At 41.5% G+C, this 288,358-nt stretch overlaps 3 protein-coding genes across 10 annotated transcripts; 1 reads left to right on the top strand and 2 right to left on the bottom strand.

Moving 5' to 3' along the window:
- Positions 1-70,117: 70,117 nt before the first annotated feature.
- Positions 70,118-93,487, bottom strand: QRSL1 (glutaminyl-tRNA amidotransferase subunit QRSL1). 3 transcript variants are annotated; one of them, XM_043510752.1, is made up of 12 exons: positions 92,733-93,013; positions 92,548-92,594; positions 91,781-91,940; positions 90,862-90,960; positions 89,220-89,316; positions 88,148-88,324; positions 85,174-85,349; positions 84,951-85,063; positions 82,577-82,769; positions 80,772-80,889; positions 72,945-73,150; positions 70,118-71,618 (listed from the first exon to the last, which is right to left on the bottom strand). In XM_043510752.1, the coding sequence occupies exons 1-12, from the start codon at positions 92,758-92,760 to the stop codon at positions 71,407-71,409; spliced, it is 1,626 nt and encodes a 541-aa protein (XP_043366687.1). In that variant the 5' UTR covers positions 92,761-93,013; the 3' UTR covers positions 70,118-71,406. The 3 variants fall into 3 exon arrangements, with proteins under 3 accessions (XP_043366687.1, XP_043366685.1, XP_038250049.1); XM_043510750.1 differs by having other exon boundaries at positions 92,548-92,597; positions 92,736-93,013; XM_038394121.2 differs by lacking the exons at positions 92,548-92,594; positions 92,733-93,013 and adding an exon at positions 93,311-93,487.
- A 69-nt stretch (positions 93,488-93,556) lies between these two features.
- Positions 93,557-135,888, top strand: RTN4IP1 (reticulon 4 interacting protein 1). 6 transcript variants are annotated; one of them, XM_043510753.1, is made up of 10 exons: positions 93,557-94,434; positions 96,592-96,743; positions 100,832-100,900; positions 103,839-103,963; positions 106,964-107,012; positions 109,228-109,364; positions 110,601-110,784; positions 113,238-113,330; positions 127,410-127,508; positions 135,676-135,888. In XM_043510753.1, the coding sequence occupies exons 1-10, from the start codon at positions 94,122-94,124 to the stop codon at positions 135,871-135,873; spliced, it is 1,419 nt and encodes a 472-aa protein (XP_043366688.1). In that variant the 5' UTR covers positions 93,557-94,121; the 3' UTR covers positions 135,874-135,888. The 6 variants fall into 6 exon arrangements, with proteins under 6 accessions (XP_043366688.1, XP_038250053.1, XP_043366690.1 ...); XM_038394125.2 differs by lacking the exon at positions 135,676-135,888 and adding an exon at positions 132,591-132,656; XM_043510755.1 differs by lacking the exon at positions 135,676-135,888 and adding an exon at positions 132,038-132,073.
- CRYBG1 (crystallin beta-gamma domain containing 1) lies at positions 135,030-201,679 on the bottom strand. Its single transcript, XM_038394118.2, has 22 exons — positions 201,478-201,679; positions 197,955-199,471; positions 187,481-188,861; positions 187,189-187,365; positions 184,563-184,610; positions 184,336-184,454; positions 180,758-180,917; positions 178,914-179,053; positions 174,897-175,023; positions 174,564-174,599; positions 173,998-174,155; positions 173,137-173,263; positions 172,903-173,048; positions 160,577-160,703; positions 160,362-160,394; positions 159,227-159,339; positions 158,754-158,883; positions 153,716-153,855; positions 143,612-143,735; positions 142,321-142,479; positions 139,658-139,820; positions 135,030-135,131 (listed from the first exon to the last, which is right to left on the bottom strand). Exons 2-22 carry the CDS (start codon positions 198,716-198,718, stop codon positions 135,043-135,045), a joined length of 4,461 nt encoding a protein of 1,486 aa, XP_038250046.1. The 5' UTR covers positions 198,719-199,471; positions 201,478-201,679; the 3' UTR covers positions 135,030-135,042.
- Positions 201,680-288,358: the final 86,679 nt, after the last annotated feature.

Raw genomic sequence — 288,358 nt, 5'->3', positions numbered from 1 at the left:
GGTTTTGACTGTGTTTACAGGGACACAGGGTGTGGCGTGGAGCTGCCCCCGATCCATCTGTGTGTCCCCCCCCCCCCAACCCCCACCACTATTACCACCATCGCTGCCCCCTTCACCACCCCCACTGGCTGTATACCATCTGCCTCAGCTCCTGCCTCTGGACTCAGCTGCTTGCTTGGCTTGCCACGCCCTATTTCCACCCTTTGGGCCAGAAGCAGCAGCAAGCTAAAAAAAGACTTGTGCAAGTGCACATGGGCACATGTGCCCCCCCCGGACTGCCTACCCCCCAGCTTTGCCCTTTACTACCTGCCCCATTTGCCACTTGCTTTGCCTCCTCTTTTGCTCCAGCCCCCCTTACTAGCTTCAGTTTGTTTGCCTGCCCCGCCCATTTCCTTCTGCAGCCTTTGTTTGTTTGCCCCGCCCCAGCCTCTGAAGCTAGCCCCTTGGTTTCCCTGTTCTACCCCCAGACCGCTTAGCCCCTCGCTCCATGTGCCCATGCCCCCTCCCATGCGCTTGTGCAACTCCCCATTTCAGTTGCAACCCTCTTCACTGCACCTTCAATGTTGTTGAATCCCGCCCCCCATAGTGCACCAAGAGGAGCCGGAATTTCCACCTTGTGTCGGTGACTGACCCCTAACCCCTGATTGCCCCTCGTCCAGCCCACCCCTTTTGGCACCCTCCTCCCCTGCCTGCAGCCTAGCGGGGAGGAGTGGTCGACCTGCTTCCCCTCTCCCCTCCTCCTTTTGATGTCCTCCCTTTCCTCCTTGCTCATGATGGCGGGGGATGAGACGGGTGAGACCCCTCCAGCAGCCCGAGCTCTCCCTCCCCCGCCTGCCCTTCTGTCACCCCCCCAAGCTTCTACGTCCACTGCCAAACCATCTGCCATCGCCCCCGCTGGGGCACCAGCAGCGACGGGCACTGGGGTGACCTCCACTGCTACCACATCTCCCCCCCCCTCAGATTTGGGGGGAGTCCCCCCAGCCGGCGGGAAGGGCCAGGGGAAGAAGAAGGGGAAGGGCCCCGCTAAAAAGACCAGGCCCTCCATGGCAGGGGCTGTCCCCGATACCCGGGCCCCATCTCCAGCTGGGGCGCCCCTCCCCGCTGTTCCCTCCACCAGCTCTGCAGGTGTCCCTCCCCCGGCCCCCAGAGCATACGCCCAGGTGGCGGCAGCCCCCCCGCCTGCCGCTACATCATTTCTCCAGCCTACCGCCTCCGCTACCATCTATAGCGGCCGGGGCCCCTTTCCCACCATGACCAGGAAGCACGGCGTCCGTTGCCTCCTGATGCCCGCCTCACCCCACGTGGAGACCTATGTGCGGGCATTGGCGAGGGTGGTGGGGCCCACGGCCATTGTGGCGGCCTCCAAAATGTATGGCAAGGTCGTCTTCTTCTTAGCATCGGAGGCCGCCGCCCAGGAGGCGGTGGAGAAGGGCCTGGCGGTGGGGGGCGTGTTCGTCCCCTTAGAGCCGCTAGAGGACCTGGGCGTCCGCCTGGTCCTGACCTCCGTCCCTCCCTTTCTCCCCAATGCCGCCCTGTTACCCGCCCTTTCTACCTTGGGAAAGCCCATCTCTGTCATCAGCCCTCTCCCGTTGGGCTGCAAAGACCCCGCCCTCCGTCACGTCCTCTCCTTCCGCCGGCAAGTGCAGCTTCAACTGCTGCCGGCGGCGCGCGACGGAGAGGCACTGGAGGGGTCCTTCCTAGTCCCCTACCAGGGGGCCCGTTACAGGGTGCATTATTCCACCGGGGAGGCCCGGTGCTACCTCTGCCGGGCGATGGGGCACGTCCGGAGGGACTGCCCCCTGGCCCGGGAAGAAGGGCCATCCAGGACCCCCGAGCCCCGGCAGGGCACCGGCCCCGTCATCGCCGACGCCCCTGGCTGCCCGGCACCTGAAACCGCCCCTCCTCCTTCCCAGTCCACCATTGCTCCCGCTCAGGCCCAAGGGGCACCCCCCGCACTATGCCGAGCCGAGCGGGAGAACCCCGCCACCGCTGCTTGCAATCTGGCGGGGCCTGTGGAGGAGGGTGCAGCAGGGACACCGCCAAGTATGGGAGAGGGCCCGCCCCAAGGGGAATCTTCCCTCCCTTGTGCTGCCCCACCATTACCCCCTCGAGTCCCTGAGCCATCGCCTCTGCCCCCTGACACAACCCCTGCTAGCCAGCCCCCGGATGATGTCATGGAGGGCTGGGCCTTAGTCAAGGGGAAGCGGGGCAAGCGGAAGGCTCGAGCTCCGCTCCTCCCATGTGACGCGGAGGCCCCCCGGAAGACCAGAAAGGGGGGCACCGATGCCGAGCCTTCCGCTCTACCCACGGGTGTGTTCCACCCACCAGAGCCGGCTGGGGAAGACGTGGCAGCACTGGAAGACGGTATCTCCCCTCCACGGGAGTCCCTCCCCTCCAAGACCCCCGAGGCACCATTTGAAACCCCAGTGTGCCCCGAAGTAACCATCGCGTCAGGTGCCGGCGGGGAGAATCCCGGGGTAGCGGAAAACAATTTCCCCTCTATATATGAGGAGATCGAGGCCCTGGGTCTGACCCCGGTCACCCAAGGGGAGGATGATCCTATGCCAGCGGGCCTCGATCTGGGCGACTTCTTTCCGGCCCCCCTTTTCCCCATACTCCCTCCCCGTAACAGTTGCTTCTGCTCCCACCTCCGAGGAGCCCCTGGACTCCTCCATCAACCCGGCTGCAGAAGGCACCCTGCTGAGAGCCACCGAGCCAGTTGAGGCGACGGCCAGTGCCACGCGGCTGGAACCTGAGCCACCAGGGGCATCCCTCGCTGGTGAGGAGCATTCGACCTCCTTTCCGGGAGAGGACCCTACAGAAGAAAGTCCACCTCCTGATGCCGTGGCTGCCAAATCCACCAGAGAGCTTGCGCCCGGCATCAGTGAGAGCCCTCTCCCGACCCAGACTCTCACCTCTACCCCTGCCCCTGCCCTTCTCCCACCCACCTCCCGAGATATTATTGCCACCCCTGGGACTGTCTCCTTCCCCTTTCCAACAGATGACTCCCAGGGAATGGCCTTTGTGTTTGCCCGTCCCGACCCACCAGGGGCTGCTATCCTCCCTCCGCCGCCCCCTATCGCCCCAGCATTCAGGTCAACCCATCAAGAGCCCCGTCGGGGGTCCGCACCCTGTCTGCCCGTCCCGCTGGGCCAGGGGGCTGTACCAAGGGCCCCATCGGGAAGCAACCAGACCATAACCCCAGCCCCCCATGCGCTGCGAGAGGAGTTGCGGGAGTTCCTAGAAGACGTCCGTGGCTCCCGCAACAAAGTCCAGCTTGCCCTCCAGCGATGGGGGGACTTTAATCAAATCCTCCGGGCCGCAAGGGCCCTCATGGGGGAGGGGAAAAGGACCGGGAGACAGGGCGCCGCGGCCTACCAGCGGGTCCGCCACTTCCGTGACTCCTTACTCACCTACGGGGTGGGTCACGGACTGCTACGCGGCCCGCCGGGAGCCACGAGCATCCCTGCCGGCGAGGATCCCCCCCAGCCCTCCTCATGGCACCCTTTACCATCGCAACATTGAACACCCGTGGCTGTAAGATGGGTCTCCGCAGGTCCCAGGTGCTCTCCTTCCTTCGAGAGGGGAGGTACTCTGTGGTTTTCCTGCAGGAGACCCATACGGATCCGACCGCCGAAGACAGCTGGCGGCTGGATTGGGGGGACAGGGTCTACTTTAGCCACCTCACAGTTCATACGGGTGGAGTGGCGACCCTGTTCTCCCCCGACCTACGGCCCGAGGTGCTGGGGGTCGCCGAGGCTGTGCCGGGTCGCCTGCTGCACCTCCGGGTCCAAATGGAGGGGCTCGTAGTCAACCTCGTCAACATCTATGCCCCAGCAGCGAGCCCGGAGCGGCTGCAATTCTATCAGCAGGCATCCACCTTCCTCGGCACCTTGGATCCTCAGGAGTGCCTGGTCCTGGGAGGGGACTTTAACATCACCCTTGAGGAACGGGACCGCTCGGGGACCGAGAAGAGCCCGGCCGCCGTCGCCGTCCTCCAGGAGATAGTCGAACACCACTCCCTGGTGGACGTCTGGCGCGACCACCACCCGGATGACACTTCCACGTTCACCTTTGTCCGGGTGGAGGCCCATCGGTCGCGCCACTCCCGGTTGGACCGCATTTATTTATCACGCTTTCATCTTACACGAGCCCACTCCTCCAGCATCCGGCCGGCCCCATTTTCTGACCATCACATAGCCACCGTGACAGCCTCCCTCTGCGCGGAGAGGCCGGGGCCGGCCTATTGGCATTTTAACAACAGCTTGCTGGAGGATGCGGGCTTCGTGGCGTCCTTCCGGGAGTTCTGGCTGGCCTGGCGAGGGCAGCGGCGTGCCTTTCCCTCGGCACGGCGGTGGTGGGACGTAGGGAAGGTGCGCGCTCGGCTCTTCTGCCGTGACTACACCCGGGGCACCAGCCGACGGAGGGATGCAGCGATAGAGCAGTTGGAACGGGAGGTCTTAGAGCTGGAGAGGCGTCTGGCCGCCAGCCCCGAGGATCCACCCCTCTGCGGAGCGTGCCGGGAGAAGCGGGAGGAGCTCCGGAGCCTCGAGGACCATCGGGCCCGGGGTGCCTTTGTTCGATCCCGCATCCGTCTCCTTCGGGAGATGGATTGCGGCTCCCGCTTCTTCTACGCCCTGGAAAAAAAGAGGGGGGCTAAGAAACATATCATCTGCCTACTGACAGAAGATGGCACCCCCCTCACGGATCCGGTGGAGATGTGCGAGAGGGCGAGAGCCTTCTACGCAAGCCTTTTCTCCCCGGAGCCGACCGATCCTAACGCTTGCAGAGTGCTGTGGGAGGAGCTCCCGACGGTCAGCGTGGGCGACCGAGACCGGCTAGAGCTGCCTCTCACTCTGGCCGAATTCTCGGAAGCCCTCCGTCGCATGCCCACCAATAAATCTCCGGGCATGGACGGGCTGACCGTGGAGTTCTACCGCGTGTTCTGGGACGTCCTGGGCCCAGACCTAGTCACCGTCTGGGCCGAGTCTTTGCAGAGCGGGGTCCTCCCTCTTTCGTGCAGGCGAGCCGTGCTCGCCTTATTGCCGAAGAAGGGGGACCTCCGCGATTTACGAAATTGGCGTCCCGTCTCGCTCCTCAGCACGGACTACAAAATCGTGGCAAAAGCCACCTCCCTGAGGCTAGGGTCCGTGCTGGCGGACGTGGTCCACCCAGACCAGACCTACACCGTCCCGGGCCGCAGCATCTTCGACAACCTCTATCTGGTCCGGGACCTATTGGAACTTGGGTGTAGGGATGGTCTGTCGTTCGCCCTCCTGTCCTTAGATCAGGAGAAGGCGTTCGACAGGATGGATCACGGGTATCTAATGAGCACTCTGCAGGCGTTTGGCTTCGGACCCAGGTTTGTGAACTTTCTCCGGGTGCTGTACGCTTCCGCAGAGTGTCTGGTAAGGCTCAACTGGACCCTGACCGAACCGGTCAATTTCGGGCGAGGAGTACGGCAGGGGTGCCCCCTCTCAGGCCAGCTGTACGCTCTGGCGATCGAGCCCTTCCTCTGTCTCCTCCGAAGGAGGTTGACAGGGTTGGTGCTGAGGGAGCCGGAGCTGAGGCTGGTCCTGTCGGCGTACGCTGATGACGTGCTCCTCATGGTCCAGGACCCGGGCGACTTGGTGCGAGTGGAGGCTTGCCAGGCCATCTATTCAGCAGCCTCCTCTGCGCGGGTCAACTGGGTCAAGAGCTCTGGCTTGGTGGTAGGGGACTGGCGGCAGGCGAGCCCCCGCCCACCCGCGCTTCAAGCCATCCGGTGGAGCACGGGTCCGCTGCTCTATCTGGGCGTTTACCTTTCTGCCACGCATCCCTCTCCGCCGGAGAACTGGCAGAATTTAGAGGGCGGGGTGATAGAGCGGCTCCGGAAATGGACAGGACTGCTCCGGTGCCTCTCCCTTCGAGGGAGAGCGTTAGTGCTTAATCAACTAGTCCTGTCCATGCTTTGGTACCGGCTCAACACCCTGGTCCCCGCCCCGGCTTTCCTGACCAACCTGCGGACATCGATTCTGGAGTTCTTTTGGTCAGGACTGCACTGGGTCCCTGCAGGGGTTCTCCATCTACCTGTGGAGGAGGGAGGGCAGGGCCTCAAATGTCTGCTTACTCAGGTCCATGTCTTCCGCCTCCAGACCCTGCAGAGGCTCCTTTATGGTGCAGGTAGTCCGGCGTGGAGCATACTGGCGCACGCCTTCCTGCGCCGCTTCCGAGGGCTCCGATACGACCGGCAGCTCCTTTATCTCCATCCGAGAGGTCTTCCGCGAGACCTCTCCGGGCTGCCGGTCTTCTACCAGGACCTCCTCCGGACCTGGAAACTCTTTACAACGAGCAGGTCCGTGGCGGCCACCGAGGGGGCAGATCTCCTCGCGGAGCCCCTGCTACACAACCCCCAGCTCCGTTTGCAGGTGGCGGAGTCCCGCTCGGTGCGCCAGAGGTTGGTCCTGGCAGAGGTCACAAGAGTCGGAGACCTCCTGGACTATGACCGGGGAGACTGGCTGGATCCCCTAACCTTCGCTCAGCGCATGGGGCTTTCCAGACTTTGTACTCCCCGACGCATACTTCAGGAGGTGAAGGCCGCTTTGCCGCCCGCTGCTCGGGTTTATCTCGACCGGGTCCTGCACGAGGGCACGCCCCGCCCACCCACTACCCCAGGCCCGCCGGACCTTTTAATTGGACCCCTGCCCCGTGGACCCAACCGATCCCTTTACCCCTTCACTAGAAGCCGGCTGCACGAGATGCAGCCGGTCTGTTTTCAAACCACGCCAAGAAAACATCTTTACACGCTCGTGCTCCACACCCTTCACGCCCGCACCCTCGTGTCCCGCCCCGATACAAAATGGCGGGACCTCCTGCCACCTTTGGAGGGTGAGGAGCCCCGGTGGGCCAGCCTATATTCCATCTTAGTCCCAAAGCCCACCGGGGATGTCAGTTGGCGGCTCCTTCACAGAGCCGTGAGCACGGGCGTGTACTTGGCGCGGTTCACCACAATCCCAGACACCTGCCCCTTTTGCGGCGTGAGGGATACCCTAGCACATGTCTACCTGGAGTGTGCCAGGCTGCAGCCCCTATTCCGGCTCCTCACCAATATCTTATTACGTTTTTGGTTGCACTTCTCCCCTCACCTTCTCATTTATGCACTCCCTATCCGTGGCCCCACAAAGTCACGGGATGTCCTGGTCAACCTCCTCCTGGCCCTAGCTAAAATGGCCATCTACAAAACCAGAGTGAGGAGGTTGGCCGATGGAGTCTCCTGTGACTGTAGGGCCTATTTCCGATCCTCGGTCCGTTCACGTATCCGGGCAGAGTTCCTCTGGGCGGCGTCCTCTGACTCCCTTGACGCCTTTGAGGAGCAGTGGGCGCTGTCCGGGGTTCTCTGCTCGGTGTCCCCGTCCGGTTCCCTTCTTTTGACCCTTTGACCGCACTCCTGTCCCTGTTATTTTATTAGTTGCCCCCCGGAATTTTTTGGGCATCTAGGTCCTGTGGATCCCCCTTTTAGGCTGGGGGGGATCCTTTAGCAGTGGACGGGCCTCGCCCGCCCACTTCCCAGATCCCAGTAAGACTACTCTTCCATAGCCATCTGGCCTTGCCCCGTCACACCCTCTAATATTTACCGTATTTGTTTAATTTCGATTCCTAAAGTTAGGAGTGAGAATGACAGAACCAATTTAAAGTCTGAGAACACTTGGGATGCTGTTTTTAATGAAGTGTGATGATATATTTTAAGTTAAGACCACATAAGAATTTATGCTGAAATCAGTGGAACAAATTGAAACTGAGGTGAAGAGCACAGCAGAGAGGCCATCTTGGTAAAATATTACAGGTTAAAATTAATGATGGAAAACAGTTCCCCTTAATTCACTTATGGTCATCAGAAGTCCTGGTGCAAGTTACTTTGGCTGTAAATCTTTTGCAAAAATAATTAGTGGCTCTTTCAGATGGGAGCAGCAAGTGTATAACAGATTCTGTATTGCAGGATCATTACACTATATTTTAGATTCTTCACATATTAAAATGAGTCAGAACTCAGAAGTGTTCTCTTTTCTGACAAAAATGAATTTCTCCAGCGTAGTCCAATAAATGCTATACTGTTATCAAATATATTGTATCCTGTAGCATACGCTATTCTGGCTTTCTAACAGTTAGGAAAGAACTGACTATGTAGACCCCTCATTCTTTCTTCCCTGCCCCGTCCCCCAAATTGTCCTCCTTCCCAAGTGCATCTGAGTCTGTGCAGTAATCTTTTGCTCAATGTTTGGCCCATTACATTATTCAGCATTATTACTTAAATACTCAATGCGGACTGGGGATCTGATTCTGCCCCCATTTACACCTAATGATGACAATGTAATTGAACTAGTGTAACTGAGGGCAGAATCCAACTTGTGTAAGTATACACAATGTAAGTCACCATAGCTCCATAACTTTAAAAATGAAACAATGCCCCTCCAGCGAGGGTCTGGTCCATAAGAAGACATGTTGATTAGAGTTTACAGTTAATTAAACAAAAAAAACCCCACCACACAAGTCAGTTGTATTTGCTCTGGGCTTACCTTATCTCTAGAGCCTCCTCAGTTCACAGCTAGCAACAGCAGCAATGAGGGATTCTTTTTTCTTTGGAGGAGGAGGGGAGAACATTCAAGTATCTCTCTCATCTTTGTTCAGACAGTCTTCCATCCTGTAAAATGGTGAAACCAGATCTTCTTTGCTACCAACACCCCAGCAGATGTATATCACCTTTGAAGCAGTGATTCGTTACTTGTGTCTAAGGGTATGTCTACACTACAAAATTAGGTCGAATTTATAGAAGTCGATTTTTTAGAAAGTGATTTTATACAGTCGATTGTGTGTGTCCCCACAAAGCACATTAAGTCGGCGGAGTGCATCCACAATACCGAGGCTAGTGTCGGCTTTCAGAGCGTTGCACTGTGGGTAGCTATCCCACAGTTTCCACCGCCCATTGGAATTCTGGGTTGAGCTCCCAATAGCCTGATGGGGAAAAAACCCATTGTTGCGGGTGGTTTTGGGTACATGTCATCAGTCACCCCTCCCTCCGTGAAAGCAACAGCAGAATCATTTTACTCCTTTTTTTCCGTGCGGGCACCATCTGCTGCCATACTGGGTAATCACCTTATAGGAGCTATGCTCCATTCCACTCCATCCCAAATAGGACAGTATCTTAACTGGTTAAACTAGTCAACTGATGAAGGAAATAGATTTGGAAATCCATACTGAAACTCTCTTAATGAAGCTCTAGGCTTGTATGAAGCCTAATATTTACCATATTTCTCTAAAAGGTCAAATAGGCAAGTATTTTTTTGATGTACATTTAATCATTCTATAGTCAACTTTTCCAGTATTTTTCTTATCACAGCACACATTCTGCACTATACTTCTAATTTTTATACCAACTCTCTTCACAGTCCTCAGTCCTCTAGCCTCAGAAATAGCATTTATGGGCTCCTTTGTCATAAGAATGATGGTCATGACACACCATCTCAAAGGCAAAGGTATGAAGTATGGAAGGAGAGGGGAATGGGAGGAAATCTTCAGGACTCTTACAGGGAGATACTGGAACCCCAGGGCCCTCAGTCTTAAAAACGGGATCTACCACTTGGATATATAACGAGAATCTTCATTATTTTTCTGTATTAATCTTATCTGAGATGTAAACCTTTGTGTAATGTTAATGCCTAACTTAATTTTAAAGGGAGGAAGCAAAAGGAATAGAGAGCTAGACTGAGTCCTGAACAGAAGCCTGACTGACCAGTAAAATAAACAAAAGTGATCAGATCAGGAGATACAATGGAAGGCCAGCCATGTAATGTCATTTAGGAATAATCCAGCCATAAAAGCTCTACAGTACCAGAAGTCATTTGGGTGGAAATGTAGCCAAATATTCAGTGAAGTTCTCAAAACTTCATAACTCTAGGCCTCATAGTTCCAATCTCCTCACTGGCTTCCACTTCTTGGATTTATGAAATGGTCAGCTTGCTTCGTGCCAGAAGAAACTTGATGTGATAGATTTGAAACTGTTTGCACTGGAGCCACTGAATTGGCAGCCAGAAAAAGGTTGGATGGAGGATGTGCAGGAGTGAAGGACCATACACCTGAGAAGGAATAGCAGTTGAGGTATACTGCTTAAAAGGGGTGTGTGTATGTGGCATAGATGCGTACCTGCCAGAGTATTGGAAGTGCTCTTGTACTCACCTATCCTCACAACTCCCCAGAGGAGTCGCTGACACCAATTCCTAAGAAGTCTAGAAAAAGTGTGGCTTATCGGCTTTCAGGGATGCTTCCTATCACCATTGGGTGGTAGGACATCTAATCTTTTATCAGAAGAATAGCATTTTGAACTGTGTAGTGGCTCCCTAGTGTTGAAGTGTTAATATTTCACAAGAGGCTATATCTTAAGGTTGGACTTGAACCCATGGCATTCTGGACTAGCCCTGTGAGAGCTACTGATATAACCACAGTAATCCCTGCAGTAACAAATTTAGAAAGGAGTAGCTTCTCATATAGGGAACTTAACCAGTATAGATACTTTATATTGGAATTATTATTCTATTGTGACTTTATTCAGGAATAGTCGCATTTTCTACATTGACATAAAGCTTATGCTCTAATAAATTTGTTAGTCTCTAAGGTGCCACAAGTACTGCTTTCATAAAGCAGAATATCATTCTGAAATAATTACCATCTTTCTCCCAGTAGTGGCACTTTTCCTCTATTGTGAACAAAACAGCTGTATTGATACTAAAGTATATGAAATGGCTGGTGAAAAGGCTGCAAATGTTACAGCTGTGTCCTCTGTAGCCAGGTTTCACATTAGCAAAGAGCCCAGCGCTAACAAGCCAGCCCAAATGGGGCAATGAGCATTTGGGCTGACTTATTCTCCTCTTGTGTGGAAATCACACAGGAAGAAGGGTACAGTAAACAAACAAATACTAATGCCCACAGCTCTATAAGGACAGCAGGTGTGTGGAGGCAGTGGGCTCAGAATATCTGAATCCTACAAATGTCCAGTCTATAATGGGGAAGCACTTTCCATCCACACATCCCACAGCAGCCCAGGCACCATGCTAGACTACAGCAGTGTGATCATTCTGAAGGGGTGTGTCAGGGCAGGGCACACTGGGGAGCTCCTGCCCTTTTACACAGGGGTACGGGGAATGTAGCACATAGAGCATCTCCTCACCAAGCCCTCAAATTTACCCTTTTTCACATGCCCTGTGGGTCACATCATATATTTTTAGAGGGGGCAGAGAGATGGCACATCCTATGTAACTGCCTTTCCTCTGCATCTGGTCTCACTGCAGCTTCCCCACCCAGTTCTTCCCTTCCTATTGGGGAAGATGATAAAAGGCATTGTTTTCCATAGCCCTATTGCAAGTGAAAAATGTTGATTTTTTTAAAATCTGGCAACCGTACAGTAATTAAATAAAATGTTCTGCTACATGAGGTAAGTGTCTTCTGTCTTCCCACAACGCTTGACCCTTAATCAAAAGCATATGTAGCTTTCTTGTGCTTGCTAATTCTTATTCTTCAGTATGTTACAGTTGGGTGTTGGATTGTTTGGGCCAAATCTTGATCACCTGTACCCTTTGGCTTCTGGTCAGTTGAGATTGGATTTTTTCTTTTTAAAGATGCAAGAAGAAATATTCTGACAGCCCAAGAGGATGGAGCTGTGGTACCCCAAATCTATTTTATTGAGATCAGGACATGTGGAGTAATTCTACAGGCCATCCTCTGATACACAGTAGAACTATGGACTAAAAACTCTACCATATTCAGGTAGAAATGTTAGTTTTGCAAACAAAGAGTGGGCAGATCAGCTGTAATCCAGTTCTCACCTTCCACATCAAGACGTGCTGACCCAGATTTTTCCAACCTGAAGGGACGGGAAAGGGGAAGAACTGGTTCTGTGTATGACTTGGTTTGCCACCTATTAATTTTTTTAAAATAGTTTTGCTACTAACCTGTACAACATCCTAAGGTAATGATTGCAAAAGTAGCATAAGCCAATACAAATCATCCTTTGTAGTTTGACACGTTTGCTGTCTGGGGACATTGTTAAAAATCAGTATAATCCAAGCTCTCAAGTACGTGTACACCCTTTTAAAGTAGAATTGCTGTGAATTATAAGTACTGCTTTACAACCTTACATTTCAAGGTGCTTAGTTCAGTGGATTTGGGCTGGGGGAGGGAGAGGGTCTCCCGAGGCAAACTATCCCTTTCAGGATTGAGCAACTAACTTTTTTATGACAGGTTTCAGAGTAGCAGCCGTGTTAGTCTGTATTCGCAAAAAGAAAAGGAGTACTTGTGGCACCTTAGAGACTAACAAATTTATTAGAGCATAAGCTTTCGTGAGTGAGCTCTAGCTCACGAAAGCTTATGCTCTAATAAATTTGTTAGTCTCTAAGGTGCCACAAGTACTCCTTAACTTTTTTATGCAAGGTAACATTGTTTACATAGCCAGGGTATGATAGGATCAGTCATACAAACTAAACTGAAATGAACAGGAACATAAATGTGCTGAAGTGCACCATTACTTATTTTCCTGTTCTTTGTCACTCATTTAAATGAAGCTTTTTTTTTTAATTTTGATTGTAGCAGATTGACTTAAATTGGAGGTACAATGCTGCCAGTTTACTAATCTCTGCTTATTCCCAATGTATTCCACTGATAACTTTATTGAAGTGTAGAAGCCTGTTTAGTAACCCTCAATACATAAAACTCCTGCATTTCAATTGTCTTGTTTTAGGTTTTCTTAAGCATGTAATTGTGCCAGCACCAGCAGGATATCCTAAAGAACAAAGGCAGCTGTTTTGTAACATACTCATTCCAGGACACTTTAATTATTGACCGAATGTGTAAATAATTGATGGCTCACAAAGGCATCAGTGAAAGAGCACTGGAAAGTGTTACACTACTTGGTTTGGAATGTGGTGGGGTCAAGGCTCTGTAAAGAATAATACCTCATTCTTTCCTTCCTGATTTGAATGTTGCTATGTTTTTTGAACTGCAAAAACAATACACTAAAAACAGCCAGTAGAATAAATCCTTGCTGCCCCTCACAAATACCAAGTGAAGTATGAGCATCATTAGATAAAGGTGTGTGTGTGTGATAACAAATGTGAATTCCATTTTGTCTACATGTGCAACAACTGAGAAATAAGGATAATCTACTTGTGTTTTTGGCTGCAGATTTGGCGATGCCACCACCCATACTAACTCCTCAAGAGAGAAGAAGAAATGTGCTAGCTCTCACATTGCAAAGCCAAGTTTCATATAAATGAAAACCCAACTGATAACTGACTTGAGCCTAACAGCACTGCTTGAATAATAAAGACAAATAGTGTGAATTTCACTCCAACCATAAAATAACTTTGGAAAACACACTGCATTTAGAGGTCTGTATTTATGTAGCTCTGATTCTGCTTCCTGTGTATTTACTTACTTCATGGAGCCTTCCCATATTACTGAAGGCCTGACAATGCAGCAATGGGTGGTACTGAACTTCTGATTGAGAAAGGGAGTCTGTGGTATCCAGGGCAGACCACAAGATGTAGGGAGAGAAATGGAAAAACTGGATTAACTGGTAAGAGATCGAGTAGTGAAGGATACATGAGCTTAAAAGGTATGATGAGGGCATTCCTCTGTCTAAAACAGGAAAGAGGAACTACTCCTAGAATACATACTGTGGGTTTTAGTCCATAAATTTTATGGTCTGACCCACATTATAGTGCTAAACTGTTTTAGGAATGTTTGGAAGTAATGTATAGAACACTTATTAATAAACAGAGGATTAAAGCAGTGGGACTGGTATCTACAATTTCCCTGTCACCACAGCATGGAAGGAAAATTATTTTGTATCAGAACTTTGCCAAACTGTCTTGGGCCTGGGCACTGATCTCAAGGGCTTGGGGTTAGTACCAACATTTTTGGATTGTTAATCAAAGGTTTTTACCTTGTATTTAGCTGTGACACTGAGTCCTTTCCCCAGAACTGAAGAGCTCTGTGTAGCTCAAAAGCTTGCCTTGCACCAACAGAAGTTGATTCAATTAAAGATACCACCATATCATACACCTTGTCTCTACTATCTTTGGACCCACAAAGCTACAACACTGCAAACAAAGATTTTTTTTTTTCTCCAGGCCTATTGGGCTGGGAAGAATGTAGCATGGTTCCCCTCCCCCTACCACACCTATCAATAAAAAATGAGCAGTAGGGGGTTTAGTAAGTTAAACAAAAAATCATTATTCAAATCATGTTGGTGGGTGTCACAATTCACTAAAGTTAATAGAAAATCCTTATTCTTACTGCTTAGAACAAAAACTTGATTCTAATATGTCACAGAGTGGCAGGTGTCCCCTTTAAGAGAAGTGGGGTCCAGCTCCCAAAGGGCTGCTAGGCGACGGAAGGGGAATTGTGACTTAGTCCAACGTAAGTCAAGTTAAATATTCATTTGTTCTAACTAGTAGACTGTTATGTAGTATCTCTTTAAATAGTCTGGGAGACATTTATCAGTTTGGTTTCTCCACATTTTTTAATCTTACGTAGAGAATGGACACAACAGGTTTGTTTTTTTGTTTTTGTTTTTTTTACACCTCTGCTGCTTTGCATTTAGCATCATGCCTTTGTGTGATATTGATCAACAAGGTGGACAGAGCGCGCTCTCTCTCTCTCTCTCTTTTTTTTAAACTGGACAAGGAAATTACCTGGAATGTAAAAACTGATCTGCAATTTATGTGAACTGTTACAACTCTGGAAGGTGGTGTCACAGGCACTGGCTTTCTTCTTGCTTCGGGAGTGCTCAACCTTCACTGTGGTCCAGGCCCTGCCCCCACCCCACTCCTTCCCACACCCCCATCCCACCTCTTCCCACCCAATTCTGCCCTCCCCCCAGTGCCTCCTGCACACAGCAGAACAGCTGAGCCTGGTGGGTGGGAGGGTGTGGGAGAGGTTGATCAGCAGGGGATGAGGAGGGGGAGGAGCTGGCTGCCAGTGGGTGCTAAGCATCCACTAATTTTTTTCCATGGGTGCGCCTGCCTTGGAGCACGGAGTCAGTGCCTATGGGTGGTGTGCGAACTTGTAGGGAGCTGATCGAGATGTGGGTATCAAAGGAGAATTGCAGTTGCCATTCAGGATCAGGCCAGTGGTCTATCTAGTCTAACATTCTGTCTTTGATAACAGCCAGTAACAGATGTTTCAAGCAACCTCATTAATGACTTTTAGAAGAAGCAAGCTGAAGGAGAAGCTTCTTTCTCACCTCTGTCAATTACAAGTTGGCTTATGCCATGGACTTGAAGACTTAGCTCCCATATTATTTTTTAAAATCCTTTCTAAAATAACAAATGTTCTTGTCTGTGTTCATATCTAATTTTAATCTTGCTAAGGTCTTGGTGCAAATTCAACAGGTTAATTATGCACTTAAAAAAAAAGTAAAGTACTTCCTCTTATCAGTTCTAAATAGTCTGTCTTTCAGAATCATTAAATGTCCCCTTGCTCTTTGTACTATGATGGAAAGTAAGTAGGAGATCTAACTTAATTTCCCTCCTCTATATCATTTTGGTTATTATACATGCAACTGTCAGGTCTCTTACTTGCCTCTTACTCCTCTCTAAGGTTAAGCTCTCTAAGCTTAAGCAGCAGAGAACTTTTGTGAACAAAACATTCTTGTGTTTCTCAAAGTAATTAAAAATCACTCTTTTCAAATGGAAAAATTTTGATAACATTTTCAATTTTCTTAAACCATGAAAATTTTTAAAAGGGTGAAAAATTTCAAGTCCTTTACAACCATTGGAAAATAGAAACAACTTGAATGTCAGTTTCTCAATTTCTTATTTTTCAACCAGCTCAACTGTAAACTGAACAGATTAGAATCATTTAGTTTCTTTTCATATGAAACTCATGAAAGTCTTTCATAACTTCCATTATTCATCTTTGGATCCCTTCCATTTTTGCTACCTCTTTTGATAAGGGGTACCTTGAACCAAAACACAATATGCCAGGTTACAGTATATCTCTGATTTCCCCATAAAGGCATTATATTTTCAGTTGTAATTTTGTATCCTATTCTCTGTACAGTTTAGCATGTTAATTTGTTTGACCACAGAGTACTGAACAGATATTTTCATTGAGCTGCCTACAATATTCCCCATATCCCCCAACTCCTTCCCCAAGTTAGTTAACTCAGAGTTCAGCAATATGTGTTCATATTGTTCCTTCCAGAGTCCTTGCACTTGTCAACATTATATTTTGTCATTCAGTGTGATGCTTAATTGCTTTGTTGGGGCCTTCTGGAGTTAATCAGTTGCCTAGCTTAGCCTAACCTGAATAACTTTATCCTCTGCAGATCTTGCTACCTCACTGTTGGCTCCCTCATCCAGCTCATGAATACATTAAACAACACAGGTCCTAGTCCTGTAACCTGTGGGGTGTCCCATGGTTCACTTTCCTATGTTAACATGCTCCTCTTCTTTTTTGTCTTAGCCAGTGTCCAGTCTGTCAGAGCTCTCCTGCCCACCCACACCTATGTAGCTTCCTTAACTACTACTTCTGAAAGATTTCTGTCAGCAGCTTTAACAATTCATGAGGTTATTGGAAGCCTGAGCCAGCAAGGGAGGTTTTCAGGGGAGGGGAAAGAGAAGGGAAGCCTATGTGCTGATATACCAGCACTTTAAGGGCTCTCCCAGCACTACTGCCTCAACTGCCCTGCTGTTCTGAGGGAGCAGCACCCCTGATGCTTTGGTGCAGGGATATGTGGCTCCCCTAGCCCTATTGGTTCCTTGTGCAACAGAGTTAAAGTGGCAATGGCAGTGGCATCACTCTCAGCCAGAAGAGCTACTTGGCTGCCTCCCCTACTCCACAGGTGTCCTGCTCAACCAGGGCCGGATTTAGGGGCAGGCAATCTAGGTGACCACTTGAGGTGTCGGGCTTCGGTGGTGCCAGGCTCAGGGTGCTATTTTTGTTGTCACCAAGAGGAAATGTTTACTTTGTTCTATTTTCCAGGTATTTCATGTGTGGATTCATTTTTCACTAACCTCCTAGAATGTTCTGGACCTTTGTAGAATCTCATGGAACCATCCAGACTTTCTGAAAACTACATTTCCCTTGAGTCGCCTAGAACGTTGTCAGCCATGCCCTCGCAGGTATATAAGGGGCAGTGTGGTGCAGGGCCGTGCCAGTCAGTGAGATGGTGGGGGAGGCCAGGGGCCCATGGGCCCTACCTACGGTTGCCAACTTTCTACTCACACAAAACCAAGCACACATGCCCCTCCCCTTCTCTGAGGCCCTGTGTCTGCTCACTCCATACCCCCCACACTGTCACTTGCTCTCCCCACCCTCACTCATTTTCACCACCTGGCTTGGGGGCTGGGGTGTGGGAGGAGATGAGGGCTCCAGGGTGGGGCCAGAAATGAGGCATTCAGAATGTGGGAGGGGGCTCCAGGCTGAGGCAGTGGGTTGCCATGTGAGAGGGGGTGAGGGCTCTGGGGTGGAGGAGGGGGCTTTGGCCTGGGGGATGGAGCCAAGGGGTTCAGAGTATAGGAGGGGGCTCCGGGCTGAGGCATGGGTGTGGGAGGAGGTACGGGCTCTGGGGTGAGGCCAGAAATGAGGGGGAAGGGCAGTATGGGGGCCATAGGGCCATGGTTTGGGTGCCGGTGGCCTCCCTCCCCCACTGTTAGGAAACTTCCACTGCCCTGAGTGAGATATAAGAACAAAGTGAAAGCCCAGCTGCAATATTGTGAACCTTGTTTTATTGTGTAATTGTGAAAATGTACTTTGCGTTTTAAGACTTGAAGAGTGTAAATAGCGACTAATAAAGGATATTTAATGAGACACCAGAGATATCTATAGAACCCCTATCTATGCAATAATATAAAAGTACTGTTTCTTCTTTTGATATGCTTAACACATAATGTTTGATGACTTGATGTTACTACATTTCAGTTATTCCTAAAATTTAAAGAATAACGGAAATTGAACTCTCTTATACCACACTCACTTCCCCCACCCAGGAAAACACACAACTGCGAACTGTTTCAGCCCATATGCCCCTAGAAAGCAAGCTACTTGAGGTCTTACATCTAGACAAACACCTAGTCCCTCAAGATAGGAGCTGAGATTGCCTATTTCCTGGTGAGTGTGACAGAGTTTGTCGGAATTAAGTGTCTTTGAAATGAATGCAAAGAGATGATGGCAGCGTGGGGATTTCCTACACTTCTAATGTTGATGGCTGACACGGGAAGGAACAATGCTTGCACAATATGGCTTATGTGGGATTTACAATATTGGTTTGAAATTATAAAGAAAAGCTCAGAGGACAAGTCATGGCTTCAATAAAGATCAACAGGCAAGGGTTAAAAAAAATCATTTTTTTCCCATTCATACACCTGCTTGGCTTCTGTTTGGAGTGTAAGCACCTTGACTCGGGGCCTGGTCTCACTTTGTCTCTTGTCCCAGGGTCACCTAAACCTTTAAGGGGGTTGGAGAGCATCCTCATCTATGTGAAGTTTAGCCCAGCTCCCCAGATGGAGGGAATGAGTACAAGAGTCATGTGATGGGGAGCATGTCCTCAGAGCCAGGCCTGCTAAGGGAGACATAAGGACAGCCTGGGGTCAGGGAGGAGTGAGCTTTCTGTTAGAGTGGGAGAACAGCCAGAGCAGGGCCACTGGGGAGACCTAGTCTCACATAAAAGAAGACAGGGCAGATTGGGTATGGGGACCTGTAGCAAAAGGCAGATGTGGGTTTCCCCTATGCTGCAACCTTGGGAGCAACTACCCCGTCACCATAGGGAAGAAGGGACTGATTGGAGCCTAGGACAAGGGCTAAAGACCCTCATGGAAGAGGAGAGATGACTGAGAGGAAGGTTTGGACCTGACAAGAATCTGGGGTGAGAAACAAGTTTTGGATTTTGATTAACTCCAGAAGGAGTTTTCTGACTGAGCTGGAGGACTAAGTCATCTTAGGAGCCCAATAATTCTGAGAGCTGGGGGGAAGACAGCAAGTTGACCAGAGTGGGGAAATTATGGCACCAGATTGAAGGAAACTGAGGTAGAGGACATGTCTGAAACAACACTGCTTTAGGCCCTAGTACAATCTCTGAAGCACTTAACACACTGAGGTGCTATATTAAAAACTATTGTTCCATTTTACCAAGCCCCATGTCTCTTAGATAGAAAATGTTAATACATCTACACTGTAGGGAACTTTTAAAAATCACTTCAATTTCTTGGGCCATTCACATGCTGTGAAACACTGTACAAGCATCAATAGAAGAATCTTAAGACCACATTAATGTGCCCTAGCCAGAAGTTGCTAACCCCAGAAGGATTCAGGAATACTCCCATGTCTTTCATATGAAAGACTAATTACCCTTGTCAAATTTAATGCTGCAAGGCTTCAAGCCAATACAAAAGCATTCAAAGCTCATCCATTTGTGCTTTGCAGTCAGTACAGAAGTAGCTGAACATTTGTTTTCCTGCTCCTTTATGCCTACTTTATTGTGTGACATTCAGGAAATAACACACTATTATAATCAACAGCTCAGAATTACATTAAAACTTGATGGCCCATTGCTTAATGGCAAAAATAAGTAATTAGAGCTGCAGCGTAAGCAGCAATCAGAAGCAAACTCTGGGGGGATCTCTTCTGTAAACACAGGAACTGCCAATGCTTGTCAGTATGATTGTTGTGCCGGGAAGGAGGAGGTACTGGCTAAACTACTTTGACTTGATCTGTGCAGTAGAACCACCAGTAATTGGACCTCCATACTCTCATGAATCATGTAGCAGGGTCTGCTTTCATAACTATAGCTCACTGTGAAAGCAGGGAGGCTGCTACCTAGCAAACATTAGACAGCACCTGCCTGTTAGTATTACCGATGTAACAAACAAAGCTGAAAATGAGATCACTGCCAGGCATCTTTAGTTTGTTCAGCTGAAAGTGGAGGAGATGTTGATAGAGTAAACCTTAGACTGAACATTTCTGCTACAGATTGCTAGGTATTGTGTCTCAGATTAGTTGATGAGAAGAGTAGATTTTTAGAGCTTGCATCTGGGAAGAAAATCCTTATTGAAAGGGCCTAGAATAAACTGGGTATCTTAAAGGAGAGCGAGGAAGAAAGTTCTAGGAAACAAGAAGTAACATAACCCAGCCAGCATAAATGATTCCATAATCTTTAGCTTCCTTCCACTGTCCTCCATGAAGCACACCTTAGTGTTTACAATACCTTTTTTTAGATATTCTTTATTACTGCAAGCATTAGGAATGAGGTGAAAACAATTCTTGTGCTTCTAAGGGGCATATTTGCCCCACAGAAAGGGCTGTAATTTGCATCTCATTTCTACTGTAACTCCCATATGGCACAGTTCTTTGTGGTTTGAGTGTAGAGATGCAGTGCTTAGAAAAGAGATCATGTCACTGGCCACTTCTCTCCCAGCCTTTCTTCTGCTTCTTCATTTCCATGCTCTGCAAGCATGCAAAACGAAGCACTGAAAGAAAAAGTGGCAAAATCTTCGGAAGAAATGGAGCATGGATCTGAGATGGCAGCTGGTGCCTCTAACCCCTCTGACAGTGTGGTAAAGCCATGACATTTCGCAAGAACTCTGAAACTGGGAGGAGAGGAGTGTAGAGGAGGAAGGTTGTTCGGTTAGATCATTAATGTGATAGTGTTTTTCAGCAGGGTGCCTGAAGCCTTGGTTAAAATTCTGCCAAATTGAAAAGAAGGCAAAGAGTTACTTACTTCCTGGAGCTTTCTCATATTACTTAATAGAAAAGCTTTCTATATTTAACACTTCCATAGACTACAATATAAAATTATATCCTTGCTGTAGGATGGTTTAAAGCTATAATGGATAATGTTAAAATCTATAGCTTTTTCTGCATAATAACTATCTAATTCTAATGGTTTCATCCCATAAGACACTTCCATAAGGGCTGCCTCTGGAGATTACTGCAAAAGCAGAGGCTGCTAGAGGATAACTATCCCCAGGACAATCAATATTTCTAAAGAGCAATATTTTTGACAATGGAATGGACCAAATTATCACAAAATTCAAGTTCCTGAACAAGGAACCCCTCAGATTGCTCTACCAAGTACTCATCCCTACAGACTCCTCTTTGAATAATACATACTGAACACTGCTGTGGGTAACTTCAGTACAGCTTCATGGAATAAAATGTACCTACTTCAGTAGAGAGAGGCAAAAAAGCAAACCTGAAATCCATGCCTGATTGATTTATTTCAGAGGATAGGGTGATGAGTACTACTTGTGGGACACAGAGTTTTAGAAAAAAGAAAAGGAGTACTTGTGGCACCTTAGAGACTAACAAAGTTATTTGAGCATAAGCTTTCGTGAGCTACAGCTCACTTCATCGGATGCATTCAGTGGAGTTTTAGAGAAATTCCATAGATTTTCAGTTCAGCCACTTTGTAGCAGCACAAAATTAGAGATGAGTGAATGCCACAGCAAAACTTTCACTGATGTTTGCTTGAATAAAAAATTGCTTGGCTTCACTTGTGTTTGCCCTCCATTTTGTATTTTTTTAATAGAAAGCTAACCCAGGTATGTCATAGAGATCCCCTTGGGACTGTCACCTGATGTGCTGGAATTACCTCTGAGCCCTTCTTCCACTGCCAGCTTGGGACTCCAGAACCCTGCCTTGTTGAGCCAGACATGCTAGTCTGCTGCAACACAGACCCAGGTCTGGTCCATGTCCCCAAACCTGCAGACTTTAACCAAAAACTGCTCAGCAAGTCACCTATCTCCAGCATCCAGATACCTAGCTCTCAGTGGGATCCAAACCCCAAATAAATTCATTTTACTCTGTATAAAGCTTATACAGGAAAAACTCATAAATTGTCCGCCCTCTATAATACTGATAGAGAGATATGCACAGCTGTTTGCTCCCCCAGGTATTAATCACTTACAATGGGTTAATTAATAAACAAAAGTGATTTTAAGTATAAAAAGTAGGATTTAAGTAGTTCCAAGTAATAACAGACATAAAGTGTTACCAAGCAAAATAAAATAAAACATGCAAATCTAAGCCTAATACATTTAAGAAACTGAATACCCATAAATCTCACCCTCAGAGACATTCCAATAAGCTTCTTTCACAGACTAGACTCCTTCTTAGTCTGGGCCTAATCCTTTCCCCTGGTACACTTCTTGTTAGTTCCAATTCAGGTGTTAACTAGGGTTTTTCTCATGATTGAAGCCTCTTCGTTCTGTTCCACCCCGTTTTATAGCTTTGGCACAAGGCAGGAATCCTTTGTCTCTCTCTGGGTTCCCACCGCTCCTTTTAAATGGAAAAGCACCAGATTTAAGATGAAGTCCAGTATCAGGTGACAGGATCACATATCACTGTAAGACCTTATTCTTCATTACCCACAGGCTGGCCCACACATCCACAAGAAGGCTTGCATGTAAATAAACCATCTACAACCAGTTGTCCTAGTCGATGGGAGTCAATGGGAGCCATAAAGATTCTAAACCCCCATTAATGGCCCACACTTTGCATAGTTACAATAGGATTTCAGAATAATACTTCATATTTCTAGCTTCAGATACAAGAAAGATACATTCATACAAATAGGATGAACACATTCAGTAGATTATAAGCTTTGTAATGATACCTTACAAGAGACCTTTTGCATAAAGCGTATTCTAGTTACATTTTATTTATGTGCGTAAGCATATTTCCATAAACATATGGAGTGCAACGTCACACCAGGAAAGGAATGATACCCTAGATCAAAAGACAAAAATGAGTATATTTACATAAAGTCTGACTGGTAATGTTCCAATGCTCTCTGAATCCAGCTGATTGTTAATTATAGTGGAATCTGACTTAAAACAGTCCTCTACTGTAGATACAACATGTGACTTATTGTTCCTGAAAGCCTTTTTGCTTTGTGATCAAAAGAAAATTTGGTGCGCTATATTCTTTTCCTCTCCTCTGCATATGCTGAAATAACTGGAAGACAAATATTTCTCAGCTCCAATCATTTATGTGCTTCTCATCTGTGGTTGGCAGAACCCCCAGAGCTGAAATAAATTGTTTACCTGTGTGTGCAGGATATCTACCAAGCAAGATTCCATCAAATCACTCCGCGAGTTATGATTTAAGATAAGGTCTGTATAATCTAGTTTTAAGTTAATCAGTAAACTGTGTTTTACGGTGTTGACTTTTATCTCGTACAATATTTTAGAATAAATTGAAGCAAAATAGAAAACATTTTAGTAATCTTGGACTGAATGTTATCATTTTGAATGGCAAATGGTGAGATCCTTGTTGTGCTTATGATGACTGGACTGATGACCATTTCCATGAATGCAGAATGGTTGTATACCTTTGTCTAATATCAGCAGGCTGATGGGTAGTGGTCTGATAGCATCAATTTTTCTTTTGAAATCATTTAGAGATCCAAAGATAAGTTGATTCCAGTAAAAATAATAAAATAAAATTAAAATAGTTTAGGAGTTAGCAAGCCATAAATGGGAAAAAACACAGTGATGCTGGAAAAGTATTGAATGAACTAATCTAGAGAGATGAGGGTGATATAATAAAAATGACAGGAATAGATATGGCTGGATATACCTGAATTTATGATGTTCCCACATGAGTGGGGTTTTTTTGTTTTTTGTTTTTATTCTACAGCATCATGTTCAAAACAGTCTGGTGGGTTTATTTTTGAAAAGAAGCTAGCTTCAAATTATGAAACAGTCCATTAAATGTTGCCTTAATAGCATCTCACTACTGTGAGTGCAAAACAACTCTTATAATTGTGTAGGGAGTGTGGGGGCAAGAGAGAGAGAGACCTCAACTATTTGTATTTGAATAATTGGTGGATAACTTTGTAATTTTTTTTTTAATTTTCCGGGGGAAGTGAAAGACCTCTAGTTCTTGCTGTTATCAAGTTTTTTTTTTCCAGTGGGACTGGCAGAACCTAGCCCCATGGATCATGAATATTGTTCATCAGGTGCAGAAGTACTTGACCAGTCTGAACGCTGCAGGAGGCAGTCCATGGAAATGCTTGAGGTGGTAAGAATGCAGCTAACTTGTGTGAATGAGCTCCCTATCCCCTTGTGCTGCTCTCTCCCAGTCCCACTTCTCTTTCTAGTGTAGCAGGACCTACGGCACCCCTGAGGTTGCAGTAACCCAGATGCTACACCAGCTCTTATGCAGGGGAAGGGAGGGGGTGAAAAATAAGGCAAGGACAAGGCCCCTATAATTTGCTCATTAGAGTTCATCGAAATAGGCGAAAAGGGGAGCTGTCTAGAAGAAAAGAATAAGTACTATAGGCATTTCTATTCAGGGACAGAGTTCTTTTGGCATTGGTGATTACTGAAAGGCTTCACCATCAAACCTGAATGGGGTCTGCCTAGGGCTCTGAATTGCCTTAATCCCGCAATTCTGAAAGGAAATGAGGGGTTTCCATTGAATGTAGCAATTAATCATTTATGTGCTTAGCATTGTAGTTCAGCTAGTGTGTGGCTAAGTCTTTTCTAATGGGTAATTTAGTATTCTCCTTTTACTTTGTTTCAACTCTGTGTTCCTATTGGCTGAGTGTGATTTGGGGCAGGTTGTGTTCTTTTCTCACTAGCCCTAGACCCTGAATGCATACAATAACTATGCACTGCACATGTGACTAGTCAGTCAAGTGCTGGTTTGAGCTGGACTTTTTTATACTTCAGTCTTCATGAACTTTTTTCTTTTTAAATAGACATTGAGCACTGAAATTCAGAAGATGGCTTAGATGGCACACACTTCAAAAACTTACAATATTCATGACTAGATAGAGCATGAACTCCATTTTCAGATGGCCTATTTACATACATTGTTAACTTTCCATACTGCAAACTGATCACTGGCATCAGAAGAACCAACTGTTCTGAAGGCTGCTTATTTAAATTTAAAAATGGTGGCTCTGCTGATGACAATTTACTGTAGCAGTGCTACTGTAAAATTCCAAGTACCTGATCCCAAGGATGGGGACTCAGCAGGAGAGCCAGGTGGCTGGAGGAATGTGTTGAAAGTTTGAGACTCTAATGAGAAGACAAAGATTAGGCTGCCCTGGCTGATGGCTGGCCAGTGGCTTATGTAAATATATTATCCATTTAGCTTCTAATGGAAAGGTTTCTGTGTCATAAAAATCATCATACCTATTGGCAATGAGTGCACAAGTCAAGGACTGAATGGAGTGGTGCCGGAATTTGCTGAGGACATTATTCGAACTCTGTTATGCAGGAGGTCTAACTAGATAATCACAATGGTCCCTGCTGGCCTTAAAATCTATTTATGAACTTCTCTCTGCAGGCAGGTCCCTTCAGGCCAAGGTTGATGTTCCACTGCTGAGTCCATGTTCTACTTTGTTTGTGGATAAATATTGTGAGTGTTCTTAATTTGGCAGTTTTAGCCAGCACTAAATGTCCTTAATGTTCTTTTAATTGGCTTTGTCAAGAAATTACAAAAGCAGAAAAGCTATAAACGTAAGACAGAAGTAAGTAGCAATGCCCAAGCCACTCATAGAGGATGGAAGTTTCAGATACTGCTCTGTTACTGTTAGGAAATTGCAATAATAATTTAAAATAAATTCACCCTTGGCACTCAATATTAAAGTAGCAAAGGCGAAGAGCTCCCTAATGAAATGTCTCTTAACTGATGGAAACTCAATTAAATAAAATTGACTCTTCTTTATAAAAGGTATAGAGAGATCATTTCAAATTCTTCTGAAACTTATAATCGCCAGAATGGCATCAGGGATTTGGTGGCTCCATAGAGGACACCTTGTTGGACTCTTGAATATTTCATTGGGTTTCTTTGGGGGGGGAGTTATCTCAGACTTGGTTGAGGGAAGGGTCCCTATATTGCATGGATAAATAAACTTCAGTCACAAATTGATGATCCTCAGGGTAGAATCTTATAATGTTAATGTTGAGAATTTTTACAGTCCGCTGTGGACTTCTAGATTAACTGACTTTTAGGTTGCATTATTGAAAAGGAAACATAGAAAATGAGTTTCGGTTAATCTCTTATTTGACCTATAGCCTCGAATGATGTACAGTATCTGTTGGAAAGATAATTTCCCCTAGACTTGCAATGAGACTCTATGATAGGTCTTAGTGTCATGATAGCTTGGGTACTACAGTCCCCTTGGACTGAAACTTCCACCAGCTTTGTAATGCTGAGCCAAAAAATGGCTCGCTTACTGAAGCACAGATGATGCTATTAAATAGTTTCTGGAGGAACCACTGTGAAAGGTAGAAAAGGCAAATTTAGATGTGAAACAGACTGAGGAAACTCAGCATTGGCTTTTGTTTTGCCTTTTGTAAATCAGTGGTTAGTCTGCATTTCTTTCTGGTGAGGAGAGAACAAAGGAGACAGTATTGCTACATCAAGATAATCTGGGACATCTATTTTTACCTTAGAAAAATCATTTTGAGTTACAACAGTAAGTGTTTGCTCTACAGCCTTTGGGTTTAACTGTTGCCGTCAGGTATCTGAGAATGTCACGTGGAGCAGCCTGCTGTGACTGTGATAACACTTTTTTGTAGTTTTTCAGTATTAAGTGGCATATCTCCATTAAATAAGGTACTAGTGGAAATATTTCTTATTCCCTAATAATATACTGTTTGGATAGCAAATAGAAGACTGTCTATAGGAAGACTTTCTCTTCTGTTTTCCTTCCATTCTATTTTCAGTGTTCTATTTTTGACTTGATCTATCATTTACTTGATACAATTATGAAACATATGAATACTTTAAAAGACAACAGCATGGTTCAGTTGTGAGAGCCATAGACAAGAAGTCAGTGAATCAACAGTAGATCTGGGAATGAAAGCTATGACTCTGGAAAAATTGGAGCCTCTCTGCCTCAGTGTCCCCATCTGTAATCAAGCTTACCCACTTTTGTAAAGCATTTTGGCTGAAACACTGCATCTGTTTGTTTCAATGGCAACGCTCTCATTGACTTCATGGGGCCAGGCCTTCATCCTTTGTGATGTACAGATGAAATACATTACCTAAACTATTGCTCTTGATTGATAGTAGAGAGCATCCTGCTAGCAAAGCATATAAACACTCACAGCTTGATATTCAGGGGACCTCCTCCCATTATCAGAGTTGCAAAGCTAAATAGTGCTGGCCTGACTTTTGGTATATTAATCGTAATATAAACAAAAGCACTTGCATCATGTACTTTGTATAACTTCAAATTCTATATTCTCTAAGTTTACTGAAACTCATTGTGACATTGCACCCCATATTCTTCACAGTGATATTATTATGATACAATTATGACATAATCATGATGTATGTTATGCAAGATAAGTCATGTGAGGTGTTATTGGAAAAGTTATGATTGGCTGAATATGATTATCCTATTTATATGCATGTATCATTTTTGTATCTGAAGTTATGAATATTGATTATGTATCTGCATTTCAAATGTAGTTACACCTGGCTAACGCCCACTAGACAAGACGATTTCAGTCTAGATAGTCGGTGGGGAAGGGCCTATTCAGGGCAATAGCCATTAGGAAAAAACAACAGGGCTTAGGAGAAGCTTATCTCCCACCTGGGAAGCCTTCCTGAGAATGCTACAGACAGCCTCCAAGTAATGGCTGCTATGACTCTACAAGGACATGTGATCAGACCATTTGTCTCTAGACTCCACCTTGGGATGTCAGTATTTTTCCACAGACTGGTCTGGGAACCAAGCTTTGAAACAAAGGGTTGCCACCATATTCAAAAGCTATATAAGGCAGGGAGTGACATCATCTGGTGTTCTTCCTTTCCCAAACCAGAAGACTCCTGGAAACACCTGAGGAACAAAGACTGAACTGGGGGAAGTGTGGACCCAGGCTAAAGGGATTTTTAGCCTTTGAATGAAACATCTGGGATTCCACCCAAGCTGTAAAGCAAGTGCAGCTTGCCCCTTAAGAATCTGCAGCTTGCTTGTATCATTTTGTAGGGTGAGAATCTGCTATTCATATCCAATCTATTTAGTATATTAAGTTTAGTTTGCATTTTTTGTTTGTTCTCTAGGTAATCTGCTTTGATTTGTTTGCTATCACTTATAATCACTTAAAATCTTTCTTTTGTAGTTAATAAACTTATTTTTGCTTAATCTAAACAAAAGAGTTGGAGTGAAGTGCGTGGGAATCATAGCTCAGGGGCAAAAGCTGTTGCATATTCCTCTCCACATTGAGGGAGGGGGAGAATTTTATGAGCTTATGCTGTATAGTTCCCTGTGCAGTGCAAGACAGTATAACTTTGGGTTTATACTTCAGAGTGGGTGTGTGCCTGAGGATCTGGGAGTTGCTTTAACTGTAGTCTTCCTATGCTGGGGCTGATCAGAGAGCCTGCATATAATACAGCTGGGTATGGTCCTACCTGTATGAAGGCTGGTGAAAGTGCAGGCTGGAGGGCTTTCCAGCTTGTCACAGCAATATAGTGTGAGAGGGAGCCCAGGATGCTGGGTCAGGGGACTCAATGGTGCCCCAGATCCAAGTGGCACCCCGCCACACTCATCTAAAATTAAAGAACATGGGTTTTTAGTCCTTAAGAGGAGCTGTGAACTAGAGCCAATAGTCACAAATACCAGGAACAGCAGGTCATGTCACCGATAACATTTTGTGATACATGACTGACTTTTCTGCACTTCTCCAGTTTTGCATGCAAGAATAATGCCTGAAGTCACACAGCTTTCTCCTGAGAAGCCTGGTGATAACCCTCTTCATTCACAGATCTATCACTTTGCAAAGGAGGGTAAGCATTTATTTTTCCCATTTTAAGATGGAAAATCTGAGGCAAAGAGACTGAATGACTTGCCCACAAGGAGAACTGGGAATAGAACCTAGGTCTTCTGACTCTTAGTCTCATGCCCTATCTACTGAATCTTACTGCCTCCCATATTAATACACCACTTCTAATGCCCAAATTAGCACTGTTTGTAGATATACCAAGTATTTTATAAGTCCCTGACAAAGTGCTATATACGTAAAGTACTCTTTTTGTGTCAGCTAGTCAGCTCAATGTGACCTTTCTTACCAAGCTGTGACTTGTCTCAGCCAGTTAGACCCTGAGTGGTAGGCTTATGAATAAGAATTTTCTGATGTCTTTTTTCTGTGCTAGCAATCAATAAGGGTCACAAATTGGGCGAAGTAATACCAACTTGTTATTCAGCCCTTCCCTGTTCATTAAAAATGCTATTATACATATCTCAATCTTGACTCTCCTAGGATAATAAAAGGCATTGCTCTGTAAAATATAAGCAATAAAGAAATCCCAAACTCTTTAAAAATCAGTATATTCACACTAACCATCTGTACATCACAGGACCTAAAAGATCTTTGGCAGCAGCATCTCAACTTGCTCTTCCATCCCTTTCTGCATTCTACGTGGAATCTTGGAAATATGCCATGAGTGGCACTGTGGGTCCATCCAGTGCAAACAGAGGTCACTGGAAAAATTAGTAACAAAGAACTGCTGGTCTGTTATTGTAATCTTTCTTCTTACAGCACCTGAGTAAAGAAATGTGACTTTTTTGTCATGCTTTGAGTGTTGAATGGCACTGATATACTTGGTACAACCTGGCTGGCCACCTCTCTGATAACTACTTCACATGCCAAACATAGGCCTAATACTTTCTTTCGATATCTGGAGAGTCAGTTTCCTCTTTCAATAACCTTTAATTCTGGTCTGCTGTATGGATTTCAAGGGTGGGTAACTATGGATATTTTATTTCCAGTGTTTTTCACTTACATGTAAAAATAATAGTGTATGCAGAAGTATAAGGAAACTTATTTCCTCGATGGTGTCAAAATTTCCTCCATAAAGTTGAGTGACTTCACATTGTTCCTATACAGCTCAAGCAAAATGTTATAATATGGAGCTAATTAAAAGAGAGAGGTCTGTATCAGAATGAATTTCATTTATTAAATGATGGCAAAGTGAAATCTAAAGTTTTAAAATGTCAAGATTCTTTTGAAAGTGAACATGTCTTCTGGCTTTTATTGGCATTTTGCCATTTCTCCTTTGAGTAAAACAATTAGTCTACTAACACGTTGAAAATCTTTTATGAGAACAGAGCAATGGAGCAAAATGCTTCTGCAACCAGATCTCTGCTTTCTAATCATAAATTGCTCCTGGCTCCATGCACTGAGTTCACAAAGTTGATAGCACTTTTTTTTAAAACTGGTACTATTTGGAAAATGACTCCTTTTTATAAAGATATTTTAGCAAATAGAGATTGGTAAGAGAGCCCTGACTGCATTACAATAAGAATGTAAGAAAGTTGGAGAAACTGGAAAAGGAAGCTTGCTATAACCTGGTCATCTATATTACAGCAAAGTATAACTTGGAGACTGAGCCTGCAAATGTATACTACATGGTGTAGTGCTCAGTAATGAGTAGTCTGACAGTGTTCTCATCCAAACTTCGGTGAATATACACATTTATCGTATACTTGGCTATAAAGCTTGTTGATGGTGGATAGGGGCCTAGTCCTGCACTGATTACCAGATAAAAAGGCTCTCAACAGGCTGTAAAAACAATAGCGTGATTCTTATGCAATTATATGCCACAGCTAGAGTAGGGCAGAGTAGAAAGTAGTTGCCCATGACAGATGGAACAAGTGTTTCACTCGTGTGCTTTGTCTGAAGCCCAAGCACCACTGCTCAGGGCTGACACATATAACTTAACTTAGCTTTGCAGGGCTTCTTGTGCTGTGGGACCCCAGGCAGGTGCCCTGTTTCCCACCTCCTAACTCTGGCCCTGCACTTGCAACACCCCTAAAACCATCCTGCAACCCCCATGGGAATTGCAACCACCAGGTTGAGAAATGATCTAGATGAGTTGAGTACTCCCTGGAAGTCCTCTGCGTACCCCAGGGGTAAGTGTACCCCAGGTTGAGAAACACCAGGTTAGAGCAAAAGTCATAAGCAGTATGTGAAGGCAGTTAAGTTATTAGTAACTTCAAGCATTTGGGAGTTTAGCTTCTACTACTATAAAAATCTGGTTTTACAAAGTGAAAACACTTTCAATTACAATTTGTCAGTTTCTTAGGGCAACAATACTCTTGCCTTCTCAAGTGGGTTCCCTACTGTCAACCAAAGAAGATCCATATATAGAAGTGGACGAGGAAAGTTGGCAAGGAAAGTTTAGTCAATTATTCTAATCATTTGGTTGTACAAAATAGAGAATCAGACTCACACTTTGGCTACAGCTGTTTGTGATCCAGAGATGGAAGCTTCATCCAGAGATGAAGAGGTTTGCTTAATGCTTTCAAGGAAGAGCTGCTTCTTTCCTTTGCCTTATCTGTAGATTATAAATCTCAGACAAACATCAATGTGTAAAGCAGTTTCCCCCCACAAAAGAAGCTATCCTTTGTTGGTTGTGGCAAGGACTTAAAATCTCTCTGTAGAAGAAAGTAGCGTTGGCTAACTTGTTGTTCCCAAATAATATGTTGTGTATGTTCAGTATTTTGTTGGCATTTTTTCCACTTAGTTGCACTGGAGGGTCCAAACTATCCCAAAATGGTAGTCCTAAAGCTTTTGTCATCTCTTGATCTGGTTTGACACTATTTTTGGTATTAGTCATCCACTGGTTGCATTTGTAAACCAGCTGGTGAAAATGTCTGCACTTTCCTGAACTCTATAGATGGCATCTAAATCTGACAGATGCTTAGTCTTTAAAAGAAAAGGAGTACTTGTGGCACCTTAGAGACTAACAAATTTATAAGAGCATAAGCTTTCGTGAGCTACAGCTCACTTCATCGGATGCATTTGGTGGAAAAAACAGAGGGGAGATTGATATACACACACAGAGAACATGAAACAATGGGTTTATCATACACACTGTAAGGAGAGTGATCACTTAAGATAAGCCATCACCAGCAGCAGGGAGGGGAAAAGGAGGAAAACCTTTCATGGTGACAAGCAAGGTAGGCTATTTCCAGCTGTTAACAAGAATATCTGAGGAACAGTGGGGGGTGGGGTGGGGTGGAGAAATAACATGGGGAAATAGTTTTACTTTGTGTAATGACTCATCCATTCCCAGTCTCTATTCAAGCCTAAATTAATTGTATCCAGTTTGCAAATTAATTCCAATTCAGCAGTCTCTCATTGGAGTCTGTTTCTGAAGCTTTTTTGTTGAAGGATAGCCACTCTTAGGTCTGTAATCGATTGGTTTTTTCCACCAAATGCATCCGATGAAGTGAGCTGTAGCTCACGAAAGCTTATGCTCTCCTTTTCTTTTAAAGACTAAGCATCTGTCAGATTTAGATGCCACCTATAGAGTTCAGGAAAGTGCAGACATTTTCACCAGCTGGTTTACAAATGCAACCTGAGGGGCTCACCACACCCAGTACACCCTTTTCAGTTTTAGTTTACCCCACTATCATCAAAAAACAAAAATCTCTACAAACTGTCTTGCATTTGGAGTGAAAAGGTAATTAACTTATAAGGAAGAAACTGGTTCTTTGTCTTTTTAAGTTTAGCCTAATGTCACCTTTTTCTTCCCAGAGAAGCCAAATTTTTTTAATGCTATATCTCGTTAAGTCAGCAATTAATGGGAATTATCACAGGGCACCTACTGTACACCATTATATCAATGCTAAAGATTGCCTAGCTTATATCTAGAAAGCATTCTCTTTAACATAATGGCATAGTCGTTAATCAGACTTTTGGCCTTTTACCTCACAGTACCCTGAAGAATTTAACTATTTGAGCCTGGGAAAAGATGAACCCTCATTTTAGAATCTTTCTTTTTAAGCAGCTAAAGATGAGACCAAACCACAAGATTTTAGACATCTAACTGAAATGTTCAACATGAATTTCATTTTAAAGTATGCCTGACTTACAGCAGCTGATATGCCCTGAGGAGTAATTTTTCACACTTCCAGAAAGCCTGACTGTCTATTCTGTAAAACCTCAGAAAACTGATTTATGAAGTGCAGCCATCCTGGCAGTAAGTGTAGCTTGAGTCTTTGTGAACCCAGGTTGAATTCAAACCGATGGTCTAAAATTGAAATCCTCATATACCCCCTCCCCCGAGTACAGTTTTGATTTTGACTTATGCTGAGACAGTACTTAAAAGCAACTTCTACTTGACACTTTACAGAGGAATGTAAAACAATGTTTGTTGGGTGATGAAGGACAGGAGGTAAAGCATGTGCTTCGGGAGCAGATGTACAAAGAACCGAATACTGCAAATAAACCTTTATTCACATGAGTAGTACCACTGGCTTCCTCTATGGCTTAGGCCCACTTGTGTGAATAACTATTTGGAGGACTGAGTCCGCTGACTTCAGCCCATAACAAATGTTTTTTAGCTGTTTATATAAAATACCTGAAAATCAGGCTTTAATTGAATTCCCAGAAGATTAGGCATTGTGGTGTGAAATTTAACACTGCGAATACAGCTGCCTGCTATGAAAGCTGAAAATGACTAGCTGATTAAGAACCTAATTGAGAACCAGTTCCCATTGAAGCTGATGGGAGTTTTGCTACTGGTTGCAGTAGGAGCAGAAGCAGGTCCTAAATACTGAGAAGTCTGAGATCTAGAGCTGTAAATAGAAGATATGTTCTATCCTTAGGCATACAGAAGCTGGTCTTATAGGCTGTTTTATGCAAGAGTGGGGAAGACTGTAGTTAATAAGGTTGCCTGTTAATGATGTGAGTCATTCTTCCAGTGCCTGAAAAGAAGTGCTTAATTTATTTGTCAAGAATAAACTAATGTTGCTGTGTCTGCTTTGCTAATCTAATTACCGCTCATGCTGACAGGAAAACAAAGCTGGTTGTTTCCCTATACCTCATTCCTTGTATCAGAACCATTTCAACTGTTTGAATTCAAACAAGGTAGAGGAGGTAATATCTTTTATTGGACCAACTTCTGTTGGTGCAAGAGACAAGAAATTGGTCCAATAAAAGACATTACCTATCCCACCTTGTCTCTCTAGTATCCTCTGGGATCAACGTGGCTACAACACTGCAAATAAAAATAATAGAGGCAGATGTGGAGAAACTAGATCCATGTTTTGCTGTAAACAGAGGTTTGATCATAATTATGAAAACTGGAAAAGGAAAAATGGAGAGAAGACAGCTTTGTTTAAAACAAGTTAAGCAGATTCAAAGGAGTCATCAGATGTCTGTGATAGAGACCACCTTTCTCAGCTAAGATATTGAAAGTACAGTTTTTTCCTTTCTCTGTTATAAAGGCTACCCAATGTCATACAGGGCAGACTAACTACTAATGTGAACATATTTTAAATGAATATGAAATATTCATCATCTATGCCCAGGGATGCTCCTTCTTCACCATGTCAATATGCTTTTTTTTTTTTTTTGATACAAGATGCAAATAAACAATTGTTTAGCTCAAGGTAGTCATTTGGACTCATGCTGAAAAATGTCAACTTTTTTTTGTCATTTAAATAATTGCTCAATTCTTGGTTGGAATAGAGATAAGAGAGAACATGAATTTTTAGTACCAGTTGCCCTGGGCTTCCTATTCCATATGCTCTCTTTCTCAACGGAGGAAACAATTCAGAAGATGATGGGAAAGTGGTAGTGGTCATTGGCACAGGGATATGCTACTTGATTTGAAGTCGGATGAATAGTAATTGAATGCAAGGTAACAATTAGCTAGCAGAGACCTTTGTGGACAGAGTCAAACTCCTCTAGTACAATTATCAGAGGCTCGTATGCAAACACTGCAGGCAGATTCTGAGTTTTTGCATGATTTATTTGGAAAACAAACGTTATCCAGTATTAAATCATGTGAAACTCCACATAAAGGTAAGATTGGCTTATTTAGCTGCCATAATAAAACAGAGAAGTGGAAAGAAATGAACAAAGGCTACCAAAGCTGGTGCATTTATACCTGCAAATGTCAGTTCAACCTATGAATTGCTGTGACGAGGCTTACAGAGGTCTGTGGTGCCACTTAGATTGTTGTTCATTTCTTAGTCACTCCAATGTCTAACAGTGAATCAATTTCTTGGCAACTGTCACAATTAACATTTATGATTTTAAATTAACTTGATGAAAAGATGGGGTTCAGAAATATTAAAGAAGAGGTGGCATATAAAAAAGGCAACTGTAATAATTGACTTAGGGCTCTATGAATATGAAATGTTCAATTAGTCATTAGATAGTGATAGATCTAGATGGATAGAGACAAATCTGGGAAAGCTGTCCTTTGAGAAATAATTTTAGCAGGCTTTTCAAAGTCCCTTCAAGTTTTTAACGTGGCGTCTGTCGCCTCTTTCCTTTTCCCCCATGTTATGTCTTTCAAGCAGAGGCAACAGGGTAAAGAGACAAGCTCAGTATGTCACAGCTTGCATGGAACTTGGAGGGAGGAACAGAGACTGCCAGAGGGAAACATTTGGAGGGGACAGGGAAGTCTGTCTGTCTGGCACATGGCTTGAATACCAGTTGCAGAATCTCTGTAAATAGTTCTCTTTAATAAAGAGCCAATTTAGTTTTAGAAGCATGGAGTCCAAGAAACACAGTAAAAAAGTTTCTATAGAAAGGTAGTGAGAACTCTCAGGGCATCTCTATGCTGCAATTAAACACCTGTGACTGTCCTCGGTCAGATGATTTAGGCTCCAGCTGCAGGGCTGTAAAATTGTGGTGTAGATATTTGGGATCGGGCAGGAGCTTGAGCTCTGGGACCCTGTCGGGGGGAGGGTCTCGCCTCACAGCCCTGGTTGTATACACCTTTACCTATTGTTAGCAGAAAGGGAGTTTTGTTTCAAAATCCATTATTGATCACATAGCTTCAAAAAGAAAAGGAGTACTTGTGGCACCTTAGAGACTAACAAATTTATTAGAGCATAAGCTTTCGTGAGCTACAGCTCACTTCATCGGATGCATTTGGTGGAAAATACAGAGCGGAGATTGATATACACACACAGAGAACATGAAACAATGGGTTTATCATACACACTGTGAGGAGAATGATCACTTAAGATAAGCCATCACCAGCAGCAGGGGGGGAAAGGAGGAAAACCTTTCATGGTGACAAGCAAGGTAGGAAATAGCCTACCTTGCTTGTCACCATGAAAGGTTTTCCTCCTTCCCTCCCCCCCGCCCCCACTGCTGGTGTTGGCTTATCTTAAGTGATCACTCTCCTTACAGTGTGTATGATAAACCCATTGTTTCATGTTCTCTGTGTGTGTATATCAATCTCCCCTCTGTATTTTCCACCAAATGCATCCGATGAAGTGAGCTGTAGCTCACGAAAGCTTATGCTCTAATAAATTTGTTAGTCTCTAAGGTGCCACAAGTACTCCTTTTCTTTTTGCGAATACAGACTAACATGGCTGCTACTCTGAAACCTGTCATAGCTTCAAAGCATTCCTGAGAGAACAGTCAGACTTTCTAACCAGATGGTGCTGATTAGCAACTAAGCTATACTCATGCTCAATATCATCCTGGTGGGTGCATGCATAACCTATTAGGCTGGAATGAGTTGAATCTCTTAAATATTCAGAATGATTGTAATGAGATATTGAATCACAAGCAAAGGCTGAAAGTATAAAATCTTTAATAAAACAAATCACATTAAATCCTGATGTCTTGGGGAAAATATTGCAAAGTCAAGTAATATTTGTCTGCATATTGTTTTGATAAAATTAATGGATCTTATTGAATAAGCTTTAATTTTAATTGAGTTCCCTTGCCATATCTTGATTTGTTATGTTTCTATTAAATATTCAAAGTGCTTTTTTTTTTTATGGTTCTATGCTCTTACTAGAACAATTACTGTTACTTTGGGATTGACTACTGACCATGACAGAATAATGAACCAAATAGGGAAATCCAAGAGATACTTCTTAAATACAAGAAGGCTTATGTATTTCCTAAAATGAGTAGAATTCCCCAATCAAGGAGGGAGGAAAAAAACCCTTTCTTTATGGTCCATTTCAGTGGCAACATTTCTATGCATCTATCTGGTTTCCTGTCAAAGCTTACATTTGTCAAAAATGACCCAAAATTTCCCCTTTGATTTTGATCACGCTAGAGAATTTTATTAAACACAACTATTGTGAGTGGGCAGAAAAGAACAAGTGCTAGAGAATTTTACTGTGGTTGGGTATGGTTGATTGTATCTTTATTTTTATCTTTGTTTATGATAATCTATCCTAAAAATAGAAGACATTTTGTAAGCCAAATGTCAGGATGATGATTTTCTGGTAGTTATCAACTTCATTGTAAGCCTGCAGAAAGATAGATCTGGTATTACTTATTCATCTCCCCCCAGTAATTGGAGGACTCCTATATAAGGTTATACTTTTTCTCTATTTTGAAGATATATTAGTACACTGTAACTTTAACCTTATCTGCTTTTCCTAAAGGAGTAGGTATGCTGTAGTTTCCACTATAAATAAAAAACAAAAAGGTCACTGTTTAAGAATGGGACCTTCTCACTCAGGTGATCTTGTGCATATGCAGGGCCTGATTTTTCTGAAAATTGCAGCCACCCAAATTCGGTTAAACTCAAGGAAGAGGAGGCTGCACTACATTCTGGAAATCCAGGCTCTCAAATATTTTTATTTTTTTAATTGATTAAAAATAAGTCTTAATTGCTTCTCACCCTGTAGAGCAGCAGAGCTGTGGGAGAATAAGCTGGGTTCAATTATGCACGAGCTAGAATAAATTGAACTGTTAACCAAGTTTCACCTTCTGAGCTGAGCCAAATTCTTCCCTCAGCTATACCTGTGCAACTCCATGTAAAATCATGTGTGGGTGCATCGACATAACTGAGGGCAAAACCTGATCTGCAGACTTATTCCTCATGATGCTGAAGAGGAGCCCAGAGTGAATCTGCAGGGTTGACTGCAATGTTTCCCCTAAGCTGCATGTGCAGAGCCATGCTCTTTGCTTGAGGTAGGAGAAAAGAGCTTTGGGGCTCCACTTCCTAGCTAGGTGTTGAGAGATCTCTGGCTCTATTTCTCTGCCCACTGTTCCTCACAGCCATTGGAAAGAGAGGAGCCCCCCACTCCTGGCCATGAACAGGAGAATGGGAAGCCACGGAGTCCCCTCCCCCAGCCAGATTGTGAAGAAATTTTCTAGAGGAGTAACCTGGGCTAACAGAGGAACAAAACTATGATTAATTTGCGCTCTAAGCAAACACTATCCTTAACCATATACGCAGAAGAATATTGATTAGAAGGAGGGAGATATTGTTACCAAGGCATCAGTGAGACCATTATTGGAATATTGTGGGGTCCACAATTATGGGGTCCACACTTTAAAAAAGGAGGTTGACAGATTGGAAAGGGTTCAGACAAGAGCTACAAGAACAGCTCATTATAGGACAACTTGCATTACAATGTGGCTAAAGAGGTTCAGTCTATTTAGTTTATCCAAGAGAAGGTTACGTGATTTGATCTGTCTCACAAATGCCTAAGTGGGGAGAAGAGTTCGGATAATAGGTGGCTCTTTAATCTAGCAGACAGAGGCATAATAAGAGCCAATGGTTGGAAACTGAAGCTAGACAAATTCAGACTAGAAATAAGCTAATTTTTAACAATGAGGTAATCAACCACTGGACCAATTTACCTAAGAATGTGGTGGCTTCTCTCACTGGATATCTTTATATAAAGAGATGTTCTAGAAGTAATGGGTTTGATGCCAGGATCACTGTGTGAAATTCTATGGCCTGTGTTATGGAGGAGGTCAGACTAAATGATCATAATGGTCCCTCTAGCCTTAAAACCTGTGAAAAAGCCTGGTGGATGGTTACTTGCAGTAAATAAATAATCTGACCTACAACTGTCAAGCCTGAAATGTGGTAATGTAGGTTCCTCCTAAGCATGTTGGTGGCTCTACAGATTTGAGCGTTGGGAACAGTCATTTGGACATAGAGGCCTCTCCACAGATCACAAAACTTCTATCTAGCTAGGTTATACCTGTTCCTCACCATACCGCTAACACAAAGTGCTCAGTGCCAAGTCTCTCTCTGCAAAGAAGACTTTCAAGGAGAAGGAAGGCAATGGCTTGCTAATGGACTAATTTTGTTTTCTTTCTATACGTAAGCTGTATTGGGAAGATACTAGAATGCTGTGACTACATATCTTCTCCTCCTTAAAAACAGTTGGTGTCCAAACCATTTTCATATAAAATGTTCTTTTTTTCCTAATATGCTGTGGGATTGTGAGCCCTGTATTCAAAAATTTTTTGTTTTCCTATTGTGTGAATACAGGTGGGGAGAAAATAATAAAGGGTGGTAATGCAAGCTTTGCTTGCTATTATGGCTACAGATCACAGCTGCTTGTCACACAAATTCATACACAGCATTATTGACATAATGCAGCCCTTTCATTAGAACTGTTATGTTTTCAAAGGAAACCAAAACACTGAGCTCACTGCTATTAGAGATGACATCAACTGCTCTTTTCTTTGCTAGTTTTTCTTAAATTCTTGTTCTCATTTACTATTAATAACTTCTAGCAGTGCCTAGAGCCCTCAGCCCCATTGCGCTATAAATAGAGCAAAAATGGTCCCTATTGTGTTGCTTAGATACCCTCTTAAAATAAAATTATAGATCTTACCTGACTTGTTTGTTATCTAACAATCATTTGAAGATTCAGTTTTAGCTGGTTCCTTACGGAGTACAAGCCAGACAGGTTTTTGTTTGGTTTACACTGATCCAATTTATTATGTTGGAACACGGTATAAACCTACTTAAGTTCAACTCCTTACTCTGGTAGGTGTGGCTTCATAACATCATCCTGGTTCTGAGGGATGTGGGAGTAGTTCTCTGGAGGAAAGGAACTAGGGAGCTAACACTGGTGTTCCTGGAGGGAAATGCTAGGGGTTGCCAACTTCAGGGACGAAGCTTAGGCTGAAGCTTGTGATAGTGGTTTTGATACCAATAATGACAGCTAAGGAAGGAGATCAATTTGGATACTCCTTGGTAACTCAAGTCTCAATATTCTGTTGAGGATGGAATAGGGACTAAGTCTGTTTAAAGGCCATATTTTGGCTTTAGATACACATGCATCATCCTTAATTGCTTTCAATGGAAGTTGAATGTATAGCTCTGAAGTCAGAATAGGGCCCTGAATTAGTCAGTACCCCATTGAGTGTGATCCTGAACTACATATCAGAATCTGGAAGTATAGTTTAATGTACTTGCCTGGTCTCTGGTCACTTTCTATACCTGCAGTAGCGGATCAGAAATATTATAGAATCATAAGCTTATTATAAATATAATTTAAATTAGCTTCTATACCAAATGGTGTGCCTAGCCTCTGTTTATCAGAGAGTGGAGATGGATGGCAGGAGAGAGATCACTTGATAATTACCTGTTACGTTCACTCCCTCTGGGGCACCTGACATTGGCCACTGTCGGTAGACAGGATATTGGGCTAGATGGACCTTTGGTCTGACCCAGTATGGCCATTCTTATGTTCTTATTATAGAAACACTTCACCTTGAAGTCCTTTGAAATGTGTTAATGTACATACTTACGCTAAACAATCTGTTCGACCTTGTATTTAGCTGTGACAAGCTGAGTAAGTTTCCCAGACCTGAAGAAGAGCTCCGTGTAAGCTTGAAAGCCTGTTTCTCTCACCAACAGAAGTTGGTCCAGTAAAAGAGATTACCTCACTCACCTTGTCTCTCTCTAGTAGTCTGGGAATGACTATTAGAGCTACAACAACACGGCATATATATAATAAAATAACCACATCTTATTTGTTTAAAAAAAAATTGTCTGACTTTCAGTGCCTCTAAAGATTTCTCAGTAACAAAGTGCTGGATTACAAAAAAAAACAAATAAAAAATAAAAAAAATAGTGTCCTATACATATTTTAGAATCTAGATGTATTCCCACCCAAAAACTATGTTCTGTTATGCCTTCACTATTTGACAATCTCTTTAAAAGGGCACTATAGAGAAGTCATAAACTAAAGAAAATCCCTTATCTGCATTATATACTAACATCTGATTATGATGACTGAAAGAATTCTAAGTCTCATTTTCTTTTCATTATCTGTCCTGAAAAATTAATAGTTTTCCTTTTCTGTGTGTAGCATCATTCTGTTCTGGGTCACCAAGCTATAATTCAACAATGTTGTGCTAAACTTTCAGATGCTGCAGAGGGAATGAACAGAACAGGGCCATTATTGGTCCATAACTGGTCCATCCCCTGTCATCCAGACCAGCTTCTGGCAGTTAGAGGTTTAGGGACACCCAGAGCATGGGGTTGCATCCTTGGGCATCTTGGCTAATAGCCACTGACGGACCTATCCTCCATGAATTTATCTAGTTCTTTTTTGAACCCTGTTATACTTCTGGCCTTCACAACATCCCCTGGCAACCAGTTCCATGGGCTGACTGTGTGTTGTGTGAAGAAGTACTTCTTTATGTTTTGTTTTAAACCTGCAGCCTATTAATTTCATTGAGTGACCCCTGTAAGGGCACTGGAACCGGTGGGGGCGGGGGGTGGCAGGAGGCCATGGCTCTCCCACTTTTTGAAAGTGGACAGGCCTGGCCTATCCACTTTTCGCCATGGGCCTCCGCGCGCCTTACCCCCAACCAACCTGGTAGGTGGAGCCTGATTGGGGAGCCCGGGCAGCGTGGGGTGCCTTGCCACAGACCCTCCACCTTCCCTGAGCGGTGGCTTGCAGGGCGGAGACACAGGCTGGGGACTGCTCTCGGCCTCCTAGTCCCGGGCAGGTGGAGGGTCCACAGCTCCCAGCCGCTATGGCTTCCAGCTTTGCCAGGGGCAAAGCAATGGGCAGAAGGGGGCGGGGCCTTAGGCAGAAGGGGTGGGGTGGGGCCACGGAGGGGGAGGGGGGCCTGGCTCCCCCTTTTTTGGGAAGCTTCTGCCACCGGTGCCCCTAGTTCTTGTGTTATGTGATGGAGTAAATAACACTCACTTATTCTTGAAAAAAGAAAAAGGAGTACTTGTGGCACCTTAGAGACTAACAAATTTATTTGAGCATAAGCTTTCGTGAGCTACAGCTCACTTCATCGGATGCATTAGTGAGCTGTAGCTCACGAAAGCTTATGCTCAAATAAATTTGTTAGTCTCTAAGGTGCCACAAGTACTCCTTTTTCTTTTTGCGAATACAGACTAATATGGCTGCTACTCTGAAACCTGTCACTTATTCTTGTTCTTCACAGCATTCATGATTTTATAGAACTCAGTCATATCAACCCAAGGGGTCTCTTTTTCAGGCTGAAAAGTTCCAGTCTTTTTAATCTCACTTCATATGGAAACTATTCCATACCTTTAATCATTTTTATTGACCACCTCTACCTTTTCCATTTCTAATATACCTTTAAGATGGAGTGACCAGAACTGGATTTAGTATTCCAGGTTTGGGAATCCCATGGATTTATAAAGTGGCATTATATTTTCTGTTTTATGATCTATCCCTTTCCTAAGGTTTCCTGACATTCAGCTAGCTTTTTTTTTTTTGACTGCCACTGAATATTGAGCAGATCTTTGCAGAGAACTATTCATGATGACTCTGAGATATGTCTTGAGTGGTAACAGTTAATTTAGACCCATCATTTTGCATCTTTGGTTGGGATTATGTTTTCCATTGTGCCTTACTTTGCATTTATCAAATTGAATTTCAACTGCTATTTTCTTGCCCAGTCACCCCAATGTTGTGAGATCTCTTTGTAATACTTTGCAGTCAGCTTTGGACTTAAGTATCTTGAGTAATTTTGTATCATCTGTAAATTTTACTACTTCACTTTTTTACCCCCTTTTCCAGATCACTTATGAATATGTTCACAGCACTGGTCCCAGTACAGATTCTTGCGGGACTTGCTACTTACCTCTCTCCATTTTGAAAACAAGCCATTTATTCCTACCCTTTGTTTCCTACCTTTTAGCCAGTTACTGAGCCATGAGAGGACCTTCCCTCTTATCCCATGACTGCTTACTTTTCTTAAGGTGAGGGACCTTGTCAAAGGCTTTCTGAAAGTCCAAGTATACTATATCCACTGGATCATCCTTGTCCATGTGCTTGTTGATGCCCTCAAATAATTCTAATAGATTGGTGAGACACGATTTTCCTTTACAACAGCAGTGTTAACTCTTTCCCAACATATCGGATTCATCTGTGGCTCTGATAGTTCTATTCTTTACTATAGTTTCAGTTAATTTGCCTGGTGCTGAAATTAGGTTTACTGGCCTGTAATTTCCAGGATCACCTCTGGAGGCTTTTTAAAAAATGAGTGTTACATTAGCTATCCTCCAGTTCCCTGGTACAGAGGCTGATTTGAATGATAGGTTACACACTACAGTTAGTAGTTCTGCAATTTCATATGTGAGTTTCTTCAGAATTCTTGGAAAATATCTTCTGGTCATGGTGACTTATTATAGTTTAATTTATCAATTTGTTCCAAAACCTCCTCTATTGGTGCCTCAATCTGAGACTGTTCCTCAGGTTTGTCACCTACAGAATGGCTCAAGTGTCAGAATCGCCTCCCTCACAATTCTGTAAATTCTGCAATTGGTAAAGGCCAGTGCAAAGAGTTCATTTAGCTTCTCCACAACAGCCTTTTCTTTGAGTGCTCCTTTAGCATTTCAATTATCTAGTGGTCCCACTGACTGTTTGGCAGGATTTTTGCTGTGAGTTTGTGTCTTTTGCAGTTGTTCTTCAAATTCTTTTTTAGCCTGCCTAATTATATTTTTACACTTGACAGAGCTTGTGCTTCTTTCTATTTTCCTCCTTTCTATTTTCCTCACTAGGATTTTACTTCCAATTTTTAAAGGATGCCGTTTAGCCTTTAACTGCCCCTTTGATAATGTTTGGCATTTTTGGTGGTCTTACTGTTTTGTTTTGTATTTTATTATTTGGAGTATATATCTAGTTTGAGTCTCTATTATGGTGTTTTTAAATAGTTTCTATGCAGATTGCAGGCATTTCACTCATGTGATTGTTCCTTTTTGATTTCCATTAACTAGCTTCCTCATTTTTGTATAGCTCCCTTTTTGAAGTTAAATGTTAATAAGGTGGGTTCCTTTGATATTCCCCCCCACCCCAGGATGCTATATTTAATTAAAAGCAGCCCAATGAATCATGTGCTTCCAGTCTAATTACTTCTGAAGATTGTCAATAAATAGCACCCAGACTCATTGAAAGGTTTTTAAGAAGCAGGAAAGAGTAGTGTTGCATTTCTTACTGAGTTATAGTTTTTTTTAAAAGATCCAGGATTGTAGCCTGAACCCAATAACAGATTCTGTTAGACATTATTTTTACTCTCTGGTGTAGCAAATTTCAGAAAATGCAGCACCTAGTGAAGCCAATGCCAAAAGACATTGATGGCCATAGTGTTCCTGAACTTCTTCTCAAATGTAAGACTTCCAACAATAGAGAAGAGATTCCAAGTAACTGATTGACAGCACTCCAAACAAACCAATCAAGTACTGTAATGCTTTCCGTGAGTGCTATTTTCTGAAGGGGAAGACAAACATACACAGGGCAATATACTGGCAAAAAATGAAGGGTATTTGCCAGCTGTGGAAAAAATGGTGCAAACCATATAATAAACATTTCCTGAACATGAAAAGAGCATAGAACATAAAACCAGCTACTGCCAATGGAAGGAATTAGAGCGATCACAGTCAGGTGGATGGGGAACAGACAATGAGGTTCAAAACAAATATTAATAAAAGCTGCAAGATGGAGAGCAATAGTGGAACCAATGTTGGATGTTACCTTACATCTTGCTTCAAGATGCTTAACATTCCAAGGAGCAGATGACCTGATTGGTGATCCACTCAGTGGCCACTTTCTTGTAATCTTGAGTTACTTACAAGTTACTCTGTTGTAATTAATGACTAATTGGCTAAAGTCAAACAGAAGCAGATGGAGGGTAGAACAATGCAAGGAGTCAGAATGAATGAATTACATGGGGAAAAGCACGCAAGCTGTCATTCTTGTAAAGAGAAAAAACTATCTGTTCTATCATGTGATGGTATTCCTGATGCCTCTCACCATGAAAAAAATGAGTTCACCTTTAGGTTTGCAGTTCAGAACCAAAATAGTGGTGCATTTGACATTCAAGAAGTATTTGAATTCATCAACTTCAGGGAACAGATAGCTAAAATGCTAATTGCCAGCGTGAAGGGCCATACGTTCCACTTGACCGTCAAGGTCAAGGTAAGGATTTGATAATGGATCTAATAAGTCATGAAAATTAAAAAGCATTCAGGCCTGCATTATGTCCAAAAATAAACTTGATGAGTATTCACCTTGCACTTCCCATTCACTTAATCTCATAGGAGTTAATACTGCAGCTGCATGTAGTGAAACAGTAACACTTTTTTTTCGATTGTGTACAGAAATTTGTCGTGTTTTACTGCCAGTCTTGTGAGGTGGAAGATTTTAACAAATAAGATTCATTCCAGCATGTGTCCAGCTAAGAATGGAGTAAACAGTGTGTGTGCTAATGCTTTCTGTCCAGTGATGAAGCATGTCCCAGGAATTCTGGAGGCATTGGAATGTGCTGTCAAGGTTCCCTCCCCACTCTGAACTCTAGGGTACAGATGTGGGGACCAGCATGAAAGACCCCCTAAGTTTATTTCTACCAGCTTAGGTTAAAAACTTCCCCAAGGCACAAATCCTTTGTCCTTGGACAGTACGCTGCCACCACCAAGTGATTTAGACAAGAATCAGGGAAAGGACCACTTGAAATTCCTATTCCCCCAAAATATCCCCCCAAGCCCTACACCCCCTTCCTGGGAAGGCTTGAGAATAACATACCAACCAAATAGGTAAACCAGATTCTTAAAAAACAGAAATTTATTATAAAGAAAAAAAAGTAAAAGAAGCACCTCTGTAAAATCAGGATGGAAGGTAACTTTACAGGGTAATCAGATTCAAAACAGAGGATTCTGCTCTAGGCAAAACTTTAAAGTTACAAAAACCAGGGATAAACCTCCCTCTTAACACAGGGAAAATTCACTAGCTAAAAGCAAAAGATTATCTAACACGACTTGCCGTATTTACTTACTCTTTTGGGAATATTGAGACTCATTTTAGGATGATTTTAGTAGAAGGAGTTTTCTGACCTGGTGCTTCTCTGAACACACCAACACAGAGCACAAACAAAGCCTACCTCGCCCCCTCAGATTTGAAAGTATCTTCTTTCCCCATTGGTCCTTTTGGTCAGGTGCCAATCAGGTTATTTGAGCTTCTTAACCCCTTACAGGTAAGGAGGAATTCTAGGCTACCCTTAGCTGTATGGTTATGACATGTGCTCTTGAATTAAATTAGACATATGCAGCTCAATCAGAAGTGGAAGCACTGAAACAGCACTTCTGCTCATTTTCATGCCTTTTGTTGGCTAGCTTTAAAGTTCTTTAAAGTATTGATGAAAGAAAACAAGATTTTACAAGCCTGCGGGATCTCCTTTTGCTGATGTTATTGAAGAATTAAAGCAACTTTGAGATTAGTGACCCAAAATTCTATTGGGAGCACGCCTTGTTGTAGAAGGTATGGAAATTTTGCCACAGTTACTATAGAAGAAGTAAGAAATGGAAAAGATTTCATGAGACCCCTGAGGAATCATGTTCTATGACCTCTGAAGATGAGACAGTCTTCATTCAGAATGAATGTGAGCTGTGCAACATGGGGGGGAGGCAGGCTAGCTCAGTGGTGTGAGCGTTGGCCTGCTAAACCCAGGGTTGTGAGTTCAATCCTTGAGGGGGCATTTAGAGATCTGGGGCAAAAATTGGGGATTCATCCTGCTTTGAGCAGGGGGTTGGACTAGATAAAGGGACTCCTGAGGTCCCTTCCAACCCTGATATTCTATGATTCAATCTGTGAATTGGAGCACCAATTTAAAGCAACAAATGACATTTGTTTTATGTTTTGTTCAGTCCTAAAATGTCATTCTGGTGTCTGTGGAACTGGGAGAAGCAACCAAATGATGAATTCTCAAGTGTCTTATGGGTCTTTTGGAGAACTTTCCAAGTGAAAAGTTACACCTGAAAAAAATCTTCATCTGCTTTTGGAAAAGAACATGAACTGCCACCATTTATCTATCTTAATGAGATTTAAAACAAAAAAACTTTCTCTGGCAAGTCACCGTAGTTACAAAAATAAAATAAAAAAATCTGAGGCTGCTCAGGAATTTAGAATATGATCAATATAGCAGGGCACATGGATTAGTGGACAGACTACCACCAACTTTTCCTCCTGTCCTGGCTAAAAATACTATGTGAACAATCAATCACCATCATGATGTCTTGGTTCTTCTGGTTTCCAGCTGGAAACAAAACCAGAAGTGGAGGGAAAACATATCTGAACACTTTAGAGCAGTGGTTCCCAAACTTGTTCTGTCACTTGTGCAGGAAAAGCCCCTGGTGGGCCAGGCCTGTTTGTTTACCGGCCGCATCCGCAGGTTCAGCCAATTGTGGTTCCCAGTGGCCGCGGTTTGCTGCTCCAGGCCAATGGGAGCTGCTGGAAGCAGTGGCCAGTACGTCCCTCAGCCCGCGCCACTTCCAGCAGCTCCCATTAGCCTGGACCAGCGAATCGCGGCCACTGGGAGCCGCGATAGGCCGAACCTGCGGATGCGGCAAGTAACCAAACTGGCCCGGCCCACCAGGGGTTTTCCCTGCACAAGCGGCGGAACAAGTTTGGGAAACACTGCTTTAGAATCTCAAAAATAGTCTTGTTTGATTTCAGTTCCAAATTGGGCAAAGATTCCAGGGGACCAAGAAGTTTTTTTATTTATCCTTAATGAGTATTTTGAGGTGGGGTGATTATTTTGGTATGAGAGACAGTCAAGTATTGATTAAAATTTTTAAAAATTTTAATCCACTTACTGATTGTCACTTTCAGTTATTCAGAGCGTGTTCTTTAAAGAAAGAGAACTTCATTGTTTTATGTTATACTCCAGCAAAGAGCATTCTTCCTCCACTATTACTTGATGCTCTAGTGAAAGATAGGATAATTGCATCACACCTAGTGTATGTTAGCAAAGTCAGCAACTAACTTTTTCTTAGTTTGCGGTATGCCATGGGTGTTCATGGATGCTTTTCTCTTCAGCAACTGGATGTGATATTTTGCAATGCACTGTGGTTTTGGAACTTTAATCTAAAGGTAACTGGAAGATATTTACACTGTATTTTCAATTAGTGTCTCCCTTTGTTTCCTCAGTCAGGTCACACAAGTACTTTTTATATTTTAAAACTTTGATAGTAAATAGACTAGTTACCCACTTTTCTCCTTTCAAAGTGCATTTATATAATAGCGAGCTCCAGTGTATTGTTCAATTACAATGGGCTCACCTAAGTATTGGTCTCTTGGTTTCAGAGAAGTGAAAATGTAGATGCCTGAGGTGAATGCTTGTGAACTTTGCTTATTTACTATGTTACAAATGTCACTAAAAAGTAAACCACAGAAATTTTGCTAAAGCCTAGACAATAAGATTCCAAAAGAGGAAATAGTAAATGACTATCTTAGCACTGTAGTTTCAGCAAACTAGTGAGAACAGTTTGTTAGAAATCTGAGCCAGAGGCTGTCTGCTCACAAAGCTACTTTTATTCTGGATTGGAGGTACCCACATGGAGAGCTATTCTGAAAGAGTTCTCAGTAGTTATTTCACAGTAGCTATGCTGGTCAGTTTCCCCACATAGACAAGGCCTAAGTGGCATCACAGTACCATCAACAAAGAGATTGATGAAAGCAGTTCTGAATAGAACAGTTCTTTAAAACTTATATTAGTGGTATTTATGTTAATCATGCTGGCAAAAAAAAAAAAAGAAAAGAAAAAAGAAAAAAAAGCCAGTGTTTCCTAAGATGTTAGGGAAGGAATTTTTGTTAAAATGCAGCACTGAGTTTCTAAAAAATCTGCTATAATTTCTTCCCATTCTCCCCCTGTCCTTCCTTCAGGACTCCTCTATGCACCCAAGCTGTACTGCTTTAACCTGCCGATATAGTTGAAGTGGTACAAGCTCCCTAGTGTGGACACAGTTATACAGGTATAAAGGTGCTTTATACCACTATAGCTATTTCCATATGGGAAGGGGAATAACTGACCTAGCATAAGGCACCTTTATACTGGTATAATTGTATCCACACTAGTGGTTGTACTGGTATAAGAAATTTGTTAACCAAAATAGTTGTACTGGCACAAAACCTCTGTGTAGACAAGGCCTGAGAATCTCTTGCAGTTTTCCCACCCCCATACTATGTATACAAACTGCCATTATCATTTAAAGAGAGTTAACTGCACATATGAAGAGATACAAACATTCAATTTTCTCAATTCCTGCACAACACTCTAAAGCCAAAACTTTTCTGTTTAAATGGAACACCAGCTATTTATTTTGTTGACAAGTCAGTTGAATGTTTAAATAATAAACAAATACACCCAGGCACTCTGAGCTGAATCTGAAATCTAATGCAAGATTCCTGGGTTCTGTGGTGCTCTGTCATGGCAGACTTGAAATTCTGGGGCAGCTTCACCATATAAACAAGAACAATACATTAAATACAGTTGCTCTTTTGGTGTTTATCTTATATATTCCATTTTCTATGCTGCCCCACACATTGAGATGTGTGGGATATGTCACTATTTCCAGCACTATTGATTTATGCTGGCTACAGATTGAGAAGAAAACTGCATCACTTTGCACTTGGTTTATATTTATATTTTCAAGATGGCTTTCATAGCCATAAAGTCTAAGGATAAGTTTCTTTGATTTAAGAATGATACCTTAAACACTGGAACAGAATTCTGCAGTGAGAGGTGGATGCCATGAAAAACTCCATAGAATCATTGGATACATGAGGTATTGATCACAGAGCACAAAATAATAAATATAAGGAGGACATACGTGCCATTTATTTAGCATACCTGTGCCTTTCTTCTAAAATTTCTTCATCAGCATTTTCAAAGCAAACACTTCAGAGAATCATACTAGAAACCGACCTGTGTTGTTGACCTTAAATTCAATCTAGAGCAGGGGTAGGCAACCTATGGCATGCATGCCAAAGGCAGCACGCGAGCTGATTTTCAGTGGCACTCACACTGCTCGGGTCCTGGCCACTAGTCGGCGGGGGGGCTCTACTTTTTAATTTGATTTTAAAGAAAGCTTCTGAAACATTTTAAAAACCTTATTTACTTTTCATACAGCAATAGTTTAGTTATATATTAAAGCCCTATAGAAAGAGACCTTCTAAAAATGTTAAAGTGTATTACTGGCACATAAAATATTAAATTAGTGTGAATAAATGAAGACTGGGCACACCACTTCTGAAAGGTTGCTGACCCCTGATCTAGAGTCTCTGGGCCTTATTTTCATTTACATTAAGGCCTGTTTACATCACGCTGGCTTTGTAAATGGACTTTACAATGAGTTCAAACTACATGCTGGTCTGAATAAAGTTAAGTGGCTATAGAGAATGCAATAAACATCTTCAGCACCAAAGCTACTATTTTTAGCAGTAAATTGTTCTGTATGGAACAATTCCATACTTGCTAATGGCGGTATAGATATCTATCCATTATGTCTGTGTGGTTAAAAAGATGATTATCTGATTCTAGTGGGACAATGTAAGATCTCTCAAAACAAAAGGCCTAGCCATTAAAAGATCGAGGTTAGAAGGGAATAATTCCTCTTCTGAGAGTAGGGGAATACACAGTTGAGATCTGTATGCTAAAAAGGGCTATAGTAATTTGAGTATTCCCATAAAATTTGAGGTAGGCAACTTTAGCTTTGCACCTAGTGTATTGGCAAGAAAATAAGCTTTAAAAGAGACAGACACTTATATCAAGTAAATATCTGGAGTCACAATTACTTCCAATAAATTGCATTTTTTTCACCTATTCAGTAGCTGCAAAAGTATTTGACAATACAATCTGTATTACAGTCAAGTGGTCCCCCTTGATTTAAAACGTATCCTTTATTAAGAGCATAGTTTTTGCAAAATGTTGACAACAGATTGCAGAGAGGATTTTGGTTCAATGTTTAATGTATTCCAATGATGGTAACAATTTTATTTATTTATTTATTTATTTCATTTATATTAGGAGATATGTGTAATGATGGGTTGAAGTAGGTGTAAGTGATGTATAGACCTTATAGTGGTCTGTTTCAGCCACAGGCAATTGTGTATTACCAGGGAAAATCTAAAAGATAACATTTGAGACAGTTTTTAACACATGGAATATACACTATTAAATATCCATATTTGACATTAATTGGCTTGTTCTGGCTTTTGTTGCTAGAGATTTTCCATCAAGCTACAAAAATAATAGCAAGGGAAAAAAAAAAGACTATTTCAGCTTCAAAGGTCATAGAATCATAGAATCATAGAATATCAGGGTTGGAAGGGACCCCAGAAGGTCATCTAGTCCAACCCCCTGCTCAAAGCAGGACCAAGTCCCAGTTAAATCATCCTAGCCAGGGCTTTGTCAAGCCTGACCTTAAAAACCTCTAAGGAAGGAGATTCTACCACCTCCCTAGGTAACGCATTCCAGTGTTTCACCACCCTCTTAGTGAAAAAGTTTTTCCTAATATCCAATCTAAACCTCCCCCATTGCAACTTGAGACCATTACTCCTCGTTCTGTCATCTGCTACCATTGAGAACAGTCTAGAGCCATCCTCTTTGAAACCCCCTTTCAGGTAGTTGAAAGCAGCTATCAAATCCCCCCTCATTCTTCTCTTCTGCAGACTAAACAATCCCAGCTCCCTCAGCCTCTCCTCGTAAGTCATGTGCTCTAGACCCCTAATCATTTTTGTTGCCCTTCGCTGTACTCTTTCCAATTTATCCACATCCTTCTTGTAGTGTGGGGCCCAAAACTGGACACAGTACTCCAGATGAGGCCTCACCAGTGTCGAATAGAGGGGAACGATCACGTCCCTCGATCTGCTCACTATGCCCCTACTTATACATCCCAAAATGCCATTGGCCTTCTTGGCAACAAGGGCACACTGCTGACTCATATCCAGCTTCTCGTCAACTGTCACCCCTAGGTCCTTTTCCGCAGAACTGCTGCCGAGCCATTCGGTCCCTAGTCTGTAGCGGTGCATTGGATTCTTCCATCCTAAGTGCAGGACCCTGCACTTATCCTTATTGAACCTCATTAGATTTCTTTTGGCCCAATCTTCCAATTTGTCTAGGTCCTTCTGTATCCTATCCCTCCCCTCCAGCGTATCTACCACTCCTCCCAGTTTAGTATCATCCGCAAATTTGCTGAGAGTGCAATCCACACCATCCTCCAGATCATTTATGAAGATATTGAACAAAACGGGCCCCAAGACCGACCCCTGGGGCACTCCACTTGACACCGGCTGCCAACTAGACATGGAGCCATTGATCACTACCCGTTGAGCCCGACAATCTAGCCAGCTTTCTACCCACCTTATAGTGCATTCATCCAGCCCATACTTCCTTAACTTGCTGACAAGAATGCTGTGGGAGACCGTGTCAAAAGCTTTGCTAAAGTCAAGAAACAGTACATCCACTGCTTTCCCTTCATCCACAGAACCAGTAATCTCATCATAAAAGGCGATTAGATTAGTCAGGCATGACCTTCCCTTGGTGAATCCATGCTGACTGTTCCTGATCACTTTCCTCTCCTCTAAGTGCTTCAGGATTGATTCTTTGAGGACCTGCTCCATGATTTTTCCAGGGACTGAGGTGAGGCTGACCGGCCTGTAGTTCCCAGGATCCTCCTTCTTCCCTTTTTTAAAGATGGGCACTACATTAGCCTTTTTCCAGTCATCCGGGACTTCCCCCGTTCGCCACGAGTTTTCAAAGATAATGGCCAAGGGCTCTGCAATCACAGCCGCCAATTCCCTCAGCACTCTCGGATGCAATTCGTCCGGCCCCATGGACTTGTGCACGTCCAGCTTTTCTAAATAGTCCCTAACCACCTCTATCTCTACAGAGGGCTGGCCATCTCTTCCCCATTTTGTGATGCCCAGCACAGCAGTCTGGGAGCTGACCTTGTTAGTGAAAACAGAGGCAAAAAAAGCATTGAGTACATTAGCTTTTTCCACATCCTCTGTCACTAGCTTGCCTCCCTCATTCAGTAAGGGGCCCACACTTTCCTTGGCTTTCTTCTTGTTGCCAACATACCTGAAGAAACCCTTCTTGTTACTCTTGACATCTCTTGCTAGCTGCAGCTCCAGGTGCGATTTGGCCCTCCTGATATCTTTCCTACATGCCCGAGCAATATTTTTATACTCTTCCCTGGTCATATGTCCAACCTTCCACTTCTTGTAAGCTTCTTTTTTATGTTTAAGATCCGCTAGGATTTCACCATTAAGCCAAGCTGGTCGCCTGCCATATTTACTATTCTTTCGACTCATCGGGATGGTTTGTCCCTGTAACCTCAACAGGGATTCCTTGAAATACAGCCAGCTCTCCTGGACTCCCTTCCCTTTCATGTTAGTCCCCCAGGGGATCCTGGCCATCTGTTCCCTGAGGGAGTCAAAGTCTGCTTTCCCGAAGTCCAGGGTCCGTATCCTGCTGCTTACCTTTCTTCCCTGCGTCAGGATCCTGAACTCAACCAACTCATGGTCACTGCCTCCCAGATTCCCATCCACTTTTGCTTCCCCCACTAATTCTACCACTATTGGTCCAAGGTACCTCAATAGCTAAGATACTATTTGGTTAATTTTCATGATATTTAAAATATATGCTGTTTAAAATGTTTTACTATGTTGTCAAATATAAACTAAACTGCTTGCAGAAGCCACTCAAACAAGCAGAGAAGTAATAAAGAAGGGATCTAAAATATAATCAATTCGGGAAGCAGAGGGAACACCCATCAAAAGTCTTCAAAAACCAAAAATGAGCCAAATGGATTTGTGACAAAGGGATGTATCCAGTAGCCACAATTAAATATTACTTTATTTCAAATTCTATGCATACATTATAAATGTACAAAAAGACAGTCTTCCCCAATACCAGGATAGAAGGTCATCAGGTACTCCTGTGATTTCCACTTTTTCTTCTCTGGTCCAATGGTTATAGTACTAGCCTGGGACTCAAGAGACCAGGTTCAATTCCCCGCTCTGTTACAGCATTCCTGTGTGGACTTGGGCAAGTCACTCAGGCATTTTTAGAATTACCCTAAGTGCGTACCTAAGTGTTATCTGAAAATAGGATTGAGGTGCTTTTGAATATTTTACCATTCATCTCTCTGCCTCAGTTCCCCATGGCACCCAGCCAGCAGCCGAGCAAGCACATGCAGAACCCAAAAGCAAAAGGAAAAAATGAGCCGCAAGCAGCAGTTTTAAAGCTTTTTTTTTTAGCAGATTGCACAACCGGTGGCCAATCATGCTGTCTGCCGGGAAATTAAAAAACAAACAAAACAAAAAACAAAAAAAGGAGAAGCCAGACACCCATGAAAAGCCTCAAAACAAGCAACACACTACTTAAGAAATGAATAGGCAATTACATACACAAAGAAGTCAATATAGACTTGCTGGGAGCAGCTTTGGCAGCCAACAGTGATAATAGTGCTTCGCTGCCTCACAGGTGTGTTGAGAGGATATTTAAAGATTGTTAGGTGGTCAGATCCTACAATGATTGGGACCATATAAATACCCAACATAGTGATAAACACTGTATTTATAATCTTCATAAAATATTCAGGAATAATTTAATTTGTTAAAATTTCATCCACGTATCTTGACAGTTCAAAATTGCACAAATATCATTCTGTATTGTAAAAAAAAAAAATCAGCAAAGACCTGAAGAAGTTAGTGTTAGTGTTAAAAGCTGGTGCTAGAAAAGCACTTAGCAGAGACAAGCTAGATGATACAATTAACTTTGATTTTTTTTAAAAAAAAAACTATGCTAACTCACTTTGATTTCTTCTAAAAAAGCAATACTGACAGTACCTCTGAGGCTGAGCTTGACTAAGTTTTCATCTCTTAAATAAGATTAAAATATATCCTGAAATAGCTCCAGCAGGAAATTATTTCATCAGCATACATACTCTACTAGCACTGGACAGCATGGAAATGTGACATTTGTTTTAATGAGTTTGCTCATGAAACCCACAGGTGATGGCTTAAGGAGCTGTCTGTGTTTTCAGTGAGAGTGGCAGGAGAAGGAGAATTTTGCACACTTCGGTGAGATAATCATGTAGATTTCCATGGTTACTGACTTTGAAACTTCCAGGCTCTGACAACAGCACATCCGTGTACAGCAGTTAGAGCTATTTTTCTTTCTGCTTTGGCTGCCAATGAAGTCTACATTTTGAAATCACATTTGCTTAATTAAGGCAAGAAAATTTATTTTTAAAATAAAGTGAATTTAGTGCCAGCGAAAGGTGGTGGGTTGGCAGCATTAGAGATTGAAGTCCTGTATTTACAAAGAACAGGAAGTGCACAGCCTACAGCAGCCTTCCCCATGATGCCCCCATATATGATAGCTTTTTTGAGGTATCACCTTCACAGGGGACCAAAGATCACTTGATTGCCATGTATTTTTTTATACAGGCTCTGATTCAGTGCCTGCTGAACTCAACAGGAGTCTTTCCAGTGACTTCAAGTCTTTCACCCCTCCGCTGAACAAATTTGATCTGGATTACTGAGACACAATAAAATTTGAACACCATGATATCCTTTTAATAGTCTGTTTGGAAAGTATGATAGCATTTGAAGAGTAAATTCCCTAAATGTGTTGCTGGTTAATTTTTCGATTGATAACTGTTATTCCACTTCAGTCTCCCATTTAGTCAGCCATAAATGTTTATCATGTTCTTTGCTGCTGGGATTTGTTCTGTGATACATATTTGAAATATGGATTCAGATTTTTGAGGACTTTTAGACAATATGCTGGGGCAGAAGAACACAAAAAGATGGTGGGTTTGTGATAGAAATATGCCAGGTGTCAGAGATTTCAGCTCCCCTACCTTGGCTCAGTACCATCGTGGTACTTTATGTCAGGGAATACACTGTTTTGCCATAACATCTATGTGCGAATCTGCTGCCAGCACTCTACAGGGAAGTACTGTTGTGTACAAGTACATGGCACAAATGGCTACAACAGGACGTCACTGTTTCTTAGATTTCAGAGTAGCAGCCGTGTTAGTCTGTATTCGCAAAAAGAAAAGGAGTACTTGTGGCACCTTAGAGACTAACATATTTATTTGAGCATAAGCTTTTGTGAGTTCACTTCATCAGATGCATTCGGTGGAAATTGTTTCTTAGCTCTTTCCTGGAAGGAGAAATGGCAAATGACACATGTTTGAGGGGCAAGTTAATGTCTGTAGAGCTCTTTCTCCCTGCCTCATCTACCAATGGTTCCATGTTAATCTTAAATTACAGAATTCCACAACCCCAATTTTGGACTATTTCTCTTGTCACAACCTGACCTAGTCTCTCTAGACAGACACCAGTGTGTGAGTGGATCCACTCACTGCAAAGTGTAGACCTCACATCTGCATCCCTTCCTTGGGATGTGGAGCTCCACAGCCTGGTTGCCTTGACCACAGAGCCGGCGGCTTATAGAAGCACTCTCAGAATTCTATCTGGTTATGGGCATTCTGAGATTCTTATTAACCCCTTCAAGGATAATATGGCTGGCAAGTAAGGAATATAGACTTACCAAAGGAACTGCTTAATCACAGCCACTATTACTCTTGAAAGCACTAGAGTTACAGATTTTGAAAACCAAACTGTCCTCAGCTCTTCCCTCCCATGGTTTTGTGGTCAGGTCACTGTTTCAGGCAAGACAGACCCTCCTCCCTCATGCTGTCTCTGACCAGCCTGGGCTTCTGGCATGTGGCAGTGGACACCCGCCCCTTGCAGCGCACAATCATCTTTTAATATAATTTGACCATGTGCCCAAGAACTCCAGCCTCTTTCCCTCCCAGGGAAGCTTCTGTGTAGAGAGAAAAGGAGTACTTGTGGCACCTTAGAGACTAACAAATTTATTAAGCAGCATTGCTTGCCCCATAACCTCAGCCATGCAGAACACAATGCCATCCACAGCCTCAGAAACAACTCTGACATCATAATCAAAAAGACTTACAAAGGAGGTGCTGTCGTCATCATGAATAGGTCGGAGTATGAACAAGAGGCTACTAGGCAGCTCTCCAACACCACTTTCTACAAGCCATTACCCTCTGATCCCACTGAGAGTTACCAAAAGAAACTACAGCATTTGTTCAAGAAACTCCCTGAAAAAGCACAAGAACAAATCCGCACAGACACACCCCTAGAACCCCAACCTGGGGTATTCTATCTGCTACCAAAGATCCATAAACCTGGAAATCCTGGATGCCCCATCATCTCAGGCATTGGCACCCTGACAGCAGGATTGTCTGGCTATGTAGACTCCCTCCTCAGGCCCTACGTTACCAGCACTCCCAGCTATCTTCGAGACACCACTGACTTCCTGAGGAAATTACAGTCCATTGGTGATCTTCCTAAAAACACCATCCTAGCCACTATGGATGTAGAAGCCCTCTACACCAATATTCCACACAAAGATGGACTACAAGCCGTCAGGAACAGTATCCCCGATACTGTCATGGCTAACCTGGTGGCTGAACTTTGTGACTTTGTCCTCACCCATAACTATTTCACATTTGGGGACAATGTATACCTTCAAGTCAGCGGCACTGCGATGGGTACCCGCATGGCCCCACAGTATGCCAACATTTTTATGGCTGACTTAGAACAACGCTTCCTCAGTTCTCGTCTCCTAATGCCCCTACTCTACTTGCGCTACATTGATGACATCTTCATCATCTGGACCCATGGAAAAGAAGCCCTTGAGGAATTCCACCATGATTTCAACAATTTCCATCCCACCATCAACCTCAGCCTGGACCAGTCCACACAAGAGATCCACTTCCTGGACACTACGGTGCTAATAAGCGATGGTCACATAAACACCACCCTATATCGGAAACCTACTGACCGCTATTCGTACCTACATGCTTCTAGCTTTCATCCAGATCATACCACACGATCCATTGTCTACAGCCAAGCTCTACGATATAACCGCATTTGCTCCAACCCCTCAGACAGAGACAAACACCTACAAGATCTCTATCATGCATTCCTACAACTACAATACCCACCTGCTGAAGTGAAGAAACAGATTGACAGAGCCAGAAGAGTACCCAGAAGTCACCTACTACAGGACAGGCCCAAGAAAGAAAATAACAGAATGCCACTAGTCATCACCTTCAGCCCCCAACTAAAACCTCTCCAACGCATCATCAAGGATCTACAACCTATCCTGAAGGACGACCCATCACTCTCACAGATCTTGGGAGACAGGCCAGTCCTTGCTTACAGACAGCCCCCCAATCTGAAGCAAATACTCACTAGCAACCCCACACCACACAACAGAACCACCAACCCAGGAACCTATCCTTGCAACAAAGCCCATTGCCAACTGTGTCCACATATCTATTCAGGGGACACCATCATAGGGCCTAATCATATCAGCCACACTATCAGAGGCTCGTTCACCTGCGCATCTACCAATGTGATATATGCCATCATGTGCCAGCAATGCCCCTCTGCCATGTACATTGGTCAAACTGGACAGTCTCTACGTAAAAGAATGAATGGACACAAATCAGACGTCAAGAATTATAACATTCAAAAACCAGTTGGAGAACACTTCAATCTCTCTGGTCACTCGATTACAGACCTAAGAGTGGCTATCCTTCAACAAAAAGTCTTCAAAAACAGACTCAAACGAGAGACTGCTGAATTGGAATTAATTTGCAAACTGGATACAATTAATTTAGGCTTGAATAGAGACTGGGAATGGATGGGAATAGAGACTGGGAATTACACAAAGTAAAACTATTTCCCCATGTTATTTCCCCCCCCCCACCCCCCCACCCCCCACTGTTCCTCAGATATTCTTGTTAACTGCTGGAAATAGCCTACCTTGCTTGTCACCATGAAAGGTTTTCCTCCTTTCCCCCCCTGCTGCTGGTGATGGCTTATCTTAAGTGATCATTCTCCTTACAGTAAAAAGAAAAGGAGTACTTTTTGCGAATACAGACTAACACGGCTGCTACTCTGAAACCTCTCCTTACAGTGTGTATGATAAACCCATTGTTTCATGTTCTCTGTGTGTGTATAACAATCTCCCCTCTGTTTTTTCCACCAAATGCATCCGATGAAGTGAGCTGTAGCTCACGAAAGCTTATGCTCTAATAAATTTGTTAGTCTCTAAGGTGCCACAAGTACTCCTTTTCTTTCTTCTTTTCTTACAGACTAACACGGCTGCTACTCTGAAATCTGCGTAGAGAGTTCATTGTTCTTGTAGCTGGGTCAGTAGCTGAGGGACAATCAGAGTTGATGGCCTTTAATGACTCACATTGAAAGATTTCTCCAGGGTGTCCAGCACCCCTTCTGAGCAGGGCCATCTCTGCAATAGACTGACCACAACACAAACAGGCAGTTGGCACACAAACACGGAGTTCACAAAACAAAATGGAGTTCACAACTTGATACAGACATATTCCCCTATGTCACACCTCTGATAGATGTTTTATTAAAACCATTTATTTACATATTTAATTTATTTGTTAGTAAACTAAACATTTACTTCTGTAAAAGGAGGAGGAGCATAGTTTCACATTCAAAAATAGGACATGGAAAATAGACCTCAGACTTTTGGGGAAATGTGGTTTTACTTTTTTTATTAAATAAACGATAATTGGTCTTAATTTTTTTAAAATGGAATAACTATGTCAAAAGTTAAATGTCACTGTGACACTGCACCCCATATTCTTTGCAGTGATATTATTATGTTATGATTATGACATAATTATAATGTATTTTATGCAAGATAAGTCATGTGAGGTGTCATTGGAAAAGTTATGATTTGCTGAATATGATTATCCTTTTTGTATGAATATATCATTTTTGTAACTGAAGTTATGAATATTGACTATGTATCTGTATTTCAAATATAGTTGCACCTGGGTAATGCCCACTAGACAAGATGCTTTCAGGCTACACAGTGGGTGGGAAAGGGCCTATTCAGGGCAATGGGCCATTAGGAAAAACAATAGACCTTAGGAGAAGTTTATCTCCGACCTGGGGAGCCTTCCTGAGAACGCTACAGACAGCCTCCACATAATGGCTGCTATGACTCTACAAAGACATGTGATCAGACCACATGATACTGGACACCATTTTGGGATGTCAGTATTTTTCCACAGACTGGTCTGGGAACCAAGCTTTGAAACAAAGGGTTGCCACCATATTCAAAAGCTATATAAGGCAGGGAGTAACATCATCTGGTGTTCTTCACTCCCCACACAAGGAGACTTCTGAAAACATCTGAGGAACAAAGACTGAACTGGGGGAAAGTGCTGGACCCAGGCAAAGGGGGTTTCTAGCCTATGAATGAAAGACCTGATGATTCCAAACTGTAAAGCAAGTGCAGCTTGCCCCTTAAGAATCTGCAGCCTGCTTGTATAATTTCATAGGGTGAAAATCTGCTATTCATATCCAATCTATTTAGTATATTAAGCTTCGTTTATGTTTTTTGTTTATTTGCTATGTAATCTGCTTTGATCTGTTTGCTATCCCTTATAATCACATAAAATCATCTTCTGTAGTTAATAAACTTGTTTTTGGAGTTGGAGTGAAGCGTGTAGGAATCAAAACCCAGGGGCAAAGGCTGTTGCATATGCCTCTCCACATTGAGGGAGGAGGTGAATTTTACGAGCTTATGCTGTACAGTTCCCTGTGCAGCGTAAAATGGTATAATTTTGGGTTTATACTCCAGTGGGGGTGTGAGTCTGGAAATTGGCTGCTGTCTGCTGCATGCTTTTGAGTGGCTTGGGTGAATCTGTTCTCTCAGGTAGCTCAGTTTGGGTGTGTGGCGCCACCTGCTGTCATGTTGGGTGATAACAGGACCTGGATACCCCAAGCAGTGTGAGCAGGGTCAACCCAACTGAGTGGTTAGAGGAGCCCAGCAGATCCCACAGCTCCCAGACTGTTCCCCAGGGGTAACAACCCATCACAGTCACCTCTTTTCTTACAGACTGACATCCACTTTCATTTGGATAAGTTCCAGGGCTGTAGAACTGCCAGAGTGCTCCAGAGCTTCGTGCCCCCCCAGCACCTGAAATCCAGGCTGGAGCTTTGCTCAGGCACTTCAGAAAGTGTCTCCTCTCTTCAACACTCCCCCACATGCATGCACATGGACACAGAGCACAGAGACACTTTGCCTTGCCCTTCACATGAAATTGCAGGCAGGATAAATGCTGAGGCTAGAGGACCAACTTGAAAGGCTGAATATCACTCTTTCTTCCCCTGCATGTGATGCTGGAGAGCCTCAGAGGGGACAATGGGAGCACGCTTAGCTCTCAGGCAGGTCAGTCAATGTTTGTCCCTAATGTGGTTTAGCAGCCCTCTTCCTCCTGACAGCTCCATGGGCAGTGTGGAATAGGACTCCCTTTCCTGACAGCTGCATGGGGGAATTCTCTTCTCTATGGGAAGGGGGAATGTTCCTGTTCTTGACTGCTCCATAGGGGATGAGGGAGCTCCCCTTGAGAAGAAATGGCATGTTCATGTATGCTCTAACAATGGTGCTCCACTATCCGCTCCACTCCCCTTGCCCCATCAGTCCCACTCCGGTACAATCACCCTCCCGCAATCCATCAGCTGCTGCTTCTCCTATTGATTCTCTGCTCTCCAGGGTAGCTCTGACCCCTGTTGGGGAGCTTGCTGAAGCACCAGACCAGCAGTGGCATAGAGTCAGGGTTAGGTGAGGAGATGGGACTTGCCAGGCTCTAGGACACCAAGGTGACAGGAAAGCCAGGCCACTTCTTCAGTTCAAGGAGGAATTTGTAAGAGGCATTTCCAGTAACAACAGCTGGTTGGCCTCATCCCACCCTCCTGCCCTGGACTGGTGCTTCCAATTGGAAGGATGGCACATTGTGACTCGTCACACTGCAATTGGATAGAGTGAATGAACAGCCTCAGCTCTGCCCTACAGGATGGAAGGACACGTGTGGTAGATATGGGTGAAGAGAATGGAGAGGGAGAAAGAGTAAGTGCATTTCTGTGGGGATCCGGCACTATAACATTTAGCAGTGCATCACTGGTAAACTCTCAATTTTATTATTCAGCTAAAAGCTTGTTTTCTGTTTGAAGAGAGAAAACTACACTAAAGGCCCCATTTCCAGCAGTGAACCCCATCTAGAGTAACCCCCTCAAGATTTTCCTGTCCAACTTTGGATGAACTTTTGTTGAGACCAGACTAAAGCCTTGGCATAAACTGGTTCAACTCCCAGTATCCATTGGGAGTTGGATTAATTTTCAGCAGGGCTGAATCTGGCCCATTATAACCAATGGTTTGGTTTTTATGTTTGATTAAGGCAGACTTCAGTGTGTTTCTATTAACAGTTCACTCTTCGTATTGCAGTAGCTCATAGAGAGGTCCTGACCAGGGCCATTGTATGCTAAGTGCTGCACAAAGTAAAAAAGACAGTCCCTTCCCCAAAACTGTGTTTGACAAGACGCAACAAATTGTAAACTCTTGGGGGTAGGGACTGTCATTTATTATATTTTTGTACTGGTCTTACCACAGTGGGGCCCTTGTTCTCATGGCCTTTACGTGCTCTCACAATATAAGTTTAAAAAAAATCAACAGACCACCAAGGGAGTGGGGACAAAGTAAGAGATGAGCAAGTGTTGTAAACAATAGTCACAGCTGACCCCTACTTAGTTGTTAGCAAGCAGTGTTTGGTATGCATGTGTCAAGGTCAAGGCAAATCTTAAAGGAGGGTTAAGGAGGCAGATAAGACAGTGTGGCTTAATGGACTCTTTCAAGAAGCTTTTCCTGTTCACAAGAGATAAGTAAGAGAAAACAGTTAAGGGAAAAGTTGACTGGACCTCAAAAGCGTGAATGTTGGTGTGACCATGACAAATGTTAACTCTGTACAGTGCTTTGAGAATGTGTGCTGTGAGTGCTAAGTAACAGGTGTTTTGAAGTACAAATTCTTTGTTTTGAAGGCTTTCCATGTACCATTTTAACTATTATTTGACCACTTGATTTCATTCCCATTTTTGTCAAGCAGTTGTTAGGAATGTAGGGCTGGAAGGGACCGCAAAAGCTCATCTAGTCTGGCTGCTTGCACTGAGGCAAGACCAAGTATACCTAGACCATCTCTGAAAAAAAATTGTCTTAACTTCCAAAGATGGCTATTCCACAACCTCCGTTGGTAACCTAGTCCAGTAGTTAACTAGCCTTACTGTTAGTTTTTCCTATAGCCGATCTAAATGTCCCTTGCTGTAGATTAAGCCCATTATTTCTTGTCCTATCTTCAGAGGACATGGAGAACAATTGAGCACAGTCCTCTTTGTAACAGTCTTTAACATATTTGAAGACTACCAGGTTCCCCCTCACGCTTCTTTCCTCATAGGTTACATTTTCTAAATCTTTCATCCTATTTGTTGAACTCCTTCCAATTTGGCCACATCTATCCTAAAGTGTGCTGCGCAGAACTGGACACAGTACTCTAGCTGAGGCCACACCAGTACTGTGTACAGTAGAACAATTACCTTCCATGTCTTGCATGTGACACTCCTGTTAATACACCCCAGAATGATAGTAGCCTTTTTAGCAACTGCATCACATTGACTGGTATTCAGTTTGTGATCTACTATAACTAAGGCTACATTTTAGTAAAGGGTATTTTTAGTAAAAATCATGGACAGGTCACGGGCAGTAAACATAAATTCACGGCCAAAAACTATACCTCTGACTAAATCTTGTGGGGAGAGCGGGGGATGGCCAGCTCGGGGATGTGATGGGTGCTCAGGCTGGGGGGGGTGGCCCTAGAGCACTGCAGGTGCTGGGGGAGCATGGGCAGCAGCATGTGGCCTAGGACCCCGCTAGTGCTGGTGGAGGAGCGGGTTGGCAGGGTCACCAGGCTCCCTACCTGGCTCTGCTCCTCCCCAGAAGTGGCACCATGCCCCTCGCTCAGCTCCTAGACGGAGGCGTGGGCAGGCAGCTCTGTGCGCTGCCTCTGCACAGAAAGCTGGCTTTGCAGCTCCCATTGGCTGGGAACTGGGCCAATGGGAGCTGCACGGCGGTGCCTACAGGCAGAAGCAGTGTGCAGAGTTGCCTGGCCAGGAAGTTTCCTCTGCCTAGGAACTGAATGAGGTGGATGCTGCTGCTTCCAGGGAGCCCCCTAGGTGAGCGCTGCCCAGAGCCCACCTCACCCCGTCCCATGCCCCTGTCCCCTCCCATGCCCAAACTCTGCTGTTGCTGGCAGAAGGGGGTGTGGTGGCCCAAGACTGCCACAATAGTGGCTGGTGTGACTGGCGCAGGAGCTGCCTGAGCTGCTCCTGGGCCAGGCACACCAGCCACTGCAGAAGTCATGGAATCTGTGACGTCCATGACAAACTCGCTGCCTTAACTATAATCCCCAAATATTTTTCAACAGTACTACTGCCTAGCCAATTATCCCCCATTTTGTAGCTGTCCTTTTAATTTTTCTTTCCTAAGTGCAGTAATTCGTATTTGTCATTACTCTGAATTTCATCTGGATGATTTCAGACCAATTCTCCAATTTATCGAGGTTATTTTAATTCTAATCCTGTCCTATCCTCTAAAGTGCTACAACCCCAGCTTGATGTCGTCTGCATGTTTTATAAACATCTCTTCCACTCCATTACCCAAGGCATTAATGAAAATAGTGAATAGTATCAGGCCCAGGACAGAGCCCTGTGGGACCCCACTAGGTTTGTCCTCCTATTGTTAACTACTCCCTTGAGTACAGCTTTCAACCACTTGTACATGTACTTTCGAGTAGTCACATCTAGATCACATTTCCCTAATTTGTATATGAGACTGTCAGGTGGGACTATCAAAAGCCTTACTAATATCAAGACTAGCACTTCTGTAGCACCCCACTATCCCCTATGTTGCCCTGTTAAAGAAGGAAACTAGGTGAGTTTGGCATGATTTGTTCTTGACAAATCCATCTTGGCTATTACTTATCACCCTACTATCATTTAGACCATTGTTCCTCAATTGTCAGCACATGAGTTAGCTCTGGCCCAGAAAAGCATTCCCATTTGGCCCTCTGCCAGGCACCAGCTGTTCCTTCCTGCCTCCTGGGAAGCAGCAGCCACTCAGCGCTGCGCAGGAAGTAGCAGAGCTCTCCCCCTTCCTTCTGGAGCCTACCCTGCTCTCACAGGGAGGGAGGATGGAGAAGCCATCCCTGATCGGAGGAGGGATCAGAAAGATCCCTGCAGCTCAGAGTGGTCCCTCTTACCCCTCACCTCCTGTAAGCATGGCTGGCTCCTCTGCTTCTCCTCCTCCCTCCTTGTAATACCTGGACTGGGAAGAGGGAGTGGGGTGAAGAACCACTGGAGCTGTCTCCACCCCAACCTGAAAGAGAGAGGGGGAACCACACTGCAGCCTCTCCTGGCCTAGGAGAGGTTGGTGAAGAATCCAGGGGCCCCTGGACGATCGAGATACAAAAGGAACACTTAAAGACGGTAAAGTCATCGTGGAGAAACTAAATGAATTCTTTGCTTCAGTCTTCATGGCTGAGGATGTTAGTGAGATTCCCAAACCTGAGCCGTCTTTTGTAGGTGACAAATCTGAGGATTTGTCACAGATTGAAGTGTCACTAGAGGAGGTTTTAGAATTAATTGATAAACTAAACGGTAACAAGTCACCAGGACCAGTTGGCATTCACCCAAGAGTTCTGAAAGAACTCAAATGTGAAATTGCGGAACTATTAACTATGGTTTGTAACCTGTCCTTTAAATCAGGTTCTGTACCCAATGACTGGAAGATAGCTAATGTAACGCCAATATTTAAAAAGGGCTCTAGAGGTGATCCCGGCAATTACAGATCGGTAAGTCTAACGTCAGTACCGGGCAAATTAGTTGAACAATAGTAAAGAATAAAATTGTCAGACACATAGAAGAACATAAATTGTTGGGCAAAAGTCAACATGGTTTCTGTAAAGGGAAATCATGTCTTACTAATCTATTAGAGTTCTTTGAAGGGGTCAACAAACATGTGGACAAGGGGGATCCAATGAACATAGTGTACTTAGATTTCCGGAAAGCCTTTGACAAGGTCCCTCAACAAAGGCTCTTACATACATTAAGTTGTCATGGGATAAGAGGGAAGATCCTTTCATGGATTGAGAACTGGTTAAAAGACAGGGAGCAAAGGGTAGTAATAAATGGTACATTTTCAGAATGGCAAGGGGTACTAGTGGTTTTCCCCAAGGTCAGTCCTAGGACCAATCCTATTCAACTTATTCATAAAAGACCTGGAGAAAGGGGTAAACCGTGAGGTGGCAAAGTTTGTAGATGATACTAACCTGCTTAAGATAGTGAAGACCAAAGCAGACTGCGAAGAACTTCAAAAAGATCTTACAAAACTAAGTGCTTGGGCAACAAAATGGCAAATGAAATTTAATGTGGATAAACATAAAATAATGCACATTGGAAAAAATAACGCCAATTAAACATACAATATGATGGGGGCTATTTAGCTACAACTAATCAGGAAAGAGATCTTGGAATCATCGTGGATAGTTCTCTGAAGACGTCCAAGCAGTGTGCAGTGGCAGTCAAAAAAGCAAACAGGATGTTAGGAATCATTAAAAAAGGGATAGAGAATAAGACGGAGAATATCTTATTGCCCTTACATAAATTCATGGTACGCCCACATCTTGAATACTGCATACAGATGTGTTCTCCTCATCTCAAAAAAGATACACTGGCATTAGAAAAGGTTCAGAGAAGGGCAACTAAAATGATTAGGGGGTTGGAACGGGTCCCATATGAGGAGAGATTAAAGAGGCTAGAACTTTTCAGTTTGGAAAAGAGGAGACTAAGGGGGGATATGGTAGAGGTTTATAAAATCATGAGTGGTGTGGAGAAGGTGAATAAGGAAAAGTTATTTACTTGTTCCCACAATATAAGAACTAGAGGCCACCAAATGAAATTAATGGGCAGCAGGTTTAAAACAAATAAAAGGAAGTTCTTCTTCACACAGCGCACAATCAATCTGTGGAACTCCTTGCCTGAGGAGGTTGTGAAGGCTAGGACTATTAACAAGGTTTAAAAGTGAATTGAATATATTCATGGAGGTTAAGTCCATTAATGGCTATTAGCCAGGATGGGTAAGGAATGGTGTCGCTAGCCTGTTTGTCAGAGGGTGGAGATGGATGGCAGGAAAGAGATCACTTGATAATTACCTATTAGGTTCACTCCCTCTGGGGCACCTGGCATTGGCCACTGTCAGTAGACAGGATACTGGGCTGGATGGACCTTTGGTCTGACTCAGTATGGCCGTTCTTATGTTCAATAGGAGCAGAGATGAGGCTGAGGGGTGGGGAACACAGCTGATGAGTGGGTTGGGCAGATGGGGGGACTAGAGGGCAGAACAGTTGGGGGAGGTCAGATGTGGGGGCATAGGCATAGTTTGGCTTCTATATTTGAGGAGGCAGCTCCAGTCAGGCCAACGGGACTGCGTGTGGGGTGGGGGTAAATTTTGCACCTGCCCAAGGCTTTCAGTTAGTGGAGCAATGCTCCCACAACCCTCCAAACTACACCTATAGAGCTAGGTATGCGCAAATCACTTTCCCTTCTCGTTATCATCATGCTATGTATTTAATGTAAAATTGTTTCATTTACACATATTGGTGCTAGACTATGTTGATAACACTTCGACTTACAGCGGTACTCCTTTTTAATCAGGCACTTAATCAGATACTTTTGCAAAGATTGGTAATTCAAGTGCTTTCATGAGTTAACTTGATTGCATGCTGTGTAGACCTTTTGGGGGGGCAGGAAATTGCAAGCATTAAAATTTCAGGCAATAAAAAAGGGGAATTATATTTCTTGTGAGTTTATCTTCTCATTTTAATTTCAGGGGGGACTCTGTGTGTGTGTGAGAGAGAGACTGGGTGTGTGTTGAAGGGAGTGTGTGTGTGCTTGAGAGTGAGTGCTTTCATAAAGAGACAGTGCGCTCGCGCTCACACTCAGGAGCCTGCAGGTATGTTCAGACACAAGCAGTTGCTGGCAGCTCCAGGACTCAGAGAAGGAGCAGCACAGACAGATTCCCCCATCCCATCAGTGGGGGCTCAGTGGAGACCAGGTACATGGGCAGGGGGAAGGGGACATCCCATCAGCCTCCCTCAACCTCCCTGCACAACAGACAGGTGGACGCTCCCAGTCTGGAGCAGCATGGCCAGGGTGACTCCAGGGAGGATTGGAGGGGAGTGAAACAGGAGTAGCAGCAGTCGCACAGGATAGTGGTCCAGTGGGCGGGCGGGAGCACCCCTGCTCTGGAGGAGCAACCTTGCTGGTCATTCAACAACTACCCTTCTGCAACTTGGGTCCCTCCACCCTCTCCAGACGCTGCTGCTCGCCTGCCTGCTGCCTCCCCCAGCCCAGCTGGCTCTTGGCACACCAAGTGGGAATCAGGCAAACCCTGCACATGGTACCCTCTTTGGCAGGCTGCCCTGGGCTCCCACCTGGACCGCCCACCCCAAAGGCTGGCCCTGGTACCTATAGAAGAGAGGCCAGGAGCTAGCGTCAATGTATCTCTTATTTTGACAAAAAATTAAGTGCTTTTATCCATTATATAATGGGTTTCCTCGTTGTCCTTGGAAATATTCCACTTCTGACCTTACCAGAGAAAGCAAGTCCTGTATTTAAAGGCTCTATTCCCCTCCTTCCCAGATCACTCTGGGCTAGCTGAGGAACACTGGCTCCTCCGCTTTTGCATATGTTTAAGGGAACAATATGGATGTGATGTTGCATGCTACATGATTTTATGAAAATATGCTGAGGAGTGTGAATATAATGCAACTAAAAGATGCTTCATGCAAAAGGTCTCTTGTAAGGTATGACTGCAAAGCTTATAATCCACTGAGTGTGGTCATCCTATTTGTATGAATGTAGCACTCTTGTATCTGAAACTAGAAATATGAAATAGAACTCTGAGGGCCTATTGTAATTATGCAAAGTGTGGGCTATTAATGGTGGTTTGGAATCTTGATGGCTCCCATCAGCCAGGACAATTGACTGTGGATGGCTCTGTTTGCAGGCAGGCCTTCCTGTAAGTCAGGCTGGGAAGAATGAAGGCTTGGTCTCACAGGAAATGTGACCACGTCACCTGGTACTGAAATCCATCTTAAAATTGGTGCTTTTCCATTGGGGGAGTGGGGGGAGAATCCAGAGAGACAAAAGATTCCCACCTTGTGCCAAAGCCATATAAGGGGGTGGAACAGAACAAAGGGAGCTGCAATCATGAGAAATCCCCTAGCTACCACCTAAGCTAGAACAAGGGCTGTACCAGGGGAAAGGATTGTGCCCAGACTAGGAAGGAGTCCAGTCTGTGAAAGAAACTTATTGAAACATCTCTGACAGTGAGATTTTATCTGTATTCAGTTTTATTATTGTATTAGGCTTAGAATTGTGTATTTAATTTTATTTTACTTGGTAATTCACTTTGTTCTGTCTGTTACCACTTGGAACCACTTAAATTGTACTTTCTGTATTTAATAAAATCACTTTTTACTTATTATTTAACCCAGAGTATGTATTAATACTGGGCGGGGGGGGGGGGCGCAAATAGCTGTGCATACCTCTCTATCAGTGTTATAGAGGGTAAACAATTTATGATTGATTTATCAGTAAAACTGATTTATTTGGGATTTGGACCCTATTGGGAGTTGGGCATCTGAGTGTTAAAGACAGGAACACTTCTTAAGCTGCTTTCAGTTTAAGCCTACAGCTGTTAGGGGACATGGTTCAGACCTGGGGCTGGGTTTACAGCAGGCTAGCAGGTCTGGCTCAAACCAGCCAGAACACTGAAGTCCCAAGCTGCCAGGGGAAGAAAGCAGGGGCAGAAGTAGTTTTGGCACATCAGTTGGCAGCCCCCAGGAGGTTTCTGTGATCCAACCCTTCACAGTGGGATTCTAGGGATGTAATCTACACACCACCTTGCAGGGCCCAGGATGATGGAATAGCATCTATGGGCCCTCAGACATACAGCGAGTCCCAGGTATAGACTGACAGATAAATGATAAATGCGTAGGACCAGTAGCTGTTTCCTAATAGCTGCCGTGTAAGAGACATACAACTAGTAATCAGGGAGATGAAAAGCAAGAATTTAAATAGAACGTATATAATAAAATGTAGCTGAAAGGTGAAATACTTCTAATGTAGGTGTCCATATCAATCAACACTTGGTCTAAACTTACAAACTGGATCCTAAACAAGAGAGGTCTCATACAATCAGAAATGTAGGGCTCGAAGGGACCTTGAAGTCATCCAGTCCAGCCCCCCAACTCCTGAGGCAGAACCAAGTAACTCTAAACCATCCTTGACAGGTGTTTGTCAAACCTGTTCTTAAAAAAACTCCAATCCTCTAGTCCCTCACCATAATTATCTCATTTCTTTTCACCATCTTCGCTTGTGAGAAGAAAAATGGAGCATCTAAAAATGAGCAACAGTTACAAAGAAATAAGCACTCATGGTGGTAAAGTGGAAAACAATATTCCTGAGGGTAAATTTTGCAGATGTTAGTGACTGTTTGTTAAATCTTCCATTCTAACATCTGGGTTGGAAATGTTCAATAGTCAGATGATACATTTCCTCATTGTAGGCACTGGAGAAAAGAATGTACTAATTTATGAAACTGCCTCTGATTTTGGTTCCTGAGCTGTGATTATAGCAAAATAGAGGGGGCAGCAGGAAGAGCAATTTCTGAAAATTAGAGGGTTGTTTCTCAAAGGAAACATCTGCAAATAGCCCTTATTGTGAAAAGGCTTTCTAAGTACCACAGCAGCCTCCAGGATCCATACAAAGATGGCTCTTCTGCACTGTACATGGTTTAGCTACCTTACTGCTCTTGAATAGGTTGCTCTTGTGCATTTCCATTCACACATTCCTACACTCTCATCTTTCCCTCTCTTTCCCCTCTAGTTGAGTGCAGAGCTTCACTAAGGCCTCCTGTGGTTGACGACTCCTTCATGGCTTGATTTCATTGGAGCCATGTAACCTGGGAGGCAGCAGGAGACCAGAGCTCCTGGAAACTGTACATGCTTAAGGAAGAAGCCCATGTTTGTTCCACCAGGGAATGAATTCCCACAGGTTTCTTTGTATGAAGGGTGGGGAAAGCAGCTCTATAATTACAAGACATACACTTTATACCTAACATGAAAAAAAAATTCAAACATACCATAGGCTCACTTCAGTTTAATTACACACAGTAACAAAGCTTCCCTGCTTTGCTCTTGCATTCTCCTTTAATACAGATGTTTTTAGACTCTACAGCCTGTCATTTGTACAAATAAGTGGAAGAATTACATTTCTTTTCAATTTGAAACAGTACAAAGTGATTGAGAAATATTCTAAAATCCTCCTTACTTCTGCTACTAAAACCACCAAGTCCTCCGTTATGAAAAAAAGGCTGATATCTGATGGTGACAGACAGTGTGACCATGATCCATCATTCCCTGTAATTGTATCAAGGGGAATTTTACTTGTTTTTCAAACCATTTGGCTACAGTAAGAAGCTGCTGCTCCTGGAATGCACGTCCAATAAACTGAAGCCCAATTGGCAAACCTCTCTCTGAAAGTGCTGTAGGAACAGTTATGGCTGGCAGCCCTGGGAGGAAAAAAAGCAAAATTATTAAAACATCACATGTGTAGGATTTGCTATTACACATATTGCTAGAATTATTACAAACGAGACTCTTAGGAAAAATAACCAAAACAAATGCATGTAAGGTTTTAAGGCTTGTCTCTTTGCATTTTAGCAGTACTACCAAGATTATATTACTCCTGGAGGAATTCTGCACCATTGTACATATGCAAAATTCATGTTCCCCACAGATTCTCCACCCTCAAAGAAAATACATTCTGTCAGAGAGGCACTGCAGTTGCACCTTTCACCCACCAGGTGCTTGTGGTGCCAGAGAGTGGGCAGCTGGCTCACTGGCTGAAGCAGCCAGTCAGACAGGAACGGGGCGGAGGTTGCGTTCCTCACAACATGCCTGTGGGGCCCAGGTGAGGAGGCATGGGATATGGGGAGAGGGGTGGACAGAGCGGGGTTGCTGGGGGATCACAGACTGGGATGGGGGCACAGGAACTACTGGGGTGACAGCATTGCACCGGGGTTGAATGGGAGGGGGTTGCAGGGCCACATGGGGACAGGGGCAAATGTGTTGGACTGAAGAGAGGTGGGGGGGGGGTCAGCCAGGTTCCCTGTAGGGGGAGGCTCCTCAATTCCAAAAGAACTCCTCTCCTCCCCTCCCTCCCCTGAAATACCACCTGTTCCATACTTCTCTCACCCACACTCAGCAACCCTCTAGGTTCACTCCCAGGCTCCTTTCCAGAAATTACTTCCCTCTCCTTGGCTCCTCTATCACCTCCGATTCCCCCAAACCTTTGCACTGCTTCTGAGCTGTGTGGGAAATAGGTTTCTGTACTGTAGTTTAAATGAATTACTACTCAAAGTTCTGCATTAATATGCCTAGTAAGGAATCTATTTATAAAAAAGTTTCCTGAATCTTTGTCTGTGTTGTTACAGATATACTTGCCAACAGGTATTTTGAAATAAATTACCAAAATAATTGAAACTTGGGCATGATTATATTGTGTTATTTTAACAAATAAAATATGCAGAATTTAAAAATTGTGCCAAATTTTTAATTTTTTGGTGCAAAATTTTTGTTGTTTAGGGGCAGAATCCTCCAGAAGTAATTATATACTTAAATTCTTGCACATTTAATGAATGAACTCTCTTCACAGTACCACCATCTGATGGTCAATATAAACTTTGCTACTTGGAGAAAAGCTGACAACTTGGTTCAGACAGTTGCTTTCTATACAGAGGTCCTATAGAAAGAGGGCAGCTGGCTGGAGAGAATGGATACTAAATAGAAGACTAGTCGGAAATATGCTAAGGAGATGCACTTCTTTCTCTATTTACCTGCCATGTTTGCGGCCTGTGTAAAAATATCATCCTGTGCACTCCGGGTTCTGTTGTCTTCTTTGATAAACTCCACGTATGGTATTGTATCACTTAGAGTGGTGGGAGTGAGCAAAACATCAATACCACTATGGAAAACATTCGCAAAGTCTTTGGCAATGAGTCGTCGCACTTTTTGGGCCTTGATAAAATAATTCTCATAATTCCTAGGAACAAATAGTCACTGGTGTTAGAAGTTAAGTTTAATACCATCAATAATTTAAATTGCTAAGTGGCTATGGGGGGGGGGGGAAACAAGCCCAGTGTTCCCTTTGGGTTGAAGGGCTGCACAACAAGTACTCAGGGTTTCAACAGAGAACAAGATCAGTCATCAAAGCAGCATGGCTGCAGATGAACTAATAGCATTAAAGCATATTCTTAAAGATGAGCCATGAAACAGATCTAGGGAGATCTGGGGCAAACACCACTGAAGAGAGTGGAGAGGGAATACAAATGAAGGAAAACACAAGCCAAGTGGAGGGTAGGCTCAAATCAAGATAGTATTTTATGACCCAGTCTTTTTCTGCAACTTTATTGTTTACTTATCTACTGAATTTCATTGCATGATGGAAGTGATGTCTGGAAAAAAAATGACTTGTCTTATAGTTGTGATTTATCAATCATTTAAAGAAAAGGAGTACTTGTGGCACCTTAGAGACTAAAATTTATTTGAGCATAAGCTTTTGTGAGCTACAGCTCACTTCATCAGATGCATTCGATGAAGTGAGCTGCAGCTCACGAAAGCTTATGCTCAAATAAATTTGTTAGTCTGTAAGGTGCCACAAGTTCTCCTTTTTGTTTTGCGAATACAGACTAACATGGCTACTACTCTGAAACATATCAATCATTTAGGGACTCTATCTAGCAAGGCACTTAAGCACATGAACACTGACTTCAGAGGGACTACCTATATGCTTAAAGTTGTATCTTTCAGGAGTGCACTTTGCAACTGGTCCTTCTTATTGATATTCTACAGAAGCGCACCAGGTCTTTGTCCAAAATTCCCACAGTCATTTATTTTATGTAAGCAGCAGTTTAGACTAAAGGAGCTATGAATTAATCTGTTTTTCTGCACATCTGAGGCAGAAAAACTGACAATTTTATATCACATGCAGCATTCCCCTGAGTTTAAGGATTTAATGTCAAGTTTAGAGGTTCAGTTTCAAAAGAATTTATTAGTCAAAAATAACTGGTTATGTAAACATTTTATGGGTAATTAGCAAATGTATTGTAAGTCAAGGGTAAATAACTAAATGCCAGTGTCTGCTGATAAAACAATCCAAATTATCCAGTATATAACTGTCAGCTCATCACTCTGAAGATTTGATTTTCTGAAGAATTGTACTAAAAACAAAGCTGAATGTGTCTTAACTTTTCAAGACTTTAAAAAAAAAATTTCAAGAGAACATGGTACTTATTCTTCCAAAGTGATTGTAAAGATCAAGATATCACTGATCTTAGACAGCAAATCCATTGTATTATGGAAAATGGCTCTTTCTGGGGTTATTTATGAAACCCCACCTACCAGACTAAGGAAAAGGTTAATTGCAGAACTAATAAAAATGTTCAAGACTCATGTAAGACTAAAGAGTCTTTAACCAGTTTTCCTGGCTAATATTTTTTTTTTACCTTAACTACTTTTAAAGAATTTATAGGAGAAGAGACCGAATAGATACATTTTAGACTTCATTGATTAGATTGATGCTTGAAGTTATGCATGCATGCCTGCATATATAGTTATTTTATGGATTTTACATCTCAAAGAAAATATTTTGTAATTTGAATATAGCAGAGAACAAAACATGGCTCTCCTGCAATCTATTATGATAATGTTATTTTAACCCTAAATTCTGTTCTTGATGATTCATTTACTGTGGATTGTAACAAAGTGCTGAGACTCCCTGCCGCTTAGCTCTTGTAGAAATCACTCATTTTCCTTCACCAAAACTGACCAACACAGGTTGTCAAGCATTCACCCTACGTTTATGATAGATGGCCTAGGCAGATGTCATCAGAAAACACTAAACTGAGGATGCTTAGTAATAATATTGACAGTTCAGAGGGGCTGGCTGCTCATATGCTGACATCCAGTCTTGAAGACACACAGCTTTTATTAGCTCTAAGAACTTAAAGTAGCAGAATATTCTTGTGTGTGCTCAGCGTCACAGTTTAGGGCAATTGCACCTGCATCTCCCCTCAGTGGTTCAGCAAAGGTATCCATTCTCAGATTCCAGCTCCCCAATGGTCGCCTTTCTGGGTGGAGACCCAAGTTTTTCTCCCCATTTCCAGGCTGCACAGTTCCCTGCCTTCACTGTATATTTCCCAGCAAAGACAATCTGCCTAAACAGACTTGCTTGCTTTCTCTTCAGAGACTGATAACAGAGGGATTGCTACAGATATAAGGTACCACACAGTTCTTTCTGTGCAAGCCTATTGTATTCTTAAGGTAAAAAGCACCACAGAGAAAACAATACAAAACATACACTCTTGTTAATAACCTTACCAGGAACCCCCACCCTAACATGGATTATGACACAGTAAGTCCTTCAGAGGACCCTAGGAGAGTCCTTATTATTCCCAGTTCATGACAGCTTTGAGGATTCCCAGTTCATGACTTCTTCAGCTCAGAACAAACATACTTATAACAGGTTCAGTTCACGGGTCTTTGATTTGAAGTTTCCAGATGCAGGTAATTAGCATACGAGTCCCATTCCTGGGGGCTACCTTCAAAAAGCTCAGAGGGGAGAATCTTAATTCCCCTGGCCCCCAAGGTATTTCCTTGAAAATCCACTTCAAGTCTTTTTGGAACAAGATATGTGAAGTTACTAATACCTTCCAAAAAGAAAAGGAGTACTTGTGGCACCTTAGAGACTAACAAATTTATTTGAGCATAAGCTTTCGTGAGCTACAGCTCACTTCATCGGATGCATTCACTTATTAGCACTGTAGCGTCCATAAACACCCCCCTACACCGGAAACCTAATGACCGCTATTCCTACCTACATGCCTCCAGCTTTCATCCAGACCACACCATATGATCCATTGTCTACAGCCAAGCTCAATGATACAACCGCATTTGCTCCAACCCCTCAGACAGAGACAAACATCTACAAGGTCTCTATCAAGGATTCTTACAACTATAATACCCACCTACTGAAGTGAAGAAACAGACTGACAGAGCCAGAAGAGTACCCAGAAGTCACCTACTACAAGACAGGCCCAAGAAAGAAAATAACAGAATGCCACTAGTCATCACCTTCAGCCCCCAACTAAAACCTCTCCAATGCATCATCAAGGATCTACAACCTATCCTGAAGGACGACCCATCACTCTCACAGATCTTGGGAGACAGGCCAGTCCTTGCTTACAGACAGCCCCTCAATCTGAAGCAAATACTCACCAGCAACCCCACACCACACAACAGAACCACTAACCCAAGAACCTATCCTTGCAACAAAGCCCATTGCCAACTGTGTCCACATATCTATTCAGGGGACACCATCATAGGGCCTAATAACATCAGCCACACTATCAGAAACTCGTTCACCTGCGCATCTACCAATGTGATATATGCCATCATGTGCCAGCAATGCCCCTCTGCCATGTACATTGGTCAAACTGGACAGTCTCTATGTAAAAGAATGAATGGACACAAATCAGATGTCAAGAATTATAACATTCAAAAACCAGTTGGAGAACACTTCAATCTCTCTGGTCACTCGATTACAGTCCTGAGAGTGGCTATCCTGCAACAAAAAAGCTTCAAAAACAGACTCCAACGAGAGACTGCTGAATTGGAATTAATTTGCCAACTGGATACAATTAACTTAGGCTTGAATAGAGACTGGGAGTGGATGGGTCATTACACAAAGTAAAGCTATTTCCCCATGTTTATTCCCCCCCCGCACTGTTCCTCAGACATTCTTGTCAACTGCTGGAAATGGCCCACCTTGATTATCACTACAAAAGGTTCCCCGCACCCCGCTCTCCTGCTGGTAATAGCTCACCTTAAGTGATCACTTGGGTTACAGTGAGTATGGTAACACCCATTGTTTCATGTTCTCTGTGTATATAAATCTCCCCACTGTATTTTCCACTGAATGCATCCGAGGAAGTGAGCTGTAGCTCACGAAAGCTTATGCTCAAATAAATTTGTTAGTCTCTAGTTTGCTAGTCTGCCACCAGTACCCCTTTTCTTTTTGTGAATACAGACTAACACGGCTGCTACTCTAAAACCTTCCAGAGATTGTATTAATCTTGTCTTCCTGCTTAAGCAGTTCCACACAATTTCACAACAGTACATAAATACTTCTAATATAATGAACTCCAAAAGATGTTAAATTTAATTCAACTAAGTTTATTTTAAATTGATACGGTTCAGGCAGGATATGGCACGAGATTGTTAGTCTGTCACACTCAGTTTTCTTAAAATAACTATGACACCCTGTGTCAGTTTTGTGGCAATCCTCACTGTTTGGAATGTTAACAGGGTGGAGGCAGAGAAAGTGGCAATCTTACCAATTTAGCAAAAAGAAAAGGAGTACTTGTGGCACCTTAGAGACTAACAAATTTATTAGAGCATAAGCTTTCGTGAGCTACAGCTCACTTCATCGGATGCATTTGGTGGAAAAAACAGAGGAGAGAGAGGTGCATTTTCCGCCAAATGCATCCGATGAAGTGAGCTGTAGCTCACGAAAGCTTATGCTCTAATAAATTTGTTAGTCTCTAAGGTGCCACAAGTACTCCTTTTCTTTTTGCGAATACAGACTAACACGGCTGCTACTCTGTTACCAATTTAGATGGGCAATAAATTCTCCAATTATAGTCATAAATGAAGACAGTTTGAGATTGAGAGGAATTAAAAGTATGTTCATTCTGGAGTTCACATACCAGTTCATCCAGCTGAAATCGGATAAACACAAGGTTCCTCACAAAAATAAATGAGTTTACTTGATCACACTAGTACAATTTTATTTTCTCTGTAGACTCAAGCAAAGAAGTGGGGAAGGTGAGAGAGATATTTAAACTAAGTGCCACATCATCTGGCTTTCCATGAGAGGCATCAGTAGAACATAACAAATGTTTCTATTCCTGGAGAACTTTAGCAAGATTAAATTGACTTGATGCTGATGGCCACAGAACATTTAATAATAGAATAGTTAGGGCTCTATTCTGAGCCCTATATCTGCTGCTCACAAACCGGGAAGAATTAGTAGGGGAAGCAAAAGTGGATGGGAACCTTGGAGGCAGTGACAATGAGATGGTCGAGTTCAGGAACCTGACACGGGGAAGAAAGGAGAGCAGCAAAATACAGACCCTGGACTTCAGAAAAGCAGACTCTGATTCCCTCAGGGAACTGATGGGCAGGATCCCCTGGCAGAATAAATTGAGGGGGAAAGGAATCCAGGAGAGCTGGCTGTATTTTAAAGAATCCTTATTGAGGTTACAGGGACAAACCATCCCGACGTGTAGAAAGAATAGTAAATATGACAGGCGACCAGTTTCGCTTAACAGTGAAATCCTTGCTGATCTTAAAACACAAAAAAGAAGCTTATAAGAAGTGGAAGATTGGACAAATGACCAGGGAAGAGTATAAAAATATTGCTCGGGCATGGAGGAGTGAAATCAGGAAGACCAAATCACAACTGGAGTTGCAGGTAGCAAGAGATGTTAAGAGTAACAAGAAGGGTTTCTTCAGGTACGTTAGCAACAAGAAGAAAAAGTCAAGGAAAGTGTGGGCCCCTTACTGAATGAGGGAGGCAACCTAATGACAGAGGATGTGGAAAAAGCTAATGTACTAAATGCTTTTTTTTGCCTCTGTCTTCTCGAACAAGATCAGCTCTCAGACTGCTGCACTGAACAGAACAGCATGGGGAGGAGGTGACCAGCCCTCTGTGGAGAAAGAAGTGGTTCGGGATATTTAGAAAAGCTGGACGAGCACAAGTCCATGGGGCTGGATGCGCTGCATCCGAGAGTGCTAAAGGAGTTGGTGGATGTGATTGCAGAGCCATTGGCCATTATCTTTGAAAACTCATGGAGATCGAGGGAGGTCCCGGACGACTGAAAAAAGGCTAATGTAGTGCCCATCTTTAAAAAAAGGGAAGGAGGAGGATTCTGGGAACTACAGGCCAGTCAGCCTCACCACAGTCCCTGGAAAAAATCATGGAGCAGGTCCTCACGGAATCAATTCTGAAGCACTTCGAGGAGAGGAAAGTGATCAGGACCAGTCAGCATGGATTCACCAAGGGCAAGTCATGCCTGACTAATCTAATTGCCTTCTATGATGAGATAACTGGCTCTGTGGATGAGGGGAAAGCAGTGGACGTGTTGTTCCTTGACTTTAGCAAAGCTTTTGACACGGTCTCCCACAGCATTCTTGCCAGCAAGTTAAAGAAATATGGGCTGGATGAATGGACGATAAGGTGGACAGAAAGCTAGCTAGATTGTCGGGCTCAACGGGTAGTGATCAATGGCTCCATGTCTAGTTGGCAGACAGTATCAAGTGGAGTGCCCCAAGGGTCGGTTCTCAGGCTGGTTTTGTTCAATATCTTCATAAATGATCTGGAGGATGGTGTGGCTTGCACCCTCAGCAAGTTTGCAGAGGACACTAAACTGGGAGGAGAGGTAGATATGCTGGAGGGTAGGGATAGGATTCAGAGGGACCTAGACAAATTAGATGATTGGGTCAAAAGAAAACTGATGAGGTTCAACAAGGACAAGTGCAGAGTCCTGCACTTAGGACGGAAGAATCCCATGCACCGCTACAGACTAGGGACCGAATGGCTTGGCAGCAGTTCTGCAGAAAAGGACCTAGGGGGATACAGTGAACGAGAAGCTGGATATGAGTCAACAGTGTGCCCTTGTTGCCAAGAAGGCCAATGGCATTTTGGGATGTATAAGTAGGAGCACTGCCAGCAGATTGAGAGATGTGATCATTCCCCTCTATTTGACATTGGTGAGGCCTCATCTGGAGTACTGTGTCCAGTTTTGGGCCCCACACTACAAGAAGGATGTGGAAAAATTGGAAAGAGTCCAGCGGAGGGCAACAAAAATGATTAGGGGACTGGAACACACGACTTATGAGGAGAGGCTGAGGGAACTGGGATTGTTTAGTCTGCGGAAGAGAAGAATGAGGGGGGATTTGATAGCTGCTTTCAACTACCTGAAAGGGGGTTCCAGACTGTTCTCAGTGGTAGCAGATGACAGAGCAAGAACAAGGAGTAATGGTCTCAAGTTGCAGTGGGGGAGGTTTAGGTTGGATATTAGGAAAAAACTTTTTCACTAGGAGGGTGGTGAAACACTGGAATGCATTACCTAGGGAGGTGGTGGAATCTCCTTCCTTAGAAGTTTTTAAGGTCAGGCTTGACAAAGCCCTGACTGGTATGATTTAGTTGGGGATTGGTCCTGCTTTGAGCAGGAGTTTGGACTAGATGACCTCCTGAGGTACCTTCCAACCCTGATATTCTATTATTCTATTTCACTGACAAACATCACAGACTACATTTTTGCATAGCTTAATCGAAGTGTGCCAATAGGCCACTCAAGATGTAAATCACACAAAGTGCTGTTCTATCTTCCTAAATTCAAAGGCTTCCAGTTAAGAGTAAAGGAAAGCATTATTTTTAGCCATTAATAACGGTTTGCTACATATTATACACTTAAATCAATATAAATAGATATTGCCTTAGCAACAAAGAATTTGTTGAACATAAGTAATTTCATCATCAGCTGCTTAACAAATAAGTCATTAATATTGTACATTTGAGCTTTAAAATATGATGAACTTACTGTTTTAACAAAAAGTAGTTTCCAGACAGAATTCTTCCTCTTACAACTTCATTAAACCCTTCCCGTCGAGTTGCAGCGTACATGACTTCTGTGGACTTGTCCATACTGGAACGGTGTCCTAAAAATAAACCACCAGTGATCTGGAAACAAAGCCTGAAGACCCATGAAAACTATTAAACAATATAAATTATTGACCTTCACAATGACATACTGTGTCAAGTGCAGCAGACGTTAACATGCTATTTTTGTACACAAAAACTAAAAACTTATGCTAAATATTAAATGAATTCTGGAATCATACTGCAACTATTCATTTGGGGTCTCTAGAAGTGAAATATTTCTATTTATTTGTACTGAGAAGTACAATGGAGTGTGCTACAAAATGAACAATCCTGCCTCTGATTTTCAGTCTGACATGGAAGGTAGAGAGAACTCTTACCCTTCACGACATGAATGTGCAGAAGTATTTCAGTAACACCGATAGCTCACCTTTCAGTTTATTTTGAGTAGAGACTAAAAACTGATCTGAACAATGCATACATACTTTGTGCTGCACAGTACACTCCTCAAAAAACCACAGCTGAGAACATTTTTCTTAGACTAAAAACTTGCTTGCAGAATGAAAAGCAATAACTTATTTACAAGGGGTCAGATCCTAAGCCCACTGTATTCAATGAGATTCAGTGGAATGCATTCCATAAACTTTGGATCAGGCCCTAATCTTCCCATAACTTAAAAAACACTCAAACCTCAGAAAATCTGCACTGGCATAAGCAGTGAAATTCCACTGATTTTAATTAAGCTGTACCTGCCTAAGAGTTTGGCCAATCACTTAATTCTGTGAGGCAGGGACAGGTACACAGAGAGGACTGAGTCTATTTCAAATATCTCAAAACCCCAGAATGTGAGCATTAGTTGCATAGAAAACAGAATCCAAAAAGGTCACATGCTATAAAGAACATTGTAATGGTGGGTTTGTGTCTAAAAGAAAGGGGGGGGGAATCACAGGAAAAGCATAGTTAAAAGGGGGAGAAAAGCACCATGTGTCCTTCAATAGCCAGGTGCAATGGGAATGTTTAAGAAAGTTATTACACCTAATTCAAATTACTATCTGGTAAAAACTTAGATACAATATTAAATCTTTTGATAGTCCTGGCTTATTTTAATGCATTGAGAGTGACTGACTTCAGAAATAGGCTGCATTTTTATTTTTTACTCACCAGCACCACACATACCATAATCAAGTGATAGACTCATTAGACAAACTAAAATAGCAAACCATTAAGACAACAACCCATCTTGGTCAAGTCACAAAATACAATCATGAAAAAGATTTTTTAAGTCTATCTGGTTCATTTCCCAGATAATTCAGGACTATTCCCTTGTTTACATTAATTAGGCTGTCTTTTTTTTTTTTTTTGGCCAGGCCTGTCTTTGGATGTCTCCAGTGATGGGGCATTTTTTACTCAACTGCTTCTAAATATTTTAATGCACAGAATCTCACTCAATAAGATGGCAAAACATTCATGAATATATTGAGTACTTTATGCTTTTAAAAATTCACAGTTTCTGAAAACAAATTATTTTAATCTTTTCGCCACAAGCAGAAAGCCAGTGCAAGTTTCATGATCACTTGGGATATCTCCTAACATTCAACCATGAAATGCAGGTAACCATATATGTTAAATCACCACAGTGCACACACCTATGACAGGCATTTTTATGCCACTTAATGATCAACAAAGCGAATGTTACTTTATATTATATGTAATATAGCCCTTTTTCCTTTGAAAACGTAAACTTACCATATTCTAGTCCATCAAACCTGGCCATATTTGATGCTACTTCTGCTGTGCACAGCACATGATAGCATACAATTGAATAACGTGTGTGGGGTAGACTCACTTCAATCACCTTGGCACCTGCATTCTCAAAGAGGTCAGCAGCTTTAGACCAAAGTGCCAGAGTTTCACTAGATAATCCTGGTGCATGATATTCCTTAGTGGAGAACAAAAGTTAGGAAATGAATTCTATGCCTAAGCATCTTCACGAATAATTTTACGTGAGTTTACTTTCAATGGTTCTTAATTATCGGTTAACAGTAAGCAAGCCAAAATATATAATATACTATTAGATGCAAATACTGTTTAAAAAAAACTGTAGAGATGAGGACTAGTTTAAGTATTTATTAAAAACTTATGTTTTTGCTGACTGTTAAGATATTAAATCATGTTAAGTTCATAAGTTTCATAGATTATTAATGCCAGAAGGGACCATCACAATTATCTAGTCTGAACACCTGCATAATGCAGGTCATAACATTTCACTATGCACTTCTTGCTTCAATTCTATAATTTCTGGATAGGAAGCTGCTCACTTGTCAGTCTATTAACTGGGATTGTGCAGTTCACAGACAGCACATCTTAAATTTTAAGCCACGATACCAGGCCCATTATGAATGTTAAATGAGCAGAAACAATGGCCAAAGTACATCAGTGGCAAGTGTCATACCAAGGTCAAAAGATAGCACTAAAAAAAGAGAGTCTCATAATATGAGAGTTGGTGACAAGCCTCATTCTGCGTATACTCTTAGGGTTTGCCTACATTGAAATAGCCCAGAATAGCTATTCCACAGTAGCTCACTGCATAGACACTCTTATTCCACATTAAAAGTGCCTTTTTGCTGTTTATTGAATAGCATACGCTTCCTAACCATATTAACCTAAACAGCAAAAGGCACTATTAGTGAGGAATAAGAGTGTCTATGCAGCGAGCTACTGTAGAATAGCTATTGCACTTTACATTTACACCCTAGCTTATTCTCCATTAACTTTCCCAGGCAGACAAGCCCATACCAAGGAGACAAGGACAGCCAGCCTGATTAGCCTAAGTTTAGTTGAATATCCACTTCTGTAGACACTTACAGTGTCAGTTCAGTGTCAAAATATGGGACCAATCCTGCAGACTTGACCATAGTACTAACAGAGTTGCTTATATATAAAAAAAAAAAAAATCCACACTACTATCAAAGGGGCACTACTGTCAGGAGATCACTTTTTTAATAAAGTCCTTACTTGTTACCACCACCATTTTGGATTACTAAAATTGAAATATTTACCATATAAATTACAAATTACATGCTCTTTTTGCATTTCAATCAAATTGGACAATGAAAAGAGACTGTTCAGTGATAGTTTTGTTTGATTACATTTTCTGGTTCATCTGTACTAGCACAATGCTTGGATTGCAATTAGTGAAGGGGTGTTTAAATCCAACCGTTATCCCCTTATCTCACAGAAGGAAACATTCATAGAAGGGTTTTTTTTGGCCTATTAATAGAAAGACAAAAACCTAAATTTTGTCCCTCAAACACCTGATCCCTAATTAGAACCCTTTCCCTGCTATTCCCTTCTTTGCACAGCTCGATAATCTTTTTAAACAGTATTTTGTATTAATATAGTGCCTTTCAACCCAAGATCTCAAAAGCACTCCAAAAACATTTATCAAGTCTTAACATCCTTGCGAGGTGAGTATTATGCCCATTTTACACTCAGGCTACGTCTACACTATGAGCTATGGATGTGATTCTCCTACTCGCGTACATGTACCCCCGGTAGCTCGATGAGAGCTTAGCACGAGTATAAACAGCAGTGTAGCCACGGTAGCACAGGCAGCAGCAGAAAAGTCATAGCTGAGCTATGCTGAGTACGTGCCCCCTGGTTTCAAGACGCACGACTCTGCAATGCCTCCACTGCATGTGCTAGCACGCCTACACTGATCTTTATACTCAGGCGAGCTATGATATGTGTACACAAGCTAAGGATGTACACCCCTAGCTTGTAGCATAGACATAGCCTCAGGCACTAAGAAAAAGAGTGATTTGTTTGAGGTGAAACAGGCAGTCTGTGAAAGAGCCAGTAGTAAAGCCCAGGAACTCAGGCTCCCAGTCTCCTCTTATAAAACTTCTAGACAACATTCCCTCCGAAGTCTGGACAGAACTCTACAGAGACAATGCCCTATAAAGGCCTGAAGAGGTTGACACCGAGCAATAAAATACACACACTTTCACTCCCATGCTGTCTCCGCAGATCCAAATCATTGCAGACTCAGGGAGCAGGATATATAGGTTTTTTACTCTGGTATGAATTTTCTTTCCAGTGATAAAGTTGGAAATGCTACCTTTGGTATTCCTATACAGAGCTTGCTGGCATCTGTAAAACTGGTTAGTTCAAACGACTTAAAGGGGTCCTGCACAGTAGTAGAGTCTTTAGGATCATGTCCTGCAAGCACACCTGAAAGATGAAAAAGGGCTCATGACATACAGGAAAAGTAATACAGTGGATTCTTGAATTCAAAAGGTTTTGAAACAAACTGTATACAAAGACATATGCACTAGTAATACCCAATACAATTGCTGCATCATCCACACATCTGGTTAAAATTCCTGGTACATCCATGGAGTTCACTAGTGGAATGAGACCATGACGAGAAATCAGTCCATAGGTTGGCTTTAAACCTACTACTCCACAGTGAGCAGCTGGGTTTCTGGTGGACCCTCCTGTATCTGATCCTAAAGCCCTATGGTTTAAATAGAACCATCATTAATAGAATTGAATATTTCAAAGACACATCCAAATTGTATCTGTTCTTAAAGAAGTACAGTTTTAAATTTATCAGAGGGGTAGTCATGTTTGCTGCTTTTACAGATCCAGACTAAGAGTCCTGTGGCAACTTATAGACTAACAGACATATTGAAACATAAGCTTTCGTGGTGAATACCCACTTTGTCAGATGCACGAAAACTTATGCTTCAATACGTCTGTTAGTCTATAAGGTGCCACAGGACTCTTTGCCACTTTTAAATGGAATTTTTTTTATATACAAATATGAGAATAATTTAAAGTATTCCCATTTATTCTAGTCCTTTCTTTACTATTTAGTATGAAGCAGCAGCAGTTTCAGTTTACAAAGACATGCTGATAAAATATGCCCTTCACATCTAACAACAAGGCTTGTTCATCAAGGAATATTACTTTTTTTGTGTTTTCTAAGAATGAGGCTGTGCATTGTGATTTCCCTTCTATACCAAAACTGCACCTGTTATACCAGGGGAGGGCAAACTATGGGCCACGGGCTGGATCCGGCCCATCAAGGTTTTCAATCTGGCCCCTGGGATTGCCAGCCATGTGGCGCAGCAGGGCTAAGGCAGGCTCCCTGCCTGCGCTGGCCCTGCTCCCAGAAGTGGCCGGCACCACGTCCCGGCAGCCCCTGGAGGAAAGAGGGCGGGCAGAGGGTTCTGTGTGCTGCCCTCGCCTGCAGGTACCAGCCCCTGCAGCTCCCATTGGTTGGGAATGGGGAACTGTGGCCAATGGAAGCTTCGGGGGTGGTACCCACAGGTGACGGTAGGGCATGGCAGAGCCGGCTGCCCCACTCCACACCAGGAGCCACTGCCGGACATGCTGGCCACTTCTGGGAGTGGTGTGGGGCAAGGGCAGGCAAGGAGCCTGCCTTTGCCCTGCTGCCACCCTGGAGCTGCTCGAGGTAAGCGGTGCCAGGCCGGAGCCCACACCTGGAACCCTTCCTGCATCCCGCACCCCAACCCCTTGCCCTGAGCCCCTTCCTGTACACCACACCCCCTCCCACAGTCCAGCCCTACATACAATTTCCCCACCCAGATGTGGCCCTCGGGCCAAAAAGTTTGCCTACCCCTGTGCGATAGTCAACATTTTTAGTAAAGCTGGTTGCAATTTTGACTGAGGGACGAATGTGGGTTTCTGAGCTGGCTGTGGGGTGGGGAAGGGAGGTTGGGTGGTGTGTGTGTGTGTGTGTGGGGTCAGTTCTCCTGGCTGGGCTCAGGGGGGTGGGGGTGCGGGAGACACACAGAAACAGGAACTGGGTTGTCATAGATTAGAGTTTAAACAAAACAAAAACAAAAACTCCTGGGGGGAATTGTGTGTGTCTGTATTGTTACAGATATACTTGCCAACAGGTATTGTTAAATAAATTTCCAAAATAATTGAAACTGGTGTGATTATGTAGTGTTACTTTGACAAATAAAAATTTGCAGAATTTTTAATTTTTTGGCGCAGAAAGCCCCCATGAGTAGGATACCCAGCAACGTCCGAGACAGCATCAGCACCTTGCTGGATCAGATCCTTTGAGCTCAGTTCAAATTCCACTGAAGTCAATGGGAGTCTTTCTGCTGACTTCAGTGGAAGTTAGATTAGGACCTTAGTGGATTCCATGTACAGCAGGTGTCAGTAAGATAACCCAGTTTTTGCATGTAAGGGTGTAAGTGAGGAAAGTAATAGAATATAAAGAAAAATAGGACAGACACCTCCTGGGTACAACAAAACAAACAATTTTACTTCTTATAGGCAAACAAAACCATCAGCTAATGAGTATTCTTAAATAAATACAGCTGAAATCTTCTATACATACAATGAGCAGACACTGCTATAGAACTCTAAAAATCCTGTACAAAATTACTGTTTATATCCTCTTCATATGCAAATACTAAGAGAAATCTGACATTTTGAAACTGCACATGCTTTGTAGATTTATCTTACAACTAATAGTTCATTACTCTATGTAGTTAATACATTATATCTACATTTTCACACAAAAGATAAACATTTTCCCTACATTTCCCAACATGTCATAACCAACCAACATCGGCTTATACAAAAAAAAAAAAAAATTTTCAAATTTACATTTTAAAAAAAGATTATTCTTAAGTGTCTGTATAACTTGGTTGTTTACAGTAAATCTGGATTCTGAAGGTTATTAATCCGCAAATCCCACTTGTGAATTTTTAGGTAACATTGACACTTAAATGAAGTATACAGGAGGAAAGAATATTACACTCCGAGAGTTCAGTTCTTTAGATAGAATCTTGATTCAGTGCTTTCTCCTTTTTAAGGGAGAGGATGGGGTGATAACTGAGGTGGTGGACATATAATGGATCCCATGATATCATTCATACCTACTCTCTCAAAAAACAAAACAAAAAAAAACAAACAAACCAACAGCAACATTCTCTTTGTTACTGACACCATACATTTCAAGCAGTGCAAAATGTTCCTGTCAGTATGCTGAACAATGCTCAGAATTAAATGATTTAAGCTTACCTACACGTAATCACTTTTAATTTGTGTTACGCATTTCAGTATCTCTGTGTTCTTCATAGTATAACTAATTCTTCAACACCAATGCAAATAATCCTACAGTTTCAAACAAAAACTGTATCTTCCCTTCTCCAGCCACTACACTATAAACTAGGTTACTGAAAGATTCTAAAAATCAAATTAAATTTTGAGGAAAAGTGCACAAGTCATTATGAAGCATTTAATTAACGGTTCTAAAAAGGCTCTTACGCAAAGCATGTGAAAGAAGACACTGCAGCAGCGCTACCTCCTGAGCTTCCTCCTGTTATCAACCAATTGGAGTCTTCATTCTCAGTATAGGAGTTCTGCACACATTTGTCTCTGTACGGCCTTGAATAACTCCAGGGGTTTCTAACTGGTCCAAATATTCCATCTGTGCTTCCAGATCTGGTGTAAGAAATTCAGATTGAAATATAGTTGTCTGTATTTATCTTGTTATAGACTTCACATTATTAATACAATGTTTTTCTTCCAATTCCACCTTTTACTCCTGGTCCTTCAGGCAAATCTGATTGTGATATGGAAAGGCTGGTATGAATTTACTTGTGAAGCTGACCCCAATACTGTTTTAAAGAGATGCAGGAAATCATAAAAACCTATAGTTATATCTTCACTCCTTCCTTCCGCAGAGCAGACTGAGGGCTAAATTCTCCCTAGTGTAAATTAAGTACAACTCCACTGAAGTCAGGGGACTCACACCATATAAGCATCAAGCAAATCAAGTTATAAGTCTGCTTCGAAAATAAGGTCTTCAAGCCGGAGATACCCAATTTTGGTAATTTACTGTATGAGAAAACCACACAAGATGACCTCTTGTAGTATGTCACAAGTGCCACACCATGATGGCAACGTAGACTGTTCTGTAGAAAGCATAGCTCTTCCTGGAACAAAAGAAGGTTTCCAAGACAAGGCAGATTGTGTGCAGAGGCAATGTGATAATTCTCATGCTTAATTCAGTTACTAAGAAAAAAGAAGCCACCTTGAAAGAAACTACTACTCAATTAATCCCCTCAATACCATCCTACCATGCACAGCTGCTACAGTGTCTGGCCCTCTTTTCTTTAAATCACAGCACAATGAATACACACCCTAATAGGATAAATATTCAGTGAGAAGTTCACAGACAGTCATCATATTCCATTAGTCACCCCTGGGGAGTAAATATTTACCACCATATAATTAACATGCATAAACTCAGCAGTTAAGGATTAGAGATGAATCATAGTAGACTCTGTAGTTATATTACTATGCAATGATATTAAATATTTAATATAAAACTTACCCCATTGCAAATTCATCTAGGTTTGTTTTTCCTAGAAGCACAGCCCCCTGATCCAATAACTTCTGAACTACCGTAGCATTGTAAGGTGGAATATAACCTTAAAAAAAAAAAATCAGATTGGTTAAAAATTGTCTGATACCACCTGGAGGACTTTCAATAACTACTCCTCCAAATGTTTCAAAGTAATCATCTCTGCATGGCAACTGTCACTGTGCAGTGCTACCAAGTTTCTTTGTGACATTAGCAGTGATCATCAAAATTCATTGATAACAAACAAGGAATAAGTATTAACCAGCACTTTTATTATTTCTTAGAATCTTTCTTCTCCTGAGACTGAACGAATCGTATAGTTAATTCAGACCTTGTTCACATGGAGAGGAGTACCAGGCCAGTTACAAGAGCACTTAAACAGGGTGATTGCAGCCAGTGTTCTAACAGTTTCTCTGACCAATACTGATGCAGATATATTTTCCTGAGAAAGATGTTAGAGCAGTGGTGGGCAACCTGCGGCCCGTCAAGGTAATCTGCTGGCAGGCCACCAGACCGCTTGTTTACATTTGCACAACCGCCTGCAGCTCCCAGTGGCCAGGAATGGCGAACCGCGGCCACGCAAATGTAAACAAATGGTCTGGCGGCCTGCAAGTGGCTTGCCCTGACGGGCCGCATGAGGTCCACAAGTTGCCCACCACTGTGTTAGAGCCTACATCAGACTTTCACCCTCTAGACTCTCACCCACACTATCCCTGTCAATCACAACTGCTTTGGTAGCATGCAGAGGAAACGGTAATTTTAGATAATTTGACCTTTGCTGTTCAATGGATATAGTCCATTTTTCCCCTTTCATTGTTACAACACAATAACACAAATTGAAATAAATTAGTAGGATTTCCCCCCCAATTTTTTCAGTTTGTTTACCTTGTGTATTTGTCAGCACTTTTTTGTATCATCAGTTTCGTCTTTACTCTCATTAGTTAATGTTCCCTGTTTGTGGTGGTCTATTACACAGCTACATGAGAGAGAATTTTTTTCCAAATAGGAAAATAATAGTGCTTTTATTAATAAAACACATCATTACAATGCTATGAACATCTTAATGGAACTGCTAAGTGAAACAATGAGCTATGGGTATTCAAAAAAAAAAAAAAAAGCAGCTTTTTATAAAACAAAAAATTATAAAAGAATTATGAACCGATGACTCACATCAATATGAAAGACAACTGTTGAGCTCAAGAACTAGAACCAAGTCTCTAAGAATACAACAAAAATTGTGTTTGCATTTTTGTTTATAGAAAGACAATTTAACAAACAGAAACAAAAAAACACCGACTACTCTCCAGTTACAAAGCAAAATGTAACCTGTTGATAGAATAGTTACAAAGAATAGTTACATTTTAATGTATTGATTATAGTTAATATTGCATTGTTTCATTTATTTACATTGTTACAATATTAATAGTTTTTTAAATATATGACTGCAAAAGCCACAAAAGTTCGGCAGATGGAGATAAGGGAAGTGTAGTGCCTGAAAGTACTTGAATTCATTTTTTGAAAATGACTAGGTTTTAAGTAGGCTGTGCTGCTTTAGAGAAAAGGACTAGAGCTTCAAAATGGTGTTTGCTTTGCCTACAATGCATTACTTTACCTTTCAGCATGTTTGATGCACATGTTGTTTCAATACCAGCCGTGTTGAAGTTGTCTTTTACTGCAACAGGAATTCCATCTAAATCCCCCAGTATCTGACCTGTGTTAGGAATCGGTACAAGGACAACAGAGTAAAATCTAAGTATTAAAACACACTATGTTGCTCAGCAATGACATTTTATTTTACTCTTCAGCTTCACTTTTACGTGGAAGTAGGAGTTGTACTCAAATGCTTTTAAGTTATATTTTCACAGAAGGTCTTTTGTTTTCAACTCTAACATTAAGGACTTTCCTCAGGCCAGATTTACTTCCATACTGCATAGTCTCTGCAACTCAGGAAGTGGCTTCCAAACTAGGTAAATTGTTCCAAAAAGATGCTTACCACCTCAGCTGTGGCCATTCAATTCTTATTTCATCCTTAGACAGCTTCTTAAATCTACTCCATTTCCAAGCCAGGAGTCCTAGATTCTGCCTTCTGATGCACAGCAATTGTGCTTGGAATTAGTAGTTGGACAAAGAGTCTTTCACAGCTGACTATTAGTTATCCAGAGAAGAATCTCAAAGGGGATAAATGCCTTGAAGCTGAAGTATCTTAACTGGCATTTTGCTGAAGCTATGGGATGGTAGGAACTGTTAGTTAGACAGAAGAGCAGATCTACCAGGTTGAAATTCTTCTCCTCCTGACCCTGTTCATTCCCCATCTTTTGTAAATGGTGATGACCTCGAGTGAAATCAGTATATGTCCACAGATCCTTTAGTCTCAATAGGCCCCATTGTTGTTCAATACAAGCAAATCAAATGAACAGTAGACTGCACTTTCTTTTTTTTAAAGTTACTGAGTCTAACAAAAGGTTCCATCCACTACAGTCAAAAAAATTTATGGAAGAACAGCAATTAAATACAAATCTAGGGTAACTTACCTTTCCTATATCGCTCCTCTGATTCTTCAGCCTGTTTTAATGCTGTCTCTTCTGCTATAGTAATGTAAGCATTAAGAAATTTTGTGGCTTTGATAAAGGAGAGACATCTTTGACAAAGCTCTGTTGGAGTCACTCGGCCTTCTTTCAGTGCTGCAGAGATCTGAAAGGACAGTTTCCATTTTTAAATTGCAAAACCCTAGTTACAAATATTGGTATGACTTGCAAGAATTATTTCAGTCAAGTTTCTAAAATTAATTCCCTCTCTCCACCCTTAATTTTGGGGATAAATTTGATACATATAGTACTTTTATGATGGAATAAAAGCATTAGCTAAGAATGCACTCTGCCAACTTTCAGAACTCTTTCAAAGCATTTCAGCCTCAACCAGCAATGCCACTGCTATTCTGGTCATGTCCTGAGCAATTTCTAAATACGCAGGTAACATGAAACCCAGTCCTTCAAACTTTTATGCATGTGAGGAGTCTCAATCACATCCATCATGTGCACCAGCGTTTATAGGATCAGGCCCATCATTTGTAACTGGTTATTGTGGCTGCAAATACAAGTTTTGCAGCATAATTATGATTAAAGGTTTTAAACACAGCTACAAATCCCTACTCTGCATAGAGCCTTTGTTAACTTGTTTTTGGCTGGTGAGGAAACTCACCAGCCAAAGCCTTGTTCCAAGTAGCACCACTATCTCCCTCTTCATAAGTTAACCACACACACAAATAATCATCCAAAGAGAATGAAAATAAGATTTTAACCAGGCTGTATTCAGCTAAGGTGGCCAGACGTCCTGATATTAGCAGGTTTCAGAGTAGCAGCCGTGTTAGTCTGTATTCGCAAAAAGAAACGGAGTACTTGTGGCACCTTAGAGACTAACAAATGTATTAGAGCATAAGCTTTCGTGAGCTACAGCTCACTTCATCGGATGCATTGATATTAGCAGCTGTCTTATATGAGACCCTATAACCCATCCTCCACCTGTCCCGATTTTTCACTCTTGCTGTCTGGTCACTAGCTCACGGCAATGCGCTGCAATCTAGACACCCCTTGGAGAGGAGGCTTTTATTAAGAGCGCTGCTTGCTCTGTGTCCTGCCAACGCCTCCCTCCCTAGCCCCAGCTGGGCCGCAGTGTCCGATGCGGGACTGAGTGTGCACGGGGCTGCGCCAGTGCCAAAGCGCGTCTCCTCCTCGCTGCGCCACTTCTTGCTCTTGCGGGGTTAACACGCTCTGCCGCCCTCTTGGCCTTGGCGGCGGCGGCGCCGGCGCCAGCGGGGGGGGGGGAGAAGAAGGCCGGGCGGGCGCCTCGCGTGGGCACAGCCGGGTCGGGCGCTGCGGGGAAAGTTACACCGCGCACACCGGGTACCCGATACCACGGCGATGGGCGCGGGCCGCGCTCCGGGCAGTTGCGGCAGGCAAAGCTCGGGGTTCCGCTTCCGCCCCGTCCCCATAGGTGGGAGCCCCCGAGCCGCACCGGGGGGGGGGGGAAGGGGTGTCGGCGCCACGCGCCCGAAGCCCGCTCACTTCTCTGAGGGAGACGCGCAACATCCTCTCGGCGCCGCCACTCCCCCCGGCCGGGGACCCCGCACAGCCACCGCTAGAGCGTCAGACCCCGGCTCGGCCGGCCGGGCATGGGCGCTGCCATCTTGGTGTGCACCGCTCAACATGGAGCGGCTCCGTTGGCTCGAGTCTTCGCAGACTGGCATGATGCCGGCTCGCTATTGGCTGAGGTGAGAGGAGTGGGCGTGGCCCGGCGGTGACCCTCAGCCTGTGCGCGCTGCCTGGAGGAGATTCAGGCCAGGCGGGGACGCGTTGAGAGGAGAGGGGGGAACGCGCTGGCACCTGGGGCAAGGGCAAGGGCAAGGGCAAGGAAGCGGGGCGGGGGCGGCCTCACTTCTGGGAGCCGGGGTCTTGTGAGTGGAGGCTGAGCTGCCTGGGGAGGGGTCCTTGGGGCACTGAGATCTGGTGAATTGTAACGGGTTTGGGGGATCCCCTCTCTTCTTCCCCCACCTTTCAAACTAGGGAGCCTCTGGGGCCTCTGATGCTCGTGGGGAAAAGCCAGTTTGTTTAGGTCCCCTCGTTCACACCCCAAAGCCTGTGAGCTTTGTAGTTAAAAATTGAATCTAGATAGGCCTCCCTCCACCCCATATGGTTGGAAAAGAAGAATTAGAGTAATAGTAAAAGATTTTTTTTTAAAAATTGAAGTTGGCAAACATACATGGATTTGATTGGCTTAAAAATCATCTCTGGGGAGATGGGAAGCATCAGTGTGGCGCTCATGTAATTATTTTTACACATCAAGTATAGTAGCTAGAGTAGCTAACGATCCCACTTTATGCATTGTCAATTGTATTTAAAGATGCATCTGTTTAGTAGGAGAGCATACAGTGGCTTGCTTTTCAGTCAAGGTTCCATGGCAATTTGCCTTAGAAGCAGCAAAAGTTTAATTAAGCCTCTTCTATATAGAAATATCAGCCTCTCCTGTCAGAGATGTACAGTTATGGCATCGTGGGTAATAGATAGATATGGGCGAAATGATGTGCTACGATTTACAAATAACATGATGTTCCCTGTAATACATTTTCCAAATGAAGTTATTATTAAAGTCCATGCTGCAAGTTTAAACCCTATAGATGTTAATATGAGAAGTAAGTGATTTATTTTGAGTAGGAATTTTAGTGTATTTTAGTGTTGATTAAGTTCTTAACATAACATGTTCATACTGTAAATATAATTTTATTATATCTGTATTATTCTTATTAAATTGTTGGTGTAAATCATGGTCCAAAATGTGCTTGTGGCTCCAATAGTTTTTAAACAGGGCTGTCTGGGAAAATATTTCATGATTATTGTGGGAAGATCCTCTTGCAGAACTTTGTTTCCTGTTAAATTGTTAGGGGGAGTAGTGAACTTTTAAACTATTGTTCTGCATCTACCAAAGCAAAACTAAGCTGGGTTTTAGCCAAAGTAATACAAGCAGCTGGTTGCTGCCCTTCACAGACTTAAAACTCATGATCAGAATGAGAATCAACTTGCAACCCAGTTTTAAAGTGTTTTTCTTCTTCTGTTAGTTTGGTTCCTATTGTGCGAGGGTCCAGGCCTGCAAAACACTGAGTTTCCTCAACTCCCATGACAGTTGGCTCATACAATTAATTCCCAAAAATGTTTATTTCTCATCTTTGTCCTAACTTCCTGTTGCATAGGTGCCTCAGTGGCTACTTTTATTGGACCAACTTCTATTCGTGAGAGAGACAAGCTGTCGACCTTACACAGAGCTCTTCTTCAGGTCTGCTGAATTCAAGGCTTTGGCCAATCAGTACATTTAACTGATCGATCATTGATATTTGACATTTTTCTAGTCAGACAATTGTTCTCAATAGCAGGCTCAAAAATCTTAACAAAAATTTAAAATAACAGAAAATCTTACATTTCACTGTTTGTTCACAGCAAGATGTGATCTTGCATTTTAAATTTTGATATTGGTCTTTGAGGAAAATTGAAGGAACTTTCTATTTTTTAAACAACCGAGCTTAAAATGTCAATGATACAGCAATTACTTGCAATTTAACGCTCTTCAAAAACCCTGATCCTGCAATGAGCTCCATCATAGCAGACTCCTGAGCCTACACAGAATTCTGGATGGATCAAGGATCTGCCTGCATGAAGCTCCTTGTGGGACTGAGGCCTTAGTTTGTATTCTGGGGCCAAAACTACCCAAAACATTGCAGCTTCTTTGTTATAGGATTGTTTGTCCAACCATGCAACCCATACTCATCTGAGGAGCCCTACTGAAGCCAGTGGGATCATTTGTGTGGTTAATGATTGCAGAATTGGCCCAGTCAATGCTCATCTACCTATGAAAAATAAATTACACATCCTTGAGATAGTCAAAGATTTTAAGGAGCTCTTTGGTACATATTGCTTGCAAAGCACCATATTTTCATCTTCAGAAAATATTTTGTGTTTGAGTGTTCCTTTAAGCTTCTTTATTATAATAGTGCATAATTAAGATCGTGATTGCTCATTTTTCTATGACTGACAATTTTTAAAATAATAGGACAGCTCTGCAGACTATTATGTATTTGGTAGGCCCTGTACATCTGAACAACTGTCTAATGAATAGAAAATGGTTAGTCCAGACAGGATATTATTGTTGTTGGAGCATGACCATGAGTGGTGCAGAACATTCACATTTACTTAATAGGAGTTAGAGTTGCTCTGTACCTATCAGCATAAGGCTATTAGTGATTTCCAAGATCATGCTGAGATGAATACTGATGTAATACATCCCTCCTTGGGGAAATGAGACACATTCTGCAATTCTTTTGCATCATTAGCTATAAAGTATTATTGTAAGATGAAATGTGTTATCAACTGAAGTTCTCAAGAGAATAGAATAAAGTGCTGTGTGTTGTTATCACACATGAAATGATTGATTGTTCTTAGTATGAAATAACAAATGTCTGTCATTGTGATGTCTAATATCATGTTATAAGTAGCTAACTGGTTTTATGATACTTAATATTTTATATGTATTGTGCACCAAACGGGACAAAAGAAGAAATATTGCAAGACTTAAAAATTGATACTCAGTTGTATAAACTTTTTTAAAACATAAAATAATACTGTTATGCTTGCTTCTAGTTCTTTAGAGTTGAGAACATTTTCTGAACTGTAAAAATCAAATTTCAGGGGTGTAAAGTTACATTATGCACAGGTTATATACCTTACTCACTTGTCTGATTTGTGCAGTTCTATAAAAATAATCATTGATATTTTCTACTTTGTTAAACCATATTTTATAGATGGTTATGGAGCAGCCGCTTTAAATGTGAAACGTGATCCACTGAAATTGAAAAGCACCAGGAGTGAATTTCCTCTAACACTTGGTCGAGATGTATCTGGTGTAATTATGGAATGTGGGCTAAATGTGTCCTATTTCAAACCTGGAGATGAGGTGATGTAACTTGTCTCATTTTTCTAACTTTATGTATGTTGAAAATGTAATATGAAGTCAATTTTTTTCTTTTTCTTTGCAAATAACTTTTTTTTTTCTTGCCTACATGCAGCCTACATGAAAACTGGGTTGCAGTAACTTTTTTTTGAACTTCTATTTGTTTTTTTCCTGTAAAATATTCATATGGGCTAGTTACCCCATTCCTTTATATTTAGGGTCCATTGAATTAGTATATGTTAAAATCCTGAGGTGGGGGTTTCTTATATTAAAAAAATGAAACACCCAAAGCTGCTTCATCTTGATTGAAACTAGAATTTTAACAGGAAATTTCTCTTGGGTAAACCTTTATTATCTTATAATACCAAAAACTCTGACATAGTTGAAGAGCCAGCAAATTTTTGAGCCCCATACAAATCCTTATAAGACTTGCTTTTTACTTTTTTCAGTTTTACTGGAGGAATGTTTTTTCTTTCAGGTATTGTACCAGCTCATGACCTTCCAGTAAGATATGAACTGTTTAATGTAATCTGCTTTCTCCAAAAATTGATATTATACACAGTAAAATACGTCTTAGTTATATGGCCCATCCATGCTTCCATTAATCATTCTTCTGTAGTTTGTTTTATGAGAGCAAATGAAACCTTTTTATAGTGAACTTAGATATAGTGAAACTGATATTCCGTATAATTAATCATAGAATATCAGGGTTGGAAGGGACCCTGCTCAAAGCAGGACCAATCCCCAACTAAATAATCCCAGCCAGGGCTTTGTCAAGCCTGACCTTAAAAACTTCTAAGGAAGGAGATTCTACCACCTTCCTAGGTAATGCATTCCAGTGTTTCACCACCCTCCTAGTGAAAAAGTTTTTCCTAATATCCAACCTAAACCTCCTCCACTGCAACTTGAGACCGTTACTCCTTGTTCTGTCATCTTGTACCACTGAGAACAGTCTAGAGCCATCCTCTTTGGAACCCCCTTTCAGGTAGCTGAAAGCAGCTATCAAATCACCCCTCATTCTTCTCTTCTGCAGACTAAACAATCCCAGTTCCCTTAGCCTCTCCTCATAAGTCATGTGTTCCAGTCCCCTAATCATTTTTGTTGCTCTCCACTGGACTCTTTCCAATTTTTCCACATTCTTCATGTAGTGTGGGGCCCAAAACTGGACACAGTACCCAGATGAGGCCTCACCAATGTCGAATAGAGGGGAATGATCACGTCCCTCAATCTGCTGGCAATGCCGCTACTTATACATCCAAAATGCCATTGGCCTTCTTGGCAACAAGGACACACGGTTGACTCGTATCCAGCTTCTCATTCACTGTAACCCCTAGGTCCTTTTCTGCAGAACTGCTGCCAAGCCATTCGGTCTCTAGTCTGTAGCGGTGCATGGGATTCTTCCGTCCTAAGTGCAGGACTCTGCACTTGTCCTTGTTGAACCTCATCAGTTTTCTTTTGGCCCAATCATCTAATTTGTCTAGATCCCTCTGTATCCTATCCCTACCCTCCAGCGTATCTACCTCTCCTCCCAGTTTAGTGTCATCTGCAAACTTGCTGAGGGTGCAAGCCACACCATCCTCCAGATCATTTATGAAGATATTGAACAAAACCAGCTTGAGAACCGACCCTTGGGGCACTCCACTTGATACTGTCTGCCAACTAGACATGGAGCCATTGATCACTACCCATTGAGCCCGACAATCTAGCCAGCTTTCTATCCACCTTATCGTCCATTCATCCAGCCCATACTTCTTTAACTTGCTGGCAAGAATACTGTGGGAGACCTTGTCAAAAGCTTTGCTAAAGTCAAGGAACAACACGTCCACTGCTTTCCCCTCATCCACAGAGCCAGTTATCTCATCATAGAAGGCAATTAGATTAGTCAGGCATGACTTGCCCTTGGTGAATCCATGCTGACTGGTCCTGATCACTTTCCTCTCCTCGAAGTGCTTCAGAATTGATTCCTTGAGGACCTCCTTCATGATTTTTCCAGGGACTGAGGTGAGGCTGACTGGCCTGTAGTTCCCAGGATCCTCCTCCTTCCCTTTTTTAAAGATGGGCACTACATTAGCCTTTTTTCAGTCGTCCGGGACCTCCCTCAATCGCCATGAGTTTTCAAAGATAATGGCCAATGGCTCTGCAATCACATCCGCCAACTCGTTTAGCACTCTCGGATGCAGCGCATCCGGCCCCATGGACTTGTGCTCGTCCAGCTTTTCTAAATAGTCCCAAACCACTTCTTTCTCCACAGAGGGCTGGTCACCTCCTCCCCATGCTGTTCTGTCCAGTACAGCAGTCTGAGAGCTGATCTTGTTCGAGAAGACAGAGGCAAAAAAAAGCATTGAGTACATTAGCTTTTTCCACATCCTCTGTCATTAGGTTGCCTCCCTCATTCAGTAAGGGGCCCACACTTTCCTTGACTTTCTTCTTGTTCCTAACATACCTGAAGAAACCCTTCCTGTTACTCTTAACATCTCTTGCTACCTGCAACTCCAGGTGTGATTTGCCCTTCCTGATTTCACTCCTCCATGCCCGAGCAATATTTTTATACTCTTCCCTGGTCATTTGTCCAATCTTCCACTTCTTATAAGCTTCTTTTTTGTGTTTTAAGATCAGCAAGGATTTCACTGTTAAGCGAAACTGGTCGCCTGTCATATTTACTATTCTTTCTACACGTCGGGATGGTTTGTCCCTGTAACCTCAATAAGGATTCTTTAAAATACAGCCAGCTCTCCTGGACTCCTTTCCCTCTCATGTTATTCTCCCAGGGGATCCTACCCATCAGTTCCCTGAGGGAATCAAAGTCTGCTTTTCTGAAGTCCAGGGTCCGTATTCTGCTGCTCTCCTTTCTTCCCCGTGTCAGGATCCTGAACTTGACCATCTCATGGTCACTGCCTCCCAGATTCCCATCCACTTTTGCTTCCCCTACTAATTCTTCCCGGATTGTGAGCAGCAGGTCAAGAAGAGTTCTGACCCTAGTTGGTTCCTCCAGCACTTGCACCAGGGGAAATTGTCCCCTACATTTTCCAGAAACTTCGTGGATTGTCTGTGCACCGCTGTATTGCTCTCCCAGCAGATATCAGGGTGATTGAAGTCTCCCATAAGAACCAGGGCCTGCGATCTAGTAACTTCCGTTAGTTGCTGGAAGAAAGCCTCATCCACCTCATCCCCCTGATCCGGTGGTCTATAGCAGACTCCCACCACGACATCACCCTTGTTGCTCACACTTCTAAACTTAATGCAGAGACACTCAGGTTTTTCTACAGTTTCATACCGGAGCTCTGAGCAGTCATATTGCTCTCTTGCATACAATGCAACTCCCCCACCTTTTCCGCCATGCCTGTTCTCCCTGAACAGTTTATATCCATCCATGACAGTACTCCAGTCATGTGAGTTATCCCACCAAGTCTCTGTTATTCCAATCACATCATAATTCCTTGACTGTGCCAGGACTTCCAGTTCTCCCTGCTTGTTTCCCAGGCTTCTTGCATTTATGTATAGGCACTTGAGATAACTTGCTGTTTGTTCTGCTTTCTTAGTATGAGGCTGGAGCCCTCCCCTTTCATGTTCTCCTGCTCATGCTTCCTCTCGGTATCCAACGATCCCACTTACCTGAGGGCTTTGGTCTCCTTCCCCCGGTGAACCTAGTTTAAAGCCCTCCTCACTAGGTTAGCCAGCCTGCTTCTGAAGATGCTCTTCCCTCTCTTCGTTAGGTGAAGCCTGTCTCTGCCTAGCACTCCTCCTTCTTGGAACACCGTCCCATGGTCAAAGAATCCAAAGCCTTCTCTCCGACACCACCTGCGTAGCCATTCGTTGACTTCCATGATTTGACAGTCTCTACTCAGGCCTTTTCCTTCCATGGGGAGGATGGACGAGAACACCACTTGCGCCTCAAACTCCTTTATCCTTCTTCCCAGAGCCACATAGTCCACAGTGATCCGCTCATGGTCATTCTTGGCAGTATCATTGGTGCCCACATGCCTACTTATGGTGCACTGAAGTTTTTCTGGAGGTTGGAAAATGACTTTTATATGATACAATATTAAGAAAATAATAAAAGTTGAAATGTGTCTTTTTCCCTTTCATTTTAGGTATGGGCAGCAATTCCGCCCTGGAAGCAAGGCACTATATCAGAGTTTGTTGTAGCTAGTGGAAATGAGGTAACCATACCAAAATTTCGATATTAAATACAAAAATGTCAGCAGACTTTGTTTCTTCCAAAATCTATGTAAATTGCTTTTGCACAATTTTTTTTTAAATTTTATAGCTTTTTTTTAAAAAAAAATATTTTTCTACTTATGTAGTCAAGATATTTTGAAACATGGAAAATTCAACAGCTGAGATTTAGTATAGCTTGTTTAGTTTGCAGCCTTGTAGTCCACTTGTTGGGTTGAGTTACATCAGTGATTTAAATCCCCAATTTTAATTGTAATTTAAATGAGCAGGCAGGAAATTTTGATTTAAATAATTGATTTTAATCTTGTTTTATATTTGTAGTTTTTAGTAATTTTCCTAAAGGAAGGTTGATTCTCACTGATTGGTAACCATTAAAATGTGTGGATTTACAACTAAACATAGCCTTTAGAGTAAATGTGCTTGTGACAGGTTCTCTCCGGGGTGCCACCTGGAGCTGGGGTACCACTGAGTCCCCCTGATCCACCAGCCTGGGCTCCCTTTACACAGAATTGCTGTGAGAAGCTCTCTCCAGGCTCCAGCCTGCACTTTCACCAGCACATGTACCGGTAGGGACACACCCTGCTACAGGTACATGCAGATGCTGTGATCAGCCTTGCTTGGGAAGGCTCCAGCTAGGGAACTTCCCAGCTACTCGGGCATTCACCTCCTGTGGAATGTAAACCCAAAATTATATTGTCTTGCACTGCACAGAAAATTGTACAGCGTAAGCTCATTAAATTTGCCCTCCCCCCCTCATGTGGAGAGGAATATACAAAAGCTTTCTGTCCCGGGTTATGACTCCCACACACTGGTTTTAGATAAAGCAAAAACATGTTTATTAACTACAAAAGATAGATTGTAAGTGATAGCAAACAGATCAAAGCAGGTTACCTAGCAAATAAACAAAAATGCAAACTAAGCTTAATATGCTAAAGAGATTGGCTGTGAATAGCAGATCCTCACCCGAAGTAGTGATACAAGCAGGCTGCAGATTCTTAAGGGGCAAGCTTCACTTTTTTACAGCTTGGAATCTCCAAGTGTTCCATTCACAAGCTAAAAATCCCTGGGTCTAGCACTTCCCCCAGTTCAGTCTTTGTTCCTCAGGTGTTTCCAGGAGTCTCTTTGGGTGGGGAGTCAGTGAAAAACCAAGATGTCACTCCCCTGCCTTATATTGCTTTTGCAGATGGCAGGAACCGTTTGTTTTAAAACTTGATTCCCAGGCCAGTCAGTGGAAAAATACTGATATCCCAAGATGGAATACAGCACTAGGTGACCTGGTCACATGTCCCAGTAGTGTTAAAGCAGTCTTGACTCGGAGGCTGGTCTGCAATGTCCTCAGGAAGGTCACTAAGTGGGAGATAAACTTCTTCTAAGTTGTTTTCTCTAATGGCCCTTCCTCACCCAGTTTTCAGAATGAAAGCATCTTGTCTAGTAGGCATTCCCCAGGTGTAAACACATTTGTAATACAGATACATAGTATTCCTAATTTCAGATACAAAAGCGATACATGCAAACAAATAGGATAGTCTTATTCATTAAATCATAACCTTTCCAATGATATCTCACATGACTTATCTTGCATAAAATACATCATAATTATGCCATAATCGTATCAGAATATCTCTCTGAAAAATATGGGGTGCAGTGTCATAGAGGTACTATTTTTTGTTGCACATTAGGAGAATAAACTATACATGTATGTTAAGCTATATATTTGTTTAAATTTTATTCAGATTCTAAATTTGTTACATTTTATTTATTTTAACAAATGTGAATGATACATTTTCTTATTTAGTACATGATTAATCTTTTACTTATGATTTGTGTCAAGATCTATTTGCATGGAAACTAGAATCTAGTTAAAAATGCACAAAATCAGCATTAATTTTTTAGTAGTTAATTAAAACTACCTTATAATGCTGAATACATAAGAAAAAAAATTAATTTCAAATGCAGAACATGTTTTAATAAACTGATATATTAACGTCATTGGTGAATTGAATGGATTGTTTCTGGTCACCATGTCCTTCAAGATTCTAGAACTAGAAGATCTCATCCTCTCATACTTAGCTTTTATTCATAGATTGGAAGAGGAAAACAAGCTTTCCCACTTTTTTCAGCTCCCAGCTGTTGTCTTGTCTTTGAATTAACTAGCCATTGTATTGAACTAGTTCAGTAAACTGAAATTAAGAAAATATTCTCTCAGCACCTGACGTCAGTACTCTTGCTGTCAAAAGCTGGGTTAGCAGCTTAGCAAACTCTAGTTCAGCGGTTCTCAAACTGTGGGTTGGGACCCCAAAGTGGGTTGGGACTCCGTTTTAATGGGGTTGCCAGGGATGGTGTTAGACTTGCTGGGGTCCAGGCCGGGGCCAAAGCCAAAACTCAAGCCCCACTGCCCAGGGACAAAGCTAAAGCCTGAGAGTGTCAGACCTAGGTGGCAGGGCTCAGGCTACAGGCCCCAACCTGGTGCTGAGGCCCTTGGGCTTTGGTTTTGGCCCCCACACCTGGGGTGGTGGGGCTTAGGCATTGGTCCCCCCTTCTGGGGTCGTGTAGTACTTTTTTTTTTTTTTTTTTTTTTGTGTCGGAAGGGGGTCATGGTGCAATAAAGTTTGAGAACCCCTGCTCTAGTTCCAGGTTCTGAGCCAGTGATTTCCTCCAGTTCGGAAGTATGACTCTCTCTTTAAAAGTTTTGCAGTAAAAATTTACTGCTTAATATATTTTTTTTATTTAAAGTAAGTGATTTTAACAGATTATAGAAAAAGTTTATTTTTTAAATGAAAAATGTATTTAATGTAAATCAAATTTGAATTTTTTTTATTGAATCCATATTAAAAACTTTAATTTTATCAACCCTGGTAGTCCACAGATATATTATTTATATTATTATTATTGTGATTTAGACATGGCTGATCTTCTATTTAGATCTCTCACAAGCCCAAGTGTCTCAGTCACATGGAAGCTGCCTCCTTACCATATGTCGGTCTAACAGCATGGTCTGCAATAAACCAAATTGGGGGACTGAACCAAGATAATTGCAGTGGGAAACGGTAGGTAACTGGTCCTGCTGCTAATATGTTTTCATTAAGTTTTGTTTGTTTAATTTTTGTATAGAGAGCTCACTGAATTTAAATTTTTAAGATAGGTAAAATAAAAAATGAATGTGGAGAGTCATTCCTATATACACAAAATGGTAAAGCCTTTGAATTTGCAGTAGTATGGTAAAGATACAGAGATGACATATATGGCTGAAAGTTTACTTTCTTAATTCAGGGCCTGAACTGCTAACCTTTATTCTGACAAATAGTCCTATTAATTTCAGTGTGGCTGTTTGCTTAAGTAAAGCTTGTAGAATGAGACCCTCAATTGTTTTGGTGGAGTCAGAGGACTTCTTACCTCACTTCCTTCTGAACAGAAGGAAAATGCAACTGATCTTATAAACACTTACACATGTTCTTAACTCTGCTTATGTGAGTAGTTTGTTAAAATCAATGGGACTACTCACATGAATAAAATTAAGAATGTGCATAATGTTTGCAAGATCTTGACCTTGTAGTTTCTGACCTCCTGTTATTGTGGAGTATTGTGTTTTAATAAAATATATTGCAAAGGACATTGGATTTAATAAAAATCTTTCTTCTATCTTTGGAAGATACTGAAGTAATTGGCTATTGTGTGCCATGGTAAATTTCATTATGAAAATATCAGGCAAATATTTACTATATTTTGAGAAAATAAATTATTCTTTGAAATTGCTTCTGCTCTTGAAACTATTGGTATTATCCTGTAGTAAACAGTAGAACTTTACACTTATCCCCCTCTTTATTTTTTAAATATTTTAAGTCATTTTTCATTTTGGTTAATTTGTTGCATGTAAATGGGATAAATATCATTTAATGAGGTGCCTTTGGGTTTAAAAAACAAAACAAAACTAAAAATACCCTACCTAGGTTACAAACATTACCTAAAAGTGAAAGCTCTTTTAAAAAAAACCTCCTTTATTTATACTGTTTCTTTACTTTTTGCATTTGCTGCAGCTTAAACAATGAAAAAAACTAGTGACTTTTACTTTCACATTCTCAGTCACTGTTAAAATGTTCTGTTACTGCTAATAATGACTCGTATGCACTTATAGATTGCTTTGTAAATAGTTTCCAGTGTATAACATCTGGGTTGCAAATAGCAGGCTGTGGTCAGCCCCTGGGTTGAGGGAAATGAAAAGTTTTTTGACCACTTGTTTTGTTTCTGGAAATGTACTTGGTGCTCTTTGCTTCAGATATGAAACTCTTGTACCATGTACAAAGAAGACCCATGTGTCCTGGAGGCTTTTAGAATAAAAAGAGAACCCTCACCAAAGCTGTACCAAATTTCCACTGAAATATTTTACTTAGGTCACTCTTCAAAAGATGAATTTTCAACTCTTTAGCTGTAGCTTTCTCCAAAAAATCTGTGAGAAAATAGCAAATTTTAAGTTAGAAAGAAAATTGGCAAGGTGTTTGAATGGCAAAATTATGTGCCTGTTTTTTAAACCAAAATGTTGAATTCAACATCTGGACAGTATACTACGATCTTGAATTGCAAAAGCAATTTCCTTCATCCCCAGCATAGTGAGAGGGTTTAAATCAGAAACATCCTTTGCTTGAAGATACTGAAACTTCAATGAAACCACCACGGGGTATCAGATATCTCAGAACTTCAGTCTTTTGAACAAAATAGTCACTGAAATTCTGACTTCAATATTTCTGCACTGAAGTCAGCAGATGGTTCAAAATTTACAATTCCAATTATAGGCCTCAGGTAACACTTTCTTATAAGTCTATGTATTAAAGATTTAATAGAAAGTATCTAGATGAAGTTTATAAAACACCACGATTAGAGTGCTGAGTGCTGTTCTGAGGTCTCGTATCATTAAAACTAGATTATTTTAACAAAATATTCTACAGTGTCTTTAGTAATATACTATGAGGTATTTATTACACACAGGTGTAATGAACGTACACTTGTCAAAATAAATGAAAAACATGTTTTATGATGTAGTAGCTCTGATCTTTATCGTATTTGCTCATTCTCAATATTTGCTATTCTGTAATCTCTTCCAATTATAAATGAAAACTAGCAGAGTCCTGTTCAATTTAACGGTAGCATTCCTAGAAAAGAAATGTATTTTGGTTTAGTACAGCCTCAAAATTATTTTTGCCTTGTCTACTTCATTACATGTTTTTTTTTTTTCCTGTTAAACAGCTATAGAGTTTAATAATGTGACCTACATTCCATGAGTTCTAACATGTCCCAATACTGTAAATACCACCACTTTTAAACAAATATTTTCTCTTAGGTTTACATTGACGATTGATTTTTCTGTAAAGGAAATGTCACAACACAAAACCAATGAAAATTTGGTGCATAAAGTATGGGTCCAAACTTAGGAAGTGCTAACCTTATTCAGTTCATTTGGGGAGAAAGTGTGGAAATAGTGCTTTCTTTAAGTTGTGTTTTGATGAAAATATTATTGGCCTACGGTTCCACTGCTGGATTAGTGGAAAACTTGTATGAACAAGGCAAAGAGCTGCCTTGCTGTACTGGAAGATAGTGTTATTGGCACAGAAGCGTAAGTCGACAGTGTTGCCTCTCATTTTTAGTCAACTGAAAGGTTAACTGTCCAAAGGACCAATTTTGAAAGAGAAACAGAGCTGTTAATTTCACATAGCCTGGTATCTGAAATTTGTAAGAGACATTCAAGTGGAGTGTTGTTAAAATTTTGCACTTTTTTAAAAGCTGACATGTTGGCACCTCCTCTAAAATATAACCCTAGGTATTTGTTATGATTGCTGCAATGCTGTATTGATCAGACTTTTGTCCTAGCTGACGCTTCTCTCCTATATTCATGTTCATCTGCCTGTTGTAATCCTCCTCCTCATGTAAATAGGATCACCAAGGAATTTTTGTGTATATTGGGTTTTCATTAGTTTAATTCACGTGGATTCTTGCATGGTGGAATTGTCTTGCTATGCAGTTAGGTTGTATCAATTGGAATTGTTCTTGTTTTACAGAATATTAATTTTCGGCGCTTCAGGTGGAGTTGGTACCTTTGCTATCCAGGTGATGTATTACAATAAGCCCAGTATGAGGCCTTTATAAAAATACTCTATGATCAAGGTTTAGGGAAATGAGGTGGGGCTGTTGGTGGTGAATCGTGGGGGGGAGGGATAGCTCAGTGGTTTGAGCATTGGCCTGCTAAACCCTGGGTTGTGAGTTCAATCCTTGAGGGGGCCATTTAGGGATCTGGGGCAACTGTGGGGGATTGGTCCTGCTTTGAGCAGGACGTTGGACTAGATGACCCTTCCAACCCTGATATTCATATTTTATGAATCAGCAAGCTACTGAATGATCTCAGTGCAAGCCCAAAGGTAAGAGAATATGAAAATAGTTTGAGATTTATCATTTCCTTCTCCTTTATTATCTTAGTCTAAGTTAGAAAGGAGTCGGTGTTAGGGGCAGAGAGGTTATGGGTGTAGGAAGTGAACGATTAAACTTCAAGGCTTTAGTTACTGGGAAGGAGACTCCAATTTCCATGTGACTTGAAATCTGTTATATGTTTTGATTAGATTTCCTGTCTCCCTCACCCCCAATGGAATAAACTGGTATAAATTGGTAATGACTTCAACAAACCGCTTTGTTTTCTGATGTAAATTCTCCTTAATTTGTTAATATTTTTATGTACATCAAATACAGTGTAGTGGTTTAGAATGCAATTCCCCTTCCTCCCGTTTTTAATCTCAACAGTTCCAAACTTTGGGGAGGGAGATGTTTTTTAATGAGCTACTCATCTTGAAACTTGTTCTGAGTACATTTGCATTAAATTTGGGGCTTTTGATTGAAAGCAGTGTCCCATTATACTCAAGCATCTTTGTCTTCAGAGTATAAACAAATACATTTTAGATGATTGCACCACAAAGTGTTTTTTTTTTTTTTTTTTTTTCAGATTTCAAAGTTGTAAATGTAATAGCCTTTAGAAGAGCATGGGAGAGTTTTTAGTGGTATACTATCTGCCTAAACCTTGACAAAGCAGGTTGTTAAATGAGTTCAGTAAGAAAGGTTGAGCCTGCCACTGAGTAGTTGTGATGTCTACCTGTCATCATGCAGAATAATTCATTCCTGCATTAAGTTTATAGTTGGCAAATATCAAAGAAGATATTGTGGTGAAGAGTGAGAATAAGGTATACAACAGAGGGTAAATTAAATTATTAGCAAAATTCCTTTCTGTCTGAGCAGCTCTACAGACTATAAACTAACCATCCATCTTCCCCTAAGATAAATTAGTGATAGTTTTGCTCCTTGAAATTTCCATATAGCCAGATTATTGTTTCTAGTGAGCTGATTTACAACCAAATAGAATCTTTACATTAGATTTGGTACATCTTTTTTATACCTAGGAGGGTACACTAATATATAGTTTAATACTTTCAGATTCTTATTAATGGTACATTCTTAGTATGTTAGAAAATGGTGATATTGCTTATTTACTAGATAATTATCTTTTTGCTTGTGACTTGTGACAAGTTGCATTAGGATGGTCATTGGAATTTAATTAAACACACAAAATAGCATATAAATCTTATTTTTATTAACGAAACAAGTCTTGTATAGAGTTCATGACCTTTTCTGATATATTTACAAAGCTTGAGCTCAAAATTTAGATGTTTTTTCCCCTAATGTTTTCTTTATCTAGAAAAAGGGCCTTTAACTCAAAGTTTTTGATAGAGGTTTAGGGATTCGGCATATTTGTTTTTTATTTAAATGTTTTAAGAGATCATAATTTTACAACTTAACATATTTTATATTAAATTCAGATTTTCATTTTAAACAGGTTTATTATAATTTAAATAAGAAATAAAAAATCAGATTCAAAATTTTAAAAAAATCATTTATTTTTATCCACCTTGATGAAAGGTTTGCACTTTGTATATTAGCAGCCAAGTGCATACTTAGGTAGTCAGCAGCATCTGAAGAATTAACTGTCCAAATGGCCAACTTTGAAAGGCACAAAGCCTTTTACTTAAGGTAGCCTGGTATCTAAGATCTGTAAGAGGCATCAGAGTAGAACATTATTATAATTGCATATCCTAAACACTATTTATGGAGTTGTGTGTTAGTGAGTTGCCCTACACAGTAACACAATGCACTTGCTGTACCCCCTCTGTATTGCAGATGTTTGTTTTGGATTCTGTTGATAATGAGATGTTGGTCATCTCAGGTATTTTCACTGTTTAAATAATTTTTAAACCTTAGAATTTTTTATGATTTTTTTTTATAGTTAATGAAAGCTTGGGGTGGTCATGTGACAGCAGTTTGTTCTCAGGATGCCAGTACCCTGGTAAAAAAGCTTGGAGCAGATGATGTGATTGATTACAAATCTGGAGATGTAGCAGAGCAACTGAAAATGTTACCACTGTATGTACTAATGCAGTTAAATATTTAAATAGTTTTCCTTGGAATTAGTTGTTTGATAGGAATTCCCACCTTAAGGATTTTTTGCTTGTTTTTTCTTAGACTTATTCAAATATAAATTGTGATAATTATATTTGCATCTAAATAGTTTGAACTTCAAACTTTCAAGCAAATATTACTTGGGAGAAGAATGCAAAGCTCTAGAATATGGGTGGGTCTATACTTGCAGCAGTATGTAAAGTACAGACACAGTACGCCCAGCTAGCATGGGTATAAATAGCAGTGTAGATAATGAGACACTGCTTAGGTGAGTAGAGTGTCCTACACATCTGAACCCTACGTGCACAAGCATTGCTTCTCCAGTCTACTCTGCTATTTTTAGCACTGTAGTGTCCTGCTGTCTCCCCATTGTGGGAGATTTTTCCGGCTGCAGTGAAGCACTCCAGCAGCTCCTCTGTCTCTCCCCTAACAGAGCCTTTTCCTCACTGCAGTGAAAGGCCCCAGCAGAGGGGAGCTGCTGGAGTCTTTCCCTGCTGCCTCCCTGCTGTCAGAGCCTTTCAGGGCTACAAATAGCTGCACACCATAGTGAGTGTGGTTACAGCTTGCCTTTCACATACCCTAGATGCTGCTGCATGTATAGGCCAATGTAACAGTAATAGTGACTCTAAACAATTAGGGTGGTATTCAGTTTAGCTACAGTGAGATTGTTAGTTGGCCCTGAGATCAGCGTGTGATGGTTGTGTCTTGTCTGTAGTGAATGACCAGTAATATATAGGTACAATCTCTGTGTACAGTGGGGCTGAGTTATAGTGAACTAGGATTTAGTTAAAAGAAAAGGCGTACTTGTGGCTCCTTAGAGACTAACAAATTTATTAGAGCATAAGCTTTCGTGATCCACAGCTCACTTCATCGGCTGTAGCTCACGAAAGCTTATGCTCTAATAAATTTTAGTCTCTAAGGTGCCACAAGTACTCCTTTTCTTTTTGCGAATACAGACTAACACGGCTGCTACTCTGAAACCTAGGATTTAGTTGAAATTCCAGGTCTTCTATGCTACATTCCTGTGCACAGATTGTTTCAATGCCTTGCATCTGCAAATGGACATTTCAGCTATAGTCAATCTCTGCTTAGAATCACCTTTTCTCTGAAATAAACAAGTTAATTACAAGACTGTTGCCCTGTTTCTGTATTTTTTCAGTGCAACACCATGCTTTCCAAACACATTTTTCCCGTTTCCAGGTTTGATTTCATCCTAGATAATGTTGGTGGACCCACTGAAAACTGGTCTCCAGATTTCCTCAAGAAATGGTCAGGAGCCACGTATGTTACTCTGGTAACACCCTTTCTACTGAATGTGGACAGGCTTGGAGTAGCTGATGGCATGCTACAAACAGGAGTCACGATTGGAACCAAAGCTGTAAAGGTACAGTAACAAAATGGATGCTTTAACTCTATGTAATAAGGCGTTTGGATGCAGTCAGTCTCCGGGTACATATGTTTTGGGATTTTTTTTGCTTCATTCCTCTATGCCTAGTTAGGCAAGCTCACACTTTCCCAACTATTTTTTTCCTTTCCTTTTGTGGTAAACGCAGGACAAACAACTACAAAAAAGGGAGGGGTAGTAATTAGTCCCAGGGGATTAAAAGGCCTCTCCCTGTCCACTGAGGAGAACCATGAGGAAATAAGTTTCAGATGGAAAAGGGGTTGCTAGGGAGCTAATTAGGTTCAGCTGGCTCCAACTGCTGGAGACCTTTTTAAACCCTCCCCCTGTGTGGAAGGAGGGGGGGGGGGTGAGAGAAGCAGGGAAGCTGCCAGTAGGCTAAGGGCAGCAAGACACAGAACCCTTCCAGGAAGGGAGGCTGCACTCCCTCTCCAGAAGGGAAGGAAAGCAAACACAAGGGACTGATCAGGAAAAGGAATAACCGGACACTGTGCTATCTGTAAGGATTTGCCTTGCCCAAGCCGGGGTCTCCAAGGCTAAAAAGGACTGACTCTGCTGAGGAGAACAAGGTACTTTGCCACACCTCCACGTACAGGGTTGGTGATAGTTGAGTGAAAACTGATATCTGTCTGGCTGATGTGGGAGTGTTTTGAGTGCCTCTGAGTTACGGTTTTTCATTCTACTTTTTTCATAGTAAGTCCTGTTGATTTGTCCACAGTAAATGCAACAGATGAAATCCTGGTCCCATTGAAGTCAATGGGAGTTTTGCTATTGACTTCATTGGGGTCAGGATTTCACACAACACATTGTTTGTTTGCTCCAGTGATGCGCTGTCTTCATCCCTATGGAGAGAATTCCCACAGGACAGCTAAGAAACACTTTTTATTTTCCTTTCTCCTTTCTTCTCTCTTCCGACTCATGTTTCTGAGTGGTGATATTGTTACCTTAATTTTTCTGTCTTCACTTTTTAAATTTCTTTCTGTCTGAAACAGGTGAAATTTTTTTTTAAAGGCTTGTTTTTTCTCTGAACATGCAATTCTTGCTCTCCAAAGGAGTGCTTTTTCTACAGTAGCTGTGGTTGCATATTTGAATGAGACCCCCAAGTCTAATACTGACACTTTAAAAGGGAGGCCTCCTGTTCATAATGAAGTGAAGTATGAGCCTGGAAAGAAGGCTGTACCCATATTGCTCAGTGCAGCTTTCTGCATGTTTACATGAGCGGCATTTTGTGTCATGTATCACGTTTCAATTGTATTTGAAAAATCAAGGCCCTGATTCTGTTCTCAAACCAGATTTCAGTCATTGGAGTTACGCCTGACTTGTATGGTTGAATGTGAGGTCTTCCTGAAATTTTAATCAAAATCCCCTTTTTGATTCACCTCTTTCTCCTAGCAAAATTGGTAGGAGAAGGCCTCTATCTGTTAGTCAGTGTCAGCTTTAAAATGCAGCTATCTTCTGAAAAGCTACCTTATAAAAATGACACCTTCTTTTTCAGCAGATCCTTTAGTTCTGTCTCTGCATGATGTATCCAAGAGTAAAAGCTGGCCTGCAGAATCTATATTACTGGCAGTGAAGTTGAGCTAGAAAAAGCTGACTTTCCTGTCAGAACCTAGGTTGACCTTGTTGGGCTGCCGATATTTGTGTGTTTGTGTATAATATAGTTTACTATTTATGTATATTTAACATAATTTATGTATTTTATGTATAATTTACTATAATATAGAATAATAAAATTAATTTTAACAGTAGTGAATGACGGATTGACAGCTTCAAAGATGGAAGGTGGCTGGCTCTTCAAGGAGTGTGATGCGTAGCAGCAACGTTAGCTTTTTTCACATTGCTCCCGTAGTGTGCCTCAACACTGCCTCTATGAGTGAGAGAGGGTACAAATAGCACATTCTTTCTAGGTCTGCTCGGTTCTTAGCCACTGATACTGCCACTGAGTATGTCTGTCTGCTGAGAGCTGGACTGAGACAACCAGCCCCCTTCAAATGGGCCACCAACCAGTCATCAGGCAGTAATGATTTTCTGCCATCGCCACCCTGGGCTGGATTTGAACTGATTACATAGAGGTGAAAGGCTCTGACTCCCTAGCAAAATTCAGGATTCATTTTGTGTGTGTGTGTGTGTGTGTAAACATGTGACTGTTTCTTATACAAGATGTAAACTGTGCAGTCTTGCTTGTCTGGCTGTGAAGATAAGGCTTTTATCGCAACCAGCCAACTCATGCAGTTGGACACTGGATTTCACTCTGATCTTATTGTGACAGCGCAACATCTATGTGCTTACATCTAGTCCATGTACTTCTGTGACATTTAGACACCAGAAAATATTTCCCACATTTTTCTTAAGATTCCTTGCTAGGCTCTGACTCTCTTGTTTAAATATGCAGCTCATATTTCTTTGTAACTCTTTGTGTGCTCTGTCCATTTCAGCACCTCTGTAAAGGAATCCATTATAGATGGGCATTTTTCACACCAAGTGGTCAATCTTTGGATGAAATAGCAAAACTGGTTGATTCAGGAAAGGTATGTTAGAATCAGTAATTTAACCCACTGTATTATTGCTGAAATAAATGCTTCTTTGCCTTAAAAAGTGTATAATTCACAGTTAAGGAATAAAACATTACAAGCTGTTCAGTGAGACGGTTAATTGTTGCTCTTCAACTTCCCCCCACAGTGGGGAAATCTCCAGCAGAGATGCTGTGGACAGTTTCCTAGTGCCTTTGTGCTGCTGAAGCAGAACAAGGAAGAGAACCTGCCCCTATGCACTCTTGATTCTAGAAAATGAATCTCCAGGCCATTTCACACTCCTGGGTCTAAAAGATGGGTCCTCTTCTAGAAGTGTGTAGGTTATCAAATTATGTCCCCATTTGGATTTCCTTTCTCTCCACTATATATTTCCCCCTCCCCTTCCAGAAACTGGTATTTTTAGTTTTGTCCTTCTTTTTCTCAATTCCTGAATGATCTTTGGGCCACTTCATTGCTGCTATTCACCTTTTTAGTGCTGTTGACGAGGCACACAGGATAACATGCACTTCCTGTTCTGCCCATATACCCAATATGCCAGTATGTCAGCACTTCAAAGAATATTACCTCAGACTACTGCTACACAGGGGTTGTATTAGTAAATGGGTTGTAGTGTTTTATGACAGCGCTCCTGGCTGCAGCTTCACACCACTTCACTTGGCATTGCATCCAACATTTCAAGCACAATCTGCAGCCTAGAAAGAACCCACAGCAGATGCTTCACTTCCTATGATCTTGCATGACCACACTCAACAAATCAAATAAGGATTAATTAATTAGGAGCAGAAATACCTTGTCTTCCTAGTTACTGATTGTCCTGACCATTGGCCAGTCACAGCACATTTGTGTTCTGTTCCTACCTTATGTTTAAAACAAAAATGCAGAATATGCCCATGAAGGTGTCTTGGGAAACATCTGTTTATGCAATAGAGAAAAGGCTTAATTTGTATTCATCTGCCTAATAATCTGGACAGGTGGATGCTAATGCTATTTAAAATGTATGTCATACATTTATGGATATCCTGATATACCTTTTTATTGTTAGATGGTAGGAGGATAAAAGTGTTTGTTTAATCTTTTATTCTGTGTCTCTACAAAAACAGGCTGTAGTGTCAAATAATGTTTTATCTGCACAGTCATTATGCTAACAGTATTTAACTCATTGCTTTGTAAAATGCAGTATATGAAAAGTATTGTATAAAACCCGTATCTGTTCTATTTGGATCTACTTTAATATCATATAATTCTGTTGTCTGTACATATTGGTTCCCTCAAATTGAGTGATCATCGATTCATTGGGGGTGGAAATGTGAAAAGCGGGGGGTAGGGGAAGGTTATATATATGTCAATAAACATCCCACAACTAAATTATGAATAGTATTTGTTTATGGAACTAGTTTATAATAAATGAGCCATATGGAGGCTAGTCATGCAGATGCCATTGTCCATTGAAGTAAATGGGGAATTTGGATCAGGTTCTCAGTCAGCATAAATATATAGGAATGGCAATATTGGGTCAGACCAATGGTCCATCTAGCCAAGTATCCTGTCTTCTTACAGTGACCAGTCCCTGGTGCATCAGAGGGAATGAACAGAACAGGCAATCATTGAGTGATCCATCCCCTGTCATACACTCCCAGCTTCTGACACTCAGACACCCAGAGAATGAAGTTGCATCTTGTTAATAGCCATTCATGGACCTATCGTTCATAGGGGTGAATGCACTTCTGTGTAACCCTGTCCTAATTCTTCCTCAATTTTACTGAATCATCTTTCAGCTTTTTACAAGGATTTTTTCTGGGATTGTCTAAAATGTGACTAGGATAACATTTGGAGACCTTTTCAGAGAAAGGGCTGTTCTTTAGCTTTGGGCTGTGAAGAGAATCCCGCCTCCTGATTTACACTTGCTGTTGTCATCAATAGGCTTCATTTAAAATGTGGGCTGTGTGTCTTTTTAAAAAACGGCTAATGGTTTAAAGAAAAGCTGATATTTAATAGGAAGGTTTGCAAAGCATAATTTTACTCTTGCATCATATGGATTTTTTGTATTTCTGTTAGGTCCATTTGCACACAGCTGGCTTATTGTTTCTAGTGAGTACACCTGCTTCTCCTCCTTATTTCCCACAGAGTGGGTATTTTCTACGGTACCCTAATTCTTTTCACTCCTAATTTTGATATTGCAGTGACATTGGGTGGGGAAAAACTCAAAAGACACTCAGTTAACAAATATTTGGTTTTCAAATAAATGTACTTTACCACAAAGAATAAAAGAAGCAAAATTTGCAAAATGTAATATCATAGAACCATAGAGTTAGACAAGACCGGGTCTAGTCTACCCCCCCACCCTGCATCCCGCCAAGATGCAGGATTTGTTGTGTCTAAACCAGGAATAGGCAACCTATGGCACACGTGCCAAAGGTGGCACGCAAGCTGATTTTCAGTGGCACTCATGCTCCCGGATCCTGGCCACTGGTCCGAGGGGCTCTACATTTTAATTGAATTTTAAATGAAGCTTCTTAAACATTTTAAAAACCTTATTTACTTTACATACAACAATAGTTTAGTTATATATTATAGACTTATAGTAAGAGACCTTCTAAAAATGTTAAAATGTATTACTGGCTCGTGAAACCTTAAATTAGAGTGAATAAATGAAGACTCGACACACCACTTCTGAAAGGTTGCTAACCCCTGGTCTAAACCATCCAAGACAGATGGCTATCCAGCCTCCTTTTGAAAACTGCCGGTGAAGGAGCTTCCACAACCTCCTGAGGCAGTCTGTTCCATGGTCCTACTGTTCTTACAGTTAGGAAGTTTTCCCCTGAGATTTAATTTAAATCTGCTATGTTGTAGTTTGAACCCATTGCCTCGTTTTCTTTTGCCACAGAGGAGAGGACAACTTTTCTCCATCTTTTTTATGGCAACCTTTCAAGTATATGAAGACCACTATCATGTCCCCTCTTTAATCTCTTTTCTAAACTAAACATACCCAGTTTCTTCAGCCTTTGCTCATATGGCTTGCTTTCCATCCCTTTAATCATCTTTGTTGCTTGCCTCCGGATCCTTTCCAGTTTCTCTACGTCCTTTCTATACATTGGTGCCAAAATTGGACACACAACTCCAGCTGAGGCCTAACCAGAACCGAATAGATGGTACTATCACCTCCCGTGTCTTGCATGCCATGTCTCTGTTAATGCAACCCAAAATGTATTTGCTTTTTTTGCAGCAGCATCATGTTGCTGGCTCATGTTGAGCTTGTGATCTACTGCAACTCTCAGATCTTTCTCAGCAGTGCTGCTGCAAAGCCAGTTATCTCCCATTCTATATTTGTGCATTGGGTTTTTCTTCCCTAAGTGTAGCAATTTATATTTCTCTATATAGAATTTGATTTTGTTGTCAGGGTACCCAGGACTGTGACTCACCATGTTTCCCCCTGTCTTTTGAGCGAGGGAGTCCTGCTTGGACTGGGAATCGGGTCCAGGACACCATGAGCCTGTTAGCCACCCAAGCACTTTCCTCTGGACAATGCCTACCCTTACTTTGCCTTGCAGGTTAGCAGTAGATGCACCCAAGTCCCTGAGTCCCTTTGAAGTTCCCCTGTAGTGATCAGCCCCATATCCACTGAACACTCACAGAAATACCAGGTCTGCTGTCCCCAAGGGAACAGTGCACACACAAGCGTGTACGATTCAACTCCGGATCAGCTCTTTGCTTAATACCGCAGCATTGATAGATATATCTATAGTGCAACCAAGAATAAGTTTATCATCAGAGATTCAAGAGTCATGTGACAGTAAGAAAATTCAAAACAAATGGTTACATACAAAACAAAACCATAACATGCTTTCTGGAGATTACACTTAACTTAAATGGCTAATGTCCCATCTAAAGAAGTTTCTCACCCTCAAAGTCCTATGCAGCATTTCAGCTAAGGCTGGTTGTGATCTCGTTTTCATGCCTACTTCCTAGATGGAGGATTATGGGGTGTCTTTTTTGCCTCCTAGATTCACTGCTAAAGCGTATTGTCTTTAGATAACCACCTCTGATCTATTTTTCCTATGTGCTCCTTCCTTGTTGGCTTCATGTCTCTCTGTTAAATTCTGACATTTTATGTAAATGAGCTTCCATTTTGTTAGCGTTCAATGTTTAATTTATGAGCCGAGAGAGAGACATTTCTTATCTCCTGTTTGGAGGAAAACCTTTGTTTCACCCCTGCCTTGATGCAGATTTTAAAACCATATTTTCAATATATAAAGATAACTATTGACATAGTATTTGTACATATATTTCATGATGACATTAATGACTAGTGTGAACCTGCCTTTTATTTAAGAACACACATGATATTTTTTCGTGAACCATAAAGTACATACCAGAATCAAGATATTCCTGCAACTCTCTTGTCAGTTAGCATTGAGGAATTCATGTGGTCACAAACCCCATATTAAAACTGTGCAGAATACTGGGAAATTAGTCTTATATAATGATCTTAATGATCCCATAATGATAGACAAAAGGGACCACTATGATCTGAAGCTGCCTTATGCATACAGCTGGGTATTTAGACACTTAAATATCCCCTTGTTTGTGCAAGAGGTATCTATGCTGAAAATGTAGCACTGTTTAAGATAATTATTGTTATTTCAATATGAGGGGTTACATTCCAAGTACCTTTGATTGTTTCAGTGTTGTTATATTTAACATAGAAGAAGAAAATGTGTGTGAATTACCAGTATGAAATTAGTCCCAGTGTGAAAATAGTAAGGTGTGTTTATCTTAAAACAAAACACTGCACTCTCCCCACATGCCCTTCTCCCCAGGAAGCCATGCAGTGTTTTTATGTGAATGTTGTTAAAGTCATAATGGAGATCACTCATTCAAATAACTATGCTGATTTGAACAGATGTTACATATTTCAGCCTCTAGATAGCCAGATGTACATCTGTTTCTAACTGTGTGTCTGTGTCTGGTGTATTGGCCCTCTATGCATAGTTTGAAGTTAGTAGAAAATAGCATACCGCACACGGAGCATATTATTTTCAAATGCCTTTATTAACATCTGTCTCTTTTCCTGATGTTGATGGGCTATGCACATGCCAAGTTTGAATGCTATTTCTAAGTAAGTTTGAGCCATCAGTGTCACAAAAGTGATTTAATTTCCTTAAATTAATTAAAAATTATCAGAGTTTTCCCAAACTTTTCAAATAATTCCTCTCTGTGCTGAGAATAAGCTTCAGAAGCATATCTCAGTTTGCATCTATAGTGTTTGTTTAATAAATAAAACATCTGTTTCAAAAGACATTCCCAAAATAAACAGCACCTTGCTCCCTCCGGCAAAATCCTTGGAAAACGAAGGGGATTTGCATCTTAAAGCTGCAGTTTTCAACCATTCTGTCGGGGACCTATGAATTTTCATATGACTGAATCTCTCTCTCTCTCTCTCTCTCTCTCTCAAAGGATTTATTATAACGATTACTAACCTATTTACTGGTATTACTGTAACATCTAGGATCTCTAGTCATTGACCAGGACCCCACTGTGCCAAGTGCTATAAAGACAGAGAACTGTATATGTGGAGAGGGCGTCAGGATACATCATTGCTATTCCTGGCTGTGGGACATTATACAAATCACTTAACCAATTTGTGCCTCAGTTTCTCCATCTGAAAAATAAGGATAGCGCTACTTATCCACCTTGGTAAAATGCTTTGAGATCTCCTGATGAAAAATATAATATAATTTCCTATTATTATTGCCAGCCTTTAGAATTGAAGAGGCAAATAACAGATCAATATTGTAATCAAACCTGACACCCCTCAGATTGTCTGCCTGTTCAGATATCCACACTGTCCTTTTGCCAGTTTCCTTGCTGCACCATTTGTGGAGGTAACTGCAACCTTCTGACTGAATGTGTTCACTGTGCATGCTATTTATTTATTTGCTCCCCACTCCTCTTATTAGGGATCTGCAGGTAACATCTCCTTCATTCCTGCTACATATTGCTGTAGATGTCTTCTCTACTATAGCAACTTGGATCCCAAACAACTCTACAAATTCAGTATCTTTTTGGATGTGGACCGCACCAGCGATTCAGGCCTTTGTCCCATCATGGCCAGATTGGCGCAATGTGCCCTGCAGGGTCTACACCTAACACTCTCTAGAAACTTCAGCTAGTAACAAATGTGTTCTGTTCATTTATTTAATGGGATCCTTGCTTGGAACAGATAACCATGCTCCATAGTCTGCACTGATGTTGATAGTTTCTGTGTGCAGTCCAAGGTTTTAACTTACAAAATTCTTATGATTTTGTTCCCATGCCTCCCAGGATTTGTCTTCACTTTAGAGTTAACTGAGGGTGATTGTCACCCAGATCTGAACACGCCTAGGCTGGCTCTGAGCAGCCGACTTGCAAAGTGACATTTGAGTTGCTCTGTCCACACTGCTGCGCTCATCTGTGTATGTTCTAGGGCTTCTGGGGACATATCTCATGGTTCTCAGTGCTGCAATATGCTGAGCCACTATGATTCTTTCCTAGTGAATTGTGGGTGTACTTGTCTGTCCTTCTTGACACATGGGGAACTGTAGCGTGGCATTGGAGGACTATCGGCACTTGAGTGGTTTAACTTGTGTCCTCAATGCAAATTGGATGGGTTACAAGCCAGATTTGGGCTTTAGCCTACATCCCCAGATTAGTGGTTGCTTCATCCAAAGCTAACTGAACTAAGGTCAGAGGTTTTTGCATGTGGAAGGAAGGGGGATTTGAGGCAATACTTGGATAAGAGCACACGTAGACTCTGCAGTTAAGTTAATGCATCCGATGAAGTGAGCTGTAGCTCACGAAAGCTTATGCTCTAATAAATTTGTTAGTCTCTAAGGTGCCACAAGTACTCCTTTTCTTTTTACATTAATACAGTTTCCATAGGCTAAGCTAACTCAAAATGTACACTCTTTACACAGGTGTTGGGCTTTATTTGAATATTCAGATTCACATAAATCATGATTAGACCTGGAACATTGTAAGCAGATACCAGACACTTACTCAAATGTGTTGCTCTCTCACTTGGTTAGCCTGATGCAGTTGTGTATTCTGTGGTTAATCAGCATTGACTTTCAGGGATCTTGTCTTCGGGGGGGGGGGAATACATCTAGATTTACTAAAAATAGTTACAGTAGAATGGGTAAAGGTGGTGAACAAAACAGCTTCTGAATATGGTGTGATGTTTTGTTTTCTCAGCCCTTGCCCCTGAGGGTGTGCAAACCATGGGGAGGGGAGGGTTCTCTAGTAAGGGGAGACATTTTCTTCTGCTTGAAAAAAGCAAACTCAGGTAGAGGGGAAGTATAAATAGGAGATGCAGCTGCACATCAGCCCTCCCTTCTTGTTTATGTGGGATTTATAACACCAGTCAGATTAAACTAACAGCACAAGTGAGTAACACTGAAGAGTGTGTGATGCAATATAGAACAGCTACCACTGCCTGCTACTAGACTAGAGAGTTCTACAAGAGAAGCTGTCCATTTTTCCTTACACCAATTAGAGCTTTCCTCTGCATAGTCCATTGTGTTTAACGTGGGGTGAATTAGCTGAATCCAGCCACTCTAACTTGTATTGAGGCGAGCCTGGCCTGGCAAACACAATGCTCTTGGGCTGGCTCCAGTCTCTTGTTCCTCCTCATTGTGCTGGAAACTGCTCCAGCTGCTCCTGTTATGATCAAATACAGCCTGTGTGTCACTTAAACCCCCAAACATAACTGGATTCACTTGGACTTTGGTTTCAGAGTAGCAGCCGTGTTAGTCTGTATTCGCAAAAAGAAAAGGAGTACTTGTGGCACCTTAGAGACTAACAAATTTATTAGAGCATAAGCTTTCGTGAGCTACAGCTCACTTCATCGGATGCATTTGGTGGAAAAAACAGAGGAGAGATTTATATACACACACACACACAGAGAACATGAAACAATGGGTTTATCATACACACTGTAAGGAGAGTGATCACTTAAGATAAGCCATCACCAACAGCAGGGGGGGGGAAAGGAGGAAAACCTTTCATGGTGACAAGCAGGTAGGCTAATTCCAGCAGTTAACAAGAATATCAGAGGAACAGTGGGGGGTAGGGTGGGAGGGAGAAATACCATGGGGAAATAGTTTTACTTTGTGTAATGACTCATCCATTCCCAGTCTCTATTCAAGCCTAAGTTAATTGTATCCAGTTTGCAAATTAATTCCAATTCAGCAGTCTCTCGTTGGAGTCTGTTTTTGAAGCTTTTTTGTTGAAGGATAGCCACTCTTAGGTCTGTGATTGAGTGACTTTGAGTCATTACACAAAGTAAAACTATTTCCCCATGGTATTTCTCCCTCCCACCCCACCCCCCACTGTTCCTCTGATATTCTTGTTAACTGCTGGAATTAGCCTACCTGCTTGTCACCATGAAAGGTTTTCCTCCTTCCCCCCCCTGCTGCTGGTGATGGCTCATCTTAAGTGATCACTCTCCTTACAGTGTGTATGATAAACCCATTGTTTCATGTTCTCTGTGTGTGTGTATATAAATCTCTCCTCTGTTTTTTCCACCAAATGCATCCGATGAAGTGAGCTGTAGCTCACGAAAGCTTATGCTCTAATAAATTTGTTAGTCTCTAAGGTGCCACAAGTACTCCTTTACTTGGACTTTGCTATCAGAATTTTATTGATCACGTGTTACTCTATCAGAACTGCAATTAGACAGGAGCAATATATTGTTTTAAGAAACATAATATGACTGTTTTAATTCTTTAAAAGATACCAGAAGAGCAGCTAGTGTGTATGACACAAATGTTATGCAAAGATACCCTGTGAATTAGGTATTGTTACCATTTGACAGATGGAGAAACTGAGGCAGAAAGAGAGGTTTGTGACTTATCTAGGGTCTCATAAGAAGTCCTTGGTAAAGCTTGGAATAAATAGAATCCAGAACTTCTCCCTCCCATTCCTGGGTCTTCGCCACCAGAGCATGTGTGTTCATATTTGATCATTTTTCATTAGGTATTTCTTAAGTTCTAGTTACTTTAAGATCAAGGCAAGAGAGGTCAAGCTCTTCAATGTACTTTTGTGCACATAATATTCATATTTTATGCAGATTCTAAGATTTCATTAAGAAGAAAAACCCTGCTTCTAGCCTTTGGGTTCCAAAGCTACCCTTGAATATGTGGCCCGAATAATCAATGCAAGTGCCGTATTTGAGTCTGACAGCAACTTCAAACAGTGCCACCAAGAGGTGTGAATTTTCCTCTCACCCCTTAGTCTCACTATGATGTTAAGTCTAGAGCCTATTGATGACACTTCTAATGTCCACATTAACTATTTCATTGCATATCATTTCAGTGGTGAAATGGAGAAGGGGGTGGGAGTGAAGGCCATGGAAGGTGGGACTTGAGAGATGCAGCAGGGAAGGAAATGCAGACATAAGAAAGGAGAGAAACAAAGGCATGGAAGAGGGAGAGAAACAGAAAGGAGGATGGGGAAGGAAGAGAAACAAAAGGCAGAAATAGCGGTGTTCCTAAAGGTGAGCGTATTTTCCACTTAGTGACAATAAAGTACCAAACAAAAATGAAATTTTTAGTTGCAACATCAAAGCCAATTCAACCAATGATCTTTGTGCAAACTTCTCATTGACCTCAGGGGAGATTCACTGTGGATGCAGGGAGGGGAGTATTGAGTCCTACATTTATATCTTGGCTCATGAACCATAATTACAAATGGTATTTGGCCCTTTCCACAGAATGAGTGCCCCTGATCTAGGTACTGTCATGCTTTCATGTCTCAAAATTACAGTGTGTTCTTCATTTCAACCCAAAATGTGCATATTTGTATGCAGTGCATTGTTAGTAAACATTTATATTCGTGTCCAAAGGCCCTACTCAGGATCATTGTGCTGGGTGCTGTAGAAACACAGAAAAGAACCAGTGCAGTATCATTGCTTTTGAGTTATGGGGTCTGATTCTTCAGTTCTTGCGCAAAGCTCCTAGGGAGTTTTATCTGAGTAAGGACTGCAGGATTTAGGCTCGTCTGTTCATGTCAGAACTGAAAGGGCCAGTGCATCTCTTACCAGAGAAATACGGACCTCCAAGGGAGGATTCAGATTGGCCACCGGCTTGAAAATTACTACTACTGAGTGGACTCCTAATGCAGCATTTCAGTCATAGCCTGTTGAGTTCAGAGCTGGGTTTGATACATTTCAGACTCTTAACTAACATTAGCAAAGAGGTTTCCCCTCTCTCTCTTCTCCTCCTTTTAAAACATGTAAGGAGCTCATTGAAGAGCCCAGAGATCCGTATCTATAATGTTCTGCGCATTATTAAGAATGGAGAGCAAGAGAATACTCAAACTCTATCTGTTTTTTCAGATAAACAGTTCTGTAGTGGTGGGTGTAATCCCTTCTCTCCCCAGCCTTTAGTATTTAATCCTGTTTCCCTGAACAAGTAAGTGTCCATTGGCAGGGGGCTGATGTGTGGCTGTAAATAGGCAGTGTTTGCATTATCCAGTTAATCTCCACTTATTATCGTGTATTCAGCAAACAGGGACGCTCCCCCCAGCCTGCCTGCCTGTTCACAGGAAGAGATTTTATCTGTGTCCAGTTGATTATGGTAAAGGCCAAATGACTCATTGTGCTGTGATATGGTCAGCCCTTTCAGGGTTATCCAAACAATGGGCTAATCAGCAGGCCAGAGAAATTTTTTAATGCTTTAGATTGCCAGGATCATCAATTTAGTATTCATGTTGCTAGAACATTGCCTAGGGGTCAGTGTTTAAATCAGACCAGAGGTTTCTAACAATGGAGCATATGAGCGGTGAGCATTTGGTGGCATTGTTTTGCATTCTATCAAGTTGGGCTAGGGATTCCTCTGAATCCCCTAGAACACCATTTTTAAAATGTGCTGTGAACTTTGTGATATATTGAGAACCTAAGACATAGTGTTATAATCTGATACAAGTGATCACTCGTAGTTCAAAATGCATGTTGGGTCTACAGAGGATAATAGTCTTGTTTTTGTTCTGAAATCTTTATATAACCAGTGTTTGGTGTCTGGAATTATCCTTATTGTGCCTTGCCTTGTAAATGGCTCTTCTGTGCTTCCACCTGGGGATCGTATCTGAGCTCAAACCTTTCCTGACTACTATTCTGATAGCCTCACCCTGCCACAGGCCACACTCCCCCTGGGCTAATCAGTGGTTTAGTCCTGTGCGCTGTGTGTTTCTGAGGAGTCTACCTCTCTTTGTTTTAAACTGAAGTGAAGCTCGGCAAATAGATCTTATTTTAATAACTTTTATAGGTAGTTCAGGTTCCTCAAGCCATGCTGTGTACAAACAAGTTAGAGAATTTTCCTTGCCCTTTCCCCACCCTGCTGCTGCTAAAGCAATGGAGGACAGCCACTGCTGTTGATGTTACATTTCCCTTGCAAACAGTCACAGCAGCTGCTTGATCCACCCCATCAGCATAGCCAAAGATGATATTGCTTTACCTCCCTGTCCCTAGGGTGACCAGACAGCAAATGTGAAAAATCAGGACAGGGGTAGGAGGAGCCTATAAAAGAAAAAGACCCCAAAATTGGAACTGTCCCTATAAAATTGGGACATCTGGTCACCCTACCTGTCCCTGACGTCGTTGATCACTAGGGCAGCACTGATTGACCAGCATAGCAAAACCAAATTAGTCTTGAACTCAGCCAGAGTTGCTCCAATATTGGGTAGTAGTGAGTGCTATGCAGCATCTGACTGCCCCCTCTGCCAGTTCTCCATCCCACTGCAAAGAAAACCAATTGTGTCGCTCCCCTTACACTTCAGAGTGTGGTATGCAGTGTTGTTGTAGCTGTGTCAATCCCAGGATATTAGAGAGACAAGGTGGATGAGGTAATATCTTCTATTGGACCAACTTCTGGTGGTGAGAGAGAGAAGCTTTCGAGCTACACAGAGCCCAGACCTGAAGTAGCTCGAAAGCTTGTCTCTCACTAACAGAAGATATTACCTCACCCACCTTGTCACTCCAGAGTGTGCACACTTGATGCAGCTGGTGAATAGATATTAGCACAATGGCTTTAGGGGAGAATCAAATATACAAATTCTGATCCTTTCTTCCAAGTTGTTTGTGTGTGAGTGGGAGCTTACATCTCACTCAAGCATGCTTTTCCACTTGGCACTGCTGATTTGACTTTTCTGAGTAAGAAATCAGGTGACTACTGTGGCATAATAGGTTGTTTTGATTACTAATGTCCTGGCTTTTTGCAGTCACACAAATCAATTCTTTATTGCAGATTTATGCTTTGCTGTAGGGCAGAGGTGGGCAAACTATGGCTTGCGGGCCACATCTGGCCCACAGGACCCTCCTGCCCAGCCCCTGAACTCCTGGCCTGGGAGGCTAGCCCCTGTCCCCAGTCCCTCCCACACTGTGGTCCGTGTGTCGTCTCTCCCCCTTCCCCCTGCAGCCTCAGCGGGCCATGCTGTCAGCGTAGTGTATTAAACTGCTCCGCGTAGGAATGTGCTATGGTAGCAGTTATGGAGAGCAATTTACTATACTACACCCACACAACGCTCTAGGCGGCGCAGCGCGGCTGTAGTGCTGCCAGCCACCGGTGCTCTGTGCTGCGCGGTAAGGGGGCAGGGAGGGTTGGATAGAGGGCAGGGGAGTTCGGGGTGGTGGTCAGGCGACAGGGGTGTGGATAGGGGTTGGGACGGTCAGAGGGCAGGGAATGGGGGGGTTGAATGGGGCAGGGGTTCCGGGGGTGGTCAGGGGACAGAGTGGGGATGGGTGGGTGGATGGGGTAGGGGGTGTCGGGGTGAGAAGCAAGGGGGAGCGGCTGGGGGCAGGGGCACAGCCTGGCACAGCCTCCCCTAACTGGCCCTCCATACAATTTCCGAAACCTGATGTGGCCCTCAGGCCAAAAAGTTTGCCCGCCCCTGCTGTAGGGCGTTTAATATCAATAATATGAACTGAAAATGTGCAGAGGAATGAGTGAAGGACCCTACATCAGGACTTTCAGCTACTATATGAGAGTTGTGCAGCTGTTGGCAGTGAGGGATGGAGAATGTGGCCAGTTTTCAAAACCTTGCTTGGGAAGTGCATATATGGACCCCTTCACTGGTAGATGTGCTATGCACTCATTTCCTGGGCTGTGTTTCTGAAAATGAATCTTTGCAGTTTGGTAAAATGCTTGATGGTGGCAGCATACTGTTCAAGGACAAGGCAAAGTTTGTACCTTGGGGAAGTTTTTAACCTAAGTTGGTAAGAATAAGTTTAGGGGGTCTTTCATGCAGGTCCCCACCTCTGTACCCTCGAGTTCAGAGTGGGGACGGAATCCTGACAGTCTCTAAGGTGTCAAAGTACTCCTGTTCTTTTTGCGGATACAGACTAACAGCTGCTATTCTGAAACCTGTCATTTTGCAAAATTAAGATGTCAAAATAGCTGTTGGTACAAGTTGTATCTTGGTCTATGTAAAATTATACATAGATTTTTTAAAGGTACGGATTTAAAGGGTGGAATTTTGAAAGGTATCTAGATGCCTAACTCCACTGGCTTAAATGGGAATTAGGTACATAAATACCTTTTTAAAAACTGGCCTGAAGTGACTTATGAGAACAAGTATGGGCCTTGTACTCCTAAGGCATTTTTAAAGGTGGGAGCCTAGTGAAAATTTCAAAAGCACCCAGGTGCCTAAGTCCTACTGATTCCAGTGGGAGTTAAGCCCATAGGTGCTTTCAAATATCCCCAAAGGTGCCTAAATACCTTTTAAAAATCTGGCCCTGTGGAGCTTTGAACCTGGTGTGTTTGTATTGAGTTGAACACAAAATAAATGTCAACAATGAAGAAAAGTGTAAAACACTTCTCTTCCTCCAAATATTAATGTATGAAACATAAGGTAGAATCAGTGTATCCATCTGCTTTTTCAGAGCCTTGGACCATAGATAACTATATTAGTGACCAAGGTTAGCTGTCACTGTGTTTTAGTTAGTTATTACATATAACTTGGAAGTGCAGGAGGGGAGAAGCTGTTAGATATCACTTGGCAGGGAACAAATGATTGAGCCTGATCCTATCCGTTTTTGTTTCATAGATCCAACCAGTTGTTGAGCAAGTCTTCTCTTTTTCTGAAGTTCCAAAGGCCTTTCTGAGGCTAGAAGGAGGACATGCACGAGGGAAAACAGTGATCAATGTAATTAATAAAAAATAACATCTAGCCATCTGTTTTGCTTGCAGTCTGTTCTCGCTGATAAATGGCATTTGGACATAGTAAACTACAACTTCAGATCTACGATTTCCTTGCAAGTCTCTCAAAAATGGTATCCTAGGGTTAAAATGCTTCTAAAAGTTTTATAGGCCATGAATCTAAGTGTAGTAAGTACTAAGTTAGTTTTTAAAAACAAGTTATTGAATGTAAATTCCTAATATAAAAAATTGGTTGAGTCCTTCCTACACCGGTTTTGTAGTTTGTTCAATTTATGAAACAGAGGAAAGGCTGATGTCTTTTTTTAGGTTGTCTAGATTATAGCCATGTGTGAAGAGGATTTGTAATTCTTCATATGGACACTAATACCCATCATTCTGATGGCAGTAGCTAAGTTGACAGCCTCATTAATTTTTAGTTCCATGGAGCAGTTTGTGCTGTAGGCATAGTTTAAATAAGTACCAAAATGTCTTGTGAATGACGACTTTGCCCCAAAGGAAGCATTGGCTGTCCTGAGTTGTAAACAAGTGTTGAATTTCAATCTACAGTTTCTTGATCTGTATAGTAACAGCAACAGAAGTCATTACTACAGACTAAACTCTTCAGGGACCTTGTCTTTGTATGTGTTTACACAGCAACTAGCACAAAACCGTCTAATGCTACTGCAATATAAAATAATAATTAGGGTTGTCAAGCAATTAAAAAAAATTAATCGTGCTGTTAAGTGCCATTTATTTAAATTTTTTTGCATGTTTTCTAATTTTCAAATACATTGTAATTGAAATCAGTGTACAGTGATCACTATATTTTGATTAAATGTTTGCACTGTAAAATAAGTTTAATTTGCCTAAGTACTGTAGTGTAATCTCTTATGAAAATTCTACTTTGTAAGTTCAACAGTGTACAAAAAAAACTGCATTCAGAAATAAAACAATGTAAAACTTTAAAGCCTACAATTCCACTCAGTCCTACTTCTTGTTCAGCCAATCGCACAGACAAACAAGTGTGTTTACATTTGCAGGAGATAATGCTATCTGCTTCTTGTTTACAATGTCAACTGAAAGTGAGAACAGATGTTCACATGCATTGTTGTAGTTGGCGTTGCAAAATATTTGTGCCAGATGTGCTAAAGATTCATATGCCCCTTCATGCTTCAACCACCATTCCAGGTGCATCTATGCTAATGATGGGTTCTGCTCCATAATGATTCAAAGTAGTGCAGATGGACACATGTTCATTTTCATCATGTGAGTCAGATGCCACCAGCAGAAGGCTGATTTTCTTCTTTGGTGGTCTGGGTTCGGGTTCTGAAGTTTCTGCATCAGTGTTGCTCTTTTTAAGACTTTTGAAGCAGTTTCAGATTCTTAAACTTTGGGTTGAGTGCTATAGCTATCTTTAGAAATCTCACATTAGTACCTTCTTTGCATTTTGTTAAATCTGCAGTAAGTGTTTTTTTTTTTTTTCTTTTCTTTAAAACGAACACGTGCTGGGTCATCATCCAAGACTGCTATAACGTGCAATATATAGCAGAATGTGGGTAAAACCATTGAGCCAGAGACATACAATTTTCCTCCAAGGAGTTCAGTCACATTTAATTAATGCATTTTTTTTTTTTTTAATGAGTATCATCAGCATGTAAGCATGTCCTCTGGAATGGAGGCTGAAGCATGAAGGGACATATGAATGGCACAAATATCTTGCAATGCCAGCTACAAAAATGCCATGTGAACATCTGTTCTCACTTTCTGGTGACATTGTAAATAAGAGGGCAGCATTATCTCCCATCAATGTAAACAAATGTGTTTGTCTGAGTAAGTGGCTGAAGAAGTAGGACTGAGCGGATTTGTAGGTGCTAAAGTTTTACATTGTTTTGTTTGAGTGCAATTATGTAACAATCTACATTTATAAATTGCACTTTCACAATAGTGTGAGGTGAATTGAAATACTATTTTTATAGTGCAAATATTTAATAAACAAGTGATCACTGTATACTTTGTATTGTGTTGTAATTGAAATCAGTATTTGAAAATGTAGAAGAACATCCAAAAGTATTTTACACTTCACACTGTTAAACAGAATATCAGTTGATTAAAACTAATCGCATGAGTTAACTGCAATTAATCACCAACCCTAAAAAACACCAAAAGAAATAGTATTTTTCAGTATTTCACTTCATACAAGTACTGTAGTGCACTTTTTATTGTGAAAATGCAACTTACAAATTTCAGAGTAGCAGCCCTGTTAGTCTGTATTCACAAAAAAGAAAAGGAGTACTTAGGACACCTTAGAGACTAACAAATTTATTTGAGCATAAGCTTTCGTGATGAAGTGAGCTGTAGCTCACGAAAGCTTATGCTCAAATAAATTTGTTAGTCTCTAAGGTGCCCCAAGTACTCCTTTGTTTTGCAACTTACAAATGTAACTTTTTTTACATAACTTTCAAAAACAAAACCATGTAAAACTTTAGAGCCTACAAATCCACTCAGTCCTACTTCTTCAGCCAATCACACAGACAAACAAGTTGTGTTTACATTTATGGGAGATAATGCTATTATTTATCAAAATATAAAGTGAGCAATGTACACTTTATATTTGTTGTAATTGAAATCAATATATTTGAAAATGTAGAAAACATCCAAAAATATTTAAATAAATGGTATTCCTATTTAAGTGATCAAAGCTGTGATTTTAATTTTTTTTAACCCTTTGACAGCTCTAGGGTGTTGAGGAAAATGGGGGTATTAAACTTAATTCAGACTCTGCATCAAGTTCTGCACATTACTTGAAACCTTTGCTTATGCTGCTGCTGCTGCATCAATTTATAATGCACCCAGTAGCCCCTTATTCCTCTCATTTGCCAGACACGGTTTAATTAACCAGAAGTTAAAATCAAAGAAACACAAATATTTAGGTTTCAGAGTAGCAGCCGTGTTAGTCTGTATTCGCAAAAAGAAGAGTACTTGTGGCACCTTATAGACTAACAAATTTATTAGAGCATAAGCTTTCGTGATGAAGTGAGCTGTAGCTCACGAAAGCTTATGCTCTAATAAATTTGTTAGTCTCTAAGGTGCCACAAGTACTCCTTTTCTTTTTACAAATATTTAGTTTCCACTCCCTGGGATTTTTAAAAATTATCTTACCCATAAATTTTCATTCCAGTAAGTTTCTCTTAATTGATAGTGGAGGCTTATCATATGCATATTCACCATTTTATGGTAATTCACCTTTAATTGCCCCCTTAACATTGAAGTCTTGGGTTTAGGCACTTAAGTCCCAGTTTTAGGCTCCACAATGGTCCACAAAACTCCCAGTGAACCATAAGGGTATGTCTGCACTGTGATAAAAGACCTGCAGCTCAGCTATAGCTCTCAGAGCTCAGGCCTACACATCCACATTAGAATAGTTTAGCCTTAAGCCCCAGTCAGCTGTCCCAGGCTCTGAGACTTGGTACTGCAGGTTTGTTTGTTTGTTGTTTTAAAATCACAGTGTACTCAGAGGAGCCTTTAGCAGCACCTAAACTTCTGCCTGCCTCACCTAGGTGTTTGGATGCCTGGCTCCAACCTGAGCCCACAAGTGATCCCTGTCCTCAGGGGAAGATAGGTATTTGCCTGCATATTGTGTACACAGAGTCTGATCGGGTAGTTGTGCTCATTGGCTGCCTACAGGATCAGGTCCCATTCAAAATAGGATCACTGAAGAGGGAGTTCCTTCAACCTGGAAAAGGAGGGGGATGATGGAAACACCTACCTCATAACTTTAGCCCAGTGGTGACTCACCTGGGATGGGAGAGACCCAGGTTCAATTTCTTCCCCCCACCTGAGGGGGAGAAAGGATTTGAAGTTGGGTCTCCCACACCCCTGCACATGGGCAGCAGGTGAACCCCTGCGTTGGGGAGGCTAGCCTGCTGCCCCCCCTTCCACCTGAGGCCCTGACTCCCCCTACCAGAGCCACAACAGGAGAAGCCCTGAGGGGCCCCACTGCGACCAGAGGAGCTCTGACCTGCCTGCCCCAGCCACAGCAGGCCAAGCTGCCAACCCCCCAGCCAAGTTACTGCCCCCACAGCCAGCACCAGGCCGAGCCACTGGCCTGCCACCCCCGTGCTGGGCCAAGGCCTTCCCCAGGCTGAGTCACTGACCCTGCCACCAGTGCCAGTCCCCCACCCCCTCCAAGCACCCAGTCAAGTCTCCTCACTCCCCTGCCCGCCTCTGGCTCTCTGCATCCTTCCTCACTCCCACATCCCCCAGGAGGAAGGATACGGTGCAGCGGGGATCTCTGCAAGGGGTGGGGATGGAGCAAAGAAGACATGACAGGAGCAGGGGCCTTCCCTGGCCCATTATACCTTTCACCCATGCCCCTGCAGGACAGTGCTTTAACCACTGGGCTAATGGATATTCTGAGGTGCAGCTTCCTCAGTCTCTGCTGTTTAAGCTGTCCCACCATGGATGAACAGTGAAGGAGTGATCGCAGGGAGGGAGGTTGGCTGCTACTTTATAACTATAGTTCCCTCTCACTTATAGGTATTGGGCCAGAGCGTGTGAAAGCGGGCACCACCAAGTCCCCCTCTGTAATTTTGCAAGGCAAGCATCTAACTTAATTCCTGCATGAAACTTTTTAAGAGTCGAAGCCATCTGACTCCAGGCAAGTAGTTCCCATTTGTGGATTGCTAAACAGGGAGAGGTGCTCCCTGCAGGCTGGACTTAGGTGCCTACTGGCATAAGAGGAAAGGCTTACGACACACACTTCTCATGAGCATCTCCTCTGATCCTGCCTCCTGGGCTGACTTTGTGGAGTGCAGTCTAAGGCGCTCATTTCTCCTCCTCCTTTGTATAGGGAGCCTAGCTGATTTACTCAGTCTAAGGATCTCAGTGTTGTTACTTTGATGTTCTAAAGTGCTTACATCCTTTTGTAGATCCAGGACTCAATGCACAGATTATTGGTTTAACCTGAAACAAATCAAACAGTACTTGAGAGATAAAACAAGAACTTAATACCCTGTGTAGAAGTGATCTTAGTGTAGTTCTTGTGGCACAGAAGCAGCAACTATCTCCACCACTTTTACATTCCTTGTAGGCAATCCATGGTAGAAAAATTAAGGACCGAAGACGACAACAGCCTGGGTGATCTCTTCACAACAGATTTGAAGCACAATGCATGAGAAGCTGGTAGCACTGCACCTGTACAGAGGAGCTTCACTATAGACATGGAAACAGGGAACTTTGCAGATAGTTTCACTAAATCAGATTTACCTGAATAAAATTTGTGAAGTACATGGAACATATTGTGTATACAATAAAAAAAAGCACAGAAAAATTTGCCAGAATTACCACCTTGGAACCAGAAGCAACACTCTTTAGAAAGGTAGCAGCCGTGTTAGTCTGTATTCACAAAAAGAAAAGGAGTACTTGTGGCACCTTAGAGACTAACAAATTTATTTGAGCATAAGCTTTCATGAGCTACAGAATAAAAGCATGTTACAACATACAATTTTTAAAGAGTAAGATGTATTTGAATGTTGATTATTGCAGTTGTCTGTCGCAAGTGAAAACACACCACCACACACTTAAAATTAAATTGAAGGCACTGACTTTCCCACAGGTAAAGATAAAAAGTAAAGCACCAGTATCCTGCGAGGCAACAAACAGTAAAGAAGAAAGTTACATTCTAATAGACTTACTATGCAAGTCAACATCCAATGAGTGCCCTCTGAGGCTGCTAGGAGTGGTTTGTAACACTGCTCTAGGCAAGAATGAAATACAGCAGCATGGTACAAGAGTTTACATTCACTGTTCTGCCAGTGACATAAAATAAAACCACAATTTTAACATTGGGCCAAGGGAGACAGTAAACCATTAATGCACAAGAACAACCTGCTACAAGTTATTTCACATGTCTCTCTTGAAACAAGCTCTTTGCTAAGGCGTGGTTCCTATCCTAAACTATGCATAGAACTTCAAACTTGCTTGACTGGTAATGTATGTAAGTTCTTATATGGCACTTATCATTGTGGTATGAGTGTCTCCAAGTTTCCTTCCCTACCTCAATAATGAGCTTTTGTCCTAGACTCCAGTGCATTGCTGCACTAGGGTTGCTGTGACATCCTGGCTTCGCCCGCCCACTTCCCGGATCCCAATAGGATTACTTTCCTGTAGCCATCTGGCCCAACCCTGTCACACAGCGTTATAAGAATGTGTTTAGTGCTTAGACTTTACTGAATACTTGTGAGTTGCTCTCTGCATTAGTCTGACATAGCTTACAATATGGAATACAGATGTTATTTGAGCAGTTGTATTGTCAGCCTCTGTGACGTAAATCATCAGACTGGAGAGAGACAGTAACTAGTGTGAAGTGGCTGATCTCCAGCAGAAGGTGTTATGTCCTGCCCAACAGGGAAGGCGCATTGACACCAGACAGAGCATTGTGGGACATTAAAGAGGACAAAAGACCATTGACCTTGCCCTCCTCAACTTCACCCAAGATGTTTGAAGCATACGAAGATCATAGTGGGTTCAAACATAATTAACTATGGCTGGTGGCAGACAGTAGCTGGGACAATGTCTGGAGAGATTTGGAACCACTGTGACTAGTGATGTTTTTTTAAAATAAAGGAGAGAGAAGCATTTTAAATTACATTCTGAGAGTAGTAATGACTGCACTTAATGGAGCTACCTCTAGGTTTGAAGTATTTGCCCCAAGCAAAGAAGTAAATACTTTTACTTTGTAAAAAGTAAGGCAGCCTTTTAAAGTAGAAGCAGATAGAAAATGGACAAATTCTTCATAGCTGACACACCCTTCTTGCTGCCCAACACTTTTGATAACAAACATCTATAGATTTGTATTCTCTGTCTTTCTAATAGGAAAACTAGAAAATAGATTGCTTATTAAAATACAGGCTTTAAAATGACAACTTACTAAAATACATCTGCACATATCTTGTAGTCATTTTTTGGTAAAAATTCTCCTAAACCAATTTCAGTAGACTGAAGTTCTTTTTTGTTCTAATGCATTATCTACATGTTAATTTTCAGGAGATGAATACTCCAATATACTACAACACAGATCTATCTATTTTGCATACCTCCCTCCCCGTATATGTTGCACTTCAATCTTTTGTGATAAGTTTTATCTAATTATCTCTCAGTAGAAGAGTTAAAACTTTTTTCCTATAAAAACATCTGTAGAAATAATTTAAAATTACACTTATTTAATATAGTCTGGATTAGCAATTCATCACTGACATGAAATTGCTGCTTGGAAGGAGGACCTTAACATTTAAAAAATTAATAAAAAACAAACAGTAGGGAGCAGTTACAAAAATGGGTCAACATAGTTGTAGTGGGCTAACATCCAGTAAAACACACAAACTTATGGAATTAATGTTTAGAGCTGAATCTATCCTGTCGCTTGTTCTTACGATTATTGTGAAGGCAGGATAGAGATTCTCTCTTCTTCAAAGATGGCCACATTAGTTGGATTGTCCAGAGTGTTGTTATAATTTCTCTCAGATGGACAGAACTGTCTGGATTTACAGAACTAATGCTTCCCAACACTGGGTTGGCTTCTGTTCATTGACCGCATTAACAACAACATGATTTTGATCATACTGTGTGCCCCCTAAAAAGAAATTTCAAAAGAAAATGAAATGTAAAAAATCACAAACTGTTGGATAGAGACTGTGTCAGTGTTGTAAATGTTTCAGAGCCATTCTAAGGATACATGGCAAAGACACGTAAATCACATGCACCTTTTAAATAGAGGTACAAAAGAGGAGTATAGTCTCATCTTCTGTACTTCCCCCATTCCTACACTGCCTCCTCACTCCCTAAGGAACTGTAGAAGAGTGAGCCTATCTGCCTCCCCAGTTGGTGCCTGACTCGTGCACCTCCTGCTCCTGCTGTTGTGTGAAGGAGAGAGTAGGACAAGGATGTCAGGTGAGGCTGACCGGATCAGGACTCTGACCTTCCAATAATCAAATGCTGGCTCACAATCCCCATGTTCTAGCCATCCAGTGATGAACTGGCCTCCAAAGGCTAGCTAAGCAGTAACTCAGTATAAAAGAAATGCTGCTGGCCCACAGAACATATAGCAGTTTCAGCATAGGCCACAATAGCCTTTCTGTTGTCAGTATTCATAAATAACCACAGCTATTTGCTTTCAGCTGGTGCACTCATACTATAACGCATTAAAGAATGGCCATCCTGGGTCAGACCAAAGGGTCCATCTAGCTCAGTATCCTATCTTCCGCCAGTGGTCAATCCCAGGTGCCCCAGAGGGAACAGGTAATCCTCAAGTGATTCAACACTGTTCATATGGGTGCATATATTGTATGTCCCCACCTCCACCTCTCCCACTCTAACTACAAATTGCAACACAAACCATGCCCTTACATTAGCACTATTTCAATGACACCCGACATTATTTTCTCTCTCCTGAAGTCAGTAAATGGACAGATGTAGTTGTCTATTACATCGGTGGTCATGAATATGGATGATCAGTCCAGAGCTCCCACTGCTGGGAAGTCTCAGCCTCTAGAGCAAGGACATTTCTCAGCCGAAACATGAAATCGGTCAGTGACTAACACAGCACCCAAACCTGTATTTCTTCATGCTGTATTCATATCATGCCACAGACCATGCCACTAGCGGGTGTTTGAGTGGACTGATAGCCAATGAAGAAAATGTTCGTTCACTCAAGAAAAGTCTATTCTTCCTATTCACAAAGATGTATTCTTATAGTGAAACAAATGCCTTCAGGCAATTGCAGGTCAATTTCCATCTCCCTAGCAAGCTCCACATATTCCTGGCCCTATGCTTTCCACAGCAGCGCAATGTGGAGAGAAGCCCAAGCTGGTGGAAAGAGCTGGAGCAAAGAGCAGGTATACAAAAGTATCCTCTCTGCCCTGGAACTGCCTCTCTCCTCTGCAATCACTTTGTGGTAGCTCAGTTCTGTGCAACAGGGCTGTCATCCATTGCTCACTGTGGCATGTTGCCTTCTTAGAGAAGCAGAAGAACAAGCTTCTTATGGAGCAGCAGCAATTTCCCCCAACCCCAGCTAGGGTGGATGGCCTGTGACCAGCCAAAGGTAGTACAGCAGATATAAGACTTGTACTGCCAGTGCAAAGGGAGACCTGAGCAGAGGGGAAGTGTGGTAAGGTTGAGATCAGTGAAAGGGCTCTGTTAGTGCTGTTATTTTGTTGAGACATAGGACGATCTACCAAAAAAAAAAAAAAATAAAAATCTTGGCCATTGGAAATAACTAAGAGATAATGAAGAATTAACTAAGCAATGCTTAGTTCATAAGCAATCATCATGGTAAAATATTCTTAAATTTATGCATACTGGAATGTAACTGTGTATGTGAGAGTACCTGAAATAGAAGGAAAGCCAGATATTTAAAAGTATAAAAGTGTATGGTTATTAGGGGCAAATATCACTGCCCTGCACTATTTCAGTACACCCACAAGATGGCAACATCATCACACATTTTGAACAAGTAAGTTTATTTGCTAAAGAATGTGTTCGGGGGTAAAAAAAAGATGGTTCATTATTTGGCTTTAATGTTGCTCCAGCAGTGTGGAAGGACTAGAGACAGTTTTTATTAAATTGCCTGGACCAGCTACACTAAACCTATTCATTTTTCAGATATAGTATATATAAAATAAGTCCTTCCACAAAGCACATGTACATCGCGTAACAACAAATACTTGGGGAGGAGACAAGGTGGGTGAGCTTGTCTCTCTCACCAACAGAAGTTGGTCCAAGAAAACATATTACACCTCATCCACATTGTCTCTCTAACATCTGGGACCGACACAGCTACAACAACATTGCATATAACAATTACTTGTAACTTCATCTTTCATAGGTAGAAAGGGAAAGATGACCCCCTTATAAACAACATTCCAGAGTCTACATACCACCTCCTTGGTCAAATGTCTGAGAAAAGAGACAGACTTTTTACTGTGCCTTGCAGGCCAGTATAATCTGGCTCTGTCCAGACCCTGCATGGAAGCAATTCCCAGAGTAGGTGATCCCCACCCCAGAACTCCCTGCCAGTGGAGACTAGCAGCCGTGTTAGTCTGTATTCACAAAAAAGAAAAGGAGTACTTGTGGCACCTTAGAGACTAACAAATTTATTTGAGCATAAGCTTTCGTGAGCTCAAATATTTATTTATGCTCAAATAAATTTGTTAGTCTCTAAGGTGCCACAATTACTCCTTTTCTTTTTTCCACTGGAGACTGTGAGCTCAAGCACCTCAACCAACTTCACTTGAGTTCCAGGAGAACATCATGATACATTTTTTGTCGTCTTTTATTTGGTGGTCTTGGGACCAATTCTCATTCAGTGTAATTCCACTGCAGTTTCTCCCAATTTAAACAAGCATGGGAGGCTACATTACTCAGGTTACATTTTATTAATATTTACAATTGTCAGAGTTGCAGTTATGTCTTGCAGTTAAACTAAAAAGCTGAGTATTCCTTCTCACATTTCATCTTAGAACTTTTTACATATAAATGTTTAGGATCTCTGCCCTTCTACTTTTGAGCTTGGCCGTTTAAATCAGAATGAGAACAAACAGATAGATATTGTATTTTCTAATGCGAGCTAGCCGGTTAGATCTCTGTCTCTCTAGATCTATATTTTCCCTTTCTGAGCTATTGTATTCTGCAATTAGGCAGTTTTCAAGTATTCATTCAAAGCACATTACATGCTTTTTAAGATGTTTAATTGAAGATGAGCCAGTATACTAATATCTTTTGTCTTTGTCTAGTGGCTCAATTAAGATTGAAAAAATTCTGCACAGTGTAGTTATTAAATAAAGACACTTCCTGAACTAGACACTTTGATAAACTTGTAATTAATCATCACACTTTTCCTTGTGGGGAACAAAAATTCCTCCATCTGGCTGTAGCACAGGAGTTCTCAAACTGGGGGTCGGGACTCTTCAGGAGTCGCGAGGTTATTACATGGGGGGGGGTCATGAGCTGTCAGCCTCCACCCCAAACCCTGCTTCACCTCCAGCATTTATAATGCTGTTAAATATATACATTAAAAACACTTTTTAATAAAGGGGGGGTGGCACTTAGGGGCTTCCTATGTGAAAGGAGTCACCAGTACAAAAGTTTGAGAACCACTGCTGTAAAAGAATTAGGGATTACACAGTTAAAATTGTGATTAATTTTAGTACTCGTGGGGGAAAAAGAACTGATAGTGCTAGTCTGCGACAGGAACTATATAGGCAAACATTGCGTAATCCTGTCCTCACATTTCTGCCAACAGTTTCCATGTTTGTCTCAATAAAGCATTAATAGTTTACTCAGGTCGTTTTGTATTTGTAACAGCTATTCTGATTAATATTACAGCATTATTTCAAAATTGGTTTTAAATGAGTAAAGTTAACGAGTGGTGTTTTGGGGAGATAGTATTTGCTTTAAAAGAGAAGTAACGTGAGTAAACTGGAGAGAACGAGTTATACTGGATGAGAAAACACAACAATGGTGAGTTGTTAGTTCTGCTGCTTATCATACCGGTGGGTTTACTATGCAGCCTATGAAATCACAAGGACAGAGTGAGGATAACATCTAAATGAAACAATCTTAAAATGGTATAACAAAAGCAGCTGTAAAATATGTAGCAAGGGATACAGATCTTAGTTTGGTCTAATATTAATCATGTTTTTGCATTAAAGGAACAGCTATTTTTAAATTATTTGTCCTTTTGTATTGCAAGTCTGCATGTGTTAGACAATTCACTCAATACAAATGAAAACTAAAGAAAAACGTTCTGAAGAAAAGAAATCAATTTTATATTTAAGAAGTGTTTTATGTATATCACCAAGTTAAATTAGTAAGAACAATGGGGTATTTCTGTATACTTACACATGCACATAGGGGCCATGAAGAAACACAAGCCAGATAAATCCCATGGGCTATTGAGCTAGTTATCAGAATAACTGGGTGACATCCTATATCCTTTGTAATACATGAGTTCAGACTAGATGATCAGAATAGTCCCTACAGATCCCAGATTAAAATCTGGAATCTATAAAACCATCCTTAATCTATAGGAACACTTTCAGCACATAGTCCACCGTAAACATTGTGTAATTAAAATCACACCGAAAGGCAACAGATTCTTACCTTTGATATCTAAAACTAATGTTGGCTTCATTTTGCTATGGATCCTGCCATCAGGATTAACACACCAATATTGCTTATCTTCATTCTCCTCGAGTGATAGGCCTAGTTTAGAGCCAGGAGTTATAAGGTTTCCTACAATTGTCAAGCAGCAATCCTCAGCCATCTGTATAATTGAAAAGACAACAGCAGTCAGTCAAGGGGCCTTAGTGTAGCTGTAGAAACAATATCTGTACCCCAGGTTTTCTGGTCACGGATGGAGGGCATAGGCAGGAGATTGTGGTTCTTGTCATCACTCCCCCTCTGTTGGTAATGGAAAGGGTTTCATCCACATTCGACTCTAGACTACTTATTTTCCCCATGATCCTCTTTCTGATGGCAGCCTCCATTGTGATGCTTTTCTTTTTACTATAGAGGACTAGCAAAACAGATTCATTTGAGAGAAACATTAAAGCTGTTTTAGACTAAGCAAAGGAATTTTTGAAAAAGGGCTACCACAATTTTTTTGGGGGTGTAACCTCTAAAGTTCTCCATTTTTACCAGCCTCTGGGTACAGCAGCACTCTTGCAATATTCCTTCCCCACCCATTATATCACCAGCACTTGCATTACTGCCCACAAGCCAATACTAGGCAATAACAATGCCAAATACAATGTTACATTATTTTGTATAAACAATGATTTCCAATGTTGAAGATTACCATAAGACTCCTGTAGATAGCTAATTACTTAACAAGATACTTTACTTTCAGAAGCTAAGAATAAATTGCAGGTCTTGGAATATGTTTACTTCATTCTGTATCTCTAAACTTCTCACCTGTACTCTAATCTACTAATTTCCTCCTGCTAGGCTAGCAAAGATTCAGCGCTCACACAGAAGTTGTATTAAACCACCATTTCTTTCGCTCTACTCTGCCAGCCAGGGAGTGGGTCTGTAAAATACTCCCCTGCTCCCTCCAGTTACCGTGGAATGAGTTTTATGGCAACTCACCAGTTGTCACTTAGCTAGCTAGGAAAGTTCTCAGCTGCTTCCTGGATGCCTAGGACATGGCTTGTTATTGTGACTCAGGGCATAAGGCAACCTGGCTTTACAGGAACTCACAAACAGTTGTAATACAGTCTTTTATCCTCCTTTGTTTTTCAATATACACGTGTCAGAGCACACTGGCAGCATGGTATAAAGCTTTCGTTTGTACTTCTAAAGAGCAATGGCATAACTCAGGCATAGTTCAGTCATTATTGCAAATAATGTAGCAATCCTAAACTTTTGCTAGTTAACCTACATGACTATAGTACAGCACAAGCTGCATCCCCATGAATTCTCTGTGCACCATAAGTTTTATTTAGAATAAATCAAATGGGTTATGTTGAAATGAGAGGACTGAGATACCAGCCATCCATAGCCATATTACAACACTGCCCAAGTAGTAATATGTTCAGTTTGAGACAGAACTACCGTCATGAGGAAAGTATTTTGCACGTGATGTTGTTAAAGCTGTTTGCTCACTTGGCCTCATTTTTACAGTCTATATAATTCCTTTTTTACGAGAGCGTCTATTCTGTGCATGTCCAAACAGTACCTCAGTAAATTGGAGAGGAAGATTTGTATAATTGACACAGTTATGGAGAGAAAACGCTCCCTTTACAAAATGGCTCTATTAAATTTATACAATGTTATGAAATAGGTCACGATTCTTTGCACTCAAGCAGATTCACAGTATTAAATTTATTTTATTCACTTTAGACGCCAATTCCTGCAAGACTAATGCACATATTTTACTTTATGCACTATGAGTAATGCCACTGACCTCGATGGCACTACTTATAGTGCACAAAGTTAAGCACATGCTTAAGTCCATGGAGGGATCAAGGCTTTAGTCAGAAACCAAGTTTATACTAATAATTTGCATCAGCAAGAAGATTTTTAGGGTTTTGCCATTTCATCTTGCTGGAATGCCAAATACCATAAACCCTGAGTGTAAGCTTCAACACAATATTGTCCAAATACTGAATTCTGCAAACAATTTTAATAAAGGTGTTGAAAAGGGAAATTATCAGGAAGGTCCATACTTTAAAAGCTTTCCCTGTTTTGATATTTTAATTGACATTTTTATGGAGGGGGAAGAAGACACACAGACAGAGGGAAAACAATGCATAAGAACATGATGTTATGGACTCAATTGTATGTATGACCCTAATGTTCTTCAACAAGCAGAAACACTCAAATCAAACATGTTGGACTCAAATATCTAGTGTGTTTTAACTCAGCTAAAGAAAAATGGAAAATACACTGTTTGTTATGAGATGTTTATATAATCAAAAAAAAGGATGAGTTTGAGGAAAACACATAAAAATTATGTTTCAAGTGAACTGGAGAAGAGTGAGACATGGCAAACAAAGAAGAAAGGAAGACAGCAGAAATTAATTTTAGAAAGTCAAGAGTACATGGTGTGTTTGTTTAACTAACTAAACTAAACTAATGTTCAATGGGAACTTTTTACTATTGAAGTAAACAAAATATTTTTAAATGAAACAAATGTTCAATTCTTCTGTCAAGCCTGAAAAGGATTCTGAATTACAAAAATCTTACCAGATGTAATTATTTTCTTCAAGAAACATCAGTCTGATGCATAAACACAATATCAATCAACTAAGTTTAAACCTCACCCTGCATTTGATGAATCCATCTTGATAAACCCAGATCTGGTCATCTGATCTACTATCTTCTGTAACCTGTATTCTGAGAAGACTCAAATCATCCACATTTCCATCAGCTGACATGAACTTTCCAGTTTCCTTGTTTCGAAGTCTGAAGTATACACGTTTCTATGAAAACACCACAGCTCTTTAGCTAAACTCTCGAATGCAGGAACACACAGTGCTTTTGGTTAACCACAGAGTAACCACTACTCAGTGGTGCACTTGGGATCTTTGTCCCTTAGACTTTGGATTTCCTCTAAGGGCATTTAAAAAACAAACCCAAACAAACAAAAACCATTTCTAAGGAAAACCAGATTCTGAAAGTTCACTATCAGCATCAGTACCTTAGATAGGGCAATCAAAATGCACTTATCCTCACTTTGCATAACGCTAAGCAGTTCAGAAGCAGGCCTGAACAAGGACAGTTCTAGGAGAGGGACCCAATACATTCATTATTGGTGCCGGGCACTTCTTTAATTTCTAGCCCAGTTCTAATAATTAAAAACATAAAATGATTCATGAACTGCAGAAAGTTATTTCTCAATAAAAACTGGTTCAGTATGCACCACAGATGTTAGCGCATGACAGAATAGTCTGAGCATGAGAATCTAAGCAGTTATGGCACTTGCCCTCAAATTAGCCAATACTTCTAAAAAAACATGACAGTACTCTATACATTATATTCACAAATCAATTTGTGCATTTAAGAGTTTATTATATAAACAGAGAATGGATTTTTTAAATTTTTTTTTAATGTCTACACAGATGAAAGTGCCTCTGGCTAGTATCCAAAAAACTAACAGCTTCATTTCCTAAATTTCTGAGACTAGCACATGACAATACAGATATCAGAATGCTTGTGACCAGTGGGAAGTTAAGAATCCTGACTGGTTGTTGTAATTCAGTCAAAGTAAATTGCACAAAAACAACATATTTAGTTTAATGTGTGCATAATAGACAATTCAGACTTTGGGAGATAGTATTGTGAAGCCAAATGGCACAACCAGCATCACCATTATTGAAGACAAAATTTTGAAGAGAACCTCCTTCCATGTTCGCTATTTCTGCTGTTTAATGTTACCTTTGACTGTGTAGTACCAGAAGCAATTACTGACTATGAGATAAACTTGGCAATAAAAAAAAATTATATATATATATATACACACACACACACACACACACACACACACACAGAAAGTCTATAAAGAGGATCTCATGCAAACTCTCAGGCCCCGAAGTAGACCACAGCCTTTCTCACCTGTAATAAAGGTCGTAGAGAACCTATCTGATGATAGCCACTTAATTTACGCCAGTCTGGGATTTCACTTGGTGACAACAACATCTGACGCCCTCTATAATTACTGTATTCATAGATTATCCACCTGAATAAAACAAAATATACTTTCATGTTTATTAACTCTCAAGCATCATCTATATTAAAATGTCAATTAAATACCGCTTCTGAAATTGTAAGAAGTGATATTTTAGATAGAAATTTGTGTCATGAAAAAGTAGTGCTTAAGTTAGTAGTACTAACAACTAGGACCCTCTTTCTTTTTAAGTGGTCTCCAAAATAATAAAATTATCTCCTGATTTCAGGCATTAGTAGATTTGTGCTCAAATTTTAAAATATTTCCATTTATAAATCACACTAAAAAGAAAACATTTTCATAGGTTAGAGAGAGCATGAAGTATAATATTTTTATGTATAATGACACCATTTCAGGAAAAACACAGCGTGGTCAACCAAAATGGGCTTGTAAATATGCTGCAAAATCAGTCGTGTTGTGTACCTTTTTACTAGCTTGTAGGAACTGAATATCCACAACACACGCAGAGGGTTTTGGGTTAAATAGGGACAACCGCACTATGGGGGAGTTGTAAGCACGAACACACACCTGTCACCTATGTCCTATCCTAGGATGTCCCTCTCCAGGATTTTTTTTTGGGGGGCAGGGGAAAGGTGGAAAGTAGGAGAGTGCCAGGATTGGTATGGAAAAGTTCTGCCTGGCACTTTACAGAATGTGCACAGATTTTCTGGCAGCCTTATATTTGCAGGATCCTGCCAGAATTTGCTCGTGACTGCAAAAATACTGTATCAGACAAAACAGGAGGGGTGAATGTTCATTATTTTTTATTACTCTGAAATGGGCCACAGAGCAGGGCAGTTGTCTAGTTCCCTTTCATGTACGCAAGTCCCTGCACTCTGATTAGCTGGGAGCATGAGATAGGCATACATTTTCAATAACCTTACAGTGATTATGCAAATTTCTCTGTACCGTCTGCCCTAAAAATCTCTCCCTTGTGACTGGCTCCTCAGTAGTCCCCCAGGACATGCCTACAATAAATGTGGTCACTGCCTTAATTTCTGAGCTCCTCCCCAGCCCATCACCCATCTGCCCCTAGATAATTTAATTTTAAAATGAACCACTCTGATGCCTGGTCTACACTAGGAGTTTACATTGGTATAGCTACGTCTCTCAGAGTGTGAAAAACCCACAGCCCTGAGAGAGGTAGCTATGCCGACCTAACTCCTGGTGTAGATAGCGCTAAGTCAATGGAAGAATTCCGCTGTCCACCTAGCTGCCGTATCTCAGGGAGATGGATTACCTATACCAAGAGGAGAACTCTCCCATCGGCATAGGTAGTGACTGCATGGAAGCACTACAGCAGCTGCAGCTGTAATATTTAAAGTGTAGATATCCTTTTCTCCATGAAAGGGTAAGGCTAAGCCTCAGTTCAAGGGGCAAGGAAGAGTGGGGGGACTGAGATATTGAGAAACCTGGTGTTGGTGGAAGGGGGTTCAGCAGCTGACAGCCATTTATACAACGTATGGCATATGGATAGGAAATGCAGAGGGCTGTGAACATGCAGAACAAAGGGATTTAAGTAACAGAGTAGGGAGCACATGTATAATTGAGGGTATACTTCCACTAACTGAACAATCACCACATCCTTCGCCAAGAAACAAATTGGTCTTTGGCCTCAGACTATGTCTTCCAAACAGAAGACGAGAAAAAGCAAATCCATCCATTCCGATTGGCTAATTCCATTCCTCAATCAATCAAAGTGCAAGTATTTGAATATTTTTACAAAGAAATGACCATCTGGTTATTATGGAAATCTGACCCCTCACCTAGCCATAATTAAGGGAGTTGCATAACAGACTTAAAAGTGTCAAGTTATGGATCAGTAATTGTATAGTATCCATTGGCTCAGAGTGACTGAGACAACTCCTTTTCAATATAATAATGAGGGAGCTTCAAGTGAACTTTTAAAACAAACAGAATGCCTGCTCCTGTCCATAGGACTTGTCTACACACAGAAGTTGTACTACTGCAACTATCCTAGTACAATTATGAATAGAGGCAGTAGGCTAGACATGCTTCCCAAGCTATCTACTGCCTGAGACTACTTTCTGTTTTTTTCATAAAATGAGGTAGTGCTGGCCCCAGATGTTTCCCCTGTCAGCCTTAAAGGGCCAGTCCACTGTATTACACTTACAGTTTAGTCCAGAGTCAAACACCAATTAATGATCTGTGGATACACAGAGATGCCACAATCTGCCAGCTAGATGGAGGAAAAGACTTGTGGCTAGAGCTGGTTGGAAAAGCTTCGATGGAACCTTTCTGGAGAATGCAGTTCCAAAGTTGTAAAACGTGGCAAAATCGTGTCCATTATATTATATATCAGAAAATATAAAATAAGGCAAAAGAGAAACAAAAAAACATTTCAATAGACCTGAAATGAATCCCCTCCCCCCAAAGAAATGTACAGGGTTCGTTCCTAAAACAAAGACAAATGTCAAAATCCTTTCTTAAATGGAATTCCTATCCTCTGTACAGCTCTACTTATGACCTTTAATTTCAAACCTCTACCCAGTGAGCTAAAGAAAAAATCCCTACTAGCTCAGGCAGATGAGGGCGATTGAAGAAGATCTGAGTTAACCCATATAGTTGAGGGCAGTGATGAGCAAACTACAGTCTGGGCTCCCAGAGTTTGCAATTTTAACTTAAAAAAAAAACCCCAATTATTTAAATGCAACATTTTGGAAAAAGTGATTCACTAAATAAAAAAATTAAAAGCTAATATGTTTTAGGCAAGTAATTTGGAGGTGGTATTTACATTAGGCAGGCACTAGAGGAGTAGTCTAATTGTAGTGCTCACTTTCACACATCTAAGGATGACTTTTCAAACCACCTCAAGTCACCTTCTAATTTTGTGTGCGTGGAAATTTTGCACATACAATTGACCTGTGTGTGTTAAATTAGAGAACTCAATTTTTTTTTAAAGTGTCCTAAGCCTTTTACCTTAAATTGACTAAAGAAATGAAATTCATAACTTAAGAGCTGATCCTACTACTGCTAAAGTCAATGGGTGTTTTGCCACCAACTTCAGTAGAAGCAGGCTAATAATAAAAGTTGTCATTTATTCTTACTTTATCCATAGTGCCTAGATAATACAGTAAATACAGGAGACTTACTGAAACCATTCCCTATGCATCGAGATAAGAACAGTATATCCCATTCATAAAAGCTATGAACAATACTGTGCCGTGGAAGCCTTAACTCAGATTTGGTTTGATCTCATGGATTTGTTAGACTGCTATGCAAGGCCCGCTTCCTGCAAGATGACTTTGATGGGGCTTCACATATCAGCTTCCTGGATAAGGGACTAAGGTTGTATATTATTTTAAAACCAAATTATAGTAGTTTGGGACCCTCCTTCCAAATGATATCATGGTATCCTCTTGCACTGAGGATACCTCTCCAGGTGAGGGTCCCCTATTATTAGAAAGGGACAGATAATAGTAATGGCGGATTCAATTATTAGGATATAGATAGTTGGGTTTGTGATGACTTGGAGAACTGCATGCTGAATTGCCTGCTGGGCACAAAGGTTGCAGACCTCTCGAGACATCTAGACAGGCTTATGTGCAGTGCTGGGGAGGAGCCAGTGGTTGTCATATACATAAGTACCAATAAGCTAGGACAGGGGTCCCCAACGCAGTGCCCGCGGGTGTCATGGTGTCCACCAGGGCATTTTTGTGCGCCTGCACCGCGGAAATGCTGCCGAGAAGCGTTGACGTTTCTCAGTGGCATTTCAGCGGCGACACTTCTTCCCGCTGCCGCAATAGCAATTTGCTATTCCCACAAGAAAGGTTGGGGACCACTGACCTAGGAACTGGTAGGAGAGAAACCCTGAAGGACAAATTTAAGCAGCTGGGGAAGAGATTTAAGTCCAGGACCTCCATGGCAGCATTCTCTGAAATATTTCCAGTTCCACATGCAGGGCCAGTTAAACAGGCAGAACTGCAGGATCCCAATGCATGGATGAGACAGTGGCATTTGGAGGAGGCATGTAGGTTTACTAGGAATTGGGGAACTTTTGGGGAAAAAGAGGTGTCTATACAAGAAGGATGGGCTCCCCCTAAACCAAAACAGAACCAGATTGCTGGCATGTAAAATTTTTAAAAAAAGTCATAGAGGAGTTAATTTTTAAGCTAAGGGCTGGGGGGAAGTCGACAGGTACGGAGGAGCATGTAGTTCAGATAGACACATCCATTAGGGGAAGATTTATTAAAGGGAATTGTATTAAAGGGAATACTCTATATCCTAGTAAAGAGGAGAGAGTAGATGTTGAAAAACTACAAGTAGGAACGGAAGAAAAACAGTCAAACGAAAAAAAGTCCCATTCAATTATATCACATGAAGGTAGACAACTGAATATTAACAAATTTTATAAGTGCTTATATACAAATGATAAAAGCCTCAATACCAAGATGCAGGAACTTGAATGCCTTGTACTAAATGAGGATATTGATATAATAGGCAAAACTTGGTGGAATGACGACAATCAGTGGGACATGGTAATACAAAGATACAAAATATACAGGAATGAGAGTAGGTCATGCTGCTGGAGTGGCACTATACGCGAAAGAAAGCACAGAGTCAAATATAGTAAAAAAATCTTAAATGACAAACTGTGTCTATGGATAGAAACCCCATGCTTCAATCATAAGAGCATAGAAGTAGGAATATACTATTGACCACCTGTCCAGGATGGTGACAGTGATTGTGAAATACTCTGAGAGATCAGAGAGGCTACAAAAACAGAAAAACCAGCAATAAAGGGGAATTTCAATTATCCCCATACTGACTGCGAATATGTTGTCTTGGAGATAAAATTTCTGGACATCATTAATGACTATTTCTTAGAGCAGCTAGTCCTGGAACCCACAAGGGGACAGTCAATTTTTGATTTAGTCCTAAGTGGCGCAAAGAATCTCATCCAAGAGGTAAATATTGCTGAACCACTCAGTAATAGCAATCAAAATGTAATTAAATTTAACATCCTTGTAGGGGGAAAAATACCAAAGAAACCCATCACAGTAGCATTTCTCTTTAAAAAGAGGAACTGCACAAAAATGAGGCCGCTAGTTAAACAGAAATGAAAAAGGAGCAGTCACAGGAGTGAAATGTCTGCAAGCTCCATGGAAACTTTAAAAACACCGTAATACATGCTCAAACTATCTATATACCCCAAATAAAAAATACAAAATAGAAAGAGGACCAAAAACATGCCATCAGGGCTAAACAACAGAGTAAAAGAGGTAGTTAAGAGACAAAAAGACATCTTTATAATTTAGAAGTCAAATCCTACTGAAGTAAATAGAAAGGAACAAACTCCAGCAAGTCAAGTGTACAAGTATAATTGGCAGGCGAAAAAAGAATTTGAAGAACAACTAGCATAAAAGACATGAAAACTAACAGCAAAAATTTTATTTTAAAGTACATCAGAAGCAGGAAGTCTGCTAAACAATCAGTGAGGACACTGGAAGATTGAGGGGCTAAAGAAGCACTTAAGAAGGACAAGGTCGAGTTGCGGAGAATCTAAATTAATTCTTTGCATTAGTCTTCGCTAACTGGTGTATAACCTATCGCTTAAACCAGCTTCTATACCAGATGACTGGAGAGCAGTTAATGCAATGCCAGTTTTAAAAAAATGTTCCAGATGTGATCCTGGCAATGACAGGTCGGTAAGGCTAACTTCTGTACCAGGCAAATTGTGGTGCAGGGTTTGCAGTGAATGTGGATGATCAAGGTGCTCATTGTGGAGAACCAGTCTGCTGACAGAAAGCTCATGGAGAGAGAGTCTAGTCCTGCCCCATAAAGTTTACCTTCTCTGTGGGTACAAAACTGACTTGTCTGTTTACAGAGACCCCTAAAGAGGCGAGGCGGCATCAAAGAAACTGGACCACAAAGACAACTTCTTGCCATGATTGCCCCACTAGTAGCCAGTGATGCAGTTAAGGGAATACTGTATGTCCCTTCATGTCTCATCTGAGCTGCTGTGACCGCGAACACCTTCGTAAAAAAATCCCTGGTGAGGTCGCTATGTTGAAGGGAAGAATGCGAAACTGGTAGTGTTGGTCCCTGACCTTGAAACGGAGGAACTTCCTGTGAGATGGATGGATGTCCTCATGAAAGTATGCATCTTTCATGTTTACAGCCACAAACCATGCTCCTCCTGGAGGGAGGGAATTATTGATGCCAAAATAATCATCCAGAATTTCAGCTTTCTGATTAATATATTTAGCTGACCAAGATCCAGGATGGGCCTCCACCCTCCACAGGGATGAGGAAATAAGGTCAGGCTGGATGCCCTCTATCGCACCCTTGAAGAGCAAGGAGTCTGTTTCTGCTGAAGAATCAATTGGTGAGAGGGATCCCCTGAAGTGGGTTGGGTGGGAGGGCGATGAGGAGGGAAGGAAAAACTATGGAGTATCTATGATGGATGATCTCCAGTACCCAACTGTCTGTGGTGGTCTTGCCCCAACTGTGGGCAAAGAGGGCAAGGCAGACAGCAAAGATGATGGGCAGCAAAATAGGTGGCTCATGGGTGTTGACCCACATGTCTAAAGTGACCATTGGCCTACAGCTGGGAGAGGATTGCTTAGGTGTCAGTGGCTGGAGCTGAGAAGTGAGCCCCCTGGGACCTCCATTGTTTACAGGGGAGAGAGGGGGGTTCTGGTGGCTGTTGATAGTAGGGTGGGTAGGCGGCTGTTGTCCAAAGGGCTGCCTTTGGTGCTTGCTACTGGGAGCTGGGGTGTAGATTCCCAGGGACCACAGAATGGACTGGCAATCTTTCAAGGAATGCAGAGACTAACCGGACTGGCCATTAAAAAGATAGGCTTTGTCAAAAGGGAGGTTTCTGATGGTGTTTTAGGCCTCCCTCAGGAAACCGGAAGACTGAAGCGAAAAGCCTCTGCACAGAAAGAATCACGTGGTCATGGAACATGATACAGTCTCAGCTGCATCCTCCACAACCTGGAGAGCCACCTTAGCCACCAATTTCCCTTCATCTACCAAGGCCTGGATCTTGGCCTGGTTGTCCACAGAGAGCTTGTACTTAAACTCTACCAGCCTGCTGTACATGTTGAAGTCGAACTCAGCCAGCAGTGCCTGGGAGTTAGCTATGTGGAACTGTCATCCCTACAAAGAAAAGACCTTCCTGTCCAGAAGGTCCAACTTTTGACCCCTTGTTTGGTAGGCTGGATTTCTGCAGTTGTTGATGAGCCTGCTCTGCAGCTGCTTGAACCACCAGTGAATTAGGGGTTGGGTGGGTAAACAGAAAATTGGTCCCCCTGGCCAGCACAAAATAGCATCTCTCGGCTCTTTTCGGGTGTGGGCACATGATGGGTGTGCCGAACCAGCCTGGGCAGTCTAACACCAGTATGGCCTTGTTTATAGGAAGGGCCACCCTGTGGCTCAAGGATCTCCAGGAAATGATGTTGGGGATCCTGGACTTCCTTCAACAGAATTTGCAGGTTGGTAGCCACCCTCTGTAGATGGTGTTGGTACCACTGGTGATCATCCGACAGAGAGAGTGGCAAAGCATAACCGCCTGATTCAGTGACAAGGAGGCTCCGGTTGGAACTGGTGGTACAGATTTCATGTCTTCCTCCTCGTACACTGACAGAGGCTAGCTGGCGCATGGGGGAGGAATGACAAGACTGGCAACAGTGCTGGATGTTGGTGGTACGGATTTCAGGGGCTCCTATAGGGCCAAAACCTAGACCAATGGACGCCAAGGAGAGCAGTACCAGGCCTCCCTGAAGGGGGTCATAGCTGGGCAGGTAAGGGTGCCTCAGCTCTCTGTCTGGGCTCCTGCATGGCAGTGGAGATGTTGGTAGAACTATGTCCTGGGACACCTCTGAGTCAGATAACGGCTCAGTCAGAAACGGCAGAACCGTCGATAATGGAGGACCCCATTCCGATGGATGGAACGGGGGCCTCTCCTGTAATAGCAGTTCATCCTCAGGTGTAGCAATGTCCTGAAGAATGGATGGGCCCAAGAGGAGAGGAGACTGCGAGTAAGGGAAGATCACTTTCTCTGGCGTCAGAAATGTCTCTGTATGTCCTGTAGTCCACAGAATGTCTATGGAGACTCTGGAGGGACAAGGTTTAGTCATCAGAGCTGGCGAATGAGATATGCAGAGCCACACCCATAGATAGGCGCTCCATGCAGCCGGGTACTGAGGTCACCAGTGGGACAAATGGATCCTACTTCTTTGCCTTACCCTCCAGGCAAAGTGGGGGGTCCCTTTCGGCACAGGTTCCAGGGGATCCAGAAGCAACATCCCGACCTAGTATGCCTCGAGGAGGGAACGCCTCTCTTATGAGCAGTCCTTTGTAGGGACATGCTCTTATGCCCTCTAGAGTGTTTCTTGCTCTCCTGGTAGGCTTGTCCTTGGGCTTCGGTGCTGATGGCTCTGCACCATGTCTTGTGTTTGGGAGGTAATCCGAGTCAGAGGAGGCCACTGTATGTGGGGGTCTTCCTGCCAGGATCACAGTGAATCTGGGGTCTCATAGTCTCTTCCATCAGGAACTTGCAGAGTCGGAGCTCCTGGGCCTCTATAGTTCTGGGTGAGAAGGACTTACAGATGCCGCACCTCGCCCAGACAGCAGAGGCACCATTGATGATTGACACGGATGGAAAAGGAATGAAGGCAGGAGAGACAGTTCTTGAAGCCTGGGACTCTGGGCATAGTCCCAGGGTAGAGAAGAGTTGTGTCCCCCAACCGGGGAGGTTCTGTACTAGCTAGACTACACTACACTAAACTATTTTAACTAATCTATAAAACTATGAAAGCACTATTTACACAAGCACACAACAACTCTCTGATTGAGATAAGAGCGAAGGAGGAATTGGGGTTCCTATTGAGCCCATGTGGCAGTAAGAGGGAATTGGAGTGATATCGACCCACACTGCCCCTTATGCCCTCTCTTGGGGGCACAAGAGTACGTACCGCACATGGGTGGGTCTAAAGACACTACCTTGGGAGAAAACGTCCTGACTCAGGCTCATAGCGCACATGCACACCCCACATGTGAAATACAAATAAGGACCATCACTCGAAGAAGAACAGACAGATAATAAGAAAATATTATAATGCCACCATATAAATCCATGATACACCCACACCTTGAATATTGCACACAGTTCTGGTTGCCCCATCTCAAAAAAAGATATTAGAATTGGAAAAGGTACAAAGAAGGGCAACAAAAGTTATTATAGGGATGGAACAGCTTCCATACAAAGAGATTAATAAAGACTGGGACTGGTCATCTTAGAAAAGAGACGAGTAAAGGGGGGATATTATAGAGGTCTATAAAATCATGAAAGGCGTGGACAAAATGCATAAGGCAGTGTTATGTACCCCTGAACATAACACACAAACCAGGGGTCACCCAATGAAAGCAATAGGTAGTAGGTTTAAACAAACATAAGGAAATACTACTTCATACAACACACAGTCAACCGGTGGAATTTGATGCCAGGGAATGTTGTAAAGACCAAAAGTATAACTGGATTCAAAAAAGAATTAGATACATTCATGGAGAGTAGATCCATCAATAGCTATTAACCAAGATGGTCAGGGACGCAACCCTATACTCTGGGTGGCCCTAAACCTCTGACTGCTAGAAGCCGGGACTGCAGAAACGGGGATGGATCACTTGACAAATTGCCCTGTTCTGTTCATTCCCTTTGAAGCATCTGACACTAGCCACTATCAGAAGACAGGATACTGGACTAGATGGACCATTGGTCTGAACCATGTGTTCTTATATAAATATTTTATATGAACTTATGGCCTGCTTCCTACAAGGGGCAAAGCACCTTCCAGTCCAACATAGTCATCTTGTAGTAAGTAGGCCCCGAGACTCTCTTGACTCAGTAAATAGAAATGTATTGCAGAGTAATACTCCAATAGGATATCACTTATCTTCTAAGTATTTTTTGCATTATTTCATGTTTTAAGTAATTTTCAGAGAAGCAAAAAGTAACTGCAACTTACATGCCACCAAAAACTTGGACAGAAGCTATTCGAGGATTGTATCCTAGGAACTGGAGATTTAAGACTTCTGTAGTAAACTCCATTTTCTTCCCCTTGAAACCTTCCTTTTCAAAGAGGGCTATGCTTGGCTCAGAAAGCTCCTATATTAAAAGAAAGGGTCCTATTTAATACATGTACATCACTCCAGAACATTAAGCCACAAAGACTCTTTGCATTCTTTTGCTTGAAGATTTGAAGATCAGAAATTCCCCAACCATTCTCTCACCGGCAGCAGCTTACTAAAAAACCCCAAACTCCCCACAACCCATGCACACACTTTTTGCATGCAATACACAAGTGCTTGTGATTATACATATGCACAAATTTGTATGTTGCTATGCACACATCACAATTATGCTTTCAAACAAATTTTAATTAAACTCATTGGACTGATCAGTTGAAAATCACTGGGGAATTCTGATTTTCAAACCCACAAGAAAAAGCAGCTTTAAAGTGATCTTAAAGGCTTAAAATGTTGATCGAATCCCCAGCTCTCCCCATGATGAACTGTCACTTGAGTGAAGCAGTAGTCACTCACTCACACACACACACGCCCGCCCACCTCTATCTTGTTTTTAATTCCTCTCATAGGACATGATGCTTTTAATCATTCACTGGATTAAATCCTCAAGATTAATGTTTCTGGGGTCAAATTCATGGCATTCACCCCTTCCCACAGAGTTGTGCTCCAGAAACTAAACTTTGGGGAAGGGGTTGTTTTAATTATTATATATCTAGCCCTTTTGATTGCAGGGAAAACTTCAAAATACAAATAGAGTGGAAACCACAACAGTGAGAACTGCCTGCGTCTGCAGAGAGCTGAAACAATAGCTTTGAGAGCTGTGCATTGCCCAATTCATTTCAAAAACAGTTCCCTGCGAACTCGAACAGCTTAATGGGACTAAATCGGGGGGCCCAGATAATCTTCCTCCAAGGATATTAAAGGAACTGGCACATGAAATTGCAAGCCCATTAGCAAGAATTTTTAATGAATCTGTAAACTCAGGGGTTGTACCGTATGACTGGAGAATTGTTAACACAGTCCTATTTTTAAGAAAGGAAAAAAAAGTGATCCAGGTAACTACAGGCCCATTAGTTTGACATCTGTAGTATGCAAGGTCTTGGAAAAAATTTTGAAGGAGAAAGTAGTTAAGGACATTGAGGTCAATGGTAAATGGGACAAAATACAACATGGTTTTACAAAAGGTAGATTGTGCCAAACCAACCTGATCTCCTTCTTTGAGAAAGTAACAGACTTTTTAGACAAAGGAAACGCAGTGGATCTAATTTACCTAGATTTCAGTAAGGCATTTGATACTGTGCCACATGGGAAATTATTTGTTAAATTGGAAAAGATGGGGATCAATATGAAAACTGAAAGGTGGATAAGGAATTGGTTAATAGGGAGACTACAGTGGGTCATACTGAAAGGTGAACTGTTAGGCTAGAGGGAGGTTACCAGTAGAGTTCCTCAGGGATCGGTTTTGGGATCAATCTTATTTAATCTTTTTATTACTGAGCTTGGCACAAAAAGTGGGAGTGCGCTAATAAAGTTTGCGGATGATACAAAGCTGGGAGGTATTGCCAATTTAGAGAGAGACTAGGATATCATACAGGAAGATCTGGATGACCTTGTAAACTGGAGTAATAGCAATAGGAAGAAATTTAATAGTGAGAAGTGTAACGTCATGCATTTAGAGATTAACAACAAGAATTTTAGTTATAAGCTGGGGATGCATCAATTAGAAGTAATGGAAGAGGAGAAGGACCTTGGAGTATTGGTTGATCACAGGATGACTATGAGCTGCCAATGTAATATGGCCATGAAAAAAGCTAATGCGGTCTTGGGATGCATTAGGCGAGGTATTTCCAGTAGAGATAAGGAGGTTTTAGTACCATTATACAAGGCACTGGTGTGACCTCACTTGGAATACTGTGTGCAGTTCTGGTCTCCCATGTTTAAGAAGGATGAATTCAAACTAGAACAGGTACAGAGAAGGGCTATTAAGATGATCCGAGGAATGGAAAACCTGTCTTATGAAAGGAGACTCAAGGAGCTTGGCTTGTTTAGTCTAACCAAAAGAAGGTTGAGGGGAGATATGATTGCTCTCTATAAATATATCAGAGGGATAAATACCGGAGAGAGAGAGGAATTATTTAAGTTCAGTACCAATGTGGCCACAAGAACAAATGGATATAAACTGGTCATGGGGAAGTTTAGACTTGAAATTAGATGAAGGTTTCTAACCATCAGAGGAGTGAAGTTTTGGAATAGCCTTCCAAGGGAAGCCGTGGGGGCAAAAGATCTATCTGGCTTTAAGATTAAACTCGATAAGTTTATGGAGGAGATGTTATGATGGGATAACATGATTTCGGCAATTAATTGATGTTTAAATATTCATGGTAAATAGGCCCAATGGCCTGTGATGGGATGTTAGATGGGGTGGGATCTGAGTTACCCAGGAAAGAATTCTCTGTAGTATCTGGCTGGTGAATCTTGCCCATATGCTCAGGGCTCAGCTGATCACCATATTTTCCTCCAGGACAGATTGGAAGAGGCCCTGGAGGTTTTTCGCCTTCCTCTGTAGCATGGGGCACGGGTCCCTTGCTGGAGGATTCACTGCTCCTTGAAGTCTTTAAACCATGGTTTGAGGACTTTAATAGCTCAGAGATAGGTGAGAGGTTTATCGCAGACATGGGTGGGTGAGAGTCTGTGGCCTGCATTGTGCAGGAGGTAAGACTAGATGATCATAATGGTCCCTTCTGACCTTAATTAATATCTATGAATCCATGTTTCTGTTGTTTTTCCATGACTCAGCAACAGCCACAATTGCCCAACACCCCCTATAAGTATAAGAGCAAGCAGGTCAGCTGGAAGTTTTTAAATCTTTCACTCTTACTTTATTTTGCTGTACAAAATTGGCGCCCAAATCCATGATAGTTTGTATATGTACACATACATCTAGATATGTCCTGAGTTATTAAATAAAAATTATTGGACAGCACCTAACTGTGTTTACACACTTCACAGCAGAAAAAAGATGACATGGTCCCTTGCCCTAAAGAGCTTACAAGGTCAGACATGACACCGGAAGGGCATGAGAAGATGGCTAGGGTTTACTAATCAACAATGCATTATTCAGAAGATGCACAGCATGATGGAGCAAAGATTTTTTTTTTTTTTGGGATAAATAACTTTGCTGACCTACAGGGAAATTTTCAAGAATACCTATAGGATTTAAGAACATAGGGTTCAGTGGCTTTCAAAGGGGATTGTGCTCCAAAATCCCTTAGGTGCTTTTGAAAATTGGCCCCTTATTTCTTGTATGTGTCTCATTAGAAGGCATTTGAATGAGGCTAAGGTAGTGGCGTAATGCATTAGGCCTGATGCAAAATGTAGAGACTGTTAATGGGAGAAGCAGGCAAAAGGGGTATTGAGACAAACTGGGATCATTGGAAATGTGGCAAAAAATGTGACCAGAAAAATAAATACCTGAAATAGAAATCTTACAGCTTTGCAGAATTATGAAAATGAGCTTTACACCAACACACATTTTTGCCTGTTGCTTTTTACTCTGTATATTGGTTTGCCATAACACAGATATTATCAGGTAGAAAACTAATTGCCTTCCCTAGCTCATCATTCCATCAATGAGTTAATCTCTACGAGAAGCAAGCAGCAGTGTATGGAAGCAAATAAATGGCATGGAATTGCTTTATACCGTACTTATCTGCTAAGTCTTACATGACCTGTGGTAGCACAAACCTTAGTGGTGTTTATGAACTTTAACAATCAACGGCTGCCATTTGTTTGTTTTGTCATCAGATCACCACTGTTCTCCTTCACAAAAGTAAAAATTTTCCAAGAGTGAGTTTATCCTTCTACGGTTGAAACAGGCATATCAAATACGATAGCTTACACTGCAATGTATAAAAGCTCTCTACAGACTAAACTATTATAATTAATGGTTGATAACAACCATTATGCATGTCCAGGACCATTCTATTTATTTTTAACAGTATCTACATCAGCAGCATGGCAACAGAATGCAGGAAGTATGACACACACCTATGGGGGCTCTTTTCCTGAGTTCATATTGTACCTCAAAAGGCACGATAGGGGCTAGTAATGACATTAACAATATTATTATTGCTCTAAAGAGTTATGTGAGTATTATAATAGCCAAACCCAATGAAAAGGAGCAACAGTTTACTATTTCTCTTCTACAATTAGTACAAACAGCTAGTAGTAGTAGTTCTAGCCTATCATTGGATTCTTGACAACATTTTGTTTAAATTTATGTTAGCTTTAAAATGTATTTGCATGATTCTGAAAATGATCTATTATAATGATCTATCATGAGGTTGAGTAAACTCGTAATTGACCCATTAAAGGGTAATGAGTGCAAATTAAAATGACATTTCTCATTTGCTATTAAAATATTATTTATTATTCTGGTGCCAGCAAATAGGAATAATTAAAAAAAGCTTATAAATTCCATATTGCCATAGAAATATAGAATTCTGATTTTTGAATACATGAGGTGATGAACCTTCTTTGGAAGAATGAACCATTGAGTGAGTGAATAAAAATGGAATTTTCATGATTATGACAACTGCACATTGTAATTAATTTAGTTCTTCTGAAGTTGCATGGTTGAATTCCACTTTTTATGCACATACAGAATGGACAGCAGCAGGGAAGCTTTTCTACATTGCCCCATCAACATGCTTGAACCCTGACTTGGAGATGAAAAGCAGCAAAAAGCAGCAATTCAGTTGCTCTGCCTATGGCATCGTTGACTCCTTTACTACGACTGCTATCAATAATGATGGCAGTTTTTGGTTCATGCACTGAGACCAACAAACTCATTATGCATAGCTACTGAACAGTAACAACTTGTCCCTGTACCACTTGTACTTCACTGTCCTTTATGTGGTTGCAAAAATGGAAAGTTAAATACTCCTACTACGTGTGTATTTATTCAGTTATCCTTACAATGTTTATAACATGTAGAGATTTAAGTCTTGTTTGGGGTGGACATCCCATTGCAGTCAGATTAGAATAGGTTCCTTCTTCTAACACATACTGATTACCAGAGAAATCTTCTTTATCATATGCAATCCAACTGCAGGAAGAGAAGGAAAAATCTGATAACTAAAGTATACCGCTCATAACCAAAGTTCTGTCAATGCTTCCCAATATTCCTTAGCATGTAAACAATCATTTTAATCACTCGGAAATATTTTAGCAGAAATAAGCTACTGAGAGAAACTCGACAAACTTCAGAGGTATTGGAGAGTTAAAAATTCACATGATGAATTGCAAAACATTTTTCCTTCCATTTAACTCCACAATTGGTATGTGAAACTGGATCCTTCACACATTTCCAATTTCAGAAAGTTGTAATATTTTTATTTTAAATTTTTTACCATTTCAATGATTTTGCAATAATCATAATTCATGCTTACCTGCCGCCCAAAACTTTTGAAGATTTTGTAGCAAATGTATCGTCAATATAATTGGTATTTTTCTCAAATATTTGGCTGTTACCTTTGAATTCTGGCTCTGAAAATAGCTGGACCTTTAAAATTATAATGTATATATTAAAAGGATATTGTATAATAATGCATTCAGCACCCTTTAGCTAGATAAGTCAAACATTACTTCCATCCATGGTTATATTCAAATGCATTTAAAAACTCAGAATCCTTCAGTTTTGCAACATTAACATATTTTATTATCCATGAGTTACTTTTCTGAAAGATTGCCAAGTAACCAGATTGAAAATTACTTCTGCAGTAAATCATTTAGCAACATACAAAACAGTTCAACAACTACTAGTAAACAGACATAGACTGTTTAAATATATGCCAAATTAGATTTTTAAAACTTCCTTGTAAGGCAAGATGGTAAATGGTCTATCAAACTCATCTGTCCTGGTTCTTTAATCATATTCTTAGAAATACATTTTCCCTTCCCCATCCATATCAAACTACCTGATTTCTCAGAATACAAAAGTTTTGTATGAACTTTGTAAGCCACTCAGATACCACAATGATGGGTGTGGTATAAATTCCCAAATTAGACAGATAGTATTTGTACTGCTAGGGCTATAGTTGTGTCAATACTTATATTACAAACCCCTTCATCTTATTTAAAATTTCACCCTATGCTGAAAGCCACACGCTCATGCAAGTTTTTAAATGCTTGAGGGTCAGGAAATCGGGTAAACAGCAGCAGGGTGGACGAACGGATGGGGAAAGCTAAAGCAGAGATGGGGAGCTGAAGATAATGGAGTCAGAGAACATCAACTACTCCCATAAAAAGGAACACAATGACAAAACTATTGGTATTGGTAGTTACTGAACATTACAGGTTTTCTTGAATTTGACTGAATGGAGTGGTGTTTACTACATCCTATTATTTTGGCATCTTAGGCATTTGCTCAAGTGCCTAGATATTTTAGTCATTTGATCAAATTACAATTTTGACAGAATGATTGCTTTTTTAAAATTTTTATTATATATATAGTATATAAAATATAAATATATATTTATACACATTAGAATATATTTGTTTTACAAATTTAGAGAAGGGCCTTACCTTGAATTTCACCATTTGGCTATTGATGGTATCCTAAAAAGTTTGGAGGGAAAGAAACCCAAATATTAAGAGTGATGAAATAATGCAAAAAGCATTCAAAACCTTACAGCTTTAGGAACCTAAGCAAATCTAAATTTCATTAGAAAACAGGAGAAATAGCTACAATTTGTCAAAAACATATGAAATGTAATAATACAAAAAAAAAGTTTCCTTACCGCAACTATGGGCTGAACTGAAGAGATCTTACTATTCTTGCCTCCCCAGGCCTCAATGCTGGGATACAGTCCTTTATCAAGGATGTACTGCTCTCCTGTAAAGTCAGGCTTCTCATAGACTACCCACCTGAAAAAACAGATACCTTTTCAAACACTGGTGAATATTCATTATTGTCTTAATGCAAGTTTTAAGAACATAAGAACGGCCACAGTGGGTCAGACCAAAGGTCCATCTGGCCCAGTATCCTGTGTTGTTAGTCTCTAAGGTGCCACAAGTACTCCTTTTCTTTTTGGGAATACAGACTAACACGGCTGCTGCTCTGAAACCTGTCTTCTGACAGTGGCCAATGTCAAGTGCTTCAGAGGAATGAACAGAACAGGTTCAAGTGATCCAAGAAACAGTTAATGTTACTGATATTTCCAAAGGGCAAACTAGCACACTGTTAATCAAAATTAAAGAACTAGTACATTGCATCAACAATTTTAACCCCCACAGTACCATGAGGTGCTGAGCCCCTCCTGCTACCACAGGTTTCACTGAGAACAGTGGGCATTAGCACTTTGCAGGCAGCACTCGGAAACTTACAATATGGGGGCCTGATTTTGCAACAGGCAACTCAAAAGAGCCATATATGGTTTGCACTTCAAAAATCTATTGTATTAAGTCATGCTTTCGCACCATGGATCTACTGTATGTGTATTAAGATTCTGGGGAAAACAAAAACAGAAGAAATTTCAGTGCTCTTCAACTTAGTTACCGCAAGCCACATGAGGCTGTATGTATTCTATCTGGCAAGATGCTCATTTGTTTTGTCCTTGATCACAGAGAATATTTTGAGGTGTTTCAAATCTAAAGCTTTTATTATGTTACTACTTCTATAACTGTTATTTATTAGCTTGAGCTAAGAAATAAATAAGCTCTCTCTTGTAAAATGTGAGGATGTTTGGAAACAAATTTTTGCATGATGAACAGAAGCATTAAGGATACTCTGCTACAACAACATATTATGCATTTCATAAAAAATGAACCTGACTGAAGAGGATTTTTTTTTTTAACATGACTTCACACCTAAACAAAAACATTTGACTCGTTTGCAAAAGTCTGCTAAGGTAAAGTGTCCTTCCTGCTAGGAAATATGCCACCAAAGGAAGGACTTTTTCCCCACAAAATTAAATGCTAAAACAAAGTGAAATATTTTAACAGATTCAAAGGTTTTAAGGCTGCATGGGATCATGATGAGTCCAACATTATGCATAGAAAAGACCACAGAATTTCTACATCAAGCCCCTAACTTATAGTTCAGCTAGAAGATATGTTCTAGAAAGACATCCAAACTTGATTTAAAGAATTCAAGTAATGGCGAATCTACCATATCCCCAAGTAAGTTGTTCCAATGGTTAATTACTCTCACTGATAAAAAAAATGTGCAACTTATTTGTTATCTGAATATATTTAGCTTCTTTGAATCTTGTCATACATTTGTCTGCAACATTAAGGAGACTCTACTATTAGATGTCTCCCTTGATGTAAGTACTTAACCTTCTCTTTCCTATAAGCTAAATAGACTAAAGAAATTCCATCTCTCTCTGTAAGGCAGGTTTTGTAGACTTCAAATAATTTAATTTTTTCCTGAACCTTTTCCCATTTGTCAGTATTGTTTCTAAAGTGCAGAGACCAGAACTGGATACAATATATGAGTAACAGTCTCACTAAAATTGTAGGTTTCAGAGTAGCAGCCGTGTTAGTCTGTATTCGCAAAAAGAAAAGGAGTACTTATGGCACCTTAGAGACTAAGGAATTTATTTGAGCATAAGCTTTCGTGAGCTACAGCTCACTTCATTGGATGCATTTGGTGGAAAATACAGTGGGGAGATTTATATACACACACAGAGAACATGAAACAATGGGTTTTTATCATACACACTGTAAGGCGAGTGATCACTTAAGATGAGCCACCACCAGCAGCGGGGGGGGGGGGGGGGGGGGGAAGGAGGAAAACCTTTCATGGTGACAAGCAAGGTGGGCCATTTCCAGCAGTTAACAAGAACATCTGAGGATCAGTGGGGGATGGGGTGGGGGGGAGAAATAACATGGGGAAATAGTTTTACTTTTTGTAATGACTCATCCATTCCCAGTCTCTATTCAAGCCTAAATTAATTGTATCCAGTTTGCAAATTAATTCCAATTCAGCAGTCTCTCATTGGAGTCTGTTTTTGAAGCTTTTTTGTTGCAGGATAGCCACCCTCAGGACTGTAATCGAGTGACCGGAGAGATTGAAGTGTTCTCCGACTGGTTTTTGAATGTTATAATTCTTGACGTCTGATTTGTGTCCATTCATTCTTTTACATAGAGACTGTCCAGTTTGACCAATGTACATGGCAGAGGGGCATTGCTGGCACATGATGGCATATATCACATTGGTAGATGCGCAGGTGAACAAGCCTCTGATAGTGTGGCTGATGTGATTAGGCCCTATGATGGTGTCCCCTGAATAGATATGTGGACAGAGTTGGCAACGGGCTTTGTTGCAAGGATAGGTTCTTGGGTTAGTGGTTCTTTTGTGTGGTGTGTGGTTGCTGGTGAGTATTTGCTTCAGGTTGGGGGGCTGTCTGTAAGCAAGGACTGCCCGTCTCCCAAGATCTGTGAGAGCGATGGGTCGTCCTTCAGGATAGGTTGTAGATCCTTGATGATGCATTGGAGAGGTTTTAGTTGGGGGCTGAAGGAGATGGCTAGTGGCGTTCTGTTATTTTCTTTGTTGGGCCTGTCCTGGGAGTCTACATAGCCAGACAATCCTGCTGTCAGGGTGCCAATGCCTGAGATGATGGGGCATCCGGGATTTCCAGGTTTATGGATCTTGGGTAGCAGATAGAATACCCCAGATCGGGGTTCTAGGGGTGTGTCTGTGCAGATTTGTTCTTGTGCTTTTTCATGGAGTTTCTTGAGCAAATGCTGTAGTTTCTTTTGGTAACTCTCAGTGAGATCAGAGGGTAATGGCTTGTAGAAAGTGGTGTTGGAGAGCTGCCTAGTAGCCTCTTGTTCATATTCCGACCTATTCATGATGACGACAGCACCTCCTTTGTCAGCCTTTTGATTATGATGTCAGAGTTGTTTCTGAGGCTGTGGATGGCATTGTGTTCTGCATGGCTGAGGTTATGGGGCAAGTGAAGCTGCTTTTCCACAATTTCAGCCCGTGCACGTCGGCGGAAGTACTCTATGTAGAACTCGATGTTTAAATGTGTATGGCTTGATTTAAGAAGAAGCTTGATTCTTCATTCTGTTGTATCCATTTATTTGTCCTTCCTCAGATTAACGCTGTTACAGATGTCAGCATTCAGAGATTTCCATTTCAGTTCATCTCCAAACGTACCACCTCCAGAACTGTTTAACTATTTGATTTTCGCACCAGCTTTCCTTCTCTTTAATAAAATATTTTTCATTCTTTCATAATTGTCTGTAATACTTGGAAACCTAAGTATGCAGTAGCTAATTGTGCTGCTAAATGAACATCTAACAAGATTTGAGTCAATCTCCCAGGCTCCTTAGCCAATTAAACATATAGTGCTACCAGCTGAAAACTATTAGAAGTCCAGTCTGCTGTTTCGACCTTCAGGAGGAGTCCACCCAGAATTCTTCTTTTTGTAGTGTTGGTAGGAAGGTCTCTGTGGGTTAATATGTTGGTCAGAGGTGTGTTGGAAATATACCTTGAGTCGGAGACATTTATCTATCTGCTACCCAAGATCCATAAACCTGGAAATCCTGGATGCCCCATCATCTCAGGCATTGGCACCCTGACAGCAGGATTGTCTGGCTATGTAGACTCCCTCCTCAGGCCCTATGTTACCAGCACTCCTAGCTATCTTCGAGACACCACTGACTTCCTGAGGAAACTACAGTCCATTGGTGATCTTCCTAAAAACACCATCCTAGCCACTATGGATGTAGAAGCTCTCTACACCAACATTCCACACAAAGATGGACTACAAGCCGTCAGAAACAGTATCCCCGATAATGTCACGGCTCACCTGGTGGCTGAACTTCGTGACTTTGTCCTCACTCATAACTATTTCACATTTGGGGACAATGTATACCTTCAAATCAGCAGCACTGCGATGGGTACCCGCATGGCCCCACAGTATGCCAACATTTTTATGGCGGACTTAGAACAACACTTCCTCAGCTCTCGTCCCCTAATGCCACTACTCTACTTGCGCTACCATTGATGACATCTTCATCATCTGGACCCACGGAAAAGAAGCCCTTGAGGAATTCCACCATGATTTCAACAATTTGCATCCCACCATCAACCTCAGCCTGGATCAGTCCACACAAGAGATCCACTTCCTGGACACTACGGTGCTAATACGCGATGGTCACATAAACACCACCCTATATCGGAAACCTACTGACCGCTATTCCTACCTACATGCCTCTAGCTTTCATCCAGATCATACCACATGATCCATTGTCTACAGCCAAGCTCTACGATATAACCGCATTTGCTCCAACCCCTCAGACAGAGACAAACACCTACAAGATCTCTATCAAGCATTCTTACAACTACAATACCCACCTGCTGAAGTGAAGAAACAGACTGACAGAGCCAGAAGAGTACCCAGAAGTCACCTACTACAGGACAGGCCCAACCAAGAAAAGAACAGAACGCCACTAGCCATCACCTTCAGCCCCCAACTAAAACCTCTCCAACGCATCATCAAGGATCTACAACCTATCCTGAAGGACAACCCATCACTCTCACAGATCTTGGGAAGACAGGCAGTCCTTGCTTAGAGACAGCCCCCCAAGCAAATACTCACCAACAACCACAGACCACACAACAGAATCACTAACCCAAGAACCTATCCTTGCAACAAAGCCCGTTGCCAACTCTGTCACATATCTTTTCAGGGGACACCATCATAGGGCCTAATCACATCAGCCACACTATCAGAGGCTTGTTCACCTGCGCATCTACCAATGTGATATATGCCATCATGTGCCAGCAATGCCCCTCTGCCATGTACATTGGTCAAACTGGACAGTCTCTATGTAAAAGAATAAATGGACAAAAATCAGACATCAAGAATTTTAACATTCAAAAACCAGTCGGAGAACACTTCAATCTCTCCGGTCACTGGATTACAGTCCTGAGGGTGGCTATCCTGCAACAAAAAAGCTTCAAAAACAGACTCCAATGAGAGACTGCTGAATTGGAATTAATTTGCAAACTGGATACAATTAACTTAGGCTTGAATAGAGACTGGGAATGGATGAGTCATTACACAAAGTAAAACTATTTCCCCAGGTTATTTCTCCCCCCCACCCCATCCCCCACTGTTCCTCAGATGTTCTTGTTAACTGCTGGAAATGGCCTACCTTGCTTGTCACCATGAAAAGTTTTCCTCCTTTCCCCTCCCTGCTGCTGGTGATGGCCTATCTTAAGTGATCCCTCTCCTTACAGTTTCAGAGTAGCAGCCATGTTAGTCTATATTCGCAAAAAGAAAAGGAGTACTTGTGGCACCTTAGAAACTAACAAATTTATTTGAGCATAAGCTTTCGTGAGCTACAGCTCACTTCATCGGATGAAGTGAGCTGTAGCTCATGAAAGCTTATGCTCAAATAAATTTGTTAGTCTCTAAGGTGCCACAAGTACTCCTTTTCTTTTTCCTTACAGTGTGTATGATAAAACCCATTGTTTCATGGTGTGTGTGTGTGTATAAATCTCCTCACTGTATTTTCCACCAAATGCATCCGATGAAGTGAGCTGTAGCTCACGAAAGCTTATGCTCAAATAAATTTGTTAGTCTCTAAGGTGCCACAAGTACTCCTTTTCTTTTTACTAAAATTATATGCCGGTATAACAACATTGCCCTACTTCAATCAATATTCTCCCTTGCTTATACATCCCAGAATTGCATTTGCTCTCTTAGCCATCTCATCACACTGAGTTCATGCACTGAAACCTACTTTAAGACACTCTCCATCTCCCCCAAGAATTTCACCATTTCACAACGTCCGTAACAGCAATTTTCATACCATTGTGCATTAAAATAATATGGAATTTTCATTTTACTTCACTGTAAACCAAGTTTCACTATATATAAGAAGTTCACCATAAGAGGACATCCCTTTACTTAAGAAGAGATTCTATTGATAAAGCTATTATTCAAAGCACAAGGAGCCTGATTCTCAGCAGCCGTAAAGTGGGACAGCTCCACTTTCTTCAATGAAACTAAGTTGATTTATGCCAGCTGAGGATCTGACACGAGGAGTACAAAATTCATTAAAATACATAAACTGGTACTCAAGTTTTGTATGATTTGTCCACAGTGAACACATTCTTATAATCCTTCATATTACCTCTCCTTCTGAGTCATGTGTAACTGAGTCTTTTAACGTATTATTCTCTAATAATTTAAGGCATATTCGAGGACACCCAAGTCATTTTAAAACTACTTAATCAAAGTGACATAGGTATGTATGGTAAACTAACCACAAAGTTAAAAATGTTTGAACTGTGCATACTATACCTGTAGATCACATATGCCAGAAGCTTTGAAAATGAAACTGCCTTGGCCAATTTCTCAAACAGATGTTTACCAGCCTTTCAATTACATAAACATCTGTGTATCACTAAACTTCATGAATAATCCTAACAATTTTTTTAAAAAATGACCTCAAATTCTATTTCAGTTATTTCAAACTATATTTACTACCATGAAAATAAATAATTTGTGATATTAAATCTAAGTGGGAGTGTTAATACACACCAGATCCCCCTTGAGCATCTCTCTCCACACTATGCAACACCACTATCTCCATCCTCCACCTGCTTAAAGAGGGCTGTATGCTACAGCACATCAGCTGGTAGCACTACTATGGTATCACATGAAGTATCCAAGAAGTATCCTGGTTCAAGAAAGCATCCCTATTAAAGGCAACACTTAAGTATGTGCTTAACTTAATGCATATGATAAAGTCTCACTGAAGTCAATGGGACTTGAGCAAATAGTTAGGTGTTATCCTTAACAGGAGAGGACTTATGGATGTGATTAAGTGGTTTTCTGAATCAGGGCCCATTTGTGGGTTTACAGATCAAACCAACACCTTTAAGATCATTCAGAAACCAGCTGGAAGCCAGTGCAAACAACTGCACAGGAGTAACATGATAATCATTGGAAGTATTTCTACAACCATATTCTACACCAGCTGAAGCTTGAGTGGTCTTCAAATATATCATTCTGTAAGGTGCATCACAGTAATCCAGTCTCAAAATAACAAAGACCTGCATAAGTGGGACAAGGTCTGTGTGCAAAAGAAAATGTCACAACCTTGTTTCTAAACACAGCATGAAAGAAAGTACACTGCAGCTACTGTATTTGGATAGCCATAAGTAACTGAGGATACAACATGAACCTCAGGTTGCAAACCTGAATGAAAAAATGAAGGTACCATACTTCCTCAACTGGAGAAGCTAAAAATCTCTACCAGTTCTAGTTGCTTTCTCCATCCCATAAACTGTCTTTATTTAGGCTGAGGCTCTGCCAGGTAGCTTTCATTCCAGCCCCAATCTTAGCTAGACACTGGATATATCTAACTGCACCATCCAAATCAGATGAAACAGAGACCCAGAGAGGGGTGTCATCTGCGTACACTAATGCTATTGCAGCAGACACTACTATCTCATACCCCTAACAGCCTCTTACACACACCGATTAGGAAGTGTGACAAAACAAAATCCTATGGAACCCCAAAAGAGACCACTTGGGACAGATGAGCCACTGAAATGCAACTCCATTTACTCCTGCTAGTGTTTACAGTCATGTCAACAATACTTGTGTGGCCAACAGATGATCTAAAAGAACCATAATGGATAACTGAATGAGAATTGAGGATACTTGGGACTGCTCAGGATTAGTTCCTTTATCCGTACAATAGTCTGTAATAAAAACCGCTTCTCAGTAGAATTAACTACTTCTTAAGCCTTCTTGCAAGTTCATTTTATTCGGTAAAGAATGTCAGGTCCATACGGTACACTAATTACTTGAAAATTAGGGAAAAAATAGTCAAATTAAAGGAGTACAGCATAGTTAACAAAAGTTTATGGGAACTGGGGCTGGGGAGTTTTTGTCTAAATTAAACAAAGAACCAGAACCAAATTTACTCTTGGTCAAAGACCCAAGGTCAAGTGTAATCCAATTAACATTTGTATTTTACAAAATAAGTTAATTTTATTATTTCTTAAAACAAATAGTGATTGAGCTTGACGAGTAAAAACTAAGCAGGAAATCAGAAACACTGTACTCTCACAAGAAGCTTCATTTAATATCTGTTTAAACTTGTTTTATGGGTGTTACCTTTTGCCACTAAATTCTTCCATTTTCTGCCACTTGGAAAGATCCCAACATGGAAATAGATATCAATGCTGACTTAAGACAGCAAAGTGGCTCTTACTTTATAAAGATTTTCCTTTTTTCAAATGACAGAAACATTATTTCCTGGGTTTTCTAACAAACTATGCTGGGATGGTTTCTGGAAAATTTCTGAAGAATGAAACTAGTAATGATTTTTTGTAAATGTATGCAATAAACGGTGATGTTTTATTCCAATTTGTTTACAATACAATATATGCAAAAGTGAAAGTAATCCTTAGAAACAAGCATGTAGTGTTTGAAAATAGTATAGCTAAAAACACACATGTAATTCTTGAAAAAAAAAAGTCACTGAATTGTTCACATCTTTGTTAAAAATTTACATTTACAAAAAGATATCAGATGAGCTACTTAAAAATTTAACAAATTACTTCATCTATGGCATACTAGCCTATTTAATGGTATTTTGCAGTCTTAATAGCTCAGAGAATTGCTAGTTGATAATGACTGCACCTTTAAATGGGGGTGGAGCACGTTGTCTGGCTTGCTGGGGAAGAGGGAATAACTCTTTACGGCCAAGAGTGGGAGCAAGGATCAGAAGCTGCTGCAAAAGGGGAGTGGGTCAGCGTGGTGACACTGACTCATCCCCAGGGACCGGAAGGGCTGGGAAGTTCAAAAGGGGCAAGTCTGGCAGGAGAAGCCCCTTTCCCCACACCAGATGGAGCAGCACCCACCTTGCCTCCCCTTGAGGGGGCAAAATACCAGATTTGGTCAGAATCTGCTGTGGGCATCAAGCTAGCTGCTCCTTTCTAAGGGAGCTGGGAAGGAATTTTTCCCTCACCACCAGATTGGCCTAGGTTGAGTGGGGTGGGGGGGTTCACGATCCACACAGTCGGTTCCAGTGGGGCTTTGTCAGGGTGAGTAGGGAAGGGAATTAGGCTATAATGTTGCAACTCATTATGCAAGCGTGGGGCCGATGTCTAGTGCAGGTGCTCCACAGGGAAGGGATAAATGACTTGGTAAAGGACTTAAAAAGGAGATGTTTGTTAAAGGAGTGGAATGGGAGAGGGGAGTCAGGGGCTCCCATGTCTGGTATGGCAGGGAGCCAACCCCCTCTCTTACAGTCCACCTTAGCCCTCGTTTGGAGGAGAAATGGTAAGGTCCCAGCAATGGGTTGGCTGAAGGACAAGATTGGAAAAAGATGGGGGCTGGCAGAAGCCCCCCAGGTAGATAGTGAATGAACACGGAGCTACCTGCACTGTACCCTTTTATCTGCCAGGTAGTCCCAGACATCTAATAATAGAGTTGCAGCCTGATTAAAATCATATCAAGTGTTTCCTGACATTCTCTTGGTATAGCCGGACAATAGGGTCTTTGGTTATAGATTCAAATTTGGAAGGGGTTCTTGACCAAAAGCTATTACCATTTACTGTCTGTTCAGTGGCCTATGTGAAATGAAATGGTAGCTTTGCATTCTTAGTGGACAAATGTCCCTATCTTTGCAATACACTTTAGTCTGCTGTCTCAACAAATATATTAAGGATTCAATGGGCCTGGAGACTGAACAGCACATTCTGCAGTTAAATGGTGCGATTCTTCCAGGTTGTCAGATCTCAGGCAAATGAGTAAAAGTGTGTGGAAGCTTGTACTGCTGCTGTCCAGCTGTAACAGTTCTGCAGGGTAGGACAAGTTGACTTTCCAAAGCAAGTGAATTCAGCAGCTTTCATGCACCCCGTATCTCAGTACCTGACCACCACCACACCACTACAAAACAACTGATTTTTTTGGCAAGGGAAGAATTACAATTTGTGCTCCCAAATACATACCTAACACTTTACAGAACAAATATTCATTACAAATACAGTTTGGTTTACTGAACGTTATTTTTTATAAATATTTCTGCAATGTCCTTCTGAAATATTAATAATACTTTATCAGTTTAAAAAAATCCTGTTGACACCATGTATCTCCCACAAAAAAAAAATGGGACACTACAAAAATAGTATGATAGTCCTTTGGTAAGAGCCCATGCTACCTGAATTAACTGTTCATTAGTAGGAAGCATTTATTTAAAAGAACAGAACATGCAGGGGAGAAACTGCAGGAGGAGGTGGCAGCAACCAGACACGATAAAAAAAATTAACTTATAGCTACCCCCGCCAACCCATAATCCCTCACTTAAAGTCTTCACATCTGAGGTCAACAATATTATTTTAACCCAAGAAAATATGAGTAATAAAAAATGGTCAGAAGCTTAAAATCCGAAGTCCCTTCTCTACTGTAACAGAGATCAGACTTGCTGCCCCTAGTGGTTGTGCAGAGGCTGTGATAGGAGGTCTTCACCCTGTCTCCAGGTTAGGGTGGGAGGAGACAAAAGGGGCTCAGTGGATGCAAAGACTGCCATGTAAAAAGGGCTGCCTTAGGAACAATGTTTGCAGCTAAGTCAGTGAGCTTGATCCTGCAGCCCTTACTCTTGCAAAACTCACACTGAAATATCAATAGGAGTTCTGCCTTCATAAAGACAGTGCAGGATGAGGTTTTTGGGTGAGGTCCTTCAATGAGCGTTAGCTAAATGTTGTGGAGGGAGAATCAAGCACCAATGTGTCTGAAATTCCTTCAGTGCTATCACTCACATTAATTCTGTACATCTTGGAACATGCCGCCTAACACTTGTCTGTCTTTCCAAAACACACTACTGTAGAAAATACTGGTCCTAGCAAGGGGTTAGTCTGAAGGTCTCGTCACAGAGCAATTATATCTTCAGAGGAAACTTTGGTTCAAAGTATCATTCTGTACTAGCAAAAAAGAAAAAGCACATCGGAGCAAAAATAAATCCTAATGCAATTTTTATTTTATTCTCACTTGGCAACTAAAATCAAAATATTTTACTTAAGATATCAAAATGGATCTAACCCTTCCTACAGTTACATGTGATCAGACTGAGTAGGAGGCTGTTTAGAATTTGTCATGCTACTTGTTGGGCTCAGAAGCCTCATGAGTAAAATCCCCCCTGTAGCAAGCCCCAGTGAAAAATATCTGGAAAAGGTGAGGAAATGTAGCAACCCAGTGAAGCAAGCTAGAGTCGGGCTTTTACACATGCCACTGGAAGTACCACAGGCTTTCTAAATATTCAAGCATGCATTCACTAACAGACGATTTAGCTACTACTGTAGTCTCATTTCAGTGACAATATAATATTAACTCATTATGTAGCACCACAAAATTAAGCCAAGTCCTCTAAGGACTATCTGAATATGTTTGATACGGATTCATAAAAATCTGAATTGCAAGTAGATAAATTTACCTTACGCATACCATAAAGAAGAACAATGATTGAAACTGAACAGGATATTTCCCAACAACAATAAAATATTCACTATGAAAAAGTATCCTGTTCCAAAGATGTGCTTAAAAAAACCCCCACAAATCTATTATGGCCCACATCACATCACCACACAAATGCCTTCCAAGTATTTATCCTCACAATATACCTTTGAACGTGGTAAATATTATTATCCCCCATTTTACATATAGGGAACTGAGGGACAACGTGATTACATGATTTGCCTCAGGTAAAACACATGAAGTTTTGGTCAGAATAGCAAATTAGTCCCATAGCAATTCAGCTGTATAACAGCTTAAAAAATTTTATGACAGCATCCTATTATTTATCCTATGATGAACAGATAATTTACACGCATTCATCATTTGCAAATAATAGGCCAGTGTTTCCTAAGACTATACAGTCTCGTTATAGGAAGAAAATAAAATTTCCTAGTACATTTATTTACAAAACAGCCACATTCTTCTTTGTCCTGTGCAATCACAGATAGGGAATTATATTTGCAGAAAGATTTCTTCAGATATTAAAAGTAGAGAGCAGTAAAACATCAAATTTGCTAATTTATTCTAAAAAAATCACTAAAAGAAAAAATGTAATTAAAAATATCACTTACACTCCACTTAAAACATGCATGGATTGTGTCCTCAATCCATATCCAGTGTCTCTCAAATTGGAAATAATTCCCAATACATTAATATTGGAACCTTTAGTCCCAAAGTCTTTTTCACTGTACATTATCATGTGGGGGTTTGTGAAATCCTGTTGAAGCAAATAAAAATAAAGGAAAATGTAATAAAAATGTTTCACTGCACTCAAGTAGCAAATATTCGATCTTCTTGGAACTTACACCTAGAATAGGTCTCAGCGACTGAAGCTCTTCACTGTAACCACCCCAATCTTTCCATTCCTGATACGCGCCTTCTTCCAGCAAATACTGATGACCTGCAAATCCTGGTTTCTCGTAAGCAACCCAACTAAATATTGGGTGGGGAAAAAAGCATATGAGAATGGAACCTTGCCACTAAACACAGAGCTGAATTTATCTCATAATCCTTCAAAACATACTGAGATAAGACAGGTGAATTCTTTTTAAAAATAACTCTTGAACTTTGGCCCTGTTGAAAGGAAGCTGTCTTTTTAATCAACCTAGACGGAAAAGGGATAAGCGAAATAAAAATCTGAATAAAATAAAACCTTTTACTAGGGTAGATGAAATGAGGAGACTTAGGTTCAAAGTCACCACAGGGTGACTATTTGCTTGGCACACCAGAGAGGGAGGCTTCCTTGTTCTCAGGGTGTACATGTGCAGTACCTAGGGTAAATTAGAGAAGCCTATGGTGCTGCTCTAACCTACACCGGCTGGAGCAGTGCATGCTCTAACAATTGCCTCCTTTTTACTTATACTGTAAATGGGGTAAGGTGGGGGCAGCAGCCCTGCATTAGCCAAGAGCTCCTCACACCTGGGGAAGTCTCAGCTAGCCAGATCTGGCTGCTTTGTGATGCTAGAGTGCCACTAGAGGTTCAGAAGGCACCCCAGAATCTGGTTATTTGCATTGATCTAACACAATGAAATAGCTATGAGGACAAAGACAGCAACTGTACATTACATCTTATCTGGTGCAATGTCCAACACTATCATGTTATTATGTGTACCAGACTTTTCTTCATTTTGCAATTAGAGCTGTTTGTGAGATTTTTCTCTACTTACATTCCTTCCAACACTTTTATGGACCCCACTGATGTAAGTGGCAGTGTCTTATTTTCTCCAGATTCTTCTTTTTGCTTTTCTTCCTCAATAAGAGTGAGTATTTCTGATTCCACTTTCATGTGTTTCCCTTCAAAGAAAGGCTTTTCGTAAATGATTACCTATAGCAGAGATGAGATAAAGGGGCAGTTACTGAAAAGGTGCATTAGTTACAAGTTTTGACAGCAGATTGACTTTAGGTGCACAGCACAAAATGAACGAAGGATCAGACTATGAAACTAATCGGTGGGTCTCTATACTGGCTCAGGAGTCTGCCCTAATATTTATTATCCAGTCACTGTATAAGTGAGTGCTGTGCCATCATACATATGATTAATGACTGGTAATCAGGTATGACAAAAGTTGCAGTATCATGGTGTTTAAGCACCATGCATACACAGCCCAGCCACCATACCAGTACTCAGGACATCACCACGGTAAATGGGTTTGTGTGTGTTTGGTTGCCATGTTTAAAAAAGAGCTGGTCTCATGGTGATTAAATTAAATATAATATATATATTGTTTTTTACCTTTGGCTCTGCAATGGATTCAACTTTGCGGCCACCCTAAAAAAAATTACAAAAATGAAAATAACTTGATTGTAATAAATTTACATATGTATAACTATTTTACAAACAAACAGTCTTCTTTAAGATGAAATTTTTTTCAAAAGTCCACAATATCAAACTCAGGAAGATTAAACACTGATGGGTGCAATTAAGGGTAAGAGTCCAAAGACCTTTAAACAGCACTATATACTACTTTGAAAGTCATTATGATGTTTTATAGTTTATTTTTGTGAATCTTGCAGAGTTTTAAGACACTAATGTTATTGTTAACATACTAGCTCTAAATTATTTTACCATTTTCAAGGGTCTCAAGGACCTAATGTATGCTTCCTTCTTCTCCCAAAATGCTAAGTTAGGATATTCACCAGGCTCCAACATTAAAGGGATTCCCTGGAAACCAGGTTCTTCAAAAATTAGCCACCTAGATTAAGACAAAAAAAAGTTCAATAGTTCAGTGTTTCTGAATTACAATAAACATCAATGTAATGCTCATACAGTATCTTATAACAGAGGCCATTACCCATTAAAAGAAAGCAAATACAGGACCACATTTGTCAGGATGCAGCCAGCCTGAGAATAGATATGTTAGCATACACTTCTATGCCTGTGCAGAGTCCAGTCTGGTTTGCTCTGGTCTTCTCCTGTTGACATAGCTACCCCCTCTCGGGGAAGTGGATTAACTATGCTAACAGGAGAGCTCTCCCCCATCAGTGTAGAAGCATCTTCATGTAAACGCTACAGGGGCACAGCTGTATCAGTGCAGCTGTACTGATGCAGCGTTTTAAGTGTAGACCTGCCCTCCCAATGTTCTGCGCTTGTTTGCTGGATTAGGGCCCAAGGAATTTTCACAATAATTAACATATGTTTGGGAATTTGACCCTGTTGGGTAACAGGAGTTTCAGACAATGACTGAACTTTGGAGAGTCAAGCCTGTATTATTGTCTCTTTACTGGAGACATATTTTTGAACTGATTTTTTTAAGTGAGTTAAAGAAGATCCTCACCAACCTAGAGCCGGATTCAATACAAACACTATCCAGCTTTCATGACAAACCAGACAACTGCAGATTTTTGTTTTATTTCTTTGTTTTGGTTGGTTTTATTTTCCCTACTATTCATTAAAAAATTCAGATAGCTCAGAAACGAGACTCAAGTATTTTCACAATCAGCAGTTTCTTGGTTCCAGGCACAAAGTAGCTTTCCAGAATTGGCTCTTTAGATTTTTCCCAAAGTAGAGTCTATATTGTTAGATTTGTCTCTGCTTTGTTGCATCCTCTTCAACACTTTGCATTTCTTAAAAGAGTGGGGGGGGAGTAGGGGGGATTGTTTTTGTTTGTAAATAAAAACTAGGGTGACTAAATGTTCTGTAAGAGTTTAAACACCATTTCCTTCTTCTGATTGTCAACAAGCTACTCTATGCATTGTGCAAAATAGTTACTCAAATTCCTATATTCTGTGGTAAGATATATGTACAAATATTTAATTCCACTTTCACACCAAGCGGCTCAAGGAAGCGTCCCCAGATTTGTCATTCAAATATGTATAGAAAGAATATAGCACAGATTGACCCTCTTCTTGTCAATTATTTGCATATTTATAAAACCATTAATCATCACTCTCCGACAATCTAAATGCAAGGCTTACAGGCTGCTTTCCCAAATTAGGTGGAGCATACCAAGTTTGATATTTTAATACAGTTGCTGAAATATGATTAAAACTCTGGTCTTGATATGCTGTTGAAAGATCAAAACCATTATATGTCACTATTTAGTGACATGTTTAGGGCACAGCTGGTTCGAAAATGATCCCTCCCCCCAGGAAAATGTCAACTGTTCAAGGTTTACCGGGTTTTATTTTTGTGAACACCAACAACTTTTGGCTAAAAACCATTACAGGAACTGTAGTCCAGTTGGAGAAGCCAGGCTTTACAGCAGAATTCAGGCATGAGGCACAACAATGGCACTTCCAAATAAAAACTTTTCGTTTGGGGTTTTTTTTTTTTGATGAAAAGTCAAAATTTTCACAGAAAATTAATTTTTTGAGAAAATCTCATTTAGTCGAAAACTGGATTTTCCACCCAAAACAGTTTTGAGGGGAAATTTTTGATCAGTCCAAATTTAACCCATAAAGTCATGACCCGTAAGTGTTAAAGATAATGAATAAATATCTTTAGTTTAGCATCAACTTGGTTTTAGAAATTCCAGTACTTCATTTGTCCACAAAAGTATAACACTGGCAGCCATAGTATAAATGTGTGACCACACTTCCCTACCAATGTGTTTCGGTTCTAGAGTCAGAGTTAAGAAACTCAATCCTTGCCTTCTCACTGGGTTTACAGAAGAAACTGAACTTATTGGCAGAAATCTCTCCATATAGGCCTGTTTTCTTATGTGAAGTTGATACTAATTAACATGGGGACCACAGCAGGAAATTGGACTCTTCCATGACACACCAGAAATGACAATGAAGACTGGGCACAGAAGGAGGAAAAATATGATCTAAGCTCAATTTAATAAGGAATGCCAGCTCATAAATTTAAAAATGTAGGAAAATATAGAAGGAAAATGCAACACACAGCTTTAAGCTTTGTGATGCTTCCTAATATTCCTAACCCTTGAAATATCTTTAGTCATTGAGCTTCTCCAATGCAAGTAGCCTGAATGTGTATTAAATGGGAATTTTTGCACTGGAGCAAGCTTAAAGGAGATTTTACTGACAGAATGTTCTTGGACAATATTCTTCTGTTTTCCTTGGCTTGTACATATTTTAATAAAAGAGTTAGCACTGTCCATTTGCTCCTTCTGCTTGATCGTGCAGTAAAGCTGAAGTCATGTTCAGAATACTATATTTTACCAGTATTGAAAGATTTTTACCCAAAAGGTTACTCCACTGTAGGATCAAAACAATTTCCTACATATATGTATAGGGCCAAATTCTATCCTCAGATTGCACTTATGCACAGCCCCATTTGGTTCAAGTTGGAGAATGTCAATAGTTTTCGTCATAAATTAAATCTAATGAATAGCATTCTTTAGTGAACACTTTAAAATACCTGAAGTGGAGTGAAATAGGTCCCCCTAAACACCAATACCCTGCTACAGCAACTATTGCTCGTCTCACATGATTTTTTTTTTTTTTTGGTCTTTATTCCCGTGCTTTCCTACTTAGCCACAAGGCTCACTCTTGGGAATTAGCTTTGTAGTTTGTCATTGAGCCACACTGGACTGATGCCTTCAGGACTCAGATCATAAGGATCCTAATCCAGGAGCTGACTGGTATGCAGTACCTGGCTTGTACTGAAGTTTCCTTCAAAGTACCACAGTAGTCAGCGATAGTCATATAGCACCAAACCAACATAGTCACACATTCCTATCAAGGACAACTGTATTGTGTTCAATAATCGAAGGCTAATAGATGGAGCCTTATTCATGTTTTTCAGGTATTAATTAATAGTATGTTACAGAGATGCTATGACTTCAATAAAGCAGTTAATCCCAATACAACAATTAATATAGTGTGTATATATAGACACACACACACACACACACACGTTTGATTGCTTTGTACACATGTTCTCAAACTTCATTGCACTGGGACCCCCATCTGACAACAAAAATTACTACATGACCCCAGAAGTGGGGAACGAAGCCTGAGCCTGCCCGAGCCCCACTGCCCTGGGCTGGGGGAGGGAAGGCAAAGCCAAAGCCCCAGGGCTTCAGACCCGGGCAGAGAGCCTGTAGCCTGAGCCCCACCACCTGGGGTTTAAGCTCTGGGGCTTGGGCTTCGGCCCCGGGCCGCAGAAAGTCTACCACCAGTACTGGCGACCCTATTAAAACAGGGTTGCAACCCACTTTGGGATCCCGACCAACAGTTTGAGAACAGCTGGCTTAGTATTTACATGTAGATAGCCTTTCAAAGAGATAACCTTTTGTGCAGTGGTTTTCACCCCTTTTTCATTTGTGGACTCCTAAGAAAATGTCAAATGGAGGAACAGACTCTTTTGGAAACCTTAAGCATAATCTGCAGACCCACAGGGGTCCACAGATCACAGGTTGAAAACAACTGTTTTAGTGAGTGACCACACTAAGTGACCAGAAGTAAAATTTTTCCACTGAATGCATCTGATGAAGTGAGCTGTAGCTCACGAAAGCTTATGCTCAAATAAATTTGTTAGTCTCTAAGGTGCCACAAGTACTCCTTTTCTTTTTGCAGAAGTTAAATTGTATGTTTGCATGTCTGACAGCTATAAACAACAATTTTAAAACAAATTCCTTCTATATCAACATATATACACATGAAACTATATACTTACATGCCCCAATGTACTTTTATAGAACAAGTCTTCTGTGTTGTGCCAAATATACCAGTTTCCTCAGTGTCATCAAAAAATGAAGTTACAGTTCCCAGCCCTTCTGGTCCTGTAAACAGGTCGATTTGGCAAACCCTGTAATCCTGGAAAAATGGTAATTCTGTATTGTAGCACCATTTATTATTGCTCTGATATAATTTATTGTAACTAAATCAATTTTTAAAACACTTCTGCTGTTCATAAGCCATTTACCCTATTCTATCTCAGTTACAGTTGTATGGATGCCTGTAAATGAAATGTGGTGAGGCTGATGATTTTTCTTCTCTCCATGTGTTGAAATCTCTCTCCATGATTCTCAAATCTAATTTTTCATCCCTGACTTTTCTGCCACTTGTGCAGGCACGCATCTCCCCTTGGTCTCTTCTATATTTTGTTTGTCTAATTAAATATGAGGATAACACTAAAGAGAAAATTCTTTAATTGAACCCTAATTTTTTAAAAAGGCCTATTTACAAATCAAGCATGCCTCCTTTTCCCTTTCAAACATTGTTACAGCTTATAGTAGAGGTTGGCAAACTTTTTGGCCTGAGGGCCACACTGGGGTTCCAAAACTGTATGGAGGGCTGCGTAGGGAAGGCTGTACCTCCCCAACAGCCTGGCCTCCACCCTTTATCCGCCCCCTCCCACTTCCTACCCCCTGACTGCCCCCCTCAGAACGCTCAACCCATCCAATGCCCCCTGCTCCTTGTCCCCTGACCACCCCCTCCCAGAACCCCCCACCCCTAACAGCCCCCTTGGGATCCCACCCCCCATCCAACCCCCCCGCTTTCTGTCCCCTGACTGCACCGACCCCTATCCACACCCCTGTCCCGACAGGCCCCCCCGGGACTCCCATGCCTATCCAACTACCCCGTTCCCCGTCCCCTGACCACCCCTCCCCAGATCCTCCGCCCCATCCATCAGCCCCTCCCCAGTCCCTGTCCCCTGACTACCCCCCGGGACTCCCCATCCAAGCCCCCTGCTCCCCGCCCCCTTACCATGCCACTTAGAGCAGCAGGACTGGCAGCTGCGCCACCCAGCCAGAGCCAGCCACGCTGGCGCGCGCTGCCTGGCAGGAGCTTGCAACCCCACCATCCAGAGTGCTTGCGGCATGGTGAGTTGAGGCTGCGGGGGAGGGGAGGATAGCAGGGGAGAGGCCGGGGAGCTCAAGGGCCGGGCAGGACAGTCCCGTGGGCCAGATATGTCCTGTGGGCCACAGTTTGCCCACCTCTGGCTTATAGCCTATTTTGGCAACCTTCAAATGGCAAGACTTCTGAATGATACATTAAAACACACATAATAAGTTGCATATGCTAATACCGTGTACATAAAAACCCACAATTTGTGTGGCTATAGATATTTGTTAATGCAAATCAAGGTTTGTGGGTGTGCACTAGAGTGTGTGTAAATTGGGTGCACATAAAAAATGTATGTTACATTCTATGTACTTATTGAATTTTAGAGTTTTTATTTTTAATCAATTTGCAAGGCTTATACTGCATTTTAAATTTCTAGTATGTTTTGAGGGATTAAGTAATGATAAGTATCAAGGAGAAGGTATCCTTTCTCCCCCACCCTAGTAGTGCATACTATCAGAGTTGCTACTGCAATACACCACCAATTATTTTGTAATTAACCCACAGAATCATTGCATAAGCTCAAATGTGTCTCAAACACCCATACTTTAAGTAATGATATGCTTCGTGTGTTAATAAATCAGTTTCTTGACATCAGAATTATTTATGCCAATAGAGGAAACAAACTGAAAAATATTTAAGAATTGAACAAGAATAGATTATATTACTTGCCTTTACTACATGTTTAATTGAACCAATCACTGCAGACTTAGAGTTATATTCATCTTTTTCTTCAGAAGTATTTTCACCCCAAATATTATCGAGTTCCAGTTCTCCTTCCTCCAGAGGAATAGAGGGTCCTTCAAAATTTGGTTTCTCATATAGAATCCAGCTAAAGAACAGAAAATTTTCCCCTTCATACTTTTCATGGTGACATTTTAATTAATCATGATTTTCTAAAAGATATGCTCTAGTTCAACCACAGCTATTCGACTTGAAGGAAGAATTAATTCAGAGAAGTCATATGTTCTGGGTTATGCAGGAGATCAGACTAGATTATTCCTTCTGGCCTGATAACCTATGATATATTCTCATTAGAGATTTATATACAATGCTGCCCACACTTTTTAAGTCCAAATGTTGTTTATGTTTATTACAAAAAGCTTTCCTGCAAAATGCAAAACATTGCCCATGAAAAAGTCACTTAGTAAACATAAAGCAGCCATGAAACCAGGGTGGATAAAAATCATGGTTTTTTTTTAAATGGATATTTTTATTTAAATTGGATTTTTGAGGAAAAAAACCTATCCAAAGATGGTTTTAATTAAGATACATTATAGCTCAAAGATATCTCATCATGGAATAGGGATTATGAAATCTAATTCTATAGTATGAGACAATATATTCTCTTTTAAGAAAAGTTTTGTAAATGAGTTTCAATAGTTCATGGATTAGGGACCGAATCTTATGAGGTTCCAGGGGCTTCTGTATAGATTATTTAGGTTAAACTTTCTATTTACCGAATGGGACTCAGTGCTCAGTCTAGAAGATATCAGAGATGCTTAGTTTTGCAGTTCTCAAACTGTGGATTTGGGTCTCCAGAGATAACATGCTTGTTAACAGCAAAAATGTTTTAAAATATATAAATAAATAATATATAGAGGTGAGAAACAACAGACCTCAGTCCTATTGTCCATCTGCAAATTTGTGTACACAGAGTCAATCCCATACCTCTCTCTAAAAGTGCAAAGTTTCAAAAAGTTCACTGAATAGAAGATAGTTGGGGGCGGAATAGATCTGGACAAGGAGAAGAAGTCTGGAGATAAATGTGAGAAGAGAGGGACAGGCAGTAGAAACAAAAGTGAAACTGTTTGAGCAGCATATTTCAGAAGTATTGAGGTCTTTCTGAGTGTAGTCTTCATTGCTTTGAGATCAACCATACCATTCTCTCACTAGAAGGAAAACCTATAATGGTAGCAGGTTGTAAGAGAGACCTAGTTTGGGTCTCATCTATCTCATGCATCTCCAAGTTGTGAAAAATATGTGTTAAGGTTATAACAACCAACAAGTATGCACTTTTATGTGGAAATCCATGATTAAATCAAGTCTTCCTGACTAGTGATTTAAATCAAATCCTCCCTGCATGAAACACATGAGTTTTCTATCATGCTGGGCTGCATTTACCAATTCTCCACTTAATAAAAGCTTCTATAAAGCATCTTATCTAAGAGACAGAAATGTGGAGTAGAAACTGTTTATACTTCCCTACCTCTACTATATCATATCCTTAAGCATCAGCTACCCATTGCGGTCTTGCTTTACCAAGCTATATGATGAGCTATCCTAACATTTACAGTTAAAAAACAACATGACAATTTCCATAATTAGCTGTTTAATAAAATGTTAATGCAATCTTCAGTCTGTCTTAAATAATCAAATGCAAAGAAATGTGCATCATACTATTATGCCTAGGCAAAGCTGAGGCACAAAAAACAATGGTGATTTTAAATAAATATACTAAATACCAAGACATAACAGGTGTAATAGTTAAGAAAGGACAGAAGCATTAACTCTGAAATTCTTTCCCAATACAACTGATCAACTGGAGACAATAACTACACCAAAAGTTGCTGACATGCAAGTTACTTTCCAGTGTTCGTTTTTAATTTTTAATGTTCTTTTAAAAATACAAATACCTATTGATGGCATTGCAATTTCATTAGAAAGTGCTTGACACTTATATTGATGCAATCTGGGATGGTAAGAATACTTGCTCTAACACAACACTTTTTAGGTTCACATCTAATGCCAGAATTTGTGTGAATCTCTAATTATGTTAAAAGATGCATTTTATTGTCTAAACTCCTCACTTCATCAATTTGGTCGTAAAATATAACCAAGCAACAGGATCTGATGGGATATGAAACTTCTGTCTAATAATGACAGGTTTCAGAATAGCAGCCGTGTTAGTCTATATTCGCAAAAAGAAAAGGAGTACTTGTGGTACCTTAGAGGCTAACACATTTATTAGAGCATAAGCTTTCGTGAGCTACAGCTCACTTCATCCGAAATGCATCCGATGAAGTGAGCTGTAGCTCACGAAAGCTTATGCTCTAATAAATTTGTTAGTCTCTAAGGTGCCACAAGTACTCCTTTTCTTTGCCTAATAATGCCACACTTACCATAAGGCATGTTGTGAGGCATGAGGACAAAGGCTGAGTGTCTTCTGGCATCGTGTGTGGGGATATAGACAAAGTGATCATTTACTGAAGTTATTGCAAAAGGATTTGATTGAGAGAAAATTATTTTGTAGAGGAAATTCGAAGTGCTTTCTGTTGGTCCAGGACTCCACATCATGGCCACATTATATTTGCTGTGGTTTTTTGTGAACAATGAGATAACTACTTTTGCATATGCTATGTAGAAAGGGATATTAAAATGAAAAAAGGAGGACTTCATGAATTTTATGGCCGAGTTAAACTGCCCAAAGGCTTTTATATTTGGTAATTAGTCCAATATGTAAACTAAAGTATGCAAATTAGATTGCTTTTAAACACAGATTAGTGGTGTAGAAGTTGGCAAAAATATCTGTAACTTGTGAATTACACATATGTGACATCAAAAACAGCTAAATCTATTAAAGAAAAATTTGTTAATGAAAAAATATTGCATCTTGGCTGTTAGTGTGCGAAGTCCGTCTGGAAAACTTTAAATAGACCGAGTTTTAACCTCTCACCTACTGTATGCCCCCTTGAGGAAACAAATATTTAAGAGAAATGCACACAGATTTCTACCTGAAATTATATCACCATGATCATGCTTTACTATGCTAATACCCCCCACCCCCACAACTCTCAATAATGCAATTCACTCCAGCCAGGCAGATCCTTGCACCCTCCTGGAACCCCAGCTGCCTACAGTTAATTCCATGCTACATATCATTGACCTCAAGAGGGCTCTGGTGGGTGCAGAGGTTTGCCTTCAGGGATAGGGAAAAGACCCTGTCTACACTGGATCAGCAATCATGTTTGCTAAAACAGTTGCATATATGGTATAAAACCAGCTCAGGCTATCCCAGTTGGCTGGACAATGGACACAGTTTAGAAGCCATTTACTAGGTTACGAAGGGTCTAATATTAGAACACTGTTTCTTGATTTGTTTTGGCCAAAACGTAACGGACAATCAAAATATGGTTAAACTGATCCTGCTGAAACAGTACTGCAGTGGAGTTACAAATTGGTTCTGTTCCCTTTGTTCCTAGCCTCATGGATATGGGGCAAAATCATATGGAGAAAAATTCCCATCTTACCATCCTCGGATGACTTTAACTAAAATTACTGATGACAGCACCCAAGAGCTGCAATCCAAAACATCATTAAAAACTTCTATACCATTCTTGTGAGAGTTTGATTCACTATATATCACCATCTGTATGAAACAAACAAAGAAAAAAAACACATGCGCATTATATATCACCATTTTTAATCTAACAGGAAACAGTAGTCTATAACAAAAAATAGAAAATATAAACCTTACCTTGCCAGGTCTGGGATTGATTTTATTTTGGCTATTTCCTGAAAATGCCTGATCGACAGGGGAGAAAAAAAACAGGACTAGATATTTAATACAGAGAGTGTAATTTTTCCATTACAAAACAATAAAAATAATTAAGTGTGTTCTCATTTGGTATTAATTTAAATTGATTTTAATTTTGTTTCCAATTGCTCCGACTGAAGACCATTTCGTCACATTTGCACAAATGTTATACTAGTCGAAGTGTTGCCTGTGGACCAGGTAGCCTTGAAAATCTTGCTGACCAGCTTTCCAGATTTTCCAAAGGCGTTCCCACAGACCACTTAGAAAACTGGGGTTGTGCTGGAATTACAGAAGTATATGCTCTACAATTAAAAAGTAAAAAAATTTTGGAGAGAGATAGTATGGAAAAAATGCTACAAAAATTATTTTTAAAAAGCATATACAAATATTGTAAAGATTAGATATGCTGGCATATAAAAATATACATTTAAAATAATCAGCACAATCATTTTCTTATGGACATCTTTTAGTTATAAAATGTGGATTTATAAATTTAAAAGAATATGAGAGAACACCAGGAGACTAAACAAAAATACGCCAGACAAAACAGTCAAATTACACTTTGAGTCAGAAAACATACAATTTTAAAAGCAAACATTTTAAACCAATGTTGAACTAAGTTATAGAGAATATGCAATAAAGCTGTAGTTATATATTGTGTTTCTAAAGAACGGAAGAAAATGTTAACATTTTAATAAATGTATATTGCACTAATACCCATGGACCAAGACCCTATCATCTTCAGCAGTGAAAAAAGAACAAAAAGACATCCCCTGCCCGAAAGAGTTTACAATCTAAATAAAAGACAACACACCACAGACGGATAGACAGACAGACTGCGACGTGCAAGGAAACACTGAGACAATTCTGGTGAGCATGACAGGCATTGGGCTCAGAACAACAGCTGCCTAACGATTGCTCATTTTTTATAGGCATCATCATAATGAGTTGAGAATACTACTGCAGGACTGGTGTTCTAGCTTTTGATTAAATTCCAGTCAGCATTTGCCCATTTTTTTAAAGGTCAATTTTTGTTGCTGTCCTTATATTCCGTTCCTTTACACTGCTTATTAACTTTATTATAAAGCTTAATCAAGAGAACATGTACAATAGGTCCACTTCATACAAATAAAACAAAATTTTCTCTTCCTCTCCTAAGAAAGATAAAAGTAAAAAAAGGCCCCAGTCCTACAAAGGGAGATGCATGGAGTCCTATGAAATCCATGAGAGTAAGTTTTACATGCCTACATGGATCTTTTTGTGGGATCAGGACCGTATGCTTGTTAAAAACATTCCATTTAACCCATGGGTAGCAGAACAAACATGGATGGGTTTAATCATTTAGCTTCACAATCTATTTTTGAAATCATCACATTAGAAAAGATCAGAGCAAGAGCCCCTTCTCCTCGCAATGTAAATCAAAACTACTGCTACACTCAAATTAATCTGCAGTCTTGAAACATTTGACAAAAGTCTCAACTCTGATGGAAAGAACACCCAACCTTAATAGTGCAGGACAGTTTCTGCTTCCTTGGCGGGTGGGGGGGAGGGGGGGCAGAAACAGCGAATGAAACAGCCTTCCAAGTGTCCCAACCTACTATTTTTTAAAAAAAAGATTAAGCACTGTGGTGGATACATCAAAGAGAGCAGAAAAATTATTATTTTGAGAAGTACTTCCTGGTTTTCTGTATTCTCCCTCAATTCTATACACCATTTTGAGGAGACTATTAAATTTGGGAGCTCACAGCTGCGCTACTCTCCTTCTTTCCCACCACCTACTGAATGTACTTTGCCTTTTTGGTATCGGTGGGAAATATTTTTGAATGTTAGGAGGTCTGTAGCAGTAGAAATAGCTGTACATTTATTCATAGTTCAGTCAGCAGTAATACGAGTTGATCCTAACGTGTAGTGTAACAGAAAGTTACTAAGGGAATAAGCAGGTCTGTCCTTAAATTAACTTTAAAAATCAAGTTAATATTCTGGGTGGATGCTTCCCATCAACACCCATTCTGTGAACAGACAAAAGGACTTCAATATCAAGGGTTATTAATCCAGCACCTTTCACCATCACTACCAGGCCATTTTTAAAATCTCCTTAAAAATTATGACTACTGCCCTAAATATGAGTAAGGAAGCTTGACCCATTATCTCTGCAGCAGTGGAATGGCCCTGTGTCTTGTTGGGGCGGGAAGCTGTGAATATCAAAAGGAAGTGTATGTCTTCAAAAGTCTACAGAATTGAGCAAGAAAACAAAGTATTCTACTGATTTACAGAAGTAAATCAGAACAGATTTATTTAAAAAAAGGGAAAGGGAGGATTCAGAACAGAATGTCTAGTGTTTGATTATTATTTATCAAGATTCCTAGGATAAGGACACATTGTAGAATCATCAATAAGGGGGACACACACACACACGCTATCATTGCCACATTTAGCCACTCTTCTAAATTCACAATTTATGTACTTCGCTACTTGGAAGGAAAAAAAAGTCAAATTGTATGTACTGAAGATAACATGAAAGCTGAATAACTTTTCAAACCAGTTAGAAGAATTGCAACATGCTCACCTCTCCGTCTAGAAAGCCAGAAGGGACATTTGGTTCACATGAGCTAGACTTTAACCAGCTTGAGAAATTTTTGCCAGTGATTCCATAGTTTGGCATTTGTGAATTTAGTTCTTCTTTTGCATCATCTGTTTGCAAATATTTTTCCATGCAATTTGGAACTTTTAAACCTGAAAGAGACTGAATTGCAAAATCAAAATTAAAGGGTTGTTTTTTTTGTTTTTGTTTCGTTTTCTTTTAGCAGACAGGCCGGGTTTCGTAAGGTTTAATTTTCTGAATTATTTAGTTTTATTACCTCAGAGTTTTGAGGCATGTCAAATGGTCTGACTGCATCAAGTTGTAAAGCAGGCATCCCCAAGGAGTCAGTTGAGAAAGTTGTTGTAATAGTATTTACTGAGGTTACAGAGGGAGTAAACACCTTTCCTTTAGCTGTAGATGACAGCAAGCTTGAGAAGACAGCGCTTTTTTCCAGACGGGACCTCTTAATTTCACCATCTGTACTATCCCTGTTCTGCATTTTAAGTTGTAGGGCTGGTGCTAAATCTTGTGTTTTTCCTCTCTTTATTCCCAAACCCAATGTAAATACACTGGGATCAAATACTTTCTCTAAGTTGTCTTCATGAATTGGAGGCATTGCAAAATGGGGAGCAGGGAAATTTGGAAGCTTTGGCCTTTTCTTCTTCTGGGGTATGCAAACTGAGCTGTCTAGATTTTTGATAGTTTCTGTAAACTCTCTCATGTCAGAAGGGGAATCAGAAATACTCTCATCTTTACCAGGAGAAATATTACCAGTGTTACTTGGGCTTTGCTGTATATTGATAATATTTTGCTCTAATGTCTGTATGTTTTTTAAATTGCCTTTGTTACACTGCTTGTTTGTAGAGATTGGCTCTCCTGTTCCTGTCTTTTTGCCTTCATTTTGTATCTGAAAAAGGACATTCTCCTCTAATTCTGATTCTTTGGAAACTATATCAGATTTTAGGGGACATTTATCATCTTTACAAGGAGATGAAATCTCTCTGTTTGATAACAGTAATTTTTTCTCACTGTGATGGAATTTTGAGCTTGCATTAATTGCTCTATTAGCATTATCTTTTAAGATTTCATTTTTGTTGGCATTTTGTAAAGATGTTATAGGTAACAAACTGTCTTTATTAACAGTGTTAGCTTCTACTTCAGCTTGTCTTAAAGAGCAAGCATTAGCATTTGCTTTGCTTGTTTGGTTAAACAGCGATCCTGCAACTTTTCCTTTCTTCAGTTCTGCTGCCTTTTCAACCTCCTCATTAACTGACGTTCCTACTTGAGAGCCTTCTTCAGGTTTGGTCTTGATTTCTGCTGAGCCTTCTTTCACCCATGGCACATTTTCAGGTAACTTCTGGTGATTGTTTTGCTTATTAATTATTTTATCAGTTTGTTCATATTCCTGGAGTTGTTTTCCAAATTTCAGCTTTGCTCTACCAACAAATGTATTTGATACAGTGTTATTTTTTAAAGCAGGGACATCAGAGGGTTGCTGGTGCTGATTAGCACGTTTATTTTCAAACAAGGAAATTTTGTTGGCAATGCTGCTGTTAATTTTATTAACTGGCTTTTCAAGAGAATCATGCTCATTTTCTAGGTCTTCAAGACTTTTCGGAGCTTTAAAATTCAGTTCTACATTCTTGGGTTTGGCAGGACTGCAAGAAGCACAGTGAAAGTTATTTTGCAATGTATTCTTAAGTAGAATCATTTATTAATTTAAAAATAAGAAATACAACACGGTTTCATAATAATATATTTTTCCAGTATCAATATTCAGTTTAAGTTACAATATTCCAAAAGGATTTCATAAAAAGAAAGGAATAATAACTGTGCTACCAACAGTAACCCAAAGACAGGAACAATGTACCGATATTTCATAAGGTCAAACATAGGATTGCGCATTTGGCTGGTCGAAAAATAGCTGACTAGTCAAATATTAGTCAAACATCATCAAATATGGTCAAATATTTTAAAGCACTGATTTATTATAATATTAAGAAAAAAGAGCAAGATTTTATGATCTTTAATAGGTTTAGCCGTAGATAGGTACTTATGCCTAATTACAATAAAAACAAGTTATTTAACAGAGTTAATTTAATTCAGAAAAGCGAGAAACTCAATTAAATGAAGTTCTGAAAAATGTAAGAATGACACTATGATGCAACGAAAAAGGTAGGCCGACATCTACATCAGGGCATTCTTGCTGGAATATCTGACAATATTTTACCATGGTCAAGTAATACAGTCAACTGACATTACTTGACTAGCTAACCAAACTTAGAAACACACACACGCTAAGTTCCTAACAATATTTGGTAGCGTATCAATATTTGGTAGTATATAACAGTGTATCAGATAGCCAAACACTGTGGAGGATTTCCACTATTTAAATATCTCAAAAGTCAAAGTTTAACAGTGGAGACAATTAATTGAATTCTTTTTAATAAGCTAGATACATTTTTAGTGTAAACCAAGGTGGGCTTTTGAAGAATTAATTTATTTCATTATTTTCCTTTTTAAACTGGGAATACATTGAAAGAGTTTCATTTCACCCAAACTTTTTTAAAAATTTGAGATCAACCAAAATTACTACTTGATACCCAACATCACATTCTCTGATTTACTTCCCCCCTAAATATACCTGTTAAATTGAGTGGTAAGAAACATTTTCTCCAATTATAAATTTTGTTTGGTAATTTACAGTGAAGTCTGAAAAGTTTTGTTAACTTCGGTTTCTAAACACAAGATGACAAATTTTCAAGGCCAGATTCTGAGCTGTGCTTCTTAGGACGTTCAGCCTGGGCAGTCAGGAGCAATGGCTTTACATCACCTTTCTGGCTCCCAAAATCTTGGTTGAACTTTCTCTGGGGCTAGTCTAACTCATCAAAGCTTCACTCAGCTGTCTATGGGCCATCCTGCAGCCAAGAACAGCCAGAGCAGAGTGCTCTGATCACACTCCATCCAATGCACTCTACATAACGGACTGCGAAGGAGATGGCATAAGGCGGTTATGCTGGCAAGGAACCTCTTTGCAAAATGGAGGAGGGTGGGGAGAGAAAAAATGCCTGGCAGGACGGGGGAAAGTCTGTTTTCAGGCCCTTTTATGCTACAGGAGCAACGTAAAGAGGACAGAACACAGTAAAGAATTAGGGCATAAATCTTCAAAACTTATTAGAGTTAAAGTGTTAACTGACCCATTCTCCCCTCAGTGATTGTGATCGGTTCCCTAAACATTACAGGAAGTTACACGCATGCAGTGATGAGCGCACACACACAGTGTGTGTAATGCACTACTTGAAGTCTGGCGATTGTGGGAGATCACCGATCAGCTCCCAGCAGGCTCTTTAAAAAAAGACAGGCAAGATCTATACATGATCTTTTGGCATACACTCATGCTTATCTGTTTGGATAGAATACTATTCACTAAATTGAATAGGAATTGACAGAGGTGGTGAGTACAAATGAGTTTATGTGGATAGCCTATATAGCACAGCAAATGTCATCTCTTTTGTAAGAAGTCCCTCTACCAACACAGATATACTGATAAGAGAAACTTGTTCAGATATGATCACAACTAGAAGGTACTACAAAAAGAAGGATTCTGGGTGGACTCCTCCTGAAGGTCGAAACAACAAACTGGACTTCTACATAGAACGCTTCCGCCGACATGCACAGGCTGAAATTGTGGAAAAGCAGCATCACTTGCTCCATAACATCAGCTGTGAGGAACGCAATGCCATCCACAGCCTCAGAAACAACTCTGACATGATAATCAAAAAGGCTGACAAAGGAGGTGCTGTCGTCATCACGAATAGGTCGGAATATGAACAAGAGGCTATTAGGCAGCTCTCCAACACCACTTTCTACAAGCCATTACCCTCTGACCCAACGGAGGGTTACCAAAAGAAAATCCCTGAAAAAGCACAAGACACAACCCTGGAACCCCGACCTGGGGTACTCTATCTGCTACCCAAGATCCATAAACCTGGAAATCCTGGATGCCCCATCATCTCAGGCATTGGCACCCTGACAGCAGGATTGTCTGGCCATGCAGACTCCCTCCTCAGGCCCTACGTTACCAGGGCTCCCAGCTATCTTCAAGACACCACCGACTTCCTGAGGAAACTACAATCCATCGGTGATCTTCCTGAAAACACCATCCTGGCCACTATGGATTTAGAAGCCCTCTACACCAACATTCCACACAAAGATGGACTACAAGCCGTCAGGAACCATATCCCCGATAATGTCACGGCTAACCTGGCGGCTGAACTTTGTGACTTTGTCCTCACTCATAACTATTTCACATTTGGGGACAATGTATACCTTCAAATCAGCGGCACTGCGATGGGTACCCGCATGGCCCCACAGCATGCCAACATTTTTACGGCTGACTTAGAACAACGCTTCCTCAGCTCTCGTCCCCTAATGTCACTACTCTACTTGCGCTACATTGATGACGTCTTCATCATCTGGACCCATGGAAAAGAAGCCCTTGAGGAATTCCACCATGATTTCAACAATTTGCATCCCACCATCAACCTCAGCCTGGACCAGTCCACACAAGAGATCCACTTCCTAGACACTACGGTGCTAATACGCGATGGTCACATAACCACCACCTTATACCGGAAACCTACTGACCGCTATTCCTACTAATATGCCTCCAGCTTTTCAGATCACACCACACGATCCACTGTCTACAGCCAAGCTCTACTATATAACCGCATTTGCTCCAACCCCTCAGACAGAGACAAACACCTACAAGATCTCTATCAAGCATTCTTACAACTACAGTACCCACCTGCTGAAGTGAAGAAACAGATTGACAGAGCCAGAAGAGTACCCAGAAGTCACCTACTACAGGACAGGCCCAACCAAGAAAATAACAGAACGCCACTAGCCATCACCTTCAGCCGCCAAATAAAACCGCTCCAACGCTCTCCAAGGATCTACAACCTATCCTGAAGGACGACCCATCACTCTCACAGATCTTGGGAGACAGGCCAGTCCTTGCTTACAGACAGCCCCCTAACCTGAAGCAAATACTCACCAGCAACCACATACCACACAACAGAACCACTAACTCAAGAACCTATCCTTGCAACAAAGCCCGTTGCCAACTCTGTCCACATATCTATTCGGGGGACACCATCATAGGGCCTAATCACATCAGCCACACTATCAAAGGCTCGTTCACCTGCGCATCTACCAATGTGATATATGCCATCATGTGCCAGCAATGCCCCTCTGCCATGTACATTGGTCAAACTGGACAGTCTCTACGTAAAAGAATAAATGGACACAAATCAGACATCAAGAATTATAACATTCAAAAACCAGTCGGAGAACACTTCAATCTCTCTGGTCACTCGATTACAGACCTAAGAGTGGCTATTCTTCAACAAAAAAACTTCAAAAACAGACTCCAATGAGAGACTGCTGAATTGGAACTAATTTGCAAACTGGATACAATTAATTTAGGCTTGAATAGAGACTGGGAGTGGATGGGTCATTACACAAAGTAAAACTATTTCCCCATGTTATTCCCCCCTCTCCCCCACACTGTTCCTCAGACATTCTTGTCAACGGCTGGAAATGGCCCACCTTGATTATCACTACAAAAGGTTTTCTCCCTCTCCTTACAGTGTGTATGATAACACCCATTGTTTCATGTTCTCTGTGTATATAAATCTCCCCACTGTATTTTCCACTGAATGCATCCGATGAAGTGAGCTGTAGCTCACGAAAGCTTATGCTCAAATGAATTTGTTAGTCTCTAAGGTGCCACAAGTACTCCTTTTCTTTTTGCAAATACAGACTAACACGGCTGCTACTCTGAAACCTGAAAGGTACATAAGTTTCATCAATGTAGACTCATAGACCTTCAGGCCAGAAGGAACCATCATGATCCTCTAATCTGACCTCCTGCACATTGCAGGCCACAGAACCTCACCCACCCACTCCTGTAATAGACCCCTAACCTCTGGCTGAGTTACTGAGTCCTCAAATCATGATTTAAAGACTTAAAGTTACAGATTTCAGAGTAGCAGCCATGTTAGTCTGTATTCGCAAAAAGAAAAGGAGTACTTGTGGCATCTTAGAGACTAAAATTTATTTGAGCATAAGCTTTCATAAGCTACAGCTCACTTCATCGGATGCATCAAAGCTTATGCTCAAATAAATTTGTTAGTCTCTAAGGTGCCACAAGTACTCCTTTTCTTTTTGAAGTTACAGAGAATCTGCCATTTACACTTGTCTTAAACCTGAAAGTCACCAATGCCCCATGCTGCAGAGGAAGGCAAAAACCCCTCAGCATCCCTGCCAATCTGACCCAGGGGAAAATTTCCTCCTGATCCGAAATACGGCAAATCAGTTAGACCCTGTGCATGTGGGCAAGACCCACCAGCCAGACACCTGGGATAGAATTATCTGTAGCAACTCAGAGCCCTCCCCATCTAGTGCCCCACCACCTGCTGGTGGAGATATTTGCTACTCGCCGTTGAAGGTTGCCTACAAGCCATTGTAGGCAGACTCATGATACCATCCCCTCCATAAACTTGTCAAGCTCAGTCTTGAAGCCAGTTAGGTGTTTTACCCCTACCGCTCCCCTTGGGAGGCTGTTCCAGAACTTCACTCCTCTGATGGTTAGAAACCTTCATCTAATTTCAAGCCTAAACTTGTTGATGGCCAGTTTATATCTATTTATTCTTGTGTCCACACTGGCACGTAAGTTAAGTAACTTCTCTCCCTCGCTGCTATTTATCCCTTTGATGTATTTATAGAGAGCAATCATCTCTCTCCTCAGTTTGGTTAGGCTAAACAAGCCAAGCTCTTTGAGTCTCCTTTCATAAGATTTTCCATTTTTCATATCATCCTAGTAGCCCTAGTAGAACATTTGGCAAGCAGAGAAAAGAAACTGTTAAAACTTACGGACAATTCTAACTGCTCCATAGGCAGGCCGTATTTCAGCAAGAGCAAACTGAAACCATGAAAACCACTTGGGGCTTGTCGTTGTTACAGCACTACAGTGGTGGCGCTGCTGTAGCATTTAGTGGGAGAAGCCCATAGTGTTGTCTACAGTAGGGATTAGGTCAGTGTAATTATGTTGCTCAGGGGTGCAGACGTAGTTCTACCGACATAAGTTCCTAGTGTAGACCAAGCCTTGCAAAATTAAAAAAAGGGAACAGAAAAGAACTCCCTGTATATTTCGAGGAAGGTAATGGAACCAGGTAGAAAACAGCTTCATAAGCAAGATTCTAAAGATACTTAGGGCTTGTCTACGCTGCAATTAAAAACCTGCCACTGGCCGGTGCCAGCTGGCTCGGTTTGTGGGTCTCTTTAATTGCGGTGTAGACTTCTGGGCTCAGGATGCAGTCCGAGCTCTAGGACCCTCCTATCTTGCTGGATCCTAGAGCCTGGGCTTGGACACTGCAATTAAAAAGCGCCCAAGTCAGCTGGCATGGGCCAGCCATGGGTGTCTCATTGCAATATAGACATACCGTTAGACACAGTTTTTTGCTTGCCTAAAGCTAGTGTTTCCTAAACTTTTCAAAGCCGAGTTCCCCTTCAGGAAAAGGGAAACCAATTGTGCCTTCACCTCCTGCAATTGTTGGAAGACTAATTTTAAATGTATACATCTTCCATGTCCCCCTCCCCTGGCCAGTCCTTCATTCTCACCACCCCACATTTTGGGGGACTTCTGGTTTTCATAATATGATCCTTCCTTTCCTTTCTTACACGCTCTGATGAGCACTCAATTTTGACATTTAAAGTATAATTGAGCACATCTGAGTTAGCACCCGTTGAAATAAACAAGGCAGTTAATGTCTCACAGATATAATTGCAGGCTCATGGCAATTCAGGCAAATACCTCTGTCTCAGTTAACTTTCAAAATATGAAGCATGTGTTTCTTCACAGCGACAGGTAGAAACCTCTCTTTCAAAAAATGAAAACAGACTCTGCCAAATAATTAAGAGGTCTGTCTGTGCACCCCACATCTGAACTTTTGAGAACCCATTCCCCCGAAGAGGAATGTTCTGCACTTTGAGAAATGCTGCCTTACAGCATGAGGCGCCAGGTAAGGTATACTTTGTACTAAAATGGGATAAACAATGCCATACAAAGCAAAAGTAAAAAAACCAAAACACTTGGCTCACTGTTGGTATGCTTGAAATATATCCTTATGAGAGGAAGAGTAGAAGATAGATTATCCACTATCATGTAAACCTGCCTCCTACACTCATTCAAATCTGGCTAATTCATATAATTCACTAAGCAGTGCAACTCAGCCTGCAATTCACTAAACCTGAAATTGTCCACTCACCAAGTGTGAGCAGGTAGGTATAAGGCCTGGTCTACACTAGGAAATTAAGTTGGTATAATTACGTTGCTCAAGGGTGTGAAAAATCCACACTGCTGAGCGATGCAGTTAAACTGATCTAACCCCCCAGTGTAGACAGCTCTAGGCCGACGAGAGAATTCTCCTATCAACCTAGCTACTGCCTCTTGGGAAAGTGGACTACCTATGCTGACAGGAGAAGCTCTCCCATCGGTGTAGGCAGAGTCTTCTTTGAACTGATACAGCAGTGCCACTACTGCATTTTAAGTGTAGACAAGCCCTAAGATAAATACTGGTGGATTCCCCTTTAAATATGACACACTGTTTACAACCTAGCAGTCAGCCTGAAGAAGAAAGCAATTAGACCTCCCCCAATTTAGCCATATAGGGAGGGTGACTCACACAGGCAATATAGGGCAAAGATGACAAGCTTCACAAATTACACTGATGCCAGAATATCAGAGGCTGACACAAGCAAAACAAAATTGTGTGATCACAGACCTGGCTAATTTAACAAATGGGCACAAATGCAGGCAGCTACAAAAACAAATGTTTGAACATTACCTATGAGAACCGAGGCCAAGATTTGCATTAAGAATACCAAAATAGTTGCAAGCCTCAGGTCTTATGCTCTGATTGTGATGTACTATCATCCTAAATTTAGCTATAACCTCATTAAAGGTAGACTCAGGTCACTTGGGCCTCAAATTTGCCCCTTTTAAAAGGTATTATAACATAATAAGGAAAGTATCCTGGATTTTAAATATCCATATTTTGTAATGTGTGGAGGTGGGGGGTGTGGTGGGGGAGGTCAGCTACCCTTGTTTGCCAAAACAATTTAAAGGACAAAAAATACAATCACTACTTGTATGGAACTGTCAAAAAAAAAAAAACAACCAAAAAACCCACAAATGTGTTTATCTGTAATGCTTCTATAGCAGCATTTAATTATTCCCAGATCTTTGCGGACTTTGAGCATAATGGTATAAAAGCAAGCATGTTTTGGCATTATAAAATATAACGATATTGCTAAGGTTTAATGTCATTCGATAGGCCAGGGGAATGTTTGAAAATAACTGGAGTTAGTCAAATAGAAAGGGATAAAGGGTAAACTTAAAAAAAAAAAAAAACCACACACACTTCATGTCTTCTTAACTTTTAAACTAAGAACACGGTCCTCTGAGGTACGCAAGGTAAGTTTCTGCTTCTGTCTAATGAAGTGTGTGGGGAAAAAAAGTCTCTGTTATGAGATTGCCAATCTTTTTTTCCATTACACAGCAATTTGATTCACGCCTAGTTTTACAATTTGCATGTACTGATTGGAACATTTTCAAATTATGACTGATGAATCTCATCTGTTATTTTAACTATCTCAGCTGAAGTCAGCTGCCTATATAAAGTGTGACATTCACTTGACTGATGCTGTTACAGAAGTGCATGACTAACTTCAGTAGTCAACAATCTCACTATAAGGTCATGTCTATACTACCACTTACGTTGGCAAAACTTATGTCGCTCAGGAGTGTGAAAAAACACACCCTCCTGAGTGACATGTGCCAATGGTAGCGTGTACAATGCTATGTCGGTGGGAGAGCTTCTCCTGCCAACACAGCTACCTTCGCTCGTTGGGGGTGATTTATGTCGATGGGAGAGCTCTCTCCTGTCAGCATAGAGCAGCAACACGAACCTGAACATTTATCGATTAGAAAGAGCACTCATCCCCATCACCAAGTTTCAATCAACAATAACCAAGACAAGGTGTTTCGTTACCCTGCTTTTTAATGTCAGGGTCAAACTTTGACAGTAAGCATTGAGGGAGAAATTTTACCTTTCAATACCTTGAATTCAAATTAAGCATCCATCTAACTATAGATTTTGCTTTTCTATTGCTCTGATAGAAGAGTGACTGTCACTTTATAATATAATATGGGACACTGTCAACTTGAATTTTTAAAAGTGTCAATATTAAAAGTAAAAATCCACTTTTTGACAGTACAATTTTTAAAACAGTATTGGTTTTTCATCTCTCCAGCTGATGTTTATAAGCTGATGTTTTTCACCTCTCCAGCTGATGTTTATTCTCCTTTCCCGAAAAGGAGAAACTAAATGAATATACAGTAGCACACAGTGAAATGGACAACACACAAAGTTGTCAAAAGCACAAAGAAAAACTGAAAAATACACCATTTTTAGTAATTTTTTTCAATTAAAGGAATCCTTAAGTGTTACTGTGGTCCACCCAACATTTGACAGAAATGCATGATTTTCAAATTCTCAGTGTCATTTTTTAATTGAGAACAATTTAGGTATTTAGATAGATATTTAATAAGTGCTATATGAAAATGTATTGATTCTGTCAAGGTAAAAGCTACAATGAGCAGTCAAATTAAAGTATAAATTACTTACAGGCTAATTTTTGTTGTAACTGTAGATCTGGAAACATCCAAATATAAATTTCTCAGCTTTGTGCTGTTTAAATCGGAACTTGCTTGTTTTTCGGTGGATTTGCCTAGTTCTCCATTCTGAATCCCTTCAGTAAGCAAGAGAGCTCTTCCATCAGAGCTATTTACACGTTTTGCTGTCTTGGATTCAGTTTTACTTTCAGAAAGTAAAGAAGTGGTGTTCTCTGTGTCATTGGGAGAGGAAACTTTGGAGGTCTCTGCTTTGCTGTCACTAGAAGGTGCAGATACTGCTCCCTTTTCCACAGAAGTACTTCTTGTTGTTGGGTTACCTTCTGTTGCTGCCATAGGCTGTATAAACTGCTTTTTTGGTAAAGAATCTTTTACCAGACTCTTCAAACCGGTGGGAGAAATCGGGACTGCATCAGACTGATTCTTTTTAAGTGATCTTCTCCTGAAAGGGGATGAAGTTGGGAGTTGCTGTTTGCTTTTCTCAGATTCAGTTTTAGGCAGCCCCTTGTGGTTAGATCCGACTTTTAAGTCCTGGTTACTCAAGGTAGAAGAGTTCCGTTTAGGAGTCTGTTGAGGAGATTTAATTTTTCTTTCTGAGTTGGTTATCTTTTCTGAAACCACATCAGAAGGAACATCACCAAAAGCAGAATCTTCTTTTCCAGTATTCTCAGTCTGATTTCTCTCTCCATTTAGGGTCTCACTAGATGACTGAGATTTCCTCCTCTTTCCAGATCTCCTAGTAATAGATTTTTTATCCATTGTGTCTGTGTCACCCCAAACTTGTCCTGATAGAAAAGTCACAGATTCATTAAAAGGTGTTTCTTCTGTTTTACTAAGATAGATATCTAATGTTAGAACTCTAGCAGGATGTATGTGCTCAGCTGATTTGGATTTCAAACTGTGTGGCAATTCCTTTGACGCTGTATACTCAGGTTGTGCAGACCCTTGCACATTCACTAGTTGTTTATTATTTAATATGTTATTTTCTAAGTCTTCACTAGATAAATTATTCAAACTTCTGATGAAATCCGGTGTTGTGGAGTTAATAATGTCTACAACAGGCTCCTCTTTTAGTTCCAATGTCTCCACTGTAAGGTCACTTTCAGAGAATGTGTTTTTTATTGTTCCAGTGCTACTGCTCCAATCAGGTGACCACTCAATATCAGAAAACCCTTCCTTGCTGCTCCATGCTGTAATAATATTGTGACTCAAAGGTGTTATTTTCTCACAATATTCTTGTGTCTCTGCAAGAGCATTCCAACTTCCTGCCTTCTGCACTTGGGGAATTGTATATTCTTCTCTCTTTAGGTCTTCACTATCTATTGATTTGAGTGAAGCTGTATCCTTATAAGGTGAACCTGATTTCCCACTTTTAATATTTGGACTTGTAGAGAGTTCTAGTGAATTTTTGGCATTTTTTCTCCTTCCTGTACTAAACAAATTTCCAAGCTTTCCCAAAACTGGTTTCTTTTTGTTCTCTTCTTTGGAAGACTCTGGAGACTGTGTTTTAGACTAAACAAAATTAGAAGAAAAAAAAAAGTTTGATAATGTGAAAGGTATTTCTTCAAGAAACATATTATTAATGAACATTTATATGTTCCAAGAGGTAGCCAAGGGGAACTAAACTGTTTATTAAACAGTAGGTCATCTTAGAAAAGAAATGCTTTACTTTTGTTTTATATATTGTTATACAATTCTTTTCTAATTACACACATCTTGCTTTAATATTATTGGTAATATAAGTCTCAAATCTTCAAACACTTGTGCACACACTTTTAGTTTGTTCATCATCGTGAAGATAGGTCCATAGATTTTTATGTCTGAAGTGATAAATTTCCATAGCAAATTTGCAAAAGGTAGGTTAAGTTATTACACAGGAAAAATAATACGAGCAATGTTACACTGTGGACCAAAATCTGCCCTCTATTAAAATAGTGCCACATCATTGAGTTCAATGCATATTAGTATAAGTGACTAAGGGCCAAATTTAACCCTATGAATGAAATTTTACCCTATAACTTCAAATTAACCTGTCAAACAGGAAATAAGTTATCTAGAGAATTCCAGTATATTTACAATATCTGTCAGTAAGTTACAAAGAATTTATAAACACTTTAAAAAGCAGGCATAATGCAATGGAAAATCCTCAGCAATCAAAATATAACAAACATTTTAAATAATATTTCCTGTCTAAAGTGATAAGTGCTATACAAATCAATTTTGTTTAGTGGAAAATTAAAGCAAAATAAACAAAGACCCTTTCACAATATTAACATAGTCTAAGTCTTTTCACAATAAATTGTGTACAGTTTTATTTTTAAATAGACTAATATTTTCTTTAAAGCTAGCATTGGAAGGATTAGATTTTTATCAGTAAATGTTGATAAACAATTATTTCACCATACAAACATAAGCTGACAAAATACTTCCATCTATAATCAAAGTTTACAGATAGGCAAAGAAAGAAAAATGCTACTTGAGAACGCAGAGTTTGATTTAAGGCTATTTACCTTATATATTTTAAAATTTATGTTTTGATTGTTATAAAGTTTTAACTTTTTGAATCTCAGCATCTACTGCCAGTAAGTAATTGTCTGACCCTCACCCCCTATAATTTCCCATAACTGAAAAATACAGATTAAAATAAAAACAAGTCTTAACACGATTCTGTGTAACTGTGAAAATTTAAATCAATAAAAAATGAAAAATATCTTACAAATAAACAATAGCATCTGTTTAAATTATGCAAAAAATATAATTTTGACAAGGGCCTACTCTTAGTTAAGTATACAGACACTCAGTGAAAAATGAGGTTGCTCTGTGGCTGTACAAAGTGGGATGACAAGCATTGTGAATCACTGTCCCCACGGGAAACACCTCCTGAAGCATACAGCTCATGTTATGTCCCCTCCCCTCCCGCAGGTGAAAGAGCAGCAGCAGAGATTACTGGTGCGAACAACATAAAGTTGAAGCCATGGGAGCGGTACACGACGGAGGGATGATTAGCAAAGCTGTAGAACGAAGCAGGGCTGGAAGCTCAGCCTACGTGTCCTCTCAGGCTAAGCAAGCTGCACAATGCTGCCCTTCCTTACCGACACGCAACCACTGGAGAGAAGGGGCAGCAGGAGGTTTTCAATGCACAAAACGCCCGACGTGCCTAGGTCTGCGCCCCACGCGGATTTTAGCCGTGATTGCCGAGTTTACGCTGCACCGTCCTCGGGCATCCGTGCTCGCAGCCAGGTGTGGGCGCAGCGCACACTCATCCCTCAACTATGCCCAGCTCCTTCCTGCTGCTGCTAAGGGCAGGGAAAGCCAGGAGGCAGCCGATTCGCCTGCAGAGATTTGTCTGTCTGCCCCTTAGCCCACCCCGGGCCGGGCCACAGCGGTTCTTACCCCCGCCAGCTCTTAGCCCGGCAGCCCAGGGCCAGGCAGGTGGCCCCCAGCGCCTCCTTCCTCCGGCAGCCCCGAGCCCAGTGCCCCGCGAGGGAGCGCAACCAGCGCAGCCGCTCCTGTCTCACCCGCCGGGAAAGCGGCGCTCCGCTAGTTCCCGCGGCAGAGGCGCCAGCTCTGTGAGCGCTCGCTCGCTCGCTCCCGCCCGCCCGCCCGCAGCAGCAGCAGCAGCAGCAGCTCCGCCTCCTGCCGCCACTCCCGCCCCGCGCTGCGCCGGCCGGGGCCCCCAGGAGCTGCGGCGGGGCCCCAGGGCAATGCGGACTGCGCGTGCCCGTGAAGCGGGAGCCTTCAGCGCGCAGAGGAGCGGCTGCCAAGGCGAGGGCGGGTGACAAAAGGCGCAGCACCTGAGCGCGCAGCTGGGCTACAAGGGGCGCTCAGCGCACAGAGGGCAAAGGGCAAGGGGGGGCTGAAGAACAGGACGGTAGAGAGGAGACAGCGGCTCAGAAGGGAAAGAGGGGGGAGCAGGACCGGAGCTCATCGAGGAGAAGAGGACTGCAAGGAGCCTACAATCAGCAGTGCGTAAAGACGGGGAGTTGGCACTACCAGCGCGTGTCCGAACAACTTGAGCGGCTGCTATAGCAGAGCCTATTCCCAGCTATCCAGGGCAAAAAGCCGCCACGAGCAAAACCACAGGTTTCAGAGTAGCAGCCGTGTTAGTCTGTATTCGCAAAAAGAAAAGGAGGACTTGTGGCACCTTAGAGACTAACAAATTTATTTGAGCATAAGCTTTCGTGAGCTACAGCTCACTAATGCATCCAATGAAGTGAGCTGTAGCTCACGAAAGCTTATGCTCTAATAAATTTGTTAGTCTCTAAGGTGCCACAAGTACTCCTTTTCTTTTTACGAGCAAAACCGACAACCTTTGATGCTGAGGGAAAAAAAGCTTAGAATCTAAAGTAGCCAGTCGCGCCATCTACCTATAGGAACCTGCTCGCGTTATAAAACATGGCTTAAAGACCGCAAAGTGGTTTTGTACAAAGCAAATGCCCAGGATGGGGGAGGGTGGCTGCACTAAGCAGCATAGTGTTTGGTTAATTGTCATAATCGTTGTTTGCCGATCAGCTATTTTACTTGACGAGCTGCAGGCACACTAGTTGGAAAGATCATGTACGGATTCCAACTGGTTAGGGGGCGGAATAAGTAGGAGATCGATCAGTGGTCTGTCCCAGTAGTTTTTCTTTAATGAGCATACACTATGGAACGATTCTGGACTGGTGAAGAGGTGGCCTGAATAAGATGCGTGGCCTTCAACAAGTGTAGCTTCTCAAAAAATATTTACTAGCCTCTGTACTAAAACATGTAGTTAAAATCCTGTTACAAAGCATATTACTTAGTTTCAGGCACAGAAACTTGGGCAATGAAGAAACCACAAGGCTACCTAGGACGAACTTTAAGCCAAAAGAGGAGAAATGGATTTGCAGAAGTGAATGCAGATCTATACAAAACTATATATATACACATTTTCCTTGTAGAGAATGTGGCATTGAGGAATGGAGAGGGAGTCAGCACTTAATAGAGGGTAAATTTGAAACCAAAGTTTGAGAGGCTTTGGATAGTCCGAATAAAGCAGAAAACAAGAGGAAAATGGAGAAGTCTTGATGAGATTAAATACATAAAAAAAACCTCTCATCAAGACAACTCAAATATAAAGTTTTATTATGTTATGGTGACTATTACCGAGTGGTTCAGCTATATTTACCTCTTGGACCAGATCCTGTGCTCCACTTAGAACTAAATCAAGAATTGCCTCTCCTCTTGTGGGTTCTAGGACTAGGTGCTCCAAGAAGCAGTCATATAAGGTGTCAAGAAACTTTGTCTCTGCTGTTACCACTCAAGAAAGAAATTCTAGAGTCACTGTGGATAGTTCTCAACCGCAGACAAAAAAGCAAACAGAATGTTGGGAATCATTACTAAAGGGATAGATAAGACAGAAAATAACATATTGCCGTTATATAAATCCATGACGTGCCCACATCTTGAATACTGCATGCAGATCTGGTCCCCCAGTCTCAAAAAAGATGTATTGGAATTGGAAAAGGGACAGAAAAGAGCAACAAAAATTATTAGGGGTATGGAACGACTTCAATGTGAGGAGAGATTAGTAAGACTAGGACTTTTCAGGTTGGAAGAGATGATTAAGGAGGGATATGATAGAGGTCTATAAAATGACTGGTGTGGAGAAAGGAAATAGGGAAGTGTTATTTACTCCTCATAACACAAGAACAAGGGGTCACCAAATGAAATTAATAGGCAGCTGATTTAAAACAAAAGGAAGTATTTCTTCACACAATACACACTCAACCTGTGGAACTCTTTGTCAGAGGATGTTGTGAAGGCCAAGACTATATGAGGATTAAAAAAAAATAATTAGTTCATAAGATAAGTTCATAGATGATAGATCCATCAATGGCTATTAGCCAGGATGGGCAGAGATGGTGTCCCTAGTCTCAGTTTGCCCGATGCTGGGAATGGGTGACAGGAGATAGCTCACTTGATGATTGCTTGTTCTGTTTATTCCCTCTGAAGCACTTGGCATTGGCCACTGTTGGAAGACAGGATACTGGGCTAGATAGACCTTTGGTCTGATCCAGTATGCTGTTCTTATATGTTATATTATTCAAACATTAAAAAGAGCTAAATTCAACCATAACTAGTGAGTCATGATTGCACTTCCATAATGTATTTGCATGAATAAAGAGTTCTGAGTTATTGAAAAGCACACTGGGTAGGGTTGCCAACTTTCTATTTGCACAAAACCGAATACCCTTGCCCCGCCCCCTGTCCCACCCCTTCTCCGAGGCCCCAACCCTGCTCACTCCATCCCTCATCCCTCTGTTGCTCGCTCTCCTCACCCTCACTCACTCATTTTCACCAGGCTGGCTCAGAGGGCTGGGATGCGGAAGGGAGTGAGGGCTCTGGCTGGGGGTGCAGGCTCTGGAGTGGGGCTGGGGATGAGGGGTTTAGAGTGCAGGACGGTGCTCTGGGCTGGGATCGAGGGGTTTGGAGGGAAGGAGGGATTCAGGGCTGGGGCAGAGGATTGGGGCACAGGTTGGGGAGACGAGTGCAGGCTCCAGGCGGCGCTTACTTCAGGCAGCTTCCAGAGGCAGCGGCATGTCCCCCCCTCAGGCTCCAATACGGAGGTGCAGTCAGGTGGCTCTGTGCGCTGCCCGGTCCACAGATGAAGCCCCCGCAGCTCCCATTGGCCATGATGGTTCCCGGCCAATGGGAGCTGCGGAGCTGGCATCTGGGACGGAGGCCGTGCCCAGAGCCCCCTGGCTGCCTCTACATCCAGGAGCTGGAGGGGGGGCATGCCACTGCTTCTGAGAGCCTGCCTGAGGTAAGCGCCACCCGGAGTCTGCACCCCTTACCCCCTCCCACTCCCCTGCCCCAGGGAGCCTGCCTTAGCCCCACTGTGCCACCAACTGGACTTTTAATGGCCCAGTCAGCAGCACTGACCAGAGCCACCAGGTCCCTTTTGGATCGGGCATTCCGGTCAAAAAATGGACACTTGGCAATCTTAACTCTGGGTTACGTTTTCAAATAGTGCATGTTAAGCCCATAGTTGAGTTTGATTTGCAAGACTACATGTATAAGAACTTAGTTAGTAGTAGGCAAATCAATTGCACCTGTGAAAAAAAATTGCTATGTGCAATTATCTTGCATAAGTTCTTAATTATGACATGCAGTATTTGAAAATCTAGCTTTAATTTCTTACTGAAGTTTGAATTTGTTTTATTTCTAGATAAATAGATGCACATACATAAGAAAACTGTTGCTTGATTCTGAAATACATGCCTTGTGTAAATTGTACTGAAAAAAGAAAGCACCACAATTACACACATCGCTTACAAAACGCATAAAGGTTCTTGCCCTGAAGAGCTCATATTTTAACTCACATAAATATAATATGCAGGACAACAGCGTAAATGCAAGAAAACATAAAAGGCCAAGATTTTCAGAAGTGGCTAGTGATTTTGGGTGCACAGCTAGAGACACCATAGAGGGGGCTAATTTACAGAAATTACTGAGTACCCATCTTCTGAAAATCAGGCCCCATTAAGATGTCTCACTGCATCCAAAAATCTAAGGACCCAAAATCAATAGTCATTTTTTAAAACCTGGGTCAAAGCATAGTGTCAAGAAAACCACAGGAAATCTTATGTGTTTTTAGGATGGATTTGAGGATGGGTTGAAGATCACACTGCGTAAGGAGTGGGAGGCTGTTCCAAGTGTTTTGCAAGCATCTTTAAGGTGATGTTCTACTATGAGGACTATATAAAATTGCCACCTTCTTAAGCAACAGATCTACACTTTGTGCATATTCAGTGATATATGTTTACGTTAATGACAAAAATACTCCTGTTAGCAATGCAGAGCCAATACAGCCAAGACCCCAAGTCTTCAGAGTACTTAAATGTGCTTATCTTGATTTCAGTGGGACTTAAGCACATGCTAAAGTGCTTTGCTGAATCCAGGACTAAGGGATCAAAGAGATGTTCAACTGAGTTAACTTAATATGACTGACAAATCCTCTTATAGCATGTCCACGCTTGAGAAAAAAGGTGTATTTTTACCAGGTATTAGCTAACGTAGTAGCTAACATGGTAAAATCCAAGTGTGGACAAGACAGTTATAGTTTTAACACATTAGCTGGTTGATGTAAACCCTAGGCTCTACCCTAAAAGTAAACAAATGGAATAAATTGTGAACACTAAATTTGACTTTTGCAGTTCTTTAAAATTCATTTATTTATGGCTTTATCAGCAACAGGAAAATTTAGGTTTATGATGTCCCTTTAACTTTATCTTGAACAATTCAAATTATTTAGCAGGTAGCATTTTTAGTTCAGGATAGGATTTTTGGGGGGTTTTAAATTACAAGTCACAATGCTAACGGCATGTGGGAAATAGAAAACATCAGAATGGAATTCCAGCAGCCACTGATGGAGTCAGAAGTGGCATTAGATAAATTATAGTGGAATGAGTTGCAACTGCTGTTCTCTGCTCCATTTGTTATAGTGATTGAGATTCAGCTGTTCAGCAACAGTAGTGCTGGGGTTTGTTGGGACTAAGCAATTACTGAAGCAGTGTGGAGACTCTACTGGAGAGTGGAAAAAGTGACGTGGGAGGGATGCAAAAAGAAAAAAAGATCGAAGAGAGCGCAACATAAATAAAATAAGAAATCAAATAGCCAGTATAATGAGGAAAGAATACTAAAAGGAAGAAATGTGGATAAAGTACAATGCAGAGAGAGGCAATGCAGAATGACCATGTTTGTGGGGTGTGGAGAAAACATGGAAAAGCTAATTTAAAACTAAATAAAAAACTGAAAAGTGGGAAATATAAAAGACAACAAGAACTAGAAACCTGTACTGAACAATTTTTTTAACCAACTACTGCACAAGCAACATTTATAAATGAAAATTAAAGCAATTTTTTCCAGCTTTGGTTTATTCAGTGCATTTGGTACCTTAATTTCACAGATACATTATGGACAGTTTTCCTGATGGTTTGTGCAGTGGTTCACAAAGCAACCAGGGAGGAATATTATGCTGGAGAATTGGAAGGATTAATTATAAACCCCCTCAACAAATATAGCAGGGAAACTTAGGGACAGGGGTTGTATACGATATTTTTAACAAATTATTTTAAATAGACTAGATTTCAGGTTGACAGTGTCTCTTTAAGATATGTAGAAGAAGAAAGCTCTAACTCCAACAATTCCATTACTAGACTCCCTTGTAGGTCCTCTTCTCCTACCCTGCCACCTTCCACTTTGAGATTACACCAATCACCGTAAGGTCTAGGCACCACTATTTAGTGCACTAATTATTGAAATAGTAATTTATTTGAACCCTGGAGACAGGCAATGCAGTTATAGTACTTGGGGAACTTGTTAACGAAATCGTTATTTTTCTGACCTATACTTAAAAATACGTTCCGACAACATTTTTTCCAAGAGAGAGTGAAGTGGACAAACTAGAAATGTTTTTCCAATTTTCATGTTTTTGATGCTCACTGACTTGTAAGTTTTTCAGTTTCTCTGTTTCCAGTACTTCAGGATGTTTTAGGCAAGAAACTGATATCTCCAACACACCAAAACCTCTCCATTTCCCCATAAAATATTTTACGAGAACAAGGATTGTTTAGCCTATGGAAAGGAGTTATAAAATGTGCATTGTAAAATGATCTATGTTGCAACACCACACAGAAGAATATAGGGGCTATGTACCACTGAAATTAGATGTAAATCCCACAGCATACACGTTTGATTGTTTTTTGGAGTGAAACAGCAAATCTCAAGAAATCCAAACATGGGTCAAATTTCTACATTCTGTCCTAAGCACCAGGCATAAAGTTCTACATCTTGGAACATCCCAAAAAAGTAGCAAAGAAGAAGGGATCATGCACAGTCAAAGAAACAGGACTTGGGGAATTTTTAAACTTCACTGAGCTGAGAAAGATTAAGTATTTCTACAAAGCAAAAAGTTTAGTAAACGTGAAGAAGTATGGACAAAAATTAAATAGATTCCCTCCTGTTCGATATAAGTGTTTAGGAAAGGCTGTTGGACACAAAACAGCAAGCACAGCAGAAAAAAACATGTCTGTTCTCATCTCCAAGTAAAGCATTTCCCCACACTGAAATCCTTATCCCCCATCTTGCCAACAACAGCTTTTGATTTTTAAAGCAGACTTCCTGGATCAAATGGAGTGTTAAGCTTCAAACTGATTTAATAAATTTGAAAAAAAAATACATAAATTAACCATATCTTAACCCAAAGGAAGTTTAAAAAAAGAGAGAAAAGAAAGTATTGTTTGCCTTACCATGATGATGATAATCCTTTTGTTTTTTTACAAAAGAACAAGCAGACTATGAGATATGAGATGCACATGCGTGTGCATTAACAAAAAAAACCTACTCCTCTGTGATCCTCTCACACCTTAGTCCCCCTCCCCGGTTTTTCCCCCTTTCTCCTCAGAGTATCCAATTTAAAAAAGAAAGTAATATCTGATCCAGGCTCTTCTGATTGATAAGTCAAGTCATCTGGCAGGCAGAAAATGACATCTACATGAGGAGTTCAATTACAGTTGTGACACTTGGGTTTCTAAGGGTTAATTAAGGAGGTGAGTCCTTTAGTAGGTGTAACATCAAAAAGGAAAGAACCTGCTGTAAAAATTAAGGAGGCAGAGTTTGGCAGATGCCTAAATGCATTAATTAGCCTACACCACACAAGAATGCAGATATGCAATGCAAGGGAAAAAACCCACACATCTTTGTTCCCATAAACTTGATTCAGGTTTACTGATCTCCATTTAAGGTACGTATCCCTTTGTTCAGCAAGACATTGGGCCAAACTGACATCCATATTTATTTAGTTCCTGAATAAATACAACATAGATACATATTTTTCCATGGTCTAATGGAAATCACCACAAAGTATTTGAATTTAAAAAGAAGAATACAGGAAGTAGCACGTATGTGTTCTATATTACTGTCTGCAGGTGTCTCATTCCTTGTATTTTGTGAGATTACATTATCTTGTCTCAAGTTCTTATCGCTAATTAAATAGCAATATCTAGAATTACAGCAGGAAGTCTAATTTAGTCCCTTTTTTTAAAAAATGACATTTCCTAATACTCTTTGAAGAAAACCACTTTGTATAATTTTTGCAGGTGGAAAGGGAGGAAAATAGGCATCTCCTAGAGCTGTAAAGCAGAAGTGTCTGTACTAAAGAGTAATTTGTAACTCACTGGAAACTAACTCTTTCAGAGGACCCTATCAAATGCTGCTGTTGACTTATCCCCTCCCATTTCTTTTAAAGTCTTACTGTCAATGCAGCTCTGTAATTGTTCTGAAAATATATGACATTTGAGCGGATCTTGCAGCATTTCAGAAGATTTGCAAGAATCATGCAGTGCCACCAGTTTATTGCCAAAGCACCCAGTAATCAATTTATTACGACAAAGACGAAGGAGTGAAAGCAGAGTTGTCGTTATTGTGAATAAATGTGAACAAAATAACAATAAAAAGCCATTGAAATTGGAGTAGGTCAGTTTAAAAAAATGTATACATGCGTAAAACTGGACAGTAAATATTTTTTCAGTACAGCCAGTTAGACTCTGCCCCTCCTTACCTAAGTACCATGCACTTCTGACATCTACAGGAGCACAATACACACACCAAACTCATAATGTTTGCACCAGAACACAAAACCTTACACTGACCTCAGCCACATGAAAGTCTTACTGGCTAATTGTATTTATATGTAATGGCGGGAAGCATGAGGTCAGAGTTATGGGTTTGCATACTAGAGCAAGTATTAATTTCTACTTCACATAAAGAACTTTCAGCAATGTACAGTAAGAAAAAGTATTTATGAGCATTAAAACTGCCATTACAAACACAACGTTAACAACACAGGCCTAAGCACAACTAGAGTTAACTTGTCATGTCACATTAAAATAAATACTGTGGGTCAGTGCCTCATCACCTAGTCCAGCACCTTTATGTATGTGAGTCAGAGGGCCAGAATCGGACAAAGTGGTCTTAAAAGCTTTGGTTCAGGCCACAAGAGGATTCCTCTGGAACAGGGTCTGTGGAAGACAGTGGTAACAAGCACTCTGGGATTAGTGACTAGGTTAAAGCCGTAATAGCTCCCTGTGTCTCTTGGTCTTGTAAGAGCATAAAGCCAATATATAAACCGAAAAGAGAACAGTGGATCAGATTGAGAAGAAATTTCACAAAAGCTTACAACAAAGACAGCTGCATATGTGACATTTGGTTTGGAGACCAGCTTTGCAACATTTGAGATAGAACTAAATATATTCTTCTTAATGGGTGTTAAAAATTCACAAGGGTGAAGAATGAAAATATTCTGTCAAACTGTGAGTATTTAAAAATGAAATGAAGATGTTCTTATCCTCCACAGGAGTTCTAATTAAGGTTATCAAATATGCACATAATTTACCTATAACATTTGATTGTATAAAATCTTTTAATTGAAGTGTCTCTCCAGTTTGGCACTCAAAACTTAAAGCATTCACATTTGTGGCCACTTCTGAAAATGTATTGGTTTCCCTTCAGCTCACCGCTCCATTTAACACAGAGCACTTATGTATGTAGATAGTGAAAACAAGTAAAAGTTTATTTAAGAAATAGTAGAGATTTAAGTGATAGCAAGTAGAAATATTAGAAACAAATAGTTTCATGTAAAATAAAATCATAACCATAAATCATAACAGAACATAAACTTACTTAACTAGTTACTATCAACTCTTACAGTTTTGTTCACCGGCGTTTTTCAGCCATGTAGGCTGTGATCCCTTTCTCATGAAACAAAACACACACTCAGCTTGTCTCCTCAGTGAAGGATCCAGGGATTACCTGAATATCCCCAGTTATACGCCAAAAACCTATCCTTTTTACTCAAACAGGATATCCTCCTGTTGTTTGTTTTTTTCCTGCAGCTTTCCCCTTGTGTGACATTTGGTTCAGCAATACAAATAGGTCTCCACTATTTGTGTGGTGCACACAATACACACTTGACCAGATAGAGAGGGATAAGCATCTCCTACCCCATGTAAGGCTCACTGGCTCTAGAATCTGGGCCTATAGAGCTGAAACCCAGCAGCAGCTGTAACCAACTTGCACTTCACTACCCACAACCTGCTGTTGACTTAGACCATGGGAAGTCAGCTTCAAGGGGTCTGACAGGCAGCAGCCTCATTGCTCCTGATTACCTTCCTGCCCTATATAAATCCAAAGGGCATTCCAGGAAGAGTCCAGCAATAATGTGGATCTCCTGGAGCTACTGTGACCATTCCTGTTCTTGAACTCATGGCTGTGACCTCCACTTGATCTGGACTTCACCTCCTGAGCTGGACCTGAAACTTAACTCTGACCCTTGGTGTTGATCCTGGCCTGGAACCTGACTATGAACTCCTCTGCTACTCCCAGCTTCAGGTTTGACCGTGTGCTGACCCTTGGTCACGACTGTCCTTGTTAGGATCCTGACAGCTCTGCCTGACCAGAACCTATCATCTTCTGCTGTCTTCACTTACATTCTTTCAGAACAGTTCTCAGTATAGATATGTAACTCCTTAAATATCATCCATCCATACATCTTGCAGTGATATTACATTGCCTCTATATAAATCCATGGTACACTCACATCTTGAGTACTGCATGCAGATCTAGTTGCCGCAGCTCAAAAAAGTTAAACTGGAATTGGAAAAGGTTCAGAAAAAGGCAACAAAAATTATTAGGAGTATGGAACAGCTTCCATGTGAGGAGAGATTAGTAAACTGGGACTTTTCAGGTTGGAAAAGAGATGACTAAAGGAAGATATGATAGAGATCTATAAAATCATGACTAGTGTGGAAAAAGTAAATAAGGAAGTGTTATTTACTCCTCATAACACAAGAACAAGGGGTCACCAAATGAAATTAATGGGCAGCAGGTTTAAAACAAACAAAAAGAAGTATTTCTTCATACAATGCACAGTCAACCTGTGGAACTCCTTGCCTGAGGCCAAGACTATAACTGGGTTAAAAAAGGAACTAGATAAGTTAATTGAGGATGAACTTATCTATCAATCATCCATCAATGATTATTAGCCAGGATGGCAGGGATGGTGTCCCTAGCCTCAGTTTGCCAGAAGCTGGGAATGGGCGACAGGGGATGGATCACTCGATGATTACCTGTTCTGTTCATTCCCTCTGAAGCACGTGGCATTGGCCACTGTTGGAAGACAGGATACTGGGCTGGATGGACCTTTGGTTTGACCCATTTTTATGTTCTGATGTAATGATTAGGATGACCAGTGTGTCAGTGGCTGTTGGTAGAGACCTCACATTTCACCCTTTGATGCACTATTATATAGACCCAGAGGATCCCTAAAAACCCTTGTGCTCCCCTTATGCCCTCTGCCAGTTGACATAACTGGGTCCGTAGGACACATCTCACCACAAAGAGACTTAGGCATTCTGATGCTCAGCATTTCAACACCTAACTTTTAGTCGCCTAGAATTTTCTAGGAACAAATCACTGAGAGCCACACTGTTAAGTGCCTAGGCTCCTTACATAATGCACAGGGAGAGATAGGCACCTTATAATCAGATCCACAAAAGCCAGAGTCCTAAGCAGTGTGCTGCCTAAGTTAGCCAATGGGAAATGCAGAGGAGAAGGATGTGTCATAAGCCCCTCCCCTCTCATGGAGATAGGCATCTAAGTCTGGGCTGTAGGGAGATGCCTATCTCTGCTACCGATCCGCAGCTGGAAACATCTCTCCTGAAGTCATATGGCTCAGATGCCTAAGCCATTTCTGATGAGAATGAATTAAGTACTTCCTCACTCCACACCAAATGGCTGGAGGAGGAGGAGTTGGTAGTGGTGCCTACCTTATAAGTCCTAGGCCAAGGGTTACAGCACTGACCTAGGATGCAAGGAACCCAGATTCAATTTCCCCTCCTGCCCCATCTGTCTATTTTGAGAATATTTGAACAGGTGTCTCCCACTCCTCTCAGGAGGGTGCTCTTAACCACTGAGCAACAGGCTATTCTGATGTGGGGGTCTCTCTCTCTCTCATTTAAGCTGTTCTATTTTGGATAAATATTTAGTCATTAGGCCAGAGAGAGCATATGAGAATGACTCTGTAACCCAGTGGTTAGGGCACACATCCGGGAAGTGAGACCCAGGGTTCAGTCCCCCTGCTCCAAAGACACACTAATTATTTCTCAAAAGTGGAACCGGGAGCCTCACATCTGAATAGTCCATATAGACCATGCTTGAGGAACTCTCCTGAGAGGTATGGGGGGCCCCTTTTCAAATCTATTCTCCCTAGCAGACAGAGGGGGAAACTGAATCGGGAACTCCCACATCCCAGATGAGTGCTCTAACCATGTGGTTAAAAGTGGGTAGTGGCACCACCACCATGACAATTTTGAATAGGACCTGATCTGGTAGGTGGCCTCTGAGCCTACATCAGGCCCAGCTGAGGAGATAGACAAAGCAATGTTTATCTTCCCCCAGTTTGTGGTTCACACTGGAGCTTAGGTGGCAAATAGGTGTGTCACAGAACTTAGCAAGCGCCACTTTTCGGCTCACTAGCACAGCTGTGAGGGGAATCCAATCCTCTCTGCTCTGGATCACAGAGCTTCTTCAAGCTCCTGGAGCCTAAGCAGGCTGCAGCACTGGTTCCTCCCCTGGGGCTCTCTGGCACATTTCCTGGGCACTGACTCTATCTGTTACACTTCTTGGAAATGGGGCTCCTCAGCCCACTTGCCCTAGGAGCAGTGCCGATTACCCAAGATACTCCAGTTATTAATTAACACCTCTCTCCCAAACCTCCACCCCAAAGATGTGAAGCTACTGGTTTACAGTCTAACACACTCAGCATCACTCAGTAGAAGCAGTAAACACCGACATAATCTGCACAGTCTAACACCTTTATGCTCTTTCATACTTAATCACGTAAAGTACAGGAGATACAGACCCATACAAAACAATAAACACTAAATGAATGTCCCTGACTCAGTTTCCTTACCACTCCAGGGCATTCTTTGAGCTGGGGTCCAAGTCCCTTGGCTTGTCAAGAGTCCTTAGGCTGCCCGGGATCAGGAAAATGCACAGGGCCCCTGTTCCCCATGAGGCTGCTACTTGCTGGGTGACCTCTTCCTTCTGGAGTCCCTCACCCAGCTTCTGTGACCTTGCTGTCTCCAGCTCTACCCTACTACTTCCTGTCTACCTCCCATATTCTTGTGTGTTTCTTTATTTAAACTCTGACCAGTCATCTGTTCTCTTTTGTTTGAGTCCTGGTAGGTTTCCACTGGTCCTACCCCTTGCCCTCGCACTCCAGAGGAATCAGCAAAACTGTTTTTTTCTAAAGATGCGGCCTTTTATACATACATACATACATACACATGTATACACAAAATACATACATACATATGTTTGATTTTCACATAACTTTTGCGGCCTAAATGCCATCATTAATCTTAATTATTTCCCATTGTCCCTGTGTGATGTGTATTTGATTCTTATTTATGCATTTTAAAGATGCAGTTTACAAGAAAGTGTGATGCAATTATTCTGATAAAAAAACTAGGTTTACACAGCAAAATGTATTATGTTAAAGTCAAATCCTTGTCTAAGGACTGACTGTGGTACTTAAAAACTGATTTTAGGTGCCTTTATTTATCTGTCTAAATGTTGCCTGTCAAGATTTTGAAAATTATCTTAATGAACAAAACATGGGAGGAAAGTTTTTCCTGCATCCAAGAACTTTCTTTTGTTCAAATCTATCCCCATTTTGACCTCTTACTCAAAGAGTAACTTAGGAAATGCTTTGGCAAATGAGGACCAGAAAGAATGTCTTGGGGTATGTCTTGGACCATGACACATAGTATATTTGTTTTAAAGAGATAATTGAAAGAGCACTCCAGTTTATAAAGCAATAATTCAGTTACCAAGTGACTACAATAAGAAAGTAAAGATTAATTATTTTTTCATAACAAGAGACTGAACGTTGGAAATCCAAAGCAATCCTTTCATTGTGATTATTATATTGCAACTAAAGATACAAAGTGATAGATTACGCATGTTCCAATTGTGTTGTATATTGTGCAGTGTGCAAAGGGGGAAGGATAAGGCAATATGCACTGCTATGAAGGACTGATGAGCAGAGTACATCAAAAGCTTTGTGTTGTTATCCTAACAGTTCTAACGGTGCAGAGTGACACTGCACGTGCTGAGATACATGGTTCTGTAGCAAGGCAAAATGCAGCTATGATCACACCAAAAGAGAGCAAAGCCTGTTGCCAAAATCCTAAAACTCATTCAAATAAATTACGCAAGTGCAACTGGTACAAGAAATGCATAATGTAAAGCAGTCTCTGACTCTCTGCATAGGTCAGTGCACAATCATAGCAACAGGGGCTGTGAAAAAGCAATTAATAATGCAAATGGCAAATTCACAGGATTCCACTCAGCAGAAAAAGAAAGGGCATGAATATGCCCTCCAGGAAGAAGGGGAAAAGATGCTTGATATCATTATGAGGAAGAGTATGCAGTAGCATGAGCCATGGCACTGTTGAAATGTTGACATGCTGGTGTAATTGATTGACATATAGAGGCAATACAGCAGGATAAAAGGATGGCCATGGTTCACACCAGATAACTTAGTATATGTCATCGTCCTTTGTGAGTATTCCCGTAACTCCTTGCAGAGTGTCCATACTGGCTCATATGCAGCAAGTCTCTAACACTATCTGGATTTTGCTTGGGGCACGGAATGTCAGTTGTCTATTAATCCAAGGCTGATAACAATACACATTGTCACATGTATTACTCAGTTGCCTGCCTGAACCAATTTTAGAGCCATCTGGTAAACAGCAGCATGTCCACATATGGGAACGCTTTCCTCTACTGGACTTTTTTCTACAGTTTGTTCGCAGCATTACATATAACTTCACATTTGCAAACCCTAGTGCCAGATAATTTCTGGTGCTCTTATTCACTGAAGATGAAATTCAGCCCTGTGCATTGGGCCAGCACAAAGGCTATGCAGTACTTAAGCCACAATTTGACAGTATGGGCCTTGTGGTGGTTCCCCTGAACCAGGAGTTAACTTTACCTCAGTGTACAATTTTTTTGAGCTACTTGGAAGGACAGGGTCCAGAGTGAAACCTGCCTTAAGCAGCCAGCCATGGATCAGTAAATATAGGTTAGGTTTTAGTCAAAAGTTAAAAAACGCTATTGGAAGCCTGGGAATACTTCAAAGAGGTCACTCAGAATAGGGGTTGATTTCTTGAAGTGTATCTGTAGTGCAGGTATCACTGGACATATTTTAAGCTTTTCTCATTCTTCTCAGTCTTTTATTTCTAATAAAAATGAAGCTTCGCTATACTTGTTCCATATCTCCATCTTTAATGCTAAAACCTAGGACACCTTCCCCTTACACAGATATGCAAGAAATGCATGGTAGCATATAAAAATGCTAAATAAAATTGTAACCTTTCACCTCCCCATTTTTTGCATTGTTCTTATTGTTCCCTAGGACCTATGTTAGCTATCAACAATAATACTAGGCATCTCTGACCAACTAGAGCTCACCAACTCAAAGCTGAGCTGCCACTAGAGAACAGCAGAAAAATGGAGAGTCACAGAGAAGTATTTAATGCTTCTATGAATCAGCCATAATAATCAAACATGGAGTAAAGAAATGGTATTTTGATGAAGTAGAAGAGATGAGGTTTTAGAAGGCTTGGGAGGTAGACAAGATGGGAAGGGGAGACAGGGACATTTTTATTAATGCAGAAATACATTTGTCATACAAATGGAGATAGGATTGGCAGTAATCTGGGAGTGTGGAAAAAAGAGGAAGTACTGGAAAGTTGCAGTGATGTCATCAGTCTAGTCAGCAGAACAGTTCTTTTATTAAGTAGACTAGTAATTTCATTGAGCAATAGGTGGCTCTGTGTTATGATTGTCTGAGAAACAACTCTTGTGTTGTAATTACATATACATTTCAAGGTTTTTTCAGGATAAAGGAATGAGCAAGTCTATAGTGAACTGTATTACAACACCATAGCTTTGATCATAATAGCCAGATATTTTGTACAGCACTGGTGGCCAAACTTCTTAACATGTTGGCTGCGTACTGAATAGAATGCAGGCCTCTGTCTACACAATAAGCACAACAGTGTTTTTGTAACTACTCTGCAAGACTTATCAGAGTTGGTTACAACAAATACTGTTGCATTGTATGCATGCAGCAGCTTTTTTCACAGTACAACCATATTTGTGTATCCACAACTTCCATGCTGTCTGACTATACTTGTATCACTGCAGCCTGAAAAATGTGGGCAGAAAAGTACTTCAGTAAGGGATACAGTGCCCAGAGAACATATACCACAATGGTTATTCTCAGAGGATTGACTATACTGTTGTGATGGGGTGGACTAGGCCCTGAGGTCCCCTGCTGGAGGACTCACGACCCTACCTCATCCCGCCCCAGAAAAGGGCAGAGGAGAGGGTCCTCAAAGTGAGCTAGAGTGGATGCAGGGAAAGCAGGCAATAAAAGGGATTGCAGGAAGCAGCCAATCAGGGCTCAGCAGGGCCATATAAAAGGAGCTGCAGGGCTAGCATGAGTTCAGTCTGTTTAACAGTGACTGAGGGAATAAGAGGTGCTTCTGGTTGGCTGTAGGGGCTGAGGAAGCAAGAGGGTGTTCCTGACTGATTACAAGGGCCAAAGCAGGTAGTTACTGATGGGGAGTGAGGAAGGAACTTCTGGCTGGCTGCGGGGACTCAACTAAGAGACTATGGGGAAGTGGCTCAGGGAAACAAAGAGCAGCAATTAGTAAAGGGATGTATCATGAGGCTGCTATACTTAAAGGTTCCCTGGGTTGGGACCTGGAGCAGTGGGTGGGACTGGGTCCTCCCCGCCACAACCACTGGTAGGAAGTGGCTATGCCCTAAAGAAGGGAATAAGAACTGTGGCACTCTAAGGAAGGGGTCAGCACTGGGACTGACTTGGAGAGGAGCTGTGGTCAGTGCACTTACTCCAAGAGTGGTGGCTCAGCAGGAAGACTGGTGTCACTGAGGACGCAAATAGTCAAGGAATCCCCTGGGAATAAGCCCTTGGGGCACTGCTCAATTCCAGAGTAGGAACCTTGTAACCTGACTAGACCAAGCAAGGGTACTGCAATGGGCCCTGTTGGACTCATTAAAAACTAAGCCCAGGGATATACCAACTAAGAGTACCATGATGGGTCCTGTTGGACTATTTTAGAAGAGCCCAGGAAGAGCTGAAGGACATTGAGAATATTTGGATTGTGTACCAAAGAAGGGGTTTGTTTGTTTTGCACACAGGCTGAGTCACCAAAGACCGGCTTGATCAAGAGCAGCAGCTGACAGGGCACCGTGAGCTGAGGAAAAACTGCAGGTACATGTACTTGACCAGGGAGCGCTCAGGAGAGGAGAGTGCACCCCATTATAACTGTGCATAGACACACAGCCTTTTCTCCACACTATTGACCATAATGGGGTGGGCCATGTGATCTGTCTTTCTCAAACCCATAAAAGCCAGCAGATGAAATCGTGATCCCCTTGACATCAACACTTCCATGATTTCAACGGGGCTGGGATTGAACACAGATTATCTCAAGTTAGTGCTTCTTGTTGTGCTACCGTAGTGCCAGTTCTATGAACAATGTGGGTTATTTAATATGCCATGGACTTGAGCCGTTCATTGGGCTCTGTGGGCAGAGGAATTCCACAGAGCAGTTGCAGTGTTTTAAATTGCCTCAATATCTGCTCTGCTGAGACAGGTTCTGCCATAAATATAAAGGAAAGGGTAATCACCTTTCTGTATACAATACTATAAAATGCCTCCTGGCCAGAGGCAAAATCCTTTCACCTGTAAAGGGTTAAGAAGCTAAGGTAACCTCGCTGGCACCTAACCCAAAATGACCAATGAGGGGACAAGATACAAATCTGGAGGTGGGGGGGGGGGGGACAAAAGGTTTGGTCTGTCTGTGTGATGCTTTTGCTGGGAACAGATCAGGAGTGCAAGCCTTACAACTCCTGTGAAATTAGTAAGTAATCTAGCTAGAAAATGCATTGGATTTTCTTTTGTTTAATGGCTTGTAAAATAAGGTGTCCTGGAGATGTGTATTCCTGTTTTTGTGTCTCTTTGTAAATTAAGGTTTTGCTTAGAGGGATTCTTTGTTTTGAATCTGATTACCCTGTAAGGTATTTTACCATCCTGATTTTATGGAGGTGATTCTTTTACCTTTTCTTTAAATAAAATTCTTCTCTTAAGAACCTGATTTTTTTTTTCATTGTTCTTAAGATCCAAGGGCTTGTCTGTCTTCACCTATGCAAATTGGTGAGGATTATTATCAAGCCTTCCCCAGGAAAGGGGGTGTAGGACTGGGGGGGGATATTTTAGGGGAAGACGTCTCCAAGTAGTCTCTTTCCCTGTCCTTTGTTTAAAACGCTTGATGGTGGCAGCATACTGTTCAAGGACAAGGTAAAGTTTGTACCTTGGGGAAGTTTTAATCTAAGCTGGTAAGAATAAGCTTGGGGGTCTTTCATGCAGGTACCCACATCTGTACCCTTGAGTTCAGAGTGGGGAGGAACCTTGACAGGTTTGCTCCTAAGATCTGAATTCTATGTTTAGTGAGGAGTTTAAAAATTTTTTTGGGGGGAGGGGAATTGGTTGTAAATTGGTCTGAGTATTTGCTAAATCATTTGTATTAGTGTTTACAAGCTCACCACTTCAGTCAATTGCAACAACATAGAATAATGGAATCATAGAAATGTAGGGCTGGAAGGGACCTCAAGAGGTCATCAGTGCAGTCCACTGTGCTGAAGCAGGACCAAATATACCTAGACTGTCCCCGACTGGTATGTATCTAACCTGTCCTTAAAAACCTCCAATGACAAAGGTTCCAAACCTCCCTTGGAAGTCTACTCCAGTGTTTAACTCTCCTTGCAGTTAGAAAGATTTTCCTAATATCTAACTTTAAACCTCCATCTTTACTACAGATTAAGCTGATTACTTCTTGTCCTACCTTCAGTGGGCATGGAGAGTGGTTTGATCCCCGTCCCATTTGGATCAGCCCTTAATATATTTCAAGACTGTTATCAGGTCCCCCTTCAATCTTTTTTCTCAAGACTAAACACGCCCAGAATTTTTTTAACCTTTCCTCATGTCAGGTTTTCAAAACCTTTTATCATTTTTCTTCCTCTCTTCTGAATTCTCTCCAATTTGTCCCCATTTTTCTTCACATGTGACACCTAGAACTGGACATAGTACTCCAGCTGAGGTCTCACCAGTGTAATGTACAGAAAACAATTACCTCCCATGTCTTAAATATGATGCTACTGTTAATACACCCCAGAATATTAGTCGTCTTAGCAACTGCATCACGTTATTCAATCATTGCAATTTGTGATCCACTATAACCCCTGATCCTTTTCAGCAGTACTACCACCTAGCCCCTTATTCCCCATTTTGTAGGGGTGCATTTGACTTTTTTTCCCCCTAAGCATAGTACTTTGCACCAGTCTTTAATGGATCTCATTTTGTTGATTTTAGATTCCTTCAGTTTGTCAAGGTCATTTTGAATTCCAGTTCTTTGAACTCCGAAGTGCTAGCAACCTCTCCCAGCTTGGTGTCCTCACATATCTTATAAGCACACTCTCCACTCCATTATCCAAGTGATCAATACAAATATTGATGAGTACTGGACCCAGGACAGACTCCTGTGTAGGGTTGCCAAGTGTCTGGTGGCTTTTTGGGCTTTTTGGAAAGTCTGATCCAAAAGGGAATCTGGCTGTGTCTGGACAGATATACTGGTTAGACACCAAAAGTCCAGTTAGCATGGGTGGAGGGGGACGTGGCAGCCTGTCGCTGACCCTGAAGAGGCAGCTCCCACATCAGCACGCATGCACTCGCTTGGGCGGCCCCTTTGACGAGCATGGTTTGCAGGGCTGCAGCAGAGGACAGAGTGCAGGGGCTCATGGCAAGTGGGGTAAGGGGCTTTCAGTGGGCATTGAATGTTCCACAGGAGGGAAGGAATACAAGCTACCCCATCAGCCAGTGCTTCCCCCCCCCCCCCCCCCGAGCCATGCTTCCAGGCAGCTCTGGGGCAGGGAAGGTTTGAGCGGGTGGGAAAAAGAGTTGCTGGGAAGGCAGCACAGAGGGAGGCTGGAGGCTGCTGTGCAGGAGGGCTGCGTCCTAGCTTGCCAGCAGGGCTGCCTAGCTGCTCCTGTGCAGCTGCAGTTCTCTTCTGATCTGCATTCCCAGGCTGCCTGCTAGAGCTGGGGTTTGCAAGTCCCTTGGGGCTGCTCATGCTGGAGTTGAGGGGGGAGAGCAGTGAGCAACAGGGAAAGATATGGGAAAGGAGCAAGGGAGAGAGGTAGGGCCTTGAGGAAGAGGCGGAATGGGCAGGAGGGTGTCCTGTTTTCCGACATTAAGAAGTTGGCAACCCTAACCCCATGGGACCCTACGAGCTATGTCGTCCCAGTTTGACAAGGAACTATTGGTAAGTACTCTTTGCCTATGGTCTTTCAATCACTTATGCACCCACCTTATAGTAATTTCATCTGTCACATTTCCCTAGTTCGCTTATGAGAATGTCATGAGGGACTGCATCAAAAGCCTTACTACAATCATGATAGGATTACTGGCCTAGTGGATGGGGGGAAGCTGTAGACCTATCAAAGAAGGAAATTAGGCATGATTTATACTTAACAAATCTGTTGCCAATTGTTCATAATCCTATTATCCTCAAAGAGCTTACAAATTAATTAATAATTTGTTCCAGTGTCCTTCCAGGTATCAAAGTTAGACTGAACTGGTCTATAATTATCCAGGTCCTCTTTTTTTTTTTTTTCTTCCCCCCTTTTTATAAAGCCAGGTACTATGTTTGGCCTTCTCCAGTCCTCTGGAACTTCACCCATCCTCCATGAGTTCTCAGAGATAATCACTAACAGTTCCAAGATTGCTTCAGGGCATTCCTCATGTACCATAGGGTGAATTTCATCAGGCCCTACCAACTTGAATACATTTAATTTATCTAAACATTTTTAACTTGTTCCTTCCCTATTTTGGCTTGCATTCCTTCACTTATTGTTAATGTTAATTGAGTATCTGGTCACCATTTATCTTTTAATGAAGACTGATGCAAAATAAGCATTAAATACCTCAGCCTTCTTGATGCCATTCGTTATTAGTTCTCTTTCCTGCTAAGTAGAGGACCTACATTTTCCTTCATCTTTCTGTCTCCCTGTAGCGAGGGGGCATTGCCTTCCAACTAGATGGATGGAGGGACAGCGGCCTGGTGGGCAAAGCCAGGACACCCACACTGCTGGATGCAGAGGAGTGGGACAAACTGGAAATACAAAAGGGAGACCCTCCAGATCAGTTGGAGAAGAGCCACCAGAGGAGAAGGATGTTTCCCACCTGCTGCTGGAGCTCAGACCAGACAGCGGTTGCTACACTATCTGAGACCAGGAGGGGTTGCCAGTTGCTGGAGATGCCAAGGAGCTGTTGGGGCTGCCTTTAGCTCTTTAGCCCTGCGATACGAATGAGGAGCCTGGGACCCAGGTACCCCCCGGAACGGGAGTGGAGGAAGTGGTCCAGGGAAGCTGAATATAGTTTAGCTGTGTTGCTGAATGACAGCCAGCCAGCGTGTTGCAGCTGGATTCCCCGCTGACCCAGCGGTGGACCACTCTGCCACTGTTAGGGCCCTGGGCTGGGACCGGGTGGAGTCAGGTGGGCCCCAGTCCCTCTACCATCCCACCTGGGGGTGGCAGGCTGCCCACTCTAGGTCAAGAGTGCATTTGTCAGCAGTCTGCCAGAGTCAGGACACCCTACTGTTTCCTGCCCCGCCCTGCTTGAAGGCTGGGGCTCATAGACTTTACTGCTATCCTGACTACAGGCCAGACCCCTCTACTGTTTGGTGCCCTGCCCTGCCCAAGGGCCTGAGCTCTGAGGTTACTGACTGCTCTAACCTGCCAAGTGGCAGAAGCCCCAGTGCTAACTTCCCAAAATGTGCCCACTTTGTAGCAAGGCATCGTGGTTTCCCGCCCAGACAGATGGAGGGACAGCCACAACTGCCCTATACTCACAATGTATGTATAGAACCTCTTCTTATGGCCTTTTATATCCCTTGCTAGGTGTAACTCATTTTATGCCTTAGCCTTTCTGATTTTGTTTCTACATACCTGTTGTGATGGGTTGGATCACAGAAAACCCCTTGGGTACTGCCAATTGATGCACTGGGACGGGATCACTTCTTACTTTGTTTCCTATCTTTAACCAGTTATTGATCCACAAGAGAATCTTCCCTCTTATCTCTTGACTACTTAGTTTACTTAAGAACCTTTGGTGAGAGACCCAGTCAGAAGCTTCCTGAAAATCCAAGTACACTGTACCTACTCAGGTTTCAGAGTAGCAGCCGTGTTAGTCTGTATTTGCAAAAAGAAAAGGAGTACTTGTGGCACCTTAGAGACTAAATTTGTTAGTCTCTAAGGTGCCACAAGTACTCCTTTTCTTTGTACCTACTCAATCACCCTTTGTCCACATGCTTGTTGATACCCTCAAAGAAATTTAATAGATGGGTGAGGCATGATTTCCCTTTACAAAAGCCACGTTGACTCTTCCCCAACATAATGTGTTCCTTTATGTATCTAATAATTCTGTTCTTTACTATAGTTTCAATCAATTTGCCTTGTACTGAACTTAGGCTTATACCTTGGGGGAATTCTGCGCCACTGCAAAAATGCAGAATTAATGTCTCCTGCAACATCTACTCTTTCCTCCACAGAATAAGTGATTGATGTGTCCCTCCTGGGCAGTGGTCCCAAGCAGGTGCATCTGATTTGGGCATCAGGAGCAGCCGGGAGACATAAATCCCCACCTCAGGGGCGGGGCGGGGCTGGGGCTGGGCTGGGTGTGCATGTGATACTCTATTCCTCTCTTGCTATCATGGTGCACCAAGAGCTAGGGAGGGGCAGGGCTGGGGACACCCCAGCCAGTGGATTCTACCATGCACCAGACTCCAGCTGCTAGTCCTGGCTGGGCTGGTGTTGCGGGGAGGAAAGGGGCATGATGGGACTTCCTCTTCCCTTACATAGAGCAGCCAGGGCTGGGTCAGACCCACCCTCAGGAGCCTCCACTAGCTGCAGGAAGCTCCGTATTCTCCTGTTTCCCTACCCCCATCGCTCCTAGCCATGGAGCTGTATGGCTGCTCACTGTATGGAGAGCTGCTACCTGCCTGCCCAACCCCCTCACTGAACCTGAGACCACTCCACTGAGCTCCAAACTGTCTTCACCTCAAATCCCCCCAGAGTCCCAGATCCCCCCATCACTAAGGTGCCCGTGCCCAGATTGCCCCACACAGAATCCTCTGACCCCACACCTGGATCACCCCACACTAAGCCCCTTCACACTTGGATCCTGCCAGCCTGACCCTGCTTACCCCATATTGGGATTGAGGGGGCAGGGCTGGGCATGCATGTGAGATGCAGCAGGGTTGGAGGGTCCCAGAGCTCTAGCTCTAGTCCGAGCCCAGAAGTCTGCACAGAAATGAAACAGCCATGCAGTCAAATAGCACAAGTCAGCTGCTGTTTTTTCTTTGCTGTGTAGACCCTTTAAGTCTTCTGTGCTTGACATACATGGAAATATTAGTATTGTCATCTGCTATGTGGAGCCATATAGATGTACTAATATGAATAGTAAGGAAACTATCTGTCAAATAACATTTCCTGAATCTTTTTTTTGTATTGTTACCAGACACACTTGCTGACAGGTATTTTGAAATTATCAAAATAATTGAAAATGGTATATTTTTTTGACAAATAAAATATGCAGAATTTCACAGAAATTTAAAATATTGTGTGCATAACTTTTAGTTTTTAATGCAGAATTTCCCCCCAGGAGTAGGCTAGCAGCCTATATTTGCAAGGATCACCTCTGGAGTGTTTTAAAACTTGGCATTATATTAGCTACCTGCCAATCATCTGGAATAGAGGCTGATTTAAGTGATAGGTTACATACCACAGTTTAAGTAGTTGTGCAATTTCATATTTGAACTCCTTCAGAACTCTTGGGTGAATATCATCTGGTCCTGGTGACTTATTATTGTTTAATGTATCAATTTGTTCCAAAACCACCTGTACTGATGTAACCCACACACCACCTAGGTGTGGTGCTCTGTTCCCTCTAGTGGCAGCGAGACTACGTAGAAATTAATGGGTCTGCTCTACAGCCTTAGCTAAGGGCTATGTGGCTTTTAGCTCATACAGTAGAGGCTTACGCATTAAGCTTCAGGTTTAATCCTGCCACTAAAGGCCGTCCCTAGCCATTTTGGTGCCTTATGCAGCCCCCCAGGGCTCTGCAGGTGGGGAAGGTGGCTGGCCCCTGGCCTCTGCAGGGGGGCAGGAGCAGGCTTTGGGGGCAGGGGGAAAACTGTCCCCCAGTACAAGCTGGCAGAGCAGCATGGATTGGGACCGGGTCACTGCACTTCCCACTCCACTTCCTGCACTCACAGGGCAACAGGAAGTGGAGCAACCCAGCACCAGCCCACTTCACTCCGCTCATGTGGTTCCCAGCCTTGGGACTGGGGGGCGGAGGGGAATTGCCCCCCAATACTCACCAGCGGCATGGAGGGGGATGGGGCTGGGTCGCTGCACTTATAGCCACCCAGTGAGTGCAGGTCCAACCCCTGCTGCAGTCCTCAGGTGAGTGGGGGCAGGGCTGGGGCAGGAAGAGAGAGGGCTGGGCGGAGGCTATGGGAAAGGCAGAGCAGGGGCTGGAGCAGCACGCAGCTGCATAGAGCACCAGGAAATTTGGTGCCCTAAATTTCCTGGTGCTCTATGCAGCTGCGTACTTTGCATATGGGTAGGGATGGCCCTGTGCCCACTGGTGACTGCGGTGTTAGTGTAACACTGAAAGACCCCAATCTGGGACAGTTCCTCAGATCTGTCACTTCAAAAGAATGGCTCAGGTTGGGAATCTTCCTCACATCTTTTGCAGTGAAGACCAATGCAAAGAATTCATTTAACTTCTTGGCAACTGCCTTATCTTTGAGTACTCCTTTAGGTACTTGGATCATCCAGTGTTCACTATAGTTGATTCTGTTTACTCTTGACTACTGGTCAGAGGCTGCTTCAAAAGAGCTTCTGCCCCACCCTGTGAATCTGGTTTTGTCTAACATAGTTTCAGAATCTGTCTCATTTAGTTGTGGTACTGAAAGTTCCCCAAAGCTTAAAGCATTGCTGCAAGACATACTGTTGAGGTGGTTTGGGTTCCTCCACTCTTTGGCTTTTGATGTTTCTTGACAAAAGTCTGATAAGGAGAAAAACAACTGTCCATGTGTGGTTAGGTCGGTTGTCTTCCTGTATATTGCTCTGAGTGAGGCAGAAATCAAACAGAGGAGGGAAAATCTTAAACACTGAGATCTCAGCCTGAGAGGGAGTGAGGAAGAAGAACTTGGGAGCTACACCACTGCAGATTTAGCCTTGGTAGTAACATATTACAAAGGTACTAATGTGACATCTTATTCTAATAAGAATCTGACATTGAGCAGAATAGACTAGCTTATGCAGCTGCACCCAGCTCAAGTGATGATTGTGCTCCACCCAATTACCTTAGTTAAATATTCATCAGCTTGATATTGAGCCTTTGAGTTAAAGGTAGTGGTTTTCTTTACATGGAAAGTAGGCGTGGGAACTCTCTTATCTAGACAGAGAAGCCACAGAGAGCTTTGAACAGACATCTGGCCGTGTATCTGAGGGCTTGTTTACACTTGAAATGCCACAGCTGTACTGCTGAAGTTGCACGGCTGTAGCACTTCAGTGTAGACAATGCCTACATCAAAGGAGATTCCCCTGTCAGCATAGGTCAGGGGTTCTCAAACTGGGGGTTGGGAGATGATTACATGGGGGATTGTGAGCTGTCAGCCCCCACCCCAGACCCTGCTTTGCATCTAACATTTATAATGGTGTTAAGTGTTTTTAATGTATAAGGGGGCAGGGGGTTGCACTCAGAGGCTTGCTATGTGAAAGTGTCACCAGTACAGAAGTTTGAGAATCACTGGCATAGGTAATCCCTGGGAGCTAGATTGATGGAAGAATTGTTTCCACTGATCTAGTACTGTCTACACTGGGGGTTAGGTCAGCTTAATCATGTCACCGTGGAGTATGGATTTTTCATACCTGAAAAATATAGCTATACTAATTTAAGTAGACCAGCCTTAGAGGGCACTTAACACAAAGGGGATGGTGGTGAAGACATTGAGGCCGATGTAACCAGGTGCTAGGGTGACCTAGGTGTCCGGTTTTCAACCAGAGCACCCGGTGGAAAAGGGATCCTGGCGGCTCTGGTCAGCACCACTGATTGGGCCATTAACTGTCCGGTCGGCATCGCCATGCAGCTCCCAGGAAGCAGCTGTCATGTCCTGCCTCTGACTCCTACATGTAAGCAGGGGTGAGGAACCTAGAGCACACGGTCCAAATCCAGCCCCGTGGTTAATTTAATCCGGCCAGCGGCGCCCCCCTGTGAGGCAGAAGCCACAAGCGCTAGCTCCTCCTGCTGCGGGGGGGAAGCCCTGAGCCTCTGTGCCCCCCTCACCTCTCGTGGGCCTGGAGCCAAAAGCACCAGCTCACCCCGCTGCAGGGGGAAGCCCCGAGTCTCCGCATCCCCCGGTGAGTGAGTGGCCTGCAATTATTTTTTTTTTCTCTGGGTCAATGGCTTGTGACAGAAGAAAAGTGCCCCAGTCCTGATCCCCCTCCTGCCCTTCAAACCCTTTTATCCCAGCCCAGAGCACCCTCCTGCACTCCAGAGCCCTCACACCCCAAAGCCCCTGCCACAGCCCCCTCTCACACTCTGAACCTCTCAGTCCCAGCCTGGAGCACCCTCCTGCACCCCAAATCCCTCATCCCCAGCCTCACATCAGAGCTCGCACCCCCAGCAGGAGCCTCACGTCCTCTCACATCCCAACCCACTGCCTCAGCCTGGAGCCCCCTCCTGCACTCTGAGCTCCTCATTTCTGTCCCCACCCCCAGCTGAAGCCCTCATCCCCCTCCTACAACCCAGTCCCCTGAGCCAGCCCAGTGAAAATGAGTGAGAGGGTGGGGAGAGCGAGTGATGGGGGTGGGGGCAGGGCCTCGGCAAAGGGGCAAGGCATGGGTGGGGCCTCAAAGGAGGGGCAGGGCAAGGGTGGTCAGTTTTGTGAGAGTAGAAAGTTGACAAACCTACCAGGTGCTTGTAAATTAAGATACATGGAGGCAGGAAGAAAGTGGCTACTCCTCTTAAAAAAAAAACCCTTAGAACTAGGTGTTTTAGCTGGAGTTGTTAAGGTGCAATTGCCTCAGTTTATGGTTTTTGCAACCTTTGTTCAAAGTGAACAGCAGGAACTGTGTGCGTATTGTAAAAACTAAGAACTCCCTGAATGTTCAATTTATTTTAATTCTCAAAGTAGTAAAAATCCACTCTAGGACCAGGTCTACATGGACCCCCCCCCCGATCTTTTCAATCAAGTTAAGCTAACTCAATTGAAACTCCTCTCTTAATATCAATGTACACACAGTTAAACATTTTTAACATGTGACGTGGCCATTATATAACCTAGGTTTCCTGCTACGCTAGGATGCAGTTCCCTAATTACACTTGGCCACCATTTTGTCACTGCTGAGTTAATTTGACTGAAAAATACTTTTTTTTCCATGACATGGCTGTAGAAGGGATTTATTCATCAGGAGTGAGAAGAGTGAAAGAAACATTCAACGAGTTCTTTCCTAGTCTAGTTCATTCACAATGAAGTACACAGTTCCTGTTAACTTAGGAAAAAAAATAGTAAAACAGTAATTTTCATGTAGCATAGGCTACAAGATGATCAGGTCAGGCAATCTTAAAGGTTTGTCTACATGAGCCCTGGGTCTCCAATCAGACTAGTTCAACTGAGTTAGCTTAACTCAAATGCAGAACAGCTTTTTTTCCAGTGTGTATGGTCTAGGGTCTAAAAAGCTCAGATTCTACTTCAAATGCTTGTGAGCTGGGACAAATTCTGCCCTCACTATATCTGGGCAATCTCACTGAAATCAAATAGCTACTCCTGTGCAAGTCCACTGAGCAAAACAGGGTTTCAGAGGTACCAAAGGGCAGAATTTGTTCTGAAGAATCTTTATTACTGATGATGCATGGAAAGGAAAAAGCCCAGTTTCACTTTCAGACTCCTGTAGTAGTTTGTAGGACTGACAGCTAGAAATGAATGTTACTACTTATCAAAATTTGTTGTTTGGATTTTCCTCATCCACACACTTTACTATTTGCACAAAAATGGCAAAAGACCACCCACCCTATATCTAAGCAAAGATTAGTATTATTCTGTCAATCTTATTAAACACTTAATACCGTGGCACAGTTTCTCCTCTACCTTGGTGGGTCTTGTGCTTATTGGCGGATTTGCTCGCCTTGGAGCTTCACGGCAGCCCTCGGTTTGGCCGTTTTCATGAACCCACAGTCCAGGTCGACGACTCCTGTGTCTGACTGGGAGGTCTGGGGAGAACCTGGGCCCGCCCTCTACTCCGGGTTCCAGTCCAGGGCCCTGTGGAATGCAGCTGTCTAGAGTGCCTCCTGGAATAGCTGTGTAACAGCTACAAATCCCTGGGCTACTTCCCCATGGCCTTCTCCCAACATGTTCTTTATCCTCACCATAGCACCTTTCTCCTGGTGTCTTATTATGCTTGTACTCCTCAGTCCTCCAACAGTATGTGTTCTCACTCTCAGCTCCTAGCACCTCTTGCTCCCAGCTCCTTACACGTGCACCACAAACTGAAGTGAGTTCTTTTAAACCCAGGTGCCCTGATTAGCCTGCCTTAATTGACAGCTGCAGCAGCACAGGAGCTAGCAAACAGAGCTGTAAACAGGGGACTTTGAGTGGGAGTTCTGTTGGAGGAGAAGGTAGTTGTATTTGGTTTTGTATTTTTAGTGTGTGTGTGTGTGTGTGTGTGTGTGTAGGGGCTTTGTGCTGGGAGAGGGGTGGGGCTTCTGACTAGAGGTCCTGTAAAGGTAGCCAGCCAGTCGTGGAGTGGCACAGGAGCTAGCAAACAGGGGAGTTTGTATTGTGGTGCTTGTTTGGGGTTTGCTTTTGCTGGGGGGTGGTCTTTTTGGTGTGACTTGTGTTTCCCAGATTAACAGGACTTAGGTGGGAAGGCGATGACAGAAACTGAGGCAGCTGTGGGAGTAACTCCTGTAGTGAAAGACACATTGAGGATGACTGGATGTGGAAGCTGTGGTATGTACATGATCCTGGAGTGGGGACCTGGTAAGAGTTTTTTCTGCATGAAATGCCAACTGATAGAGCTGATGGAGGAAAAGATCCGAGGTTTGGAGATGCAGGTGGAAAGTCTCGTTGAGTTTAGGAAGGGGTTTGAGCAGATGATAGAGCAAAGACATGAGGTATCTGAAGGGAAAAGTTCAGACTCACAGATGGAAGCAGGGCTGGGGAATTTTGAGGGGAGACTGGGTGAGGAAAGTGGTCAATGGAAGCATGTCACTAAAAGAACCAGGCAGAGGAAAAGACGGGCTAGTGAAGGAGAAATAGAGCTTAGGAACAGGTTTGCAGAGTTAGAAAATGAAGAAGGGGCTCAGTAGGTGCTTGTTGAAGGTGGAAGGGTAAGGAAGAAGAAGAGAGGCTAGTCCTATAGGAAAAGCGGAAGAGTCAAGGGAGACTACACCAAATATGAGCCCCAGGAGGATACAGGATGGGGTTGAAGAGGATTATAAGGGAAAATAGGAATGGAAAGAACTTGCAGCCAGAGGGAACAGGGGAGAGACTGGAGAATAGCACTGTCACCAGGAAAAGGCAGGTCTATGTGATAGGGGACTCTTTATTGAGAAGAATAGACGGGCCTGTAAGTAGAGCTGATCCAGAGAATAGAAGGGTGTGCTGTCTTCCAGGTGCTAAGATACGGGATGTAGACCTGAGGTTGAAAAGGATCCTAAAGGGAGTGGGAAAGAATCCCCTAATTATCCTTCATGTGGGAACAAATGATACGGCTAGATTCTCGCTGGAAAGTATTAAGGGAGACTATGCTAGGCTGGGGAAGACGCTTAAGGAAATTGAGGCTCAGGTGATCTTTAGTGGGATCCTTCCTGTTCCTAGAGAAGGGCAACAAAGGTGTGGCAAGATTATGACTGTCAACAGATGGCTTAGGCAGTGGTGCTATAAGGAGGGCTTTGGGATGTATGGCCACTGGGAGGCATTCGCAGACAGAGGACAGTTCTCTCGGGATGGACTTCATCTGAGCAGGGAAGGAAATAGACTTCTAGGATCGAGGCTGGAACAACTGATAAAGAGCTTTAAACTAGGAATTAGGGGGAGATGGTTGGGAGATGTCCAGGTAATCTCCACGCCAGATTTTAGCATTGAGAGGGAAGAAGACTAAGTAAGAAAGGATACAGCCGTGGGTAGGAGAATGTATATAAGGAGCGAGGGCGGTGTGGATACTAGTCTAATAGGTTATACTGGCTGTAGAATGACAGTGCCTAATAGGGTACAAAATGTGAGCGAGGCCAAACAGCAAAAAATTAAGATGTTTGTACACCAATGCGAGGAGCCTAGGTAACAAAATGGAGGAACTAGAGCTACTGGAAGTGAAACCAGATATTATAGGGATAACAAACATGGTGGAATAGTAGTCATGACTGGACTACAGGTATTGAAGGGTATGTGCTCTTTAGGAAAGACAGAAACAAAGGTAAAGGTGGTGATGCAGCGTTGTATATCAATGATGAGGTAGAATGTAAAGAAATAAGAAGCGTTGAAATGGATAAGACAGAGTCCGTCTGGGCAAAAATTACATTGGGGAAGATAACTAGTAAAGCCTCTCCTACGATAGTGCTTGGGGTGTGCTATAGACCTCCGGGATCTAATTTGGATATGGATAGATTTCTAATGTTTTTAAAAAAGTAAATACTAATGGAAACTGCATGATCATGGGAGACTAACTTCCCAGATATAGACTGGAGGACCAGTGCTAGTAATAATAGGGCTCAGATTTTCCTAGACACGATAGCTGATGGATTCCTTCATCAAGTAGTTGCTGAACTGACTAGAGGGGATGCCATTTTAGATTTAATTTTGATGAGTAGCAAGGACCTCGTAGAAGAAATGGTTGTAGGGGACAATCTTGGCTGAAGTGATCATGAGCTAATTCAGTTCAAACTAAATGGAAGGATTAACAAAAATAAATCTGCAACTAGGGTTTTTGATTTCAAAAGGGCTGACTTTCAAAAATTAAGGAAATTAGTTAGGGAAGTGGATTGGACTGAAGAACTTGTGGATCTAAAGGTAGAGAAGGCCTGGGATTACTTTAAATCAAAGCTGCAGAAGCTATCGGAAGCCTGTATGCCAAGAAAGGGGAAAAAATTCATAGGAAGGAGTTGTAGACCAAGCTGGATGAGCAAGCATCTTAGAGAGGTGATTAAGAAGAAGCAGAAAGCATACAGGGAGTGGAAGATGAGAGATCAGCAAGGAAAGCTACCTAATTGAGGTCAGAACATGTAGGGATAAAGTGAGACAGGCTAAAATTCGAGTAGAGTTGGACCTTGCAAAGGGAATTAAAACCAATAGTAAAAGGTTCTATAGCCATATAAATAAGAAGAAAACTAAGAAAGAAGTGGGGCCGCTAAACACTGAGGATGGAGTGGAGGTTAAAGATAATCTAGGCATGGCCCAATATCTAAACAAATACTTTGCCACAGTCTTTAATAAGGCTAAAGAGGATCTTAGGGATAATGGTAGCATGACAAATGGGAATGAGGCTATGGAGGCAGATATTACCATATCTGAGGTAGAAGTGAAACTGAAACAGCTTAATGGGACTAAATCGGGGGGCCCAGATAATCTTCATCCAAGAATATTAAAGGAATTGGCACCTGAAATTGCAAGCCCATAAGCAAGAATTTTTAATGAATCTGTAAACTCAGGAGTAGTACCAAATGATTGGAGAATTGCTAATATAGTTTCTATTTTTAAGAAAGGGAAAAAAAGTGATCCGGGTAACTACAGGCCAGTTTGACATCTATAGTATGCAAGGTCCTGGAAAAAAATTTTGAAGGAGAAATTAGTTAAGGACACTGAAGTCAATGATAAATGGGACAAAATACAACATGGTTTTACAAAAGGTAGATCATGCCAAACCAACCTAATCTCCTTTTTTGAAAAAGTAACTGATATTTTAGATAAAGGAAATGCAGTGGATCTAATTTACCTAGATTTCAGTAAGGCATTTGATACCGTGCCACATGGGGAATTATTAGTTAATTTGGAGAAGATGGGGATCAATATGAACATCAAAAGGTGGATAAGGAATTGGTTAAAGGGGAGACTGCAACGGGTCCTACTGAAAGGAGAACTGTCAGGTTGGAGGGAGGTTACCAGTGGAGTTCCTCAGGGATCGGTTTTGGGACCAATCTTATTTAATCTTTTTATTACTGACCTTGGCACAAAAAGTGGGAGTGTGCTAATAAAGTTTGCAGATGATACAAAGCTGGGAGGTATTGCCAATTCAGAGAAGGATCAGCATATTATACAGGAGGATCTGGATGACCTTGTAAACTGGAGTAATAGTAGTAGGATGAAATTTAATAGTGAGAAAATGTAAGGTTATGCATTTAGGGATTAACAACAAGAATTTTAGTTATAAGTTAGGGATGCATCAATTAGAAGTAATGGAAGAGGAGAAGGACCTTGGAGTATTGGTTGATCATAGGATGACTATGAGCTGCCAATGTGATATGGCTGTGAAAAAAGCTAATGCAGTTTTGGGATGCATCAGGAGAGGCATTTCCAGTAGGGATAAGGAGGGTTTAGTACCATTATACAAGGCACTGGTGAGACCTCACCTAGAATACTGTGTGCAGTTCTGGTCTCCCATCTTTAAAAAGAATGAATTCAAACTGGAGCAGGTACAGAGAAGGGCTACTAGGATGATCTGAGGAATGGAAAACTTGTCTTATGAAAGGAGACTTAAGGAGCTTGGCTTGTTTAGCCTAACTAAAAGAAGGTTGAGGGGAGATATGATTGCTCTCTCTAAGTATATCAGAGGGATAAATACAGGAGAGGGAGAGGCATTATTTCAGCTCAGCACCAATGTGGACACAAGAACAAATGGGTATAAACTGGCCACCAGGAAGTTTAGACTTGAAATTAGATGAAGGTTTCTAACCATCAGAGGAGTGAAGTTTTGGAATAGCCTTCCAAGGAAAGCAGTGGGGGCAAAAGATCTCTGGTTTTAAGATTCTACTTGATAAGTTTATGGAGGAGATGGTATGATGGGATAATGGGATTTTGGTAAGTAATTGATCTTTAAATATTCAGGGTAAATAGGACTAATCCCCTGAGATGGGATATTAGATGAATGGGATCTGAGTTACCCAGGAAAGAATTTTCTGTAGTATCTGGCTGGTGAATCTTGCCCATATGCTCAGGGTTTAGCTGATCACCATATTTGGGGTCGGGAAGGAATTTTCCTCCAGGGTAAATTGGAGAGGCCCTGGAGGTTTTTCGCCTTCCTCTGTAGCATGGGGCATGGGTGACTTGAGGGAGGCTTCTCTGCTCCTTGAAGTCTTTAAACCATGATTTAAGGACTTCAATAGCTCAGACATAGGTGAGGTTTTTTGTAGGAGTGGGTGGGTGAGATTCTGTGGCCTGCGCTGTGCAGTAGGTCGGACTAGATGAGCAGAATGGTCCCTTCTGACCTTAGTATCTATGAATTGATTCTAGCAGCTTCTTGATTGGCTGCAGGTGTTCTAATCAGCCTGTCTTAATTGTTTCCAGAAGGTTCCTGATTGTTCTGGAACCTTCCCTGTTACCTTACCCAGGGGAAAAGGGACCTACTTAGCCTGGGGCTAATATATCTGCCTTCTTTTACTCTTCTGTAGCCATCTGGCCCGACCCTGTCATAATATAATAAACCTAAAGTAGAACAAACAAACTGAATGGGAAAAAAGACATTCTGTGATGCATTATTCTTGGAGAGGTTATTGCTAGTTTGCACATTAATTTTCAATGGATCTCCTAGTTACCCACATGAATTAGTAGGGATCTACTGTGTATTATACATAATGGATTTTCAGACACCTAACGCTTGCCTTTTACTTGTACAGAACTGACACTTTCATCAGTACAAGATGGCAACATGAAAAAAACAAATTAGATTTTCTGATGAATTATTTTTTATTTATGAACTAGCCGAAATATTCAATAATCTTCCCTTTGAATCAAGGAAATAATTTCCCTAAAAACAAGAGAAATATTTCCTGGGGAGCTTTGTGTATTATAATTTATTCTAAGCCCTATTAAGTTGCTGTCTTGAATTACAATTTATTGTGCATTACTGTTTCTTGGTTTTGATAAAGTCTTTGGCTTTGCCAACAACTATGGCAAAAACCTAAGGTGGGAGGTGAGCTTAATGGGTAAAGATATCTCTATCACTCTGTTCTCAGGGTTCAACTGGAGCCCAAAAAACAATAGTATGATATTGACTGATGAACTTGCTCTTTGCCACTTGCCTGCTTGGCTCCTTTTCCATGTACCAGGACAAGTGAGATCTTTGTTCTAGGAATCAAGGAGGCTGGTGTAGTTATTTTATATGCAATCAATCACTTGCTTGATTGTTTTGAGATTTTTTTTTTAAAAGGAAAATCATTGACATACTGTTACACCAGCATTGTGGCTAACAACTCAGTGTAGAATAGACACATTCTGGTTATTGTTTCCATAACCATATCTTATATTAATATGATTATAATCTCACTAATTTTCCTTGTGTGACTCTATTAATTTCAATAGTATTATTGTAACTTAAATCTGAATCAAATACCGCCCCCCCATGTACATTAATGGCATTTGAAGACCAACCTCAATAACACAAAACGGTCACATACATATACGCATGGGAGTTGACTGATTCCTACCAAAAAAATAAAATTCAATTTCTTGACTTTTGTAATTTAATAATAACTTTGCTCTATCATGTCTCCATTTTGTTATATAACAAAAGGTAAGATGATTGGACCTGCTTTGTAACTTTTTAAAGTGTTTCAGTTGCAAGGTCTTTTTTGTTTTTGTTAAATACAGGACTGGGTTCCATGTGAAGAATGAAACCCCAACGTTTTAACTGATATCAGCCAGGCATTAACAACTGACTTGGCAGTTTTCATATCTAGGTACAGCAGTGTTCCAAAAAGGGAACAAAATATCAAAACTTGTAAATGTTAACAAATGCTTATTAAATAGTAAAACTTTATCACTCTCTCATCCTGCAAGAAAGCAATCTGACATTTAAATTTCACAGTAGCTGTTTTCTATGAAGTTGATACACTAAAAATCTCAGATAAATAGTGATGCTACAAGTAGAAACACTTCATTCTACTCCAAAATTTAAGTCTTAAGCTGGCTTCTAGAGCAATACTGATTTTATCCCCTGATGATAATGCATGGTTTTGCTGCTTCAAAATGGTGCTGAGCAGAATTCTGTATTTTATCTGTATGTTTCCACAGAAACATATACAGAAATAGCCTGTTGAAGACAACATAGGATATGTTGGGTTTTCCATCATTTGCAGTATAAGTCATAACTGGATGTAAATAATATGCTACAGCTCAAACACAAGTTACGGGCCTCATGCAGAAATTACTGGGTGAATTCTTATGGCTTACTGTTACGCCAGTGGTCAAACTAGATGATCAAAATAGTTGTTTCTGGCCTTTAAAAAACACACTATGAATCTTAGATATATATTAGTACTACAGTTAGGAAAATTCAGTTTTCTTCAACTAATAGTCCACTGTTTATTTCTGTTTATGGGAAAGTTAGTTTCTCTGCTGAGCTAGATACTTTTAAAATAAGTTATGACAAGAAAGACATTACACAACCTTGACTTGTAATACAGTAGTTGAAACAGTTCTCACACTAGACTGAAATAATTAGCATCTTTCTTTCCACCACTTTACTGACATGCAACAATACTTATGACAAATAGATGAGTAACGCTACTGGAGAAAATGAACATGAAAAAGCAAATACACTCCCTACTTTCTTTCCCTGGAAAAACTTTACCTTTTTGCAGGAAACAGTGCATGCCAGTTAGTTAATGTATTAGTGTAGATGAGTGTGTCACTTTACTATGTGATTTGTGGGAAGCGTCTACACTACACAATGTAGCTGCAGCTCTGTCGCTGTAGTGCTTGTAGCGTAGACATATATTTATATATAGCTCCTTATACAGCCCCCTAAAGTAATTTTTGTCCCTGTTAATGTTTACATCCCTCAGATATTTGTAGATTTCACGCTGTTTTTAGCTAAGCCAGCGATTTTTATTTAAGTCTTCTAATGTTTTCTCAAAAGCAGTCCCTTTTTTTAAAATGTATTTATTTTTCGGAGTTGCTCTTCTTTGAACTTCTTCCAATTCATCTGTGTCCTTCTGGTAATGAGATGCCTACAACTGTATGCAATATTCAGTGGGGGGCAGTCATACCTGAGAAGAAATATTATCCCCTTGTCCTGCGATGCAATCTCTGTATACACAGCCCAACATTGCACAGGGCTGTTTGGGTCCAGCATGTACTGCACATTCTGCTCACCTAACTCCTACAAGTAGTCTCATTAAAAAGTGCGACTATTAACAGGAAGAGAGTTTGGCCCTAGATGAGCCTGATGGTATGTCATTTGTGCACATGAGCACAAAGTAAAACTAAGCATTCAACAAAGTAAAGTGACTCAGTTTTGAATATGACAGAATATAAAACCCAACAGGCCCAATTTTGCCCACACTTACACCCATACCACTGTCTTGATTTCAAAATTCTGAACCAAGAGGACTTACAAAAATTTAATTTCACAGTGTCCCACTAATGGAGAAATGAGACATTTTAAAAAATTGAAATCCTTGGTTAGCTACATTATAAAAATAGATAATTCCTGTAACATGAGATGCTTTTGTGCATCCTTAGAACCTGGCTAGTGAGGCAGTGCAAGGTACCCTCTTATCCCCCTGTTCAGGCAGAAGAGAAAGAGTTTCGCAGAGTGGTTATGTCCCCTCCCTGGGCAGAGCAATAAGAGATGGAGCCAGCACAGTTGCACTGGGTAACATACCTGGCAGAGTTTACTTCTTCCTCCTCCTCTCCCTCTCCCAGAGCAGTAGAGGAACTGAGAAGGAGACTGTGATAATCCTGAGTCACAGTCTTCTGCCCAGGTTGCTTCTGGAGCAGTGGAACAATGCCTCTTACTTTGCGCTCACAGCAAAGTTACACCTTAGCCCTTGGAGAACAGCAAATCCTGCAATTATGCTGCTTTATCAACATAGTAAAAGCTTCCCTTCCCTAGAGTGACAGGTGTGAGAAAGAAGATAGAGTTGTTTCTGAAAACTTTCATCTAATATTTATTCTGTCTTGAATTTTTTTTAAATAACTCATTTTCTGTAAGTGATGCGGAAGTCAAGAGGCTAAAAACTCCAAGCCTTTATTTCCCTCCTGGCTTGAGTCTTTCAGTTATCCATAATGCAACCATGTATGCTGCTGATGCAGGCTGGAAGGTCAGCAGCACTACAAGGGCTAAGTCCCTGGCTGTGTTGCCAATACTTCCTCCCCACAACTCCCTGTCACAATGCTTTCCGAAGTGCCAAGAGGGTAGAAGGGCCCCAGGCTGCATTTTGTTTTTGTTGGATTTGTGGCAGAATTTTGAAAAAATGCACTTGGAAAAACATGCAAGTACTCCTAAACCCACACTCAAACAAACCAACCAAAAAACCCAACACATACAATAGGGTAATTCCCCATCATCACTGGGCCCATTCAGTTTTAGACATGGGTATAGGTAGGCTTGGCAGAATTTGATTTTTTTAAAAAATATTTTTGACTGATAAAAAGCTTAGAAATATTAATATTTCTATTTTTATCTATTAAATTTTCAGTTGTGGGAAATTATGGTGGGGGTAGACAATAATTATTTAATGACAGTAGACATTGAGAGTCAAAAAGTTAAAGGTTTATAGCCATTAAAACACAAGAGAGCATCCTGATCAAGTTTGCAGATGACACAAAGCTAGGAGGGGTTGTTAACACTTTGGAGGATAGAGCTAAAATTCAAGAGAGATCTTGATAAATTGGAGAACTGGGCTACAGACAACAAAATGAAATTCAACAAAGACAAATGTAAGGTGCTGCACTCAGGGAAGAAAAACCAAATGCACAAATACAGAATAGAGGATAACTGGCTTGACAGCAGCACTGCTGAGAAGATCTGGGAGTTGTGGTGGATCACTCTCTCAGCATGAGTCACTGTCAGCAATGTGATGCTGTTGCAAAAAAAGCAAATGCAGTTTTAGGTTGCATTAACAGAGGCATAGTATGCAAGTCATGGGAGGTGATAGTGCCACTCTATTCGATGTTCATTAGGCCTCAGCTGGAGTACGGTGTCCAATTTTGGTCACCAATGTATAGAAAGGTGTGACGCTCTGTACCTTGGGGGAACACCCAGCAGCCCCATATTCATCCTTGTAAAATGACTGTGTGGTATCCAATGCAAAGTTTGTCATGTCGGGTGTCTTCGGAAAGCTCATGATATACTGAGCATTGTTGTTATAGGTCCAGATAACACCAGAGGGGATCACCACAAAAGGATGTAAAGAAACTGGGAAAGGATCCAGAGGCAAGCAACAAAGATGATTAGAGAGATGAAATGCAAGCCATATGACCAAAGGCTGAAGGAACTGGGTATGTTTGGTTTGGAAAAGAAGAAATTGAGGGGGGACATGGATAGTGTCTTCATACACTTGAAAAGTTGCCATAAAAAAGATGGAGAAAAGTTCTCTCTTGCCACAGAGGGCAGGAAAAGAGGCAATGGGTTCAAACTACAGCATAGCAGATTTAGATTAAATCTCAGGAAAAACTTCCTAACTCTAAGAACAGTAGGACAATGTAACCGACTGCCTCTGGAGGTAGTGGAAGCGCCTTCACCGGAGGTTTTCAAAAGGAAGCTGGATCACCATCTGTCTTGGATGGTTTAAACACAACAAATCCTGCATCTTGGCAGGGGGTTAGTCTAGATGATCCTTGCAGTCCCATCTAGCCCTATGATTCTAGGATTCTAACATGCCTTCAGTCGATATCATTTAATTGCTTTAGATTAGCTCCACTATTATATGAGAGAATCCAGAAGTTGATCATGGGCAACTGCTCATCTGGGTGAATGTCTTCTCATGTCAGGTGCTGGAAGGTTCTGTTATGTCCCACTTTTGTTTACTGTGTATATGAGGCCTCGGTAGGGCTAGTCCAGTTATATGGTGCAAGATGTCTGCAGTATACTGGTGCCACTCTGCTTCAAGTCAAACTGATCTTACTAATGCAGTGGAAGAGATGATCCAGTGTCTGCAGGAGATCAGGGTCTAGATGAAGGCTAACTGGCTAAGACTCAATCCAGCTAAGTTAATGTTGGTTGGCAGAGGGAAGCAGCCTGAAGAATTGGCAAGTACTATATATTACTCCTGGGAGAATTCTGCACCAAAAAATTAAAAATTCTGCACACAAAATTTTAAAATTCTGCAAAATTCTGCATATTTTATTTGTTAAAATAATGTGACATAATGATGCTGGTTTCAATTATTTAGGTAATTTATTTAAACTACAATACAATGGATGGAGAATGGGAGTGAGGAGCACTGGAGGAAATCCCCAACCCCTCTTGCCTAATAGTAGCGTAGCTAGGTTTGACCCTTTATTTTGAGTTATTGGTCAACCAATATATGCAGCCATATGCTCAGTGTTACATCATAGGCAACTGAAGAGCAAGTGAGGGCTGGGGAATCAAACTCACAATTTATATTGGTTACTGACCATCACCAGAAAGGTCAGTAGCAAACAGTTCGTAGAGCACATTTTTTCAGACCAAAAATTTAGACCAGTTCTAATCACTAAAGCACCATAAGCATTTATAAGGCCATACTGTTTTTCACAGCAGTCTGGCAATGTAAAGGAGCTTTAAAACTTTTACACCTGTTTTATACTCCTAGGGGAATTCACTAAGAACAATGGGAACAATTGACTTAGCAGGCAGACTGTTACATTCGGCTCTGCCTGAGGGGACAGAGCCTCCCCTACACCTACCTCCTCATACACCCTGAAGCCCTGCCCCTCCATGCCAAGCATGCTGCAATAGTTCTCTCTCACACGTATGACTACCCAGACACCCTTCCCCCATGGTACTTTATGTCTCTAGTCTACCAGCTGCTCCGGGTGCCTAAACCAACCTTCCTGTGCTGACTGGGAGGGGTGTGTGACCACTCTTGCAGCTTCCCTTTGCTTCCCTGTCAGAAGTAATTTTTCTGCGGGAAAGCAAAGAAATCTGTGGGGACATGAATTCTGCACACATGCAGTGACGCAGAATTCCCCCAAGAGTAGTATATGCACCTCTGACAGAAGGAGGGAGGACACCATTTGTGATTCAGGTTCAAAGTTTAGGGCCTTGATTAGGCCTGAGGCTGCTATTAAAGCCTAAGCAGCTGTAGCCAAGAAGCTGTTTTACCTCCTATTGATGAGGCAATTGTGTTTATTTCAGATGCTGTTTTCACCTCAAACAAATACCTGGGGATGCATCTTTAAGCCACTCAAAAACTGGAGCTGGTGGAAAATATGGCAGCATGCTTATTGAATGGCACTTCACACCAAGAGTACACAATGTCAGAACTTTGTGACTTTGTCCTCACCCATAACTATTTCACATTTGGGGACAATGTATACCTTCAAATCAGCGGCACTGTGATGTGTACCTGCATGGCCCCACAGTATGCCAACATTTTCATGGCTGACTTAGAACAATGCTTCCTCAGCTCTCGTCCCCTAATGCCCCTACGCTACTTGCGCTACATTGATGACATCTTCATCATCTGGACCCATGGAAAAGAAGCCCTTGAGGAATTCCACCATGATTTCAACAATTTCCATCCCACCATCAACCTCAGCCTGGACCAGTCCACACAAGAGATCCACTTCCCGGACACTACCTTGCTAATAAGCGATGGTCACATAACCACCACCCTATACCGGAAACCTACTGACCGCTATTCCTACCTACATGCCTCCAGCTTTCACCCAGATCACACCACACGATTCACTGTCTACAGCCAAACTCTACAATACAAACGCATTTGCTCCAACCCCTCAGACAGAGACAAACACTTACAAGATCTCTATCAAGCATTCTTACAACTACAATACCCACCTGCTGAAGTGAAGAAACAGATTGACAGAGCCAGAAAAGTACCCAGAAGTCACCTACTACAGGACAGACCCAACAAAGAAAACAACAGAACACCACTAGCCATCACCTTCAGCCCCCAACTAAAACCTCTCCAACGCATCATCAGGGATCTACAACCTATCCTGAAGGATGACCCATCACTCTCACGGATCTTGGGAGACAGGCCAGTCCTTGCTTACAGACAGCCCCCTAACCTGAAGCAAATACTCACCAGCAACCACATACCACACAACAGAATCACTAACCCAGGAACCTACCCTTGCAACAAAGCCCATTGCCAACTCTGTCCACATATCTATTCAGGGGACACCATCATTGGGCCAAATCACATCAGCCACACTATCAAAGGTTCATTCACCTGCGCATCTCCCAATGTGATATATACCATCATGTGCCAGCAATGCCCCTCTGCCATGTACATTGGTCAAACTGGACAGTCTCTACATAAAAGAATAAATGGACACAAATCAGATGTCAAGAATTATAACATTCAAAAATTAGTCGGAGAACACTTCAATCTCTCTGGTCACTCGATTACAGACCTAAGAGTGGCTATTCTTCAACAAAAAAACTTCAAAAACAGACTCCAACAAGGGACTGCTGAATTGGAATTAATTTGCCAACTGGATACAATTAACTTAGGCTTGAATAGAGACTGGGAGTGGATGGGTCATTACACAAAGTAAAACTATTAAAACTATTCTCCCCCCCCCACTGTTCCTCAGACGTTCTTGTCAACTGCTGGAAATGGCCCACCTTGATTATCACAACAAGAGGTTTTCTTCCTCCCCCCGTGCTCTCCTGCTGGTAATAGTTCACCTTAAGTGATCACTCTGGTTACAGTGTGTATGGTGACACCCATTGTTTCATGTTCTCTGTGTATATAAATCTCACCACTGTATTTTCCACTGAATGCATCCGATGAAGTAAGCTGTAGCTCATGAAAGCTTATGCTCAAATAAATTTGTTAGTCTCTAAGGTGCCACAAGTACTCCTTTTCTTTTTTAGATATTCAAGAGCCACACTTTTTGAGTTTCTGAGTGGAATACAAGGTGATGGTTTAAACTTTTAAATCCCGGAGTGATTTAAAGACCAGGTTACATGAGAGATGGTCTCTCTCTCCATGCCACACAGCCATGGTTTAGATCCTCGGAAATAGTCAAGCTACCTTCCTTTCTTATAAACAGGAGGGAAACAGCTAGTAGGACATTCTCCCAGAGGAATACACTTCCTGTCTTGGTCTGTCAAAATCCGAAATGGCTGGGAGAAAAAAACAAACAAACAGGATTTGCAACATGTCATGAAGATTACCAAATCCTAGCAGAAGTTTGCAAGGCCCATCTATTGTCTCAGACACCCAGGGTGGAGGTTTTTTAATCAGGAGAAATGAGGGGCAAGGTGTTTATAGGAGGGTGAGCAGTTTATTGCTTGCTATTACATGTCTGAATATAAGATTGTGAAGTTAATTATACTAAAGGTGCCCAGAGCATGGGATGGGTGCTCATCTGAGCCAGGATACTGAGAGGAAGACATCTTGTTGCATAATTAATCAAAATTATAATAAAATAATAATCAAATCAATCTTACAGCAGTGGAGCTGGAGCAGAGGCAGAACAGCAAGAAAGGGCTTGGCAGTTAAAACCCCAGTGGGCTTACAACCCATGACAGCAACACCTCAAAAGAAGAGCACACTATCTTCCCTTTGCTATGCTGTGGCATGGCTTTGGTGCAAAGCATGAAGAAGCTCTCTGTAAAAGGCTTTGAGAGGAGATGGGAGAAGCTTTACAGAGGCAGAAGATTCTGTTTGCCAATAAATTACTATTGAACAACAGAGGAGCTGACAACAGATACAGTGATCACAAGCTATTATATAGAAATTGAAATGAGAGGTGTATGTTAGAGACAATACCCTTTAGCCTAGCAGTTCCAACCTTCCCATAATCACTTTTTGTTTTGTAAATGTTTAAAAATGAATAAAAGTATTTAAGATAATAGAAATGAACACTTAAAACATTTTAATTCATGTTTTGAAAAGACTGATATTATACCCTTAAGAAAAGGAGTACTTGTGGCACCTTAGAGACTAACAAATTTATTAGAGCATAAGCTTTCGTGAGCTACAGCTCACTTCATCTGCTCCGATGAAGTGAGCTGTAGCTCACGAAAGCTTATGCTCTAATAAATTTGTTAGTCTCTAAGGTGCCACAAGTACTCCTTTTCTTTTTGCGAATACAGACTAACACGGCTGCTACTCTGAAACCTGTCATTATACCTTTAGTTAAATGAATATTGAAAACAAAAATACATGGCAAACTACTCAGTATAAAAAACTGTATTGCTGTTTTACTCATAAATTAATAATGTTTAATAGGCTGGCAACCTTCACAATTTTTATAGCGGTACATTAGCAGTTTACACAACTTGGCCACCTACTGTCTGTCACTTAATAGCACAGTCTTCAGGCTCTGCCCATTAGACCTCTTTTACATATGTCTAACTCCTAATCTGGATTTTTATTAAACACGAAAGAAAACACACACACACACACACACACACACTTCCTACCCCTACTGCCTCAGGGTTGAATGTAGTTATAATTTGGAAGATATAAGTGAAGCTATTCTGAAATGATAAGTAATTGGGTGATAGGCATACTAGTTTTGTAGCGCAAGTGACAGATGCTTGCTATTCTTATTTGTTTCAGGAAAACTAAGTAAGAGAGACAGAATTCTAGTTTGTATGATTCTTGATTTTACCTTAACTCCAAAGTACAATAATAACGAGCAATCACAGTAAAGTCTGAACACTCTATACCAAAACTCTGCCACCTAATGGCCAAATTGTAGATTCATAAATATATAACTTTTTAACTTGCATGTTCAAAGAACCTATGTAAAGGGCCTATGGTCTCATCTCCCTGCTATGGCAGGATAATTTCCTGTTGGTCACTTGACAGTCTTTTGCCCATGGATCTTACAGGCAAAGATTTTTCTGATACTCAGCCTAAATGTTCTTAATTATATATTATTATTCTTAGTAATACTCCACTGTGCAACTCTGAATAATTCTTCCCCCTGCTTGCTGAATTCTCACTTTTTTCAATATTTGTAGGATTTATCCATGTTTCTCATGTAGTCCCCTCTTAGCAAACTCTTTAACTTCAATTTCTGAAGCCTCATCTCCCATTTTTCTTGCTCTTCTCTGAATTATCTCCAATTTGCCAATATCTTTCTGATAATGAGATGTCCAGAGTTGAACACAAATTTCCAGCTGCAGCAGGGGTGAAAGTAATATTAATCTCAAGTACAGAGGCCCAGCTCCGCAAGGGGTGGGGCCTCGGGCAGAAGAGGCAGGGCTGGGTTCAGCCTCCCCCAACCAACCCGCCCATCCACACTGCATGGTCTGCACCGCACAGGCCAGCACAGACTTCTTATTGGTATGCCGTACCGGCCCACTTTCATCCCTGAGATGCAGTCACATCAGACCTACATAGAGGACTATTACCTCCTTGCTCTGTTACATGATGGCTTTGTGTATGCCATTTAAAACTCTTTCTGTTGCAATAAAAAATTGCAAATTCATCCAATGTGCTGTAAATACATATGGCATAACACCATCACTCCACCTTTTCTTCCCTTTCTATTTCTACTATGTAAATTGTACAAATCTATACTGACTTTTTCATTAGAAATCCCACCAGATTTCTGTATATGCCCACTCAATCATAATCACCATCGTTTAGTAGCATTTCTAGTTCTTTTTGTTTGTTTCCCACATGCTTTGCTTTGGTATACAAATACTTTAGAATATTCATACACTTCTTTAATCTTTGTTTCAGAAGAGCAGCATCTTCTAATATCTGCCAGATTATTTGAGTTAGTCAAGCCTTCCCTTTATCCCCTAGTTTAAAGTTCACCTAACAAACCCTCCCAGTTACTATTTTCAGGAGGCCAGTACCCCTTCTGTGTAAGTAGCAACCATCAAATCGAAAAAAATTCTCATCCCAGAAGTCATTCCAATGTCCTATGTACCCAAAATTCTCTTCTCTATATCCTCAGTTATGATTTTTGAATTACAGTCATATAGACTTGTTATAAAGTTTGCCACTGGGTGGCACATTCACTGGGGTGCAAGATTTATCCAAATACGGAATGAATCCTACCTGTGACCATCATTCCACTGTACCACAACCATGTGATTCCATTATCTCCCCTTAAGTATACAATTGAGTTTAGGTGAAGCAGAGATAGTGGGTAGATGTCTACAATCAGATTTTTAGTTACTTAACTGCTCTTACAAGTACATCTGGATTTTTTTGTTGTAATTTTCCTACTCGCAATATTGGGGAGAACAAAACATATTTTAACTGTATAAATAGTCTCTTGTAATGAAAAATTAATTATTCAAAAGTTTAATCTCTGCAGCTATCTAGAAAGTTTTCTACATTTACTATAATCAAATGACTTGACACAGAAGATATTACAGTTAATTAATACCCAATGTAGGAGTGAAACAAATTGGAGCCCTTTTTGGCATTACTACCTATTATGGTAGCATCCAAAGGCCCCAATCAGGGTCAGAGCCCTGTAGTATTAGGCACGGTAGAAATACATACATAGATATGATCCTCCAGCTAAAGAGCTCATTTATACCTACTCTTCACACTTGCTGAACTAAATCATCATACTCTGGCTATACTGTGCATAAATCTACATTCAGCTACCCTTGGATATCATAGCAATAATAATCTTGAAATGTTTATGGTGCTCTATGTGTTCAAAGCATTGTATGAACAATAATCTTCACAAACCTTCCCCCCGCCTACCCCCGCTAGGTAGTGAATATCTCAATATAACATATGGAGAAACTAAGGCAGCGAGGTGAAGTAATTTGACCAAGGAGAGAGGAGTCAGGAGTTCTGATTTAAATCTCTCACTCATTCCTGTAACCCATGGTGCTTCTCCACGTTTGTTATTACTGACCCACCTTTACTACCACAATACTACATAGTAGTACTGCTTCCTGTACTCTTTTCTATCCATGGATCAAGTTATCCCCATATTCATGGATATATCTGAAGAGATATTTGTGTATCTGTGACATGTCTCATTTAAGGTCAGAAGTAATGCTCATTTAATTTTTTACCTACATGGACACATTTATGAAATTCTTTCCCTCTACAGTATTATTTGAGCATTGGTTTTTTTATTCAAATGGGTATCTGAAAAACAAGTATAATCTGACTTACTTTATTCTCTAAAATCTCCTGTGACTCTAATTATTTTTGTTTAGAGTGAGTCCCAGTTTCAAAAATCATATTCAACTGGGTATTATTAAATTTGATATGGTATTAAGAGCAATCAGAAAACTCTTTATTTCTTTAAATAATGTTAGTGCTCATGAGAAAGTGAGAAGAAGATGCACACTGCAAGGGAGCCAGAGTGTGGACAGGTGCTGAGCAAGCCTGTCACACCACTTTGTCAATGCACAAAAAGCCTGATAAGCAAAGCCCTTTTCTTTCAGTGCTCTTCTGAACAGATATTATGCGATTAGCCAAATTATGTAGTGGTTTTATAACAAGGAAAAACAATGGGTGTTGTACTAATCAACTCAATCTCACTTGTGCTAAGCCCAACCGAAATCCAAGCCTCTGGCAGAAAAACAATGAGCTGCCTGCCTCAAGAAAATAATTTACAAGATTCTGAAACAGGGAGTGAGACTTTATCTGTAATTTAATGAGGAATTGTGCATCACAGCAATTGCAACTAAAGGATCAGTACTACTTTTCTGAACTTCAGTAATCTAAACATTTAGGATTCTTAGAAAATTCTTCCAAATTCACACTAGAGAATTTTAACATACTCTTTTTCAAGATGCCACTATAAGTAATGGTACCAGTTATAAATCTAGAAATGGAAATCTAGCTTTCAAAAGCTGCCTATTAAGACTGCCCTGAGATTTAAGTGGAAAGAAAAACAATTTATTACAATTGGGCTCTTTCAGTATGAGCAACTGTCCTTTCATTCCAGGAATGGATGGTTAACTTTAAATTATATATTCAGTTTTTGAAATATCTTCAGGGTACCATGGTAGTAAGCAATATGAGCTATACTGCTTCTCTTTTCTTGTTCCCAGATTTTATAATGGATTGTTTGATTTCTGGTTTCAAATAACTATACATGTCTTTTGCAACCAAAATAGCTTGCATTTTTTTGCATTTTCCTGACTTTCACGTGCATGGACACAATATTGGAGTTACATATGTACCACTAACTGTAGAGTTTTTAGTAAGAATTTGTAAAAAATTATGATAACTTTGGCTTGAGAAACCACTAGTTACTCATATATCTATACTGAGCATTTTTGTGTGAAGATTGTTTGAACTGTACCTTACCATTAACAAGATGACTATACTCTAAAAACACAAAACTTCTGAACAATTTGGGCAGGCCAAGCGCAGAAGCAAGCCTCATGTCCATAGGTACATAAACACTATGTTGTTCTGCATATTTGCTGTTACGTTTATAGCAATTATTTCAATACAGTTTCTATTTACCAAGCCTGGATATTGAAGACAAAATCATTATTGAAATGTTCCCTTTTTTAAAATGTATTTTCATATTTCCCATAGTCCATTGGTTATTTAAAGCTAGACACAATGTGAGTTCCTAAACTAGAGTAAGATAGAATAGTGAGTTGAGAAAAATATGGGAAGTTATTGGGTGCATGATGGGAGAAAACTCAGGAAATAAACAAAAAAGAAAGCAAAGTTTGATTATATCATATCTGTTCAGCAATGGCCTTTAAGAGCAAGGGCTAGAGAGAAGAAATAAGGAGTTGTAGTCTCCAAAGCTCCACGTTTAATTTGACATTTAAATTGTCATGATTACACTTCAGAAGCAACCCACTGATGTGGATGGCTCTGTTCACACTTCTCAGAGCTATTGTTTCAGGCTGTTTGCATACACAAGCAGACATCTGTTTTGAAAGTTATCCTTCTATCCAGAAAGGCTTGAGGCTTTTTATTTTTTAAAAAATTTAAAGCTTAGATTATGGAGCACAAGATGGGCAGTCACCAGGAGAAAGTACTAGGTTGCTGCAAATTGGTTCAGTTGGACCCCTGCTTATAAACGCTTCAGCTAAGAAGAGTCAGAAGATGGCTGCTTGGCCTCTCATGCCCATATAACAAAGTAGAAAATTCTCCAAAGTTTATTTAAGAAAATGGGTCTGTTAGACTGGTGAGCATTTTGTAAAAAGGATTAAAACTCATTTTACTTGATTTCTCTTCTGTCAACTCCTACCACTTTGCTTCCCTGCAGGTCAGCAGGGCTCCTGGTCCCTAAATGTATAAATTTGTGTGTTCACGTTGTTTGTTGCATGCATACTGTGAAAATTCAAGACCAGCGCTAGCCCCTTCCGTCCCCCCCCCCGCCCAATTCAGTTTTGAAAGATGTAAATAAAAATATACCGCAGTTACTTTGGGAAGAAAAACCTTACTGACATATAAGGCAGAAAGTAGGGGATGGTTTGGAAAAGATAAGAGAGTAAAGGGGAAAAAATGAGGGTAAGAATGAGAGATGATGGCTGGGGAAGAGGAAATGTAAAAGAACTATCTTTTTTAATTTTTTGTAATTTAAAAATCTGAATGTTTCATTAATAAAATCAGTACAATTTAAGGATGCTTTCTGTTAACTAAATAGCAGCAATATCCTGGATTAATAAACTCTAAGGCATTCAGAAGCATTTAATCTCAGGAACTATTTGTTATAAACATCTCATCCTTCATTGTCAGAGTTTATTCACGCTAAGGACACAGTAATTAGCTTCTGAACAGGAAATACCATTGAATTAATTACATTATATATATGGGATGGAGACTGTGCCAAATGGCTCTAAACTTCAGTTACACAGGAAAGTAAACAGAGGCTTTGCCTTCATGGCAAAAAAAAAAAAAAAAAAAAAAAAGGAGCTTTACAGCGAGATGACGGTCTTGGTGTAAAGTATTAGTAGATACAAGGCACAGATATAAAACTCTCAATATAGGTTTCAGAGTAGCAGCTGTGTTAGTCTGTTTTTGCAAAAAGAAAAGGAGTACTTGTGGCACCTTAGAGACTAACAAATTTATTTGAGAATAAGCTTTCATGAGCTACAGCTCACTTCATCGGATGCATGTTGCATCTGATGAAGTGAGCTGTAGCTCACGAAAGCTTATGCTCAAATAAATTTGTTTGTCTCTAAGGTGCCACAAGTACTCCTTTTCTTCTCTCAATATAGCTAGTTGAGGTCAACCTTACAACCCCACCTCTTGTTTATCTCAACTAGCTACACTGAAGTAAAAGCTACCTATGTCTCATCTCCACTAGGATTTTACAGTGAGATCGTTATCTTGATGTAAAAACACACCTCTTTTGGGAATGAAGACAAAGCCAGAAGGAACAAAATGACCTAAGCCCTCTATAAGAGTTAAACTGGTTCCTTCAGACTCACCCATTCTTTCAATCTGAGCCTATCATAATTACCCCTGAAACTGACCTACCTGTAAGAAGGAAAGCCCTCTATCTACGGAGACCAAATTCACATATAGCCCTTCTTGCCGTTGATGTAAAGGTGTCAGTTATAAAATAATAAATTCTCTACATTGTGTCAAAGTGCATGTTTTGTTTTGTATCAGGACTGCTTCCCATTTGAAGTTATGGAATATAGTAATAAGTAATTTATTTCCTTTTTTAATAATTAATTTCCCCAACTACATCCTTCTCTGTCAATTTTCAGAGGGTTCTTCCATTGTCCTTGTTCACTTGGGCAAACAAATGCATACTCCAGAATTAATTCATCTTTCTGTTGCTAGAGGGCTAAGTAACATCTTTCCTAAATGAACCGTTCACTTTGTGAGCTCCTATGCCAAGCACCATCTGTTGTGTAGTGTAGGTATGTTTTTTGGCTTAAGACTGACAGATCCACAAAGCTGATTTAACAAATTACAAAACTAAGAATCAAATACATACAGAGATGAATTGAACGTACTGGTTATACCTGTCGCAACACTATAGGAAGGATATTGCTGTTTAGGAAAGGCTGAAGAAGAGGGCTATGAAAATGATACAAAGTATTTAAATTATGAAGAATATCTAAGGGAGTTAACTTGTTCTCACTGGCCTGCAGCCATATTACCTTGGGCTATAAACTAATCTAATAAGCACTGTTTGACCCGCTCAGCACTTAGCCAGAAAACCTTGAAGGAAAACCGGACTGGTGAAGGAAGTGTCAACATCAGTTCTGTGTCATCACTGAATCAGTACTCAAGCATGGTGCTAGATGGCATTGTGCTGCTGAAGGTATCATCATTCAGACAGTATGTAAAACTAAGATCCACCACACTTGCGGTCATTAAAAGATCCCATGACATTAATTCACAAAATAGGGTTTTAATCCTGGTATCCTGGCTAAATACCAGTTTGAGTAATTTCAGTCCTTTCATGCTGAAAAAATTCCTCCAGTTTTAAATGAATAAGTCATGCTTCACTTCCTCTCTACTACTTTGTAGGGAATCTGAGGTAATATGGTTAACATGTTCTGTATCTTCCCTTGACATATATCTGACTGTAAAATTCTTTGGGATACATCATGATGAAATATAATTTTTGTCTCTGAAAGAGGAGCCCTTGAATTTGATCACTAGCTTTCACACTTTTTAAAACTTCTATTTAATTACCTCAATATTAAAAAATAAAAAATGCACATGCGAAGCGAAGGGCTACTCCTTTTGAACACTAGTCTATAATTTTGAAAACAAGGAATAAATTATATAGGCAGATCTACATCATACTAAGTAAAATAAACAATGTGGACTAAGTTCCAATAAGGGTTAGTAAAGTAAAAGTGAAGAGAAAACTAGACTGATTTCTGAAAGAAGGGATTAAGGAATATGGTGAAAAAAAGCAAGGTGAAATTATGAGCAATCCAAAAGGGACAGATATATTAGGCTAGTTGTGGATTTTCTTCCCAAATTTAAATATGTTTATAAATGAACGTGTCATGTAAATGTCTCTGAAAGTTTTAAAATAGGAATGGAGTGACCAAAAGAGTGTTTCTCTTCAGGAGTTTGAGACAGGAAGCTATATACATTTTCACTTAACTTTCAATTGGTTTACCATCTCACTGGATTGTCTAGCTCAGGGGTAGGCAACCTTTGGCATGCGTGCCAAAGGTGGCACACAAGCTGATTTTCAGTGGCACTCACACTGCCTGGGTCCTGGCCACCAGTCTGGGGGGCTCTGCATTTTAATTTAATTTTAATTGAAGCTTCTTAAACATTTTAAAAACTTTATTTACTTTACATATAACAATAGTTTAGTTATATATTATAGACTTATAGAAAGAGACCTTCTAAAAAGATTAAAATGTATTACTGGCACGCAAAACCTTAAATTAGAGTGAATAAATGAAGACTTGGCACATCACTTCTGAAAGGTTGCCGACCCCTGGTCTAGCTCAATTTGGATCAGGGACTGAGACTTCTATCTATTTAGGGTGACCAGATGTCCCGATTTTACAGGGACAGTCCCAATATTTGGGGCTTTGTCTTATATAGGTGCCAATTGCCCCACCCCATCCCGATTTTTCACCCTTGCTATCTGATCACCCTATATCTATTGCACAGTGATGAGCATGTTGTTAGCATTTAAATAAGATGAGTAATAAAGTAAACATCTCAAAAACACCAAAGTATGATCACTAAACATTTAATCATGTTTCAATTTTTTAAGTTCACATACCAACCTTTAACTGTTTACAGTTTCAAACAGATGAATTATGAAGCATGAGTTTTATCATTGAAATGTCAATAGAATATAAATGATAGGGGTAACGGTGGAGCCAGTCTCAAGACTGACCACCCTTACAGTCTTCTGAAATGTCTTACTTAGAATGGCTTGTTATGGAGTCACCTGCCAGGAACTCTGTAGTTATCTACTGCATGCCTTATTCCATTCTACACTCTACTTTACCCCACTTTTAACCTTCTGAAAACATTTTTGAGGGCAATGGACTAGAACCAGATCATCATGGATATTGCCTTGTTATTTGTAATCCCTCTGAGACAATTACATGCAACAGCATAGTTGGAGCAACCCAGAGGTAGCCACTCAGGATCCAGAGGCAGCCACTTAGGATCCAGAGGCAAGACATTTTCAGAACTGGGTCCTAGATTTTTGAACAGTACGAGGTCAGAATGCACTTTACTCTGACCACCTTTCAAAGCACAATCACAACAACAGGAGCCATGATTACTTTAAAAAATAAAAATGTACAACTGATCAATCTCCAGAGAGATGACAGCAAAGGACATTATTGGTTAAGTCTTTACTAACCAGAACCAAAGTATTAAAGTGATTGGCATTCTATCAATAGAATAGATAAGGCAGAAAATCTATTTTCATTGACCAAACTAATAAAATTGCAGAAAATGAATGATAAAAATTGTGAAATGTAAATCAGAATTTAAAAATTTTCAGTATTAATCAGACAAGATGATGTAACAGTCCCTTCTGGACTTAAATCAATGACTCTAAGCTGTTATGAGTAACATAGTATAGATTTTGACATGTATTTAATCTGACAACATCCCTTTAAGGCTGTAAATTTCTCCACACAGAACTACCATTGGAGAGGTCAGTTACAAAACAGACTCTGAAATCTCTGTTGAGAGAGACATTTGATTATATTCAATACAGAACTGTATTTTTTCCAGTGTCCACCTATCCTTTTCTGGAATAGCACTCACTATACAGGAGGCACAAAACCAGAAGCAGAGCAAACAAAATAGCCTAAGTATTAAACGTATAAAGGTTGTCTTTCCTTTAATAAAGCTTCCTTTAATAAATTTTGGTGTTCTAGATTAATAAAATGCAGATCTGAAATTTAAAACACTGTTCTGCAGAACATACACAAGGAAGAGACTCCACTGAAACTCTTTATAGGAAAAAAGTTCAATTAGAAGATAACACTCCAATCTCAAATGTCACCCTGAGCTATTACAAATCTCTTTCAGGAGGAAAAAGTAACAGAATCCACTTATATTAGTTGATGAGAAAATACAGTACAATAAAGACACAGGCGCTGATTAATATCTTGGCTTTACTTATTAGCTAGTCTAATGTCCTAGCTCCCGTTTATAGAAACTTAGAAAAAGATTAATGACCGTAGATGGGATCATATGCTTCCAAGAATGAAAGTGTGTGTCTTACAGCCCTTATTTATGTGAATAAAACTTCCCTCCGCCTCCATTAAAGATGAGCTGCCAGAGCTAATGAAAACTGAGTTAATCCTTGATTTATGTAATAAAGGCCCCCATGAATCAGGCGACAGTGCTTTAAACACAGAAACCTGGAATTAGCAACTTTCATTTCACATCAAACCTGCTCTTTCAAAATATCCTAAATGTAGCCCTCCACAGAAAACTTATTTTTTCCATTATATTATCCCAAGTCCTTTACATTTTCATAAGTATCATATTTATTTGAAAATAAAACAATAAAAGCAAAATCCTCTGTCTGTTAAAATGAAGTATGAGTGTTTTCTTAAAATAAAAAGTATAAAAGCAACATAGCAACATGAGAATTATATTAATACACAGATCAGTAAATGGTTTCTTACAGTGTTGCAGTACTAAAGATGATGAAAGAGAAATAAGATGAAAATTAATTCTTTATGTTTAACTCCTTTGTTTTTAACCTAATTCTATTTGTTCAGTCATTCTTTTTACAGTTATACTAAGTAAACAATCAAGAGTTGGCTTTAAAAGTAAATTTTCTACAGAAGCCTTGCCAGACATTCAGGAAACTACTTTTGTTACAAAAGACTTTGCCAGTTCCCCGTAAAAGAACATGAACGTTTAATTAAAGCAGGGCTCCAGTCCACCTTACTTCTCAGATCTCAGACACAAAAGATTGATTATTATATAATGACATTGCTGTGGATTATCTTTTTACATCTATGTACAGTGCAAAGTCCCATCTTGAATGCCTGCTTTCTAAACAGACAAAATTATAGCCAACAATAGAGAAAGATGTAAAGTGATTGGCATGAATATTTTTTTTGACATGCATCTTGTTACTTCCAAAGGTAGGAGGATTTTCCCAATAAATATTACATTCTAATTTGATCTGAGTTAAACGACTATGGAGAGGCATGAGAGAAAGGCTGGACAATTAGCAGCTAGCTGAAAGAAGCAGGTTTTTATGAAGGACTTTGGAGAACAACAAGGTTGCTTGGGCATGTTGGAGAAGGGAAACAGTTCCAGGCATTGGGAAGTGTCTTGAAAGAGTTACAGAGATGATAGTGAGAGAAGACTGATGTTACTGAGGGGTAACAGATCACCAGGGGTATTCTTAAAAAAACACGAAAGAAGAGGCACTCTTCTTATAGTTTGTCCTAACAATAGATCCCAAAGTTTTTAAAATTTTTAAATTAAAGTGTTTTTGCAAACACTGTGGGTCAAGATGGTCTTTTGATGTCTGTGCTTGTGCATTTCTGTCCCTATAAGGTTAACCAGAGATAAGGATTTAGTATGAACAGTGAGTCCAACAAGTCAGGCAATTAGAATGTAGCAGGCAGGTAAGTGGTGATGAATAAAGATGTTAAGAGGAAGTAATGGTTGAAAAGTATTAATATTTATTTTTTAATATTTGCATTTCAGTAGCACTTAGAAACTCCAGTAAGGGATCAGGGCCACATTGTGCTAAGTGCTGTACACTTAGGCCATGTCTGATGAAGATGCTCTATGCTGGTAGGAGAGCGCTCTCCCGCTGGCATAATAAAACTCTGCAAGCGGCAGAAGCTTCGTCGGTGGGAGAAGCTCTTCTGCTGACATAGCCCTGTCTATGCTGGCACTTATGTCAGTATAACTTATGTTGCTCAGGGAGGTGGTTTATTCACACCCCTGAGTGACATGAATTCTGCAGACATAAGCTGTAGTGTAGACATAGCTTAAAAACATAGACAATCCCTGTTCAAGAAGTGAATAAATCCAATGGAGGGCGGATGGTCAGGGAAAAAAAAAGATAAGATGATTGTAAAACAAGCAGCAGTCTCAGCACACCAGCTGCCTAACTAGAATAAAGGCCTTGCCAGAACTGGGAGGCAGCATATGGCAAATAAGAGAGATTTCTAATGAGAAGTTTCAGCATGGTATGAATGAATATCAAAGCCAAGTTGTAGTAAATGAGCAGGCTGGTTGCTTCAGGGAACCTGTAATAGGAAATGCATTGTCATAATCTTTCACAGCAAGTTCACAGGATCCAAACTGGTTTAGATCAATAATGGTCAAAAACACATTGCCATCTCTAATAGCCTATGGCAGTGCTTCTCAAGCTATCTGATGTGGGGGACCAGCAATTTTTTTTCCAATGTGCGCGCAGACTGGCAGCCGATGGCTCGCAGACCGGCACCGGTCCGTGGACCACCACTTTGAGTAGCACTGGCCTGTGGTACATTGAATGTACTGGTGATCTCATTCCATTACTAGTAGTGGCCACTGGCAGTCTTGGAAAACTCATGAGCAACCCTGGAGCTCAAAATAACTGATCAAAGGTTAAAGAGAAAACCACAATAGAATTGAATGCATGTGAAATTTCTTACTTGAACCAATTTGCATGGATTAACAAAATGAATGATGATCTCATCTTCTAAGAAGGGGGAAAGAGAAGTTTGCAGATGCCAAGGAACAAAACAAAAATAAAATCACAGAGAGAGAGCAAAGTTAAATTTTGATCAACAAAAAGCTATCAATATCCAGCAAAAACACCGAGGAGCCCCAAAGACTCCTTGCTGTTTTTGCTGATACAGACTAACTCGGCTACCACTCTGAAACCTATCAATATCCAGATTATTTTCTAAAATATGTTTCAAAACATATTCAATTCCTTTTGTTGAGAAAGGTAAAAAATACATAGCAGTGCATATAGACAATTGTGCAGTATTTCACTTGCAAGAAAAAATTGTTTCCTGAATTTCTCCAGACAATCCTCTTATTCCCGAAGTATAGGATTTGATTTTTCTTATCATAGTTTGCTTGCTACAAATGCTGTAATTAGTAACAAATTATCCAGACATTTTCTAAACCCAGATGGCGTATTTGACTTCATGGACACGTGTGGCAGTGAATTCTACAAGCTGTCTACTGTGACAAAGTTCCTGATCTACCTTGGTGGATCTTGCACTTATTGGCGGATTTGCTCACCTTGGAGCTTCATGGCAGCCCTCAGCTTGGCCGTTTTACTGAATTCACAGTCCAGGTCGACGACTCCTGTGTCTGACCAGGAGTCGGGAGGATTTGGGGGAACCCGGGCCCGCCCTCTACTCTGGGTTCCAGCCCAGGGCCCTGTGGAATGCAGCTGTCTAGAGTTCCTCCTGGAAAAGCTGTGCGACAGCTACAAGTCCCTGGGCTACTTCCCCATGGCCTCCTCCCAACACCTTCTTTATCCTCACCACAGGACCTTCCTCTTGATGTCTGATAATGCTTGTACTCCTCAGTCCTCCAACAGTCCGCGTTCTCACTCTCAGCTCCTAGTGCCTCTTGCTCCCAGCTCCTCACATGTGCACCACAATCTGAAGTGAGCTCTTTTTTTAAAACCCAGGTGCCCTGATTAGCCTTCCTTAATTGATTCTAGCAACTTCTTGATTGGCTGCAGGTGTTCTAATCAGCCTGTCTTAATTGTCTCCAGAAGGTTCCTGATTGTTCTGGAACCTTCCCTGTTACCTTACCCAGGGAAAAGGGACCTACTTAGCCTGGGGCTAATATATCTGCCTTCTATTACTCTCCTATAGCCATCTGGCCCAACCCTGTCACACTACATACAGAGTGATGTATTTTTTTTTGTTCTAAATTCATCGGTGTTCAGTTTAATTGAATGACCTGGATTTCACATTAAGGATTCTGTTTAGATTGTAAATATATTCAAAACAATATTATTAGACAAGGTTAAAGAGGAGGGTCTGATCAATTTCCATCATACCTGTAACAGTGTCGTCTGCCTCCCAAGTGACCGCCCCCCGCATAGCTCTGCAGTGCACTCTCTCAGTTTTCCTTCTTCAGGGCTCCTCAAACTTCACAAACAGGTTTCTCTGTGTTCAGACATGACTCATAATAATAGCACCAAAGAGAACTTTCCAGGAGCTGTTAGAGACTTTCTGAAATCACTTTAAGACATAAAAATGCTCTTTTAGAGAGGAAAGCACTTGGTTTATTAACACCACAGTTCAAAACAAAACTGAAAATCTCAAAATAAAATCTACAAAATTCAATTCAATTTCCTGCTTTTAGCAGGCCACTCCCAGCCTTTCCTAACTGCAGTATTCTTTTCTTCTCCCTTGAAATCTGCTCTTGGCAGCTCCTCCCAGGCTACTGTCCTGCCTGGCACTTCCAACCCTGCCTAGCTGGAGCATTCTCTCAGGCCTAAACCCTTCACCCTTTCCTGCTCACTAGGACTTTTCTGCAGTTTCTGCTACAGCTTCCTACTTCATTTCCTGTTCCTCTCTACCTCTTTATACAGACCAGCTGATCTATGGTGATAATTCTGACTACTTCATGAGATCTAACACTTTTCTCCTTTTAGAGTTAAAGTTGTCTTGGTTTTCCCCATCTCCTATGAAAGTATCATCAGACTCTACCCACCAGCGTTCATCTTCAGGCCTTTCAATTTTATCTACACCTTAGGTGAGACAATCAAAAGTGAGTACAGCACTCCAGATGATGCGAGCTCATGGACTGTCTACTAGAATTCCAAAGCGAAATCAAAATAGCATTCAAGTCACTGGGAGCTGCGTCATTGACTTCAGTGGGGCCCTGATTTCACCACAAGTATTTTGTTCACAGACGATTCCTTAAGTTCAGAGGCCTATTGTGTATTAAAGAAGTATAGACTTTTTCAATTAAAGTACATTAACTGCATTTCTTCACATTTAATTTCTTGTGCCATCATGCTGCTCCATATTCTTTCACTGTATTTAAATCCATCTAGACTTTATCACAATCCTACATGGCTTTCACATAGTGAATCAACTTATTCTCATCAGCATACAATACTGATCTTTGGGTCAGCAAATATGTCCACTTGAAAGCAAACAACATGTGTAGAACATCCTGAGTGAGCATGGGCTGACCGGGGCATTTCGACCCTGTTGAAGGACATCACCCAAGGCACTGAAGTGAATGATTGATAAGGGAGTGAATGCGGGGTAATGTTCAGTTGGCACAGCTCTGCAGTCTCCTCCTAAAGTATTAAATAGGTAAAAATTAATAGCCACATGCCGACTGGGCATGCTTTTAAGACATGTGACTCCTTTGAGGAAAAAAAAAAAGAGTATAAAAATCAAGCAAATTAAATTACTGTTGAGAATTCCTTAATTGACACTTGAAGACGCTGCTAGACAGAGTGGCCAAAACCCTGTTCCATGGGCTCGAGTAGGACTGTGACCAGAGGGGTTTCCAGGCAGCCAAGGCCTTGCCTCAAGGGAATCCAAGACAGACCAGAGGGCTGAGAAGACCAGATCTGCAGAGAAGTCGTCGTCCATAGAATTGGTAACCACCTTCTCTGTTTGCCAAGCAGGAACTGTGTGAGGCTATCACAGGGCCTGTTTCTGTATATTTGTGAAAGAGAGGCTCACTAAGAGGAATGTATAGCTCTAAAGTCTAACATAGGAGTTATGTGCTTAATGTAACCCTTTACCGCTTGTGTAATTCCTTCTCAAATAAACTGCAATGTATGCAAGTTAATTACTGTGGACCTTTTTCATTGGTATGACAATAATCTGCTCCACTGGGAGCCATCAAAGATCAATTCAGGGGTAGTAGCCCCCTAGTGCCAACATTTGGTAGCAGAGGATGGTAACTGTTGAGTCCCAGAAAAAAAGAAGGTCTTTAAAGTGAATCAAACTGTTTTAAGAACTGGTGGCCTTTGAGGAGCTTGGTATCCTGAATCAATGGTGTTAACCAACTAAATTAAATATTGTTCTGAATCAGTTTTGACTTGTATTAATTTTAGCTCAGAGGCCAGATTTAGTTACAGTATGCAGACAGGGAAATATACCGGTGAGCAGAGTTATATTGGTCATTTCTATAGTCGATGATGTTTCGCAGTTCATTGAACTGGTGAATGAGGGGGACGTCCCAAATCCTCTGGGTGTGGTTGATGAGTGTTTGTTAAGACAGGTATTTAAAAGCTTGGGGTCTGATCCATCTCTGGCTGATGCAGTCCCCACACTGCATGAGGAAGTTTTGGACAACTTGCGTTGAGCTACTAAAAGGGTTACACTCCTGAGAAAGCCCAAACAGAAGCACATGTTATCTGTGCTATGTATTGTGCTGTAGATAAGCTTGTAAAGGAGCAAGATGTTGTGCAAGAAGGTTTGGAACAGGAATTGGAAAAACTAAAATTGCAGAATGAAAGCCTGAAACATGACTTGCAAACACTGTAGCACAAAATGTAACTAAGGTTCAGCAGATAACAGCTTTAACCCAAATATGTTCGAAAAGAATAAATATACAGGTGGAAGATGAAGAGGAGCCCCTTCCAGGGTAGCCCAGCCAGTAGTGATAGCAAAAATGCCTCAGCCTTCATGGCAAATATGAGAGGCAGTAAATTGTCCTCTGACTGAAACTAAAAAAACAGGCACTGGCTAAACAAATGGACTCTTTGACAAAGAGCCATTAAAGATCCATTCAGGGGTAGTATCCTCCTAGTGCCAACATTCACCATCAGTTAGCCAGATTTTGACACCCCCTAAGACTTCACTCCCAAGCATCAGTAAACAGAATAAAGCAAAAGAGAAACTCTTCAAGAGCCTCAGAGCTCACAGTCTAAAAATTTTATGGGAAGTAGAGGTAACCAAGGAATTTGGAACAATTCAGGCCAGTGATGACAGGTGAGAGTTACAAAGTCAGACAACACTGTTTATACCTCGACATCTGCTGAACTAGCTTTTAGTGCACAACAAGACTTTGCTTCTTATTTCAAGGTTATTTTTTCTTAATAGTATTATCAGTGAGTTTATCAGAAGCTTTTTTAAAATCCAAAGGGGAAATTTTAATTTATAGCTGGGTGTCCAGAACATGAAATAAAGTTCAAGGATTTGAAGCATGTATTGACATCAGTTATAATACTGTAATTATTTGAGTCAATGAAAGAGAGCAAGATCTCTACAGAGGCTTCAAAAGCAGGGTTGTAAGCTATATAGCTACAGAGACATGGAAAAAATGGCTGACTGCAAAGTACAAAAGCTATGACAATGGCAACAAAAACATATTTGCCCATTGAAAATGATGCTAGGCCCTGTATGTTGGGGTACAAAGCTTAAAGTGACAAACATTAATTGCAATGTACAAAAAAACTTGGAGAACCACCATCACAGTGATAACTTTTGAAAGTGCAAAAGGAAATATACAGAAAGATCCTAGAGTTCCAGTCAAGACATTACCCAGTAATTGCAAACAAGCTGTTTGGAGCAGATGCTTCATCACATGTCGTCTAAACATATGATGTAGAAGAAGCAGTAACAGTACATGTAAACATGATAAAAATGTCACGTACCACATCACTAAGTAAAAACAGTAAAAAGAGAAACATCGAAGATCAAAATACAAATAATAATATAAGCTATAAGTAATTAATCCTCTCCAGCCTACATGTTCCATATTATTTATGTGTGCGCGCGCGTGTATATACATACATATATACACACACACACACTCACTATTCCACCAATATCCATCTGTGACCACACTTCTTTTTGAATTAGTCATTCCAAGTTGTGCTACTCATATATTCTTTCTACCATTTTATTTCTCATCACTCAGAAAACTATTTTTGTACATTCATACACTCTGTTATATATACACACACAAGTGATTTTGGGAATACTAACAGAGTGTATGAATGTACAAAAATAGTTTTCTGGGTGATGAGAAATAAAATGGTAGAAAGAATATATGAACGGCACAACTTGGAATGACTAACTGAAAAAGAAGTGTTGGTCACAGATGGATATTGGTGGAAGAGAGGGCATGTGTGGAATCTGCCTTACATTTAGAGTTTCACAGCAGAAAGAACACATGATACCTTAAACAACCTACAGTTCCATGGAAAAGTCAGAATTGATTTTTATCCTCAGAAAATAATGAGCATCTGATTATAATTAAGGCTGTGAGTCAGTCACGGAAGTTACAGATTCCGTGACTTCTGCAGTGGCTGGTGGTGGCCCAGGGGTTGCCAGCACTGGGCAGCCCCTGGGCCAGCAGCAGCACTTTGGGTGTGTGGGAGGGGGATCAGGGCTAGGGGCAGGGGCTTGGTGGGGTGCCTACCTAGAGTGGGGGACCCTCCTGCAGCTCCTAGGTGGCGGAGAGATGGTGGGGGCCTCTGTGCCGTGCACTGCTGGTGCCTGCAGGCCCCACCCCTGCAGCTCCCATTGGTTGTGGTTCCTGGCCAATGGGAGCTTCAGCAGCCAGCAGCTGTGGCGGGAGCAGTGGAGGAGCCCAGCCCTGGCCCCTGCCTCCACCGCCTAGGAACTGTGGGGATGTGGAGCTGGGTAGGGAGCCCCGCCAATCCTCCCTCCCCCAGTACCAGTGGAGGTTCCGAGTCACCTCAACCCCCACCCCCTGCACCCGCAGTCCCCCCAGACCACCCGCCTAGAGCACCCCTGCCCAACTTTTAGTCATGGTAGGTATTTTTAGTAAAAATCATGGACAGGTCACGGGCCCGTGAATTTTTGTTTATGGCCCATGACCTGTCCATGACTTTTACTAAAAATACCCATGACTAAAATGTAGCCTTAATTATAATCAACTATTTGAGCAACTTTCCAGAGGTAATGACACTTAAACGTACCACAGCTTCGACTGTGGTCAGGTATGTTAACTACATGTCTGTAAGTCATGGAATTCTAGTACCATAGTAATGAACAGTAGACCACAGTTCAGTGAAAATCATTGTAGAACTTCTGTATAACATATCTATTCATACTTAGTTACAGATATGAAATATACCAAAGGTTGACAAATAATTTTGATGGGCAGCAGGTATAATAGGTCTGGGGAGACTAAGCCTCTCCTAAGCCAAGTCCTGGCCCCACCCATTCTGCAACCTCTCCCACATGCTGGTGCCCAAGCCAGCAGGAACTCAGTTCCGCCGAAAGCTGGTGGCCCAGCGCTGGGGCTGACACTGAGGCCAGCCAGCAACCTGGCACTGGTGGGGGCCCGGCGCTGGGCCCCCGGCACTGGGGGCGGCCCGACAGTGCAGTGCTGGTGCCAGCCAGGGGGCTGGGGCGGTTTGGCTGGGGCTCTTCTGGCTATGGGGGGGAAGGCAGGCACTTGGGGCTCTGGTGGATGGGAGGGGCAGGTGTTCAGGGCTCCAGTGGACAGGAGCAGGGGCAGGGCCTTGAGTCCAAGGGGTGGGGCCACGTGAGTAGCCTCCCTAAATGGGGGGCACACATGCTGCCCATGGAAGACAGATTAGACAAGTCAAGAGAGACACCACCTTTACCACAGTTAAAAAACAAAGAATGTTAGAGTTTCACAAGGTAGTCACTGGCCACAAAAATTACAATGATTGAAGAAATTTCATCTCATTCATATTTAGTGAACACCAAAGTAGGAAACAAACATCTGGTAGACGTACCCAAGAACACAACTGTGGAAGAAAATGATCAGCTAACCAGAAGACTGATTTTAGAACTGATGCACATGGGGGAAAAAACAATTTTATGTACTGATCTTGTTTCAGACTACATGGAATAGACTAAACAGACTATTAAAGACCTTACAGTAGATAACTCCTGAAATAGTAAATACAAAAAGCAAAAAAACCCTATTGATATTATAAAAGAATACTTACTTATAGGTTATATTATTATAAAAATGCTGCTACGTTCAATCACTGTATTTGCTAGAACTTGCTAGAATTTAGGGGGGGAAATTATAGCGAGGTGTGCCACAAAAGGTTAAGCATTGTCAGGGAATTTGAACTTGCCACACATCCTGTAGGGTGCTTCCTGTTCATTCAGACTCTCTCACACAGAATCAGGCACCAGCTGCAGAAACTAAGGCAGAGAATACAGCCAGGCTATGTCACAGCAGCACTATGTTTCCTTTAAATAAATAATCACAAAAGCTGCTTTAGTCATCAGTAAAATACTACAGTTTGAGCACTGTGCCATTGCTGTTATCACCAGTATAATCCCATTCGTTCAATTACTAATGGTATATTTCTCTAGTGCAGACAACTTTGAAACTCCAATAACCCATCTAGGTTCTTATACAGTGTAACATAGTATCTGAACACAAAAGCATACTCAAAAATATAAATTCACTTTAAAAATGTGATTATGACAAAATTCACTTATAAAATATTCAGGCCTGATGTTGGGCCCTTGTCATATTGTATTAATAATTTCATTTCACATTGATAAAGGCAGTATACTACAGTTGGAGTTACTTTATTGTTTTGTTTATAAAGTTAAAGCCTAGTTATGTCATCATGTTTACTATTCCTTAAGGGATATATAGGACAATACTCTATTTTTACAGGATAAAAATGTGGTATCTGAGTAGACTTTATCCCAACAAGGATAGCTGTACTGTAAAGTAAATACAGCACCCTTCCTATTTTTCATAGAAGAGGAAGTTTCTTGTTACTAGCAGTGGAATAATTCTTAAGGGCTATACATTTGTCATGCAGCCTTAGCACACACACACGTTGTTCAGGGTGAAAACTCATTTGTTTTGACTCATACTAAACACTTCCTATACTAAATAATGAACAAACTGGAGTCTCTGGCACTAACAAATACTTATTTAAGGTAACAAGGTTTAACAAGGAGCAGTCAAATGACTAAACAGAAAACTGACATCTAGGTTCCAAATTAAATTTCTATTTTAAGTTACATTAATTGTACAGAGGCAGCTAGGAATCTCCCTACCCCATTTCGTCTATTCCATTCCTAATGAACTGAAGTAAAAACAGCACCTCTGTCCCACAGAGTTTGGTCCAATAGGAAGTTTAGCTAATTAAAAATCCACAAGAGCCTGCACGAAAAGCTGCCCTTCTTTCACTCTCATTGAAGAAAACCACTCCTGCCCAGGATCCATAGTGCTGCATTCTGGTTGTTCAAAAGGAAGATACCATACAGTTCTTATTTATAACCGGTTTGCTTAATTGCCGAGTCAGCACACTGAACATCCATTGAAAATAACAATAAGGCTGACCAATTTTAACAGTTCCTCTGCACAATTTTCACCCCTGCTGTGAAATCATATATACATTAACCTTCTCTCCTGGTCTCCAGCAAAGCACACATATTTCTCAAGTGGACAGAGTGCAATATTGACTTTCAAGCAGGTCAATTTGCATTCCACTTTTCTCGAAGTCATACACACAAGGCACAAGACAGGCCAAACAATGAGACTGACACACTGAGGAAGTAATTTGATTATTACAATGCCCTATTATTTTTCCTAGGAAAGTAAAAATCCATAAAAACCAAAACATGAGGCATACAATAGGATTATTTTCTATATACCTCTGATCCACACTATAAATAATAATTAAATCCTCCTGATAATCTATAGGGATTTTGTTGTTGTTTGCTTTTTAATCAGATTTTTGGTGGTAGCTTTCATTTTCTTAAAACATTACTAGATATGGGCCCAAATATGGGATATGTTGAGTGTCTCATTGAAGGTGCTGAGCATTCCCAATCCCGAGTGTAGGAAACAGGAACTGTAACATTCACCACGTTAGAGTATTAGGCCAATAAGCAGGAACTACATGGCTTATTTCACATGAACAGATTTGTCATCAGTAACTGGCTTATCAATTGCATTGTTTATAAAAGTATTTCTGCTTTTGGGAATTTAATATAGCTCTGAACCTCTTGCCTCCCTCTTGACCCCCCCACCTAGTGTCATACATATCTTTTTAAATTATACAAAGATGACAAAACCTGATAAATGTCTTGTTTTTAATCAGCCACGGTTTTAACTAAAATGTTGTGCTTACTTAGAGCTTGGCTTGTGAAAGATGCCAGATTAACAACCCTGAAGACCAAAATCCTTGTTATTAAATATTATTTGTATTACAATAGTATGTAGAGGCCTCAGTCAAAACTGGGGCTCCATTGTGGTTCACATTCTACATACACAGAGTAAGAGACAGTCCCCGGCCTGAGGAGCTTACAATTTAAATAGACCAGCCAGGCGAAAGGTCGCAGGAAGGAAATATTATTACCCACAATTAAGAGAGGACAGAGAAAATTGTTTTCCATGGAATAAGCTACTGGATCCATGCCCAAACCTTGGGGATCCCATGACAGTAACCTGATAGCTGGGCATGTTGAACTTCCATGGAAAGTAACAATAAGGCTGACTAGTTTTAACAGTTTAACTGTTTTGGCCTCATGAAATACATACTATACTGTTCCAACATTCCATGCATATGCTCTGTTCTGTGTATTACAGGTTATTCATTAAATGACTCAGTGAATGGCACAGGATTCCCAGTCAGGTGTAAAATAACCCCTCAGCACAGGTGATTACTATGTTTCTCTTTAGCATCAGTGGGATGCCCACTATGAAATCCCAAATAGCAGCGTCAAGAACATTAAAACAGTGAAAAACCAATACTATGCCACCAAAGGCTGCTCCATAGGAAAATACACCCTGCAGGGAAGCTAGAATAGAGAAAGTTAGACCATCCTTAATAGAGACTCCAATCGCTACAGATGATGGGCAAAAATGACTCTTGATGACAAGCATTACAGAACTCATATTGTCCTTCTTGATTTTGACTGCAAATTCATAGACCCCCAAGGCTAGAAGAAACCACTAAGATCATGTATAACCTCTTGTATACAAAGACCATAAAGTTTTTCCCAGAAACTGAATTAAAGCATACCTTTTAGAAAGATATCTAATTTTGTCTCAAAGACTCCAAGTGATGATGAGTCCACCAGTGTTCACTCTAATTCTTCTCACCCATGTGCAGAATGAATTTTGTTATGTGCATCAATATGGAGGTGACGTGTGACTGAAGCCCCAGGGCTGAGGGGTTCAGTGTGTTGGAGAGGGCTCAGGGCTGGGGCAGAGGGTTGGGGTACAGGGAAGTGAGGGCTCCGGGGTGGGGTCGGGGATGAGGGTTTTGCGGTGCAGTGGGGCTTCCCAGGGCTATGGTGGGGAGAGAGGACCCCCCCAGTTCACTCTCCCCACAGAAGCACCTGGACTTGGGGGGAGTGGCGCCTCTCCCCCAGCCATGGCAGGGCTGGGCTGGGGCCAGGGGAAGGGTGCCTGTTCTCCCGCCACGGCAGGTTTGGGGCTGGGGAAGGTTGAGGGGGAGGTGCCGGTGGCCCGGCAGGTCCAGGCCAGGCTGGGTAGGTTTTCCCCCGGCCCTGGCAGGTTTTCCACCTCACAGTTGATGCTGAAAACAAGACTTTGCAGTACTCTGAAAAGAGATACTGAATCTAAAGATAATGACGCGGCATCTGACACAACCAGGTTGAGGGAATGGCAGTCACAACACAAGAAGAAAGCTCCCTCCAGCAAAGGAAAAATTCACAAGCAGAACAAAAGATAATCTAACACGCCTTGCCTGGCTTTTATTTACAAATTTTGTAATATGAGAGACTTTTATAATGGTTTATAGGAGAAGGAGTTTTCTGACCTGATGCTTATCTGCTTCCCAAGAGAACACACACAATAAAGCCTTCCCCCCAAGATTTGAAAATATCTTCTTTCCCCATTGGTCCTTTTGGTCAGGTGCCAACCAGGTTATTTGAACTTCTTAACCCCTTACAGGTAAGGAGGAATTCTAGGCTACCCTTAGTTGTATGATTATGACATTTGCCATAAGGTCAATCAATTCGTTTTGAATTGTTTTGCTGCAGTAATGGTCCATAGCTTCTTTACGAACCACTCGATGTAGGTGCCATTAGGATTGCCAGCCATAAAGCAGGATCTGACGTCGATTTGTTGTGTACAATTTTTCTCATTGCTGGTTCCGTCATTTTGCGAGGCTGAATCTTCTTTATTGTTTCTCTCCTTCTCATGTGAGCCACATTCTTGTTTATCATCACTCTCCTTTATGCCACCAGGAAAACTGGAATATTCTCCATCACTTTCCTCACATTTCCATTCCTTATCTTCAGGTAAATCTGCTAATTCCTTAGTAATAGAACTTACACCATTTACACTTCATGCCTCAATTTCTTCTGCACAGGGATGATCACTACTGCCTAAAACCTGGTCTATGTTATTCTGTTTCAGATGTTTTTCCATCAAATTTGCCCCTGGCTGCAAACTAGATTGCAATTGAGCTTTTTGCTTTCTATACTGAGCTCCTGAAGGTTTCTTCAGGGCATCTTTTATTTTCTATGGGGGAAAACTGATAGTATTATGGAGAGCAAAAGTCTATGTTCTGCAGTCTGACAAAGTCATCAAACATAAATGTGTTAAGCAAGGCAAAAGAAGTAACAGTATTTCTTTTATATTGTTGTATTGTATTGTATTGTCTTCAGTGTGCTGGGATCAGTCTTCCCTGGAAACCACTCCTTCAACTGAGACCCAGAGGGACTGCTAAACAGAGTGGGAAATATGTAGCATTTTTTGAGAGGTGGAGAGCAGATGTTCTCAGTAAAGGGGACCTCTCTGTGGAACTCCCTAAACAGTGAGAGCTGATTGAGCCCACGCCCAACCATCTTCAGATTTGATTGCAAAACTCCCCTTTTTGCGTTGTCACTTCTTCAATAACAGAAACTAAAGAACATCAGAGAAGAGAAAGAGAGAGTTCAGGCAGCCAAACTCTAAGAGAGAAATGGAGGGTACCTTAGGAATTCAGTGTTATGCTACTATAAATTTCTATATTCCAGCACCTGGATGCTAAAAAGATGGATGCCTTGCAGATACCCACACATAAAACTTTTTTTATGATCATATCCTTCAGATATGCAAATGCAAACTTTTGCAGAGAATTCTATCTGCCTCCCCATATCATCATTCAGCAAGGATAAACACAAAATACATAAATGTTAATTATTCCAAATAAAGTTTCTTTTAAATTGCGGAAGCTTGAAGCATGACAGAAGTAATGTATATTGAGCATGTATTTTCTAATTGGCATCTACCTCATGAACCATGAATAGTGAATCATTAGACCAATTATTATACTAGCCTGTATTATCAGTCTAGATTGATTAGTTGCATTTTCCAATTATAGTTAATATAGATTAAGGAAAATTCATTTTTGTCATTATTTCTAGATATAACTGTCTGTCACAGTATAGATATTTCTGTTATCCTCTGCACCAACCAGTTTCAGAGATGGAATTCTATAATCACCTCTCTAAAAATATGCCCATTTTTGCTATCCAATGTTCAAGAGTTGGCAAGCCTATCATCTTTCCTAGGGTATGTATCCTTCACATTTGAGGTAGTCCCAACTAAATACAGACTTCTTAGTATAGTCTGATTTGCTAACATTTCCATTCTTCTTCATACACATAACAATTATTGTTCTCTAGCATTTTTTCCATTCCAGCTTCTTCTGAACTGGTACTGTCTGACCCAGCTGTGTCACACATCCACTTCTGTAGCTGTCCTCTCCTTACCAGAGATAACCAGAGTCACTGTTGTGAAGATAGTCCAGGGAAGATTTGATCAGGCTTTTCTAATTTAATCTTAAAAGTCCAATAGTAAAGGAAGTACGAGGCCAAGACAATGCTGAGGCACAATATTCTGCAGCAGCAGCTTCAGTTTTAAAGAAATCCAGATTTTTTAAAATCTTTTAGTCCAGTTTGGCAGCCGCTACACAGGATAGACAGATTTCAGAGTAGCACAGCCTCAGAAACAACTCTGACATCATAATCAAAAAGGCTGACAAAGGAGGTGCTGTCATCATCATGACTAGGTCAGAAAAGGAACAAGAGGCTACTAGCCAGCTCTCCAACATCACTTTCTACAAGCTATTACCCTCTGATCCCACTGTGGGTTACCAAAAGAAACTACACCATTTGCTCAAGAAACTCCCTGAAAAAGCACAAGAACAAATCCACACAGACACACCCCTGGAACCCCGACCTGGGGTATTTTATCTGCTACCCAAGATCCATAAACCTGGAAATCCTGGATGCTCCATCATCTCAGGCATTTGCACCCTGACAGCAGGATTGTCTGGCTATGTAGACTCCCTCCTCAGGCCCTACGTTACCAGCACTCCCAGCTATTTTCAAGACACCACTGACTTCCTGAGGAAACTACAATCCATCGGTGATCTTCCTAAACACACCATCCCTCTACACCAACATTCCACACAAAGATGGACTACAAGCCGTCAGGAACAGTATCCCCGATAATGTCACAGCTAACCTGGTGGCTGAACTTTGTGATTCTTTGTCCTCACCCATAACTATTTCACATTTGGGGACAATGTATACCTTCAAATCAGTGGCACTGCGATGGGTACCCGCATGCCCCACAGTATGCCAACATTTTTATGGCTGACTTAGAACAACACTTCCTCAGTTCTCGTCCCCTAATGCTCCTACTCTACTTGCGCTACATTGATGACATCTTCATCATCTGAACCCATGGAAAAGAAGCCCTTGAGGAATTCCACCATGATTTCAACAATTTCCATCCCACCATCAACCTCAGCCTGGACCAGTCCACACAAGAGATCCACTTCCTGGACACTACGGTGCTAATAAGCGACGGTCACATAAACACCACCCTGTATCGGAAACCTCTATTCCTACCTACATGCCTCTAGCTTTCATCCAGATCACAGCACACGATCCATTGTCTACAGCCAAGCTCTACAATAGGAGCAAATGCAGTTCAACCCCTCAGACAGAGACAAATACCTACAAGTTCTCTATTATGCATTCTTACAACTACAATACCCACCTGCTGAAGTGAAGAAACAGACTGACAGAGCCAGAAGAGTACCCAGAAGTCACCTACTACAGGACAGGCCCAACAAAGAAAATAACAGAACGCCACTAACCATCACCTTCAGCCCCCAACTAAAACCTCTCCAACGCATCATCAAGGATCTACAACCTATCCTGAAAGACGACCCATCACTCTCACAGATCTTGGGAGACAGGCCAGTCCTTGCTTACAGACAGCCCCCCAACCTGATGCAAATACTCACCAGCAACCACACACCACACAACAGAGCCACTAACCCAAGAACCTATCCTTGCAACAAAGCCCGTTGCCAACTCTGTCCACATATCTATTCAGGGGACACCATCATAGGGCCTAATCACATCAGCCACACTATCAGAGGCTCGTTCACCTGCGCAACTACCAATGTGATATATGCCATCATATGCCAGCAATGATGCCCCTCTGCCATGTACATTGGTCAAACTGGACAATCTCTACGTAAAAGAATAAATGGACACAAGAATTATAACATTCAAAAACCAGTCGGAGAACACTTCAATCTCTCTGGTCACTCGATTACAGACCCGAGAGTGGCTATCCTTCGACAAAAAAACTTCAGAAACAGACTCCAACAAGAGACTGCTGAATTGGAATTAATTTGCCAACTGGATACAATTAACTTAGGCTTGAATAGAGACTGGGAGCGGATGGGTCATTACACAAAGTAAAACTATTTCCCCGTGTTATTTCTCCCCCCCACACCACCCCACCCCCCACTGTTCCTCAGACGTTCTTGTTAACTGCTGGAAATGGCCCACCTTGATTATCACCACAAAAGGTTTTCCTTCTTCCCCCTTCCTGATGGTAATAGCTCATCTTAAGTGATCACTCTCCTTACAGTGTTTATGATAAAAACCCATTGTTTCATGATCTCTGTGTGTGTATATAAATCTCCCCACTGTATTTTCCACGGAATGCATCCGATGAAGTGAGCTGTAGCTCACGAAAGCTTATGCTCAAATAAATTTGTTAGTCTCTAAAGTGCCACAAGTACTCCTTTTCTTTTAGGATGGACAGACAATCTCTTCGTAAGAAAAAATGACAGCAACCAAAAATAATCAAAAAACAAAACCATTTTTCCATATCCTAACTGTACACAACTATAACATGCCCTGCAACTGCCACTCAACTACTTATTTTTTAAAACTAGATTTAAATGCAACTTCCCATGCTCATTTTGAATAGGTACCTTTGAACATCAAGCCTTCACATTTGTAATTAATTGGATGAACATCTGTCCCATAACAAAATGTGACTGTTTGTTAAGCACTTCAAATTTTAAAAATGAGCTCTATTTAACATATACATTAATTTAGGTTATAAAGTCTTCTTTTGGCCTACTGTGGATACACTTTTCATGGCTAGCCAATGAATTTAATAAGAATCAGGTGCTTGCACAAAATATATTGAAAAGCAATGTTATAACTGAAACAGATTGTATAATACAATACTCCTTTGAGAAAACATAATTTTGAGTGGCATAGCCTAAAATTTATAACAATTTCCTTGCTTCATTCCCCCCCTCCACACAGACACACACACACACACTTTTTTTTTTGTGATGATACAAAACTACAGGTTAATGGGACAAATATTTAGATTCTTCTAAGAAGGCTAGTTTTATTCAGGAAGTGATGTGGACATAAACATGTACATTTCTATTAAAAGATATTTTCAAATATCCTTCCTAGTAGCTTTGCTATAACTAGAGGCTTAATCTGTCCCACAATGCAGTCAATAGAAAAATGACTTGCCCTAGGAACAGAAAACAAAAAGCTGTGCTTTTGTGTGATATTTATAAACCTGTCATTTTCAAGATCTAGTAATTAGTGAGGTTTGTTCATACTTTGTCATTACCAAGTACCATACACATTATGTAAGCAAAACTCCCACTGACATTGTCAGGTGTATGAAATTGGGACCTAACTCTTACAACGTTTCTACTTTTTAATCTCATCTATTTATTTTCTTTGGGCTTTGTATTAGTACCCAAGAACCTATTCCCTGAACACCTCCCATAGCAAGGGACCTTCAGTACTTCCCTGAGTCTTTGACTCTTCTTACCAAGGTTATAAAAAGATGTATTTGGGATTCTGCCTTTTGGGGGCAGGAAGGATTATGTGTAGATTATGTGTTGTTGTAAGTGTCCTCATCAATGAGCTTCAAGTTGAATTTGGCTGTCAAACAGGATTAAAAAACACATCATTTTCTATTTCAATCATTCTACAAGGGACTTTTTACTATTTGTACAAAAATATATGAAAAATATTTAAAGTTGTTCCATATATACATTCAAATGCAAACAGCAGTAGTCAATATTTTTAATGGGTACACTTGACTACCCTTAAGTTTGTAAAAATATTATATACACCCAAAGACATATTCCTCCCACATATGAACATTTTTCAAATTTTGCCTATAGATTATTGAGAAATGTATATTTTACTTTGGACACTTTTGAATCCACATAACACTAACACTACTGATTCCCAACTGCCTAGACTTTGCTGTTCATATGAACTTCAGGTCTGAAATGTATTGTCTGGAACACTCACCCAAATTTGCTGTAACTACCCATGAATTCATTAAATATATAAAGGGCCTGTTTTTCAATTACCCTACACCTCCAGCAGCATAAAGGGGCTGCAAGTGATGCCAAGGAAGATCTCAATTATAAAAGAGGTGTGACAGGAAACGGAGGGAGGGCATGGTTGGAATATACTGCACTCTGACTAGGAGGGCAGCCCTCTGAGAGCTGTTGGAGCCCTGAGGTTTGCTCCAACTTATACTGGGGGCTGAAAATATGGGGAAATGCCATGGAAAAAAGTTTTAAAGCCCCTTTTTCTTCCTTCCCCATTTCTATACTGGGCCCAGGAGTGGAGAAAGAACATGGACCAAGTCAACAAAGATTAGGGCAGCTCCTGAAAATACATCATGTGCATTTTATGAACTCCTTTTTACCCAGGAAGTTTCTTTCTGCCTCAGGCATAGGGTGACTATTACTTATGCACATTAATACATTTATTGATTTACACACAAAACATGTTGACACATAGAATCATAGAATCATAGAATATCAGGGTTGGAAGGGACCCCAGAAGGTCATCTAGTCCAACCCCCTGCTCAAAGCAGGACCAAGTCCCAGTTAAATCATCCTAGCCAGGGCTTTGTCAAGCCTGACCTTAAAAACCTCTAAGGAAGGAGATTCTACCACCTCCCTAGGTAACGCATTCCAGTGTTTCACCACCCTCTTAGTGAAAAAGTTTTTCCTAATATCCAATCTAAACCTCCCCCATTGCAACTTGAGACCATTACTCCTCGTTCTGTCATCTGCTACCATTGAGAACAGTCTAGAGCCATCCTCTTTGAAACCCCCTTTCAGGTAGTTGAAAGCAGCTATCAAATCCCCCCTCATTCTTCTCTTCTGCAGACTAAACAATCCCAGCTCCCTCAGCCTCTCCTCATAAGTCATGTGCTCTAGACCCCTAATCATTTTTGTTGCCCTTCGCTGTACTCTTTCCAATTTATCCACATCCTTCTTGTAGTGTGGGGCCCAAAACTGGACACAGTACTCCAGATGAGGCCTCACCAGTGTCGAATAGAGGGGAACGATCACGTCCCTCGATCTGCTCGCTATGCCCCTACTTATACATCCCAAAATGCCATTGGCCTTCTTGGCAACAAGGGCACACTGCTGACTCATATCCAGCTTCTCGTCCACTGTCACCCCTAGGTCCTTTTCCGCAGAACTGCTGCCGAGCCATTCGGTCCCTAGTCTGTAGCGGTGCATTGGATTCTTCCATCCTAAGTGCAGGACCCTGCACTTATCCTTATTGAACCTCATTAGATTTCTTTTGGCCCAATCTTCCAATTTGTCTAGGTCCTTCTGTATCCTATCCCTCCCCTCCAGCGTATCTACCACTCCTCCCAGTTTAGTATCATCCGCAAATTTGCTGAGAGTGCAATCCACACCATCCTCCAGATCATTTATGAAGATATTGAACAAAACGGGCCCCAGGACCGACCCCTGGGGCACTCCACTTGACACCGGCTGCCAACTAGACATGGAGCCATTGATCACTACCCGTTGAGCCCGACAATCTAGCCAGCTTTCTACCCACCTTATAGTGCATTCATCCAGCCCATACTTCCTTAACTTGCTGACAAGAATGCTGTGGGAGACCGTGTCAAAAGCTTTGCTAAAGTCCTATCACTAGGACACTATCACAGGGACACTATCAGTCCTTGCTTCTATTCAAAGGATTATTGAAAGTAAGCAACTATCTTTCAGCTAAACATTCTCTTTTAGAAACAAAAAGCATAAAATTGTATGTGACTTGATGAATTGTGTTCTGGGTTTCAACAACATGAATCCGATCCGAGGAAAGCCGGCCGTCTTTGTAAATGTGAATATTGTGCAAACAAATGTTCTACCCTCACCTGTAAACAGTCTTTTGAGACTACAACACCCTCTTAAGTAATTCCCCAATGATTTGGCTGAAATGTGTCTAGTCCATTTACTGTGGGAAGTACATCGATTCCCAGGTCGAAGTAAGCACATGAACACCTCAGACATGTGTGTTTCAGGTACACACACACACACAGGCAGGCAGGCAGCTCAGTATCAAGAGGGGGACCAAAAGTGGACTTAACTTTCACAACGGTAGAGTTTTGCTTGGCCAAACTAGCGGTGGTTCAGACCTGGTCCTGGCTGAGAATGGTAGATGGGTCCTGTTTTGGCTCATCTCTAATTCCCTCAAAGGTTCAAGGAGATGATGCCTGTATGGGGCAAATCACTGCCATCCGTGGGACCGGACGGCTAGGGAGGTAACGGGGGCTCAACGCCAGCCTCTCTCCCCGTGCCAGTCTCTGGGCTGAAGGAAGCACTGTGCCTGATTTGGGGCCGCTGGTCCGCAGGGGACCAGGGACTGGCAAAGACCCTGAAGCGGGTCGGGCTGCGCTCCGGGGAAGCGGGCGGCTGCCCAGGGAGGAGCCCGGCAGGTTTCGGAGAGAGGGGAGCCGCCGCGGGGAATGGGCGGCGGGTGAGCCGGACGCGAAGCGAGCGGGGTTGTTACCTGGCCGTGGAGGTCGCGGGATCCGGGGTGGCGCAGAGGGCTGAAGGGGGAGACGAGGACACGCCGCCCCCTTCTCCCGGCTGCTGCTTCTTCTTCAGCCGCCAGGGGCTGAACGCTGAGCGCCGCTTGGGCTCCCGCTCCGGGGGGCTGCTGCAGCTGCTGCTCCCGACCTGCCGCCGGTGCCGCCTCGTGGCCGGCGTCTCGGCGCCCGGCTCCGGCTCCGAGTCCGAGTCCTCAGACTCGCTGCAGTGGAAGAGCTTCCCGAACCGCTTGCGCCCCCGCTTCTCCATGCCGAGCGCTGCGGGAGCGGGAGCGGGAGCGGCAGGTGGGCGAGCAGGGAGCTCGCCAGCGAATGAGGGGGCTGTAGCTAGAGCCCGGTGCCTTAACGCGGACAGCGGGAGCCGCAGCACCTCCTGGGGACCAGCTGTGGGCTGCCCCAGGCCCTCCTACCTTCACCTAGCAGCCGCTGGTGCTGCAAACGCCTCCCTCTTCTCCCAGTCCCTGGGGTTCCCAACTTTCCCGCGGCGCGGAGCGAGCTGCAACGATTTCCTGAGTTGTTGTTTTTGTTTTTAAATGGTTTGTTCCCTCTTCCCTCATCTCAAGCCATCACCGACAACCCCTCCCCGCCGAGAAAGCAGCACGGTAAGTAGGGCCACCGTCTATTGCACAGGAAGGGAGAGGTTTGCATTACCCATGTCCAGGGTGCAAATTATACATTATCATGTTGTTTTCTGCTGAGCCCGTTTGACCAGGGCCCTGTGTCACTCGCTTATGCAACGCTTGTTCAGTCAACTTGCTCCTCCATTGCAGACACAAGGTGCATTTCTTCCACCCAAGAGAAAGATTTGGCTCTACAGTAGGAGGGAAGCATTGAAGATAGCAAATAAGACTGCCACATCATTTGTCACCTTTGAGATTCATTTATGATCTAATACATTGGACAGTGCTTCAGCCTGATGGGAACGATAACTGTCCAATAGACAGAGCTATTTTTTAACATTGGCCAAAATTTTTCAAGTCACCAGGCCTCAATATAACTGTCTGCACCTAAATGTTAAGTGGCCTGATTCTCAAATTCTGATTTGTGGGTACTCAACACTTTTGAAAATGAAACTACTTATATTCTGGTGCCTAAATTTGGAGTTAGGGCCCTAATTTTAGTTAGAAAATGTTGGTCATTTTCTTTTAGAAAGAATTGTATTAATATCATAGATATTATGCTGACTAGGCAAAGCACAAATATTAGTTATTTATTAACATTAAAATTATGTTCAGGTCACATATTGACAGTCTTGACATTTATATTCATGAACAAAGTCAGTCTAGACTTTATCTAAACCAATTTAGTTTTGGAATAGTTATATTTAATTAATTTCAAAGAAAAAGCATGCAACAAATAGATCCCATTCTCAAACCTCATTGCACCACAACCCTCTTCTGAGAACAACAATGACTACATGGCCCCAAGACGGAGGACCAAAGCCTGAGACCACCTGAGCCCCACTACCCCAAGTTCGGGCCAAAGCCCAAGCCCCACTACTCCGAGTGGGTGGGGTGAAGAGGAAGCCAAAACCCAAGGGCTTCCGCCCTGGGCGGGTGGCTTGAAACCTGAACCCCGCCACCCAGGGCTGGAGCCTTTGGGCCCCGGCCCTGGGTGATGGTGCTCAGGCCCCAGCAAGTTTAATGCCAGCCCTGGTGACCCATTAAAATGAGGTCAGGCCCCACAGTTTGAGAACAGCTGGATTGGAGATCAGTAGATCAGGATTCCTTGGCTAACAGTTTTCTATCTATCACCTTTCACATTTAGCATAAATTTAGCATTTAGCACATTTAGCAAAAGAGCAAGTAGATATCCCTCTTTCCTCCACAAGTTTTCAGACTAGAACTGGCCCTAATAATATCATCTACTCAGCAATTCTGAATGGCTGGAAAGCATTGTTAGCTTGTCTACACTAAAACATATAAGATTTACACAAATAAATATTTTGGGATTAAAGTAGGCATCATCAGACAAACATTAAAATGCTCCAGAACTGTGGCAGGAATTAAATAATTTAGATGTGAAAAAGAATGAATTACTCATTAATTATTGCACCTTCCATACTTATATTGCAGATCATCAACACTGTTCTGTCTTCCAGAAACTAATTTTATGTAATAACTTGTGAAATTCCACTGAAAAAAAAACTATAAACCCTTTATGGAAAAAACATAAATGTATTTGTCTGTAAAATACTGTATACAGCTATGGCACTGTGTAAATAATTACTAATACTCACAATAAATCACCACTGAGTTTCCTGTTTTAGCTTTTCTTCCAACATTATGGTGATATGAAAAACTTTTCCAAGAATCTGCATATGAAGACTACCATTTACTTTTTAACTTCTAGTTACGCACATTCAGAGTCCACCAAGAAACTCTTAAAAATCATTGTGTGAAATCTCATGCCATTGAAGTCAGCAACAACTCCCATAGACTTCAGTGGGGCCAGGATTTCATCCATTTATATACTATTAACTCTTCTGAAAATTTTTGACATAGGGCCTGATCCTGCAGTCCTTAGAAGCCACTTGGAATTTTGTCTGAGTAAGGAATTTAGTTAGCACTAGTCCTTTAAATGATGTGGCTGATTGTGGAGAGGACTAAATAGAATTTGTAAAACAAAATCGAGCTTATAAAAATGGTTTCTTATTCCATTTTGGTGCTGTGAAATAATTGTAAAGTATTTATAGGAGATAAATATTCCACAGATAGCCACATAAGCTGGAGCCCCTCAAATCTGATATAAACCATGGTGCGTACAGGAAGTTCTTGCACTGGTATCCCACCACCTCATGAGAAAATACGCTTTGAGTTGGAGCTGCAAAAGTATAGTGCTTACAAAAAGCAGCTCCCTTTGGGAGAGGCCAAAGTGTGGCCTGCAGGCCATATATATACCATGGAGTTCTACAGTGTAGCTCACTGCCACCCTTCTTCTTAATAGAGATGCAACCCAGACAGACTACAGCTACCAACATGCCATGCTCCATCTTGATCCTTGCAGTGGGAGTAATTTGCTCAATTTCATGCAAATTAGGTTCAGCTCTCAGAGTCTAGGCAGAGTGTAAAAACAGATTTCAGTCAAGCAGTGTTTCGGAGTTCCAGGGATACTATATTAGTCTGTATACGATTTTATTTTTGCTAGTTTGCAAAGCACGCAAATCTGATTTTACTTCTTCTCTTCACCCAACTAGTTCATAGCAAGAGAGTCCCACCAAGAAAAAGCCCTGTGCAGCCTCCTCCCGTGTTACATGTTCAGTTCTTTTTTCACTTTGTCATTAGCCAAGTCACTCTTCTCCTATCTCTGAGTGAAATTCACCCCAGTGCAGAATGCTAGCACAAGGCTCATGCAATAGTCAAGTCCCGCTTCAGCCCTATTTTAAGGACTTAAGTGGTACATAACCCTTATGCTGGCCCTCTGCATCAGGATAAATTGTGCATTTTAAAACTCACAATTCCTCCAACAAGTTTTGAACCTTATGCCTCTCTGATTTAACTACATAGTTAGGGTTGCCCGGTGACCGGTTTTTGACCAGAACGTCCAGTTGAAAAGGGACCCTGGTGGCTCCAATCAGCACAGCTGACCATTAAAAAGTCGTTAAAAGTCCGGTTGGTGGGACTGGCAGACTCCCTAACTGGCTCCACAAGGCTCCCAGAAGTGGCGACATGTTCCTCTGGCTCCAAGTCGTACGGGTAGCCAGGGGGGCTTCACACGCTGCCCCTACCCCGAGTGCGGGCTCTGCAGTTCCCATTAACCGGGAACCACAGCCAATAGGAGCCGTGTGGCTGGCACCTGTGGGTGGATGCAGCGCACACTGCACAGAGCCGCCTGGCCGCACCTCTGCCTCAGAGCTGAGGACGTCACTGCTGCCGGGGAGCCCCCTGAAGTAAGTGCCGCCTGGAGCCCCCTCCCACACCCAAACTCCCTCCCAGAGCCCACATTCCAACCACACCAACCTCCTGCCCCAGCCCGGGGCCCCCTCCCACACCCTGAATTCCTCATTTCTGGCCCCACCACGGAACTGGCACCCCAGCCCAGAGCCTGTACCCCTCGCACCCCAACTCCCTGCCTCAGCCCAGAGCCCCTTCCCACACACCCAACCCCCCTCCTGGAGCCTACACCCCAACCCCCCCAGCCTGGACCCCCCTCCTACACCGCAAACCCCTCATCCCCAGCCACACACCCAGAGCCCAAACCCCAGCCCAGAGCCCGTGCCCCCAGCCGAATCCCTCACCCCCTCCTGCACCCCGACCCTCTGCCTCAGTCCGGAGCCCCCTCCCACACCCAACTCCCCTCAGAAAAATGACTTTCTGACAGAGAAGCAAAGGGAAGCTGCAAGAGCAGTCACGCACTACTCCCTAGCTGTGCAGGTATATCGTTTCAGGCTCCTGGAGCAGCTGATGGAGAGGTAAATCACCGCAGGGCTGGGGACACCCCAGACAGTGGCTCCTACCCTCAGCTGGGATCAGCTGCTAGTCCTGGCTGGGCTGAAGAGGATGGGACTTCCTCGTCCCCTGCAGGGAGAGCCTGGGGCTGTGTCAAACCCATCCTCAGAAACCTCTTCCAGCTGCAGGAAGCTCAGCATCCTCCCTTCTTTCCTGCCCCCATCGCTCCTCAGCTATGGGGGGGAGGGGTCACTCTACGGGGAGCTGCTCCCACATCTGCCCAACCCCCGTGCATCTGGGACCTCCCATACCCAGACACCCCTGCCAAGCCTCACACTGTAAACCCAGACCCCCCTACAAGACCTCCATACCTGAACCCCACCCCACTGAAACTCAATCCCTTCACCCAGACCCCCGCCTCCAGACCACCCCCAGTGAGCTCCCTGCACTCAAAGCCCCACCCTGATGAGCTTCAAACTCCCTGCATCAACCTGAGCCCCCACATCCAGACCCCCATGCCATTGACCCCAACTAGCTGCACCCAGACCCCACCAAGCCCCACTCCTCCAGCACCCAGACCTCCCTGCTGAGACCCCCCACACTTGGTTGTGTGAATTGTAATTAAATACTATGATACAGTCTTTAATTACAATTCACCAGGGGGCCAAATTAAGGTTGCCCAGGCAACCTTAAATCTCGTAATTCCTACTTTCTGAGTGCTAGACTTTTCAACATTAATAATGTTCTTTTAATGTAGTTTCCTCTGTGTAACATTAGTATAACTTGTGTGCTTTCTCCTTTATCAAGTAATACGTGCAGATGAAGGAAGTTGGTCTCTAATCCAAGTCACCAATTCAGAGCAAAGTATTTTCATCCTACTTACCAAATTGGCTCTTTGGAACAGTGCATAAAAAAAGAAGCAACGAATTATTACTTTAAAATCAGAAAGTTCACACACAGACACGCACACGTTTGCCATAACAATAGATTGCAAGAAAAACTGTAAGAACATTCAATATATTTTTGTACAGAGCCAGAGTTCTCAAACATGAAACGAAAAAGGAGCCTGCTTATTCAGGTAGCAGTCTATCTTGGCTAAAGAACATTTGGATTAAAAGAGAATGTTAACTGTTGCTCGGTAAGAACAGAATAAGCATAAAATGTTTCTGGGTTCTGATGTTATGCCTACTGACAAACTGTTTTCCGCTTGTTTTTTTCCTTGTAAAAGACAACTTATCTCAAATGTAAAACATGTAATATATGCTCCAGCCTCATGACAACTAAAGTTTTGAACAGTCAGTCGCAATAGGTAGAGCTGGGTAACACAGTCCATATAAGGTTGCAAGACTCTTTCCATTATTAGACTGATCCTCTTAAGTTTCTTATAATTTTGCCAAAATGTAACCATTTAGTCTGAAAATGTCCATGCCGGATGTCTGCACCGGGCTGATATTTAAGAGTAATGGTATAACCATTTTCAAGAATGTTAGGGGAAAATATGCTGGTTTGCCCATGTTAAAAAAATTATTGCAGCTGTTTCTTTAACAATTTCTAGAGCCCCCAGACTTTGCAAACAGGGACTTGCAGTTGGAATGGGGTGATGGTAGCGGTGAAAGGATTTTACCATCCTTGGGAATATTTGTTCAAATTTACTTAAATTATGAGCATGCGTATAGACAAATGAGGGCTTTAGGAGGGCATTAGGCCCCCAAAAATTTAGGGATTACATTAATAAATAAAGGAAATAATGAGTTTGGAACAGAAGTTTGTTTATCTCACTTTAATAAAAGAGGACAAATTTAGTCATGGTACAAAACTACTCAATGAAGTGATGTTCAACAGCTATTATGTTATTATTTTATTTACTTCAGCCCTCCACATAAAAAAAAGTTGTCTATACACCTGATGAGCCACTGAAAAAAAATCATAGCTGACACATGCTCAGTAAAGGGACTTCTTAGCGTTTGGTAGCTAATTTCCCTGGAGATTCCATCAGCATTGAGCTTGCTCTAACCAGGGTTACAGGGACTGAGTGGGACTTTCTTTACAATTGCTCTTCCTGGCTGTCAGGTGCTGCTGTGGCACTAGGCACAGGGACTAAGATCAGGGAGGTTCTCTCTGGTGTTTTCATTGCCCTCCCTGCTTGCACCAGGGAGTGCAGAAAGAGAGGGGGTGTAAGAGCCCAAGGAGATATGATTAAAGTCTATAAAATCATGACTGGTGTAGAGAAATTAGATAAGGAAGTGTTGTTTACTACTTCTCATAACACAAGAACTAGCGGGCACCAAATGATATTAATAGGCAGCAGGTTTAAAACAAACTAAAGGAAGTATTTTTTCACACAACACACAGTCAACCTATGGAACTCCTTGCCAGAGGATGTTGTGAAGGCCAAGACTATAACAGGGTTCAAAAAAGAATGAGATAAATTCATGGAGGATAGGTCCATCAATGGCTGTGAGCCAGGATGGGCAGGGATGGCGTCCCAGCCTCTGTTTGCCAGAAGCTGTGAATGAGCAACAGGGGATGGATCACTTGATGATTACCTGTTCTGTTCATTCCCTCTGGGGTACGTGGCATTGGCCACTGTCAGAAGACAGGATACTGGGCTACATGGACCTTTGGTCTGACTCAGTATGGCCGTTTTTATATTCTTAAAATGGCAGATGAAATTCATTGTTGACAAATGCTAAGAGATACGCATTGCAAGAAATAATTTGAGCTATTTGTATACGCTATGGGATCTAAATTAATGTACCACTCTGGAAAAAGAAAGAGAGCTCATAGCATGAAATTAATTGTAAACTACAGAAGACAATACTGTCCATAGAGCTGCAATATGGTCCTATCAACAAAACGGGCACAGCCAAGGTTCCATTTTAAGTGTTAATTTATAAATCTAATACCACCAAAATAACTGAGTTATTAATTGTAAATTCCAGCCTTAAATGACAATTGTCAAATATTTGTATATTTAAGATTTTTTTAGTTTGTTTGTTACTACATGGTCTTGGACATGACTTTTTTCTTAGTGGGGAATAATTTATCAACTTTAATAGAAAGGTAAAGATATTTTGATGTAAAAGCAGCACCATTCTTACTTATTATATGGTATATAGAGAAAATAAACTGATTAAAAAAATTTATGTGGAGGGCGAAATACAAAGCCTGAATTAAAAATGTGTGACTGTAGGAAAATATTTGAGGACTCCTTAGCCCCAGTGTGATATTTTAGGCCAGGGTGATCATGCAACAAACAGCTGGCTAGTTATTGTTGAACTTGGGGATGAATAGTAAATATGGCCTGTTCATTGCTCTGCTCCAATGAGGGCATTGATGCACTCAAATATATGCTCTGTATGTCCCCACAAGCAGTATCTCTGTTGCTGCCTGACAGACTCACTCTTTTCCCTTCTGCTTATCCATGTGGATTTTGCTATGTGCTACATTTGTGGCAGAAATAGGGCCGTGGAGTCCTCGTGACCAGTTTCTCTGCTGCACTGTTTACCAGGTCAGAGCAATACTGTATTTCCACTTCTTTTGACTTTCATATTATTTTACCAGGTATATTGGTTATCAGGTTCAGGACAGAGTTTAAAAACATTGGGCCTGATTCACTTTGTATTACTCCAGTTTTACATCAGTGTTATACAACTGAAATCAATGGAATAACAGTAAATCTGGAGTATCATAGTAGTGGATTCAGTTTATTAAATCTAAAAATAAATATTTGCCCCCTAATATAGCTGCCAGTGCCCTCATGTACAAACTGCAGTCTGTTTTGATATTTTAAACATACTATAACCCACACACCCCTTCCCCAAACACACACATACACACTTTTCACTCACGCTTACTCTCGTTTTGGCAGCTCAAAAGGACTATAATCCTTCTGCTGTTTTTTCCCCATACTCAGTAATCCTTCACCCTCCTACTTTACGTGCACTGTACACTCATCTTTTTACTCACAAATACAGTTGAAATTTTACCGATTTTGCCTGTAACTCATAAAATGAGTTGTGTAAGTATAACAAAGAAGAAATATAACAACCCTGAGGATTTGAATTTCATGTAGATTTGTCAGATAAATAGTCTTACAGTCCTCCTTAATAAGGACACTTCTACTCAAAAGTATAATTAGACTAAGCAGTGCAACAGTCTTTTTAATTCTGAACTGCATTATTGAGGCTATAAGACTATAAAGCAAAAGAAATGACTGTAGTCAGTGAGACAAATTCATTCCTTGTTATGTCCATTAATGCTAATGGAATCATACCTCAGATGAATTTGATCTGCAATGATAGTCAACTATGAATCAGATGTGTTTCAGTTCAATGCATTCTTTTAACAAAAAGCTGAGAACTGTCTGCTCCAAGTTACTATCAGATGTGATAAATACATAAATAATGGGAAGGAATCTCCATTGATGTAAAATGACATAGCTCTGTTGACTTAAATGGAGCCATCATGATTTGCACAAGATATTTATATCTACCAAGGCTCTTATGCTATGCCCACCACTGTATTACCTTTGCACCCTATTCCAATGCCATGTCAAACCCCAGTACAGCTACAGAAAATTAGCCAACAGAAGAGGCTGTGATGAATCACTGGGATGACAGGTCAAAATGGAGATGCTTAGAGTTATGCAATACAACAAAGAAAAGGAATTAAAGTTTTATCAAAAGGCTTTAAACTGATACACTGTAAGTGATCTTTTAACTGTAGTATAGAATAACTACTTGTAGATAGAAGTTAATTCTTTGTTTCAGTGCTGAGAACTTTAAGTTACTAGATGAAGTGAAAGAAGCTCAATGTTATACTGCACCTATGGCTAAATATTACCTTTGTTTCACATGCTAATGTTCCACTGACACCAGTATGAGGTTTCCAAAAAGATCAAAAGCACTAAAAACAAACTGAAAACTTATTCAGCTACTTCTTAAAATAAGATTAATGTGTATTATTCTGTTATGTTTTTGGTTTTTTTCCTGCGTATTTTCAGACTCAGCACTGTGACAATGCTGATATTGGAACTACAAAAAATAGAAAGACATAGCCAGGACTTATGGACAAAACACAGGATTGGGATCAGAACCTAATGAGTTTTAATCCAATCACTTGTTATATGGTATTGGGAATGTCACTTAAACTCTCTCTGCTTCAGTTTTTCCATCTGAAAAATGGAGATAATAATGCTTACTTACCTATCTCACAAAATTATTTTGAGGCTTTTCTAATGAGTATTTTACAAAAATCTAAAGAAATATGTACCAGTAAAATCGAAGTATTATTATTTCCAGAAAAACAACAGGGACTCCCTGTTGTTCAGGGACCCCCGATACTATTATTTCCAGATATATTAATGTGATAACCTTAAATCAGATGTGCATACGATTCATATAAAAGATATGAACTGAATTATCTGTGGGTACATTATGTCTGTATGTTATTAATGTCTTTTTTTCCCCCAGGAGTGATTTAACAATGTGAAAAGAAAGACTATTTTTCATGACTTCCTTAGTTTTTTTCATCTATAAAATAGGGATAATAATACTTACGCACCCACAATTAATATCCCCAATGCTTTACAGTGCAATATCAATACTAAGTATTATATATCAACATAAATATTTTATTTATTTTTCTTTAAATTCATTTTTCGTACATTTTAGGCCTATTCATACAGAGAATGGAGAACACAAGCAAGATGTTCCTGGGATGATAAGACATGTAAGGATTTATGTAAACCAGGTCAAAATCCTAGTGCCAGGACATCGGAACTGCCCTCAAAGCCAGGAAAATTCTGATATATCTAGGCAACTGGTCATCTTAAATCAGTACTCCAAGCCATACAGTATCAATCCAAATCATGCAAACTACTCCATGCAGTCAGACCCTTGCACCTGCATGGAGCTTGTTGCAGGAGTGGGGCCTTGATGGCTGCATAATGTCTCTTTCAGTTTGTTTCAAGACAGAGAACACATTCAGCTGCTTTTTGCTACACTATCTAAATGAACAGTTCTGAAACATTAAGCTCTACTGTACAAAAGTATTTAGACTACCAACTTCATAATTATAATCTATTATAGCTATATTGATTTTTATTTGAGAGCATGCAATTTTTTATTTTTAAAGAAAAACCACATACCACCAGTTCACAGCCTGCATTCTACATAAATTTACTACAGTTTGAGAACTGCTGATCTTAGATTTTTGTCTAGTTAGTGTCTAATTGAAAGTATTTTAATATTTATTATTACGTTATTCCCAAATAATGTTATATTAAACCAGTGATTTAATTTTTATCTCAGTAATGCGCTGCCAATATTTTAAAAGAAGTTGCCACAAAAATGTCACCTTTATCATTTGATAAACCCCTGTGCTTAATGCCAAGGGTATGTTGGCTTGCCAACAGGAGAGATAAGAGATTGGTGCTTGGTAAAGAAACATATTAAGATTATTAAAATAGCTACATTTAAAACAATAAGTGCAGTTGCTGGAAATATTTATACTTTGTTCCAGAACATACCGCAGTGTAGTACATTCATAGTATATTACAGTATCCAACATGTAATTCCAAAAGAAGGATGAGGCCATGGTCTTTGACCATAGCGAAATTTCTTGAAAATACTGGCCATCTGATGCAACCTTGCCCAGTCCTAAACCAAAAAACAAACAAGGTCATTAAAAGTATTTTTATACTTCTGGGATAAGGGAAAAGTTTCCTCTGGCTAGTTTCCAGAGGGGGGATGAACTGTATCAGAGACAATGAAATCAGCCCCACCTTCCCTTCAGTTTGGTGGTAAAATTTAACAATGGGCCCTTGAAAGCCCTAAAGTGCTCCCTCTAGTTTATTAAAACTTCCACATAATATTTAAAGTCTGCATTTATTATCTGCTTCAACACACTAGAACTTTGGGGAACTTCACTTCCAGCAAGTCTCAACTCCCTTGTACAATATTAGTGGTATTGGATAATGCATTTAAATTAAGTTTTTTGTTATTCATTTTAATTAAGAAAATTGTTCACAGGGTTCCAAATAGTTAGGGAGAAGTCCATCCTATTATTTTGGATGATGTACAGTATCTCAAATTATAAATCATAAGAATGGAATTAATCTAATGAACCACATGTGAGAGAAGTTCTTCCATTCCTGAACAACAATTTCTGCTGCGGATGTTGTTAGGATGCTCACAAGAAGCATATAGATGAACATTTAAAAAAGCTCATCTTTATAAGTTTGCTCTGTGCCCTTGTATGTAACAATTATATACCACAGATTTTCAGCATGGTTAATTTTTATAAGTGTCCATAGTGGTTTGTGAACAAACAGAATTGAGGATTAGCTAGTTGAGGCTACTCTTAACTTGACCCTAGATCTTGTTCTGCTGTAGGAGATGGTCTACCTCCCAAAAGTTTTATAGTTTTCATAATAGTTGAGCCTAATAGATGTAATTCGTTTATAAATAATGAATTCTAAATGATTTTGTCCTGTTTTTTAATCTGCGATTAGTGCCTCTGGTAGAATAGCTAGATTATTAAAGCATCATCTTGCCTATATAAAAGGGCCAGACTCTGCCACCCTTACTCACACTGAATAGTATCTTATTTTGCAAG

This window comes from Dermochelys coriacea, chromosome 3 (genome assembly GCF_009764565.3).
Source record: "Dermochelys coriacea isolate rDerCor1 chromosome 3, rDerCor1.pri.v4, whole genome shotgun sequence".
Taxonomy (NCBI): domain Eukaryota; kingdom Metazoa; phylum Chordata; order Testudines; family Dermochelyidae; genus Dermochelys; species Dermochelys coriacea.
Note: the sequence above shows the minus strand (reverse complement) of the source record. Positions and strands in the feature narration are given on the sequence as shown.

Excerpts from the sequence above, each read along its gene's own strand:
- QRSL1 (XM_043510752.1), bottom strand. The coding sequence starts at position 92,760 with ATGGGTTATAGGGTCTCATATAAGACAG. Across the intron at positions 85,064-85,173 it reads TGATGCAGCAATTGTATTGG|GTGTGCTTGCAGGACATGAT; the intron begins GTATTACTAGTG and ends TTCATCTTTCAG. Across the intron at positions 71,619-72,944 it reads ACAGGCCGCAAACATGGCAG|GGCTGCCAGCCATAACTGTT; the intron begins GTAAATAGAGAA and ends TTTTCCTCCCAG.
- CRYBG1 (XM_038394118.2), bottom strand. The coding sequence starts at position 198,718 with ATGGATAAAAAATCTATTACTAGGAGATCTGGAAAGAGGAGGAAATCT. Across the intron at positions 173,049-173,136 it reads CGCTGAGACCTATTCTAGGT|GATTTCACAAACCCCCACAT; the intron begins GTAAGTTCCAAG and ends TTGCTTCAACAG. Across the intron at positions 160,704-172,902 it reads ATGCATGTTTTAAGTGGAGT|GTGGGTAGTCTATGAGAAGC; the intron begins GTAAGTGATATT and ends CTGTTTTTTCAG.
- RTN4IP1 (XM_043510753.1), top strand. The coding sequence starts at position 94,122 with ATGCATTGTCAATTGTATTTAAAGATGCATCTGTTTAGTAGGAGAGCA. Across the intron at positions 100,901-103,838 it reads TTGTAGCTAGTGGAAATGAG|ATCTCTCACAAGCCCAAGTG; the intron begins GTAACCATACCA and ends TCTTCTATTTAG. Across the intron at positions 107,013-109,227 it reads TTGGTACCTTTGCTATCCAG|TTAATGAAAGCTTGGGGTGG; the intron begins GTGATGTATTAC and ends TTTTTTTTATAG.